This window comes from Alligator mississippiensis, chromosome 3 (assembly GCF_030867095.1).
Source record: "Alligator mississippiensis isolate rAllMis1 chromosome 3, rAllMis1, whole genome shotgun sequence".
Lineage (NCBI taxonomy): Eukaryota > Metazoa > Chordata > Crocodylia > Alligatoridae > Alligator > Alligator mississippiensis.
Genome location: NC_081826.1, coordinates 52,660,357 through 52,900,372, shown reverse-complemented (window position 1 = coordinate 52,900,372; position 240,016 = coordinate 52,660,357). Strand labels below are relative to the sequence as shown.

The 240,016-nt window shown below is 44.0% G+C and overlaps 1 protein-coding gene and 2 long non-coding RNA genes across 12 annotated transcripts; 2 read left to right on the top strand and 1 right to left on the bottom strand.

Moving 5' to 3' along the window:
- Window positions 1-24,359: 24,359 nt before the first annotated feature.
- SNX16 (sorting nexin 16) lies at window positions 24,360-72,445 on the bottom strand. Of its 9 annotated transcripts, none has more exons than XM_014605391.3 (10): window positions 72,356-72,445; window positions 69,440-69,578; window positions 66,068-66,543; window positions 58,873-58,959; window positions 46,714-46,862; window positions 39,490-39,559; window positions 34,322-34,458; window positions 28,957-29,034; window positions 28,366-28,485; window positions 24,360-28,091 (listed from the first exon to the last, which is right to left on the bottom strand). In XM_014605391.3, exons 3-10 carry the CDS (start codon window positions 66,437-66,439, stop codon window positions 27,983-27,985), a joined length of 1,122 nt encoding a protein of 373 aa, XP_014460877.1. In that variant the 5' UTR covers window positions 66,440-66,543; window positions 69,440-69,578; window positions 72,356-72,445; the 3' UTR covers window positions 24,360-27,982. The 9 variants fall into 9 exon arrangements, with proteins under 9 accessions (XP_014460877.1, XP_014460880.1, XP_019342504.1 ...); XM_014605394.3 differs by having other exon boundaries at window positions 66,068-66,402; XM_019486959.2 differs by lacking the exon at window positions 72,356-72,445 and adding an exon at window positions 72,134-72,312.
- Window positions 72,446-72,495: 50 nt separating this feature from the next.
- On the top strand, window positions 72,496-233,143 carry LOC109283019 (uncharacterized). Of its 2 annotated transcripts, none has more exons than XR_009460689.1 (6): window positions 72,496-73,371; window positions 81,919-82,051; window positions 96,202-96,280; window positions 129,927-129,974; window positions 231,045-231,079; window positions 232,263-233,143. It is a non-coding gene; the product is annotated as an uncharacterized LOC109283019 (long non-coding RNA). The 2 variants fall into 2 exon arrangements; XR_009460690.1 differs by lacking the exon at window positions 72,496-73,371 and adding an exon at window positions 74,371-74,736.
- Window positions 179,796-184,111, top strand: LOC132249284 (uncharacterized). The gene is made up of 2 exons (XR_009460688.1): window positions 179,796-182,563; window positions 183,670-184,111. It is a non-coding gene; the product is annotated as an uncharacterized LOC132249284 (long non-coding RNA).
- Window positions 233,144-240,016: the final 6,873 nt, after the last annotated feature.

The window sequence follows — 240,016 nt, the reverse complement described above, 5'->3', positions numbered from 1 at the left end:
TCCTCGGGGTCCATGGGCCCACTGATCCAGGCAACAACTAACTAATCCTTTTCACAGAGCTGTATCTTCCTTCTGAATGGTTTCTAGATATTTCAGCTAATTTATAGCTTTTGAAGGGCACTGATAACATACGACCGCTCAGATTCCCTTTACTTCAACTGTCTTTAGACTGACTAATAGCAGTACAAGCTTTGCATTCTTTTGATAAGGTAATTTTAACTGTACCACAGGGCTTTACTACTTCTAGGCTTTGCTAAATTTACTAGGCCTTACTTTATACAAGGCCTCACTACATCTTAAACTTTAATTAGGCTTTTAGCAACAATATATAGTTTAATATCTAAACAAATACAGGAAAACACTTGGTCTAATCTTTATAGAGCCTTCAGCAAGCACCTTTATCACATAGGCACACTTTTCAGCTGTCACAAACCCAAACCCCCTCCCACAGCTCTGGTAGTGCCATTCCAAAACATAAGCACTGGGCAGAGCTTTTTTTAGGTGTGGTACAGCACCTGTGAAATTTGTAGCAATCCATTTCTCCCAACTCTGCCAGCCAAATACTGATTCTTTATTTGCTGTTAAAGCTGCTAGTAGTTGGGGATCATGTGGTTTAGATCTTCAGGAAGTGCTTGAATATCTCCAGCCTTAACACCATGATGACTTGTGCTATATTCATGCTTGAGGTGGTAATGATCTACCTTTAACTGAAGTGGATCTGTAGAGGATGAGATCAACTCAGGGATTAATGTTCCTTATGTAGCAGAAAAGCCAAGAAAAATTTTTAGTTTCCAAAACTGGTATTTGCAGCACTGGAAAACAAATAGGACAGAAGTTGTCCCAAGTACTATCCTATTCACTGGTACTTGGCACCATGGGTAATAATTTTCAGTAGTGACTTGGGGGCTTTAGAGCCTCTATTTCAATGACAGGGAATGGAACTTCAGCTCCTTTGGTACTTCTAAATATTTTACCTTTCCTTCTACATAGCCAGGGACAGTTGAATCCTCCTTGAGAGAGATTTTAACCACAAGCTTGATCTCTTCTATACACTGTAGCTAGCTTGGGTTATTTTCAAGGGGCTTAAGCCAAATTGCAGAAGTGTGGCTAAGTAGAAGACTCCTAATACCTGTTTCTGAGTGACCGTAAAATAAACCTTTGCAGATGTGACAACCGGCTTCATTAGCAAAGTAAAAGAATCAACAGTCAACATGTCTAGCTAAACCAGTAATGAGATCCAATGAAACAGAGCACAAGGCCTGAAAGGAAGTGTTATAAAGGAAGACCTTAAATAATCCAAATGTAGTACAGGCAATCCTTGGATTTAAGACAAAATTGGCTCCTGAAATCTGCATCTCAAATCGAAACGTTGTAGCTCGGAACCATTTTTCTCATAGGAAATTATGTTATAAATGGAGATCGGTTCCTGAACCAAAGGCCAATACCCTATTTTCACCAAAAATAACCCAGCATTTTGTATTAAATCAATTATAGATGAATAATATAGCTACTTTAATGCATTTATATTGTAAATAGCAATCATATTGATTTGGAAGGACTTCTTTGAGGTGACTTTGCTGGTCTTTTTGAAGTGTTCTTGGCTGGAGTCTTCTCAGGAGTCTCGGCTGCAGGTTTTTTGGGAGTCTTGTCTGCTTTCTTAGAGAAAGAGTCCAAGCAAGTTTGGACAGATGTTCTCCAGGGACATGGGCGATGCGGCAAAATTGTTCACTGGTGTGGCGTTGTGTCAGGTGAAGTATTGTAAAGTCGAAAATGACATCAGAAAGTTGAAACAGTGTCAATTTATAAATGTTGTAAGTGAGAAACTTTGTAACTCGAGCCATTGTTGGGGACTGCCTGTATATCATGACTTTATCTTAAAATATTAGTAGTAGTGATTGATGCAACCAAAAGTTTTAGAAGCTGTTTTTCTATAATAAATATTTTTTTGTTAAGATTGTTAGATAAATTCTAAAAACAAAACAGCCTTGTTAGTAAAGACTGTAAAATGAGGTGAAGAGAAAGCAGGATGGTGGCCAGCAGCATTCCATGGTGGTGAAGAAAGAAAATAAGAAACCCTTCTTTCTGGTTTTCCCAAAGAATAGGGCATTTATACACATACGTATTCATCCTGCGACGTGGTGGAGATCCATTGCTTCGGAGCAGACTTGATTAAATGAGTTTGCTTTGCACGTGAGCTGATGTGAACTGCATTGCGCTGCTTGCAGTTGTATAACTGGTGAAATGCACGTCAGTGCACAGAAAACGCCAGTAGTGCGCTTTTAAACTAAAACACCTCCAATGTTTCCACCATTTTCTCAGCGCTGATGCGCATTGTGCTGCTTATACAACTGCATGTGTTGCAGCACCAGGCACTTTTCAAAGTGCCTGCTGCTGCAGTGCATGTATGTGTACAAATGCCCATAAATTTCAACCAATTGATTCTATCTTAAGTCCACAACAGATTTGGTTCAGTCCAGTCCCAAAAGTTTCAGTAAAACAAATTAAAGTAAAAACAAACAGCGAACATTAGAATAATAGAATAAATAATTTATAAATGTAGAGTATAAGCCAGAGGAAATGGAAAACTCAGCAAAATCAAGACAACCTACTGCCTGTATGCTGCTACACCCCTCTGCCCCACTTCCCCCTCAGTAAGAAGCTATGTTGTGCTGTCATAGGTAGCCGGATACATTTAACCCAAAGTCTTTGTTTTTGTATTTTGGGATGGAAGCAAAAAAAAAAATACTGTAGACTTGTCTTTTCCCTCTTTTATAAGTAGCCAACCTGCACTTTTTTCTGTAATTGAAGTTACAACAGCCACTATTTTCTTAAATCTATCACAGCAACAACCATCCATGGTTCGTTCGACAATGCCTGTATAGCTATTCAGGCATCAAACGTTCCTTAATTTTAAAGACATTAGGACCTGGATACCAATTGACCTTTGATATTCCTAAACAATGCTTAAGCAAAATTTAGGTGTTGAAGTCATAAAGATCCATCCCAATTGATCCTGGCTAACAGCTATGAAACTAGATTCAATAAGCACTCGCATTTTGTGCTGAGAAAATCTGTAGGCACCTAATCTGGGGTTAATAGATATGCTAGGAAGTGACCCAGACCAGTTACCCAAGAGCTTCACTGTTTGATGCTGAGAAAACACATGCAGCTCAGAAGGAAGGAGATGTTCATTATTTCCCAGTATAGTGGCAGAACACTTGCCTGGTTGATGGAAGACCTGGGTTCTAGACCTTTCTCAATCACATTTTCCACTCTATCTCTTTATGATGCTAAATGGGAGATACCAGAACACTGAACTTGGTGTTGGTTCCTAAGAAGAAAAAAAGTATATACCAGAGATGATCTGAGATTTCTTAAATGACTCTTTACACTACTCTGAGGGTGTGTCTACATGTGCCAATTTAAGGTGCATTAGCCATTTTTAAGGTGCATTAAGGGTGTAGATCTACACATGTGCACCCTCAATGCACCTTAAAAAGGGTGATTATAAGCTAAGTGCGTCTAAATTTGATACCTGCATAAAGTAGGTATCAAATTTAGGTGCAATTAGTTAAGGCACCTTAACCTAAGTATAGACACCTTAAGGTGCCTTAATGCAGTCTACGAGCAGGCCAAAGTCGAGCCCATGGTGCCCTGCACTGCCACCGGGTGCCACCAAGAAGAAGATATGGCAGGTGCTTTCCAAAGTGCCAGTGCTAGAACTGGAGTGGTGATTCCAGCAGCAGCAGTACCTGTCGGTGTGCCGATGCACTTGGGGCTAAGTGAGCAGGAGGCGCAAGAGCTCCTGTCAAAGTACAAGGGAAAGTACCTTCCGCCCACCCCCCGCAACTCCCTGCAGGGGTTGGGGATGCTGGGCACGCTGTCCTTGGCCCACTTGATCCAAGGCCAAATTCCTGCCTGTGTTGCACCCAGCCTGCCAGGGCTGAGCTGAGCAGAGTTCCCAGGAGCTCATGCTGCCTCTCCCATTGGCAGTATCTAGCAGGGAGGCCAGGTGCTTGCCTGGGCTGGAGGTGGGTGGAGCAGGGAAGGCTGTGCCGAGTGCTGGGGGCAGATGCAGTCCTACCTGACTGCTGTTCCAGGAGGGAGCCCCAGTGTGGGCTTCTAAGGGTGCCTGAATCCCAGGTGGGCAGTGGAGTGTCCTGCCCTTGCAGGGCTGCATTGCATGGCCAGCAAACCCACACCGAGGGAGAAGTGTGAAAAAGCTGCTAGTAATGGCCCTGTCCATACTGCGCTGTCCCCTTCCCCTGCAGGGAATCATGGGGAGGGCCTTTCCTTTGTGCTTTGACCAGAGCCCTCGCGTCTCCTGTCCCCTGTATCCACTTAGTCCCAAGTGGGTCGGCACACTGATAGGCACTGTTACTGCCAGAACCACCACTCCAGCTCCAGCATCTGTGCCTTGGAGAACAGCACCTGCCATGTCTTCTTCTTGGCACCACCTGGCAGCACCATGGGGCCCCACAGGCTTGGCTCTGGCCCACTCTCATCTGATGCTGGGGAGACAGGAACATGAGGAGGGGGTTAGAGTTGAGGCCAGGGTCAGGGCCAGGCCTATTACATCTGGGGGGACTGGGAGGTTCCCACCCCTTTGGCTGGTGCTGGGCTGCACTGCCCAGCTATGCTGCCGGGGGCTGTCCAAGGTGCTGCCCAGGGCAGGCTGCACACACATTCGCCCAGTGAGCTGCATTAATGTGCTTTAAGGTGTGCACGTGTAGACACATGTGTAAATTGCCTTAATGCGCCTTACGGTACAGCACATTAAGTTTAGGCATGCGTAAATTCATGTGTAGACACACCCTGACTGGTATAAAACTAACCCTAGGAATGCACATTTTGGACTGAGTGCATCCATTAGGTTAATAGCTCATTGAAGTCAGCCAAGATTTATTACCAATAGAGTGGGGTGATTCTGTGACTAAAGACTGAGGAATTATAAATACATTGCTTCACTGAAGTTGCAAAGCAGGTTAGTCTTGTGTCAACTCCACCAAAATTCAGGTTGATGTTTGGAGTGAGTTGGCCTGTAGGTGGAGCTCCATGTTCAATACAGGAGTGATGATAAGAGAAACTAGGGCCTGAAATTGGCTTAGTGGACTGCTGCTTCCAAACAAAGCTTTACTTCACTCTTTTTGACTGATTGCATAGGAGTGAAAACAGGAAGGACGTACATTTTAAAGGGAAGGAAAAAGCTGGTTCAAAACTAAAATACCCTTTTAAATACCAGCCTGTTCTGTTTCTGCCCTATCTTAACACCCCTGGGAAACCAAGCTGGTGCAGAGCAATCTGCACTTTCAACATATGGAGAAAGCAGAGTAGTATTCATGCAAAAGTGCCCTGGTGATCCTTCCTACAGGTGTCTTAGGACTGACTAAAACCTTGATGTGTTGTATCCAAAATTTATGAGAGCGCCTATGTCCCAGTCTCTAACAGGCTTAGGCACAGGCTCAGCCTCACAGATCTACTTTGACATGGTGCAGGCCAGCAGCTAATCCCCAGGTGGCATCTCCTAGTGGCATTTTCAGCCCCCCGGTTTCTCATACAACTTAGGGGACACCTTAGCACCTAGGGAAGGGCTTTTCAAAAAAGAGCTGACTAGGGTTGTTCCTTAAACTTGCTTGCAGTGACATGGAGGGAAGGAGTGGGGTATACATGCAAAGCGTAATGCATCTCAGCAAAGTGCCTCTCCCTAGAGCAGTGATTCTCTTGCAGGGTGTCATAGATCCTGGGGCATCTTGAGATCCTTTCTAGGGTACCATGGGGTGTCATGCAATGTTAGTGCTGGTATGTATGCAAATGTGATTCACAAGATAAACCAAGAGATTTTAATAAAGAATTCGTAGTGTTAAAAACATTTTGACTGGTTGCACTCCGTGTTATTTGCAATAGAAAAATTGCTTTGTTATTTTTCTGTAGTTAAAAATGAGTGAAAAATAAGAGCTGGCATTTTCTGAGTGCATCAAGCTAAACAAGGGGTCTAAAGAGTCTTGAAGAAGTTGAGAGCCACTGCCACAAAGGCATTTTCTGGCCAGGCAGCAACTCCCTTGCCTCAAGATTTTCTGCCATGAATTTTCTTCTGGAGCTCAGCACCTAAGCCACATCAGCTGCTCAGGCAGCAGCTGGCTGGTTTTCTCATCTTGTTCATGAGAAGTGAGAGCAAGAATGCAAAATCATTAAGTTAGGACATTCCTGGTATGTAGCAGACCTAGGATCAAATCATTCTTGCTCTGATTCAGATGAAGGACTTGATTTGATGAATATATATTGGAAGAGCCAAATCCATTTGAAGCATATATTCTGGAAGAACCAAATATGTAACATTCTCAAAACACTGCATAATGGATCCTCATTTCTCACCCAGAGGAAAGTAAATCCCGTGACTTGTCACAAATGGCAAAAGACAGTGGAAGTGACTTGCCCAAAGCAAAGTTTGATGTCTAGTACTTACAGCTCTGAACTTCTGCTTAATCCACCACACAGTTTCTCTTATCCCTTTGCTCAGCCTTCTAAACTGTAGGTGCAAAGTTAAATGTCAGAGTTAGGTCAGAATGATCCAAGAAGGAACAGTTCTTATTTTGGTTCAGGTCATTCAAGCTAAAACAAAGGACATGAGAGAAATTGTGTATGAGAGTGGAAAAGGTAAAATGGATTAAGTTACTAGTGACCTAGGTGTGGGCTGCAAAGTAGAGCTTCCAAAGTTAATATTTGAGCTTGGATGGCAGCAATCACCTCATCCTCTAAGGAGAGAAACATAATTGCATTTTATACTCCCAGTGGCTTGAAAGCATTGTCAGCAAAATAATCCTAATTGCATTAGGTCAACATTTGGCTGAGTTGGAAAATCAACCACATTGCTTAGGAAACTCCAGAGACAAAGCTTTGAAATAAGATCAACTTGGTGGTTGCCTTCCCTGTGCACTATTCAGTACCTCTCTTCTACACTGTATTCTACAAAGGAAACATTAAAGAAAGTACCTGAGGAGATAGTGGAGCTATCAGGATCTTGGCTGACAGTTTGGCCTGCAGCATGGGCTATGGCACAATGAATATAGCATTAGAAATCTGAAGCAGGATGCTCTGCTGTACTGAGACCTGCTTTGTTCTCTCCCATTGCCTAGGCTGGTGGGGGCAGCAGGTTCTGGAACCAAGAACAGAAAGAGAACACCATTCTTCAAAGGATGGAAGCAGTCCCCTTAATCTATGGAGTAACTAGAGTTTTGTGTGACCGATATCTCTGAAGTGTGAGCAAGTGTGCTTATTTGAACTTGTCAGCCTTTTTAAAGGTTTTGCTGAAACCTTTATTGAAATGTTTTAAAACAATACACAGAACATGTTCGTGCCTAGCTGCATCTGGGGGAATTCCTTGCATGGACATGTGCTCTCAAGTGTAAAACGGAAGTTAAGTAGTAACAAGTTTTCACTGATTGATATGCACAGTAGTTGGCATATAGATCTTGTAACCTTTTCTTGCTTCATTTATGCTTCCAATTCCTCCAGTAACTGGGGGAGGGCTACCTGTGTGTGACCTGAGGGAGAATGTTCTCAACAACAGTAAAGCTTTTGAGGTCTCCAGAGGATAAGGAGTAGCAGCAGTAACTCCATAGCTATGCCCCTTCAAAAAAATTCCCCAGAATTAAATATAAAAGTTGATCCCCTTTCTCTGGCCCCAGATCTGAGGGTTATTGAACAAGGCTTTCATGCCTCACCTACAATGGGAAAATGACTTACGCTTGAAACTATTTTACCTGTGAGAAACCTATGGCAATGGGACCATGCCTATCAGTAAATGTTGTAGTGAAATCTTCAGAACAAGGAATTTCTCCTACTTTGTGGGCATAAAGTACCTAGCATCATAATAAATTGCCAATCTCAGTTGGGGCTGCACTGTAAAATAAATAATAAACACTTAAGTACATGAAGGAGGAGAATGAGAAAAGAGCTTTTAAAGCCAGGAGCTGGATATGATTTTCACTGATCATGTTTGAGATGATGTAAATCAGGGAAGTAGCTCCAGGAAGTAAGAGATGCAAAACCTTGGTATACCTCACAACAGTTTCTTAAAAAAAATTAAAAGAATTGCATATAACAAGATTATAAAAGCTCAATGGACAACTTTGTTCCAATTCCACCCATGCCTGATAAGCAATGCTGGACAAACCTGTATAACTATAAACAGCAACAGTGAAAGTTATATCATACAGAGAGTCATCCTTAATATTAGAGTAGAATATCTGTGGCATCTCTTGGTCAATAGAATTAATCTGCAGAACTGCAATCTTTTGCAGAGGCAAAGAAAAAGGGATGTTTCTCCACCATTTTCTTATAAAATCACCCTGGCATTTAAAGTCTAACCTTATACAAGGTAGATAAGTAATAAAATCTAGGACAAGCTAATAATTTATGAGCAAGAACATTTAGACTTATTTGAAATTCAGTCAAGATTTCCCAAGACAGTCTTCCTGCACATAGACTAATGTCTCATTGTGATTGGTGTCTCATCTATTTTTAACCTGCTGGTCCAGGTATGGATTCAGTAGTAGCCCAGCAGTCCTGCCAACTGACTAGATGTGATGTTAGGGTGAATCATTTCATCTCTCTTCTTTAATTCCTCCATAGTTTCATAGGGTCAGAAGGGACCTGAGATCATCTAGTCCGACCCCCTGCCGTGGCAGGAAAGAGTAGTGGGGTCAAATGACCCCGGCCAGATGTTCGTCCAGCCTTTTTTTAAAGACCCCCAGGGTAGAAGCCAGCACCACCTCTTTTGGAAGTTGGTTCCAGGTCCTAGCTGCCCTGACAGTGAAATAGCGCCTCCAAATGTCTAGCCTGAAACTACCTTGTGCTCGCTTGTGTCCATTGTTTCTTGTAATTCCCGGGAGTGCTCGGGGAACAGGGACTCTCCCAGTGCCTGCTGGTCCCCCTTGACTAGTTTGTAGACTGACACTAGATCCCCTCCCTGCCTTCTCTTTTGGAGGCTGAACAGGTTCAGGTCCCTCAGCCTCTCCTCATAGGGCCTGCCCTGCTGACCCTGATCATGCAGGTTGCCCTCCTTTGGACCCTCTCCATATTGGCCACATCCCTCCTGAAGTGCAGCGCCCAGAACTGGACACAGTACTCCAGCTTTGGTCTGACCAGTGCCGCATAGAGGAGGAGGATCACCTCCTTGGACCTGCTTGAGATGCATCTGTGGATGCATGATAAGGTATGGTTGGCCTTCCCCACGCTGTCAGCGCATGTTCATTGTGGCATCAATGATGACTCCAAGATTCTTTTTTGTCTCAACACTGGCGAGAAGGGAGTTCCCCAACCTGTAGGTGTGCTGCTGGTTCCTCCTCCCCAGGTGCAGTACCCTGCACTTGTCAGTGTTGAACCCCATCCTGTTCTCATCGGCCCACCCCTGTAACCTGTCTAGATCCGCTTGCAGCCTGTTCCTTCCTACTAGCGTACCCACTCCACCCCACATTTTAGTGTCATCTGCGAATTTGAACAGGGTGCTTTCTACCCCCTCGCCCACGTCATTGATGAAGATGTTGAATAGTGCGGACCTGAGGACCAAGCCCTGGGGAACCCCACTGCCCACATCCCTCCAGGTTGAATAAGACCCGTCCACCACCACCCTCTGGGTGCGGCCCTCCAGCCAGTTAGTGACCCATCTGACCGTGTAGGCATCAACACCACTGTCTCCTAGTTTCTTACTGAGAATGGGGTGAGAGACCATGTTGAAGGCCTTCGTGAAGTCCAGAAAGACTATATCCACTGCGACACCTGCATCCAAGGACTTGGTGACCTGGTCATAGAAGGCCACCAGGTTGGTTTGACAAGACCTGCCCCTAATGAACCCATGCTGGTCTTCTCATATTCTCCTTGGTTGGGTGGTCTGTAGTAGACCCCCACCGTTAAGTCCCTTTCTCCCCAACCCCCTTGTATTCTAACCCAGAGCACTTCTGTTTGCTCCTCCTCTGACCCAGTGTTACTCACTGTGGATGTGTGTTGCTCCTTGACATATAGCGCCACACCCCCACCCTTACTGCCTGTCCCATCTTTCCTGTAGAGCCTGTAGCCCTTGATATTCACTGCCTAGTCATGCGTTGGGTCCCACCATGTTTTGGTGAGCCCCACTATGTCTGGGTTGGTTCTGTCTTGCAGGAGGACTAGTTCCTCCTGCTGGTTCCTCATGCTGACAGCATTAGTATAGAGGCATTTGCGGCCTCCTGAAGATGAATGGACCACCCCCCTAATCCCAGCAGTACCCAGGCCCATGTCATTTACCTGATTACCTGTTTCGCTTGTCATCGGTTTAGGCTGGGCTGCTCCTGCAGGCGATGCTTGGCTTGCTTGTCTGAGGCTTCCTCTGCCCACGCCATCCCCTTCTCCCAACAAGCCTAGTTTAAAGCCCAACAGAGGAGATCCACCAACCTAGAAGAGAAAACACGCTTACCTTTTTGGGAAAGGTGCAGCCCATCCCATCTGAGCATGTCTCTTGTCGTGATGTGTGGATCGTTGTTCAGGAAGCCAAAGCCTGCCTCAAGACACCAATTCCAAAGTCTGAAGTTGACCTCACCAATGTAGGTCTCTTGTCTCCTTCCACGTCCACTCACTGGTAGGATGGAGGAGAACACCTCCTGCGCTCCTATCTCCTTCAGCATGCTCCCCAGTGCCTGGTAGTCTGCCATCAGGTGATTGGGGCTTCTCCTGGCCGCAGTATTCGTACCCACATGGATAAGGACCATGGGGTAGTAGTCAGTGGGGTGGATAATGGCTGGGATCATCCCCATTATGTTCTTGACCTTGGCGCCGGGCAGACAGTAGACCTCACGCGAGGGGTCCTGGCGACAGATGGGACCCTCTGTACCTCTCAGGATTGAGTCCCCTATGATGATAACCTGACAGTTCTTCCTCTGGGTCAGCTTAGCACTTTCAGTCTGGTTGGAGCACGAGGAATGTGGAGTGTCCTCCTCTCTGATGGTTTCTTCCCCTCTCCCCTCCTGTAGTGTTGCCAGGGCCTCGTACCTGTTCCGCAGCTGAACTGGGGAGACTGGTACCAGACTGCTGCGAGCAGCCCTTGCCCTGGGGGGAACCGTCTGCCACTCCATCGGGGATGGCACCTTCCGGGGTGCTACTCCCTTTGCACGTCTCCCTTAGGTGCTTGGCCTGCAGGGAGAGAAGGTACCCGTCAATCTCATTCTCTGCCTCTCTGATACCCCTCAGCCTGCTAACCTTTTCCTGGAGCTCCCTCACTTGCGCCTGCAGGGCCCTAAGACTGGCACCTTCAGGACAGGTGTGGGGGCCCCCGCTCCCCGCACCCCCTGGTCCTGCTGGGCATCCCCTGCAGGCCAGGGGGGAGGGGGACGCTAGCCCTCCCAAGGGCTCTGTCTGGGTGGAGGCCTCAGACAAGCCCCAGGTAGGCAGCGCCGCCTGGGCCCTAGCAGCACTCCGGGTTGACACCATCATATGGAGTGCTGTTTATTTAAGTTCCTGTGGTGCCCCTGCCCTTACCCTTGCCCTACTCTGAATGGAGTCTCCCGTCTGGCCCTCCCTGCTCGCCCGTTTGCGTGAACGCCGGCGCAGATGCTGGTGTGCTCTTACAGAGCGCACCTGTTTGCGCGCTCTGTTCATGCATACGGCTCCCTGCCTGGCTTGGCAAAAAAGGAACCCGGGGGGCTTCCCCTCCGGCTCTGGCTCCAGTTCCGCTTCCCTCTGCCCTGATTTACCTTAGGGGGGATCAGCTGTTGCTGCCCCACTGCTCCCTCCGTGCTGCTGCTGCTGCCTCCAAGCCGGTAAGGGGACACACATGTGTGCGGATGCCCAGGTGTGCCTGGCTCCCTGCTCAGCTCCTGGCCATAATCAAGGCCGGGATAACGTAAAAGATACCTTGCAGGTGAGAGGTGGGAATAAACTGTTGAGATGCATCAAGGTCCTGGAGTGAAAAGACACAATTGAAAATCAGAGTATTATTATGGTATCAACAACAACAGCACATGTATGGTACCTGACGGTCCCTGTCAGGACTGAGGCCACATTGTGCTGTACAAACACAGGTAAACTCCTACTTCAGAGGGCTTCAGATCAACAAGTCACAAGGGGGCAGAGGGTTGTGTACAGCAATTAGCACACCAACTGCCCTAGTACAGACAAGGTCAATGCCAAGGATTACTTAGGATGAAAGATTTACCTCAAAGAACATCAAGTGAAAAGTGTCCAAAACCCTTTTCCCCCTCAATCCACAGAGAAATGATTGCCCTCCCACAGTTAATGGTGATATGCCTAGTGAAGCCAGATTCATTTTTCTTTGTGAAGCAGTAAATTTCCCATTTCAAAACTTCAGTGCATCTTCCCCATTTTTAACACTTCTTCTTATGCTTGGCTTGGGTTTGTCCCATTCTTTCCCAAGACCATTTTTATTATTTCTACACAAAAGAGTATAATGGAGTGTATTGGAAATATGACAAATAGTAAATGAAGCTGACTATTCTGGTTTGCACAGTGAGTAATATAATGGGCCCCCAAGTACTATTGTGAAGATCATCATTACTAAAGCATGGTTCCTGCCCAGATGAGCTCACAAGTAAATATTAGGTGAGACATGGGGAAAACCACCAATATGATAAACAGTGAGGAATTAATAAGAGCTTAACAATGATTATGTCATTATCTGTTTATGTCATGCAATACATTGTGAAGAAGATTTGGTATGTGTCAAATTTTAAACATATAAACACACAAAAGGGGATATGAGGGAAGGGAGAACTGAATTGGAACAGAATATTTTGATCTTGGAAGTGAAATGAAAAGAAGAAAGAGAAACCTGGCTTTAGGATGGCTTCAATAAGACAACTTCCACCCACACTTTGCTCATGTTCAGGAATTGTAATTTTTTAGGGCCCAATACAACTCATTAGGATAAGAAATTTAAAGCTTCAGCTTCTAATAGATCTCAGAGGATAATGGAAGGGAAATTTCTCCCCATTAGGCCTTTTGATTTACACTCACTGAGCTGCAATTTGGAAGAGCATGCTGCAAACACACACTGCACATTGCTCCCTCTACTACTAGCCTCAGCCTCCCTTTGATACCTTTAGATCAGGCTTGTCCAACATACGACCTGCGGGCTGCCATGTGGCCCACCAAGCCATTTTATCTGGCCCACGGAGCCAGCAGCAGCAGAGGCGGTGCGGCAGCGGGGCCACAGCGAGGCGGGCAGGGCCAGCCTGCGGGCCCCAGCCGGCAGTGAGGGGAGCGGAGCTGCTTACCTCTGTGGGGCCCGGGGGAGCGGACCCATGCGGGAGGCCAAGCAGTGGCCACTGGCACTGCCGGCCCGCGCCTGCCTCCTCACCCACCCGCTTCAAGCCAGCCCCTCCACCCTGCCCTGCCCCGCCCCACAGTGAGGCGGCACCTACTCTCCCGGCCAGTCTCCCCCCAGGTGCTACGGCTCTCCGGGCCCAAGGGGGCCGCTTCTCATGTGCTGCGGGGGGCAGGAGGAGCCCGGCCGGGTCTGCACCGGCCAGCAGTAGCAGCGGGGGAGCCGTGTGCCGCTCGGGATGGGACGAGCCTGCACTGGTCAGTCCCGAGCGGCACACGGCTCCCCCGCCGCTTGTGCTGGCCAGTGCAGAGCCTGGCCGGCCTCCTCCCATCCCCAGCAGCACATGGGAAGCCAGCTTCAGCTGCATGCTGCTTTTCCTGGCCAGCGCCGACCCAGTTCTGCCCAGGCAGGTCCTGCAGCACCGTGTCAACCCGGGCATGGCACCCACAGGCCGGGCAGGCCCCAGGTTAACCCTGGCCTGGCCCCACAGCTTCTCCAGCACCAGGGCAACCCGGTTGTAGCCAAGTGGCTCCTGCAGCACCATGTCAACCAGCACCATGTCAACCCCTGCAACTTCATTGGTGTTAAAGGTCACCTGACATCACTTCCTGATATGATACCACTTCCTGTGATGTCTTTGAATATGGCTCGCCGGCCCACTAGGTGATAAAAAGTTCGTGATCCAGCCCCACATTCAAAAAGGTTGCACACCCCTGCTTTAGATAATGTTTGAAAACACCACTTTGTTAGAGGCATTTGATGCTTTAGGCACAATCCTAAATCAATCCCCATCTTGTACCTTATTAAAATAATGCCCCTTTGATTTTGTTATCAGTGTATTTTGATGCTATAGTTGTAAATTGCATGTTAGGGAATTGTACACTGTTCTAACCAGAGGAAAGGAGATGTTTTTAAAATAATGTACCTGAAACTATATTTTTGCATTTTCCTCTATTGTTTCAAAAAATCAGAAATGGAAGAAGAGTTTAAATATCCTTTTTTTTTTTTTTTTTTAAAGTAATCCTAGGAGAACATTAAAGAGAAACATATTCTACTGTTTTATATTAAAGTTTGGCAAGGTCATTCCCCATCCTTAAATTTGAGAAACTAATTTATAATTCAAAAAAGGACAGCAGTAGTATTACTCATAAGTAAAATAGACTTCTTACAGATACAAATGACAAAGATCATCATCATTTACAGGCCCATCATTTATTGAACTTTAGGTACACAGACACACATACACACACACAGACGGACATCATTAAAATTAAAATCACAAGCAGTGCAGGGAAACTCATGGGATTTTAGACTGCTGACATACTTTCAGTTAAAAGTGCAATGGGATCTGATGCATGGTCCTAACAATTATGCCTCCTGTTGTGCTACATGTGCATAGCAGGACATGTAATTTTCAAATCAGGGATCAGACCCCAATTGTGCCCTCCATGACAGTACAGGTGGAGCCTTTAATTATGATCCCAGGTTCACTCTGCATTGGCAAAGGTACCTGATAATCAGCTGATTGTTGGCTGGCTCTGGAGACCCACCAGGCCAGTTCTAGTCCCCAGATCCCATTGCTGATCAGCTTATCAGGATTGTCATGGAGATGGATGGGTGAGGGCAATCTGAACGATGACCATCAGGGACTCCACCAGGTACAGTCAAGTCTTGGTGTGTTCAATGTAGCCACATGCACAAATTAAGGCACTGCTGAAAGCAGCCACAGAATTATTATGCAGTTTTGTGGCTGTTTTTGCTTTTTGCCACACCACTGATTGCCTGAATGTGTGGCCTGATTACATTTTAAGACGCAATTAAGCAGTTGATCACATCTTAAGTGTAACATCTGGTAGGAGGCCTAGTGTCACACACATTACAAAGATACATGAAATTTTGGAATACAAAAATTTTCAAAAATCTAGTGAAGATACCTCAACTCCATTTACTTTTCCCAAAACTCATACAAGAAAATGCAAACATAAGGATGTGCCTACTAAAATACAGCTGGGATGAGAAGTCTGGAAATGTAAGTCAATTAAAAACAAACTCTGCAATTAGATGGTAAAGTTTTATGGAGAAAGCCACAGGATTTTAGGTAATAGGAAGTTTCTGAATGGCATAAAATATGAGGTACTGCAAAACCACATTCCCACTTAAACATAGCAAGCTAAACTTAATGGATAAATGTAATGATAAATGCTTCTTATTAGCAAATCATTTAATCTACCCTCATGTATTCTTAGTGAGAAACTATAAACACAGAGCAGCAGCAAATAGACACTTCAGTCTATTTTTGGGAAAAACATTTAGAACCTCACTAATTTACATGAAGAGGAAAAAAAACACTCAAAAGCAAAGCAGATAAAAAAATGACACAAGGTGCGTCTGTCTACATAAGACGCTAAATGCACAGTAGACTAATTTTACTACACATTAGTGTGTCATGGCAAAAGCTGTGCTATTGCATGAATGCACAATAGAACTAGTCTATTGCTCGTTAAAATCTCTAAAAAAGGCATGTGCCAGAGCTACTGTGCAGCAGCACTGCCTACTGCGCATTAACTTAGTACCTGTTATTACAGGTACTACACTTAATGCATAGTACCTACAGCGCATTAATGCACGTGTAGACGTGCCTACAGACTACTCACCCAGAATGGTTCCTGCAACGGGAGGATGATACCATATTTAATAGACTTTTCCTGTCTTAGTCTGTGATACATAGTCACATTGAGACATGCAAATGTGATGATACAGTTTAGCTATCCAAGAACTCCTTAAAATAGTCTCAGACTCTACAGTAAATGTATATAATTATGTATATTGTGTTTCTGAAGAATCAGCACTACAGATATCGGGAAGAAATCTCTATGCCATAACAGATGAATTAAAAATACAGATAAAGGTTAGGGAGGGGAAAATAATTCAAATTAGGGATGGAATTGAAGCCAAGAAAAAGTCAACCTTATCAACCTCAGGGAGATTTACATTTAATTCACAATCAGTTCTATTCACCTACAGCTAGTTCTGCTAGTAATGTAGTCTCTGGGGGTTATAATGGTACCGGTTAATAGCTGTACACTAACTTGAAAAAGACACAAAAGGTGCCTAAACATGTGCATTGAGGCTGTTTCGACACTGTAATTTCAGAGCATGAGTATACTCAATTAATTGAGTCTGCTAGAGTGTGGTGATTACCACACTCCAGCATCACATGTATCAGCAACCCCACACAGAAAAATGGTGGCGGAGCTCATTCAATGAGCTTTAGTTAAGTGTTCCCACCACCATTTTTCAGTGTGGGGACACTGTTACACATGATGCTCAGGGCACTTTAATTACAGTGGCTCTTGGAAATGCTCTAATTGAAGCCCCACTCCTTTGCACCCCCTCTCCCCCCTGCTTCCCAAAGCACGTGTATAAACACCCAAAGGCCTGTGGCAGAACACTTTAACCTTCCTGGGCACTCCATCACTGACCACAGGATTGCTGTTTTAAGACCAGGACTGCTGGTCTGAACATAAATTGTGGAACAAGAAATCATCCATAGTCTGGATTGTGTTAAATATGGTTTAAACAAGGATTGTTAAAGTCCCATTACCTGAACTAGTTTTTGTGGCCCTTTTTTCCTCATGGCTTCTTTCCTTGCTTGACTCTCCTAGCACTGTTCCCCTCCCCCTTACTTCCTCTCTTCTCCCTTTTTATTCAAATCGCTCACTCCACCACTCTATGCTTCTTTCATAGCATCTGAAGTGAGCTCAAGTTCATGAAAGCTTATGCTCTAGATTTCTTATTTAGTTAGTCCATAAGGTGCATATGTCTACCTAGACTTCTGCCTGATGTCAGACTAGCAAAGCTAACTACCTCTCACTACTTTCATTCCTACATGAAAGGACAGGGGGAAGTCACCACACATTGCCATTTTCTCAAGCAGTGTTTGGATGTAGACTTCTCAACAAAAAGGCTCTTCAGATTTCAAAGGAAGGTCTGTCTTAAAGTGGTAGTTTTGCATGCACTTATTTGTTATTACCATATGTACTGACAGCTCTGAAGATACCGCTCAGGGAGGTGGTAGCAACATGCAAGAGGAACATGAGTTTTGCTCTCCTGTAAACATTAGCCCTAGTTTCACACATTAGTAAGAGTCAAATGAAACATTTTACCCATAGCAACTAACAGTCAGTTGTGAAAGTAGGATGGATCAGAGGTAGATTGTCATAGGAATCGATTCTTGGGTCACTGTTATTTCACAGTAGAAGACAGCAGTCAAGTTAGAGATGCAAAGCTAGGAGAGAATGCAGATGTTTGGAGGACAGAAACAGATTCAACATAATATTGATACTGTTGAAAAATATTCTTAAACAAAACCAAAATTGAATAAATACGTGAAGCAGTTGACACAAGACACCAATATAGTATGAAACTACATACACTATACACATACAGGAAGTCCTTGGACATACAATTGGTTCCTGAAAACTACATCTTAAGTCAAAACATTGTAACTCGGAACCGATTTTCTCATAGGAACAATGTTATAAATGAGAATTTGTTCCTGAATCAAGGCCTGATACCCTATTTTCACCAAAAATAACCCAAATTTTGTACTCAATCAATTATAGATGAGTAAGCTAGCTAGATTGATGTATTTATATTGTAAATAGGAATCATATTGATTTGGAAGGACTTCTTTGAGGTGACTTTGCTGGACTTTTTGAACGGTTCTTGGCTGAAGTCTTGGCTGAAGGTTTTTCTGGAGTTTTGTCTGCTTTCTTAAAGAACGTGTCCAAGGAAGTTTGGACAGAAGTTCTCCAGGGAGACAGGTGACAGAGCTAACTTGTTTGCTGGAATGGCGTCAGATCAAGCATCATAAAGTTGAAACTGGTTACCAAATTTGCCCATTACTTTGGGGTGTGCTCATTTATTAAGGATAGTTTCTAGGGTCTTGGTGATTCTGTCAATGTGCTGCTTGTGTTACTATACGGAGCTGTATCTCTCCCTTCTGCAAGCCCTCACCCCCAGTGGAGCTACCTTGCAGGACTCAATCTCAATGGGACTGGGTTCCTCCAGTCACCAAATCAGTCATACACACAAACACACACAAATTAACGTGAACAGAATCCCTCTGAATCCAGCTGGGTGTCCAGCTGACACCCTCATGGGCCAGCATTCAGTTCATAAGGGCATGTCTGAGTCAAACTGGGATAATCAGCCTGTACAAGCTGATCCCCTTATGTGTTTCAAACTCAGCATGTCCCAATCTTTGGCCTCTTGATGAGCAGAACCCACAGTATTTTGGGGCTTCACAGGGATCTTTAGCTTAGGTAAAAGAAACATTGCTGCAGAGCACGGGAGGAAAGAGAAGCAGAGAAGGAAAAATATACTCAATTACTACCAGTTTGACTATAAAAGTTATTTATTGTTAAGCATATGAAATATATAATAGTACTAGTAGTAATAGACATGCAAAAGAAAAACAAACACAAACAATGACAATACTACCCTGGTTTCACTAAGTATTTGGGGAAACTTAGCTCAAGCTTAACTAATACAGTTCAGGTTCAGAAGTTTATGCCTAGAGAGAAGAAAGCGAGCGAGCGCTGGGATCTCACCTAGTCCAAGGTACTCAGGCTGCAAAGCTGACAGGCACAGTCCGTAGCACAATCCTTGAAGAGAGAGAGACGATCTGTTCTTCCAGCGTCCCAAGAACGACAGCGGATGGTGTCAGCACAGGAGTTTTCTTCTTCTTTCCTTTTCCTCTCCTTCTTCTTCTCCTCCTTCTTCTTCTTGCAGCACACACACTTACAGATTTTTATACCCTCAGTTCAGCTGCTTGAAGCACCCTCAGTAGTGTAAATCATTGTCTTTTCTATTGACAAGGGGTTATCTGGTTTGGACCATCTCAGGAAACTGATTGATAATCAGGAAACACTTAAGATTAGGGAGTAACCAAATACTTGGGAGCCAGCTTGAGATTCCTGTGGATGGCAGATATACTGATGGGATATCTCATGGTTTCTTCAGGAACAATAGAGAGCTTGCAGCATCAAGATTTTGGATTTTTACTTGTTGTGCACAAGCTTCAGCTTAGCAAGACTTTTCCAGATTTTACTATAGTCTTTTAACAGACTTAAGACAATTATCGGGGTGCTCATAACCTTTTGTGGAGAGGACTCCCACCAGTCGTCTCAGGAAAAGTATGACAACACCTGGGATTAGGGCTCCAGCAGGCTGGATGCTGTGATGAACCCTTAACCATTGTTCAAATGTTGCCCATACCCCCTCTGACTCGGTCTCTTGCCTCAGTATTCCCTAACCCGGCAACCGAGTTTTAGTCTATCAAGTTTAAATAGGCCTCCCATAGTGGGACCGGGGAATATATGGCCTGAGATGCCTATTAAACTTAGAGGTGTGTGTGTGTCTGGGGGGGGGGGGGGGGAATCCTTAGCAAATCCAGATTAGAACTGGTCTGATAAATGCTGAGCTGGGTGTGTGTGAACATGGGTTGATTAACATTTAGAGCACAGATTCCCCATCATGCAGTGCTCCCCTGCTTCTCTGGTCCCAGAATTCACTGCAGTCTCTGCTTCAGGCTTTCTGTTCTCCATCTCTCATGTAAATGAATGGTCATCTGGTTCCATCTCGGATGTAAATGAGACTTTGGGCAGTTGTTTCACTCTTATCACCCTTATCTGGAGGGTCTTAGGTGTGTCTCTCACTGCATCTGAATTGGGGCGGGGGGTGAGTCCTTTGTGAGTCAGACAGACTGCATCCTGTGCCAGGGTTGCCCAAGAACACAGAGCTGAGATGTAACAAAATGCTGTCAGGAAGTCGAAACAGGGTGTTAATTTATAAATGTCGCAAGTGCCATTCATTGTAACCTGAAACATCTTAAGGCAAGGACTGCCTATACTTTACTTGGCATTTGTGAGGCCCCAGCTGGAGCACTGTGTCCAGTTCTGGGTGTTGCACTTCAAAAAAAGTAGAGAATCTTGAAAGGCTCCAGAGAAGGGCCACAAGAATGATTAAGGGCCTGAAGGACACACCCTATGAGGAAAGATTAAGGGATCTGGGACTGTTCAGCCTGGAGAAGAGAAAACTGAGGGACTTCATAGCCATCTATAAGTAAGGGGTAAATATCATAGATTCATAGATGTTAGGGTCAGAAGGGACCTCAATAGATCGAGTCCGACCCCCTGCATAGGCAGGAAAGAGTGCTGGGTCTAGATGACCCCAGCTAGATGCATATCCAACCTCCTCTTGAAGAGCCCCAGGGTAGGGGAGAGCACCACCTCCCTTGGGAGCCCGTTCCAGACCTTGGCCACTCGAACTGTGAAGAAGTTCTTCCTAATGTCCAGTCTAAATCTGCTCTCTGCTAGCTTGTGGCCATTATTTCTTGTAACCCCCGGGGGCGCCTTGGTGAATAAAACCTCACCAATTCCCTTCTGTGCCCCCATGATGAGCTTATAGGCAGCCACAAGGTCGCCTCTCAACCTTCTCTTGCGGAGGCTGAAAAGGTCCAGGTTCTCTAGTCTCTCCTCATAGGGCTTTGTCTGCAGGCCCTTAACCATACGAGTGGCCCTTCTCTGGACCCTCTCCAGGTTATCTGCATCCCTCTTGAAGTGCGGTGCCCAGAATTGCATGCAGTACTCCAACTGCGGTCTGACCAGTGCCCAATAGAGGGGAAGTATCACCTCCTTGGATCTATTTGTTATGCATCTGCTGATGCATGATAAAGTGCCATTAGCTTTTCTGATGGCTTTGTCACACTGCCGACTCATGTTCATCTTGGAGTCCACTAGGACTCCAAGATCCCTTTCCACCTCTGTGCCACCCAGCAGGTCATTTCCTAGGCAATAGGTGTGCTGGACATTTTTCCTCCCTAGGTGCAGCAGTTTGCATTTCTCCTTGCTGAATTGCATTCTGTTTTCTGCCCACTTGTCCAACCTGTCCAGGTCTGCTTGCAGCTGTTCCCTGCCCTCTGGCATGTCCACTTTTTCCCATAGCTTTGTGTCATCCACAAACTTGGACAGAGTACACTTCACTCCCTCGTCCAAGTCGCTGATGAAGACATTAAACAGTATCGGTCCAAGGACCAAGCCCTGCGGGACCCCACTGCCCACACCCTTCTAGGTCGAAATCCACCCATCCACCACAACTCTCTGGGTGCTACCCTCTAGCCAATTTGCCACCCACGGGACTGTGAGGTCATCCAAGTCATAGCCTCTTAACTTGTTCACCAGTATGGGGTAGGATACCATATCGACAGCCTTCCTGAAGTCTAAGTATATGACATCCACCCCTACTCCTGTGTCCAGGCATTTCGTAACCTGGTCATAAAGAGAGACTAGATTAGTCAGGCATGATCTGCCTGCTACGAACCCATGCTGGCTTCCCCTCAGCATAATTTGTCCTGCCGGGCTCTCGCAAATGTGAGCCTTGATAATTTTCTCAAAGACTTTGCCAAGGATGGAGGTGAGACTGACTGGCCTATAGTTGCCCGGGTCCTCCTTCCTCCCCTTCTTGAAAATGGGGATCACACTGGCCTTTTTCCAGTCCCCCGGGACTTGGCCCGTGCGCCACGAGCGTTCAAATATTCCTGCCAGTGGCTGTGCAATGATGTCGGCAAGTGCCTTCAGTACCCTCGGATGGAGCTCATCCGGGCCTGCCGACTTAAAGGCATCCAGTTCTTCCAAGTGACTCGGTACCATCTCAGGGTCTACGCACAGTAGTCTGGCGCCTTGCTGCTGCCTCTCTACAACCCCAGTGAGAGACTTCCTCTTAGGAACACTGAGGCAAAGAACTCATTGAGTTCAGCCTTGTCCCCCTGTCTGTCACCAATTGCTTCTGCCCATTTAGTAGGGGTCCTATTCCTCCCTGGGCCTTCCTTTCACTCCCTATATATCTAAAAAACAATTTCTTGTTGTCCTTTACTTGGGATGCCATCCTCAGCTCCATGGTAGCTTTGACCCGTCTAACTGCCTCCCTACAAGCGCGAGCAGAGGAGGTATACTCCTCTTTGGTGATCTCTCCATTTCCACTTTTTATGTGCTCCCCTTTTAGCCCGTAGGCTGCCCTGGATTTCTCTGGTCAGCCAAGGAAGCCTCCCGACCCCTTTCCCTCTTTTTCCTCGCATTGGGATTGTCTCCCTTTATGCCCGAAAGATCATTTCCTTAAGGCACAACCACCCTTCTTAAGCTCCCATCACTTCAAAATTCCTACTCTGCAGTGCGTCCTTGACTAATCGCCTGAGTTCATTGAAATCAGCTTTCCTAAAGTCTAGCACTTTCACCCTACTAGTTACCTTACCCACTCGACATCTTATGAAGAATTCTATTATTAGGTGATCACTGTCCCCCAGATGGCTACCGATCTGTAGGTCTCCTACCATGTCATCCCCCGTTGCCAATACCAGATCCAGTAAGGCATTCCCCCTAGTGGGACCATGTACCTCCTGTGTCAGGTGGAGGTCCTGTACACAGGTTAGAAACCTGCGTGAATGGTGGGACTTTGCCGTCTGTGTCTCTCAGCAGATGTCTGGGTAGTTTAGGTCCCCCATGACTACCGCCTCCTTAGCTTTTATGGTCTCTGAGAGCTGCCTCAGGAGCCCCGAGTCTAGTTCTTCCCTTTGGTGTGGGGGTCTGTAGCAGACCCCTACCACCAAATCCCTTTTTCCTTGCCCCCCATGTAACCTAAGGAGTAATCAGGAGGTGAGAGAATTATTGTTCACTAGGGTGCTCCAAGGGAGAAAAAAGAACAACGGTCATAAACTGTTAAGAGGATGTTTAACAATCGAGATCAATCTTTCGAGGTCCCTTCTAGCCCCTAATTTCTATGACATAATTCTAAGATATAGTTTATTCCCCATATTCTAGAATGACTTGGGAGAATATTGGCTAGACAAATTTATTAAGAGAATGAATTGTAGGTGGGAGTGGATGATGGAATATCAACTGTAACAGAAGAGGGGTAGGTGCATTAGTAGGTTATAGTTGGTTCTGCCTAGATTCCATTTCAAGTCCTACATTCATCATGAGCACAAACAAGATGCCATAACCCACTTCTAAACAGAACTGCTACCAGTTGGTTTATTCTGCATTGGAATCACTAACATAAAGTCAGTATCTGAATACAAAATTTCTTCCTGTTGGACGAGTAGTGTTTGAAAACAGAACATTTCCTCTATCCCCATGTTCTTTGTATACACGTTCCTAGTTTCTTACTTCTACTTTTCTTCTAAGACTCAGGGGTAACCAAACTTCCTATTCTTAGGAGCTGCCTACCACAATTTTCAAATAGCTAAAAGATGACCAGCCACAAACACTCCTTTGTTTCTCACACCACAGCCCTAACATTATAATGTTCCAAACATTTTCACCAGGAGCTGCATTGAAGAAGCTGCATGAAGCTCATATACCACTTTGGCCATCCCAGCTGTAAATTAGCCTTTTACTTCCCATCATTGAAACAGGACAGTAGACTAGATGGACCTTTAGCCTGACCCACTTTGGAAGTTCCTATGAATTTAAGGGTGGAGAGAAAAAAATATATCAAAAAGCAGCTTTGCAAACTAGCTGTGAGGTTTAACATGACCTTGTACAGCCCGTCTCAAAAGGGAATTATTTTTGTATTCCTGTCAGTGATGTAACTACATTGCAGTCTAATACTATATGCTGGATGAATTTACATAAAGTGATACTAGGTAATTGCCTAACACAACAATATTTGCATCTCTGTCCTATGTACTTACAGGCTTGGTGGTGCTACACTTGCCAGCACCACAACTGAAAAAGACCTGGGGGTCATGATCAACCTCAAAATGAACATGAGCCACAGGTGTGATGCCATAGACGGCAAAGTGAACAACACCCAGGCATTCATTAACCAGTGCATCACAAGCAAGACTAAGGATGTCTTCTTCCTGCTTTACTCAGCATTGGTGAGGCCGCAGTTGGAGTACTGCGTCCAGTTTTGGGTGCTGAACTTCAAGAGGGATGTAGAGAAGCTGGAAAGAGTCTGTTGGCTACAAATGTCCAACTCGGGATCCTTAAAATTCTGGTTTATTAGGCGGATTGAAACACTGTAATGAAGTTAAATCATAAACCTTGGGGCTGGTCCCCACACACACACACACACACACACACAGTAGCAAGCTACAAGAGTCAGGTATACCTATCCTACAAGCGCTGGAGTCTGTCGTCGAGGCTTCTTTCAGCGTGGTGTTATCTTCCAGAAGGGAGTTGCTGGCTGGTCCTTCTGGCTGGACAGGTCGGGTGCTGGTCAAGTTGGAGATCAAGAGGGCGCCACTGAGGGTCACTTTTCACTGCTTTTTATCTGTCCTTGGCAGACTTTGGTGACTCCCCAGTTTTCAGGTTTGCCCAATCCAGGGGTCATTGACCCTCGTGGGACTTCCCCCCCCTCGGTGGCTACTGGACGGCATCTGTCAGCCCCAGGGGTCATCCACACAAATGTGCAGGTTTGGGAGTCCGTTGATGAATTTTGAATAGGGCTCTGGGAGCGGTTGATTTGGAGATATTCAGCCCAAAAGTTGGTCCCCGGCGTTGATTAACTCAGGCCAGGGCTTCTAGCCCTTGATCAGTGACGTTTAGAGATGTCCTGGTTGCTACATTGTCTTCTATTGAGTTCTTCCGTTGGTTGATCTGCAGTTTCCTTAGGTGTTAATTGCTGCCTGCTACCGTGTTACACATTCAATCACTGATTCACTCGCTCTTTCAGGGGCCAGCCTGATACAAGGAAGGACAGTTTGATTCCAGCCCGTTAACATTGTTACAATGTATAACTTACTTATGAAACTAAACACATTTAGTTGAAAGGTGAGGAGTATAAAATATAAGCTACAGAAGTAATGCCATGGCACACAAATAGATAAAAAATACCAAAATACAAGGGGAGATACAAAATGCACACACACAAATTTCAAAACACAAATCTTTATCTTAAAGTGAAAGAAAGAGGAAGGAAGAAAAGGTAGAAGAGGAAAAACATATCCAAGGAGGGGAGAGCAACTGCAGGCAAGAGGAAAAGGGGCTTTCTGCTGCAAGTCCAAAGGAGGATCACACAAATTATTAGAGGTCTAGAGAACAGACCATATGAGGAGAGACTGAAGGACATGGAACTGTTCATCCTGAAAAAGAGAAGATTCAGGGAGGGACTTGGTGGCAACCTTTATATAAGGGGTGAACATCAGGGGTTAGATCATCTGTTCACCAAGGCACCCAGGGGAAGACTAGGAATAATGGTCTTAAACTGATAGAAGATCCCTTCAGATTAGACATAAGGAAAAACTTCTTTACGGGTTGTGTGTCCAGAGTCTGGAACAGACTCCCCCTAGAGGGAGGAGTCACCTTCCCTAGAGATCTTCAAAAGACAGCTGGATGCACTCCTCGCTGGGGTCATCTGATCTCAGCAGTCTTTCCTGCCTTAGAGCTGGGGGGGGAGGGGGGGGCTGGACCTGATGATGATGTCATGAGGTCCCTTCCAGCCCCTAACTTCTATGAATCTACAGCTACCAGGAAGCCTTGACCACTGCATTTCAAATGCACTGTGTATATATGTCTGATTAAAAACAAATTAGGTCAATCCATATAAATACAAGGTGCCATGGAGGGTGCTTCTCAGATAAAGCATTTAAAATTTCAACTTAAAGTGAGGCATCCTACAATCCTTAAAGATGACAGGGCAAAATACAAACTCCCACATTTCTCACCATCCCCTTTAAATGCTTTGGAAAACATTTATATGTAGATTTATATTCATTTAATGGCTAAAGTGGCAGTCCACAAAGTAACAAAAGTGAAGAATGCTAAAAAAAAATTTCAAAATGTTTCAAACATTTATTGTTTTAAATCTAAATTATTTTAACATATACAGCTTAGTCCTGTTTAAGACAGTACGTGACTTGCAATGGGATTTGACAATTGCATAGTTTCTATATAATGTTCCAGGAACATGTAATATTTTACAAAATCCCCTAGAAGCCTATCAGAGTCCAAAAGAATACAAAAATTGATTACCTGTCTCTTTTACCTTCAGCATACACACAGTCAATTTTCTGATGTTTTGCAACATTCATTCATTTTCATGCAAAGATGACAACCAGAACTGAGACTTAAAAAAAACTGTATGAAGTGAGATATCCTGGATTTGCTTTTCATAAATTTCTGCTGACTGGGTATTTAAAATGTTTCTATTAACAGGGGAAAAAAAAAAAAAAGAGAAAATGTGTGCGATGTCCACAGTTTTATTTCCCCAGGAGGTTTCAAACAGTTCTGCATAAAGGTCATTGTATGTACAGCCTGAAATACAAAGCTAACTTTGAAAACTCCAGCACAAAGATACTGCATATTAACAGCATTAAACAAAGAAGTGGGTGGTACAGAAAAAATGATGAAAACAGAAAAGCATTCTTCCAGTTGGAAAAGCAGAAGAAAACAAGGCACTTTTAGTAAATAGGTGCAGAACAAACAAGCTGTATTAACGATTCCATAAAGCTGGCCCACAGTATGGTAACAAACTTCTGTAGTAATGAACAAGTAAAATACAAAAAGGCACTACATAATCCTCTCCCTGCAACTCCCCCTCTCAAAAGAAATTAGCCAATTAAACTTGGCACAAAGGAGTCTATTATAAAGTGCATCACCTGGCTTAATACGTTTTGAAAAATAGGCTGTAGAATGCATTGTAGCAACATTCCCATGTGTAAAATATATTGAAACAAAAATACATTGCAACTAGATTCAACCTAGCTACTGTGCAGAAAAAAATATGGCTTTCCACAAATCATTCTATATCTCCGTATAATCCAGAATAATTTTTAAACAAATCATGTATGCATTAGCAAGAAGGCAAGAGGTAGTGTTTTTGATAAAACTCATTATCATTACGTGGGTATGCAACAAAAATATCAGATGTAAAAAAGCATTCCTGAACTAAATCAGTTATTACAACATCATATTGGTGGGTGAACAGACAGTGTGTTTGGGTTCTCAGGTTCTCACGCGTTAGTTCTTTCAGCAACGATTACTAGCTTTTTATTAAAATGGCCAATCCTTTCCATTTCATAAATACCTTTCTTTTGGTAATGTAAATCTTCCTATTTCACGGCATTAAAATTTATTTAGACCTTTAAAAACAAACACGATATATTCTATACTTTTATTCAACCTAACGTGCATTCACCTTTATTTCCATGAGTATTATTCAATGGCTATATAAGAATTTGAAAAAAATCAAACACCAAAGAGATGAACACATCAAATGTCACATTAGTGGCAAACGTGATGCACAGTATGTCACATCCTTGAGTAACGCGATTGGTGAATACACATATATAGCTTTAGCCACTGCCGTGGCAAATCATTATAATCTATGTACAGTATTTAAGAATCTAGGCATAGCTGAATTTAGCCCTAATTAGACTTTAATATATTAAATATATAAAGGCTAGATAAAAACTGAATCAAAAGCAGCAATAAGTATATTTCTTATCTCAATAATTTGTAAGGATTTGTTTATGTAAACATTCAATTGGTGCATTCTTGCCTGGTGCTGTAATATTTATTTTTTTACAGCTACTATATGTTTTTACCCACAGAGTCCATTCCAAACATTATGAAACATTGGAAGGTAATGGCAGCTGCTATTGATTTACTCCTCTTCATCAGCAGTATACGCTACTTCAGCAACTTCAATTTCTGGCACAGAACTTTCAGCCAACGAGCCACTCCAGCATGCCTCACGAGTCTCTTTATCAGAGCTGCAACAACAGATCAATATGTTTCTGTCACATGGAAACAAGTTTGATGCTCTATATTAGTTTCATGCTTCTGATCTGTAAAACATTGAAAAACTAGTTAACTTTACCTATTACTCACTTTAAGTTTACAGCCATCTTTCTCCAGGGTATACAGCAAATGTTTTGTGCAGCTGTTAATAGTTTGTGGTAAAATTATAAGCAGAACAGCTGTGCACTATGTTCACAGAGTCAAGTTAACAGTGCTGGTTAAGTTGGAAAAAAAAATTGCATTTACCAGCTGTCCTCAGCCAGTTCACCCTGGTCTGCCTCTATGGCAGAAGACTCCACCTCGCCACTGCACTCACTCTCTTCTCCTGACATTCTACGAGTCTTCGATTTTCCTAAAGAGAAATCCCTACAACGAAAAGACACATGTGGAATGCCACTGATATATTTACAGATTCATAGTCAGTTGGACTCCTAATGCTTAAATTAAGTTGAACATTTTATTTAGAAAAAACTATCCTTCTCTCTACTTAAGTCCTTGCTTCTTTTGTTACAAAGGAATTCCACAATCTAGATAGGATCTACATTTAGTAACTCATTTCTCAGTTACTTATTATTCACCTAAATCCAATCACTGGTCATTTATATTAGAATTCATAGTTATATAAACTAATATCCCAGTCAGGAGATAGTGACTTTGGATAAGAACTCAGGTGCAGATGATCTAAGTCAGAGGTTGGCAACTAATGGCCCACAGGCTGGATCTGGCCCATGAAGCCATGTGATCTGGCCTGTGGACATGGGACTTTGGTAGCATTCACTCTCCCCATGCCACAACGGGAAGAAAAAGTGGTAGTAGTGGCCTTTTTCTAGCGCTCACCTTGTCAGAGGTCTTCCTCTGACCCAAGATGGGTCATTCTGGCCTGCAATCTGAAGGAAGTTGTTATCTGTAGCTGACCTAAGTGACAAAGCATCTAACGTCAAACATGAGGGGAAACAGAAAAATAAAAGAAGATTCCTCTTAAAAATATTTATCCATGCTCTCATTGTGGGACCAGTGGGTTTAAATGAGAAATTGTTTACAACATTTGCATGACCAGTAAAATATTCTATCAACCATGAGGTGCAAAAAGTGAATAGGTCTTAAAACCAGGCAAAGACAAAATTTGCCAGATCAGTGACTATACCTGGCCTATCAGCCTGAGTAAAATCTGTTATTTCAGCATGAGAAAATGGATGTATAAAACTCAAGAGTCTGGAAATTATGATGTATATGGTTTTCTCCATTATGTTAACTGCATTTCTCTCTTATTCTTGCCTTCATTTTTTCTCTCACTTTTGTCTAATTTATTGTCTTCCCATCCGGCTCAAAAACACATGTCCCAACATCCCCAGCAAGGAAGAACTGCTTTAACATAGAATCTTATGAAAAGGAGAAACTGCATTGGACAAGAAATGTTGAAAAAAAAATGTTGAAAGCCATCTTAATGCAATTTAGCACTACTGGAAAACTAAGTTATAGGAAAAATTATATTTATATCTGTTAACATTATGATTAAGTGGATTGTGTGGGGCTTCTCTCCAAAAATCTTTTCTGTTGTGGTAACATTTCTGCAAAATGTTCTCTATTTGTGTTAGGGATAGATTCAATAAACACTTAGGCATGTACAAGTCAGCTGCTTCAGTGCTGATTTTTCGACGCCTTGTGCCCCAGAATAGAATCCAGAACCTAGATTAAGTGTACAGACCCTCTATACAGGCATGAGAAGAGGTAGGTGCTCAAGAATGGCACCCCCTGCCAAAAAAGCAGGACAAAAAAACCACATATTGAGCCATTTAATAGAGATACACAGTGAGCCAAGCAATGCTAAACACAAGGGGCAAAATCCTAACCCTGTTAACTTAAGACTTCTGATTCAGGATTTCAGGAAAGTACAATTGGGATCTAGAATCCTCTGGCTGCAGGAGCCCACCTTCAACACTCAATACTCTTTCAAAGAACTGTGCAGTTTATATTTTTTTTTTATAAAAGAGAGCTTCCAGAGAAGAAAGTGGTGGTGCCAACCTTTTACATAAGTAGCCTAGTGGCAAAAGCAGAGGGACAATAAAGTACTCATGCCACCATGAGGGGTAAGTCTGTGGGGGAAAGGGCAGGGGGAGGAGAAAGGGCTATGGGGGTGTGGAGATTGAGGCCCCAGCAGTGAGGGAGGAAGCAGGGCATAGGCAGGAGCAGGGGTGAAGTGGGGCCCTGGCCCGGCTTGGTGGTGGGACAAGAGGAGGCCCTGGGGGCACATGCCCCCTGCCCCCTGAAATCTGTGTGGGGTGGAGGCGGCTGCCACTGAGTGCTGGGCTTTGAGCCCTACTGCCCCGAGAGCTGTGCAATGCCATGTGCAGCCCACCGCCAAGCGGGCAGGGGGTGCGGGACAGCCCAGTTGCAGCAGGCATGTGGCACTGGCCGCTCCTGGGCCAGCTACAGCACAATCAGCATGCAGCAGCAGCTGCCGTCCCTGCCCCAACCCTGCATACAGACTGGGGAGGTGGTACATGCCCCCTAGGCATAGGCAGCGGAAGGTGGGGCTAATGGGGCTCAGCCCCCCGCAAACGTGGGGCAGCAGGTAGGGCCACAAGAAAGCCCAGCTGTGGGCTCCATGCAGCTGCAGCAGGGGTGGGGAGGGAGGGAGTGGGGCAGGGGCAGGCAGTGCACAATCAGGGAGGAACATGGGATGGAGCTGCAAGTGGCTGGTCTGGGATCTGCAACTTTTGCTACTACGTGCACCCCAGGAGGGCGGGTGCCACCACCTGGCTCGGCCAGGGCCCAACTCACCCCAGCCCAATGCTGCCTGTGTCTCGCTCCCTCCCTCACCATGGGGGCTTAGTGGGGAGGGGCTGGGACAGGTGCTGCACAGCTGAGGCAGGGAGCAGGATGGAGTCATGAGTGGCTCGTCCAGGGGGCACCCAGCGTGGGGGGGGGGGGGGAAGCAGCTCCCCCTGCTACACACACCCTGGGAGGGCATATGCCCCAGATCTGCATGTGGGGCAAGACAGGTGGGCTGCACTGAGGGCAGGCAGCAGCAGCACTGGTAGGAAGGGGTCAGGGGGGCTCCGGTGAATTTTCGGGTTGCTGCGGCACCCCCGCACTCTAGCCTCCAGCACCGCTCCCGCACAGCCCTCCCCCTCCCCTTGCTGGGAAGAGCCCGATGCCACCCCTGGCCACAGCTTGCAGCAGCAGCCCGCCCTACCCCACACACCGATCCAGGGGCACCCGCCCTCCTGGGGTGCACGTAGTAGCAAAAGTTGCAGACCCCAGACAAGCCACTTGCAGCTCCATCCTGTGTTCCGCCCTGACTGTGCACTGCCTGCCCCTGCTCCACTCCCTCCCTCCCCACCCCTGCTGCAGCTGCATGGAGCCCACATCTGGGATTTCTTGTGGCCCTACCTGCTGCCCCACATTTGCGGGGGGCTGAGCCCCATTAGCCCCACCTTATGCTGCCTATACCTAGCGGTTAGAGCAGTTGCTGAGAAAGTGTGACTTTCCAATCAATACTCTCCTGTCTCCTGAGGGGTTTTAAACCCACATCTTCCACAAGAATGCCCTAACCACAAAGCTATAGGATAGTCGGCTGGGTGGGGCATTGTCCATAACTCATGTTAAAGCTGTACCACTATATAACAAGGAATGAAAATGGATACAAAAGAGAGTGAACTTGAGGCCTAGTGACTAGGCCAATAATGAGAGAACGGAGTCCTGTTTCCTGGTGCTTATGTTACCATCTCAACTATGTCCCTAGCCTAATAGTTAGGGTGCTTCTGCATGGAGGAGGATGTGGATTTCAGCCCCCTCAAGCTGAGGTGGAAACGGGGAAGAGAAGAGAAAAAGAAAAATCAGCATCACAGTTCACTACTACCGGGCAAGTGCTCAATCTACTGGGTTGTTCTACGAAAGGCAGCCACCCAAACACAACCTCCTGTAGATAGACTTTGAAGGAAACACTGATCGAGGCTACTGCACTTTGTGTTCAATTCAGCACGGTCAGTGTTTCTTAGGTGTGATCTGAGTATACATACTGGATCGGAGCCCACATGGGACTTGGGCATAAGAATGCCTACTTTGAAAATCCTAAATAGGCTTTGGTATAAGATAGGTGATGAAACACTTAACCCTAGTCAACATGTAGGTGTCTCTGGGCATATGAAGTAGCAGAAGTTTAGCTGCATAACTGTACTGAGAAAAGGAATTTAAGGAACTATCAGTACATGTGGTTAGGTCAGGGGTGGGCAAAATACAGTCCATGGGCTGCATCTGGCCTGCCAGGCCATTCTACCTGGCCCGTGGGTCCCCTAAAAATACAGAAAATTAACATTTGTCTGCCACTGGCTGCCTGTCAAAGATGACAGGAGCCAGGGGCAGTAGGACCTACGGGGATCTGGTGGCAGGACCAAGCAGCCAGCAAGGCCAGCCACAACCCCACCCAGTCCCGCTCCCCACTCCCTTCAGCCCCCCGCCAGAAGCTCCTGCCTAGAAGACACTTCTGGCTTGGGACCGTGGAGCTGTTGCTGTCTCCCTCCGCCTAAGAGGGAAATTCAGATAAGGCTGGGGGAAGAGGAAGGCAGGGAAGGATTATGGATGATTGCCCCAGTCCTCAGGGTTGGGTTAGTTCCTGCACAGTCCTGTGGTTGCAATGATGCAGCCAGGAACCACAAGGTGTTGGAGGGCTGTGGCAGCAGGCAGGGAAGTGGAGAAATGGTAGCTACAGGTGGTGGGGGGGGGGGGTGAATGGGTGCGCAGTGACAGCTGGGCAGGAGTGTGGGGGCCACACTGGTGTCTCAGGGCCAGCACCGGCGGGGCCGAGGGTGGGGCTGCAGAAGCACAGGGTCCGAGCTGGCGTCCCCCTCTTAACTCTATGTACACTACACAAACATGTAAATCAGGACAAAAATATTTTTTGAAATCAAATTAATGAATGTTGTAGATTTGAGGTTTTTAGATTATAATTTGGTATTTTCTGGTTCTGAGATGGCAAAACACCTTGCTGAAAGGAGTACTTCCAGGGGCAAATCGAGGGACTTCTCATGGCAAATGTCAGGGGGCAGGATTTTTGACCCCAAGATGGCAACCAGGGGTCATGGCACCTGTCAAGGGGCGGGGCTACCCATGCGGCCCTTGACAGCTTGCCAAAACTCAGTAAGCAGCCCTCCACCTGCAATAAGTGCCCGCCCCTGGATTAGGTGATGTTTTTGTGGATCACACAAAAGATTTTAGGTACTTCAATTTCACTTAAGTCACCTTTTAGATATAAGTGCTTTTCAGGGTGTGGACCTAGGCATTTACCGAATTTTCACAAACAGGAAGGTGCCTAGAGGACTTAGGCACCTTCAGAGTTATATGACAACTCCCCACCCCCACTCAAGAATCACAATTCTATATTTAGGCACTTCCATTCCATACAAATCCTGCTTTTAGGCGCACACATATTCTTCTGAATCTAGCCCCTAATGAACTAACTCAAATCATACATCTAACATCATTCATTCCTTTAGCGATTGTTTTATGCTATACTGCACAATCAAAGCTCTTTTTAAAATGGCCAAAGGAATTTAGTCCCTTACAGGAGAAAGTCCAGGATGATCGATTCAGCAGGTCCTACAGGACAGAACAGTCCAATATCACCTTCCCTGGGTGTGGCTCCAAACTTCAGCAGATAGACACCACAAAGTTTTGTTATGAAACTTTGCCAATTTTCCCTTTGATTTAGAAAGCTTTGAAGTAGCATTGCAAATTGTCTATTTGCTGCAGTAGTTCAGGAATCTCAGAACAACAAAGTTAACACACAGACATACAGGAGATAAAAACAAATTGAGAAAAGATCTGCCACGTAAAAAAACTCCAAAACCTTTTAAATGTAATGTTTCCCTATAACTCAAAGCAGCTTTACCGCTGCACTCAGTTCTAGGAAGGTGTTACAGATGGAACTTCAGAGGTTAGAGTAAAGACTGTAGTTAAGCTGTACTGACAGGGAAATCTATTTCCTCTTAGAGGAGGAGATGGAATAACATGATTGGCACTAGTGATTTATAAATCTCCTTAGCGAGCCTCTCAACATATGAGAAGGGCATTACCGAGAACACTGCTTTCTGTGTAACCAGTGTAAAGAATTGCTTCAGGAAAAGTATTTAGATTGGTGTTGCTCTTCACAGACAGTCTTTATGAAAAGCAACTCATAAAAAGCCTAAAAGCTACCACGTACCTAATTCTCTTTTCTATAGCTTCTATATGCAGTTGTTTTTCATTTAATAATTTCTTCAGTGATTCCACTTCCCTTTGTTTATCAAGAAGTTCTTTTTGTAGACGGTAATTAGTTTCTTCCAGAGTTTCACAAAAAGCCTAAAAGTAAAATATAAGGTAAAGTTAGTGGGTAGAACCATTCTTTTCCCCCTTCAGAAATATTAAATTTATGACAGTTCAGTTATTTTTTTGTATAGATTATCTGAATATCATGAATTTGAACATTTTTACTTTTGCCCTTTATAAAAACACGCAACCAACACTTTGAGCCATGCCCTTATTATATCACACCACACATTTTTGCTATATCTTTTCACTGCCTAAATGCCAGTGATATACAAAAAGCTGTACCATTGTGCAACACAGAATGAAAGTGTATGCAAGACTTTATAGCCTAGTGGTTAGGGATTGTGACAAGGGAGAAGGGAGTCCTAAATTCTGGTCCCCATGTTACCATTTCACCAACGCCCCCTGGCCTTGTTGTCAAGAGTACTTCGGCATGCTGGAAGATGAGGTTTTCAGCCCCCTCAGAACTTAAATTCAGATTTAGTAAGTCTTTAAACTTTTTTCCCGGAGGTTTAGAGATCAATAGCCCTGAAAATCCTTCTAAAAGTTTATTGCTTTGAAGATAAGATGAAAGGGGAGAAAAAGAAATATTTGTTTCCTTAACAAGCTTGAAAATGAAACAACAGTATAAGTAAAATCGGACTAGGTTACAAATATAGGTACACACCAAACAGAAACGCAATTCCACTAATCATTAGTTTTCCTTGAGAGTTCAAAACAACATACAAAGAAGGTCATGCTAGGGAGCGTGAGGCCAAGCACGGCTATCTCTGATATTACTCCAGAACTGGAAGTTTGCTGTGAGACTACTCTGGACTCTTCCCCAGTTCCCAATCTCAAACCCTTGGCTTGGAATCAAGCCTGCCAACAGACCCTGGGGACAAATTCAGGGCAGCCTTCTGGCAAACTTCCAGCTCTGCAATGCATCTATGAACCTGGGTTGCCAGGGTGCAGGTGAAACAAGTACTGTCTGTCTGTCTTGAGACCTGAGGCTGATGCTGTAGAGACAAGTCCGCCGCAAAAAAACATTCTATAAGACGACAGCCATTTAGAAAGAACCTTAGAGGATTTATGTAATTTTGTTAAATTACTCAGACACAGGAGAACTACTGAGCTATTTCTACTGCTGCAAAACAAATAACTACAGAATAATTTTTAAACACCCTGATGTAAGAAATAGTGCAACCAATTAAGAATGTGTACAGCAAGCAGAATGCAAATGATTTTATTCTTTTAACCATGTTAATCAGCAAAAGAAAAAATATGTACAAAGTGTATATCCCCTGCTGAATTTGACAGAGTTTTTCCCAAGTTTAATATGGAGACCTAAAGTATACTCTAATATGCATCTAGTGCAGAAAGTAGAACAAGTCTTGGCATGGTGCCTCCTGCTCTATTACTGGTAGCAGTCTACCAACAATAACGAGCAATTTTCATTTAATAATTTACATGTTTTCCCTGACTAATGAAGTCATCCAACTAGGAGGTAAACCCTTTTTGCTTAGGACTACTGGCAGTTAACCAGTCACTTTGATTTACTTAATAAGAACCATTTGCATACCCTATTAAAAGTAAAAAGATACACAATTTTTACTACTATAATAAAATTACCATTTTTATCGATAAGAGGATGTCAGGCACATCTAGTATTTTTCTTGGGTTCATACATCAGCTGTAAAAATGTTTGGGGTAATGTGCAATTTTTTTGGCAATTTCTAAATTGAATAAAACATTTTTCAAGAAACTGGGGACAGATAAAACAAAAAACCTTTAAAGACACTTGCATTCATTAAAAAAAAGCCGATTTAGCATTACATCAGTTTTAAAATTAATCCCATGGACTGTGATATGATGGAATTAATTTCAACTGACAAAGGTAATTAGAAACAAACTGTTAGTTCAATAGCAGCTTTGTTTACAACAGTTTTCGGGAAGGCTGGTCCCAATGCTAATACATGGCATGCAATTCATGTTGTAAGAGTTCAAACACAAACAATCATTCCAATTAGGCAGACATCCCAATTCAGCAAGTTATTTAAATGGATTTTACTCTTGCAAAAGAAGAGTATTTAGGATAAAAAGATGAATTGATATATGCACTATTTAGTTTTGTAACATATATACAAAGTTCCGGGAGCATACAAGAAGCTAGATTTATGTACAAGCACATTAAGAGACAAAAAAGTAAGGATTTATACCTCAACTTCCGAAGTTCACAAAACTACTCTTTAATAGTGCACTGTGGTAATTCTAGCTGAGAAATGGTCAGTATTCCTTGTAAAGGGCTTAACATAGAACCCTGTAAACCCTGAAGGAGAGGTTTGAATGGAAAGGATATTAGGCAGAGGGGCTGTTTTATTTGATGTTCTGATTAAGTTCCTATGAGAACGTAATTGTTCCCTGAGACTCAGCTGTCATAGCAGGCAGCGTCTGGAAGGAGGAAATAGCCCAGATGCTTACAAACAATAAAGAACACAGGCAGTCACTCGGTTCCTGGAAATGAGAGGGAATTGAAGGAAAAAAAGACAAACCAAAATAACTAGAATAACCAGAGTGGTTTGTCTGGTGACTTTGTTTTGATTTGGTTTTTGGTAAAAACAGAAAATGATGAAAGACATATTCAACTGGGTGGCAGCAGCACAGCTTGAGTGAGGAATAGAAGTAGTGGGCTCAGGCAGTTCTCCAACAATTCCTAGAAAGGTGAGGGTGACCATGCCCGAAAGCTTGCTAAGAACTTTTTTCCAACTACTTAGTTGGTCTAATAAAAGACATCACATTTTACCGAAGAACCTTGCCTACCTATGTTCTTAAACCAACTCGACTACAACCCAAGCTCAGAAAGGCAACAGTAACTAACTGGTGGAGCCTTAACATTGGCAATAGGAACCCACTTCCTTGAGTGATGAGCAGCATTTCAGTAAAAAGGAAGGCAGGGATTGTTACCCAAGAGACTATCCCCAAACAACATAAGGTACACATCAGGTCAAAATGGGGAAAATTACTTCAAGGTACACAGATATGCTATGCTAGGACAGGTATTAAAAGTGTACCCTTTTGATGACAGGAACTCTGAGGACGTGGATGAGGGTCCTCACAGATGTGGGATGCCTGAAAATTAAGAGAAACAGACCAAAGGACAGGACCACTGAAAGAAGGAAACGTACAGTTTAGTTACAGAACTTAGTCACAGGTACATTATTAGGTCAACTGGAGATGGGGGACTCTGTTACCACCCAAGAATATATGGGAGAGATTGGACCCAAAGACCATGGAGAATATAGTAGTTGTGAGCTCCTCAAGGTAGACAATTTCAGCAGTGGAACATACATCAGAAGGAAAAAGAGCTGGCTTGTATCAGAATGAAAGAGCACATGCTTGCTGCCAGAAGAATTAAGCTTTATATGGAAATGTTCCTATAGACATTATACAAAAAAAGGATAAAATACTGCAGATTTTCCCAGGAAAGGCCTCTAGAGAAGGAAAGGAAAGGAAATGGGTGTGCCATCATAAATGCCTGAAATACTGACTCTGCCCTGATGCCATGGTAAAGGTGTATGGGTAGGTAACAGGGCAATGCACACTCCTTGGACCTAACTGGAAAAGCTCAGGTGGTTCATACAAAGGGCTGAGAGAACAGCAAGAGAAGGCTGCAGGAGGAAGAAAGGGCATGATGTGTGCGTAAGCCTCAGAATGCAACAAGAGCCAAACCGTCAGAAATTGGGCTCCAAGTAAAAGTGTGGGTGGCTAAAAGAACTTCATTCATATTGAAACTCCCAGAAGTCTCAATACAAGTTCAGTTGAACCTATGAGGGTTTTTAGATAATTATTTATTTTAAAATTTCTTCTGCTGTAAATAGTTGTGGATCACTGTGACTCTGCTTTGCTTAGGGCTTTGTAGGTCTCAAACAACACTTAAGACTACATCCAGAAACAAACTGACAATCATTATGAAAACATGCTTCCTGCAAAAAAACAATGCTATTAAGAAGAGCTGGTCGATTCCTGCAACACTAAATTGATTCACAGGTAGAACTTTTTTTTCCCCACAGAAGATAGCTCAATCTGAATCAACTAGCCAATTGCCCATCAAGAATGACTGGCCTCTACCACATCCTGAGCTGCACTGGCCTCACCTCCCCCGCTCTGTCCCCTGTGTCCCCACCATCTTGGCAGCAGGCTGCCTTCTGTCAGAATGCTTCTTTGTGCTCTGCTTGGCTGCTTGTCAGCCAATCAGAGCGCGAATAAAGCATTAAGGACAGACAGACAGACTTAGGCTTTTATAATATTAGAATTATCTGCAGATAACTCCCTTTGCTGTCTTTGCCCAAACTCAAAACCACCCTGAATTTAAGATGACCCCCAATTAATTAGATGTTAGAAATGGAAAATTTATGTGCGTTAATTTTTCTATATCTGAAGTCTAATTTTTGAAGGGAATGTGTGGCTCCAGCTCCAATCTAGGGCTCAGGCTCAAGAGTTGGAGTCTGAGCTGCATCCCCACTGCATCACTTGCATGTACTCAAATCTAAGACAAGGGGCTCCCCATGTGGGGTGGGGGGGACACCATCTTGGATTTGAGTAAATATGGTAAGTTTGAGAAATAATGGAAAGGTAAACAGCCCGATGTAAAAAAAAAAAAAAATCTTGACCATGTGGAACTTTTACAGTGACAGACTTAGATGCAACTGTGAGGCCAGAAAACTGTTACACAATGATGACCCAAAATTTCAGTAACTCTATGCTATGATTGATTGTATTCAGAACAAGACCTCTGCCACCAATACCGTCTTCATTTCCACTTTACTTGTTTCCAGCAGCTAGGATGCTGCAGTGACCCATGGCAACAAGAATACATTAATGGATACATGCATCAACAGTAGGGGAACAAATGCTATACTGAGTCAGATGACAGGTCCATCAAGTCAGGTACCTTGTTTCTCATAGGACAAAAAATTATTAGGTTTAGAATTAAGCAAAGTCTTTAAAAAATGGGACACAATTGATGTACTGTATTTAGATATTTTGTTCTCTTCATCCTTATAGTAAATGTTATATAGCACTTACCCTGCTCTCTTCTAGGCTGTCAAATGGACCTGGTGGATCATCCAAACAAAGGAACTCTCTCACTGCGAGGCTTTATTAAAAAAAAAAAAAGTTAAAGTATGCATGTATTACACAAATCGCCAATTGCTCAAATCATGAATGAGACCTTATAAGGCGGGGGGGAAAGGCAAAGTGCTGCGTTTATTGATTACATGAAACAAAAACATACAAAGACATACACTAAACACATCATTCACACAGACAAACACACTCTAAGCACATGTTATAGTTACCAGCTTGCTTGCTCAATGTTGGCACTGAGTGGCCAGCCCAGGTCCTCTGAGGATGATGCGAATGGGGGTGAACAGACGCGTCTGTGCTCCAGCAAAGGTTGCAGAGTGTGAATTCCCCATCTCAGCATTGTTGGATCCCACTTTTATAGGGATTTCAAATCTTTGTCCGAAGTCGAGGTACTTTTCCATCTGCATGTGTGTATCCAGATGTTGTTTCTCATCATTCTTTTCGTTATCTCGGCTCAAGGTTGCTCTTGTTGTAACAGTCAGTCTTCCAGCCTTGAAAGTTGTTTAGGCTAAATTGCAGGACATGCAGAATTCCTCCTTTACCCTGTTGCTTAGATCTATCTCCTCTGGTCACAGACTGGTTTCTTCAGCCATCCATCCAACAGTTCATTGTCTGGCAACTTGCATATTCAGCGCCTTACCAAACCTTTTGTTTACACAGGCACAACAAACATTTCATACACTCTTCATTCATTCAATCATACTACTATCCTTAATATAAAGTTTATAGCTCGATTACGTATATAAATGATTACACATAATACATACACACTAACCATATTACTATCAATATAATGCTGTTATTACTTAACCTAAATATAAACTATTCAAATGCCAAGACATCTAAGCTAACATGTTCTGGCCTTGTGTTACATATTGTTAAAATTTCATTCAATCACACACTACACATGTGCGTGCGTGTGTAAAAAAGAACAACACCCAAAGACATTCATTCGATGTCAAATGTAGGGCTCCTACAAGAGAGTAATGATTTTGTTATCAGTGAAAAGAACCCATTCTTTCGTATTATTCCCATTAATACTGATCTATTTTATATGCCATTCTTTAAATCCATTGGGTTTGCATATTAACCTATAATGGCATTTAACACGTCACAAGTCTTTTAATCTTTTACAGCCATATAAAAAAAAAAAAAATGTGAATTCTAGAAGCTTCTAATTTTAAATTAGAAGCTATTAGAATTTTCAGTCTTCACATAAATGGTCATTCTTGAGGGCAACTGCCAACCTAATTTTGAGGCATTTTTAATAATACTGAAAAACAAAGTTCTATGGGTTACTAAGTATTAAAAAATGAACTAAACAGATCGTGGTAAAATTCTGTAAAGGCAAGAACCTTGGATCCCTTCAGGTGTGTCCCTACTTCAGTGCCATCTACAGAACTTTGCCTGGATCCAGAATGCTTCTGAATGGCTCCATTTGCCCTAAGTTTTCAATTTATTAACACACACAAAGTAGAAATGAAATACCAAGTATTGTGTCACACTGCTGTAGTAAGAGAGATGCACTGCATCATTATTAAAAATGTATTACATGCATAACTTTTGCTGTCAATACTTTGGTCTTAAAATTCTGTGCCATGTCCTTTCCTTGCCAAGAGAAAGCCAAGAAATATTAAGTATTTCTTTGCCTTAATGCATGAGCCGTAATTATTATGCATAGTGTTTATTTTTTGTATGTCTCTTGAAAAAAGAATTTAAAAAGATTAATATCGTCAGTTACAAATACAACATTCTTTATCATCATCACTTAAATTCATATAAATCTTAATTCAAAATTATCTGGATTAGCCAAATAGTGATTGATAGGAATAAACTCATTCTGAAATTTCACACACTTACACAACCATAACAGGTTGGACTTTGTGGAAATATAATTATATTACAGAATGTTCTCAATTTGATTAGTCTGACCATTTGAATACTGTCCTTTTATAGCATGAGGCTACATTCCATCTTTATGGCTGAACTTTTTTTTTTTTTTTACAAGATTTAAGATTTGTTGAATGAGAGTGATTTCAGCTGTCTCAGAAGAACTTATTACATGAAAGCATTGCTGCTCATAGCCCTGTTCTCCAGTATCTTTACCCTTGATTTCATACAGTTCAACTCAAATGCATTTTAAAAAGTATCTAGTTACAAGATGATTTTGCTAATAATTCTATTATACTACAAAACGTGGGATTAAAATAATGTGACAAATATAGAAATAGGATAACCAAAAGCATAACAATTACCTGTCAGTACTGAATCTGCTATATAATTTTTTCTACTTGGAACAGGGCCTATCAAAGTACTGCCTTTTGCTTTCTCTGAAGCAGTTTGAGAAACCCTATGATTTGCTACCCACTTAAGGAAATTAAATTGAAGTTTAAAGCTATATACCAGGGGTGTCAAACAGCAGCTCCCTGGGCTACATCAAGCCCACAGGGTGTATATCTAGCCTGCCAGATTATCAGCAGGCCACTGGGAGTTAGAAAACATGGCCTACCACAGAATCCAGGGTCCCTGGACCTCGGTATACATGGTGATTAGCAGCAGGAGGGCAAGCAAGCGGTGATACAACCCTGGTCATCCACTGGACGCTTTACTCGTCCCCATTGCTGTGGCCGTAACTCCCCAGCTGCTGGTCCCTAGGGCGTGACCTGTGCTGCCGCTGGAGTTGCTACCGTGGCATGGGCATGTGACAGCAGCAGCTCTAGCTTTGGCATGAGGCACAGTGCAGGAGTGGAAGCTGCTACAGTGTGCCCTGGGTGAGAGCAGGAGCTGCTGCCAACATATCCTCTGGGTAAGAGCTGCTGTTGCTACTTCTTCCTCATACTCCAGGCTGGATCCAACCTGCAAGGTACCCCAAAAATCCAAATCCAGCTCAGGTCATAAAGGGTGCAGACAGAAGTGACAATTTTCATCCAACCTGGCTAAAGAAAGCAGTTTATAGCTGTGACCAAACAAGTGCATGGCTGCAGACAGCTTGAAAAAATGGCCTATTGGGTGAAAAATCGGAACCCTCATTGCATGTGGTGTCAGATCAAGATGTTTCAAAAAGAGCATCTTCTGCAACTTCTGTCTGCAAGGCCTGCCATCCTCCAGCTGTTTTCAGAATGGGAATAGGGAAAGGGTGTGGAGGGAGTTTGGTCTGGGGTTTTTTCAGCCCCTGCTGGAGAGTGGGGCAGGTGTACTGGAGACTCCAGAGGTGGGGGGTGGGGCTCCAATTTGCCTACCCCACCCTCCAGTGCATGAATGACTGGTGCCTTCTGAGAATTAGGGGGGGAGGGGGGGGGGCGGCACCATGGCGGTGAGTTTGACACCTCTGCTGTAAATGATCTTTGCATATAGGCATGAGAAGGAATTAGTTATGACTACTAATTATCGTAATTTAATCCCATCAGGAATGCACCAAACCATATTACACAGGTGTTTCAATGTGCTGAAAACATATATTTACAACCTTTTTCTTTGTTGCAATAGGAACTATGAGGAAGGAGCTACTGAAGTAAAATCATATTTCTCTAATCTCCTTTTTTTAATGTCATACGTAGTAAAAGAAGATTCCCCTCTCAACTTAATCTATCTCTGCAAGGCCTTCCCATCTTGTTATGCCCTGAAACGTGTTACTGAGCACGGTATCCTCCCTGCTCACCCCATGCCCTAATTCTCTGACCTACCTAGATAGAAACAGGAAACAATGCCAAGTGCAAGAAGATGCTACTCTATCACATCTCATGGTAAGGAAAGGAAGATGAAAAGCAAGCACACATATTCATATTATCCTACAAAATTAAACATACGAATGACTCTCTTTAGGATTAGGTGGAAGCAGAAGACAGCTGATGCTGCTTTTCAAGGCAGTTTCAGCTCCTGCTGAACAGGTTATACTTCTTTGTCCCTCCCCCTCTTTCTTGGGCCTTGTGAGAGCCTGTTAAGCCTAGTAGGTGGATCTCAATCTGATCTTCCTCTGAATTATCCTCTGAATCCCAAATGCAGTGATTAGACCTGTTCCTTGAGACAATGTTTAGTGCTAATTTAGACACTACCACAAATTTCAGCTTTCATCTATTGGATTAATTTAGTGCTAGCAAGAGGCACCACCTGATAGCCCTAGTAAATGAAGCCCTTTATTTACAGTCCCAGCTTCCCACACACACTGCTCCACTAGCATGTCTCAAAGGGAAAGAAAGAGGAGAGACTTCCTTTAGGATGAACAAAGGTAATTCAGTCTATGACGCATACAATTCTTGGCCTCTATGCAAGGCAGTCCAAAGCCTGGTGACAAATTTGTGATGAGAAAACAAATAGATCCAGAGATTACTCATATAGGGGCCAAATAACTATTATATGATAACTTTTAGTTCCCAATGAGCAAGTAAAGATTTAGATTCAGATGGAAGCAAGCTTAAATATTTCATTAGCTTTTGAGTGACTGGAGTCCCAGGAATAAGTGCCAGTATTATGTGTTTAACAATAAAGCTTATCTTATCTTTCCAGAAGATAAGCCTATTAAACAGAATACTAAGGCCGACTTCCACTCAGAATGCACAGGCAAGATTTTCTATACTCTATTTTCAAAACACCTCACTCGGCTCTTAGTGAAAGCTCACATTTAACTGAAACAGGGATAATACAAAGGAACATGGTTCTTTCCAAATTCACCTCTTAATATTACATAAACAATATACACAGAATTACTACAATTATGCCTAGATACTTGTACTAATTTATAGGGTTCTTACTTAAGATTTTCTCCAATACCAGCCATTGATGCACGATGATGATAATTTACATTGAAGATGGCAGTGCAGCACAGCAATACTTCAATTAGTGTTAAAAGTAGTAGCTCAGACAGTGTTGCAGTATAGCTGTAATAGTATGAAGCTCAAGGAAGTAGAGTTGGTAAAGTGTAGAGCACCTGTCTCTAAAGTCATGACAGACCCATTAGACCTGTGCTTATCACTGTAAAAACTGGAACATTTTGAATGTCTGGAAATGCATGACAACCAAATATGGGTTCATCTTTGTCGCAGGGCACCTCAGTGCCTGCTCCTAGGGAGTAGAGACTGCCAGGGAGAGAGCGCCCTGGCAGAATATAATGAGCCCAGCTGAGGCTGGCCAGGGTAACAAGCGCAGCTGCGGGTGGCTGGAGTAACTAAGGGGAGCCAGCTGCCTGTAGGGGGCAGGGCCTGGCCCTTATAAAACCCAGGGCTGAAGCCAGGCTGGCAGTTCCCTGCCAGCAGCCGGAGAGGCAGGAGCTCCCTCAGTCAAGCTATAGGTAGAAGCCTGATCGCAAGTATAGCTCACGATAGCTCTGGAGGCTTGAGCCATGATGCTAAGTTATAGCCAGGTGGCTTATGTTAAGTTATAGCCTAGGGGCTTGTTTTGCTTTGGTGTTGTGTATTACACTGGTGGTTTGGGAGAGGCTATTAGGGGTTGGAGGAGGTGTCATAGGGACCCCAGAGGGGTGGGGCCCCAGCGCCTGAGGAGGGTGCGGTGTCCTCATAGGGACCCCATAGGAGTGGGGGACTCTAGCGCCTGGGAAGGGCGCCGTAGCCTTAAAGGGGCCTCATGTCGGAGCGTGAGGACCCTGACGCCAGCAAGGGCGTCACTTGCGGGGTGCATAGACCCCAGCCCCAGGGAGGGGCACTTTTAAGAGCCCAGCGTGGGCATAGAAAGCCCCAATAGGGGGCAGTATTATTAAGGAGCCCAGCGGGGCCCAGAAGGTCCCAGAGGAGGGGACCATTGTGAGGCTCAAGTCGGGCAATGATTGAGAAGCCCCCGAGCGGGGCAGTATTGAGAAGCCCCCGAGTGGGGCAGTATTTAAGAAGCCCTGGGAGGGGCAGTATTGAGAAGCCCCCGAGTGGGGCAGTATTTAAGAAGCCCTGGGAGGGGCAGTATTTAAGAAGCCCGGGAGGGCCATGGCAGACCCGGTGACAGGCCTGCACTGCAGGAAAACCCAGAAGAAGGGCGGTGCTGCGATGACCCCGGGAAAAAGGGGGTAGTAGTGCGATAAGCCCGAGGGACAGGGTGCTGCGGTGACCCTGGGAAAAAGGGGATAGCGGCACAGCGTCTAGGAAAGGGGAAGCAATGTGGTGGGCCTAAAAGACCGGTGGCCCGATAAGAAGTCCTAGAGTGGACAAGAGTCCTGAGGAGGGACGTATTTTAGAGAGAGCCCGGAGGGGGCATATCGAGAGCCCCAAAGGAAGTAGACTAGAGAGAGAAAAAGAGCCCAGAAAAGGAGTACACCAGGAGCCCCGAGTGGGGCAACGTTAGGGAAGGCCTGAGAGAGAGAGAGGGCAAGCATACAGAGAAGGCCCGAGAGAGCGGGCAAGAGTTTATGTTGATAGTCCAACGTCTGGTACATCTGCGAGGCTTGGGGCATGGTATTAGGCGTTGGTAGGAGCCATGTATAGCCCATAAGGCTAGGGTGTCTGGGGAGCACCCATCATCCCGGGAGACCCCAGGGGGTCCCGGAATATACGTGGACAGAGGTCCCGGCTAACCGTGCCCAGGGAGTCGTAGGCAGCCTCCCAACTTTATACTAAACAGCAAAGACGTGGCGGGCGAGAATCGAGGAAGCCTTGGGCCGACTTGGCACGGTAAAGGGGGCCACAAGGAGATCACGGCCCTCCTGTAGGACCCCGCTGCTACAATCTTCACTAGGAAGTTGCACTGCTCAAGACTATGGTCCTAACATGACTATATACTGGTATAGGTATTCCTCTACTAGAAGAGGAAATATACACTGTTATACTTGCATAATTATTTTGATTTAAGAAAAGTAGCCCTGTAGGGATTGATTGCAGTGTACTCAAAGCCATACGTTAATTATGTATTCAGCAATGAAGTAATCCTTTGGGAATAAACACGCTTTGCAGTTAGTCTTACATTTGTATTTTGAGTTAAAAATACAGTTCATCATTCATTATCTAAAATGGGAAAATCTTATTGTCTTCTTTAAGTTGAAACAGAGCGTCACATAATTACTACATGAGAAGAAGCTGTAACTTTTACATGATGGCTGACTGCAGTGATCAAGCCATCATATTAACAACAGAATTCAGTATCATATAGCTCATAGATGAGCTATTCTGTTACAGCCCTAAGGCCTATGCCAGCAGTTTAAGTATATTGAAAACAAAATTAGTCACATACCAATTTGCAATGTCTTTGTGAGCTACTAAATTCTGCAGGAATGCTTGCAATCCCAACTGTCGATCTTCCAGGAAGTCAGGGTTGTAATTATCCTTGAACCAGCGCTTTGGCGGAAGTGCCAATCGAAAGCCTGGGAACATATCTTTCAACTGAAATAGAAACCAAGGATGAAGGAAGAATATTAAAGTATCCATGAAAATACTTAATTAGATAAGGCCTGAGATAAAAACTTCTCTCTCCTTTCTGCTCTCATGAACTTAAGAGTCATGAATATTTAGCATTCATGGAATAACCACTCCAAATCATACAATTAATTTCTAACTCACAGCTCTACTGATTGTTTGGGCAGTTAACTGGCCCCTCAGTTTTCCCACCTGAAAAATGGAAATAATAGTGTGCTTTGATGTTTTATGCCTTTATAGCAGTCACACAGTACTTTATTATACACCATGATAAGTATTACAGTGACAAACATTTCACTGGTATTCACAGCAAGTGAGGCACTTTGGGATGCAAGGAGCTATGTAAATAAAATACATAAAAACCCATTATGAGCCCAGAAGAATGAAAAAGTAATCTGAAAGTGTTCTCTCACACACACACACACACACACACGCACAGAGGAATTATACCTCCCAGTAAAGACTGAAGAGAATTAACATTTCAAAATGTATGGATACAACACATCCCAGTGCTAATTAGTCATTTATTGGCATATTTACATTTCAATGAAAGTCTCTGAAATTTCAGAAACACTTTGACTTTGCTTTGTTTTCTGGAAAAACAGTGTAAAGTAATCAAGTAAAAAGAAGTCACACAACAAACAACAGCACCCCTTCCCAAAACAATGACCATCTAATGCAAAAATGCATATACAGTGGAAACCAGAACCCAGGCTTCCTTTCTCCCAGGGAAGGGACATGTTGAAACTGCTAGGATATAGAATGATGCCCCTGTTAATTTTTTCAAGACTGTTTCCTATTCATAGAAATGAAGGCCTTTCCCATGCTACAAAAGCTTATCTAGACGAGAGGTGTCAAAGATATGGCCTGCAAGCCAGATTCAGGTCATGAAGCTGCATCATCCAGTTCCTGCCTGGCCCATGTGCCACACACGGCCTGGAACATGGACCGCACAGGGCACCTATGAGGGACAAGTATGGGAACCCCCTTTCATGCAGGATCCAGCAACCATAGCACCTGTCCTGGGACTGTGTCACCTGCTCTAGTCAGTCCAGGCCATGGGCCAGACATGTCAGCCTATCCCGGGTGTGTGCTGTATACAACAGTTCCTGGAATGGGCTCCAGGTGTAACAGTCCCAGACCAGCTAGAGTGGACACTGGATCCAGGATAAGGGGGGAGGGAGGTGCCGTGGGGGTCCCTACATGCTGGATCCAGAACCTGTTTCTACCAGTCTGGGGCCTATGCTGCACACAGCACCATGTGGCCCATGTCCTAGACCAACTAGAGCAGGCACTGGATCCAGTATGTGGGGGTAGAAGGGGCAAGAAAGTCCATGGGCCCAATCTGACTCATGGGGCTGGCTCTGTGCCACTCAGTCAGACTGTGAACCCATCTTGTGCAACTCATCTGGCCCAGTCAGATGACTCTGACACTCCTGATCTGGACCAATGGTTCTCAACCTCAGCCTCCAGCCTTCGAGTCAGACTCCCCCCCTCTCCCCCCCCCAAAGCCAGTGTGCACAGCCTGTTGTCAACATGCTAACAAGACAAATAATCTTACTGCTCACCCCCTCCTTTCATATTCAGAGTAGGTTGCTGCCCAGAATGAGCAACAGCAGTATGCACCTATGCTGACATACCAGTGAACTCAGAGATTTCATGCAGCTCTCAAGCCCAAGAGCTGAGTACAGTTGCCATCTGCCTCCCCACTTCTTGTCCTTCCCTTGTGGGCACAGAGCAAAACTGATAATGGATCTCTTTACAGCTGCCTTCTATACATATTGGATTAGTCTCCCCATTACCACACCATCAAGCCCTCTTTTTCACACTAAACAAAACTGTCTTCACTCTTTCTTCACAGGCCAAGTTTTCCAATCCTCTTAAAATTCTTGTTCATCTCCTCAGATTCCCTCCATATTATCTACGTTTTCCTTAAAGCATGGTGCCCAAGATTGTACACAGTAGTCCAGCTGAGGCCTCACCCACACACATGCCACTCTTGTTAATATATGCCAGAATGACATTTGCCTTATTTGCAACAGCACCACACTGAATCATATTCAGTTTGCAGTCTATTATAATCACTACATCTTTATCTCCCACATTTCTGCCTTGTCTGTTATTTCCACTTTTAAATTTGTGCATGTATTTAGGAAGGAAAACTAAATAAGAAAACTAAGTACTACACATCTCTACTTCTCATCTTGCTCATTTTGGATCATCTTCCAATTTCTCAAGATCAGTTTGAATTTTAATCATTACCTCTGAACTACTTCCAAATATTTTCATTGAAGTGGCACCTGCATATTATGGAAATATTCTTCATATTTAATCCTCCAACTTTTCAATACAAATATTGACTAGAGACCCTGGAAGGGTTCCTTTAATTTGCTGTCCAACTTGGAAAGCAAGCTATTCTGAATTTGAGATTTCAACTAGCTGCCTACCTTCCTTACGAAAGTTCTAGCTACACATTTCTACAGGTCAGGGGTCCCATACCTTTTTGGAGTGATAGGCTTAAGTAACACAACTCTTCTAAGGCAGGTTGGCACTTCTGACCCAGTCCCAGCCACTTCCCCCCCAGCACCAAGTTGCTGCCAATATGCATGCGACTAGGCTACTGCAGAAGGTCACAGAATCCCCCTTCTACCACTGAACTAACCCACCACTGGGGCGTAGATCCAGCCCCCGGGGCATACACTGCCTGGCTCTAATACACTGCCACCTGCTTCCCTAGGTTGTTTAAAAAGATCATGGGGAACTGTGTCAAAAGCCTCCTACACTCTTTATCAGTGAGCCTTAACCTGGGTGCTGGTGATCCTTATATCAGTGATACTTGACCCCATGGTACCTTGAGATAACTAGGAATAACGGCCACAAGTTGGCTGAGAGTAGGTTCAGGCTAGATATCAGGAAGCACTACTTCACAGTCAGGGCGGCTAGGATCTGGAACCAACTTCCAAGGGAGTGGTGCTCGCTCCTACCCTGGGGGTCTTCAAAAGGAGGCTAGATAATCACCTTGCCGAGGTTGTTTGACCCCAGCATCCTTTCCTGCCCATGGCAGGGGGGTGGCCTTGATAATCTGCTCAGGTCCCTTCCGACCCTACCTACTATGAAACTATGAGATTCTTGCAGAAGTGCTGAAGGGTGCCAGGCAGAGTTAGCACTGTAAGGCATACAAACATGATTCACAAGAACCCACAGATTACACATAGGAAAACCACAGTGTTAAAAAACATTCTGACCTGTTGGGGTCTTTCTGAGTTCTTAGCAACAGGAGAATTGCTCTATTATTCTGTAGTTAAAAAAGGAAGAAAGAGTGAAAGCCAAGAGCTGGTATCATCCAAGTTGCACATGAAGCCTATGGGGGGGTGCATGGGAAACAGAGGTTGTTGGGGGTACACTCCAAACTGATCAAGAGATCCAGCTGAGAACCAGTGGTCTAGATGCATCAAATCTACTGTCAAATAATTAAGTTAGATTGGTTTGTTCTTGACAAATCCATGCTGGTTGTTTCTTACTACTACCACCATTTCCTCCAAGTACTTAAAATTGATCATTAGATAAAATTTGTTTCAGTATATTGCTGAATATCAAGGTCAAATTGACTAGCCAGTAATTAATGATCCCATTTTAAATGGCTCCTTTTTAAAAAGAAACCTTCATTTTAAAATGTCAAGAAATGAGAAATCTCTCTCAAATCCCAAGGAGGAAGTTAAACAGCTCTGCTTTATTTCCCCTGCTAAAATTATATTGTACCATTAAGAAATATATTGGAAAACCCAGCATAGGTGCACATAAGCTTATCTTTGGGTTTGGCCATAAACAGAGACCACAAATCAAGCAAGTTTTGGGTGTTCTGTGTCTCTTTAGCCCTTGAAATACATATAGACTTTGAACTCACCATTGCCCAGACCAGAACCAGCATTAATACATACTGAATAGAGAGAGATCAATTTATCACATCTGGTTCTTGTAAATCTTGATACCCAAGTGCCATGAAACAAATTAACTAAGTAGCTACTACTCTGATCTTGAAACTTCAGAAGGATTCTTTTAAGCAGTGGGGGAAGCAGCTGGAGGCCTCTGCCCCCCTCTCCAACCACTTGTCCTCCCCTGCTACCGTACCTTCCTCTCTGCAGCCTTGGGAATCCCACTTCCCTTTCCCCCTTCATCTCCCCTACCCCCACAACCTCTGTTTTCCATCCCCCCAACTTACTCGTTTCAGTTCCAGCTCTGGGGCACAGAGCACATTTGAGCTCTGGCCCCACAATGGAGTAATAGCAGTAGGCACCTATACACATGCAGTGAGGCTGCTCTTAAACACTGTTATTACAAATTAATCAAGTCTGGTTGAGCATGGTAATTATCACACTCCAGGAGACTCCAGTGTCATGTACATCAGCGTCCTTGCGCTGAAAAATGGCGGCAGGTCACTTTAACTAAAGTTTGTTCAAGGAGCTTTAGAGCACCCCCACTGCCATTTTTCAGTGCGGAGACGCCGATACATGCGATGCTCCGCGAGCTTAAATTGAAGCGGCTCTCGGAGCTGCTCTAATTAATCACCTCCCGCCAACTCCCGGAGCATGTGTATAAACTCCCAGCGATGACAGTTCTGGCTGACCTCAGAAGCAGGAGATGGAACAGCCATGCCCAGCAGGAGCTGGAGACAGAAAATGCTTGATTTGTGCTCCAGAACGTAGCAAGGTCAGAGCAAGAGTAAGAGAGAGGGAGGTGAAGGGCGACGGGAAGTAAGAGGCTGCAGTAGCTGCAGCCCCAACCCTGGGCTATGGCTGGAACCAGAGCTGGAGCAGCCACCTGCCCCTCCCCTAGTGCTTCATATTCAATTTCAAGACAAGCCTCCCCATGCTATGTTGGTGGGAGGAGGGGAATGGGATGACCTTGTCTTGGAACTCAGCAAATATGGTGGCTTGGATGTCCAGTTGAGATGCAGTTCCAGAGCTAGTATGCATAGGACTAGTCGGGATATTTCTGCATGGCGATGCTTTGCACCCCACAGATGTACCTAAAGATTCTTCGTATTTGCAACACAGACAAAATGCCAAACAGTCAAGCTAAAAAGCTTTAATAATATAGAAAAGAGCTTTAAAAACATGTCTTGATACATTTTAGCCCGCTTCCAGTTTCTTTGACAGCCTACACTACTGCAAGTAACATTTTTAATAATGTTCCTCAGAAGTTCCTGCAGCCTTCTCTGTAGGGACCAGGATTCAGGAGAAACAGAAGTATCATGCCAAGAGGAGAAAATGAGGCAGAATTCTACATCATACTTGCCAATTCTTGGCCCATTCCCTGACATGGCTAACATAGAAGATAAATTCTTCTGCAACCACAAATTTGGGGATTGGTCTGATCCTGGGAAGAGGAAGTGCCACAAGCCAGGACTCTTAGGGCACGTCCAGATGAGTGTGCATGTGTGGTATGAGGTGCCACACACAAGCAGGTGTTCCCTTGCGCTGCTAATTTGCAGCATTGGAGGGGGGGGGCGTTGACATCGGGAGATCCCAGTATGTTAAAAAAAACAAACAAAAAAACCCATGGTGGAAAAAAGCAGGGTGGCACATATGGTAGCAGTGGGTACTGCCCGAAACTGGAGCTTGGCCACCTGGAGCTCTGCTCCAGTTGCTGGCCAGGCTCCCTGCTGCCAGATCGTCACTAATGGAGCCCTGGGAGACCCCCAGGACCCCAGGTAAGGCTGCTGGGGCCAGCCCAGGTGCTGGCCCCAGCCTCCTCTACCCCACCTGGGCAAAGTGCCACGTACCAGAGCGCGTGTGTACAGGCGTTCCCGTTCCCTGGAGACGAGCAACAGCGGCACATATTGTGCTGCTACTGTTTGTCCCCAGGGAAACGCACGTGCCTGTATGTCTGGATCTGGCTTTAGAGTCTTTTAAGTACCAGCATGAGTACTTAAAAGAGCAGTGTCCCAGCCAAGACCCAGCTCCCCCAGGCCTTCGGTCCCCCTGCTTCAGAAGGTGTACATTCATTTTTTCAACCTCACAAGCCTGTAACATTTAAGGAAAAAGGGGAAAAAAAAAAAAATCTTTCTTGGCCCCTACAGACTACCAGCAAAAGCCCTGAAACTGACACCTAATCAAACTGCAAGACTTGCCTCTATGCCTCAACATGATGGTGTAAATTATAATTCAATACATCACACACTAAGCCAGAATCCCCAATGTTATCACACCATCCCTTTCAGAAATCTTTTTTGGGGGGCTTCGGGGGAGCAGCACAACTGCACCCCTTTTTGGCTTTGCCTCAAGTGAGCTCTCAATACAAGGTTTGCCCAGGATTCCTGCTTTCATGTGGCCCTGGAGCACAGGGGTGAGCACTACAGTTGTCCTCTACTTTCTGCTGATCCTGAATTCAGTGGGGAATTGGGATTAGGTAGAAGGGGGGTGAGGGGAAAGAGAGGCAAGGTGAACACTGGCAGTTTTCTTCCCTGAGCTCTGATGCTGCACAAAAGCAGGGGTTCTGGCCAGACCCTGCCCTGATCAGCTAGTGAGCTCAGGGCTCATGTGGAGCTTTATCAGGCAGTAAGCTCAGAGCTCATTTTATAGGTGCAAACAGCTAGAGTGGGAACCTGCACTCTCTCTCCTTTGTCCCATTCCTGGATCAACTGAACTTACTTTGTCCAACCTTAAAGCAATTCAAAGTTCCTTGTCCCTGCTACTTGGCTCAGAAAAACATTCCAAAGTTTTGCTATTCATAGATTTCATAGACATTAGGGCTGGAAGGGACCTCGGAAGATCATCGAGTCCAGCCCCCTGCCCAAAGGGCAGGAAGTCAGCTGGGGTCATAGGATCCCAGTGTTGGCTACAAATGTCCAACTCGGGATCCTTAAAATTCTAGTTTATTAGGCGGATTGAAACACTGTAATCAAACCTTGGGGCTGGTCCCAACACACACACACACACACACACACACACACACACACACACACACGCGCGCACATGCACACACATACACACACACAGTAGCAGGCTACAGAGTCAGGTATACCTATCCTACAAGCACTGGAGTCTGTCGTTGAGGCTTCTTTCAGCGTGGTATCATCTTCCAGAAGGGGGTCGCCGGCTGGTCCTTCTGGTGGACAGGTCTGGTCGAGTTGGAGATCAAGAGGGAGCCACTGAGGGTCACTTTTCACTGCCTTTTATCTGTCCCTGGCAGACTTTGGTGACTCCCCAGTTTTCAGGTTTGCCCAATCCAGGGGTCATTGACCCTCGTGGGACTTCCCCCCCCCTCGGTGGCTACTGGACGGCATCTGTCAGCCCCAGGGGTCATCCATACAAGTGTGCAGGTTTGGGAGTCCGTTGATGAATTTTGAATAGGGCTCTGGGAGCGGCCGATCTGGAGATATTCAGCCCAAAAGTTGGTCCCTGGCTTTGATTAACTCAGGCCAGGGCTTCTAGCCCTTGATCAGTGACGTTTAGAGATTTCCTGGTTGTTACATTGTCTTCTATTGAGTTCTTCCGTTGGCTGATCTGCAGCTTTCCAGGTGTTAATTGCTGCCTGCTGCTACAGTGTTACACATTCAATCACTGATTCACTCCAGGGGCCAGCCTGATACAAGGAAGGGCAGTTTGATTCCTGCCCTTGTTAACATTGTTACAATGTATAACTTACTTCTGAAACTAAATACATTCAATTGAAAGTTGAAAGGTGAGGAGTATAAAATATAAGCTACAAATGCCATGGCACACAAATAGATAAAAATACCAAACTACAAGGGGAGATAGAAAATGCGCACACACAAATTTTAAAACACAATTCCTTATCCTAAAGTGAAAGACAGAGGAAGGAAGAAAAGGTAGAAAAAGAGAAACATATCCAAAGAGGGGAGAGCAAATGCAGGCAAGGGCTTTCTGCTACACCAGCAAGATAAGCATCCAGTTTCCTGCTGAAGGTGTTCAATGAAGGCGCTTGAACCACCTCCGGTGGCAGGCTGTTCCAGACCTTGGGGGCTCGGACAGTAAAGAAATTCTTCCTTATGTCCAGCCTGAAACCGTCTTGTAGTAGTTTATGACCATTCGATCTCGTCATCCCTTGGGGCGCTCTGGTGCACAAATGTTCCCCCAGATACTGGTGGTCACCCCTGATAAACTTGTAGGTGGCCATCAGATCACCCCTGAGCCTGCGCTTTTCCAGGCTAAAGAGCCCCAGGGCTCTCAGCCTGTCATCGTAGGGTCTGCTTCCCTGACCTCTGATCATGCACGTGCCTCTTCTCTGGACTCTCTCAAGCTTCTCCACATCCTTTTTGAATTGTGGAGCCCAAAACTGGACGCAGTACTCCAGCTGCGGCCTCACTAAGGCTGAGAATGACATCCCGGGATTTGCTTGAGAACCATCTATGGATGCAAGCCAGTGTTTTGGTCGCTTTACTAGCCGCAGCATCGCACTGCAGGCTCATGTTCATCTTGTGGTCAATGATGACCCCCAAGTCTCTTTCTTCCATAGTGCTAGCCAGCATAGCACTGCCGAGCCTATAAGGATGCTGCGGGTTTTTTTTCCCAAGGTGGAGAACCTTGCATTTATCGGCGTTGAACACGATCAGAGTCTCGTCCGCCCACTTGCTGAGCCTGTCCAGGTCAGCCTGGATCATCCGCCTGTCTTCTGGTGTGGATGCTTTGCCCCAAAGTTTGGTGTCATCGGCGAACTTGGCCAGTCCGCTTCTGACTCCAGTGTCCACATCATTGAAGAAGGTGTTGAACAGTATGGGTCCAAGGACAGAGCCTTGGGGGACCCCACTGGTCACAGGACGCCATGATGAGTGACTTCCATCAATTACTACCCTCTGGGTCCGACCACAGAGCCAACTTTCCAGCCAGTGGATCGTGGAGGACCCAAGGCGACAATTGGCCAGTTTCTCCAAGAGATGATCATGGGACACCAGATCGAAGGCTTTTTTGAAGTCAAGATATATGACATCAATCTCATCTCCCTTGTCCAGGTGATAGGTCACCTGGTCGTAGAAGGAAACAAGATTGGTCAAGCAAGACCTACCCACAACAAACCTGTGCTAGCTATCCCTTAAGATGTTGGCGTCGGCCAGTCCATTAAGGATGGCCTCTTTGATAAACTTTTCTAAGATCTTCCCCAGGATAGAAGTCAGGCTGATGGGCCTATAGTTAGCTGGATCCACTTTCCTCCCTTTCTTGAAGATAGGCACCACATTGGCCTTCTTCCAGTCTTCGGGCACTACACCAGAGCACCAAGAGTTTTCAAAGATCCGCGCTAGAGGCTGGGCTATGATGCTCGCCAGCTCCTTGAGTACCCTGGGGTGTAGATTGTCAGGGCCGGCTGACTTGAAGTTATCCAGCTTCTCAAGATGTTCCTTCATGAAGTCAGCATTAATGGAGGGCAGGGGATCACCCTCACCCGGACTTCCCTGTCCCGTAGTGGGCATGGGCATCCCATGGGACTGATGAAAGACCAATGCAAAGTACCTATTTAATAGGTTGACTTTTATCCTGGAGCTTAGAAATTAGAAACCAATCAATTTAAAATTTATGTGTTGGTAGTTGTAACAATTTTATCTTGTGCCGGTGTTGGCTTTTGTTTCTTTGTTTGTCCAACCCAAGAACCTCTTCTTCCTCCCAAATATTTATTCCATGAATGTACTTGTAAAAAGCCTCTCAATTTCTATTCTGTCAAATTAAACAAACCAAGTTCCATCAGTTCTTTTGTAAAGAAAGCTCTCTTTGTTTTGACTATCTTAGAAGCTGTTTTTCAGTCCTTTCCCAATCCTTGTTATTGGTGCCTAAGTGCACAATATTACACTCTAGAAATAGAATTAAGTTGAACTGTATAATGTTCCATTCCACAAGAATATTTAAATATTCAGTTGTCTTCTGTGTTAGCAATATTCCTTATCTTAGTGCTGCCCACAGATTTCACAAGGGTACAGCTAATATCAGTACCAGACTTGCCAATAAAATTGTTAAAAACAAACAGGTCCTACAACCAATCCCTGAGGCACACTACTGGCAACCAACCTCCAGTCAGATAACCCAACTTTCAACATAATCCACTCTAAGCCCCCTTTAAGTCAATCCTTTATCCATCTCACAAATGTTGCCTTGAACCCCATCCTGTCAAATTGAGCCAAGTTCCTAGGAGGCATAATGCCAAACATTTTGCTTAAATCTACATAAATTAAGTCTACTGCATTGTTTTTATCCAATAAATCTATTACCCTGTCAAAAAAGAATATCAAATTAGCTTTATACAAATCTCTCTCAGAAAAGCCCATATTATACTTTGTCACATTTGGGGGGGCTTGGCTACTCCTAAAGCAGTGCTTAGATTCTTGTTAATGCTCTGAAGTTTGTCCACAAAAAGTCTTAAAAAAATTAAATCACATTAATTAGTCTTCTATTTGAAACAGAATGAAATCTTTGGGCCTCTGTGGATTTTATAGGTAGTTTAGAGCTGGAGTTGGCAACTTCTTGTCACTGTGGGCCTGAACTTGCAGCCTGGCCCCCTTATGCAGGCCACAAATCTCTGCTGTCTTGGAGAGTTTAACCTACCTCTGCTTACCCTCACTGCAGATACCTGGCCCTCTGCAGTGAGGACAAGTGCAGGCACAAGAGAGCAGCTGGGAGGGCTGCAGAGAGGATTCTGTGGACAGGACAAGCAGCTCACTACAGCTGCATGCTACCCAATACTCTGTGCCAAGTCCAGACCTTCCTGGACCTGATCAAGTCTCTTCATTGGCTGCAGGTTGCTAACCCCTGGTTTAGAGGATGACCAGTAACAGGTATCAGGACCCAAGAAGAAAACATAGGCATGTGTGCGATATACAATCCTTACTTGAACATTCAAAACAGGCAAGACCATGACTATTGCACTCAGGGTTTCTGAGAGATTAAGTGTCAGAGCTTAGTAGACTCAAGGAAAAAAGGAACACAGAACAAACCAAATGAACAGAAGTTAACAGAGATGAAAAAAGGTTAATAGTGAGAGACAACTATAAAGCAGATATTCTTTAAAAATGAAAATGTGCAAGCATCTTTTAGACTCCTGGAATAGGCAAAAAATGTTTACAAATATCAACACTTTGGTGCTTCTGCTGAATGACACTAAAAGTTTACAGTTTTACAAAATTTCAAATTATTGGCCTATATGTGCTCTTTCCAAGTCTGGCAATCGTTCTTTATCAGCTTCTCATAATCCAAATCAATACTTTCAGAATGCATTAATTTAATACTTCATCTTAGCAGAAGATGAAGTATTTCCAGAAATACAGCTGCTCACAGAAAATGCTTGCTTCATCAGTAGTTTCAAATCACAACCTGAACCAACAGTGAGACATGGTAGACACTATCACAACAGGAGAGACTTAACCATTATGAGCATCTTTTCTTGCAAGAGTACCTAGTGGTATTGCCCTACTTCTGCATAAAGGCAGAGTTAAATTTTCTATCTATGGTAAACACCCTGTTATCCGGCATTTTACTAACTGGCATTTCTATTAACTGGAATTTCTGGCCAACCGGCTGGAAGCTGGAGGGGCGAGGGGAGGGATGGGGGACAGACGAAAACTCAAACACAATGGCTAATGCCGCCACTACCCACTACCCTGTGCTGCTGCTCCTGTGTGTGTGTGTGTGTGACTGCCACCACCCTCTCCGCCCCCCACTCCGCGAACAGTTCCCATCAATCCCATCCCCCAAACTCTGCATCCGGCCGGAAACCCCTGTGCCTCAGGTAGCCGGCATTTTTAGATTACCGCCCCACACTTCCTCACTCATGCCAGAAAACAGGGCTTTTACTCTATTTCAATGTATGTAGTATATTAATGCATTATAAAACACTTAACTTTCACTTAACCAAACAAACAATAGTTTTTTGGGAAAACATTTAAGTGGCAATTCTTTACAGAAGTTCTAGTTCTCAGTGATTTCCAGTTATTAACATAATGACAAGTCAGAACTTAAAAAGGCTTAATACTCACCTTGTCATTAAGCCTGGAAAAGTCAGTGTATCTTCTGAAAACCACCCAACTTTCCTCTGAACTTCTCTTTACCAGTATTTTGTAAACCTGTTACACAAGAATGAATAAAATAACATCTTAAACAAAAAAGCACAGTACAGTACAATGACTGAAAGGCTAAAATCATCACTGTCTTCTTTTTGGTTTTTCAGAAAAAGTTAGCTATAAATGAGAAGTTCAATTAAAATATTAGATCAAGGAGTTACACATAGATTAAATCTTAGATTCCATGTAAATAATTACAACTTCTTTTTTAATATTTAGATGTGTGGCAGGGCTGTTGGTGCCTGCCTCTTTAAGGGCTGGAGCAGGCAGCAGCCAGGTGCTTGAGAACGGCAGCCATTTTGAGATCCAGGAGAGATATAGTAGATGTCATCTACCTAGACTTTAAGAAGGCCTTCAATACGGTATCGCATTGTTTTCTCGTAAATAAACTGACAGGCTGTGATATAGATGATTACATGGTCAGGTGCGAGGCAAATTGGCTTAGAGGTCGCACCCACAGAGTGGTGGTGGATGGGTCGATATTGACCTGGAAAGATGTGGGCAGTGGAGTCCCGCAAAGCTCGGTCCTTGGACCGGTGCTATTCAATGTCTTCATCAGTGACTTGGACAACGGCGTGGAAAGCACCCTTTCCAAGTTTGCAGACGATACCAAATTATGGGGCAAAGTTAACACACCAGAGGGTAGGGAATGGATCCAGGGAGATCTAGACAGGTTGGAAAAATGAGCAGAACAAAATAGGATGCAGTTCAAATACAAGTGGAAAGTGCTGCACCTGGGCAAAAAGAACCACCAACACACTTACAGGCTGGGGGATGGCCTTCTCAGCAGAACAGCAGCGGAAGGGGATCTTGAAGTCAGTTGACTCCAAGATGAACATGAGTCAATGTGATGAAGTGATCAGTAAAGCTAACTACACTTTATCATGCATTGGCAGATGCATGACGAACAGGTTCAGGGAGGTGATACTTTCTCTCTATGCGGCACTGGTCAGGCTACAGTTGGAGTACTGTGCCCAGTTTTGGACGCTGTGCTTCAAGAGGGATGTGGAGAATCTTGAGCAGGTTCAGAGGAGGGCCACTTGTATGGTCAGAGGCCTGCAAGCAAGGCCCTAGGAGGAGAGACTGAGGGACCTGGATCTCTTCAGCCTTTGCAAGAGAAGGTTGAGAGGCAATCTTGTGGCTGTCTATAAATTCATTGGGGGAGGGCAGCAGGGAATAGGAGATACTGTTTACTAGGGCACCCCTTGAAGTAACTAGGAACAATGGCCACAAATTGATGGAGAGCAGATTCAGGTTCAACTTTAGAAAGAACTTCTTCACAGTACGGGTTGCCAGAATCTGGAATGGTCTTCCAAGGGAGATGGTGCTCTCCCTTACATTGGGGGTCTTCAAGAGGAGACTGGACAACCACCTAGCTGGGGTCATCTCATGAACAGCACATGCCCCCGGCAGTTGGGGGTGCAGGCATGGCTGCGCTGACAGCGCTGGTAAGCTGGGAGCTCCTGCAGATGCCGCTGGCACTGTCGACAGTGGGTGGGGGGTGGTAAGCACCAACCAGGAGTCGGCAACCACCCACAGGCGCTGCTACCAGCCAGCAGCGATCGTGGACTGCCTGCAGGCGCTACCAGCGGTGTCAGCAGCGGGGTGGCAAGCGGCAACCACTTGCAGGCACCCCTGACACTGTTGGTGGCACCTTTTTGCAGGGAGTTCACTGCCATGCTCAGGGGGTGCATGTGCACACATGTACACTCCATATGCATTGCCCTGGGTCATCTGACCCCAGCGCTCTTTTCTGCTGAGATCTCTTCTGACCCTAACATCTATGAATCCCTGGTATTAAAAGAAGAAATCAGCATAACATTTTTAAAAATTATGGTTATACTTATTACTACTTGAAGATCAGATTACTTTTTCTTGTAGTAACGATTCTTTGAAGCACTGTCCAGTCTGAGCCCTGTATTGTCTGAAACAACTATTTCTGCATTAGGTAATAGCTCTCAAAACTTGGTTTAAAATATGCTCACAAGGAAATAGAAGTCAGGACAAAAAAAAAAGAAAAGACCTGCAGCATTGAGGATGAAAGCTTCCCACTCATAGAAAATTGGATAACAAAACCAATGATGTAAATAAGAGTAACTGAGGTAGCAGTATCAAACTGAAGTCACTGATCTCAAGTCAGATGTAATGCCACAACAGCCTTGCTTTCAACAATCAAAGAAGTTGGAAAGGGGGAAAAGAGAAGTGATAAATTAAACACGGTCCAAACACAGTAATTTGTAGAGTTCTGCAGTCAAAGTTGTACAAAATGACAGAGCACTTACACTGACGTGGAAAACAGTGTGTCTGCATCCCAAATATTTTAAAAGCAGAAGTTTGCCAGTGTTTATAAAGAATAGAAAACATTTCCCTCTTACGTCTTCCAAAACTAATAATAGTAACTACAGCGGTATGAATAATAGATTTACTGGCCCCAAATAAAACGGAAAAAACCCTGTTAAAACTAGAATTGACAAATTTTTGTTTTCCTAGCAAACTGGCAAAGATATTTGTTTTGGGTCAACAAGCCCTTATTTTAATTTTAAAAAACCAAAACCCATCTGATTAAATTCAGTAAAACTGAAACGTATAAAAATTTTTAAATGGAATAATTACTGTTGTCCCAAAATAAAATGTTTGGTTGAAACAAACAAGCAATGATTAGGCTAAAACTATCAATGATTTCAACATGAATTTATGAATGGTTCTGGTCAACTCCACAGTGTACTCTTCAGCAAATATTTCACTAGAACTATTCAACCCACCTTTGCCAGCTATAAATTTCTAACTGTCTTAGCAACTTGTTCTGCTAGCTTCTGTTGGCATTTCCAAATGATAAAAAAAAAAAAAAATTAAAAAAAAAAAATCACTAATAAAGTTGTCATTCAATTAAGCATTAGACATAATATTTATAAATAAAAATAAATCTACAGCTGTGTTGCTTTAATTGTTGGAAATGGACTGATTAAAATACTGTTCCAAGGAAGTTTTACCATAATAAAAATGGAGTTAAAATTTAAAGCAAACTTCAAAGGCAGAACACATTCTGAGGAGTCTAAATTTAGATCTGTGTTTTAGGGAATAACAGATGTTGAAAATAACATGTACAATAACTAGAGCAAGAAATCCAACTCCCTGTTAACATTTAAGAAGCTACTTTGACTAAATATGTACCCTTTCACCACCTCTTCACCCTTACTGAATGCAAGAGGTTTAGACAAGCTTACTGTTGTGATACCTTACCAATGAGTACTTGTTACTTCTAACGTATTTTCAGTTTTAGGTAAGTAACTGAAGACATGTTGACTAGTTCCCAAGTATAAAGTTTTCAGAAACTGTTGCACAGAGGCGAATAAAAAAATAAAGACAGCAGGAAAAAGAGAGAGAAAATATCAAAGTAAAAGTGAATACATTGATAGCTAAAAGCAAAATAGTGCATCTTTTCCTTCTACAATATTTTTTTTCAGTTTAGACCAAAACCAAGTCTCAAGTATTAAAGCTCTACATATTTGTATTTTAAAGACACTCGCCCTGATCCTGCAAATGTTTTAACACAGGGGTTGGCAACCCCCCGGCACGTGTGTCATTAGTGGCATGTGGAGACATTTTTTCTGGCATGCTGGGAGGCATGCAAAGAAATTGTTTGTTTTTTTAAAGTTGCCGCTCTGGGCTCTCCTGTGCAGCCATAAGTCGCAGCACTGCGGCAGACCCCAGGGCGAAGCCAGGAGAACGCAGGCAGGGAGGCTGTCTGTGCTCTACTGCCCCCGACCCATGCTCCCAGGCTGCACCCTCCAGCCTGGCTGGCCCCTGGAGGGAACTGCCCAGGCAGGCAGACACCCTGTCCCTACTGGGGCAGCACTGAGGTGTCGAGTGCTGGGGCCGGACAGTCAGGAAAGGGTCTGGGCAGCATGGGAGGAGGTGCTGCGGGCAACCCAGCTCAGTCGGGCCCTTAGGAAGGTGGGGGCTGCCCTGGGGCTCAGCAGGCTCAAGCTGTGGTGGGTGGGCAGGCAGGGGTGCCCAGTGGCACCTGTGGTAGGACCTGGCCCAGCCCATGTAGCTCCTCAGGGATGGGCTGCAGCCACCTTGTGCATGTGGCAATACTGACTGGCTGGGGCAGGACGCCGGGTTCAGGGGGCTTCCCTCTCCGGACTCGGCTTCGTTGCACGCTGGGTACAGTGCAGGCAGGGCAGAGCTGTCCCCGGTGCAGGGGCCTGGCCACAGGAGCCCCCTGGAACCTAGGAACAGCCACTGCAGCTGGCTCAGCCCGCCCAGGTCCGAGCCTTTCCCACCCGCAACTCCCCTCAAGGGGCCAAGGCTAGGACAGGCACTGCACAGAGCTGCTGTGCTGCAGGCTCCTGGCTGGCTTGGCCCTGAGCTCCGGCTGTGGCAGCTGTTCCCAAAGCCCAGGGAACAGCCTGGGGATGCAGCTCCTACTCCCACCGTACCCGGCACACACACAGACCAAGCAGGAGGCCCCCCTCCCTTCCCCCCCCGAGCCCAGTGTCCTGCCCCTGCCCTGTCCCATCCCTGCAGAGCTGCGCAGGCTGGCTGGGCCCCACTTCTGGTGCTGCTGGGCCCCCCACTGTGGCCCAAGTAGTGGAGCCCTGGGGCAGCCACCGCTCCCTGCCTGACACCAGCTCTCCATTTACTGTAAAAAAAAAAATGAAACAAAAGCAATATTAACGATTATTAATAGTATTAAATATGCAGTGCATCCTGCCATGTACCCCCTCTGTCCAAGTTTTGTTTTTGTGGCGTGCCGGCACCTTACAAGGTAGACATTGGGATTTTTTTGGCACTCCGGCCAAAAAACGTTGCCTACCCGTTTTAGCACATGCTTACCTTGCATATACAAGCAGTTCTTTTCAAATTTGGGGTACCTGTGTACAGGCAGTCCTCAGACTTATGACACACTTGGTTCCTGAAAACCATGTCTTAAGTTGAAACGCTGCAACTCTGAACCAATTTTCTCATAAGAAACAATGTTATAAATGGGGGATGGGTTCCTGAACCAAGGCCTGATACCCTATTTTCACTAAAAATACCCCAGAATTTTGTATTTGATCAATTATAGATGAGTAAAATAGCTACATTGATGTATTTATATTGTAAATAGCAATCATATTGAAGGCCGTCTTTGAGGTGACTTTGCTGGACTTTTTAAAAGGCTCTTGGCTGGACTTTTTGAAGGGTTCTTGGCTTGAGTCTTCTCAAGAGTCTTGGCTGCAAGTTTTTCTGGAGTCTTGTCTGCTTTCTTAAAGAAAGTGTCCAAAGAAGTTTGGACAGATGTTCTCCAGGGAGATGAGCGATGCAGCGAACTTGTTCGCTGGCATGGCATCACATCGGATCAAGTGTTGTAAATCTGAAACAGACGTCACGAAGTTGAAACAGGGTGTCAATTTATAAACGCTGTACAGCTGTACGCTGTAACTCGAAACGTTGCAAGTTGAGGACTGCCTTACATTAAAACAAACATGCCTTGAAGCTGCAAACACTAAAAGAACATTTATACTTACCCTGATCTTTTGCATTTGATGATGATTCTGTGTTTTTATTTTAAATGAAGTTGAAGTAAACATGGTGGCTGTTGTACCATTTCATAATAGTGTAACAACAGAATTCATTGCTACAGTTTTGAAGCTAATGTTAGTAACCTGCTAACTTATTATACAATGGCCCAAGTGAGATTCATGCTGAATACTGAGAAGTTTTAGTACGCCAATTAAAATCTTTTTGTATGAAGTTTTTCTTCTTCTATTTTTAATAGAAGTATATTTCTAAAATGCAAAAGCCATTGGCTTCCACTTGCTACAAATCTAAAAGAAATTGTAGAGACAAAAAGTCACCATTCATCAGTTCCTTGAATCATTTAGGAGTTGAGGGGTCTAGTTTGTGATGAACATCATTTTCCTAATTACTGCTGTGAAAATGTACACAGTTTTTCCTCATTAGTAGGGACAACTTTCTCCAAGTCCAAGAAGACCACTTAGCTGTATTAATGAAATACTTTAACCCAGTGGTGCTGAACCTTTTGGCCCCAAAGGCCAGGTGAGTGGTCTAGGGCTAGTCTGCAGACCAGATAGAGTCCTGTGCACCAGCATTGGGCCTTAGGGCCCAACACTACCCCCTCCCTGCCCCATCCACCAGGATTGGGCCCAATAGCACCCTCACCCACCTCCACAATTAGGTCCTGGAGGGCTGGAGCTGCCCCAGTGTCCTGGGATTGGGCCCAGAACTACCCCTGCCCAGATTTGCGCACTGAGTCAGATGCCCAATGCAGCATACAGGGCCTGAGGCTCCCCATGGAGCTAGAAATTTGGCAATGAGAGAGCAGTGCCACTACTCCTCTGCTGCCAAATTTCTGAACCTATGGGGAGCCCTGTGAGCAGGATGGCACGACACTACGAACCAAATCTGGTCTTGTAGGTTACAGTTTGAGCACCTCCTGCTTTAACCAAATCCACTAAAACCGCCTCTTTATCTTGTTACATCTAAACAAGGTGTCAAAGAAATTAAAAATCAGTAGCTAGTGGGTATGTTCAGAAGATGAAAGAAACTGAGCTGAGATTCTGACATGAGATGCCAAGCATGTGATTATTTGCAGCTTCTTGCACATATACTCGTATACATGTGTTTGGAATAGAACAAGCCTATTGTAATTAAGAGGCCAGCCTTTGAATATCTAGAAACTGTTCAGCATGTTATTTGGGCATTTTAGTATATTTTTACATTATTCAACAGTTGTAAAGGAAAAACATGAAACTCGTTCAATGCCAATTTTAAAGACAGATATTTCCAGACATTATAATATAAAAATAGTTTAGAATCACTTGGTATTTTTGTTTACATAAAGAATTTTTTACCTTTTGAAGGACGAACAAGGCCCTATGGTAAGATATTTGCAGGAAAGTGAACCAGCTCTATTCAATGGACTCTCTTAGTGCCTCAACTTTCCCATCTGTGCAATGGGGATAATACACCTCTCTCTCATTCTTAGAGTGCTGCAAATATCAGTTTAGCTTTTAAGAGTAACTTGAGGTTTGTGGATTAAGGATAAAATCATGTTTTCCAGCAAATGGAATGGGATAACTACATTTCCCTGGAACAAACTTACAGTGAATTTTGCCCGTTCTTCCATCACCTCATAACCCAGTATCGTAGGTGTGGATGGCCGATCTTCCCAGCTCCCAGAATCTGCATTCTGCTCTACATCTTCCATAGGCCGTGTACAGTATTCAATGGATGTGTCCGTACCTGTAAATTTAGTCCTAACAAGTGGGCTACTATTAACAGATGATGTAGAGCCAATCTGGTCAGGCACACTCATCTTTTTAAAACTACCACTGGTAGAGTCCTCCAACTGTCCTCTTGAAGAGTTTAAGCTTGTCGAGATGCTCCCAAAGGAAGACCTTCTTTGGTTTCTGTTTGTTGTTAAGTTGGAAGAATTTCCTATAGGAATAGGAACAGGAACATACGGGGTTGTCATCCTTCATTAGATAACCTCAAATTTACACTTCCTTATTCAAAAGTTTAAAATGTATTCACTCTGTAAACCATTTTTCTTGTCTCCTCAGGAACATAATATATTATCTAAGGAAAAAAAAGGCACTGAAATTACTGTCTTGATGTTTTTATAACAAACTCAACATTAAAATATTACTTTTAGAAGAATCCTCATTTAAATGAAAACAGTTAAAACATGACATTGATTTTGGTGTTGCCTCAAAAGGTAGTTTAATTTTAAGGATGCAAATTTAGGAATCTTCTCTCAGAGACACTAAAATCAAAAAGAAGTAAAATTTAAGTATCACGTGTCCAACTACACCATCCGGAACTAAAAAAAAATATATTAACACCTAACTTTGCTGCTGGAACAGTCAATAGGATGTATATTACATAGAGATGTATGACATGAAAAAAAGTTGCAGCACTTTAAAATACTTAGTGGGCATGTATACACAAGGAACTACTGTGCAGTGATTACTGTACATTTATTTAGTTATTGTATAATCAAGTATTAAATAAATATGCAGTAACTGGAGTTACTGAGCAGTAGTGCCGGCGAACATCTTTTTAGTGATGCTACTCTGCACTGCCTAATAATACTGCACAGTGGTATATTAGTATTGTCTGTGCTGTGACACACTACTGTGCAGTACTATTTGGCTACTACACAGTTAGCATCTTGTAGATGCACCCGATGTAAACAAAACTGATTATTTTCTGAATTTTCACTAAATTATCTCACAACTTAAGGATCATGCTTTGTGAATCAAACCTGTATGAATAAGTGATCTGCATGTCATGAATCAAAGAAAACACATTAAACTGTCTGCGACGATGGAACAGAAGATATATTTTACACACCAGTCACTGCAGTGCATCTTTTCAAATCAAGTTAAGTCTGAAAAACACCCAGTTGTGTTTGCAGCACATAATATTGCAAACATTTGCAACAAAGTTAATTGTGGCACATTAAGTGGTTTGAATTGATAGTAATTAAGTACAAGACACGTATACAAGAAAATTAGGGCAGTGATAATGATAATTTTCTTTTGGCAGCCAAGCAAACAAACAAACAAAAAAACTGTAAGAGGTTTGGGTCAGATTAAACTGCATTTAAAATGTTTGTTTTTTCACATCAATATGAAAATAAAACATTTTCTTTTGCTTCAAACAGAACAAACATTTTTTTGTTCAGGCAGTTGTAAGAAAAACAGAGGAAATGAAGGGCTAGATCAGCAACACTCAGTCCTGACTAGTTCAAGAACCACACGAGTAGCCAGAGTTAACTGAAGAGCCATAACAAGATTTACTCTCCTATGTAAAATTGTAGGCAACACTGCAGATCAAAAGGAAAAAATAAAAAACCCACAGCATATTTTACTTAGCATCTGCACACTCTAGCAGAGAAAAACACTTCAAAAGTGTTAAACCTTTTTAGTGCTTACTGGATTGCAAGAAAAGCATTTCCAATACACACACGGAAAAAAAAACAAAACCCCAAACTGATAACATTTTCTGTGAAAGCTCCAGGTGACAAGATGAAGAGGCACTTTTAGCTTGGGAGCTATACAGTCTGAGTATCACTAGATTAGATTTAGCAGAACGGCAGCATTTTCTTTTACCCCTTACATCTTCTGGGGGGCTGGAAGATTGTACTAGCTTATTCTGGGGCAGGGAGCTCTCCGACTGTCAGTATTTCACTTCATATAAATAGTTAAGGAGACTTTGGAACAAGGGCCAGCATCCAAGTGTCCTAATCAATGGGCTCTCCTGCTCTCTCTCAGAAACACTTTCTAGGTTTCATGCACAGTGAAACAATGTTAACAGGAGGGAGGGAGGAAAACTTCTCTCAAAACATCTCAGAGTTTGTGACCAGGATCCTTTTGTGAGGGGTGAGGTATTTTCCCCCTGAAAGGTTAGCAAGGCTAGCCCTGACATTTCTTTCAAGTGAAAGTAATAAGCAAGTGTGATTTGAATCCCAGTTGCATTGAGGGTGACCAAAACTACATTTTGAACAAATTGCTATTGATGGAAAAATTCTGCTCAGCCGAGCCCCAGCACTGTGGCTTTAAAGACAGAATCTGCCTAGCCAAGGAAGACACATGCAAGGAAGTCAAGAATTTACAATAGCAGAATGCCTAGAAAGATGCATTTAACGGTGGTCCAGACTATGAGGAGTTGCTGATAAAACAAAAAGAGGACCTCTACCAGATCCCAGAAGCTTAATTTTATATAGAACTGTCCATTTTTGAATGAACTACAGGCATACTATTAGCAAATTAGTCTGACATACTGCAGTGAGTGGGCCGGGAAGAGAAACACATACATATATTATACCAGTATCTTTCATATATAAATTTTGTGAGAACACATCTTTGGAGAGGATACACTTTTAAATACTCAATATCCAAGACAGATGTTTTACTTATCATAATTTGCTAATGATAGTGTTTAAAACTATAATAAATGAAAGTTAGAATCTTCTCCTGAAAACGAGATCATCAACAGAAGAAAACAATGCAAATGAGTACCCAACATTTCCTTATAAAATAATATTAGTCTTGTCTACAAATATATTTACACTGACAGCAAAAATGCTAGGGAGGCAGCAGCAAAAAGAAATTTTGATAAAACATTTTTAGGCAAATAACTGCAACAGGACTTGCATCAACACAGTAAGGATGACAGATGAAGGTTGATTTTAAGTGAGCTACCCACCTACCCTATTAAAGTTTTATGCGGCTTTCACATTTCATTATAAACAAAACAGAGAAATCATTGTACTCCCTGTCAGCTTGCATAGCTATGTATAAACAAATCATTTGCCCCCACCCTCTCTTAAGAGGTAAACGAAAGTCAAGTAATTCTGTTTTATCTAGAACTTGAATTCCCCTATTTTTCAGAAGAGATTTGTTCCTGCTCAAACCCTGGTTTTGGGCCAGTTAAAGTTAAGAATGAACTAGGAAGAGAGAATATTCACCTTTAAAGCTGCTGACAGCAGATGATGAATTGTTGAACACACAACAAGAAAGGATTGGATCCCAAGGTGTTTATGCCATCACTTACAAAACAACAGCACGCTAACCTCCCCTGTTTACAAAACGCATTGCTTCTCCCTTCTGGAAGTGAAGCATACAGAATTTGTTAACATTATAAACAAAATCTGTCTGTACTGAAAAAGTTTTGGTTGCTGTTAACAGTTGAAAATTCAGTGCATTTTTCTTTAGACCTAGCAATGTTAAAGAAATTTAAAACCAAAAGTTACAAATATTGTTTTGTTATTTAGAAATTGTGATTTTTTAAAAATTGTTGTTAGAAATTAATCCCCATATGGTCCCCCTGTACTACTTCTCTGGTTGACTAAAAAAAGGTTAACTGACTTCATTGACCAGTTTCCTTTCAGGGTTTGGGTTTCAGACACTATGGTAAAAAGCTGGTTTAAAGACTACAGGTGTTTCTTTTTTCTTTCTTTTAGTTGTAAATGCATTTCTATTGGCCTCAGGTTCTATAGAAGCCTCCTTTTTACAAATATTTGTCCCAAAGAAAAGCAGACATGGTCAACTTTATTGCTTGTTTGTTAGATATTGGTTTGTCGGTTTGTATATTATTGTCCAGACATTTAAGAAGCCTGACTGAGCAAGGTGCTAAGAGCTGGTACTTCCTGAGGGGTCTAACAAGGTTGAGAATCACTGCCCCATAACCTGGTGGTCGGGACACTCTTTCACAGGGTGGATTTAATTTAAATCAAATAGGTTTAAATCGTGATTTAAATCACAATTTAAATCACTGGTCAGGAAGCCTCAGTCTAATCATTGTTTTCTACAAAACATACATTCTTGTTGTTTGATATTCTTTATTCATTTTACTTCTTGAAACTGCACTTTTAGAGAAAGGCGAAGGCTTGACTCTGGGTACACAAACTTTCAGAGACAAGAGGCTGATGGGTGCGTAATCACCAGGTCTGTTACATCTCATCTCCATGTACTGCTAACAAGGATATTATCTCTTGAGACAAATCCACAGTTTGTGAACTGAAACTAAGCATCACAGAGATGTTTAATGGGATCTCCTTGAGCAGTGGTGTCCAACCTTTTAAGTTGGAGATCACTTTTGGAATTTAAAATGAACCCAAAATCTATCCTGTGCCACCGACACCCTTCCTTGGGGCCTCCACTGGGGTGCACACAGCAGTGGGAGCTCCCCCCCCCCCCCACAATGAGCTGCCTGGGCTTGATCCTCCTACTCTCCCCCCGCCCCCCTGGTCAGGGTCCCACTTACCAGGCTGTTCCTGCACTGTGTCCCTCACTGCCGGGGCCCCAATCTGTCCCCCTTCCATTCTCTTCCCCCACCAACTGACCTGCTGGGCTGGGAGGGGGGCACACGCATATGCACACGCGGACTCAGCCCCCCTCCAGCCCAGGATCAACTGCAAGAGGCTCCGGGTTTGACGGGTTGATCCCAATTTACTGGTTGGTGACCACTGTTCTAGAGACTGAGCACTCAGTCCCATTGGGTAGAAGGTTTTTCTTTAATCTTTACTAATCTATAGAGGAGCCTCTGGGAACTCCACAAGATTGGGTGCCTAATATAGGTCGTGGTCTGTTGTAACCTATTTATAAAACTTTTCTAAAAAGTTACATGAACATATTGTCTCAAATAGTATATAATTAGAAGTTATAATTCCTATTCCAGGATGATATCTCTGAACTTTAACATAGCTTAAATTAAAAATCTCTATATAGGTTAATTTTTTTTAAAAGCATCTTAACAACAACAAGAACAAAAAAGATTAAATATGAAAACTGATTTAAATTAAAAAATCTGATTTTTTTGAATTTTTAAAAAAAACAAGGTTACTTTTTATCCACCCTGCTGTCTCAGGAGGGGTAGGATCCAATCCCCTCAGGCAGAGATGATTCAATGTGGGGTCTCCAGCCAATGTACCATTAAATAAAAGGAAGACATCGCTCTTCCTGCACTGCCCTTCCCACCCTCCGAAGCTTAGCAAGCCTAGCCCTGACATTTCTTTCAGGTGAAAGCAATAAGCAGGCCTGACCTGAATTCCCAGTTACTCTGGGGATGTTGGTTGTAGCCATGTTGGTCTAAGGCAGCGGTTCCCAAACTGTGGTACGGCTACCACCAGTGGCACGCAGACAACCTGTCAGTAGCATGCATTAACAGCTTTATTATAATTACTTTATTTGACAAAAATTTGCTGGTGGTACTTAAGGTTGCATTGTTTTTAAACTGGTGGCGTAGTATCTGTCACATTTTGGGAACCGCCGATCTAAAGACATAGGCAGACATGGTTCTTTGGGTAGATATATCTTTTCTTAAACCAGCTAAGTAGTTGGAAAAGTTGTTTGGTTGCAAGCTTTCAGGCACAAACACCCTTCTTCAGGCATTGGACAGAGCCTGCTCTTGGTTTACAGTTAACTTTTGGGGTGACCATACATTTTTCACCAAATTGCTCTTGATGGAAACGCACAGCTGAATCCCTGGCCCCGAGAGCCAAACTCTGCCTCGCCAAGGAAGCTGCCGGCATGAAGCAAATCTGCTCCGCAGCTCGCCCCCCCCCAGCGGTTCCAAGGCCCCCGGAGCGGGCGGAGGCAGCGACCCGGCCGCACAGCGCTGCCCTCCCTCCTCGGGGCGCCGCCACCCAGCAGCCCACGACCTGCCGTGCGGGGCGGCACGGGCGCCTCCCGCCGCCAGCTGCTCTCTGCAACCTGCGGCCCCGCTGAGCCGCCTCCTTCCCATGCCATGCTCGGGGGGAGGTCGCGTCCTGTCTTGAGAGCGCCCCGCGCTGCTCCCCAGCCCGCGTCTGCCTTGGACAACCCCGGAGCTGCGCGTCCCGTCCCGTCCCGTCGCCCCCAGCCCGGCCGCTGGCCGCGCTCACCTGCCGACGCCGCCGCCCGCAGGAAGGGGGTGGGGCAGCCCCTAGCGCTGCCGGAAGCGGCGGAACAAGCCCTGAGCACGCGGCGGGCGGGCTGGCTGGCGGGTGGGGGCGGGGTCACGGCCTCCTACCTGCGGCCGCGCCGGCCCGCATTGGCTTAGCGCTGGACTACAAGTCCGGCGTGCAACGCGGCAGAAGCGCCCGCCCGTCAGTGTAGTGTGAGCCTCCCCGTGGCGCGCTGCATGCTGGGGGCTGTAGGAGCCGCCGCGCGTGGGTGCGGCGCTAGGCGCTGAGGGCTCGCGGCGCCCGGCGGCTGCTTGGCTCGCGGGGGAGCGGAAACCGGGTTACCCCGTCCGCTGTCTCGGTCTGCCCCGTGTCCCGAACCCCGCAGTGTGCGGGCGGGACGGTGTTGGGCTCCCGCCCCCGCGGGATTGCCCTGGAGTGTCCCGGGACTAGATAGGCATCTGCAGGAGACTGCTGAAAGCAGATAACGGGGCATTCATTCAAATGAATATTAAATGTTGAATCGGATTTAGAAAGGAGCCCATCGGGTTTTTAAAATGTCATAGTTATGTGCCCCTACCGCCCACGGGGCCAGATTAACGTAGGCAAACTAGGCACGTGCCTAGGGCCCTAAGTGTGGAAGGGGCCCAGTTACGCTTATTTTCCATATAATTATTGAGTGACAAAAAATATAAACATACGGTATTAAGTGGGTCCCACAAGTTTGCCCAGGGCCCACTCGAGAACCCTGCCCCTGCCCCCTGCAGCCCCAGCGCTGCAGGCACCCACGGACACACTTGCACACATGCACGTGCACACGCTGCCTGGCTCATGAACAGAGCATGTGATTCCCCGCCTCCAATCAACTTCTTGTGCTGCCCCTCAGCCTCAAGCAGGTCCTTGCTAGGGCAGAGGCACAGAAACATCCCGGATGTTTGCTGATATTTTAAAAAACTGCCCAGACAGAGATGGAAAGACCCCAAAAGAGGACATGGCTGAGAAAACCTGGATGTATGGTAACTCTACAGGCCTTGTTTTTAAGCGAATGTATGTAGAGAGGGTTAGGGTCGGGGAAGGTAAAGGTGGGTCTGTGACCTGCACAGAAGTGTCCTTCAGCTTTTCCCATCCTCTGTGCTGTGTTGGAGCCCAGCTGGGCAGGGCACATGCTTGTGTGACTGCCCGCACCCCAGTATTGCAGTATGATTCAGGCAGGGAACAAGTCAGGAGCCACCTAACTGCTTCAGCACTGGGCTTTTCCAAGCCAAAGCGCTCAGGGGGCACGTTCTGGTCCCTGCTTGGGTGAGACAGATGCATGCCATCCCTTCCCCTGTGGGAAGAAGGAGAGAAAAGAAGCAAAGATTGCAGAGATTGGCTCTGCATTTGCTGCCTATGCAAAGGTTTTGTCTCCTGAGATAAATTATCTGGGGAGCCACTTCACTCCAGTTGTTTCCTAGTTATTCCCCCCCACCCCCGAGTGGTCACTTTTTTACTCTGGGAGAAAAAAATTACAAGTATCTGTATGGTAGTGGTTTCTCCCAAGAGATCAGAGACTCTCCCTGCAGAAACTGAATGTCTATCCAAACGCAAAGTTTGGATGCTGTGAGCAGTCCCTGTTTCCTGCCTGCACACCTTTGACTTACCACTAGAGGGTTGGGGAGCAAGCCACCTGGGCTCTATCCTTGCTGGGGTAAGGGGAGGGGCTGGGAGCAGTGCATTCTGGGATGCTGGAGAACTACACATTGCTGGTTTTATCTTCATGTAGCAAAAGTTACCCTAATGAGATAGGTAGCATGGCCTGGAATTAACCTTCACCTGAAGTAGCATAAGTTTGAGATGTTGTGAGGTTACATAGAATGAGTTAACAAGCATTAATGTGTGGATGCTTGCATTTTAAGTTCCCTTAGTATGGTCTAAGTATAATTTTGCCCAAAGCTATTGAGTTATTGAGAGGATACCCTGTATCCCAGTGCTTATGATACTTACTTGGCAGATACCACATTTAGGTTCCAGCCCTGTGCCAGTGAATATTTAAGTGGGGCAGTATCAATAGCTGGGACTGAGGAAGACTCATGCCAGAGATGTTTGGAGTTCATGTTAAAATCCACTGTCTGCTCTGGTTCAAAAAAAGAATTTGCACCAAGGTCATCCAGCTCTTAGGAGGAAGCCCAGAAAGGCTACAAAGTCATACACTTCTCTTGTTTTGCCTTAACTATAAATTAAGGCATAATTAAGGACAATAATTAAGGCATAATTAAGGACAAATTAATATTTAATTTATCCTGGAAAGGATAGAACTTTACCTTGGCACTGTTTTGGGAGATGTGGCCTGAAGTCCTTGCAGAAAAGAAGAAGGATTTAAGTCTGGATCTTTCACATAACGGGTGAGCACCCTCAGTCGCTCTGTGTATGTGTATTGGGGAAGTACTCCTCTTTTACCTGCTCCTCCCTTTTCTTCTAACTCAGTTTTTTTCCCAGCTGCCCAGGAGCCCATTGGCAGCTAGACAATTTACAAGGAAAAAAGTCAGTCTTCTGTATATATTAAATGGTGTTGGAAGTATAATCCTTACACCAGCATGTAGCAGAAGCTTTGTATACATGATGGGTCTGAGTTCCTAAGTTGGGGGAAATAAAACTAATTTATTTTTCCTTTTTAGTAACAAAGAACATAATTAATAGGTTTTATTTATTTATGTACCTTATAAAATCTTCATAAACATGTACAAAGAAATAATTTTCTTTTTTGGTAGAAGATACTTATCATTTTCCAACTAAGTTTAGTTAAGAATCATTGATGTAAAACAGGGCTCCCAACTGGCAGAGTAGGTAAACAGTGGCCCACAGAAGGATGAAAGCTGCTTCTACTTGCTCTCCTTACACTATTGCCCATTGATAAATTTGGGCTCTTTGGTTGCCGATGGTGACTGAAATTGGTGGCAAGGGAAAAGAGGGGCAAGGAACAGTGGCATTCACCTCCTGGGCTCCAAATCTGTGCCAGTGCAGTAGGTCTGGCAGCCATGTTGACAAGCTGTTACTGAAGGTCAGTGTCGCCAAGTCTCATGAGAAAAAAAAGTGTCACTGACTTTAAAAACAAGCCCAATCTATTTCAAAGAGAGGGGAATGGATGTGCTTATAAAAATTCCATATTTTTTAGTAGTTCTAGTTTTGCTGCATATAATATTAAATTACATATTAAATTATTAAAATAAATGTGTATGTACCAGCATTATTAAAAAATAATGTAATTACACTGTCATCACCACAAGATCCTAGCCTGGCTCCGGAGCCGCTCCGTGCCCTGCCATGCACCCTGCCAGTGCTGCTGGGGCTGGTCTCCAGGGAAACCCCAGCCTTGCACTATCACAAGGTGGCTGCTACGGGGGTCTCCACGGAAACTGGTCCCAGCCACGCAGGCAGGGGCTGCTGGGAAATGGAGTCTGTCTGCTAGCTGGATCCACCATTTTTGCCCACCCGTGATATATATTGACACCAGCCAGTCACCAAAACCACTCCTACAACCATTTTTAAACTATAACTTGTTAAAAGTCACCTATTACAAAAATCCCAAAATAAGCGACCTCCAAGTAAAACAAGCCCCAAAAAATGCAACTGGCATCTCAAAAAATTAAAGCAATCTTTAAAAAAAAAAAACAAGCCCAATTCCACTTACTATAAGCAGACTTGGCAACCTTGCTGGAGGTGGTTTGTTGCACCTGCAAGAAGCCCCGTGGTCTGGAACTGGCTTGCATGACTACATGAATTGGACACCCCTGCTGTAAAGAAGCAAAGGATCCATCTGAAGACAGTACTCATAAGAAGTATGATTTCAACTACAGGAACTCATACCAATAAGAAAGTTATAAGTTTATATTTTTTAGAGAGAGAACAAAACAGAAAATGAATCAATGTATCACTCAACAATTCCATCTTCACGGCCAGTCATTTCCCAGGCCCCTGAGAACTCAAAATGGATGGCAATCCAAGTAGAACATGCACGTGCTCTACTTTTCCTTGGGTATAACTGGAAGATAGTCAATTGATAAGGAATTGTTGTAACTAATGACAGGAACTCAGTGGCAGATTAAGATATATTGAGGCCCCGCACAAGCACAAAATTGGAGGCCCCCCACACCCCAGTGGAGACTCCAGCAGAGGGAAGGGCCCCTTCCCCTCCTGGTACTGCTGCCAAGGGTAGGGCAGGCCTCTGTGCCCCATGGGGGGGGCGGGGAACTGGGTGGACCCGGTCAGGCTGGGGGGGGGTGGCGCATGCCTGCCTCTCCTCCCTGCTCCTTGTCCCCTCCCCCCCGCCCCGGAGCAGAGCAGAGCCAGGTGGGGTGAGGGCAGATGCGAGCTGCCCACTGTGGGCTTGTGGCTCTCCGCCCTGCTGCCTTTGCCCTGGGGGCCCTGCCCTGGCTGCACACCTCCTCCCCACCCGGAAGTGGGAGGCACAACTTGCCACCCCACTGATGCCGAGTGGGCAGGGGGCACGTGACTGGCATGGGGTCTCCAGGGCAAAGGCAGCAGAGTGGAGAGCCCTGAGCCCACAGTGGGCAGCCTGCATCCACCCCACACACAAATATGGGGGGGGGCACATGCCCCCCCATGCCTCTCTGGGGGGGTGCATGCAGCGGCAGGGAGCAGGCCCCCTTCCCACCCTCCCACACCCTGCTTCCCACTCACCCCCATGTGGCTCTGTCCCATTCCCTGCCTGGGCCCTGGGTGCCATGCACCTCCATGGCTGGGCAGCAGCCCCAGCGCCAGCGCCTTCTTGCTGTGAGGCCTGGGGATCTCAGTATGTTGCCACCCCCATGCTCCTTCTCTCCCTCATGCCCCTTCCCCTCCATAGACCTACCTGCAGAGAGCTGCTCTCCATGTTGCCCGGTTGCACTGCTGTCTGCGCACATGCATGTAGCACCCCCTACGTCCAGCTCCTGGCATCCCCAAGCAGGTCCCCTTGTAGGCTGGAATGCTGCCCGCCTGCAAGGGGAAACCTGCCATTTCCTAAGAGAACCCAGCTGCCAACTGGGGGCCCCATGGGCCCATTTGTTAATCCACTTATGCAAGAACTCAAAATAAATAGGATTAATACATTTTTAGTTACTCTATTTTTGTCAAAATTATGTTTTCTTTTTCACCCTATGTAGTAAAAGTGTTATTTTAATTTTTGGTCATTTTTAGGGTTGTTTTCTTAGAGAATTATATCAGGCTATTTTGTAGCAAATTCCAGACTCTGCGTTTTCTAGATATTTCTTCTTCCAGCATTTTCCCCAAATGTAGCACAGTATCTGATGTCAGTTAAAAGTAGAATTTAATAGTTTTTAAATGCATTTGTGAACGACTGCCACAGAGGTTACTTTTCATGCAAGAATAATTCTTTTTTCCAATTTGATATTCTTTCCACTTTGTTATTTTTAAAAAATATTTCTATTCTATTTTATATGTGTAGCTTTAGGTTGGATTAATGCTTTGTGTTTTGTTATGAGTTTTATAACAATATTAGTAGTTTTAATTAATAAACTATTCTAAAAAAAATGCAATGCTGAAACTGTGATATATTATTTTCAGAAATTTGTTTCACCTTATTTGCAGATGATAAAGTCCTCTAACAAATATCTCAAAGAAGATGTAAATTTCATTGTTTATTAGCTCTTCTAATTTTCATTGGTCCAGTTTAGTTATTCTAAATCAGTTGATTGTATTATTTGATTACCTTAATCTAGATTAAATACATGGAATTAATGTATTGTTATTCTAGGCCATTCTAGTTTTCCTGTAAAGAGCTTGTAAAACCAAAGATCTTTATCTTACATATTAGCTACTTTTCAAAAGTGAATGAGTTTTTACCTTTGGAAACATTTGGCAGAACATTTCTAAATGAAATATTTTTCAATCTATCATCTCATATTCAGTCAATCATCCTAGTAGCCTAAAATGACAAAGTTGTGTAGTCACCTATACAGAAGCACTTACAAAAATTTTAATGCATTAGTGAAAATTGAGTTTGGTTGGTCTTTCCAACAGCTGTAGCAAACTCAAAGAGCCCCATTCAAAATATTGTAAAGTAACTCAGGGTTTGTTTCATGAACTTGAGTAGGCGTTGGAACTGGTCCCAGAAACTGGATTCCGCATGCCATTTATATTAAAAAGTTCTACCAAAGTTATTGGGATTTCTTGTTCCTAGGGAAGGAAGGATAAGGCACTAAGGGATACTAGGCTTTATTCTCCACCTGCTGAAGTCAATGGGGTTTTTGTATTTGCCTTTATTAGGGCTGGTCTCATACTCTAGGGCAATGGAGAATTAGGTCATAGGCCAAGTCCTTTCCTGGATGTTGCTTACAGTAGGCATTCTCTGTCAAGCACATTTAGCCTGTAGCAGATTTGGTTTAGTCTTTGAATAAGGTTTTGCTTCAGCTGTTTTGTACACAGAGAAGGAAAGCTCTGTGTTTCAGTGGAAGGTTAAACTGAGCCATCTTGTGGCAATAAAGTGCATTTTACCTTTAGTAAAACTGCATGAAAAAAATCAGGTATTAACAGCATGAGCGACTGGTTGTGAGGTATCTTTTCAATTCCTTTTCAATATTTTTCTGGACACATAGATACTCATGTTATCCTTTGTTCCATTAGGAAATATTAGACATTTTTGGAGAAATTGACCTTCTTCCTCAGTGTATTCACAAATACAATTGAACAGTATATTCTAATAAGCAGAAGAGAATTTTCTGTAAAATGCCATATGTTAGTCTTGCATAGGACATTGGTCTTGCAGAGTCAGAACAATATAAAGGGAGTGCAAAACAGTGGTTTATGCAACCTGTGTGCACACACCTTTGTGTATTATCTGTGCAAGGCACAGGAATCATCATACTGAATCACACAAGCACGCTACCTACTTCTTTTTCTTGTCTCCAACTGTGGCCAGGGTCAGTTACCTTGGAGAAGGATGAACATAAACCTGTAGGAAACAGCCATAGGAACTAAAAGAAACTTTAAAAGCAGTTAAATCTTTATTATGTAAAACATACTGAAGCATAGTCCAACACATTTCACCATGGGTGGATCTAGGAATTAAAAAAAGAGAGGTATGGGAGATTTGACTGGTACTGCAGGGGTGCAGACCATGGCATTGCAGCAGCTGCCAGGGACATTTGAAGTCCCTTTCCTGCTCTTGACACCCCCTCCCTTCCACTGTAGGCACCTGGAAGGTGTACCCCAAGTGGTAGCATGGGGTTCTGGGCTTTGCTGGGCACAGCAGTGACTGAGTCCCCACTTCCTCACCTGCTCCCTGCTTGGTCCCCTGGGTGTCCCACTCCATCCTCAGGCTCCACCTATACCTCGGACTCATCAGGGGCCTGGGTGTCTGGTTCTAGGGAACTGGAGCTGCTGGCTTGAAAGGTACATTGTGGAAGGGGGAGATGGAGGGTTACCATACCACTGCACCCTTCCTGGATCTGCCCCTGCATTTCACCTGTATCATCAGCTATTTTACTTTAATTTTTCGCTAAAAATAATTGACCATTGTATGCAATAATACTATACAGATAGATCTTTAAGAAAGGGTTTCAGCGTGGAGTTTGCTTCTCTTCCTTAGCTGATGATAAATCACCCATAACAAGGTTTATGCAGGCACGAAGGCAACAAAAGGCAATGTCTGTTTCCACCCTAAAATCTGTTATCAGTTCACCCTGCTTCACAATCCATTTTGCCACCCAAACTGCAATAGTTGCTGGTTCTGGTGCCCACAAATTTCTCCATGTTGTTAGTTCTGAATGCTGGAGTGATCTAGCTCTTCACTGTCCTCCCTGCATCATTTAGTCCTCCTCAGATGCACAGGACCTTCCATTGAACATCTATGTAATGTATCCATTCACTTAGATGATGTTCAAAATTAGTTCAGCTGGATGTTGCCTTTCCCTCTCCTTATCCCATCTATAAGCACTGCATACCCCACTGCTCATTATACAATGTCTCTAATGCTGGAATTTGGGTCCAGAAAAAGAAACATGCAACAAAATCCACATTTCCTCTTCAACATGAGAGTTTTTTTAATCCAGACCCAGATTTGTGCATGAGTCCGAGGGTAGGGGAACATTTGTCTATAGTATAGTACAACTGACTTGCCTGCCTTCTGATCTACTTTGCTTTGTAAAGTAACACAATGCATTTTGGAACACACAAAGTTTTTCTTTTTAAATCTGCATCTTAGTAAGAAGATGAAAACCTTCCTGAGGCAGAGGCTTGCCTAGCTTTATGTAAAGAGTAATATCATATTGTGGATGTAGTTGAATAAATAAAAATATGATTGCTAATTGTTAATGATGTCTCCTTTATTATAAATAACAAAAATATATAGTATCTTTCTGAAACAGGGGCTGAATCCAGCCCCTGAAGCAATTTCATCCAGTATATCCTAACATTTTGATGGATAAAGGAATCAATGGTGGTGGTGAGGGGAGCAGTGGCCGAGCTGAAAGTGTCGTGCTGCTGCCCCAGATTTTTGTGCTCTCTCGCGTGGACTGTGTGCTTCAGCTGCTGCTTCTCCCACCACTGAATTGAATCTTGGCAGCAGCTGGTGGTGAGAGTGATCAATGGCGAATATAAAGACCGGCTGCAGTAGTGCGGGGAGATTGAAGCTCTTGGCACAGAGGAGGGGGGGCTGGGGTGGTAGGAAGTGACTTCTATGGAACAGAGCAGAGAAAGGGGTCACTAGCACAGGGCACAAATCTTATGCTATGCCTCTGGCAGTGATCTGCCTTCAAAGTGAACTGTGTAATTTGGCTTACTGCTCCTAAAGGTTGTCAAACTCCTGTTCTAAAGAATTAAATATTTTAATTCTTATAAATTAGCAAAAAAATTAGTGCTAGATACTAGCCACTTGAGAGACTCCATTTAATCTCTAGTTATCTTCTTGGGAGGGGGAAATAGACAAAATACACATTTCAATCAATAGATGGAGTTCTTGTTAAATATTCCATAGGTGTCCTGCTTTCATTAGACAATAATAGCACTCAGTATACTCACAGTGTATGTTTTTGCATTCTTGAATTAAACTGGAATACAATACTGCATCAATACTGTGCTGATATTGCTGCAGAAATATAAGATATCGTTTGTATTTTCTTTAAAGCAATACATTTTCAACGAAAAGAGGGTGACAGGAGTGGAGTTTTCCTTCTTCAAATTTGAATGAAGGGATGAAAATTCAACTTATTTCAAAGTGACACAGTGAATGAATTTCCAGATGCTTCCTTTCCAAATAAAGTTATTTTTGTCTGCAGTAAGTTTGAAAGGAAAAAAAGAACTAGGAGGGAAATCAAGTAGTGGAGAATAAAGAATCACTGTTAATTGAAAAGTAGGCTACAGTTGTTTCTTTTCATTTTAAATCAAATTATTTTGGCAGAGGTTTCCAGCAGTTTGATTAAGGAGACATTTTCATGCACAATAATGACCTTGTTATATATACTTGAAGATTCAAGTTTAAAAATTATCAGTTTATTCTCAGCTAGAAGTGATTTAAAATGCTTTTTTTTTTTTTTTCAAAACCAGTGGAACATTCTCTCTCTTTTCAGACCATGGTGAAGTATGCAGAGAAGAGGCATTTTATTTCCAGTAGTAGCCTTCTGTACAAATTGAAGCCTCGAGACCATGAATTGACTTGGCAGAGTTCCCCTTCCTATTGGGGACTTTGAAACTTCCTATGTGGTAGGTCTTTGTTTCTTCTTCTTAATATTCTTAAGATCAATATGTCTTGTGAGCCAATTTGTTTTATAATTGACTTTGGAGAGGTTTAAAAGCACCCTGTATCTCAGGGATACTGAGGAAGAGTGGTTTTATAGTTTAAAATTATGAAAGGGAGACTGACTTTATTCCCAGCTATGTTCAGTTCTTTCTGTACAACTTAGACAGGCAAGATTCTTTGGGTAGATGTGATATTTTTTATTAGACCAACTAAATAGTTGGAAAAAAGTTCTTTGCAAGCGTTTGGGCACAAACATCCTTCACAAGTCACTTGGAGCATGTGAGCAGACAAAACAATTTCATGGCTTTAAAAAGGAGGGACTTTACCATGATAAAACTGAATCTAGAGTTGTTGTTTCATCTGTCTGTTCCTAATTTGCAGTGAGTAAATCTAAATTGCTCTATTCTTCCCCTTACCGCTGGCACACACTTTCAAGAATAAATCATTATGGTTTAGTTTCACTTTACTAGATGTTAAGAGAGAATAGATACATTTTACACTGAATCAGCTGACACGTGCTTTGGGACAGTAATTTCCTTTTCATCTCCCCTTGAAAAATTGTGCTACTTCTCTCCATGCATCCTATTTCAATCTAGCTCAGTTTGTCAGTATTTAAAATGGGGATATTACTATCCTAGCAAAGGGTTATTGTGAGAATAGACTACAAAGTATTTTTTACATCTTAGTGGGTATGTCTACATGAGACACTTACTACGCAGTAGTCTAATAATACTGCATAGTAGTATGCCGATCAAAAAAACGTGCTAATACACTACTGTGCAGTGTTATTAGGCTACTGTGCAGTAAGTGCCACAAAAAACTGCACCAGCGCTACAGTGCAGTAACTGTAGTTACTCCCCATTTAGTTAGTACTTCATTAAGCAAGTACTAAACTAAATGTGCTGTAACTACTGCGCATTAATGAACGTGTAGACACACCTAGTGGAAAGTGTAACACAATTGCAAAGTATTATTCCAGTGAGAATTATTTTTTTCAGGACTATTTGTTCTAAAATAACAGTAGTCTTGGCTGCATTATGCATAATCTCAACCATAATGTGTGATGATTGCTACTGTATTAAAACAAACTTTTTCTATACTCTTTTACTAATGAAGCCCTGTAAATGATGTCATATAAAACGGTATCCCCTATACAAAAGATCTCAGTGTAATTGTTTTTTACAATATCCAACCCTTTAATTTTGTTTCCAAAAGCTAAGATGTTAACAGTGGTCTGAAACAGCTTTTCTCCTGATAAACATGTTGTATTTTTGATATACAAATGAACATACTACGTGCTTCTCTTGCATCCAGATTTGTTAGGCTGTAACTTTGATATCTGAGTAGTCTTGTGAATTCATGGAGTTTTTACCTGTGTGCGCAGCAAACCAGAACTCTGCCTGGTTTTCTTTTTTTTGTTTTTTTTGTTTCTGTACAATATTAGGTATTGTCTAGAATATACACTTGAAATGCACATATAGGCCAGGTACAGGCATTCAAAAAGCCTCAGACAGAATCAGTTTAAGTTACGTGATTTTCTATAAGGGGCGTAGTTCAGATCAGTGGTGAACAAAATGCATGTTCACCCTTTGATGGGGGGTGGAGGCATGTGCAAATCCTAGACCAGGTTCTACTATTTTTAAACCAGTCTTTGTGTGCTAAACTTCTGTTCTTTTAAGGGTATAGACTAGTTTTCTGATCACTTATACCACTGGGAAAAGCATAATGCCTATTACCTGGCCATATAGTCACATTCTTATTCTTTGTTCCATAAGACTGCACAGTATGGACCTGGATACACAGTACATTTACGCTGGTATAAATCACCCTTATAATGGTTTTTAAAAAGGAGCAGGTACAGAATGTCTAGGCTTATGTAACTAGTGTCATTTACTGGTATAACTAGTGTACTAGAATTTGGTCTATAATTATTCTGGGTTCAGTGGCATGATTGAGGGGAGGGGGGAACAGAGATAAGGGCAAACACCCTAGCTGCTGACCTTTGCGGGCAGGGGAGGGACAGTAAAACAAAGCAGCTGCTGCTGGCAGCCTCACATTAGTGATCATGATCACAGCAGCAGCTGGAATTCTCTGCTTCTGCATTGCCGTGGGCACCTGGCTGCATCCCTATACTGATATCTGGGGTAAATCAATTATACAAGTTACATCCTTGTAGGAGTGGTATCATCTTGAATTTCAGGGTAGCCATTTGCTGAATACAAATGCTTGCTCCCAGGGTGGTATGCAAAACCAATTAAAGTTATGCATGTGTATGCTATAAGGTTAGCATTACATGGTTCAAAATGTCCTTTTTTTAGATTATTTTATGAAGCATGCAAATTTGTACAAAATCAGACCAAGTAGTTTTAAAAAACACTTGCTGTAAATGAACCCACAAAACATGTTTTTGTTTCAGAAGGATTGTATATGCTTATCTCTGTATTTTCCTTGGGTTTTATTCTTTTTCCACTTTTATAGTTTCTGCACAGCTAATTGTAGTACATTGGGCTGGCTGTTAACTTAGAACAGAACTGTGCTGACCACCGTGGAAAATACCATTATGGATGATACTGTCAATACTAATTATTCTTATAACTATTTATTTTTGTAGAGCCCAAAAGCATGCTAGTTACTTTGCAGAAGCCATAGGAAAACAATTACTCTTTTATTTTAAATGCAATGAGATAAGAGATGGTCATAAAGGGTTGAGAGATTGGGGTGAGGAAGAACAAAAAGTATCATATAAACAACAGACATATACTCAATTTAGGCATTTGCACATTTTTTTTATCAAACAATATTTATTATGGTAGTTATGATGTCAAAGATCCCCTCTTTTTGATAGCTGGGGAATTAAGTGTGAGTGTCTCCACTGATCTCTGCTGTAGTCACCAAGGTCAGCTAAGTAAGGAAGTCCTAAGCCATAGGGCACATCCACATTGTGTGACACTAAGCTAAGGAGCATCACTGTGAGAACATGCTCTACTCACACCTGCTCCCTGAATGCTGAATTCCAAAAAGGATCAAGTAACTGCTCTTAGAGCAGAGTTGGGCCCACGTCATGCCATGTGTGCATGCGAAAACCTCAGTGGCTCTGGACACATGCTAAAAAGTGGCTACTTGACACTTTTGGGAATTCAGCGAGTGGGAATAAAAGTGGCATATTTTCACACTGGCACTCCCTAACCTGGTCCAGTGTGGTACAGACATCTCTTTAATTATATCTGTGTAGGGTAAGGTAGTGACAAGCTGAAAATACCATTTCTCACTGTGCTGAGATGCACCATGCCTACACTGTGCATATTAGCTCTGGAACCAGCAACAGTGTAGTTGTGTTAGTTTGCTGAGAGGTATGTTCAGTGCCACTAACACAGCTACATTGTTGATTCTGGAGTGGGGAGGATGTGGTTCCACGTGATGCTGCCTTGTACTATGTAGAGGCTTGCTAGTTAAAACTGAAACTTTTACCTCCACCCAGAAACTCAGGCAGCTAGTGCAGAAAAAGAAGCACCAGTGTATGGTTCATGTGTCAAAACATCTCTTTTCAATAATATTAATCATCCCAGGAAGACTAAATAACTTCTTGGAAGTATTGAGGAAGAAGTTATCTTCAAGGATGCTTTTGACTTCATGCACTGGAGGGACTTGGTGTGCTTGAAATAAATAGGAAGCAAGGTTTTGGGGGACTGGGGTGATATCTTTTATTAGACCAACTGTGTAGTTGGGAAAGATGTTAAACAATCTTTCAGGCACAATGTGCCCTACTTAAGGTGATCTAATATTATCAACTATGTTGAGACTTAGCAAAATTGTAATAGCATTGGACTGTTAAAGGCACTCCTTGTAGCAGTCTTTCCAGGCAGTGTAGCAAAGGATGTAGTTCATAGATTCATAGATTTAGCTGTCTAAGGCAGACTCCTGTTAAATAGCAAGCTGTCTCAGGGGAGCGGGGGCACTGGGAGACCCCCGCGGCGGCCAAGGGATCTGCTTACCTCCCGCAGGGCCGGAGGAGCCAAAGAAACTCCACGCGCCGACGCTGCCGGCGCGGGTCATCAGGCGGGCATTTATCCGGCTGCGGCTGAGCGGCGGGGGCGGGGCACGCTGGCCGGGAGGAACAAAAGACGGCCCCGCCGAAGCAGTGGGGCAGCTGAAGGGAGAGAGCTGGAGCCCCAGCGCGCAGGGGATCAGCCGCCACCCGCAGAGTGCGGGACGCCGCCTGCTCCCGCCGCGTAGAGGCGGAGCAGGCTGCGAGCAGCACGGCGGAGCACCCGGGAGTGAGAAGACAAGGGGAGAAGTCAGCCCCGGAGGTGGGGCAGCAGCCAGCGGGGAACCCGACACCTGAGGCAGCAGGAGGCGTGACAGCGGCGCCGAGAGTGGGGCCAGCTGTATCCTGCACTATGGAGCCGACGGCGCGGGTAACTGCGGCCGGGACTATTGGGGAAGCAAAGAGAACGTCTGCATCCCAAGGAAGGAGGGACCTGGTCAGCATCCCCACTGGGAGAGGCATACCTGGTCCGAAGACCGCTGGTAGTGGCTAGGGGGACTGAGCCAAGAGAGGATGAGACGAGGACGGGTTAGAGGCCAGGATAGGAAGACCTGAGGTGGCGTATGGCCGGGGTGTAGGGGAGGACGGAGCCCCGAGAGTACCTGCGAAGAAGCGTGCCGGCACCGAGGGATACCCCAAGGGAAGACCCCCCACTGAGAGAGTCATCAAAGTCGTGGCAGGAGAGTTCTGGTGTCCCCCTTTATACCAGATGGGGTAAACCCTGGGGCGTACCAACGAAGCCCGGGTGTGCAAGATCTTGGGTCCGGGTGAAGGCGGCGCACGAACTCCTGGTCGAACGGAGGTGGGTATACAAGCAAAAAGAAATACAGGGAAGTCTAGCTTTGTCTGGTCAGCTCTTCTGTAATGGTCAGGATCGCAAAGTTTTACAGTTGCTTGTAGAACTCTAGAGAATGGTAGGTGTGGTAACAGTGATAGTAAAAGTTGCTCCTTTCAGATTATCCATCTTCTCAGAGTCAATGCCAAATGATGTATCCCTGCAAATGGGTAATGGGCTGAATAGTAGGCCTGTGTGAATAGGGAAGTATTCAATTCAAATTCGGCTGATTCGGAGGCCAGTGATTCAGTTTGGAGATTTGGATTGCTGTTCCAAATTGATTCGGCTGATTCAGAGAGATTTAGTGATTCGGCCATAGAGTATAATGGGGAATCAATGAAATACCTATAACTTTGTCATTTTTTGGCTGATTGAGATGAAACTTGTGGGGACAGTAGCCCCTTCTGAGGGCATGAAGCCTGCCAAGGTTCAAGGAGATAGGTTTAGGGGTTTCTGGGAAACTGCACCTCAGGTTGCTGACAAGCAAAACTCGTGTCATGTGTGTGTGTTAAGCCACAGTGGGATGAAAACTGCAGGCATGCTAGCCCCTGCTGAGGCCAAGAAGCCTGCCAGCTTTCAAGGAGATAGGTGCAGGGCATTCTAGGTACTGGGGCGCTGCACCTCAGGCTGCTGACAGGCAAAACTCGTGACATGGGTGGGTGACACTGTGTATGTATTAAAGCGTGCCCTCACTGGCACTAGGGCATCTACATGACATGGTAGTGTGCCCCAATGAGGTATCCTCCTCCCCTACAGCCTCAGTCTGGTCCACCACTTTAAATGCAATGGTTATTTAAATGGTAAATAAAATAGTGAGTGATCACTAGCACAATAGCACCAGCAGCATCTTAGGTAGCCAAACTGTGACAGAGCCCTTCTTTCCTCTCCTGCAGGAGGTTCTTCTCCAGCGTGTGTGTTAAGGTGCACCCTCACTGTATGACTGTGTGTGTGTGTGCGTGTGTTTCTGTGTGTTAAGGTGCACCCTCACTGGCACTGGGGCCTCTGTACAACCCGGTAGTGTGCCCCAATGAGGACTCCTCCTCCCCTACAGCCTCATACCGGTCCACCACTTTAAAGGACAACAGGTAAGACAATTTGGTGTCTTTTAGTAGGCCAACTGAATAGTTAGAGAAATATATCTTAGCAAGCTTTTGGGTTGAAAAACCCTTTGTCAGGCTAAGGAAGCACCTGTATTTGGTCTGTGTGTCTGCTGGTTGTGGATGGAAGGAATAGAAAAAAAGCCAGAGGCTGGCCTGGCATGCAATGCAGGCAAGAAAGCCAGTCAGTCAAAATGGAAATGGAGGTGTCATGGGGTGAGGGACAGGCTGGGGGAGGGGGGTGGAAGGGGATGTAGCAGCACAGATAAAAGTACAGAGGTACCTGGGGAGTCAGATGCCTCCATTTCCATTTTCACTGACTGGCTTTCTTGCCTGCACTGCATGCCTGACCAGCCTCTGGCTTCTTTACTATTCCTTCCATCCAGGAACAGCACACAGATACACCAACTGCAGGTGCTTCCTCAGCCTGACAAGGGGTTTTTCAACCTGAAAGCTAGCATTCCAGACAGCTAAGCTGAGCTCACCTGGAGCCTCCCAACTCCACTGCAACCAGCAAGCCTGAGGCCTGTCAAAGACATGACAGGTCTGGGCTTTCCCCAGCCAGGACTGTGTGCATGCATGTGGTAGCTGGAGGTTATGGCGCCTCCTACCCACCTTTCACCAGGGGATCCTTGGTCCTGGCATTTACGGGGTGGCCGTGCCACCAGCAGTCCCACCAGGCCTCCCTGACCTTGGCAGAGTGCAGTTTTAGTGGTCATGCCGTGGACCTGGGGCTTCCTCCTTCTTCACAGCCCCAGCCCATACCTCCAAGTTTATCCTGACATGGGAGCTCAGCAAGGACATGTTCATCCCCTGCTGGCTGGCGATGTGGTGAGTGCCCTCTCCAGCTCTGAGAGGGGGCAGTAACACTATGTGGTGTAAAAACAATAAAACAGAAATAGATGCAGATGGAGTGAGGAGGGTGGCACTCAGTCCATCTGCAGGTGGAGTTTGGGGAACCCCAGCAACAGGAGGTTCACCTTCAAGAACACCAGCTGCTCCACCAAACCAGGATCCAAGCAGGTGCAGTGGCGTGTCACAACATCCCCAGCAATGCTGAACACCCTCTTGCTCAGAACACTGGTTGGTGGATGGGACAGGTGTTGTGGGCAACTGAGACCAGATCCTGCCACATCCGGCTTCAGCTTGCCTACTAGGCCAAGGAGTTGCAGTCCAGTGGCTCCATGTCCTTGGAGAGATAGGTAGTCATCAAAGCCTTGGTGCTACCTGGTCGAGGCTGGGGTCTGGTGCGTTTGGACCCCAGCATTGAAGACATGCCCTTGGCCCACATTGGCAGCAGCTGGTGTGGAGGAGACTGGCTGGTGCTGGTCCCAGTGACGATGCTGGGAGTGCTGGCACGGGAAAATGGATTCCATTCTTCTACATCCCCTCACCTCTGCCCTTCGGCCTCCCTGACTCTGTTCACCAGCACCTGCGTCCAGTGATTGAGGGTTTTGGGGCTGCCAGTTCACATGCTCCCCTTCACCCTCAGGTCGCACATGCCCACCAGCATGTGGACCATGCTGGACCGCAAGGGATCCAGCTGTCTCCTAATGCCCTCCTTCAGCCGCCTCACCAGGGCCTGCGCGTCTGGTGACAGCAGCTTGCCCCAGCCAGGAACATCGATCCCCTGGAACTTCTCCATTTGGTTCTCAAGTTCTCTCACTATGGGGATCACCTGGCTAAGGAGGACATTAGCAGTGCTGAGGGTCTCAGTGGCCTCGAGGAAGGGCTTGAGGACCACCAAGATCTGGGAGATGGTACCCCACTTAGCTCTGTTAAGGGTACTGCTGATCCCAATCTCCCTGAGCAAGGCCATCTCATGGATGGCCTTCTGTTACTCCACCAGCCTTTCCAGCATCATGTATGTGGAGTTCCACTGAGTCTCCATATACCGCATGATTTTGTGCTGCAGGATGCTCAGCTCTGCCTGTTTCTCCCACAGCATCTTGCCCCCTTTGATGCTGCGGTGGAATATCCCGCCACCTTCCTGCATTTTGAAATGAGCTGGGTGGTAGTGACAGTGCCATCACCGGCAGCCCTGTCCCTCTCCAAGGCGTCCTTGACTGTGAGGTGCAGCCTGTGTGCCATACAGCAGATGCCAAGAAAGTTGACATCACAGACGGCCTTGACCATATTGGCTCCATTGTTGGTGACCATGAACCTGTGGGTGAGCTTGCCCTGCCCAATGATCCACCCCTGTACCATGCGGTTCATGGCCACCATGATCTCCCTTGCCATGTGGAACTCATCCAATTCCTCATCTTGGAGGAGAGCCCACTGATTGCCTGACTGATCACACCAGTGCCGTGTGAGGGAGAGGTAAGTGTGATTGCCACCCCAGCTGGTCCAGATGTCAGAGGTGAAATGCAAGGCTACCTGCCGTCCTGCCTTGCACAGCTCCTCCCTCAAGTACTCCCTGTATGCCTCATACAGGGAGGGCACCACCATCCTGCTGGTATGGTGGGGCAATGAGTGCCATGAGCTACCTGAATCCTGGCTGCTCAACTAAGGAGAGGGGCTGACTATCCAGAGTAAGTATCTCCCCAATGCTCTGGGTGGTATCGCTCACCTTGGGAACATACCCCACTTTGTCTGTGGCTTTCCCCCACCACTCCATGGTTTCCTGCCTCTGCTTTGGGGGGACGGGCCCAGGAGCAAGCGGGGGACTTCCTTTTGGGCATGCTCCCACTGGTGCCAGGCTGAGTAGGAAGAAGGGCAAGGGGGTGCTGCCTCCTGAGATGCAGCAGCATCGCTGTGGTGGTGAAGTGTTTCACCTCCTTGCCTTGGTTGATCTGCCTTTGGCAGTGCTGGCAAATGGAAAACCTGGGATCATCTGCCACCTCAAAGTGATCCCAGACTACACTACTTCCCAGCTTCTAGGTTGAGGGTGGGGATCCTGCCTTATCTCCCTCCTCAGCGGGCTGAGGCACAACAGCAGGAGGAGCTGACTCAGCTGAGCCACTTGCCTGAGCCTCCACAACCTCAACATCAACCTCCTCCAAGGTGCTTTCTGGAGAAGGAGACCTGGGTCTAGAGGAACTTTAAGGGGTATGGAGCACCAAATCAGATTCCTCCTCGGTCCCCAGAATTGCTTTTGCTAGGGTGCCTGGGTCCCCTGGTTTCAGCTCCAGCTCCTCCTTTGGCAGTGGGAGGCTCACATTGGGAGATGAAATTGGGGTGGAGGAGATGGTCATTCTGCTGCTGGTGCCTATTTCTGGAGTTAGGGGAGATGGTGCAGGTGCAGGGACGTCAGGTACTGTTCCCTCTTCCTTGCTTCCACTGGCAGCAGAACCCTCATGGCTGCTAGGGAAGAGGATGCATCTATGTTGGGGGTGGGGAGGGGAACTTGCCGCTCTAGCTGTCCCCCTACCCACTCTAGCCTCTCTCCCTCCCCTGCCAGAAAACCTGGCACCTGCCTTTCCAGCACGCTTCATATTAATTTTTCCTGTGCTGGAAAATGTGTGTGTGTGACTTCTGGGCTGTGTGTTTTCTTTACTCTGTGTTGTGTGTAGTGAACTCTGGTTTGATTATTAATGACTATATATATGGTGTCTTCTGTGATATGCTATTAATCTGAATGTGTGACTTCTTCTGTGTTGTGTGTTTTCTTTACTTTGTGTTGTGTGTAGTAGACTTTGGTATGATGATGATGATTATTGATTATTAATAACTATATATATGGTGTCTTCTGTGATGTGCTATGAATCTGAATGTGACTGACTGCTGCTTCTTCTGTGTTGTGTTTGTTTACTGTACTGTTCTGTGTTGTGTACCTAAAATAATAATATTTTTTATTTTTCTTCTTCTTCTAGGACTCTGAGTTTCTGTGTTGTGTGTGTTAATCGCAATCTGAACCTCCATCTGACTTCTGTGTTTTTAGTCTGTATATAAGCTAACTATAGCTAATAATATTAATAACTAACAACTATATATAATCTCTTCTTCTATGAATATCTGACTTCTGTGATGTGTGTGAGTGTGTGTAATATGCGCATCCCTGCATAGTGATGGATCACACTGCCAGGGAAAACACTGAGCTTTCTTTTTAAAAAGTATTGGGGAAAAAAAAGAACAAATATAAATTGTGAAAGGAATGAATTGGATAAGGATAAGTAAAGTAGAGGGATTCTAAGCTAAGCTATATCCTATCCAGTCCTTTCTAAGAACAAAAAGGAGCAGGTGACTGACTAGGAAGGCAAGTCAGTCTGGTATCTTTCAGATGCTGTTGCTCACTCAGGCAGAAACAGTTCACAATAGGCACAGAAAGCCTGCAGACAGAGGTTTTTATGCTGTTTCTATGTTCCTCCCCCAGACATTATGGTTGCAAGGGGGCTCGGGGAGCGATCACGCTCACTGGCCAGCTAGAGATGTCAGTTCTTCCCCCACTGCTCCCCCTCCCTCTTCTAAGTTTCTGTTTTCCCTGAAACACCACCTCTGAATCTCTGAATCTTTTCCAAATCTTTTCTGAATCAATGCAGAGGCTTCAAATCGACTCAGACAGTTTTAAGCTTTTAGCGATTCAGTCAGATTCGGAGATTCAGCCTCCGAATTTGGCCAAATCTTCTCTGAATCAAATTGCGAACTGAAGCTTTGCACAGCTCTACTGAATAGCTCATCCCATATTTATTTTGTTTGTCAGTTAGGCCTGATTTCCAAGACCCCAGTTTTGGTTCATTAATTTCCTGCCCCATATTTCTTTAATGGGCCAGACATGATCTAAACACAGTAAATATGAGATGTCCATAGACCTTTTTATTTAGACTTATTTAGCCTTTCTGTTTGTAACTTTTAATTTTATATAACATGATGAAGTGAATATTGTTACCTTGGACACTTCAGGTATAGATTTCTACCCAACAAAACTTAATGTATGAATCCTTTTTATTGTCTTTCTTTAGTATTAAGTAAAATGGAAATTCTCTGGAGTTAAAATAAATCCAGTTTTTGAATGGTAAAATCTGATTCCTGTGAAAGAGAAATGGCTGAAAATAAGAATAAATACTACTTCTCAGTTTTCTCCTGACATATAGATCATCAAATCCAATTCACATTGCATGGTGAATTATGAAGATTTTCCTGTCCCTTGATGCTCTATGTTCCTACAACAAATTATTATACATCAAAGAAATGAGCTCTGAGTCAAAATGAGGTGATGAGCTAGAAAATAATGAAAAGAACTGGCACCAGTAAAATTACAGCAAACATCTGAAGAAATGAAGTAAAGGTTATTGCTCACAAATTTGTTCAAATGACTTAAGCTTCTGTCTCAGAAATAAATAATTTGGCATATGAAATTTGTGTATATAATGTAGTTAAAACTTCGTCTTTAATGAAAAATTGCAATCCCCTCTGATGGGAAATGAAATTACTGTACCAAGAACTATCTTTTTTCCATTAACCTCCTTCTGTGATGAAAGTGTTAAAATGATTGGAGTTTTGAGAAGTGGAAGACAAGTAAGATTGGCAGTGTCATAAAGAATCTTTCTTATGTAAGTCATTAGTTTTTTTCCATCCCATGTCAACAGTAGTTGAAATTGTTACCGTATAATGACTGTTCAACAGCTTATTTGAAATGAATTAGTTGTCTTACTAGTTATTAGTGAACAGATGTTTAAATCATTAAAACATTACTAGTGGTGGGCAGATTGAATGGAGGCTGAGGATTATGCATTGATATTTTTTTTTTGTCCAGCTCTCTCAGGAAAAAGGGGTAAAGGACATTGGGCAGCATGGGAAAGCTTGTCTTTCCATTGCATGGATTTTAATCTAGTTTAGTTTACAGTCTACTTTAAATGCAGGACTGGTGGGATAGTTCAGTTACCCATAGTATGCAGTACAATGCATACCTTGGTCTTCCTAGGAAAATGTAAACTTCCAAGCTATTATATAAAGATGCACTTTGGCACCGTCATTATCACCATTGGTTCTTTCAAAGAATACTTATAGCTGCTGTTGGGATATCACTGTGTACGGGCATGGACCTTTATGTCCCGTTGACATTCACTGGCCTTTTCCCTTGCCGGGCCGGTGCCAATCAGCACAGTTGGGTCAGACTTCCTCTCTGGTATCTTGTCTGCCACGACTTTGATGATTCAATTAATTGGAGAGGGATGATGACTTCTGGACCCAGAGCCAACTGGTACTAGCCAAAGGGCCAGGCCAGGAAAAAAGATAAAATAAAAAATAAACTCTTTGCAAAGGAAAAAAAAATGAAACCTATCATCCATTCAGCAATTTTCCCCTCACTGCAGGAGTCTCGTACCAAAGCCGTGATCCAGCACTCTGTTGGGGGTTGTTTTTTTCTCTTTCACTTTCAGTAATTAGTGCCCCACCAGCTCAATTGACAGCTCGTGGTCGCCAATTAATGCAGGACCATTTTTTTTCTTCTTTCTGAGCTCCTCCGAGCTCTGAAGACCTTGTAGGTCTTTTGCCCCATTCCCGGGGACTTCAGTCTTGGGCAACAGATGGGCATTCACCCTCGCTGCCAGCCCCTTCTCTTGCCTTCACCTCCCCTCCTCATCCTGTCATGCCGCGCCGGAAATACCTCCTGGCGGCTTAATTAACCCAATTCGATTCAGTCGGCAAGCTGATAAGGGTATGCCAGGGAGGATCGGGAGGTCTTTCTGCAGTGTAGCCATGCCACTGCGGCTTGGCAGACTTTTCTGGTCAGGGGGCTTCTCGGGGTATGTAATCTTGCTCTTTTCACACTGCATATTCTTGGTCTCTGGATCCCAAGTAGGTGAAGGTGCAGCCTTGAGTGAGGTGCTTAGGCTGTGGTTAGGTGCAGAAGCTCAGGCAAACTCTTGTGCTTAGTATTTCATACTGGCTAGCTTTGGATTAGAGGTGATCAACCCCTGATCTGCAGGCCACATCTAGGTGCCTGGTGCAGTGTCATTGACCCATGAGTTCCTCATGGATCTGTGAGGAGGCCTATGGGATGTGGCCCTGTATGCTACATAGGGTACACAGTGCAGTGTGGAGCCTATCCTGGTGTGTGGGGCCTGGGTGGCAGCAGTGCAGAGCTCTGGAGCCCAATCCTGGCTGGGTAGAGATGGTGTGGGGTCCCTGAAGCTTGACTCTGGCCAGCTGGAGGTGGTATGGGGCTCTCAGAACCTGATGTCAGCTGGTGGAGCCAGCATCCGGACCCCAGGCCCAAATCCTGGCTGGGCAGGGGTGGTGTAGTGCCCCCAGAGCGCAATCCCAGCAGGACAGAGGCAGTGTGGGGCCCCTGGAGCCTGATCCCATTCAGGTGGGAGCTGGGTGGTGGTGGTGTGGGGCTCTGGGGCCCAATCCCACTGCATGGGGGTGGCACAGGGTTTGATCTGGCCCCTAGCCTGGCCCTGTTCATTCATCTGGCCCACAGGATGAAAACCATCAGTATCACTGCTGTGGACAACTCTTTTCTCAGCATTCTGTCAGCTTGAACTGCCCCTTTGAACTCTCCCTATGCATTGCACAGGGACCCTAGGCACTTTACTCTAGGTTTTGGATTTCACTTCAGGGACTTAGAAATTAAGCACCTAACTTGAAGGTTCCTTTGTGTCTCTTTGATTCTGTCCATTACGCTCTGTTACAATTGCTCTATTCTTAATGCTTTCTCTATCAGTAATGTTTAACACCTACCACATAGGGACATTGTGAAAGTTAATTAAGTAAAGCATTTTGAAGATAAAAGTACAAAATATGTACCAACAGTTAAAAAAGAAGCATTTGCATCACCACCATGGACAGTTATGTGTTTGCAAACTGTCTGTCTAATTTTCATGAGTAAATGGCCAGACACTGGGTACACTCACATTTTGTAACTGTATCCTAGTTCACACACCCTTAGTATTGTGACTCTAAATAAATGTATTTTCAAACTGGCAAATTCAGAGAAGGGTTACTCCCATCTGTGTTTTTTTGGTCATATATTTTGTTGTTATCAAGAACTGTAAAACAAATTATTACCTTGTCTGATTAAAGATCCATGTGTCTACACCAGATGTTCACTCTGCAGCCAGATCTGCTAATGAGGAAAAGGCTAACCAACCAGAAAATGATTGATGTATCTGTGTAGGTCCACCATTGCTTCCAACCCTACAGATGTACTAGCAGGTGTAAGCGTAAAACCAACAATTTTCTCTATTGCAGAATATACCATAGAGCCCATACCATACATGGAGTTATGAAGGAACATGTGTTGACAAGAACCAGCAGGTCAGCACTGAAGGTTTGAAATATATATATATAAATAATATGCAGACAGATGCATTTTATATATTTTATTATTGTTTCTTTGGGTTTGAAATGTGAAATGGATTGACTCACTGTAGCTTCCATAAGTACCTATGTCCTTTGCTGAATTGCTATTTGTAATTGATATCATTAATCCCACTCAATGAATCACTACAGATACCTGTACACGCTTATCAGGAATAATATGCTACGGGTACAATTTCCCCCTCTTTCTTCAACAGTGAAGAAGTGCTGGTCTCCCAAAGCTGTGCTAAATTAGGGGACTAGCTCTTTCTACAATACCCTATTGTTATTGTGTGATTCTAGATGGAGAAGGATGAAGCAGCACAACTGCCTGGGTGGCCTCTCATTCTGTCACAAATGTGCTTAAGCTGCCCCTAGATCTCAGGTTTCAATCTGTGAATCATTGTAAAGGAAGGAAGGATTCAAGTAAGTTTTAAGGGCCAGGCTCTGTTCTACCAGTGGGGTTTCTAGGTTGACTTAGGTGTTTAAGTACAATTTCATACCACCATTTTCAAGTTCCTGTGAATCAATTAGGCAGACAAGGTTCCTTGGGTGAATTTGATATCTTTTATCAGACTAACCCAAATAGTTGGAGAAAAGTTATTAAGCAAGCTTTCGGGTTCAAAAACCCTTCATCAGGCTAAGGAAATTTCAGCAGTTGGTGTGTGCTCTTCCTGGATGGAATGAAAAGTAAAGAAGCCAGGGGTTGGGCTGGGCTGGGGAGTCAGTTGCCAGGCAGATTATAATGTATCAAAAATCCAATGTCTATGTTTAGTCCATGATCTCTAGTATCCAGGAGGTTGATGAAATGGAGCTCATAGGCTCGTCTCTGGGAAGTATTGTGTAAGTTTCCCCATGAGGATCAGGACTGAGAGATTCATAGATTCATAGATGTTAGGGTCGGAAGGGACCTCAATAGATCATCGAGTCCGACCCCCTGCATAAGCAGGAAAGAGTGCTGGGTCTAGATGACCCCAGCTATATGCTCATCCAACCTCCTCTTGAAGACCCCCAGGGTAGGGGAGAGCACCACCTCCCTTGGGAGCCCGTTCCAGACCTTGGCCACTCGAACTGTGAAGAAGTTCTTCCTAATGTCCAATCTAAATCTGCTCTCTGCTAGCTTGTGGCCATTGTTTCTTGTAATCCCCGGGGGCGCCTTGGTGAATAAATACTCACCAATTCCCTTCTGTGCCCCCGTGATGAACTTAAAGGCAGCCACAAGGTCGCCTCTCAACCTTCTCTTGCGGAGGCTGAAAAGGTCCAGTTTCTCTAGTCTCTCCTCGTAGGACTTGGTCTGCAGGCCCTTGACCATACGAGTTGCCCTTCTCTGGACCCTCTCCAGGTTATCCGCATCCTTCTTGAAGTGTGGCGCCTGGAATTGCACGCAGTACTTCAACTGCGGTCTGACCAGCGCCCGATAGAGGGGAAGTATCACCTCCTTGGACCTATTCGTCATGCATCTGCTGATGCACGATAAAGTGCCATTGGCTTTTTTGATGGCTTCGTCACGCTGCCGACTCATGTTCATCTTGGAGTCCACTAGGACTCCAAGATCCCTTTCCACCTCTGTGCCACCCAGCAGGTCATTCCCTAGGCTGTAGATGTGCTGGACATTTTTCCTCCCTAGGTGCAGCACTTTGCATTTCTCCTTGTTGAACTGCATCCTGTTGTTTTCTGCCCACTTGTCCAACCTATCCAGGTCTGCCTGCAGCTGTTCCCTGCCCTCTGGCGTGTCCACTTCTCCCCATAGCTTTGTGTCATCTGCAAACTTGGACAGAGTACATTTCACTCCCTCGTCCAAGTCGCTGATGAAGACATTAAAGAGTATCGGTCCAAGGACCGAGCCCTGCGGGACCCCACTGCCCACACCCTTCCAGGTCGAGACCGACCCATCCACCACGACTCTCTGGGTGCGGCCCTCTAGCCAATTCGCCACCCACCGGACTGTGTAGTCATCCACGTCACAGCCTCTTAACTTGTTCACCAGTATGGGGTGGGATACCATATCGAAGGCCTTCCTGAAGTCTAAGTATACGACATCCACCCCTCCTCCTGTGTCCAGGCGTTTCGTAACCTGGTCATAGAAAGAGACTAGATTGGTCAGGCACGATCTGCCCACCACAAACCCGTGCTGGTTTCCCCTCAGCATAATTTGCCCTGCTGGGCTCTCACAAATGTGAGCCTTGATAATTTTTTCAAAGACTTTACCAAGGATGGAGGTGAGACTGACTGGCCTATAGTTGCCCGGGTAAATTGGAGAGAGAGTGGCCCTCCTGTGAGAAATGTGCCCCCACCGGTAATTGGTTTTTTTTGTCTTTGATAGATTTCCTGTGTGCGTTCATTCTGGTGCGCAGTTTTTGTTTGGTCTCTCCTACATATTTTCCATCAGGGCATTTGGTGCATTGGATAAGGTATATTACATTTCTGGAGGTGCAGCTGTAAGATCCTGGGATGCTGAGGGCTCTGTTGTGGGGTGTAGTAATAGTGGGGGTGGTGGAGATAAGTTGGCAGGTTTTGCATTTCTTGTCCTGGCACGGTCTGGATCCTTTTGGTGTGTTCTGGGCTTGAGGAAGTTTGCTTTTGGTAATGAGGTTGGCGAGGTTCGGTGCTTGTTTAAAGGCTAGGATGGGTGGCTCTGGGAAGATCTTTTTAAGAATAGTGTCTCTGTCTAGTATGGGTTGCAATTTTTTGATGGTTTTCCGTACAGGTTCAAGGGAGGGGTGATACGTCATAACCAGCGGTGTGCGATTTGTGGGGGGTTTTCTTCTGTACTGCAGCAGTTAAATACCCAATTACTGGTGGGGGCACATTTCTCACAGGAGGGCCACTCTCTCTCCAATCTCTCAGTCCTGATCCTCAAGGGGAACTTACACAACACTTCCCAGAGACGAGGCTATGAGCTCCATTTCATCAACCTCCTGGATACTAGAGATCATGGACTAAACATAGACATTGGATTTTTGATACATTATAATCTGCCTGGCAACTGACTCCCCAGCCCAGCCCCTGGCTTTTTTACTTTTCATTCCATCCAGGAGGAGCACACGCCAACTGCTGAAACTTCCTTAGCCTGACGAAGGGTTTTTGAACCCTAAAGCTTGCTTAATAACTTTTCTCCAACTATTTGGGTTGGTCTAATAAAAGATATCAAATTCACCCAAGGAACCTTGTCTGCCTATGTCCTTAGACCAACACGGCTACAACCTAGACCCCTGTGAATCAATTAATTACTTTTGAAACAGCTAGCATCTTATCTTTAAGACCAACCGACTCACAAAAAAGGAGTGAGGAAAAGGAAGACCCACCTACCTTTTTGAGTGTGGAGTAAGATTGCATTTAGCGGTGCAGACAGAAGTGCAACTCCCTGGTCTAACTCATGGTGATTCAGAGAAATTACCATAGTTATCCTGATCCCTCCAATCTAACAGACATTAGCTGTTGAATCAGGAGGGTGGAGAATCAGCTCCAATTTGGAGCTGATCCAGGGAGAGAGGCTACATCTTCCCCTGGCTCAGCGCCTCCACCTCAGCTCCATTGCTTTCTGGGTGGAACAGATGAAAAGACAGGGAAGGGAGGTCTTCTGGGGTTTTTTCAGCCCCATTGGATTAGGGATTGGGTAGATTGGAGTGATGGGCTCCACCAAGGTGATGGGCTCCAATCCAGACAGAAATCTATTAAGTTGCTCCATTTATGAGCAGCTTTATTTGAACCCTTATACAATGAGAGTTAATTTGTTGTACAATTGGAATGCTCTGCAGCTGTGCACTTCTGTTTGGGCATGGCTTTAGAGTGATTTCAAGGGGCCAATGGAATGACAAATGTAATTTATGTCTGCACCCTATAGGTGCCTAAATCCACCTTTGCACCTAAATGTGTCTTTATTTGAGAACAGGGGAAAAATACATCTAGGTGTTTTCCTAAAAGATAATTCATGGTACATTCTCCACCCTCACATAGAATGTGTTGTGTATTCTGCTGGCTGGTAGAGCCAAGCATCATGCTGAAGAGAGAACAATTCCACAAGCCCTTCACCTGGCTGACAATTTTTCTTCCCTTTTATAATCGAAACAGTATTGTCCTCAGCCCTGTTGAAAACTGCAATGATATTAGCACATGTATTACAGATATGAAAATGGAAAACAATCAATAGATAGGAAGCCCTATCAAAATAACATATTTACTAAAACTACTCTAGAAATAGAATATAAAAATGTTGACATTGCTACATAATGACACCTCAAAGTCATTTAACAAAAACAAATTTCTAATGAAAATATACCCTTACCTAGAAATAAACCTTGAAGGCCAGATTCTGTCTTAGCTGAACTGTTGTAATTGTTCATTTTTTAGATTTCCCTTTTGCCTGCAGTGCCTATATGTTCTTAAAATGAGTGATTACTTCTCTAAGGGGAGAATTCTGTGTGTAGATGTTATGCACTCCCACACCGTGAATTACACTGTATACTTGTGAGCAAAATTTGATCCTAGATTGACCAGTTACAATTTATAGGGATGTAATCAGGTGTCTTGATTAACAGAATGTGGTCATACTAACTTTTAACAACCTTAGTTCACCTTTTAAGAAGTCCTGAATTTCTCTTTTCCCTTAGCCTCATCTGAATGCTGAATCACCTTTTCAATTCAACAGACATTCTGTTTTCTTTTTTCTGTCAATCTTACTCTAAATTTATCTCCATTTAACTGCATGTGTTGTCTACTTGCTTGGGGATTTAGTTGAAAGCCTTCTGTACTTGATTGCATTGTTCATCATCATTTGCTATGCTTCCAATTAAGTATCATTTGGAAAGCTGGCCATTTTCCAGTACATTTAAACAACCCATATTTTTCTTTTTTCCCAATTTCCCATCCATTTTTCTAAAGGCTGCTTTTTAAATCAAGTTGGTTTTTAGATACACAAGCATCCTATGGTGGTCAAAAGGCCTTGTTAAATAAATGGAATGACTCCAACCCCAGTCAGCACTATATTTCTCCGTTTAATCTAGTTAAATTATAGTTTCCAAATGAAGTCCTTTTAATTACTGCCAGTTTTAAGAGACATAAAAATAATGTGGTATGTATATTTTTAAATGAGACACTGTAGCAGAAAGTCCTCTTTGAACATTTCCCTTCTGGACATGGCTATAAAAGAAGACCCTTCCTGCCTGCACCCCTTTCCCCTCTCCCCCATTTTGTGCATTTCTTTTCCTTCTAAGTATCAGCAGAGACCTAGCATATTCAATGCATGGGTGTGGCAAGACTCAGAGCAAGCCAGGAAGTTGAAGTGGCTTTCTGTAGAAGAAACCTAGAAACTACATCTACATATCAATTAAGCTCAGCGTCACTAAAGAAAAGAACTAAAATATCCACTTCAAAGACTGTAAATATATCCTTTGCTAACCTAACTCACTCACTGTCCCCAGTAGCCTTTGATCCTCACTACCTCACATTGCATTTTAATATATTTCTCACAGTGCAATTTCATATTTTATCTGTCTCATCTTTACCATGGCATTTTGTATTTTATATTTTATACTTTTAAATTCTTAAGGAATGTACTTCCTGTAGAATGAAGTTATACCCTGGACCATTGTTAAAACTGCATTGAAATTGTAACTGTAAAGTGATAACATTTGTTGAGTGAATGCGAGTGAATGATGATCATCAGTAGACAATAGTCTAGCCAAAGGAACTCCATTTCAGGCTAATCAAGCTAAAGAACTGATCCCTGGAACATGAGCAATCACCCTATCGACTATTCCTGTAACCCATGACAATACAGCCATTAAGTCAAGTCAAAGGCGAACTCACGAAACTTCAGGTACCAGCAGGCAGAAACCCCTGTGACTAACAGCTGTCAGATACTACTCAAAACCCATGTGGGACAGCGACCTCTGGATTGGGTAGCCAAGATAATGCTGGGGGATCACACACATCTGCCAGAAAGGGATAAAAGACAGTGAAGCATGACCCACAGTGGTGCTTTCTCATAAAGCACCTGACCTACCAAGACAGAAGGACAAGCAGGCAACCCCCTTCTTGAGAAGACATCACCTTGAAGGAAGCTGACCATCAACAGCAGACTCCAGGGCCTCATAGAGGTAGATACACTGACACCAGTGCTCACAATCACTACAACAGCCACTACACAGTACATGGGTTTGAACGGGTTAGTGTGTATGTGTGTGTGTGTGTGTGTGTGTGTATGTGTTAAGGTGACTAGTACCACCTGTGCCCACCTCTGCTCCAAGAGGCGTTCCCGGGCTGCCTTTGTGCGAGCAGCTAACCGGGTCTGCCCCGCTCCCGTGGGGGGGTTCCCAGAGGGTGCCCCAGGGGACGGTGGCAGCTCCCCGGAACTCACCAGCCGCAGTCCCAACGGGACCTTCAGTGGAGGGATCCCACTTTCTGCGGCCTCCAGTGCCAATACGCCTTTGGCGGGCACTCACGGGGCTCCAGCCTCCCCTACACCCTGGGCAACGCCACCTTGGATCGTGGGTTCTTCAGCCTCTTATCACCGGCCTGAGGACTACGCATCCCACGGCCCCATTGCCCCTGTGGGCTTCCTCGCTGGCGTCCCTGCCGGCTCTTCCTCTGGCTCCCTCGCCGGTGTCCCTGCTGGCTCCTCCTCCTGCTCCCTCGCCGGCGTCCCTGCCGGCTCTTCCTCCAGCTCCCTCGCCGGCATCCCTGCCAGCTCTTCCTCTGGCTCCCTCACCAGTGTCCCTGCCGGCTCCTTCTCCGGCTCCCTCGCCGGCAGTTCCTGTCCCCGCTTCCTTACCGGCTCCGGTGCGGGCTCCGCAGCTGAGTTCCCCGCAGCTGCGGCTCTCCTCGTCCTCACCGCTCCCAGCGCTGCTGCAGTTTACCCTGCCTAAAGCAGAGACGCCCCGCGGGTGCCTGCTTCTGGTCTCGGGCTTCCCTCTGGCTCTTGCATCCTCCTGCAGCCTCCCTGTGCTCTCGGGGCCGTGCTTTATTCCCGCCGGGTGGCGTCTCTCCCTGACATCACTCGGCCCCAGCTGAATGTAAGCATGGCTGATAAACCGCGTGGGCGGTTTCTCGGCGTGCGCGCCTCTCCTGCCCTCGACTCCTGCAAAGGGTAAGTAAGTGCTTCCCCTGGTTTTGGGCCGGGGTTTCCCTCTAGCTCCGGCGTCCCTGGGACACCACCCATAACTCAAAGTTTGCATTTATGATTTTATTGGTAACTTCATATCCCATCCAATAAACTAGAATTTATTATGATCCTGTGAGTTGGTCCTTTGTAGCCAACAATACAGTAATATGCATAGCTTACACTCCTTTTACAAACACAGGGAGAGTGCTCTCAAAGATTTGATCACACCAAACACTAAAGGTGAAATCAGTGGCATTTTTGCTATTGACTTCAGTAAGGAAGTGATATTACTCTAATTGTTTTCAAATATTTTCCAAAATATTCCTGTTTCTACTGTAACTGGCTGCAAGCAAGGTTCCCTGCTTCCCAGAATATCTCATTAGTAAAGAAGCCTACTCATCAGCTCTAACAAAGGCATTGATGATAGGAAAGTAAATAAATTGATAAACCCAAATAATTTAAGCAGCTACACCCTAGCAGGCAAAGGACACTCCCTTTCCTCTTTGAAAATGCCCAGTGATGAGTAAGATCAGGTAGGGGCTTTTTGAATGAGCGGGTTGTGTGAAGGCATCTTTGGATCCTGAGATCCAAATGTTATGGACTGGTTGAAGGTCAGGGATTTATATGAGATTCTCACTCAGGTGAGATACTTGCTTAACTCAGTTTTGCCTTTTGTTTCAAACCTAGAATTCAGGTGAGCGAAAGTTGCAAATGTATTACATAGACTTTCTAAAGTTTACAATTGTATAGGTGGATCCAGGACTTTAAAAGTGAGGCATGCAGGCATACGCCACACATAAAGGAACATGGGTGGGGCACGTGTCCCCCCTGACAGGGCCGTCCCCACTGCTGATGCTGCTGCCGGCATCTGTGGCAGGTCGCCAGCTCCACTACTCCACTGATGCCAGCAGTGGCATCTGCGGGGGCTCGCCATCTTCAGTCCCTCTGCGGAAGCTCACCAGCTCTGCCTCTGCTGCTGCTTCTGGGGACGGTGCCCCCGCAGATGTTCCCCCCCCCCCCCCCCCCCCCGACTCGGGAGGCACCAGTCGCCCATGGAGCAGTGCGCTGCAGGATCAGTGATCAGCACTGCAGGAACAGTGACCAGCATTTTTGGGTCACTGCACTCCACCGTTTCCAGTCTCTCTTTGTCCATGAAGGCAGGCAGACCACAGCACAAGAGCAGCAACCAGAACCTTTTTTAAGTTCCTGAAGCAGGTAAGAAACCTCTCTTCCCCTCCGTTCCATGCTCAGTGGCACCTCCCCTTCCCTCCCATATCTGCCTTGGCTAAATCCAGTCCCCATGAAGACCAGGTGGAACAGGGCAGGAACAGCTCTGGTCTTATTGACTGTTTTTTATATATTTTTTAGTTCCCAGTTCTTTTAGTTGCTCACTTCATTCAACTAAGGGCACAGAAAGAAGTGCAGCTCCCCACTGTAACTCATGGCACTTTGCAGGAAGTGCCATGAGTTACAGTGATACCCCATAGACCCAACAGATGTTCACTGTTGGGTTCTGGGGGTTGGGGGATCCAGGTGCTATTTGGAGCGGCTGTGAATCTGCAGCTGCTCACCCCTATCCCCACCCCTCCACCCTCCCAGACCACCCTCAATCCTCCCAGCTGATACTGGAGAGCCCAAAGGGCAATGACTAGAAGTGGCAGCACATGGCACTTGAAGAAGAAGGGTCCACAGAATTGAAGAGCAGCTGACAAGTCAGCAACCACTTTCAAACACTCTGTGGTGGAAATGCTGAAGAAAACGCAGAGGACAGCTGCAGGAATAAGGCAGGGGAGATGGCAGCCAAAAGAGCAGGAAGTGAAAGGCCTTTAGGACAGGGGCTTCAGGACTGCTTTACCAACAAGGAAAAAAAGAGTAGCGGTGATTCCCTTCTGTGGGGGACAGAGGCACCAATTTGTTGTACCGATTTGGGGAACCAAGATATGTGCCTGTCTGGATCCCAAATTCAGGACATCAGAGAGGCTGTCAAAGCTCATCTATCCTTCGGACCACTACTGCTTCTTGCTTTTCCATGTAGGAAACCACCAATACTGCTAGGAATGACACTGAGCAGATCAGAGGTGACTATGATGCTTCTGGCAGGAGGATTAAGGTGCTTGGAGCACAAGTGGTGTTATCATTAATTATTCCCATGGAAAGCAAGGATCCAGGCAGAGACCATTGTATCTTGGAAGTGAATGCATAGCTGAGATGGTGATGTCAATGTGAAGGCTTCAGTTTATTTTGACAACAGGTGGTTGTTCTTTGGAGGACAACTTCTATCAAGAGATGGGATCCCTCTGATGAGAGTGGGGAAGAGCATCCTTGAGCATTATCTTTCTAGTAAGGAGGCCTTCAAACTAGGTTTAATGGGGGATAGTGATGAAAACCTTCCAGTAATAGAGCTCACAATACAAAGGGAAAGGACTCAAAGAAGCAACTTAACTCTGGTAAAGGGCCAGAGAGCTACAGGACTGCAACAAATGTGCTAGAGGGAAATGAGTAGGTCAAAAGGCAAAATATGTCTGATGCATACTTATCACATTTTTATGCATGGGGAATAAACAAGATGAGCTGGAAGCTTCAGCCTAGGAAAACAACTATAATCTGGCTGGCTGGCATTATAGAGAGCTGGCTAAACAGCTCTTATGACTGAAATGTCAACATCAAGGGTTATATTCTGTTTTGGAAGGACAGGGTTGGGAAAAAAGGTGGTGGTGTTGCCGTGTATGTAAAAAACATTCTTGTTCAGGAGGAAGAAGACAGCATAGCAGAATGCATTTGGGTGAAGATGAAATATGAAAAAGGCCGCACCAATATAATGGTGGGAATTTATTATAGGCTACCAAGTCTGGAAGAGGAGGTGGATGAGGTACTCTTCAAGCAGTTGACAAATCTACCCAAAAGCTGTGGGATGGCACTGATGGGAGACTTCAACTTTACAGACATCCGCCGGAAGAACAATGCAGCCAAACACAAAATGTCAAACCAGTTCCTAACATGCATGGACAACAACATTCTGTTTCAGAAAGTAGAGGAAACAGCTAGGGGATCATCTATCTTGGATCTTGTCCTGACCAACAGAATTGATGGAGGATGTGAAAGTGATGGGTAACTTGAGAGGAAGTGGTGATCATGATATAATAGTATTCCAGATCCTGAGACAAGGAAAAAATGAACTTACTTAGTAAAAAAAGCGAATTTCATCCAACTCAAGGAGTTAATAGATATGGTGTCATGAAAAAATAGACTGAAAGATAAAGGTGACCAGGAGTGCTGGGAGCTTCTAAAGGGCACAGTGTTGGAAGCCCAACCTGTCCTGATATGATGGAAGCACAAAAAGAATGGCAAGACACCAATGTGGCTACACAAGGAGCTCCTAAAATGCCTCAAATACAAAAGGAAAGCATATAGGCAATCAAAGAATGAGCAGGTCACCAAGGAAGCATATCTGGAAATAGCAAGAACCTCCAGGGACACAATCAGGAAGGCCAAGATAAAGAACGAGCTGTATCTGGCAAAGGAGGTTAAGGAAAACAAGAGGAGGTTCTATAAGTATGCTGGCCAGAAAAGAAGGACCAAGGAATTAACAAGCCAGGGGAACTCCTAATGGAAGATCCAAAGACAGCAGATCTGCTCAACATCTACTTTACCTCAGTCTTCACAAAAATTAAGCTTCAGACAAACACCTGGTAAGGATTATCTGGATAAGGAATGGGGCAAGCTGAGAGAGGAGATAACAAAAGAGATCATCAGAGAGCTTTTAATAGGTCTGAATGAATTCAAGTCAGCAGGGCCAGTTAAATGTCATCCCAGGCTCCTGAAGGAACTGGCAGAGGAGATCTTGGAGCCCTTGGCAATGATCTTTATGAAGTTATGGGAGATAGGTCAGGTAGGGACAATTGTAGTTCCCCTCCTTAAAAAAAAGGCAGAAAAGAGGACCCAGGGTACTACAGACTGGTTAGCCTTACCTAAATGCCTGGGAAGCTACTGACACATATCCTATGGAAGGCCTTTTGAAAGCATCTGGAAGAGGAAAGGCTGATTGTAAGCAGCCAGTGTGGATGTGTAAAAAAACAAATCACGTCAGACTTGATCTTCTTTGACAAGGTAACTACTTGGTTGGACGAAGGGAATGCAGTGGATATAGTATATCTAGAATTCAGAAATATTTTTGACAAATTCCCTCATGACCTCATAAAAGAGTTGAAGAAATGTGGGCTCGATAGATGTACTATAAGGTAGATGGATAACTAGCTCAATAACAGCAAGCAAAGGGTAATTATTAACAAATCCATGGCAAAATGGCAGGAGGTTTCAAGTGGATTCCATGATATTGTATGTGCTTATTAATGATTTGGATGCTGGCATAGGAAGCTTCTTGAGCAACTTTTGCAGATGACAGGAAATTGGGAAGGACTGTGAACATAATGGAGGATCCAAGCACAATTCAGAAGGATCTCAACAGCTTGGAGACTTGGGCTAGAGCTAACAGGATGAGGTTCAATGTAGACAAATGTAAGGTGCTGCACCTTGGGAGGAATCATCGAAAACACAAATATGAAATGGGTGACACCTGGCTGGATGGCAGCACTATGGAAAAAGTATGGGAGCCTTGGTAGATCAGAGACTCAGTCTGCAGTATGATGCAGCCACAGGAAAAGCGAATGCAATTTTGAAATGCATCAATAGAAGTATTAGGTGCAAGACATGGGAGGTGTTAGTTTCTTTCTACTAGGCACTGTTTAGGTCTCATCTGGAGTACTGAGCCCAGTTCTGGGCTCCACAGTTTAAAAAGAACACGGAGAAGTTAGAGAGGGTCCAGAGGCCGGCAAAAAAGATAATACAGGGATTGAACAGAAAGTCATGTGAGGAGAGGCTGAAGGAGCTAGGCATGTTCAGCTTGTGGAAAAGGTACTTAAGAGGGGACTTGATAGCAGTCTTCAGGTACTTGAAGGGACGCTATAAAGAAGAAGGAAAGCACCTTTTCTCTCTTGCTGCAGAGAGGAGGACATGGATTGGGGTTTGAAGTTGCAGCAAAATAAGTTTAGATTAAATATCTAGAAAACTTGTTCATTGTTAGTAAGGCAGTAGAATAGACTGCCTAGGGAAATTTGTGGACTCTCCATCACTGGAGGTGTTCAAGAAGAGGTTAGACAGCCATGGTCGTGGATGATCTAGGCATAGCTATGCCTGTGTTCTACTATGGGTATTTCCCATACTTCTGGGCTTTGCTGATTGCCCCTGGCCACTGGCCCCCCTTTCTGCTACACGTGTCAGGGTGTTTTTAATCTCCCTCAGAGGCATTGGGTGTTGGATGGAGCCAAGGCTGGGGACTTTGACTGGGGTGTGGCAATGCTGCTGCTGGGACCAAAGCTGAGGGTTCCTGGCTGGAAGGTCTTGCCCTTCCACTCAGGGTCTGACTGATTGCCATATTTGGGGTCGGGAAGGACTTTTACCCCATGTTCAGATTTGTACAGACTGTTGGGGGGTTTTACCTTCCTTTGTCATTGGGGGCATGACCTTTTACCTTTCTTGAGTATATGTTGATAAGATTTCATAGAAGCAAGATGTTGGCTGCCATGGTTCCCCTGCTTTACCTGTAGCAAGTTAGGGTGTTGGGTCTGTGTTGTGTCAGGTAGTCTTATGTAGAATTTAGAATATGGATTGTATAGGATGGTTTGGATAGGAATGATTTTGCCTCAGGCAGGGGGTTGGACTAGACCTCTAGAGGTATCTTCCAGTCCTATTTCTGTGATTCTGTGATATAATGCCTTTATATTAGAAGGTAATCTATGTTTCTCACACTCCTGATCCAATTCATCCAATCTATGACTCCTCTTTATACTACCAGAGCAATCTGAGGAGCCAGCAGAGTACCTGAGAAACAAGCCTTATTTAAACAGAAAGGCCTCAATTCTGGCACCTTGACTCAGTTTAAGTAATACCTTACTATACAAGTGGCCTTATTGAATTCAGTGGAACTATTCATGTGGCAAAGTGCTATTTGATGTGAGAAGGGATGATAGAACTGGGCTTCTTGTAATTTAACACAGTGGGAAATAATGTATTGCTGAACTGTATTAGGGAGAAAAAGCTGTAGTAAAAGAAACATCTGATGTGGAGAAAGAAGGAGCTGGTCAGCCAGATAACACCCTGAAGTCCACAAACAACACCTATGTGCCATTATTTGTCAGTATGCCTCTCCTGTATTAAATAACCCTGTTAGCAAAGTTTGTTAAAAAGCTTAGGATTAACTTTAATGGGCTACTGGCACAGCTGAATTATTTAAGTAGGGCAGATTGAGTTTAATACCTTTTTATCAGTGGCAGGCAAACAGAAAAGCAATTTGACCAAAATTCCCTTTATATTTTCTAAAAAGGTTCCTTGCACAAGAAAGCATTGTTTTGATTCTTTTTTTTTTTTTTGATTTGCAGCATTTACATGCCCCAGACTCAAAATACTGCTGAGAACTCAAAAGGTTTGAGGGGAACTGAGGAGGCTTCTCTGCACGACAATCACTATACTTAAGAAGTAAATTTCTCCCAGCATATGCACCTCTAAATATTGTATGATGGCAATTATTATGGGTATTTTAAGAAGGGGGTGTTGAGGACTGTGTTGTCACATTAAATTAGTTTCAAAATTGCAATTTGGGCATTAAGAGACATAAGGAAGGTTATAGGGCAATGATGATGAAGGAAATATTTTACAGTCCAATAAGTGTTGCTTGATGAAAACTAATGTGGGGCTTAGTTCTTCCAGTAGAATCAGTATAAAATAGCCAATTAACTTCAATAAGAACAGATCTGTAGTGAAAATAATTGCCCATTGCTATATCAGTGAAGACTAATAATCCTAGGCTAGATGGTATTAGACTAGGCTAGGTAGGGAAGAAATTGCTAATTCAATAGATGACATATGAATATAAAGATCCTGGGAGAGTTTTTAATATCCATTTCTCCCCCTCCCCCCCCGATACTAGTGTATAGGCTGGTTTATATATTCATATAGATAAAGGAAATAATGTGTTTTCATGTGTTCAGGGATGAGTTAGCCATTGTTATGCACTGTAATGCCTTGAGTTGACCCTCAACCATGTGCTTATTATATCCATGTTACTTGTCTTCAGTTAGGCTTGAAGAGAATGCATTGAGTGCTCCATGTGCACATTGTACAATGCTCCTGTACTTTGGCATTGGCTTAAAATGTGAGATACTGCTTAAGGGATGCCCATCTCCCCACAACACTTCCCATTGGGCGACTGGTGCCTCCTGAGTCTGGGGAGGCACCCACAGAAGCTGCTGGCACTGTTGGCGGTGGGGACGGTGCTGGCGAGCACTCACAGAAACCACCGGCAGCATTGGCAGTGGGGATGACCGTGTCAGGGGGGGCACATGACCCCCCGTACCTCCCCACCAGTCGTCTATGCTGGCATTCCTACATCTATATGGTATTTTTGCCCTTCTAACCAACATAACCATGCAGGCAAAACATTTAAGTTTAGACCAAGCCTTTGATGATACATTTAGGTTGCTGAGCAACGCAGTGCAAGATATATTAATCTCTTGAGCAGATTTTCATAGAATATCTCCATTTGGCAGTGAGACATCTAGTTGTTGTGGTGAGGGTATATTTATACAATCAAGTTAGGGTACAAAGTAGCTGGCATGCAATGCCTGCTCTCAAGTGGAAGTAGTGTAGCTTTTTAGTGAGGTACTGTTTACACATGAGTAAGTTTTTCCTACTGCTTATTTATCTAACAGGCAGAGTTTATAGGCATGCATGCAGTACTGCACTGTATTGTCTACAACAGGGGTGTCCAACCTTTTTGAATGTGGGGCCGGATTACGAAGTTTTTATCACCCAGTGGGCCAGCAAGCCATATTCAAAGACGTCACAGGAAGTGGTATCATATCAGGAAGTGATGTCACGTGACCTTTGACACCAATGAAGTTGCAGGGATTGTCATGGTGCCAGTTGACATGGCATGCATGCCCGGGTTGACATGGTGCTGCAGGAGCTGCTTGGCTACAACCGGGTTGACCTGGTGCTGGAGAAGCCATGGGGCCAGGCCAGGGTTAACCTGGGGCCCGCCCAGCCTACCGGTGTCATGTGCGGGTTGACATGGTGCTGCAGGACCCGCCTGGGCAGAACCGGGTTGGCACCGGCCAGGAAAAGCAGCATGCAGCTGAAGCTGGCTTCCCATGTGCTGCTGGGGATGGGAGGAGGCCGGCCAGGTCTACACCGGCCAGCAGAAGCGGCGGCGGAGCCATGTGCTGCTTGGGACTGACCAGTGCAGGCTTGTCCTGTCCTGAGCAGCACACGGCTCCCCCGCCGCTTCTCCTGGCTGGTGCAGACCCGGCCAGGCTCCTCCCATCCCCAGTAGCACATGAGAAGCGGCCCCCTCGGGGTTTCATGCGTGGGCGGCTGGGCCTGGAAAGCCACAGTGCCCAGGGGGAGACTGGCTGGGGGAGCAGGCGCCGCCTTGCTGTGGGGCAGGGCAGGGCAGGGCAGCGGGGCTGGCTTGAAGTGGGGGGTGAGGAGGCAGGCGCGAGCCAGCATTGCCAAAGGCTGCTGCTTGCCCTCCTGTGTGGGGCCGCTCCCCCAGGCCCCGCGGGGGTAAGCAGCTCCCCTCCCCTCGCTGCCGGCTGGGGCCTGTGGGCTGGCCCTGCCCGCTTCGCCGTGGCTCTGCGCTCTGCAGCATTCCCTGCCCACCTTGCCCACCTCACCATGCTCCCTCCACGCTCTCTGCCCGCCTCGATGCTGAGGTTCCATTCTCCGCAGTGCTCCCTGCCTGCCTCGCTGCGCTCCCCCTGCGCTCTCTGCCTGCCTCGCCGCTGCAGCTCCATGCTGCCGCCGCTGCTCACAAGCACTCCCTGCCTGCCTTGCCATGCTCCCTCTGTGTTCCCTGCCTGCCTCGCCGTTGCTGCAGGTTCGTGCTCTGTGGCGGTGGCACTACCGCTGCCACAGGCCAGATAAAATGGCTTGGCGGGACACATGGCAGCCTGCAGGCCGTATGTTGGACAAGCCTGGTCTACACCACTTTCCATTCAGGAGGTAGTATATATCTCAGTGCCATGCTGCAAACACTGCTGGGAGGGAGGGGGTATAAACATACCCTTGGAGTCTCAATAAAGTTAACAGTCATACACCACTTCCTTCCTCTGTTAGCTATTTTGAAATGGGAAGGGAGCCTTCCCCAAAAATGTTTTCTAGGCGGGAAGATTCTATTTTGCTCCTCAAATAGTTTAGCTGTCTCCTTTTCTTTGTCATTATATCAGTAAATAAAAGACATTGCTATGGATTCATGTCACCCTGGTTCAAAACAGACTGAAGAATAGATGGATAGATAGTTTTCAGCACAGTCTGATCTAATGACCTCGATACAAGGAGAATGTTTTAGAACTACCTATGCCTGGCCTCACTTTAAAAAGAGAAGTACTATGTCAGGGCACAGGAACTCCATGAGCGAATGGTTCGAATACAAAACCAAGTAAAATCCAGAGCAGGCAGGTTTTGAAATGACAACCTGCTGCTTGCCAGGCAAGCAAAATTGACAAGAATTACATCATAAGAAAATACATTTATTCAGAAAAGAGAGGGCTTTGAATTCTTCATGTCTATTAACCTCCACATAATGACCTCCCTACCTCTGCAGGATTAGCTAGCTAGGTGTATGATGGCTAGAAAATGGTATTTAGAGGTTTGTTTTTGGGAATTGGCTTATAGGTAAAGTAGATATGTATTATAATAATGGTTCAGGGCAACAGCAAGGGTTAATTGATTTTTAAAAACTCTGTTTGTGACAAAGGTTATTCAAGGCCCACTGTGTCTGATACAGGTAAGCAGTGAGCAGACACACAGGCTGGGAATTGAAGCCATGCACACTGTTCCATAACATAAGATAAGGTGGCACCAGGTCACAGTACCCAACTTCAGGGCCCTTGGATTTTCCAGGTTTGGGAAACAGACCGAATTAGGAGAAGATCATTAAAGCCCAAATTAGGATGTCTGCATGTAATGGGTTTGTGAAACAAAGTAATATGTTGACAGGACAGAACGTGGATAGTGTGACAACCTCTGGCAATCGGTGATGCCTAAGATGAAAAGTCATCAGAAGGAGAAAAATGATATAAAAGGAGGAATTTTAGAGCACAAAGGGTCCCTGAGAGGGGAACCCGAGGCCACTATGATCAGAGGGCATACCACCAGCCCGTCTCACCTACCCCACGAGGGCAGGGGGGAAGAGAGGCTCAGTCTCCAACCTCCAGGCTTCTGACATTTCCAGGGGGTAGTAAACAGTGACAGAACTTTGCAATATAATAGGTTGCTCCTCCATTTACCTTTATTAATTATTCTGTGCCCTAGCTGTCTGCGGTCAACTGTGGGAGCAGGGGGAGGGAGGGATGGATGGGTAGGAAAAAAAAAGACAGAAAAATAAAATAGTAGCGGCACCTACTGGCCACTACAGAAATAGCACAGCACCACCTGTTGGTGAAGGAAAATAATTACAAGCCTTTGAGTTGATTACTGGTTGAACGACACAAATCCATAGATAGGGCAACATAAGCAAGGAGCGCCGCAAAATAAAACATATCTGAGAAGGATTAGTTTAACACAACAAAATGACTTTTAAAGCAGTGGGAAATCCCGTTCATGCAAACACAAACGCAGTTGTGGTGGCATAAACAGGCAATCACATGTAATCTATAAACGCCCTAAGTCTCTTTGGCTTTCAGTGAGACTTAGACTCTGAGTGACTAATTCATTTAGAAAAATGTGGGTCAGGTTTCTAATTCACTCAGATGCTTTTAAAAAAGTTACCCTATCAGTCAGTTTCCCAAACTTATGATATCTAGGGTATACATTTTTTTTCTGGATTAAAGTGGGTGGCATACTTCACTCTTACACCTGAAAATGGGAGTGGGGAAAAGTGGCAGAAGTGGCATGAATACAGTTTGCAGATGTCTGGTCCTAGCACAGCTCCCCATTTGTTGGAAGCTGCATGCATGCTGCAGCTGGGTAGTGGTGGGTAGGCTGGGATCAGTGGTGTGGGCATGGGGAAAGCCCTCCTCATGGGAGGTGATGTCATGCTGAATTTCACGGGTACATTCTGGGGACTGACTGACTAGGCAGCAGCTCTGCAAAAAATGACCTGGGGATTACAGTGGGCAGTAAGCTGAGTAAGGGCCAACAGTGTGTCCTTGTTGCCAAGAAAGTAATGGCATACTGGGTTGCATTAATAGGAGTGTTGCCAACAGAGCAAGGAAAGTGATTATTCCCCTTTATTCAGCACTAGTGAGACCTCATCTGGAGTACTGTGTCCAGTTTTGGGCCCCCCACTACAGAAAGGATGTGGACAAATTGGAGAGAGTCCAGAAGAGGGCAAGGGAAATGGTGAGGGGACATGACTTCTGAGGCTGAGGGAATGGGTCTTATTTAATCTATAGAAGAGAAGACTGGGGGGTGGGGGTGAGGGAGGAATTGAATAGCAACTTTCATCTACCTGAAGGATGGTTCCAAAGAAAATGGGGTTAGACTGTTCTCAGCGGTGGCAGATGACAGAATAAGGAGCAAAGGTCTCAAGTTGTAGCAAGGGAATTTCAGGCTAGATATTAGGAAAAACTTTCTTACTAAGAGGGTTGTAAAGCATTAGAACAGGCTACCCAGAGAGGTAACCCATGGAATTGCCATCCTTGGAGGTTTTTAAGACCTGGCTAGACAAAGCGTTGGTTGAGATGATTTAGTTGGTGATGGTCTTGCTTTGGGCAGGGGGTTGGATGAGATGACATCCTGAGGTCCCTTCAAACCCTAATTTTCTATGACTCTGACACAACAGCCTCTCTGACAGGTGCATAGAGCTGCTCCACTGTATGTCCTGGGACCAATGGGAGCTGTAAACAAACTCTAAACTGCCCTGGGAAGCCACACAGGATGCAGGCATGGTTGGGGTGGAGAGAGGGGCATAGGGACACTTAGGCTAGGGACAGATATTTAAAAATCCTTGAGCCTGAATTGATTCAATTTTTGCAGGTTAGTCTAACCTGGCTAGGTTAAATCATTTTTGTAATTGGACAGACATCCCAGAAATGCAGGCATATGCCTGCAGTGGCTCAGGCTAGAACCCAGGGGTGCTAGAGCATCCCTCCCTTCCTTCCATAGCATGGAGCTGAGGGGGGAAAGACCAGGTTCCATCAGGAGCTCTGAATATCCCAGCAGGGAATTGATAACACTGTTTATCACCCAATTAAGAAAACAACAGAGGGACATTACCAGCTACTCGTTGATTCTGCCTGTTGACTCTACTTGTTGAATCAGCACTGACCATAGCCAGCATGTGGTCTGCTAGCTAATACACAGACATCTCAGCAAGGCAGAGGGGAACAGGGAATAAATACCTGCTTAGTGGGGAGTGGTGAGGGGAGGGGGGAAGCAGCCTGCAGTCTCTGGAGCTCCAGCCAGGGTGCAGAGGGGAGGGGCCAGCCCTGCTGTGGAGCAGAGAGCCCCGCCCAGCCCAGAGAACATGTTGGGATGGTGGGGGTGTCTGGTTTATCTTAAACCAGCAAGGGGTCTGGGACAGACATTGCATAAAGTGATTTAAGCCAAGTCACTTAAGTCTGATACTACATTCAACTCGGTTTATCTCAAACCAGTTTCAGCCATTCTCAAACTGGTTTATGTTCACTGAACATCTATTCTGTTACAGGTTTAAATCAGTTTCTGATCACTTAAACCAGTTTATGTGTAATGTCTGTCCCTAGTCTTATTGGTCAGAGCTTAGTGTGGCAGGGACAGGGGCCTGGTGAGAGGGCTCCCAGCTACCTCCAGTTGGCTGGGCCTGGGAAAGGAGGGGAGAAGAAAGTGGGGGACATGGCGTGCATTCAAGCACAGTGCAGCTTTGTTCGCTGAGAGTCCAGATCCACAGCATGGCCATATCTCCTGGGTGCAGCCAGGGTGTGTTACTAGCAGTTTGCAGATGTCTCCCTTTGCGTTTGCAGCTTCTAGCTCTTGTTTAGGTGAGCTGGGACTGGAGATCTGCAAATTGCTGTCACATGCTGCCTGCACCTCGGGGATGTGGCCACACTGTGCTGTACTGTGCCCTTATTCTATGCCCTGCTCTGCATGCATTCTGTGCCCCCCCAGCTGAAAACACACACGCACAGTAAGAAAGTATGATTTTTCACACCACACTTCTACTGCTCCTGTGACACATTACTGTGCTATGGCACTGCCTTTAGGAATCACTGCTACAGTACAGGACATTTTCTGAGAAGGAATGTAATGCTTTTTGCCAGGTTTTTCCCCTTACAAAACATTAATGGCTAATAACATCACAAATAGCTGAAGGAGTACTAGTGGGCTGCACTAAGTAGCATGCCATATTTTCGTTATATTTTCCCCAAATAATTTAAGTTCATAGAATTTATTCTTCTCTTGTGAAATCTGGATAGGAGTTAACAACATTTTATCAGTACCAGGAGACTTATAACATTGTGCCTTCTTTCTTGTCGGTAGGAGAAATCACAGAGGCAAACAGATGCAACTAGGCTTGAAGTAAGAGGAAATACTTCTTGGAACTAGATTGTATTTTCTAATAATCAGATGCAACAGAATGAGGTTTAATTTCCTGCTCAGGAATCATGGTATTTTAGGTGTGAGTCTGCAGATATAGACAGATATAGAACAAGACTGAATAAAAAGGAAATAGATTTCACCATAAATAAATACTATATTCTTGTCTGTTGGAAATATTATAGGTTGCAATAATGACCCTTCAAATTGCAGATTCCTGATATACAGATTTTCTGTATTTCTCTATACTTGCCATTTCCAAGCCCTCAGTTTGTGTATATTTATTGTCAAAACCCACTTTTATTACAATGGATATTTTTGCTTTTGTATGTCCTGTCATGCCTGCTTTATTCTGGAAGAATTCAGATAAACAGGCAGACTGTCATTTAGAATGTTGTGCACAGTATTTTTGACTGCAAATATGCACTTTTATCCTGTGCTCAGTTACTAAAAAATGTCTGCAGTGTCTCTGATGCTGAGTGCTCTGAAAGGTAAAATTTTTGCTTCTCTTTGTTGTAAGATAATAGAGAGAAGGGGAATTATAGAAGTAGACTATATTTTACTGCTTGAATTTATACTGTTCCATATTTTAGGACCTGATTTATTTGGTTATTTAAACATAACCCTAATGCTTAATTATAAGCACAGGAGTAGCTACATGTATTTCAGTGAGGTTACTCTCATGCTTAAAATTATGCAAGTACTTAAATTCCTTGCTCAGTCTGAACTGTGATGGGGTTGGGAAACCCCAGTTGAAAGGTGCAGAGAGAAGCACCAGTAAAGGCCGGGTAGCATGTTCCTTTAAGATTTTTGAGACCTGACAATTATGGCTCTGCCTCCTGGGGTCATATTAACCAATTAAGGGAGTTGGTCTGGTTGGGCAACTAAATCAGCAAGGCTTGGTAACCTTGCAGACCTTTGTTGGACAGCTTCAGTGGAAGAGAATGAGTTCTGTGTCAGTGAAGCAGGGTGGGACTGGGTCCCTGGTGTGAGAGGGGACTCTGGTACTGCTAATGTGTGATTTACAGTGGAATGTATTGTTGGATGCAGTAAGTGACTACATTGGTGGCAGGTGACTATTACAGAAAAAGGGGCAGCAGGCTTCAGGTGTCTTCAAAAGTTATTAAGTATTTATGTACAGCATTTACTCCATAGATACATAGTCTATGGACATGCAGGTTGGAGTGCCTGTTCTATCCTACCATGAGCCCTCTGTAAAGTAATGTTTCATAGAGGGATTCTTACAGGGTGACCTTTTTTCATGTGTTCCAAGGCAGGTACTCTGGTTTCACATTTCAGCCTTTTTTCTGGATACCTTTGGAGATAAGAAGTTGTTGGATTCTAATGTATCTTGGCTTCTCTTGTAAATTTATTCTTGAGGCATTTTCGTTCAAGGGCCTTTCAACACTGTAAAGCAAATAAGGTGGCATGCTTTCCTCCAACAAGAGTACTGGTAATAGCATGTGTTCAGTCATTTGGATATAATATTAAATAATCAGAAACATCTTGTACAGAAATTTGTAGGAGGTTTTTTTTTTTTTAAATATTGCTAAATTTATAAAGCTCTCAATGCAGAGTTCTTGTTTGATATAAAGATGAATAATTGCAGACTTAAATAACATAAAACCTGAAATTTAGTTTTATGCCCTTAAACTGTCTTTAACCCATTTGAATCTGTTAGTTCTGTGATGTGCTACTGTCTTTGAATGTCTGGAACTTAATGTCATAGAGACAGCTGGCCAATAAATTACTGTAAAAGATTAATGAATTAAAAAAAAAACTATATAGTTCTCTGCTTAAAGGTTTATGGAGAACAGAATACATTAGTCATATAATGTCACTACGAAACATCATCTGTAGAAATGCAATCTACAGGTATTGATTGTTGCAAAGGTATCTTATTTTTCTATGTAACGTAGAGGCAGTGAAGGGTCCTTTTGAAAAGTAAGGGTCCTGAAGAGCACTTGTTTCATAGTTTCATAGTTCATAGTAGGTAGGGTCAGAAGGGACCTGAGCAGATCATCAAGTCTGACCCCTTGCCCTAGGCAGGAAAGAATGCTGGGGTCAAATGACCCCGGCTAGATAATTGTCTAGCCTCTTTTTGAAGACCCCCCAGGGTAGGAACGAGCACCACTTCCCTTGGAAGTTGGTTCTAGCTCCTAACCACTCTGACTGTGAAGTAGCGCCTCCTGATATCTAGCCTGAATCTACTCTCAGTCAACTTATGGCTATCGTTCCTCGTTACTCCCGGTAGTGCTTGGGGGAACAGGGACTCCCCCATAGCCTGCTGGTCCCCCTTGGCCAGTTTGTAGATGGCCACCAGATCCCCTCTCAGCGTTCCCTTGTGGAGGCTGAACAGGTTCAGGTCCCGTAAGCTCTGCTCGTAGGGCCTGCCTTGCTGCCCCCTGATCATGTGAGTGGCCCTCCTCTGGACTATCTTGATGCTGTTCACATCCCTCCTGAAGTGTGGTGCCCAGAACTGGATGCAGTACTCCGACTGCGGCCTGATGTTACCAGATTTGCCCATTACTTTGGGGTGTGCTCATTTATTAGGGATATGTTTCTAGAGTCTTGGTAATTCTGTCAATGTGCTGCTTGTGTTACTTGTGTTTCTATTTGGAGCTGTATATCTCCCTTCTGCAAGTCCTCACCCCCAATGGAGCTATCCTGCAGGACTCAGTTTCAATTGGGCTGGGTTCCTCCAGTCACCAAATCAGTCATACACACAAACACACACAAATTAATGTGAGACGCTTGACCCGGCTGGGGTGATCAGCATGGACAGGCTGACACCCTCATATGCCAAGAATCAGTTCATCAGAACAACAATAAACTGCAGGCAGACACAAGCACACAGGTAAACAGAATCCCTCTGAATCCGGCTGGGTGTCCAGCTGACACCCTCATGGGCCAGCATTCAGTTCATAAGGGCACATCTGAGTCAAACTGGGTCAGTCAGCCTGTACAAACTGATCCCCTTATGTGTCTCAAATTCAGCAAATCCCAATCTTTAGCCTCTTGATGAGCAGACCTCACAGTATTTTTGGGCTTCACAGGGATCTTTAGCTTAGGTAAAAGAAGTGTTGCTGCAGAGCATGTGAGGAAGGAGAAGTAGAGAAGGAAAAATGTACCCAGTTACTACCAGTTTGACTATAAAAGTTATTTATTGCTAAGTATATGAAATATATAATGGTACTAGCAGTAACAGACATGCAAAAGAAAAACAAACACAAGCAATTACAGTATTACCCTGGTTTCACCAAGTACTTGGGGAAACTTAGCTCAAGCCCAACCAATACAGTTCAGGTTCAGAAATTTATGCCTAGAGAGAGAGAGAAAGAGCGCTGGGATCTCACCAGTCCAAGGTACTCGAGTCTCAAAGCTGACAGGTAAAATTCCTAGCACAATCCTTGAAGGGAGGTGATCTGTTCTTCCAGCATCCCAAGAACAACAGGGGATGGTGTCAGCACACGGTTTTTCTTCTTGAAGCATACACACTGCTGCTTTTTACAGATTTTTATACCCTCAGTTCAGCTGCTTTGAAGCATTCTCAATAGTGTAAATCATTGTCTTTTCTCTTGACAAGGGGTTATCTGGTTTGGAACATCTCAAGAAATTGATTGATAATCAGGAAACACATAAGGTTAGGGAGTACCCAGACACTTGGGAGCCAGCTTGAAATTCCTATGGATAGCAGATATACTGATAGGATATCTCATGGTTTCTTCAGAAACAATAGATAGCTTGCAGCATTAGGATTTTGGATTTTTACTTGTTGTGAACAAGCCTCAGCTTAGCATGACTTTTCCAGATCTTACTATAGTCTTTTAACAGACTTAAGGCAATTATTGGGGTGTTCATAACATTTGGGCAGGAGAACTTCCGCCAGTCATCCTGGGAAAAGCATGACAACACCTGTGATTAGGGCTCCAATGGGCTGGATGCTGTGATGAACCCTTAACCATTGTTCAAATGTTGCCCATACCCCCTCTGACTCAGTCTCTTGCCTCAGCATTCCCTAACCCGGCAACCGAGTTTTAGTCAATCAAGTTTAAATAGGCCTCCCATAGTGGCACCGGGGAATGTATAGCCCGAGATGCCTATTTAACTTAAAGGTGTGTGTGTGTCTGGGGGGGGGAAAGTCCTTTGTAAATCCAGATTAGAACTGGTCTGATAAATGCTGAGCTGGGTGTGTGTGAACATGGGTTGATTAGCATTTGGAGCACAGATTCCCCATCATGCAGTGCTCCCCTGCTTCTCTGATCCCAGAATTCACAGCAGTCTTTGCTTTAGGCTTTCTGTTCTCCATCTCTCATGTAAATAAGTGGTCATCTGGTTCCATCTCGGATGCAAATGAGACCTAGGGCAGTTGTTTCACTCTTGTCTCTTATCTCTTATCTGGAGAGTTTTAGAAATCCTAGCTTAGTACTTAGTCTCTCACTACATCTTAATCAGTTTTGTTTAGGTGGGGGGGAATTCTTTGTGAATCAGACAGGCTGTGTCCTGTGCCCCAAGAACACAGAGCTGAGACGTAACACTGACCAGTGTCGCATAGAGGGGGAGGATCACCTCCTTGGACCTGCTCATGATGCATCTGTGGATGCATGACAAGGTGCAGTTAGCCTTCCTGACCGCATCCCCACATTGACGGCCCATGTTCACCTTGGAATCAGTAATGACTCCAAGATCCTTTTCTGCCTCTGTGCTGACAAGAAGGGAGTTCCCCAGCCTGTAGGTATGCTGCTGGTTCTTCCTCCCTAAGTGCAGTACCTTGCACTTGTCAGTATTGAATCTCATCCTGTTCTCATCCGCCCACCCCTGTAACCTGTCTAGATCTAGTTGCAGCCTGTCCCTCTCCTCCAGTGTGCCCACTTTTCCCCACATTTTAGTGTCATCCGCAAATTTGAACAAGGTGCTTTTCACTCCCTCATCCAAGTCGCTGATGAAGATGTTGAACAGTGCGGGCCCAAGGACCGAGTCCTGGGGGCCCCCACTGGCCGCATCCCTCCAGGTCGAAAAAGATCCACCCACCACCACTCTCTGGGTGTGGCCCTCCAGCCAATTCATGATCCATCTGGTATTGACCTCACAGTCACCTAATTTCTTAATGAGAATGTGGTGAGAGACAGTGTCAAAGGCCTTCCTAAAGTCCAGGAAGACTACGTCCACTGTGACACCTGCATCCAAGGATTTTATGACCTGGTCATAGAAGGCCACCAGGTTGGTCTGACAGGACCTGCCTCAAATTAACCCGTGTTGGTTGCTCCTAAGCATGATCTCGCCTGCTGGCCTCTTGTAGATGTGCTCCTGGATAATTTTCTCAAAAAGCTTCCCCAGGATCGAGGTAAGACTAACAGGCCTGTAGTTTCCTGGGTCCTCCTTCCTCCCTTTCTTGAAAATGGGGACCACATTGGCCCTTTTCCAGTCCTCTAGCACCACTTGTGAATTTTCTTCACTTGAATACAATAGGAAACTGAGTTTGATGAATTTGAATACACCTAGAAAATATGCAAATTGGATGGCAAGCATAATTTTTGAAGTACTGGAGAATAAATAATATAATATCATCCCAGAAGATAGCATCCCCAACATTTATAATGTCTTTAGCTGCCAGTAAATTAGCAGAAGTAATATCATCTAGTAAACACGAGCAGGGCATGTGTCATCTTCAGCTATTTCACGCTCGCAAGGATGTGTTGTGGAGGCTTGTGTATCCAAATAAGACAGAGATTGCCTCTGTTTCTTTTAGTTTTGCCTCTGTCAAAGAGGCTTGTTGTCCTTTAGCTCTTGTTATAAAATAGTTTCATAGCCAGGTAATGTTTCATTGCAAAAGAGTATGGGATCCCCCAAAGTAATGGACTAGCCCAACAGCTGGTAGTGTATCATTAAAAATGAAATTAGTTCTCATGAAATATTCCAAATTGGTAGCATTGGAGCTAAACTCCTCTGCTTGTTCATGCAACGGGTTCCTTATATATAATAGCTTCACAAACCCTGGGTCATCAGTCTAGCTTGTTACTGACATAAGGAGAGATACTGGCTTCTGTGGAGTGAAAGAACAGTTTAGTTTTAATGCTCATTCAGTTTCCAATTGACAGTAAATGCTTCTGCTTTGCTAAACCCAACTATTCCATGAAGGAAGATGAGGATAGAAATCCTAGCTTAGTACTCAGGCACTCCTGAATTCTAATCACAGCTTTGGCAAAGTTGAAAGCATGTCCTCTGTTACCTTTAAGAGAGTTAACCTGATGTGAGGTTTCACAGCTGTTATTGAAACTATAATTTAAAGACAGTGAACTAGTTGCCTAGGTGGAAAGGAAAGTTAAATTTGATTTTCAGGGCCTTTATTACTGAGGAAAATATGTGAGTTGGGAATAATCCATATTGCCTTTCTAGTTTCCAGAATGAAATTGTTTGACTGGCAATTGGAAGAACAACCTTTTTCTTTTACTTGTATAGTGAAAAATTTGATCTGGAAATCTTTGAGTAAAGATACATGCAACCTAACAATGTATGATTATTAAGTCACTTTAAACCACATTTAAAACAGGTTGCAATGTTGGATGTTAACTGTAAGATGCAGAAAGCCAAAGATCCCTTTTCATTCTGAGGAGGGCATTTTGCCTGAAGGCCAAGCGGTTCTTCTGGGCAACACTCCCTTGGAGGACAATGCCATCATTGGACAATGTGGCACCAGCGATCTCCGCACCCTGGAAGTGAAGATCTCCATGCTGGTGGGGGTGGCCCATGCCAGGAAGGAAGGAGAAAGACCCCCATGGTGGCCAAGCAGAAGAAGATGGGCTGTGCCAAGTGATGCATATGGTACAATTGCTGCTTTGTTAACATCATGTCTGACTTTGGCAAGAAGGGCCCAAACACAAACTCCTAAGGTGCATGACTCCTGTGCCCAATAAAGCAAGCAGGACCTGAAAATAAATCAAACCAAGTGCCACTTTCTGGTTTATGGCAGACTCTTTAGTAGTAGGAGTTAGGGTTTAGGATGATCATGTGGTCTGCTGCTGTAATTATATGACATGACAATAATGATAGGCACCTCATAAAAATTGTATAATCTATTATACTAATGAATACCTTTTTGGCAAATATGTGTTTAATAGAAATCTTCTTTTACATTAATATCATAGTCTTTATAAAGCTGTTACTTCAGGTGTGTCCTTAAAACTGAGGTAGCTGTTGACTGTTGTATCAAACTGAAAAAGTCAGAGTATAAGGTATTGTTTCAACAAGGCATTCAGTATCATATTTTTTGTTAGCACTTGCTGTCAAAAAAGTCTTGCACGTTTGGACTTTTGAGGAAGACCTCCCCTCCCCTCCCCTCTCCTCCCCTCATCTACACACACACGGGTGACTGGTTCTTCTTGAGCCAGGGGGGGCATGTGCCCCCCCCCTGACACCAGTCAGCAACCGGCAGTAGGGGGGGTCCCCTACAGCTGATTTCATTGACCAGGGGAGTGGTCCCGGCTGATCATGCTGACCAGGGGGAGTCCCCTCTGCGGCCGATCTCACTCACCAAAAAGTGGCCACACCACTTCCGGAAGTCCCACAGCCACTTCTGGAAGTAGCTTGGCTGCTTTTGCTGCCAGCCTCGCTCCCTGGCCAGCACTCACAGGGCGGGCACTGGCGCTCCCGCCTACCCCCCTTGCCTGTTGCCTAAACAGGGACTGCAGCCTGATAGGGGGTGCACCAGTGCTCTCATGGGGTGCATGTGCACCCCTGTGAACCTTCTATATGTCACCACTGCGCACGCGTGCGCGCGCACACACACACACACACACACACACACACACACACACATGCTATTTTCCAGCTTTGTGAAATGTTGTTTCTTTTTTTCCTCTGTCTTATTTGCACTCTCTTCCCAAGTGAAACATTGATTCAGATAAGAGTTCATGAAAAGAAAGGTAGGAGCCACAAAACACTTCTGATCTGCAATGATATCTTGTCTTGCCACTTGTAAGAAGTGTTGATTAGGAGCAACACAACACCTGATATTTACACATGACAACAACACAGCAGGAAGTGACTTGCAAACCCTGGGGACTTTGCCAGCTTATTATCTTCAAGATTTCTAGCACAAATTGTTCACAAAAAGAAGAACATGCTTTCCAATTTGAGTGTTCTTACATTTTCTTAACATTCTGTCAGCTCTCTTACAAGAAAAACCCTACACAGACATGGTAAACACTCTGGGTAGTTGCCATACTGAAGCAGTCACAATGAGGTTACCTGAGTTACCTGCAGTATTAAAGGCTGGATCTCTGCTCTAGACCACCTTCTCTTTCTGTTTTGTAAGTGTGAGTTCTGTTTCTGCATTCCAATTCAGTTCATTCTGCAAGGTCTTAGCCTGCAGGACTGTAAATGTAGAATCTCTTTTTATTGAACCAAACAGTCCCTTTACAAAAGTGATGGATACAATATGTTTCCTGTAATCTGATGTGTTAAGATATAAAGGTGGTCTTTAGGTCCTAGGGTCTATAGCTTTATGAGCAGAACCTAGGGAACGTTCCTGTCATATGGGTTATCTAGGATGGGGCTATAAAAGTAAAAGGGAAAGTGATTAATATTTTTAAAAATAGTACATTTTAAAAAATACATAGTTTTGATTGTCTTGAAACTATTGAATTCAGGTTAAATCCAGTGAATAGATTTGATTGGACTTTTTTCCCCTAGGGATGCATCTACAAAACTGGAGGATTCACACACAGGGCCATCAGAATATAGATTACTCTATGTGGTATTGATGAGTATCAGGCTCTTTGTCTCTGCTGAAGTTATTCCACTTATTATTACAAAAAGGCTTAATGTCTATTGGCATCAAGTAGGGTTTCCATGAGTCTCTCCTGTGTTTGCTATTGTTTAACATCTTACTTATAATGATGTGGGTGATGGGATTGAGTAAATGCTTAGCAAATTTGCTGATGATACCCAGTTGGGTGGATGGTACAGCTAGAATCCAGAATGACCTGGAGAAAGGGTCTGTCAAATCAAATCAGTCAGAAGAAGTTCAACAAAGACAAGTACAAAATTCTTCACTTGAAATAAAATAATTGCATGTACAAATACAGACTGGGGATTGATTGACAGATTGATTGGCTAGGCTGCAGTGTTGCAGAGAAAGGCCTGGGGGTTACAGTGGGCCATAATCTAAATATGAGCAAAAAGCTGGTACCCTTGTTGCCAAAAAAGCCCTCCTAGCATGCAAGCTCAAGGAAGCCCCACACCAGATACAGGTTGTTGAAGATGGTCTACCCCAGCACTATCTATGTTTGGTCAGGATTGATCACATCCATCACTGTGGACTTCAGGCACAACAAGATGGTCTTTGCTACTACCTACTTTGCTAGGTCCCATGCAAAGGAGGGAGATGGAACACCAGTTTCTCAGGTCAGGGGGTCTCTCTTCTTTGGCAGGAGGGTCATTATGGTCCTCCTGCCCAACAGAGGGATCTCCCTATTCCCTTCAGACTAGGGCAAGACTGCAGTGAGGTCTGTAGAACTCCATGGTCAGGCCATCAGTGCCCAGCACTTTGTTGGTGGGCATCAGGCAGAGAGCATCCAAGAGCTCGGCTAGCCTCCAGCTAGTCCCAGTCGCCCGTGCTGGTCTGCAGCAGTCCCCCCCAAAGGGCCTGTCAGGCATTTGTGTTGGTTGGATTTGGCAAGAACAGCTCTGCGTAGACAGCCCTCACCCTTTCTCGTAGCTCTCCAGGATCTGTGAGGGTGGTGCCATCATCTGCCAGGAGGCAGGCAATGTACTTGTTGGCATCCCTCCTCTTCACCAGGGCATGGAAGAAGTGGGGGCCACGATCTGTCTCTCAGAGGAACTGGATCTATGAGTAGACAAATGCATCACAGGCATGGCAGAGGTCTAGAGCTCAGAGCTCCTCCTGCATCTCCCAACACTCTGCAGAAAGACAGGTCGTCCAGGTTGGTGGCCAGGTGCCTCTCTAGCTCCTCCACCTCCCTCTTAAGCTGCTTCCTGGCTGCCTCCCTCTGCTGGGTATGCCCCTACATATAGCTGTGGCAAAAGAGCCAGACACATCTCACCATCTTTGAGCCAAGGTGAAGGCCAGCCATTGCTCATGCTGGGCCAGCCAGACCCCCTGGAAGGTGGCCATGAAGTCCACATCCATCCAGCTGTTGTTAAAGAGTTAGTAGTTTGGCCCTGGACACTTGGGCCATAGCGTGACCCAAGCACAGATGAGGTGGTAGTCACTGAAGTGGGCCAGCCTATCACTGGAGGCATGGACTTAGGTGGTATTCAACATTTAGATGTAAATTTGATCCAACCGGGAGTAGAGTGCCTGCTTCTCCTCCACCCTTATGAAGTTGAAGGTGGTGGTGTCATCAAGGTGGCAGGTGTGCCAGATGTCCACCACAGAGGACATCAGCAGTGGTTTGGCTCCACCAACCTGGAGTTGAGTGCTGAGGACAAGACTCTTGTGAGGGTTGAGGATGCCGGGGTAAGCAGCTGCCTGCTGGTAGAACTGGGCCATCTCCGAGACGTACACAGCAGGTTCAGGATAAGCCCCTGTGCCTGGATCTGGAGATGGAGTAGGCAAACCCACACCACCTCAGTGTCCTGGAGGATTTCTGGCTGTAGGCTCAGGGACAACAGGGTAGCCACCCCACACAGTGTTTCTGTGAGGTGGCTGAAATGTAGCCCCTTGGGGTGGGGACAGGGTTAGCTCAGGGGGTGGCAGGGAAGAGCACAAAGGGGACTTTTTAAGGTCTCTCTCAGGGATGTTCTGCTTGTCAAGGGACCCTGCTTCAACCTCCCCTGTGTTGGAACCACAGAATGGTTTCTGGAGTGTTTGTGAGGGCACTGAAGGAGACTGATTAGGCACCATGGTAGTGTCAGTACTATTTTTTGGAGCCTTGAGGAAGGGTCTCCTGCCCATTGGTGCTCACCAGTGTGAGCCCCTGTGCTCCTGTCTCCCCTAGATATTCAGAGGTGGAATGTTCAGCCACAAGACTCACCCCAGGGGTGGCCAGGGTCTTTGTCTCAACACTTGCAGTGTTGCAGGGCAGGTCATGGTTGGTAGGGGGTGGGGAGGGTCTCCTTGAAGAACTCCTCTCCAGGACAGCCTGGCTGTTCCAGATCCTCCTCCATGGGGTTGATCTTTTTTATTTTTTCCCAGGGGAGGGATGTCTGGTGCAGTTTGGGGGATATTGGGGATGTCTTTCAGTTTGGCCCCTCTCTTGGTGGGCTGGAGGGGTGCTTCCTCTGTGTTGGAGGGCCCAAGCTGCACCTGGACTTTTTGCTCATACATGGGGTGATCCAAGGTTGGATTGAGGGTTATGGGGCAGTATGGGGTGAGGGGTGGGGTGGGGTAGTAGTGTTGGGGTTGGGGGAAGACATACCTGGGGGGTTCAGTCAGGGTGCTCATGCTCCCTTTCCTCTTCTGTCTGCTCCCCCACACCCTGGGTCCACATTATTGGTTGAGGCACAGGGTCCCCTGAGCTTGTAGGGGGGTGGCCGGGTATAGCATCTGGGTTGCCAGGGCTGCTGGTGGCATGGGAACCCCCCCTTTCTGGTGCGGACCTGCAGTACCCCCCCATTGCTGGTCTAGGGGAAACTCTTGGTGCATGGCACCAGAAGCACCTGTGATCCCCCTCTCTGTAATAGATTCTTAATAGGGACCCTGGAAGGGGATCTTGAGAGCCCCTTTGGCCTTCACCCTGGCCCCTGCCACCATCTGGATCACGGTAGCCCTGCCTCTTGACAGTTGCCCCGCTCCCTGGTTGCCATCTTGGGACTAGACATTCCTCCCCTAACCCTTGACCTTTTCCACCAGAAGTCCCTCCCCTTGCCCCTGAGAAATATTCCATTTGGGAGGGGAGGGTTGCCATCTTGGAACCAGAAATAAAACAAAAGAAATCATATAACATATTTGATTTAAAAAATGTTTTGACATGATTTGTGTTTGTATACTGTATGTAGAGAAGATTGCATAATAACTCAAAAAATAAAGTCTTACTCATATATTGTGTTGGGGCTCTGGGGTGTGCTTGGGGGTGTGCATGGTGGGGGGTGTGTGTATGGGTGTGTGTTTGTGTATGGTGGAGTGTAGGGTGTATGTGTGTATGGTGGCGAGTGGGGGAGTGTGTGTGTGTGTGTGTGTGTGTGTGTGTATGGTGAAGCAATATGGTATGTTGGGGTCGTGCAGCAGTGCCTGCATGGGGCATGAGCACCCTGAGTCCCCTCTGCCTGCTGGTGCTGCTGCTGCCACCAGCAGGAACTGTGCATCATGGGGAGGGGCATGGGAGGTCCCCACATCCTGCCACAATCCCTCACACCCACACCCTTCCCACCCGAGCTTTTAGTTTAGTGTCCAGTCTTTACGTTAAAGTTTCATTTATAAAGTATTAGTAAATGATTTACTATTTAGCATTTTCTATGATTCTATTTGTAGATGTTGCAAAGATGTTAGAGACATAAATAGCAAAGTTTATAGTAGTTACAAGCATATCAGCAGAATGTTTTCTGCAAGCTTCTAAGTAATGTTACCTACTGGATTCCTTATATAACAATCGATTAACATTTTTTAAAACATCCAATGATCATTTATTAGCTGTTTGCAAATAATTTAAAAATAGAACTTTCATTTAAAATGTTGGAATGGTTGTAGAAAGTAGTCAGGCACTGTTCTATGCCCTTAGACCAACGTGGCTACAGCCAACACCATAGAAACTAGAGCACAGGACAGGCGATCATCTCTTAGGACCACTTCACAGGAACATGTTGCAGCATATGAGTATGTCTCATCTTCTTTAAATAAGTAAATGCAAATCCAATAGTTGTTATAATTATTAATGACCTAGTCTATTCATTAGTCAGATGGTAATTGTATCCAGAGATCCAAATATTTGGACCACAGAATGCAAACGTTTTATTTGAAATTATTTTCTCTCTTTCATGTAAGGACATTCTCGCCTCTTCCTTATTCTCCTGTCATGGCTGAGAAGATAAGGTGCGTACCCATACTCTCTCTCTCTTCTCTCAACCTCCCCACAACTCCTGTGATAAACTAGATATATTAATAGCCAGAATTCTCTCTTTTATTTGGAGAACTTTGGCAATGACAATGCATTTCATACATTACTTGTTGTGTAGTTGTTATACTCAGCATTTGGTATAAAAAAGTTTCAAAATAGCCAGATTGGAGTTATCCTTAGGAATAAAACAAGTTTGTAAATTGTCTGTGTGTGGGAATCTGACTACTTTAGCTAGCTATGTTACTGTACCCTACATAGCATAATAGAACACTAGTTGATAAAGAGATCATTTTTATCATTTGCCACCATGAATCAATCTTTCTCTGTGTTGATGCTCACTATTAATATGTGTCATTAATGGAATCTGGAGGGAGCAGCTCAGGAGATACAAGAGATGCAAGAATAATTTGCTAACCACATGCATTCCGTGCTTGTCATCTCTGCTGAGACTGCCTGTAAGATAGGCTAGCACTGCCAGTTTTGATTCTAATTTTTGTCATGTAGACCCCTAACAAGTAGAAACTGGAATGTGACCACCAATTTATCTCAAAGACCAAATGGTTGTAGGATGGTAACAACTCTGCACTGGCTTTGGATTTAGAAGGCTCCATATTCCATTCTATCCTCCCAAGTAATTTCCAGTTCCGATAGTGTAACTCTATGTATTATTTGATAGTTATATCAGGGAAGCGCAGCAGATAATCCGTATTAAATACCAAGCATATTTGGAAATAGATCCCACATCCTGACCCAGCGTGAAGAAGTTTAATTCACGTGTGGGTGAATGTCAGTGTTAAAATGTACTGTACCAAAGTGATGTTTAGGCTTGAAGGAAAAAGCTATAAGAAAAAGTAAGAGGCTATGAAGAATGCTTGCAGGAAAGCAGCAACCTGGGAACAAAGAAAGGGCCATAAAGGAGAAAGAGAGACAGACAAATAGTCTCAGACCTTGCCTGGGCTTGGTACATTATACCACAGCATCTTTAGTATAGACACAATTCTTAACAGCCAAACTGTACTGCTTATGGAATACATTACTTGAGCCCTCAAACCTAAAAGAAATTGGCTATACCTGCAAAGTGCAATTTGCTGTTATAACTAAATCTGTCCTAGGGGCTTTTGCTATGTTTGTCACAAATTGCATCTCATCATACCTCTGATCAACACAGCTGTGCTAACAAAAATTTGTTGTAGAGCCCTGCCCTTAAAATCTCTGTTTCTCTCTCTCTCTCTTTCACACGCATGCACACACACAAATTGACCCTATGCTCATTAGAGCTTACTTGATGGAACAGTGGAAAGACGTTCTAAGTTTTCCTTAAAGTCCCCCAATCCAGGAATATCTGGGCCCCTCTGTGACTAGCTTATAAAGTGGAAAATATTTTCCCTTCCTCCATGGCTTTTTATACAATGGGTTTATTATATATAGAGAAGTGACATGTGTATGTGTATATGTATATATATATCAATCTCTCTTTCTCTGTCTCTGTCTATTTCTATATATCTATATCTAGAGCTCAGTCTAGCTCTGCATGGCACTCTACATGTCTGTAGGTCGGCAGCATGGAAGAAGGGCCAGACAGGGAAGGGCCAGATGGAATTAATCTGGAATTCCATTCTTCCCATCTATGATCTATTATCATACCATAAAATATTTGCTGATTCAAGGCTTAGACCTATATCTCTGAACAGAGATGATCCTAGCAGGGTGTGGGGCCTGGGGCAAATCAGCTTGTGTGGAGCCCAGATGTGAAGAAGGTGGGGGCCGGGGGGTGGGGTGGCGAGTGGCTGGAAGCGAAGACAGTGGCAGCAGCACAGAGTCATGAGCACTAGGTGGGTCCTGCAGGAAAGGACATGGCTGCTCCTCCCAGCTCTGCAGGGTCCCCCAAATTTCGGGGCCTGGGGCATTTGCCCCAATTTGCCCCACCCTAGGGACAGCCTTGTCTCTGACTATGTATCCTGGATACTTTATAAAGTGACAAATTTTCATACTTCCTAAATTTTCTATTTGCTGGACTAGATTGATTTTTCTAATTTTGCTTTTCTTCAAAGTGCTTTTTATACCACGGGTTTTTTTTTTTGGTAAATATTTGGTGGGGAAAAAAATTACTACTACCTGAGTTACTCACAGAGAAACACAGTGTCAGATTTTACTTTATTTTTCTATTCATAAATAATTGATAGAAAACAGCAGGTGTTAGACTTTGTCTTGGAACATGTAACAGTCCAGAAATGAAAAGGAGCTGTTAAATGACTCTGTGACAGATAGACTGTGAGCTGAGATAGGTAGCAAAGCTTTGGAAAACAAGAATGCAATAAAAAGATCAACATGTCTGTTCATGTTGCTAAAAGTCTTTTTGAATATTGGGTGGTGGACCTTAAAATATTATTTGACCAGAAAAGGAAAGCCTTTTTCTTATTATTACCTTAAAATTAAAAAGAAGCCCTGTCATTCAAAGATGGATTTTGTTTTATTTTAAGGCACCTAAAAAATAACCCAAGATCTTATTTTTTACTTATTTGTTTATATTTACATGTGACCAAATGGAGGAATCTTAATTTCACTGATGTTTTCAGGCACAAAACTGAATCAGTCACAGAGCACAATAATCTTTCTGCCTTCTTTGCTCTTGCTTGAAGTACTAGAAGTCGTTCAGCCTGCTGCTTTATTTGCCTCCAACAAATTTATTTACTTGTGTCTCCATTTTCCCCATCCATAATGTGGTGAGAATAACACCTGCCTAATAGTACTTGTCAAGATGATATGGTGAGGCCTCAATCTGAATGCTGGCACAATCCTTAGGGAGTCTTTGGTAGGAACAGAAGTAAAGAATTTAGAGTATAATAGTAAGGAAAAAGTTATCTTCCCTTTCTGCCTGTGATAGTCATAGCTACTCCAAATGTTATCTTATTGCCTTGTTCTTCTTCATGAGGGATCCTGTTTTTTTTCTGTTAAAAAACAAAATTCTCTGATAAAAAATAAAAAAATTCTCTGATTTTAAACTCTCAAATCCACATTTTTCACTATTAAAATGAAATGCCACTATATATATAGGTATCAGTTGAACACAATGTTTTATTGATCTATTTACAATTTTAAAGCAATTTGGAAGCCTACCTGTGCCTCAGTCATTATAATGAAATAAATTCTAAATACCTACACATTTTGGCGTTATATTTTGTTTTTAACATCATGGAAAATCAGAGCTCCTCCCGCCCCCTTTGCTCACCAGGACGTGGGTGCAGCTATGGCTACCCACTTTGCTGCTTTGTGGCACTGAGAAGCCCTGATATTTCAGTGCCCCTCACTCCCAAGCCACAGCCCCCCCGCTCCACCCCAAGCCCTGCCAACGTGACCTTCACCTCCTTACTCTGCCACCACCATCCCTGCCAGCATGACCTGCAGGCACAGCTGGCCTTAGGGGTGGGCAGCAAGGACAACTGCCCAGGTCACTGAGGTGTGTGGGTGTCATGGCACCCCAGGGCAGGCCCCACCTCAGTTCAGGTGATGGCAGAGGAGGAGAGAGCCAAGGGTGCCTCTCATTCCTGACCCACAGCTTCCTGCCCCCCTAGCTCTGCCAAAAGGAGCCCCCAGCTGCTCCCTGCCTCCAGGTCTCAGCTACTCAAGGTGTGGGGCAGGGGATGGGTGTGTGGGATGGGGGGGTGTTAAGCTTGCCAGAGCTTGGCCTCTGCCCCAGTGGTGCAGGTCTGGTCCAGACTTGCTAGATCTTGGCTTCTGATGACCTGGATCAGCCTCGCAGCATTTGGTCTGTGCGTCAAGCTCTGGCATGCCCAGATTGCCCCTATGTCATCAGGGGGCCTCCCGCAATGTCACAGAGCTGGTCTGGGTCATCAGGAGCCAAGCTCTGATGAGCCCAAACTGGCCCTGCACCATTGAGGGGGCCCCTCTGATGGCACAGGGACAGTCTGTGCATGCCTACTGGTGATACACTGGGGGGAATTGTTGGGGGGGCATGCATCCCCAGATTCCTGTGGGACGTGAGGCATGGGACTACAGTCTGGCCAGAATGGCAGACTTGGTGCTGCCACCACTGCTACCAGCACCAGGATCCCCGCTCTGCTGCTGCTGCCACTGCCATCACTGTTACCACCATCACCACTACCTTGGCTGGGCAGCGCCCCTAATTCCAGCTGCCAATCATAACCAAGAGCGCCCAGCCCAGCGGGCAGGGGTGCAGTGCATGCTCCCTCCCTCTCTGAGCCACCGCCACCTCAGGCTTGGTGCTATGGAGCAGCTCGAGAAGACTAAAAACCCTGTAGCAGTGGGGCATGGAGTTTTGGCCTCCACTGTGCCCCCCCATGAATTGCCTATACCCCCCCCCCCCCATCCCCATGGACTTATGTGAAGGCAGCTGCAGGAGTTGCTCCCATCACCCTACCTCGAACTCTGCCTTGCAAAGGGAAATCTGAAGTTTCCCGTTTCAAAGGGTATAATCCAGGGTTTTCTTCTTTAAAGGGGAAAATCCATAGACTACACTGAGCTACATCTTTTATTGAAATTATTTCTTCTCAACTGGTGGACCCCTTCCTTATACCCAGCATGGCACTGCCTCACCAGAGTTATTCAGATCTGCATGTAGAGCTCTTTAATTGGATGATTATGGTGCTGTGCACTTGTTTTAATTGTTAATTAGTTGACTTGTTGTTTGTGATAGAAAATAAGAAATGGAAGCAACTCTGAGCTCAGACTGAGAGCAGTTTGAAGACTGGGCCAAATTAGACCTTGATGCAACTCCACTTAAGTTAATGGATTTATATGTACAATGCCAGGGATGAATCTCGCTCACTGATATAACAGGTGGGTGTATGAACAATCCTGCATGCTTTACAACACAATTGTGAGTTAACTGATTTCTTTTAAGACAAGTATAGCACAGAGAAGCTGATACTCTCATTTCCCACTGAAGTAAATGGCAGTTGAATATTTTTGGCATCAGGCAGTAATCAGGGCCTAAATGATGGAAGGCCCTGATTTATGAGTCTTCTAGGCCTCAGAACTAGAGCAGGCTGGGATTGTCTGATATAAAAGTTTTTCATAGGAAAACTATAGTTTTTTGAAACTATAATGTTTCATGGGAACATATTATTTCAGTAGACTTCTGTCAAAGCATGAGGAAGTTTCTGTCAGAAGCCTGCCTGGTTTCCTACTAGCTTGCCTAATAGGGGAACCTAGTTTTCAAGAATCTGTGTTTCTGGGCTAGGCCTGACATGCAGAATGCCTCTGGGGCAGGAGAACATAGGACTTTCAAGTTCCTTGATGTAAAACTGGAACTGAGGTTCTGGAAGCCACAAGAGACTTGGCTCTTGCAGGTGCTGTCTGGAGCCATCGTGGATTCCAATCTATTCCTTTTTGCACTATAGACACCCCAGAGCAGTAATTATGGGTCCTTCCCCTTCCACCTCCCGTTCCTGACTAATAAGTACTCATCAACACTCCGATGGTGCAATGAGTCTCTCTCTGATGATCCATCCTGGACTTCAGATTTCAGATGGCAATTTAGTTGTAACAGGCATATTTTCTGGAATATGTTTATGAAATGGCATTTTTGATAGAGGAAAAAAGAAAAGAGTGTTTTATTGAGAATTTTTTTTTTCAACTAGCTCTGGCAGAGAAAATCTCCAGTGGTTTTCCCATCTAGTTAATGTTCCCTCAGTCTTACCTGGATGCAGGTTCAGCCTGTTAGCTCTGATTCATGTTTCAGTGCCAACTAAATCCTTATGTATTTCATAGCATTTTCTTGATGAGATAAAGTACAGGTCAAGATTGTGTCAAGATTATCTAGGAAAAAAATTCTCACTAGGAGGGTGGTGAAGCACTGGAATGGGTTACCTAGAGAGGTGGTGGGATATTGGAGGTTTTTAAAGCCTGGCTTCGCAAAGCCCCTCACCCCCAAGCCGCAGCCCTCTGGCCTTTCTGGTGCTCCTCATCCCCAAGCTACAGCCCTGTGGCCTTGCTGGTGCCCCTCACCCCCAAGCCACAGTACCCATCCCCCCCAGGACATGCTGGTGCCCCTCTTTTCTGATCTACAGTCCCCTGCTGCCCCAACCCTGCCAGAGGGACCCCCAGCTGCCCCCTTCCTGTTTGGGCTGGAGCACAAGCAGTGAGTATGGGCCCCTGCATGTATTGGAACTGGTCCAATGCCTCTGGCCAAGGCATGCAGCTCCCTGTTGCAAAGGACGGCCCCCACCTCCTTCCCCTGCTGAAGCGACAGGCATCTTCTCCCTATACTCTGCCTGCCCTGCCACAGCCTGTGCCTGGCCACCGTCCCCAGCACTGGCAGGCACATATGCACATGTGCACACACACACATGCCCCTTTGTGGTGACTCTAGTGGGCGTGGTGAGTAACATACCATCACCCTTTACTGGAGTGCTCCCTCAACTCGTCTGCCAAGACTTGTTGTTACTGGGTGGAAGGAGGGGTTCAGTGGTGTTCCTCTTCTCAGGTGACCCGGTTATGGAGGTACTCACGTTTGTGCCGTGATGTTCCTTGGGGCTCCACCTTCACTACACCCTGTCCACTTGCCAACTGCTTGGGTGTTGCTCTTGTCGTTCTGCCATCCCCTGTAAGCCCCTTTACTAAGGGGTCAGCTTTTGCACCAGTCAGTTGCCTGGATGTTAGGGCAACTGGAGCCCCCAGACCCTGGTGTCAAAGGGCTGGGCTCCCGTTGTCTCATGTCTCTCTCTGTCCCAGAGAGAGACGCTCCTATAAACTCTGAAATTCTGGCAGCCAGGGATCAATCTTCCCCAGCCTAATTCAGGGACGCTGCTACCCCTGCCCCAGGTGCAGGTGCAGCACCTGCAGCAATGCTTCTGGCAGCCACAGGAGTCACTGCCTGCTTGGCGTGCCCCCAGCTGGCTCTCTCCCTCTTCTCCCCTGCCAGTTTTCAGTGGGGTTTTTAAATTTCCCATGGCAGTGTCCCCAGCCACCGCAATCAGGCCAGCACTCCCCCGCCTCAGGAGCAGCTGATTAAAGAGCCGGCGTAATGCCAGCTCTCACAGCTGCGGCTCCAGTTCCGGCTTTGGCTGTGCTCTAAAACTTAAGTTTCCTGGGGTGTGGGGGGCCTGTTTGTTCCCCGCGGGGGCTCTAAGGGTTTCCCCAAGTCCCCTTGGCACCAGGGAGCCTCTCACCACCACAGACCTCCCCCCTTAAGCTGCATTGTGGCATCTTGACATCTTGTATGGCCTCCCGAATAGCCTGATGTTCCCTTTTGTGTGCTTGACATGCCTCCTGGCTGGCTCCTCTGAACTGATATATCTAGAGAGAAAATCTGCCACGAGGTTCTCCTTGCTGGGGCAGTGCATTACTGTGAACTTGAAAAGCTGAAGAGTGAGTGCCCAGTGGGTAATGCGGGTATTTTCACTTTGTTATATGGTTAATCACTGCAGTGGGGCATGGTCTGTCATTGACAGGAACTCCCAGCCCATCAAATAATATATAAATACTCTATCACCCAGCGTATGGCTAGGCACTCCCTCTCTATCGTGGCGTACCAGGTCTCGGCTTGGCTGAGTTTGCGGCTGGTGAAGGCAACCAGGCACTCATCTTCCCCCTCTTTTTGTAGTAGGATGGCCCCTAGGGCACTGCCGGATGCGTTAGTCTGTAAAATACAAGGGGCAGAGAACTCAGACCACGTCGTGACACATAGCCTCCTTCAGACCCTCGGATGTCCACTTTAGCATCCCTGACGACTGTCCCTTGAGCGCATCTGTGAGGGGCGCAGCAAGCTCCACAAAGTGTGGTATGAACCTCCAATAATAGTTGATGAGCCCCAAAAAGGAACGGAGTTGCCGATGGTTGTGTGGTTCTTGAAACCATCGTATTGCTTCCACCTCATCTGCCAGGGGTCAGCTGGTTCCCTGTCCTACACAAAACCCCAGGTACTTGGTTTCTGTACTTGCCAGTTTACATTTTTTCAGATTGGCGGTAATCCCCACTGCTTGAAGCTCTCCCAAGACCGCTGTCAGGGCATCAAGATGCTGGGGCCAATCTGAGGTGAAATCGATTATGTCATCAATGTAAGCCGCTGTGTATGCCGCGTGTGGTGCCAGCAGGGTGTCCATAAGTCTTTGAAAGGTGGCCGCCGCTCCATTCAGCCTGAAGGGCATCCATACAAATTTGAACAGGCCCCAGGGGGTACCAAAAGTGGTTTTGGCACAGTCTGACGCTCTCATCGGGATTTGCCAGTACCCTTTGGCTAAGTCGATGGTGGATATGTATCTTGCTTCTCTGATTCTCTCGACGAGGTGGGCAATATGAGGCATGGGGAATGCGTCGAAGGTCACTAGTGGATTTAATTTTTGAAAGTCAATGCACAAGAGGAGTGACCCATCAGGTTTGGCCACTGGTATGATTGGACTGCGCCATGGGCTTCAGGACAGCCGGATAATTCCCTGCTTTTGCATCTTTTCTATCTCTTGTCGTACTTCCTGTTGAAATTGTTGGGGTATAGGCCTCCATCTTTCACTGACTAGTGTGCTAGGCGGTGTCCTGATCTCGTGCTTGATTCCCCGCGCTCGTCCTGGAGTTTCTTGGAACACATCCTGGAAGATTTCTACCATCTCCTCCAGTTCCCGCCATTGATTGGTATCCAAATCTTTCCCTAGTTGCACTTGCCCCTTCAGTGTAGATCCCCCTAACTCTAGGCAAGGGGATCCCAGCTCCTCTACTGCCTCCTCTTTCTGCACCAGCCAGCCTTGTGGGGCCTTCCATTCCTTGAGGAGGTTTACGTGGTAAATTTGGCACTTGCAATGGTATCCGGTCTTGAGCATTTCATAATCTACCGGGACTACCTGACAGATCACCTTAAATGGGCCTTGCCACATCGCGAGGTGTTTACTCATTGATGCTGGAAGTGAGACTAATACCATGTCCCCTGGCTGGAATGCTCTGGGTTTCATCCTTCAATTATATTGGGTCTCCTCTTGTTCTTGTGCAACTCACAGATTCTGGCTAGTGATCCACTGGGCCTTGTTGATCCAGTCTTGTAGCTCCTGTCAGTACCTTTTGGCTACTATTCCTGGCCCCACCAGCCTTGCCCATCCCTCCTGGATGATCAGTAACAGACCTCTGGGACTGTGACCGTATACTAGCTGCGAAGGTGAAAACTGTGTTGACCCTTGGGGTACATCTTGTAGGCCAAACAATAGCAGGATCACTATGGTATCCCAACTATGGGGGTCCTCCTGTGCACACCGCCTGAGCATTCTTTTGATGGTTCCATTTAGCCTATTGACTAAGCCATTAGTCTGGGGGTGATAAACAGGCATTTTCAGGTAGGTGATGTCGAGGGTGCTACAAAGAGCCTTCATTATGCCTGACATAAAATTTGTCCCCTGGTCAGTGAGTATTTCTGATGGATTCCTACCCGGGTGATCCATTTTAGGAGCTCTTCCACCACGCGAGTAGCCGTAATAGACGTAAGTGGAACCACATCCAAGAACTTCATGGCGTAATCCACTAGGACTAACACATATTGATATCGTCCGTGAGATTTTGGGAGGCGGCCCACAATGTCAAGCACTACCCAGGAGAATGGTGTCTCAATTATGGGCATGGATTGTGAAGGTGACCTCTGAGGTCTCCATTCCTGGGCTCTCTGGCACTCTGGGCATGCTGCACCCCATCTCTCTACATCTTCTTGTAGACGTGGCCAAAAGAAGTCCAAGACAAGTCTCGCTCAGGTTTTGGTATGCCCTAAATGACTGCCTAGTGGGGAGTCATGTGCCAACTTCCAAATTCATCGGCATAGTGTGGACGGCACCACTAGCTGCCGCCTTTCTGCCATCCCTTCCTGACCCCTGTGGACCCGGTATAGTAGCCTCCCTATTACTGCAAAGTTGGGGTGGCTTCTGGACGTCCCCTGTCCTGGGTCTTCTGTCCCTAGCTGTTGTAGCTCTGGGTCTTCCCATTGAGCCTGATGGATCTGCGCAGTGCTGGCCACCTGCTCCATATCAACGTTGCCCCGGAAAGCCTCACTCTGCAGGAAGGTGATTTCTCCGGCCCAGCCTTCCCCTCTTCTTAATCGCTTTCTCTCCTTAGTCGCTCACACACATTCAAGTACCGTGTAAAATGGCCTCCATTCTTGGCCCAAGATCATCTCACAGGCCAATGATGGGGCCAAGCTGACCCAAAGCATACCTCAGAACTCCATCACCTTCAAGGGGAGGTAGCATCTCCAAAAGTGCATCTCGCCACCTAAGATGCAGGTCATCACCAATGGTCTGGCTTCTTTTACTCGTGTTCTAGGGGCCAGGTCTGCATGGAGGAGGGACTGTGAGCATCCCATGTCCAGGGTTGCTCGTACTGCTCGATCTCCGATCCAGGCTGTCACGACCGGGCGGTCCCAGCCTCCCTCATGTGCAGTCAAACCAAAACTACAGTCCATGGGCTCACCTTGATCAGCTTCCTTTCCCCTTTCTCAGGGCAGGGTGGAGGTAGCCAACCTGCGACCCAGTTCTCTAAAGCCCGGTCTGCATTCCCTCGCAATATGACCAACTTGACTGCAGCGGTAGCAGACTACACCCCTCCACATCCCCTTCTGCGGACCTATTTGCCTTTCTTCTTCTCTAGCCACGCTCCCTGGTCAATAACATTATCCCGGTCAAACCAGCCCTCAGTCCCTAAAAATCAAACCAGCCCATTGGAAGCCATTTATTAAGAGCGTCTCACAGGTACTGTAGCAAACTGTGAGGCCCCCTGACTTCTTTGGATTTTTGGGCTCAGAATGCCTGCCTGTGGCTCCCTGGGGAAATCTTGAGTCAGTACAAGATCACAGCCTTTACCGTGTCATAGTTTCATGTGTCCTCCCTCAACAGGGCCCGATAGGATGCTTGGGCTTGGTCTACCACCAGGGCACCCAACTGGTGGTCCCACTGAGTGTGATCTAACCCAGTCTGAAGGGCTGTTCTCTCAAACGCCTCTATATAGGCCTCGGGGTCATCGTCCTGTGTCATTCGCGGCATCTTAAACAGGGCAGCATTATGTTGCATGCACTCCTGCTGGTGGGCCCCCTGCAGTTGCTGTATCTCCAGCACCTGCCCTACTGCTTAGATGGCTTGCGTCAGAAACTCCACATGAGCTACCACTGGTGCCTGCATGTCTGCTTCAACCTGGGTTGGGATCACTAATCCGCTAATACAGAAATTGCCTTTCCTGGCCGGTGCACCACTGTGACAACTCTAGTGCGTGTGGTGAGTACCGTACCGTCCCCCTTTACCAGAGTGCCCCCTCAACGCTCCTGCCACAACTTGTTGTTACTGGGTGAAAGGAGGGATTCAGTGGTGTTCCGCTTCTCAAGTGACCCGGTGACGAGGTACTCATGTTTGTGCCGCGATGTTCTTCAGGGCTCTGCCTCCACTACACCCTGTCCACTTGCCAGCCGCTTGGGTGTTGCTCCCATTGTTCTGCCATCCCCGTAAGCCCCTTTACTAAAGGGTCAGGTGTCAGATTTGGCACCGGTCAGTTGTCTGGATGTTAGGGCAACTGGAGCCCCCAGACCCTGGTGCCAGAGGGCTGAGCTCCCGTTGTCTCATGTCTCTCTCTCTCCCAGAGAGAGACGCTCCTATAAACTCTGAAATTCTGACAGCTGGGGATCGATCTTCCCCAGCCTAATGCAGGGACACTGCTACCCCTGCCCCAGGTGCAGGCGCAGCACTGCAGGAACGCTCCTGGCAGCCGCAGGAGTCACCACCTGCCTGACGTGCCCCCAGCTGGCTCTCTCCCTCTTTGCCCCTGCTGGTTTCCAGCATGGTTTTTAAATTTCCCACGGCGGCATCCCCAGCCGCTGCAATCAGCCCAGCACTCCCCCACCTCGGGAGCAGCTGATTAAAGAGCCGGCATAATGCTAGCTCGCGCAGCTGCGGCTCCAGTTCTGGCTTTGGCCATGCTCTGAAAGGTAAGTTTACTGGGGTGTGGGGGGCCTTGGTGCCTGTGGGGGCTTCTCACTGCCACACCCTCCCATCCCCAAGCCCTGGGGACAGTGCCTGGGAATCCCATCCCTTACTCCCCATACACTTGCCTGTATCCAGTGACTGGGGCTTTTCCCATTGTAGCAAAACCCCCAGTTTTTCAAAAGCCCCAATTTTTCTTTTTTTTATTATTAGTTAAAAATTCCTTCCTTCCCCTTCCCCAACCATTTCTGACTTCCTCTCTGCCCCCTCTATCCCTTACAAGTAATTATAAGTAGTTATAGGTAAGCTAAGTTCTTGTATGATATTATTGTAATGAGCCCCTTTTTATATTGTAAATAGTGTTCTGTTATGCTTGTATTGATTTTTACTGTTTTATATTGTATTATATTGTATTCCTGAGGGACCTGAACCAGCCCCCGTGCATCCCCTACGCATTGCCAATGCAGGGGAGGGGGCCCAGTGCACTCTCCGGTGGACCCAGAAGTTGATTGGAAGTGCTTCTGGTCCACTTCCAGATCTGTTGCCAAGCATGCTGGGGAGCCCCCTGTGCTTCTGTGGAACACTCCATGTGCCTCAGCATCGCAGCATTCACGAGCTGCCTGCTACCTATGTAGAAAAAACATTTTAAGTTGTGTCTATGTCCAAATCACCAAATCTCTCCAAATCAATTCGGAGAGTTCCGATTTGATTTGGAGAGATTAAAGGGTCCTCTGATTTGATTTGGATTCAGAGATTTGGCCACCAAATTGGGCCAAATCTCTGCCAGATCGAATCAGGGACCGAAGCTTTGCACAGCTCTAATGCTTAACTACTAGTATTTCTCATAGGGACTACTTTTAATTGTGCTGAACTGTTCCATACTTTGCAACTTTCAATTGCTATGATACTGGGAACATTTTTGTATTCCCCTCTACTCATATCTGTTCGTGAAGCATATTTTAATATGAAAATTGTAACAGGGGGAAAAGATGGACATATTTTAAGCTCAGCGATATAAAGAGCCCAGATGCTACCCCATTTTTTCAGGTTAATGGTTTGTAAATGGGCTCAGAGGGTGAATCAAATAGCTTGTATCTTGTTGCCATTCATTAAGTAGACTGTAGTAAAAGAATGGGATAAATGTCTGGCTTGCTTGGCAGCCAGCAAGAAAAAATCCTGAGTTTGCATCTCTGCTATTCAGTTTAAAGCCATTTAATACATGTCTAATGAATTGGAACAGTGTTCCTGCCCATTTTAATTCACTCTTAAAACTTTTCTAGTCTGACTTTTCACTGAAAAAGATGGTTTATCTCCTGCTTTTGCGTAAAGCCCTCTTTCTGTGAAATTTTAACCATCTCCTGAAAATACTGAATGTTTTCAACTACCGTTGAATTTAGAAAGTGCTCAGCACCTGCTTCAGATAACTGAGTTCCCATTGGGAGCTTGGCATATTCAGCAATTGTCAGGACTGGTCCCTTAGGTCTAAGAAACATAGCTCCTGGGAACTGGGAAAAAGAGATCAACCTAATGTGTGAATTCATAGTCCAGCTATACACGGCTCCAGTTGAGGAAAATGCTTAAGCATATTAGAATGTAAGTACATGCTGAGAATGAAGGGCATGGACACATGTAACACTTAGACTGGTTTAAAAGTGATTTAAACCTGAAATGGCAGACATGCAAGCCCATTAAACCACTTTAAATCTGGAATGATTCAAAAACATACCTGGAAAATCAGGTACTGTTTTGAACCCATTCACAGTGTACCTGTTCAGTGTTACCTGTGGACGCCAAGCACTCTGTGATATGGATCTGATCAGTCCTCAAGACATCCCATACTACATTGCTCCTCACTCCCTACCAATTGCTGCAATTGGCCACTTTGCTATGCAGTCAGTACTCTATTATCCCCCTTTTCTCCCCTTTTTGTTGGCACTTTTTTATCAATGAGCTCCCTTGCATGGTTCATTCTGACCTGGCTGCTTGTTCAATACTTAATTTATACCCCCAGTCCCTAAAAATCCAGACACTACCTCCAACCCTGGCCACCTCAAGTCAGGCAAGCATACTGCAGACTTTGGTCAGTTGCAGACTATTGAAGTTTACTGAACTCATGTTTAGGAGATAAGAGAAAGCAGAAAAGTGACAATGTTCCCAGCCACACCTCCTCTCTCCCCTCTACCCAGTATCTGTAAGGCATGAGTGCAAGCATTTGCCCTTCCCCTCCACTCATCCACTGCAAGACATACAGGACTGGATGCTTGCGCCTATTCCTTAGTGTTAGAGCCACAGTACTTCAGCACCTATACGGTGACTATTCTACCTGGAATATTAGGGCACTTGCATGTGTGGACATTTCTTATCTGCAAAAATTGTGAATCTATTCCTGAGTAGTGACCTCTGGGAATAGTTCAGTTGTTACAGGTGTCCAGGCCCTAGGCATACACTTAAAATATCACCCTAGGGACACTTTCCTGAGTTAGGGTCTTAAAAACACGCAACTTAGGGAATTCTTATTTAAGACTGTTACTGAATATTGACTCTCATGAACATAGCATCAGAGGCTCATTGTAGCAGATGACCCCTTTCTTTTAGAGAACCACTACTGAAGTTCCACTTAACCTATGGTACTAGTAATAATATAGTAATTGTGAAATATTGGTTTCATTGAAATTGTTGGAAAAACTCTCATTCTCTTAAATGGGCCCAAGGTTTTCTCCTACTTCTTAATAAAATCTTATCAGGAAGGTACCAAGCCAGGTACAGAGATCTTTTTTGAAAAAAGTAGAAAAGAACAGTGCAGTGTGAAATGCAGCCTTAACCATAAATACAAACTTAGAAATGCATACACTTACAACACAAATGTGGTTAATGTATAAGCCACAGTCATAAGTCCATCTTATATTTGGTAATTTTAAGAAGCAAAAAGATACTGCAAAAGTTATAAAACATGAAAATTAATTACACATGCATATAACAAAAGTTGCTGTAAGGAATCCTGTTGATTCTAACCAGTTAAGCTTGACAATGTAATCCTTTCATATCTTGTATTTTCTGCTAACCTGTTATCACCAATCATTATGTGCTCAGCCTGGCTCCTAAGGATAGTCTTTCCATCACAATCAAGCCCTATGTTGTGTTATAGGCATTTTCCAGGGTGTATGAATTCATTGTTTGGTGCCAATTACAGTGCAAATAATTATAACTTGTTTAGTAACTTAGAAGAAAATTACTGCATTTAACGTTCTTGCAGGAGTAAAAGTTTGAAATCGGGGAATTCTGTTTTGATTTGTATTGGCTCAAGGAGAAGGCATATTACAAGAGATGTACGCTGATTTGTGCTGATACTGTTGCTGTGTATTTATCTTAAAATGGAAGAAGTAAAGCAAGTCTTGAAGCAATTTCTTTTATAATCAGAAGGTTGCAACCTGGCTGAAAGAAGTAGAGTATAAAATTTTAAAAGAATTAATGTTAATGGACTAAATTGTATACTTGGAAGTTTCACACAGCATTTAAGAAACTCTTTTTCATTGGAAGTGACTTTTCTGTGACTCTAGCTGATAGCAAGGTGCAAAGCAATTCAGGCTGCTGAAATAGTAACAGTCTGGCCGTTTAATATTGGTACTCTATGTAGACTCTGTCCATTTTGGTTTCTTAATCTAAATTTTCTGAATGAAAATTTTAGCAAATTGTTCAATATAATCAGTGCACTGAACATAATGAAATAGGATGGAAAATTCAGTGATTTGTTTGGCTCCTACTCTGGGTTGACAAGCCCCCAAATTTTTCTTTTTACTGACAACCTGCAAACTTTTTCCTGACAGCCATACTTTTTTACTGATATAGGTTTTACATGATATAAATATAACCCTTCTGCCAGGCCTTGGATGGCAGTAACAAGGGCCAGGTTCAAATTTAGGGGTTTAACACCAACCAAATCTTACATGACTGCATTAGTTGTTTTCTACCATGCCACTGTAGGCCCAGGGGTCCCTTAGACATCCCACACTATGCTGCTCCTTCACCCCACCATGCAACCTGACCCCTTCCAGTTTTGTCCCCATGACCCAGCATAGACCCCTGCCCATTGCCTCTCTTCTTTCTCAGCCCCGCAGTTCTGTTCTAGTCATACCACTCTTGTCCCTGCCCTGCCCAGTGCCTGAGACTGCCCAGGGTCATGCAGCCTTTCCTACTATCCAGGGAAGTAGCCCATAGGACAGAGTGGCAGCATGTAGCTGGGGGAGGAGAAGGGGCTGTGGAAGCTTCCCTGGTCCCCAAAGCCCTGAATGATTGCTCCCTGCAGGGTGCCAGACACAAGGTAGCACTGCTTTGTTTTGTCTGTCCATTGACACTTGCATCCAGCCTCATTCTGGTGATGTTCAGAGCTTCTTAGTTATTTATGGATAGCTCAATTTTTTCTATGAACTTTATAGACAAGTGTTTTTAGCCATGTTTTAAGGATTGTTCATATATTTATGGATAGTTGGTGACCCTGCTCCTACTTTTGCTATTACCTGAATGAAACAGTGCTGGAAAGTTGCTTGCTTGCCTCTGTAAATTATGGTTGCCACTTTATGTCTCCTTGTATAATAATTAGCATTCAAAGATATTGTGATTAGCCAGACTATAGAATTTAATAGTTATTTTATTTAATAGGAAAAAAAATCATGTGATCAAGGCACTGGACTAGGGATCAAGTGAACTAATGTCAGTTTTCTATTTGTGCTGCAGACTTTTTGAGTGTGAGTGACTATTGCAAGTCACTTAATCTCTCTGTGCCTCAGGTTCCCCCACTTTTCTCCCAAGCTTTGGTGCTCTTATTTATTTAGGTCTTATTCAGAAAAACATTACTAATCATATGCTTAAACATGCGTGGAGGTCCCAGAAAATTCAATAAGACATAAGCACATGCACAACTTTTTTTTCTGAATAATTATGGATAATGTAAACAAACTTAAATGATTCCCTGAATCAGAGCAATTATTAATAAATAACAGTTTCTACTCTAAACATCTCAATATGTTTGTATAGTACCTAGAACAATGGGACCTCTGCCATTGCAAACGACTAGAAGGTTCTGTAATACAGTACTTAAATTATAATTGTTTTTGTCACAAGCACTACTTAATTGCCATGCAGTTAAAAAGCTTCCAATGTGTCCAGGGCTACTGTTATTTTACATTCTTCAAAGAAGGGACATCTATTCAGGCAACTCTTCATGTAACGAGTTTTACGAGGACCTCTCCTGAGTCTGGCCTGTTACTTCACACCTTGGAACATCTAGAGGTGTAACAGGGCAGCTTTTTGCCCTAAGCAATGGTGGCACTCAGGCAGCACCGTTTACCATGCTGCCAGCAGCTAGCATTGCAGCCAGCCATCATCTGTGACAGTGGCTATTTTTGTGTGCTTCTCCCACCTCCCTCTCTCAACCTGATGAAAGCTAGCACCTGAGACTGCTGTCCTTGTCACCCATCCTCTTTTATATGACTGGGACCATCATTGGTTCTGCTGCCAGGGAACATCTGGAGGTGGAAGTTGGATTGGTAGCTACAGGCTAGAGAAACTGGACTAAATAATTGTGTTGTATATCTTCCTTTATTTCAGCATAATTGTACTGGGGCTGAATAAAGATCTTCAGATGTCAAAGGAATCATACAACAAAGGAATTTTGCTCATTGTCTTGTAATGGAGGGACTAGTATAAATATGCCATCTCACTGGAGATGTGGGAACAGTGATTTTTTGCGGGCCTAACATTCCTAGGTTGCTGTTAGGATATATTTTAGGAAAGTTGCTGGTCTTTACTGACCAAGCATGATCTAGGCCAAACTATTAGTTTGAGAGGGTCTGGTTAATGTTTTTAGCATTTCAGTAAAAGCTTTTAGTAAAAGCTGTGCTGAAGAGTTCTTCATCCTGCTGAAAACTGTGGATGGCCTTGGGATAGCTCATTCACTACAGCATTCAATAGAAAGTAGGATTGCTTCCTCTTTGCAGAAGCATTGTCTGAATGACTTCTGTAGCTCAGCCATGGAAGGTGTTATAATTGAGGTAAAAGTCCACTGAAGTCAATGGGAGTTGAAAGTACTTAGCATCTTGCACAACTGGGCCTTTTGTATAGATGTTGTTGGAAGCCGAATATATTTGTACTATTTCTGGGCTTGTATCTGAAACTAAAACTCAGTATCTTAAATTTTTGCATTATCCTGACACCCAATGACACTAGTTTACCTTAGGGACCGTTGTCTTATATAATTTAATTTTTAAAATTGGACTTCTTTTATATATTAAAAAAGAAAATGGGTTTGAAGTATTAGATTTATTCTAGCTCTTCTATCACATAGGGTCAGTCACATCCTTTTTAGTTTTAAGCAAATTATGTTTAAAAATATATTTGCTCCCAGGCTAAAGTTCTGAATGTCAGAATGAAGACTGGAACTAAAACAATCATGCTGATTTATAACAAATGATAGATCATGAATCACTAAGTAAATATTTTTTCTAGATACATGATAAGGCAGAGTAACATGGTAATAGGAAGGATTAGAATTGTTTACCTAGGCTGCTCTGAATAAAATAGCAAAACAATTAAAAACACATTTATTAATGTATTAGTTATACATGAAAGAGACTATAGCAAGCAGCTGTCCATTCTGAAAATCTTATTAATGTTTGTATTTAAAAAAATTAGAATTGTAGGTGCAGCTGAGCATTTTCTTCAGGTTCTCTGTAAGTTGAATCTGATTTGGCTTGGCTTTCTGTGCAGCCAAACCTTTTTAGATAGACAGTGCAAATGCCTACATTACAGAAAAATGCAAATGAATTTACTAACCTGGTTGGAAAACATCCTAAAATTTTCCTTTCTTTCAGTTGCAGAACCTGTCACCCATGTTAGTTTTTGTTTCTTTTCTTGAGTAAGCTGCATACTATTGATTCTCCCTTGTTACTACGAATTCAAGTACAAGGTAACTTACAAATGGATGTTCCATTAAATTGTTCTTTCCTTGTGCCATATGAGACTAACGCACCCTGCCCATGTGATTTGGTTGTCTGCATTGTATATTTGTGGTGCAGAGGCAAATTTAAATACAGGGAAATTCCACTATCAAAAAAAAGTGAGTGGGAAAAAAGCAGGGTGGCGCACGTGGCAGCAGCATGCACCACCTGAAACTGGAGCCTGGATGGCCAGAGCCACTCTCCAGCTGCTGGCCAGGCTCCATGTGCCTGGATCGCTGCCACTGGATCCCAGGAAGGCCCCCAGGACCCCAGGTAAGGCTGCTGGTGCACATGCGTGCTTGTGTCAGTTGAACTGGGCAGTTTGATAGACAGAGTTGGTAGTTCCAACTTGTCGTTTCAATGAATGTAAATAATTTCAAAGTTCCTGTAGTCTTCAAACTTCCTGAAATCCAAAATCAGCTAATCTGAACTGTGTCTCATTTATTCCCTGCAGTGTAGAAATACATCCTTCCACTCTTACTTTGTGACTAGAACTCCCTTTTTGACAGACTTCCTGCTGTGGCCTTCAAATATTGTCAGCTTGTTCACAATTCAGCTGACATTATTTCTGTAGCACAAGTATTAGTTTTGCATTCACATTTTATTTTAAGACAACCATTTCCAAGTCCTTGATCCCCACTCTTCTTCCCCTCACTGCCATGACTTTTGTGTTGGCTTTTTAACAACAAGAAATGAAAGCTCATACAGTAAGAGTTTTTCACTCCAGCCTTGATCCCTCAAGTCTTTTCATTCTGTGTCACATGGAGCTCAAGGTCACTGCTCACCAGTGCAAGAACAAATAGAACTATGCGTAAGCCCAAGGGTGGTAAAACAAAATGCATAGATTGCAACATTGAATGAAAGAATTCTCAACTCCCTTTGCTGCCATACGCTTACAGTCCCAAAATAGAAAAGGAGGCTGGGTGAGTACAGAAAAATGATGTATTTGCAAAGGCCTGAGCTATGTGGTCATCAAACTACTGCTATTAGGCTGGAATAAATTGGCAGTCATGCTCTAATTAATTATCTGATCTCACAAACCCTGCCCCCACACCATCCTGCTCATTAATTAATACTGGATCCACTCACTGCAGGATTGAGCCCCTAATCATCAAGTACTTCACTCATCTCTTTGGAATAGGGCTGGAAGTGCACAGACATGTAGAGAGAAAAGTAATACAATTTTTCTGGTTGTACTTTTGCCTGAAAATGATTTGCTTAGAATTAGTCTACTAGTCCTGCTAATGCAGGAAGACAGAAGGCAGTTAGCTGAATGGATTTGACCTGTTAATCACTGGATATTTTGGCTGAGGAAGCTGACTTGCAAACACAACTGGAATTTTACTACTAGGAAAAGACATTCTGGACTGGGTTCTGACTTCCATTTCAGTTGTATGTGCTCCTCCTCAAAAGCCTCCTCAGGTTTTGACTTCAGCAGAATTTTAACATGGTAGCTTTCTATACCAACCCCTCACAGTTCCCAGATCCACATCCAACAGGAATCTTGCCTATTCTCATCTGCTAGTTCATGAGGATGATGGCCTCTGGATCAGTAAAAGCACTGTCCTATCAGAATGTCTGTCAGCAAAATACACACATTGGCCTCCTTAACCATCCTCAGTTCTCCTTTCGCTTTGTCCACCCTGTGGCATGTAGAGTAGTAATCCCATAATCTCAACTCTTACTTAGCTAGTAAGCACATTCCATTTTAGGTTATCTGCTAGTCATCTTGCTTGATCCTTCTGAAAGGAGATAAAGGGCCTCTCAAACTCTGTCTCAGCTACCTTTGCACAGCTGGGGGCTGAACACAGAACAGCTACTCTATGATTCAGTAGCCTATTAATAGAAAGAAAACATACTGAAATGTTGAGTATGGAGTTTAAAATATGTGATGCCAGATAAATTATACTTGCTGGGGAAAATCAATTACTTCAGAAAATGCTGGTAAGCTAAACCAAGCAAAGTGTTTTTGGGCAGAACAGTTTGCAGACAAGGACAAATATTTGCCACCAATCATGGGCAGTATGCATGTCAGTCAAGTGTATGTGTAATTCATGTAGTTTAGTGCTGGCTGAATTTTTTTTCAAATTCAAACTTTTTGGAGGAAGTTGAAGGACAATTTTTTTGCTGAAGATATTCACATTTCTCCCCACTCGCCCTTTTCCCACCTCCTGCCATCTCTAGGTATTTAAAGAATGGAAACAGAATGGTACCCATACTATAAGGACCATATATGTATCTAGACCGGGGCAATTATTTTGACTGGTGGGCCACTTAATGCGTTTTGGTGAGCTTTTGAGGGTTGCAAACATAAAATCTTTCAGAAAATATAATTTTAACAAATTATAGATAAAAAACAAATCATACTGAAAATCAAACATCTGCTATAACATTTTAATTGTATTTCAAAATTTTTTTTTCCTGATTTATGTGTTTTTGTGTAGTAATACAAAGGCAATTGCATAATAGCTCAAAATAAAGTCTCATTCTTGTATATTGTGTGGTGGGTGGAGGAGCGTGTGGGGGTGGGTGGGTGTGCATGTGCATGTTTGTGGGGGGGGGGGGGGGCTGCCTGTGCAGTAGGTCCCAGGAGCCAGCTGGAGGAGGGGTGATGGGATGGTAGGGGGCACATGCTTGCCAGGGTGGCAGGTGCAGTCTGACTCCACCATCTGGCCCATGGCCATCCCTGTGGTTCTCCACAAGGAGCTGAGCCCTGCCTGGGCCAATCTGCACTGTACTCCCACCCACACCCACCCCACATCCACCCATGGCACTGCCCCAGCCCCAGCCAGCATGCACAGCTTCCTGGAGGGGCTGCTGCTGGTACGGCTGCAGCTGCTCGCATACTGCTTGGCTCCCCCCACCTCGAGTGTCTCCTCCTGCTCCTACCTCTGCTGCACTGCTCAGGGCAATAGGTAGCAGGGGAAGTGGTGGTGGCAGACATGGGGACAGGTGCTGGGCACCATAGGGCCAGTTAAGCAGCAGGGAAGCTGCATCTGGGTGGCTCCTGTCCCAGTAAGTGGAGCTCCAGCTCCAGCTCTCGGCCACCTTCCACTCACTTGGCTGCTCACAGGCAGCTGCTCATCACACCAAGCAGGCAGAGTGGGTGGAAGGTAGTTTGGAGCTGAAGCTCCATCTGCTAAGACAGGAGCCACCCAGCTGCAGCTTTCTCCCTGCCTGTCTGGGTGTGGTGCCCAGCATGTGTCCCCACAGCTGCTGTCATTTCCTTGTGCTACATGCTGCCCAGAATGGTGAAACAGGGGCAGGAAGAAGAGGAGAAGCCGCTTGAAATAGGGGGAGCTGAGCAGAACCTAGGCAGCTGCAGCCACACCAGGAGCAGCCCTGCCAGGAAGCTGTGCACACTGGCTGAGGCCAGGGCCATCAGGGGCATGGGTGGGAGTGTGGGAAGGGCTGCCCTGGGTGGGAGCAGATGGGGCTCAACCCCATGTGGAGCACTGTGGGGGCAGCTGTGGGCTTGATACAATCAATTGGCAGGTACCTGCCCCTTGGGCCACATCCGTTTGGCATGCTGGATCTGGCCCACAGGCTGTATTTTGCCTATCCTTAATATAAACAGTCAGCCAATTTTGTGGGGGAGGTCAGAATACCATCATTGAGGGTCAATGCTGGAATTGGTAAAGTAGTCCCATTCTTCTTCCACTACTGTGTCTTATGCTTTTAAACATGATCTTTCATTTAGGAAAAAAAGAAAGTTTCCAGTTTTAATAGCTAAGGAAAACCTTCAAAATGTGAACTGAATTTAACCAATATGGTGAAGTCTGCTTGAGTTTTCAGGCATAATGAAACTAAAACTTGTAAAGGTATGAGCTATATTTGTTCACCCCCAGTGAATATAGAAGTCAAATGATAAAAACTGAAAAGTTAGAACTATTTAATTGCTTATCAAAGTATGATAATAAAGGAGGAGAATCATGTTGTGTGGTTCTAAAAAGTCTACTATGAATTCTGCTCATTTAGGTTCTATAGGTGGAAGACAATTGGGAAAGAATATCGCCACTTAATACTTTTTTTGAGTCAAGATGTAGTACAAATACGTTAGATTTTAGACACAAGGCCTAAATTTAGACACAATGCTTTATTTTTGCAACATGCTTCTGTATCCAATATGGCTTGCAAATAGCTTCTGCACTAACTTTTGCACATAGATTAAGGCCTGCTTAACACATAGGATTGTCTCAAGTGACCTAGAGTTACACGAAAACAGGGGGTTACTAAAGGCCAAGTTTACCGCAGTACCCCCTGTGCAACACACACAGGTGCAACCACATATCCCATAATAAGTTGAGCATAGCCACCTTTGAACTTCGACATCCTATGGAAACTTAGATATAACCATGGAAACTGTGACATCTTGCGGAAACTTAGACGAAATAATAGAAGCTTGTAGAAGTTGTAAGACAACCAATAGCTGCATAACACGACACGGTTCTTTGTTTAGGTAAGCTATAAAAGGACCCCCAAACAGTGCCTGGGGGTCAACTCTGCTTTGGGTTACTTAACCCCTTTGTCAATCGATTGCTCAATCAATAAACTTATAATGGACCCAGCCTGAGCGTGTGACTCCCTCCTTGAGGTATTTGGATAAGGCCTCCAGGGGCACGAAACTAGCAATTTATGCAACAAAGATACAGACAAGATCAAGTTTAGTTCTAGTTGAACCTGGCTAAGTCTGTGCATAATCAGATTTGGAACAACTACAAATCCTGTTGCAAACAGCACTTCACTTTGGCCACTTAAGTAGGCAGGGCATATTTTACAGGCAAATGTGGACATCTCTTTCCCCTCTACCACTGCAAATTCAACCCCTACTCTGTGGGCGTGTCTACACATGCATATATGTCAGTTTAAATTTACTGTGCAGTAAATTACTGCGCAGTAAGTGGGAATAGGCCAGCATTTACACATGCAAGCATTAAAGCACATTTATGCTATATATGGACTGATTTGGGACTGAAGTTATTCCCAAGTCAGTCCACATATACAGTGTTACTGTGCAATAAGGCGTATACACGTGCATTACTAAGAAGTAACTAATTGGGCATACACTTAGATCAGCATAAGTCACCATATTTACTGAACAGTACGGGTGTGCATGTGTCAATACTATTCAGTAATTTTGGTTACTGTGGTTTATTTATTGCTCGTGTAGATGCACCCTGTTTTATTAAATGCCTCCATATTCTGCTGTCTAATTGCTAGTAACAGTTCACGAGCAACACTTTTCTTTTTTATTTCATTAACACAAGCCTGAATTAGTCATATTTACCTAGAAATGTCAGCAATACTTATAGAAGCTTTTATGCATTGTTCTGCCAAAAGTGCTGATTAGCATAGGTCATTTATAATACATGTTATCTAAAGGTTGAATTTATTTTGAGAATATGCCAGTTACAAATAAAGTTCAGAATAAAATGAGAAGAGTAGGCCTATTTTATTAGTCATTCTTCTTAGCCTATGGTTATATAAAATTCATTCATGCAGAAAAAATTCTGATGTGGCTTTGTCCTGGCAGCTAAAACTAAAGTCATATTAAAAGTTTTTTTTAAATGTCTTAGAAACTTGCTTCATTTGGAGTAGTTGCTTTACTTTTGCAGAGCAGAACAATAACAGATTCGACATTTTAGAGAAAAATGAGTAATTCTTCCTAAGTTCTAAAAAGAATCAAAGCAAATGGTTTTCTATTGCAAGTATGTTGAAGTTATAATAACATTTCTTTGTTAGGTGCACATAAAACGCAGAAGAGAAGCAGGAACCCTATCCCACTTGATATCCTAAAAAAAGGCTGATTGTTTACTAAGGCCCAGATTTTCCAAGGTATGTAGGCAGTGTTCCCTCTAAGCTGCATGGCGTGCGCAGCCACGCAGATGCGCCTGGCAGGGTGACATGAGCGCTCCTGCATGTCTGTGCATGCCGCACAGCTTAGAGGGAACACTGTATGTAGGTGCTTGAAAATGCAAATACATGTTTATTAAGAGTTTCAAAAGTGCATATGATGGTTAAGCCTCTAACTCTCATTTAAATAGAAGTGAGTTAGAGGCTTAACTTGCTTTGGTGATTTAGATGCTTCTTTCAGGATCTTAAATATATATGAAAATCCAGCTGTTGGTGTTCAGTCTAACTCCTAAAAATAATTTTAGGGTTTTCCAAAGGTTTCAGTGGCAGTAAAACTGGTTTAACTCCATTTAGAAGTGACTGCTTTTTATTTGATTTCTCCTTTTGCACCATGGCAAAACAACAGATTTTCACAGAATGTCTGAAATGGTGAAAATGAGGAGATGTGTAGGTTGAAAATAAGGTCTGGTGAAGTTCTATTTGAGGCAGTAGCACAATGTGGAGTGGGCAAGTGGAGCTTGTCCCTAGGCACTGTCTAAGGGAAAGGGTGCCAGAAAGAAGGGGAAAGGTGTGCCTCACCTCTGGGCAACCTGCCTTCCTGTTGCCTGCCTCCTCCCTGTTGCTGCTGCTTTGCTCTGCCTGCACTTTTTGGCTGCAGAAAGCAGTTGGCACAGATAATGTGTGTCATAGAGCTCAAGGTGTTTTGGCAACTGTAGTTTGTAGAGTGGAAGGGGAGTCTGCTACTGCTGGGGGGAACCCCATTGATCCCAGTACCATGCACTCCATGGCTAAGTACAGACATTTAAAAAGCCCAGGCCTGAATTGAATCAATCTTTGCAGGCTAGTCTAATCTCCATAGATTGAACCAATTTCCAAGTAAATAGAAATCCACTTTTGATTCCAGAAATTCAGACACATGCATGCAGTGACTTAGACTAGAAGCTGGGGGTGGGGTGCTACAGGGAGCCATCCCTTCCCTTCAGCAGCTGCCTCAAGACTGCTGGAAGGAAGCTGGCCTCGGGGTGGGGGCATGGCCATGCCCTGACAAGCTGCTGTGTATGATTAGAGAGGGGTTTAGATCCCCACCCTGGCCTGCTGGGACCCCAGCTGGGATGTGCCTGGGGGCAAGCAGCTCCTGCAGGTTTTGTCTTGGGGGGAGGGGGAGCATGGCCAGACAGCAGCCCGGGCAGCACCTCAGGTGAAAGGGGGAAGGGAGGGGGATTAAACTCCCCTGTTTCCCCTCTGTCCCACCAGGATGGAAACCCCAGCAAGGGTATGCCTGACTTTCCACCCCACTGGCCACTCGCATGGCGTGGGGTATAGCCAGAGCCAGCCTGGACAGCAGCTTCAGGCAAAGTTGGGGAAGAGGGAAATTAAATCCCCCATCTCCCCCCTCTCCCACCGGCATGGGGACCCCAGCCAGGGTCTACTCAGCTTTCAACCCCACTGGCCACTCACATAGCAGGGGGCATGGCCAGAGCTGGCCCCCTCAGTACCTTACTACTGTTCCTTAATCCCCTTTCCCATCTTGCAGGGGGTTGCTCAGGAATTACCCATCTGCTGATGATGCACTATAACCATGTTACATCTCTTGGTGCTTGCTAGCTCCCCAGGATGGAAGCTGGGAGTGACCTGTTGGGACAAGAGGGTGACTCTGTGCCCTGGGGTTCTGCTCCAAGCAGATCCCTCTGCTTCTCAGTCAGCTGCTTGTCTGTGCCAGTTTTGTTTGTACATTTACAGGCGTCCTGTGATCCTTAATTAGGGTTACCATATGTCCGGGTTTTCCTGGACATGTCCTCTTTTTTGGCCCCTTGTCCTCATGTCGGGGTGGGTTTTTAAAATGCAAGCAAATGTCCCAGTTTTTGCTTTCCCAGGCTGGCTGCTTGGGGCTGGGAGCAGTAGGCAAGGTCGCTGTAGGCAAGTAGGCTGTCAGGGGTCATGTGAGGGGCACTGGCAAGGCTGGGGGGCAGGGGCCTGTGGGTCGAGAGTGTGGGGTGGGCACTGGCAAGACTAGGGAGAGAAGTGGGCTGTGGGTTGGGAGTGAGGGGCACCGCAGGGCTGGGGGGTCAGGGGTCTGGGAGTTGGGAGTGAGGGGCACTGGCAGAGGTGGTGGGGGCAGGGGGCTGTGGGTCTAGAGCACAGGGCTCTGGCAGCGCTGGGGGGCTTGGGAGTGAGGGGCAGATGCAGAGCATGGGCATATCACTTCCCCTCCCATCATATACCCATGCCCCCTCTCCTCCCCACTCCCCTCATCTCGCCCACAGGTGTCCTCTTTTTTGCTACTGGAAATATGGTAACCCTATGATTTAATCCTTTTTAGAGTGTTGCTTTCCAGGACATGATTTCTCATTCTAATTCTTTGTTCTGAGATGTCTAACATGGTATTCACCTGTAGCTGAATTGGCCCAGATTTCCTTTTGGTCCAGAATTTTCTCCTTGACTGCTATGTCCTCATCATCCTTATTTGCCACTCTGTGGGTACATCTACATGAGAGACTGTTTCTGCACTAGCCTGATACTACTGTGCAGTAGTGTCATCTGGCAAAAACCATGTGAGATGCTACTACGCAGTAATATTACACTACTGCACAGTAACTTTGGTTACTGCGCACTTATTTAGTACTTGCTTATATAAGTACTAAATGAATGCGTAGTAACCACTGCTCAGTAGTGTTTCATGTAGATGCGCCCTGTCAGTACTTGTGTTAGGAGCTAATCTTACCAGCACTGATGTTGTATTAAGATCATGAAAGTATTGAAAAGTGTCAGGTTTTGCAGAACCACACTGGAACCACACTGGAAACATCTCCATCTGATGAGTATGTTCTTAGTGATGACTACTTCATTAAATCTATCAATTATCTAATTTTTTACTCTGTAAAAAATTAATGTACTTTGTTGATGTTGTTGCAATGTTAATATTGTAATCAGAAAGTTTGTAGAATTATCAGATGCTTTACAAAAGTCTATTACCTCAACTAAATTTGTAATCTTATGAAAGGGTGAAACAGGTTTGTCTGGCATGACCTATCTTTTATCAAATCAAGATGAACAACATTAATAATAGTCACATCCCATAATTATTTATTAGTTGAATTGCATAACAGCATTTTAATAATGTTGTCTGAAATTTATGTCAGGTTAATGATAATTATCTAGGTCATCCTTTCAGTATGGGCTTATTAGCATTTTTCCAGTCTTCTGGAATTTCCCTGGTATTCCAAGATTTACTAAAAGTTAACATCAGTGGACCCCTGGATGTTTATCCCTACTGATATTGTCTAACATCTTTCTCTGCTGCTGAAGTATCAGAAATTATGTAATCTTTTTCATCATCCTACTTCTTTTTTTTGTTTTCAAATGGAGAGCTGAAATATATATTAAACATTTCTTAATTTTCTGCATCGCTATTAACATTTTTATCATTTCTTTGTAGAAACAGGCTGTGAGAGAAAGAGATCAAGGCTGGGAAAAAGACCCGAGGTACCCGCAAAGGGAATACTTACCGTGGGTGCAGAGGAGAGTCCAGCAGAAGCTGGAAGGGGCCTGACATGCTTCCATAGTACATGCTCCCTCCAGATTGGTGGATGGAGCTTAGAGAGACACATTTCCAGCCCCAGTGAGGGGCAGCTGGGGGAAAGCCACAGCCAATGGAGCAATGAGTCACTGGAAGTTTCCTCAGCTGGTAGTGTCCAGCGACCAACTGCAGCAAGGACAGGCGAGCCCACTGGCAGGGTTGTCAGAGGACCACCAGAGGAGCCCAGAACACACCTGGACAGAACATCGGGCAGTGGTGAGAGTGGTGGAGGAGCTAGTGAAATAAGGGAGTGAAGGCAACCATCACAAGAGGGACTGTGAGTTTATTGGGAGCCACTGCCCCTTTAATGTTACCCTGTTTTTTCTCTCCTATTATACAGGGAGGGCCCCGGGAAGATAAAGAGGGGTTTGCTCCTGGTATAAATCTACAGAACAGGGCCAGCAAGGGGATTTGGCAGGGTAGAAATTGATTCTGATTGAATACTCCAGGCACCAAAGAATGGCTGATTGGATTTGCACCCAAGAGCCTGGGGAAAAATTGGAACTAATGGCTTCTGGCATTAAAGTACCACTGATTGAATCAGAACATGGAAACCAGAGAGGAATTGATACTAATTGGCTGCCTGAACTGTTTTTTTGAAAGAAGGTTTGATTCTGTTGGACTTATTTTTTTTCTTTTTCCTTTTCTGATGAAATTTGGATAATTTGATGAAGTGATGAAAGGCTAACCTGTAGTTGCCAGTCAATAGACTAAGTTTGGACTTTAATTCAGTAATCAGTAAAACTAGTCTGTTGGGGGTATAGGTTACTGAAGACCTACAGTTAGATGCTGATCACCTTGGGAGTGGCAAGAGTTGGATGTAAAGGGGAGGAGGAGCTCCATGAAGGAACACCTTTGTAAAGGAATACCTTGAGAAGCTGGACACCTTCAAGTCAGCAGGTCCTGACAGATTGCACTCCAGAGTACTTAAGGAGCTGGCAGGAGTCATAACCCAACCACTGGCAAAGATTTTCAAAAACTCCTGGCACTTAAATGAGGTATCTGAAGATTGGAAGAAGGCCAATGTGGTGCCCATCTTCAAGAAAGGGAGGAAAGTAGACCCAGGGAACTACAGGCCAATCAGCTTGACCTCAATCCCTGGTAAGATTCTAGAAAAAATCATCAGAGTCCGTTCTTGACAACCTGGCTGATGGCAACACCCTGAGGGACAGCCAGCACGGGTTTGTGGCAGGTAGGTCTTGCCTAATCAATCTCATCTCCTTCTATGACCAGGTAACATATCACCTGGACAAGGGGGAAGAGATTGATGTCATATATCTGAACTTTAAAAAAACCTTTGATCTGGTGTCCCACAATCTCCTCTTGGAAGAATTGGCTAACTGTGGCCTTGGCTGCATCATAGTCCAATGACTGGGAAATTGGCTCCAAGGCCAGACTCGGAGAGTGGTGATCGACAGAAGTGAATCATCGTGGCACTCCATGACCACTGGTGTCCCCCAAGGCTCCATCCTTGGACCTGTTTTCTTTAACATCTTTATCAACAACGTGGATTCTGGTGTCAGAAGTGGACTGGCCAAGTTTGCTGATGACACCAAACTTTGGGGTAAAGTGTCCACACCTGAGGATGGGAAGGTGACCCAGGCTGACCTGGATAGGCTGAAAAAGTGGGTGGATACAAACCTGATGATGTTCAATACCGACAAATGTAAGGTACTCCACCTTGGGAAACAAAACTCCACAGCACGCTTATAGGCTCGGCAGTCCTATGCTCACTAACATCAAGGCCAAAAGAGACTTGGGGGCCATACCTGACCACAAGGTGAACGTAAGCCACCAGTTTGATGTTGCAGCTGGTAAAGCAAACCAAACTCTGGCTTGCATCCATAGATGCTTCTCAAGTAAATCCCAGGATGTCATCCTCCTGCTGTACTTGGCCGTGGTGAGGCCCCAGCTGGAGTACTGCATCCAGTTCTGGGCTCCACAATTCAGGAAGGATGTGGAGAACCTTGAGAGAGTCCAGAGGAGAGCCACGTGCATGATCAGAGGGTAAGAGAACAGGCCTTATGAAGAGAGGCTGAGTGACATGGGACTCTTCACCCTGGAAAAGCTCAGGCTCAGGGGTGATCTGGTAGCTGCCTGTAAGTACATCAGGGGTGCACATCAGGATCTGGGGGAACATCTGTTCACCAGAGTGCCCCAAGGGATGACAAGGACCAACGGTCACAAACTCCTCAATGACCGTTTTAGGCTGGACATAAGGAAAAACTGCTTTACTGTCTGAGCCCCCAAGGCCTGGAATAGGCTCCCTCCAGAATTGGTGCAAGCACCTACTCTAGACTCCTTTAAGAAGTGTTTTGATGCTTATCTTGCTGGGATCCTTTGAGCCTAGCTGACTTCCTGCCCTTGGGGCAGGGGCTGGACTTGATGATCTCCTGAGGTCCTTTCCAGCCCTAATGTCTATGAATCTATGAAATCTATGAAGGAAACCCACAGAAAGGATTCAGTGGAATCATCCTACTGCCTACATCCAACTCCTAATAATACAAGCAGAACCATCAAGATATGGTGGATGAGAGTAGAATATATAATGTAGTCAGCAGCAATATTCCCAGGGTCTTCCCAATGGCGCACACAAGCAGAGCGTCAGGCAGGCAGGGGCTGCAGCCTTATAATATCACACCCTGACATGGGCCTATTGCACTTCTAGGATTTCTTTTGTTCCTAATACACTTTAAACATGGGGAAAAAAACTCCTTTTTCTTGTCAGCTATGGATTTTTCCCTAATGCTCTTATTCCTAACAATCTTAGGCATTTTGTACACAACATTTTATAGACTGTTAAAAATAAGTGACAGGGCGATTGGTGTGCCTGTCTCTTTAAGACAGCAAGAAGCCTGAGAGAGAGCTTGCAGGTGGTAAGGAGTCTCCAGGAATTAGATATAAATCCCCAGGAAACTGCTGAGAGTCACCCGGGAGATAAATGATATCCAGTAAAATAAATATATCCAGTAAAATAAATATTAAATATATCCAGTAAAATAAATATTAAATGGTGAATTCAAGTTATATAATAGTCCAGTGGGCTTTTAAAATGAAATAGTTATTTTGCTTTCCTGACGTAAAGTCTATGCACTGTAATCTGTAACTGATATACACAACCACGTGGGGCACATTTGCGTTGTGTGTTGCAGGCACGTTGGCGTTCCGGAAACCTCCCGGAATAGATTCAGAGTTGGCAAACCTATGAGGAAGGCTGATTAGCGGTGCACCTAACTGGAAGAAGGTTGGGCTTGTTCCAGATATGCCCTGGGCCTGAACTGTGAGGCAGTCTGGCTCTGAGAGCTGTGAAGAGAGAACCTCCTGGCAGCAGAGCATCAGGGCTCCTGACCTGACTAAACAGCATTGCAAGCATGGGAACAGAGGAGAATTACTTGGGGCAGAGAGAAAGATTGTTTATGCAGGAAGGTGGCTTTTATTTTATGTTAAACCCAGACAGGGGCTGCTTGGGGAGAACTGCAGGTCTCATACAATAGAGTATGATAGTGCAGGAGGCATGGGGAATGGTGTAGGGAAGGACGGGGCCACAGAACGAACCCTTAAAGTTATGGGTGTCTTGGAGGAGCACAGATGCACAAGTAGCTCTTAAATCTACGGGCACCCTAAAGGGGCATGGACAGGCTGAGAAAGCCCATTGAGCTTAAGGTCTGAATCAAGCTTATTGGGGTCTGATAGAAACCAAGTGGTGATTCAAATTGACTATGGCTCACTCTAAGGCTCATGAGCAGCCTCTCTTATTCAATCTTTAATAAGAACAAAGCATGGTAGGTGAACAATCAAGAGAGGACTACTTTAAAATCAAAGCCAGGCAGGAATGGTACAGCCACCAGGCAGCATCACAGCTGCCTGTATGGCTCAAATCCTGCCACAGTAAGGAATAATTATTTCTTTTCATTCTAATTTCTGCCATTACTTTGTCACTGAATCAGGCAAAACTATAAGACCAAACTGTTCTTTTGGTTTGTGGAATCATGCTTTTTTGGTCACGTAAAACTTCCTGAAATGCCACCAATTTTAATTGGTATCTAGATGTTTCTGTCTAGATGTTTCTGTCTAGATTTTTTTTTTGTGGTAGTCAGTTTTCCTCAGCTTTGGGAAATTAGGTCTTTAGAAGCACTACTTGTAATCTATACATCACTGGCTGGGAGTATCCTCTGTTTGCACATATTTGATGTAAAAGTACCATGGCCAGTGCCATTCTAGTGAAAACATAATTTTCTTTAAATAGTTTTGTGAATATTATTTTTTGTTTTTTAAATAATATTTTTCAGATTGAATAATATATTAACCTTCTCAACATTCATCATCTGTGACTGTGTCAGAGACAGGCTCCCCTTCTCATGGGAAGGAAAAGAAAAATGGAAAAACATACATTTTCTTTCAAAAAGACTCTTTCTTGGGCATATTTCTGTACTTTACCAAAGCATGCAGTGTAGACTTACATTAAGAGAACATCTACATAGAAATGTAAAGGTGTGCTTGTAGCACACATTCCTACTGGTCATAGCTTTAATCTAGCTAATGCGAGTAACAACGCTAGTGAACATATGTCACTGCAACCCAGCGCCCCTCTCTCCCTCCCCCTACCCCAGGAGCATACCTTGTGCTGAAGCTTGTAACCACCTCTTCATATGTAAAATAGATTAAAACTGGCACAAACACCTTGTCCATGCTCCAATCACACCCTCTTTTGTCTGATACCTTGAGCTATAGCTCAGTGAACAGCAGTTATTCATTCCTACATTCTGACAGATCACCTTACTTGACTGTGATGAATGTGGTAAGGCAGATATTGTGTCTATTCAACCTATGCTTGAACTATTGTATCGTTGCCATGTTGAAAACTTGTTTCTTTTGAAATTAAAAAGCACAAAGTGAGTCCAAACATCTTTCTTTATATTGTACAGGAATGTACACTATCTATATACAGTAAGATAAAGACTGTTTTCCTCAGATGAATCCATTTTTTCCAACATATTGGGTTATGATAACTGGGGTGAATTCTGTATTGTGCCTCTAAAAGTAGTAGCACAATACTGCAGCCTCCTGTCTAATAAACTGCAGTGTTATGTGCTGCACTTCTGATACATTCACTATGTCAGGTCTTGCAAGGCTACAGAGGACAAGCTTGCAACTGTTGTCTACAGAGCCTGCAACAGAAAATCCTCTCCTAGATCTATATGGAGCTTTGGCCCTTTTACCTTGAGAAAGGATCCAAAGTAGGGGCAGAATCTCTACTTTGTTGTGTAAACATGATCAGTGGGGCAAGGACAGTCAGTTGCTACATGGCTGTATGCTCCTCAACATAATGGTTTCCTGTCATGCCTGAGAGCTGTAGGCAACACTTCAATATAAAGAATTGATTGTAATAAAGCTTAGTAGCAGCAATGACAATAAATCAAATAATTTGTGAAACTCAGCTTTTTGAATGATTAGAGTTGTTTCCTGGTTTTGATTTCTTTCTCTTGCTGAGGAGTGAGTTTTTTGCAGGTGCACGCACACGCACATACATATGCATGACCTGCAAATATTTCAGAGGCTGTGGGATGGAGAGAATCCTTTGCATTGCCTTCTCAGCAGGTTAAATGGTATTTAAGGTCTCATTCAGTAAAATTGTGGGGGGTTTTTCCATGCTTTCATTGGGTGTTGTATTGGGATGTGTGTGTTCCCTCTAATAAGGTAGGATGCTGTACCATCATGTAGCTCTGATGGCAGAAAGGATTATGGTGGGAAAATACAAAGGATTGTTAGAACTTTAGTAGGAGCCAGGCAAATCCCGCAAGGGGGAAATCCTGCAAATAGTGCAAATGAATGCTGTTTTTTATGGGTGTGTTCTTTTACCACACATTCTTACACCAGTTAAAGTTTTAGTTACACATAATAACTTTGATGTAAACCATTTCCTTTAGTCTTGCCTTTTGTGCAAATCATTCTTTCTCCTTTGATTCAATTGCCACACACAGAACTGCCTGAAATTCCAACACAGCGTTTTCCTTCAGAAGGCTTTCTGCAGTTCACATTTGATAGAGACTTCATGCTGTGTGTGCAGCACTTCATTTCCAGTAACCATAGTCAGTTGTATAGAAAACTGCCTTTAATGTCTCCAGTGTTATTTTGGGAATCTTTCTTTGTGTTAGTATTCTGAAATTATGCAGAATATTAGGTACCATTCCAATAGATTAAATGATTCATCGCAAAGGTCATTTCCTCTACACTTTTAATTTGTTTTTTTACATATTATACTATTATTGTAGTTCCAGGGCTGCTCTGACCCAGCTCAACATGTTGCAGTGCTAGGTGCATTTGAAGACATGGTGCCAAGGAGCAACAACCTCCAGAGCAATAAGCTATAAGCTCTGGGGTTTATCGCTGTTCACTAATTGCACATGTAGATGCACCCAGAGTGGTCTAAGTTACTATGGCAGCAGTGAGTTGTAACATTACCTGAGGATCTGGTATAGTGCATGGTGCATGCCTCCCTGCCCGCAGTATAGCCCTTTGTGATTTGTGGGTGGAATCAGAGGGCATAGTTATGACTATGCCATCTTTATACAACTAAGGATTCCCCCATGGTAGATGGAATACTTGGCTGTTTCGGTAGCATAGCATTCTGGGTGATTCACTCTACTTCAGCTATGTTAGAGCTGTCCACATGCCTCAGAGGCTGCACTAGCAGGGCTTGCAAGCTGTGCAGGCCACACCAGATGATCCATGGGCCATAGGGCTATACCCCATGTGGGTGCCCCCCTATCCCCACTATACTATGTGGGTGAAGACCCCACCCACAAGGCCCCAGATTCACCCTCAGATCCACCTACATGCTGCCCCACCTCCTATGAGCAGCTAGAGGAGAGAGGGGGAGCCTAGAGACTCTGGCTGCTGTTGCTGTTAGGGGTGAGAGCCAGGGGGCTGCAACTTAACCCCTTTTGGGCCACATACAGCACACAGGCCAACAATTGGACAGCCCTAAGCCATATAAAATAATCAGAGGGTGTGTCTACCTGTGCATTAGATGCAAGAGCAGTTTACTTATGAATAAATGCTCCCTGGTAGGCATCTACATGTGTAAGGAAATGGGAGCAGATTTGCTGTTAATAGTAGCAAATTACTCTCACTTCCTGGGGCCCTGCAATGTGCCCCTGCTACCACTAGGGGGAGCTCTCAGCTCCACCTGGCTGCTAGCCCAGTGACTGGCATGGAGCACCAGGTTAGGAGGCAGCTCTGTCCTGGCCAGGGCTGGGACACTGCATCCTGCACCTGGGAGACTGCCTGTTGCTGGGGCAGGAACAATGTCCCCGTGCCCTGGCAGCAGGGATCTCCCAGCCCTGGCTCCCTGATTGGAGTAGGAGACTTGGAAAAAGCTGCAGGGGAGGAGCAGGTCCCAGTCCCTGCTCCAGTCTGCCAATGAGGCAGTTAGCAGCAAGCAGCTGGGTGGGGAGTTGCTCCCGGTCAGGCATCTACAAGAGCGCTACTGTGCAGTAACTACTCACGAGTTAATTTGCTACTTGCTTTTGCAGGTAGCAAATTTAGTCATGATTAGCAAGGTTTAATGTGCAGCAAGCATGTGCATGCATAGATGCACATGGTTACTGCGTGGTAGACTATGCTATTTTGCAGTAAAGCGTCTTGTGTAGATGCACCCAGAAAAGGGCTGAGAATTTAGTCCAAAGATGCCATTGGTAGGGGCAGAGCTTACTAAAGAAAATGTGTTTACATAAACAATTTCTTTATCAGCGATTTGGACGACGGGGTGAAAAGCAACCTGTTCAAATTTGCTGATGATACCAAAATTTGGGGTGAGGTGGGCACACTAGCAGGGAGGGAAAGACTGCAGAAAGACCTGGATAGGTTGCAAGGGTGGGCTTACAAAAACAGGATGCGTTTCAATACGGACAAGTGCAGGGTGCTGCACTTGGGCAGTAGTAACTAGCAGCACACTTATAAGATGGGAAAGTCCCTTCTTGAGAGCACGGAGGTAGAAAGGGATCTTGGAGTCATCACTGACTCCAAGATGAACATGGGCTGACAATGCGAGGTCACGGTCGGCAGGGCTAACCGGACCTTATTGTGCATCCACAGGTGCATCTCAAGTAGGGCCAAGGAGGTGATCCTCCCCCTCTACGCGACACTGGTCAGGCCACAGCTGGAGTATTGTGTCCAGTTCTGGGCGCCCCACTTCAAGAGGGATGTGGACAGCATTGAGAGGGTCCAGAGGAGGGCCACCTGCATGATCCGGGGACAGTAGGGCAGACCCTACAATGAGAGGCTACGGGACCTGAACCTGTTCAGCCTTCACAAGAAAAGGCTGAGGGGGAACCTTGTGACTGTCTATAAACTCACTAGGGGGGACCAGAAGGGTTTGGGGAAGACCTTGTTCCCCCTAGTGCCCCCCCGGGAAAACAAGGAATAACAGCCACAAGTTGTTGGAGAGTAGGTTTAGATTAGACATCCGTAAGAACTACTTCACAGTCAGGGCGGCTAGGATCTGGAACCAACTTCCAAGGGAAGTGGTGCTGGCTCCTACCCTGGGGTCTTTAAGAAGCGGCTCGATGCCTACCTGGCTGGGGTCACTTGAGCCCAGTTTTCCTCCTGCCCAGGCAGGGGGTCGGACTTGAAGATCTACAAGGTCCCTTCTGACCCTACTTCTATGATTCTATGAAACACTGCAAAAGAAAAACAAAGAATATGTGTTCAAATTTTGAAACTAATTCTGTTCAATGAACCGTGTGTATACCTTTCTGCGATTTCATTGAAGTTCTAGTGAGCCAAATGGTGGCAACAACATTAATAGGAACTGTGACTTTAAATTTTGGAGAAATATGCTAGGAGCATGAATTTTGATTTTCTCAAAGTTGATTCTTCAAAGCAACTATGATAATTTATTAAAAACAGCAATATTTTATAATGTTTGCATCCCATTGAACTTCACCAACATATTTGCCATGTTGAAATCTTATATAATAAAGGGCTTAGTTCATCTGTCTGTCTGTCCATAATGCTCTTGGAGCAGTCTGATTTGTTAGTGAAGCAACCATCATTCTTGATGGGCAATGGCTAGTAGTTACAGAAAACTGATCACAGCATTTCTATAGGAAAATAATCACACACAGAAATAGCAAACAGAGGAAATGTTTTTAGACAATGTGCAAGTATGAAAAAGAAAAAATATGAGACTGCATCTAATAAATACACATATGTACCTTCACATAGTCCCACTGAAGTCATTGTGAACAAAAGTCAGTTTTTAAGCTGAACCATAGTCTCAATAGTGGACCGCATTCTGTGTGTCTTGATCTCTGTTACTCACCTGTGGAGAACAAGTTATTTAGTTTTGTTTGGTTGGAAAATATTGAATAGTATTCTATTGCTAGGTGGTTAAAATATGCTAGGGAGGCTTGTATATAAGTCATCTGTTGCCAACTACAAACCCCCCCTAATTTACTAGATTGTGATTGTGATCACAATTGTGATACCATTACTTATAATTAAGATCCCCATAGACTACTCCCAGTGTTAGTGCTATTCAGCATAGTTAACAAGATTTTCAGAAGTTTATGGTACAGTTATTTCTTTGTATTGTAAATATAGAAAATATTAACATTACTAATTTTCTGCCTGAATAAACTATAAAGCTACTTTTATTTAGGCAATAATGCAGGACTGTCAGCAAACCAGCTCTGTGCTCTGGCTCCAGGGCTGGCCCAGACTGGGCTATGTCGGCATCAGTGTGCAGGGCTGGTCTGGTAGGGTGTTGCCTGCAGCATGTACCCCATCCTGACCCCCTATGCCATATTTAGCATACAGTGGCCTGGAGGCTTACTGTGCAGGGCCAGCATAAACTGCACACTGCCTGGGGGTAAGTGGGTTGGACCCAGTGCTGCACACAGCATAGGGGTCCAGGCTGCACGCAGTGCTCTGCCAGACTGGCCGCATGTGCTGGCTCAGGCACTGTCTGATCTTGTGGGCCAGATGAATTTGATACTACCCCTAAATGGTGGTTGTGCCCAGAGGTCCAAATATTGTGGGAAAAAGTCAGCAAAATAACTACTGAATCTGGTGGTAACTGTTGTTCTGAGTTGTACGGGATGTTTTCTCAGGTGGTATCTGGTTGCTATCACTTTTGATATACAGGCTGCTGAAGTCTGTATGTTGTGAAAGGCTGATGCTAGCAAGCTGTCTTCCAAGTCCTGAAGGGAATGCAGAAAACACAGCTCAAATACGTGTTTGGTGGCAAAAGCTCAGAAAGGTTTATTGTTGGACAGCATACTATTTGGTCTGATTAACAATCAGTCCAACTTAGTAAAGCTTGCCCTTGACAGGTAGAGACACTGTATGTTATTTATGCTGCTCTAGGTCTCCTATAAGGGATACCACATCCCAACTCCTCTATTTATAGCTGCATTCCCACCCTGCCCTCCCCCAATCTTGTGCCTACATTTATCTCTCTTTCCGTTAAGATGTTCCATCTTTTTTATTTGTTTTGTTTGCCAAGTTCATGCACCTGCACTCTCATTAGTAAGGTTTAACTTTTGTATTTGTAGCAGCTGTTTTTGTATGCCCTTCAATGTCTTTTTGCTTGTTAGTGTGTTTTCATTTATTTTTTCTTTTTTGCTGGGTCATCCAGAGGCCAGGAGGCCTCTTTCTCCCATATAGCTTTTCAACACCTTAGGTTACCGTAGCAGCTTTGCATAACTATGGCCTAGCACAGCGGAAATTCCTACAGTAACTTTGCTTTGGATCTGCTGGTTTGTCTACCGAATACCCCAGTGAAAGAAGTTTACTTCACACAGAATGAAAAGCTGGTATCCTGTTAGACCAGGGCTGTCCAACTTCTGAATGGCAATGGGTGTTCAGGCTGGATGTATGCTGTGCTGCTCTGTGGCCCTTCCCCTGCATTGTACCAGAGCCCCTGTGCCCTGAATGCCATACTGCACCATGTGCCACCCTGATGATTTGTGAGGTGGGAGCTGTCCCATGATACACTGTGTGGGAACCCTGGGTCCTCCCCTTGAGCATCCCAGCCACGTGTTCCCTCAGCCTTTTTGCCCTGCCCTGTCCCCTGGGGACGGGGTAGACAGTGGAAGCTGGAGGAGGGAGGGTGGGCAGCAGTGGCAGTGGGGGCAGTGGACGGGAGTCTGGGGGTTGCAGGTTAACCCTTTGGGAGCTAGGTGTAGTCTGTGTGCCATCAGTTGGACAGCCCTCTGCTAGACTATGTATTACTCAAATGTGGAAGGAATCAAATCTCTTCTACTGAACGTGGCACGTTAAAATGGGGATATTCTGGTGAATGAGAAACTGTTAGTTTATTAGAAAAGAGACAAAGCAGGGTAGATATTTAGAAATATGATTTCCATTCCTGACTTATGTAACGCCCAAAAGTTCACCAGCCAATAAACCAGAGTCTCTAGCCAGATTTTTAAAAATATTATTGAATGCTATTTTTATTTACATAGACCATGATGTTGATAGTAGAGGTGATAATATACAAGAACTCTTGTATACTGTTTCCTTTGTCAAGATGTATTAACTTCAACCTTGTCTGATTCCTGTGTATTTCTTCATAGAATCATAGAAGTAGGGTCGGAAGGGACCTTGTAGATCTTCAGGTCTGACCCCCTGCCTGGGCAGGAAGAAAACTGGGCTCCGATGACCCCAGCCAGTTAGGCATCAAGCCTCTTCTTAAAGACCCCCAGGGTAGGAGCCAGCACCACCTCCCTTGAAAGTCGGTTCCAGACTTTCTTCTTTGTGGGAGGTCTCTTTTATAGGAATAGGATGAAAGAGTGCATTGATATTTAAAATAAATACACAGTGTAGAAAGAGACAAATACAATTTCAACTAAAAATCAAGCACAAAGTCCATCAGTAAGCAAGCACACAATGAAAAAGCAAGGGAACTTCCAGATAAAGATGACAGTTCAAATTCAGCCTGGGTATAAATGCTTCCTGTTTCATTGCCTCTAATGGAATCACTAGTTCTTGATTCTGCAAGCACTTATACAACTAATTAACCATGGAGATAAGTAATGAGTTAACTGAATATTTAGACATTTGCAGGATTGATGCAGTGACCTTTTATTCACCCTACCTGAGATTCTGTAGCACACATGCTACACAATTAAATATTTTTTCTCACTGACACATAACCCCACAAAACCATTAATGAGCTGATCTTCTGTGATAGTATATATTTTGATTGTAGACCCTGCAGGAACTTGCAACAAAAATAAATCTTACACTTGGGTAAAGTTATAGTTTTATTAGGGTATTAGGACTTTAAGTGAATGTTGTGATAGAGAAAAAGAGCAGTACTGACAAGTAAAGAAACCTGTCCTCTAAGTACAGCATGGATAGAACACATCAAAACAGTCAATAACTCATAGCAAGTATCAACATATCTGAAGTAATGAATATGACCTAGAGACAAAAAGGCACTGGAGTCTACTACCAATTCCCTGAACCATCCAGTTTCCCAATTTGGGTTTTCTTACTGATGAGCAAAAATGCTAAAACTTTTTTTTTAAAAGTTGTTGTTAAGAATACTGCTTAACCTGAGAAGAAAATCCACTCAAGCTATATGTAAAGGCAGTAAATCATTGGCTTCTAGTCTAGAGCAGCATCTTGCTATCAATTCAAAATTCAGTCCATATGGTAGATGGGTCCTTAAGGATTTAGAACAGAATAAAGTCAGCTCCTCACGTAGTGATTTCTTTTCACATTTTCATAAACCTTGCCCCTGAAAATTGCTGAATGCTTCTTTTCTAGGAGAGAAAGAATCTTAAAACACAAGCATTCACAAAGCATTCTGATTTGCATCTGGTATATACTGGTAATTTTTAAAATTTATATATGCTACTCTCAGAATGCGATATAAATCTCCATTATTAGAATAGACTGCTTCCATATATTTAAGTGTCTGGAGCTCCACATGGATACACTTTTTATGATTATTTTGGTCAGCAGAAGCAGCATTTAGTGAGATGACTCAGTGATATGGGTAATTCAGTGCTTATTTGCCAAAAGGGGAAAAAGTCCTCAACCTAATCATGGGTAATGAATGTGTCCAACTCTACTGACTACAAGGGGCAGATAGTGAATTCTCTTTCTGCAAGACTGAATATAGCTTTGTTTCCCCAATACTTTCTGACATTTTTCATACTGAAGATTGCACAAATCTGTCCTTGTTTTCATGCAGCCTGGACTTAGCAGCACCAAAACAGGTCAAATGAGGCTAAGTGGTCATATTCTACTGCAATGTAGCTGATTGTTCTTTCAGACTGTGAAGACAATAGTTAGTTGCTTTTAGTTCAAGTAGCTAGTTCGGCAGGCTAGTGGCTAGTTTAGGTAGCTGCTTTTGCACTGTACCATGAAACTAACTGATGTGAAAGTATTCTAGAATAGTAGGAAAACAGCCCCCAGTTCAAGGCTAATTGGCAGATGTTGGCCATGAGATCCAATGACATTGCTCAAAAGCCACAGGAAACTATAAAAGCTAAAACTGGCATTGACAGAGAAAGCCAACAGGTGCTACCAATGCAGGCACCCTTTTTAGGACCCTAAATTTGAAAGTTTAGACTTGAGCATTCTTTGTCTTAATATTGCCATGATGAAATCACTGGATGTGCAATAAAGGGTGGCTTCATAATTTAATATAACCTATATTGGCAGCATAAAACAAGCAAATGATTTTCCTCTGCATTGGAATTTAGATAGCAAGTCTCCTGATTTCTGCATCTTGGCTCTGTTGCCTTGGATGTGATTGGTTTCTCTCTAATTCATTTTTGGCATCTAAGCTTATACTGTTCTGTTTTTCTTTAGCACTGATAAAGACTTTTTGTCTCTTGTTGACCTTCAAGAGAACTCTTTTAAGTTGACTGAACTTAAAGGATGCCTGGTCTCTATATTGCAAGAATCTGTGTCCTTGTAAATGAACCAGGCTGTTGTCCTGAGGGAGTTTTAGTAGAGACTCTGTTGCTGCTTAGGTTTTTTTTCACAGGAATTGTTTAAAAGTTGAGCAGAAGACATGAATGCACTGCAGTGCTATCATGGGAAATACTATTCTATTCATTTTCATTTTTTATGAAGCAATTTCTCTTAAACAGCCTCTATGGGCCTCCAGGCTGTTTCTTTCAATTGTGTTTTTGCAGCAGTGATGTCTTTGAACTCTTAATTTAAAGATCGATTTTAAGTGTATATGTATTCCTTTTTTATCCATGCATGTCTGCTCCCAAATAACCTGAGTGCTGTTGGAAAACTGACAATTACCAGGTGGGTTGTAAAGAGTCGCTCATTGTACAAACTTGATCAATTTCTATTCCCTGGTTGCACTATATGAGGAACCTACCCACTAAACTAACGGTTTGCATGCACCTGATCTATGAAATGCATTTGCTTTTTAGGATTAAGTTCACTTTTTGTGTCAGATGGTGTAAATACTAGTTCATACGTCATTGTCACAATACATTTTGAGATGCAGTATAATGCTATGTCTAGCATCATAAATCTAATATTATGCATCGCAGGGAGAAAAGAAATAATAGGCATAGAATAATATCTTTTTTTAGTGTGGCTCTCTAAATTGCTACCATAGATATATATTCTGAGTTATCCAAGCATAGTTTGGATTTTCCATTGTCCTGTTTTGGAAACAAATGATCATTTGTGCATTCTAATTGCATTGCCGCTTACTTTCCCTGAGCTCTCAAAAACAAAGCATGCCAGAAAAGGCAGATTAATGCCATTCTGTTTTAGTCATTATTTTCCAATTATTGCTACTTCACAAGTCCTTTGTACAAAACAAAAGCAGACTGTATTGCCTTTCAGATGGGCTGCACTAATCTAGCTCTGTGGTATGTTCCCAACAGTGTTTTTTCCCAATCTGGGCCATGGTTTTTTTCATCAACAACCTGGGAGATGGGATGAAGTGCACCCTCAGCAAGTGTCCAATGACACCAAGCTGGAGAGAAATAGTAGATACGTTGGAGGGCAGGGCTAGAACTCAGGGAGACCTAGACAAATTAGAGAATTGGACCAAAAGGAATCTCATGAAGTTTAATAAGGACAAGGGCAAAGTCTTTCATTTAGGATGGAAACATTCTATGGACTGATACAGGCTGGGGACCAACTGGCTAAGCAGCAGCTTTGTAGAAAAGGACCAGCAGCGTACCCTTGTTACAAAGAAGGCTAACAGCATACTGGGCTGCATTGGTAAGAGTGTTGCCAGCAGGTCTAGGGAAGTGATTCTTCCCTTCTATTAGGTACTGGTGAGGCCACATCTGGAGTACTGTGTTCAGTTTTGGGCCCCCCACTATAGAAAGGATGTGGGCAAAGTGGAGAGGAGAGTTCAGTGGAAGGCAACAAACATGGTGAGGAGGCTAGGGCACATGACTTTTGAGGAGAGACTGAGGGAACCAGGCTTATTTAGTCTGGATAAGAGAAGACTGAGAGGGAGTTTAATAGCAGCCTTCAAATACCTGAAGGGGGTTCCAAAGAGGATTGGAGCTGGACTGTTCTCAGTGGTGGCTGATGACAGAACAAGGAGCAATGGTCTTGGGTTGCAGCAAGGGAAGTTTAGCATAGATATTAGGAAAAAAATTATCATGAGGAGGGTAGTAAAGCACTGGAACAGGTTATCCAGAGACGTAACCTATGAGTAATTTACTGATGTGGCATTGTTTCCCCACTGGAGTAATATTACCAAAAGTGAAGGGATTCAGGGCAGTGTAATGCTACATTTACAACAATAAGTTAAAGATGATCACATGCAGTTATCAAGGGGCATGAAAAAGCAAATAAGGGTGTTTCCTTATCCTTAATGCTTTTATATACTTAGTGACAGATTCTCTGCTGTATTTCCTAAGCACTGTAGGCATGTGCTTTCCTAGCCTGATCTCTTTTCCCTTTGCTCTGCTGTTACTAACATGTTCCATTTGATACAGGCATTGGTGGGGCCACTTATGTCAGCTCTGTAAGTTGCTCCTGTATTCTGGCCATTCCATAGGGTGACTAGGAGCCAGAATCATCTTGTTACATAACAATTCTCAAATCTAAAATACAACTATTTTCTGGATGTCTAGATCTTCAATTTTGTGTGGTACAATGTAGAGGGACCCAGATACTCCATAAAGAAGCCAGCATTTTCAATCCTAACCAAATTCCTACACATCCACAAAGAGCACCAGCCCCTGATCCAAGTCCTGAAAGATGAGATTTAATATCCCTGTTGACATTTGTTGCTGCTAAATATGCTGATGTCACATATTATATATCCAATCCCTTTACAATAGACAGAAATCCATTGTTAGAGCTTTCTATCTGATATCACACAAAGTACTGGCTTTCATGCTTTTATGAAGAGAAACACCTTTCTGTGGTCATGAGCAATTTAGAGCAGTGGCTCCCAGCCTTTCTGGGTTGTGAGCTAGATGAGTGGTTCAGGGCTGGTCCGTGTTCCAGATCCAGTGCATGGAATCATTATGTGGGCCTGATCCAGCACAGGGTTGGTATACAGGTACAGTCTGGCACTTGGCCTCAGCCCCACATGCCGGTTCCAGCTGCAGCCATGCATGTTAGATTGGGCTCACTACCCTAGCCCAGAACCTGCATGCACCAGATCAGACCCACTGCCTGAGCTCCAGCCCTGGCCTAATCAGGCACATAGGGCCTTGACATCTGGACACAGGGCTTGGAATTTTTTTAATTGCCTCATTCCCCTGCTGCCAAATTTGCAGACCTCTGGGAAGCTCCACAGGCCACTTGACTTGGCTCTGTGGGCTGGTTCTGTCTGCAGGTTGGAGGTTGAGCACCACTGATTTTGTGTATTTGTGCAAGAGACAGTCTTGTCTTCTGGGTAGAATTCAGGACGTGTTGTATGGAAATGTATTTGAGCTTAGAACTATTATTAAAACTATTAATAATTAAAACAATTACAATTACTTATATGAGCTAAGCACTTAAAATTTTTAATTCTCTATTCCAAAATAACTGAAATAACTGATCATTTCCTGATGTTTGTCTTCATACCAGTATTGCCAATCCAAAGCATTTAAAAATCTGAGTGAAGTTTCTGAACCTCAAGACTCTTAAAGTTCATGATATATATATATTTTTAAAGAAACAATAAACTGTATTTTTTACTTTCTTGTTTCTGAGGTTTTATATTTCATTTGAACCATGTTTTCCTGCTTTTATCCACATTCATTATGGGTAGAAACTTAAAAAAAAATAAAGGCTGAGATTCTCCCTTTAATCATAGGACTGTTTCAGAACTATGGCTATAAAAATATCAAAAGCCATGAGACTCATGATAAAGTCATGAGACCTGGCTGCACCTTGATTCAGCAGAAGTTTTTAGCTCTTTGCATTTAACTCTCAGTTTCTTTTCCAAGTTTTTGATTCTGTCTCTATTTTCAGTGGTCTTCCTCTAATTTTATTAATCACAGAAATATATGACTGAAAGAGATCTAACATAGTTATCTGGGTCAGATTGTGGTCTACCTCTTGAGTGTCTGAACACGTAGGTTCCTAAGTACGATTATTTCAACCTGAAAAACTGCTAATACAGCAGGTGAGTGGGTCCTCCTCCTCCTAACTGCTTTTGTATGAATCAGTCTTCAGGTTAATGTAACGTATTTTAAACAAGCAGATGGATAATGGACTTTCAGATTCAAGTAGGTTGTAATATAATTACACTTAAGCATGTAAGTCTGCCTACATGCCTAACGTGGAATAGAATCCAGTTTTCCTATTAAAAGCCACGAGGCAGCTTTAACTGCACTTAGACCACCTATAACAGATGTCTGCCTAACTTATTTTTAGAAATCTCCAATATTCGGGATTTCACAACCCCCATAGATTTATGACAGTGATTATCTATCCTTACAGTTAGATACTTTTTCCTAATATATAATCTATTTTTTTTACTTCCACTTGAGCCAGTTTCTTATGTCCAGCATTTAGCACACCTTGAAAACAATTTGCCACTGTCCTGTGTACAATAACCTTTTACATATCTGAAGACACTGATGTTTTCCCTGAGTCTTCTCTTTGACAGACTAAACAAATTCCATTCCTTTAACCATTACTGATAAGAAGTTTAGGGGGAAAAATGATTTGTTCCTTTCCTCTTGAGTCTCTCCAATTTATATTCAGTTTTGGATGTTGTACTGAAAGAAAGATGGACATGGCACTCCAGCAGAGGACTCACATGTCTACACGTGAAATTAATTTGACAGAATAAATTCTGGTGTAGTTTGTGCTGGAGTTTATTGCTCCCAGGCACTGTGTTTACAGATCAGAACAGCCCTGGCTGGCAGGGAGCCTGGCAGATCAGCTTGCCAGCCTAGGGCTGCTCCAACCTAGCTCATTGTGCTGCGGAGAGGCTGGTTGAGGCACAAGGGTGCTCCAGTGTGGGGCTAGCTGGCAGGCAGCCCCCACACTTAAGCACCCTCATGTCCCAGCCAGCCCATTAATGTTTACATGTGTGTTGCAGCACATTAAATAATGATGCGGTAGGATAGTACTCACATTGACAAGTACTAACCTATGGCAGTGTTTATTAGTTAGTGTAGTTGCTAAGACTTTACTGCACAGCTAATTAGGCAACTCCACAGTAAACATCTTGTGTAGATGTGCCTAGTGTAGAACAGAACGATTACCTTTTGTATCTTCCACCAAATGCTCTTGTTGTATCTCACATCTCAGAATTACATTTTCTTTTTTAGAACATTGCATTTTTGACTTATACTTAGTTTCCCTGTATTATAACCCCTACATCCTTTTCTGCCAGTAATTAATGGATTACTCTATTTAGATGAGGCCAGATTATTATTAATTCTCTCTATCTATAGCACCTAGGAGCCTTAGATGTGAGTGAAGATTCCTTTGTGCTAGGTGCTGTGTTGACAACTGCGGTGCTTTCACCAACATGAGCGCCAGCTGGGCGGGCAGTGCTCATGATGCCTGCATCCTCTGGAACTCTGCCCTGCTAGCCCTGGTGCAGAGCAGCTGTGTTGTGCTGTGGGTGTTGGAACTCCATCTGGGTGCTGTGGTGGTCCCACACCTCCTCATCAGGGACTCCACCTGCCTGCTTCTTTCCTGACTCATGTGGCCCTATACCAACCAGCTGGATCCCCACCAAGCACACTTCAACTGATGCCTGGGCTGGACCCACACATTGGTGGAATGTGCCTTCTGCCACTTCAAAGGATGCTGTTGCACCCACACCGCCCACCTTGAGGTCACCGAGGACAACATCTCCCAGGTCATTGTCGCTGTCTGTGTGCTGTGTGCAGTGGGTGGAGAACACCTGACATAGGGAGAAACACTTGCAGCAACAGCAGCAGGACCCCCCGCCCATCAAGTTCCTGGGTGAGCCACACACCTGCCCTTAGGGGCCAGAGCACCAGGTGCAAAAGGTGCTGGTCAACCATCTCCTCCTGCACTCACTACTGTAGCTCACCTGGACAGCTGCCCATGGACCCCTGCCCCACCACCCACCTGCACCGCCATGCTTACTACGGACAGTTCTCAGAAAACAATGTGGTGTCCCCTGCAAACTACTTACAATGTCCCTCTGTCCCCTGCAAACTACTTACAATGTGGTGTGTCTGTGTACCCTCCTGGGGTGGGCAGCCATGGGGTGGAGCCCAGGGACCAGCAGCCAGCACCCTGACCTCTGGCCATTCCCCCATGGGTGCACATACCGTGGCAAGTCTGGCAGGTAGGTGGCTCGGCCAGGGGTGACAGTGGTTGCTGGTCCCTCAGCACAGGTGACTACCCCTGTGGCAGCCATTGACCAGGGCCAGCAGGGCTGGCACATGGCCCTGGCATCACTGCAGGCAGCTCCTGCTCCACGCCCATGTGGGACTGGGGCTGGGTGGGGGGCTGGGTCACGGAAGCCTGGAGTGGTAGTGGGGCAGGGGCTTTTGGCTGGTAGAGGCAGTCCTGGACTGCTGCCGAGGCCATGAGGGGACCTGCTGCTGAGTGGTGGGTGGCTGCCAGGAGGCAGGTGGGGCTAGTGTCAGGGGCAGGGTAGTGGGTGGCATGAAGGTCACTTCTAGGGCCAGGACAGTGTCCAGCACCCAGTGGTCCTCCTCTGTGGCCTGCACTGGCCTGGCCATGACTGTGCCCTGTTTCTGCAGACCTCCATGCACTCACACTCTAGGGCCATGAGTTGTGCCCTGAATTCCCAGTCTGCTCAGTCCCGTGCCTCCTCATGCCGGTCCTGAGCATCCTTGTGGTCCATGTCCTCTGCCCACCACCTGTCCTGCCAGGTAACATCCTCCACCTTTCACATCCAAGCATCTACCTGCCAGTCCTTTGTGGCTGTCACCATCCACCCCAGGAGAAGGGTCCAGTGGTGGAGCTGGAACATCCTAGGGGCCCCAGCTGTGGGTAGTGGTGACCCTGAGGGCACATCCCAGCTGCCAACTGTGGCCTCTTCTCCACGTGCAGCTGCAGGGCCTGCAGAGCCATGGAAAAAATAATGTTTGTGAGTTTGCAACATTTCTGAGATAAGATGCTCTGTACTAGGGGCCATGTGGTGCCTGGCCTCAGATCGGGGGTTGGGTGTGCATGGGTGCCTAGGGACCGTGGTAAGTTGGGTGGGCAGGCCTGGGCACAGGTAGCCACTGGATGAGTCCCCCCATCCCTGCTTGCTCCTCTGGGGCCTGCAGGCCATTGGGTGCTGGCCGCAAGAAGCCTGACTCCCATGTTCCATTCCCAGGCCAGGCCAGACCAGGCTCCTGGCAGCATCTACTGCTGTGGCTCCAGACCCCACTCCCTGCCTCCCTTCTCCTGTAGGCCAGCCTCTCTTCCTGTGCTTCTGCTTAGCCCACAGCACCCAAGCTCAGGGGGCACAAGACTCCCGGACAACTTGGACAAGGACCTGCCTGTGCCTCTACCCTCCCCACAAAGAGACTCTTTGAGGTGGTGCCCAGCAGCCAGCCCCCCTGAAGCTGTGCTGTGCCCCCGAGCATGCCCCTGCCATGCCCATGCTGTGTGTGTCCCAGGTGCTTTATTAGGAGCTATTTGCATGGACCGAGGGGTGCCCAACTCTCTATTCCCTGCTGCTGCTGATTGTCATGGTGCTCTGGGTGTACCTGCACAGCTGGCATGGGACCCTAATTTTTGATGGTGCAACGGGCAAGCCTGGGCTGTGCCCTGACCTCCACTGCTGCCTGGAGGACTACCTGTGGTTGTGCTATACATAGCCCTTTGCAGCCTAGGAGGACATTGTTGGCAGTATTGAGACATTCCTCAATGTCTGAGAGGCCTGTGCCCTTGATACCCCCACAGGCTGCTTGATAAAGTTCTGCACTCTTTCCCACCTCTCTGCGTGATGTGGCAGGGAAATGTGGGGGCCAGAGGAGCATGGCTGGCCCAGATGCAGAGGGGTGAGGTGGGGGGCACAAGGGCTGGGGGCAGGGGCGAGGAGTATGGGGCTTACCATGTCAGTGGGATAGCTGTACCTGGCAGTTCTGGTTGGTCCTGGCTGACAGCTCAGGTGTGTGGCTCCTGGCGGTGCCCTCGGGTAGTGGGACAAAGCTTGTGGGTGCCCAGGCAGGGGTCCCCCCCTGGGGAGGAGCTGGTGCTGCTGCCAGCCAGTAGTGACATGACCGCCCAGGTCTCATGGCTGGGGCTGAGTCTGCAGATCTGTTGAGACAGGCACTGGGTTGGGCTCCCTGAGCTGCTGTTGGAGGCTGCAGGCAGGGAGCTTGGTGGGACAGGCTGTTGTTGCCCTGAGGGGCTCTCCCCTGGTGACACATCACTGCAGGTGCCAGGCTAGAGCGGGGGCTCAGACAGGCTACCCATGCTGCTGTACACAGCATGGCTGTGGCCTGGATCTTGGGGCACAAGGATTTCAGTCAGCTGCTGCATGAAGGGCATGGTCTTGTAGGCACTCCATGACTGACAGTTGTGGTCAGTGATGGTGACCCCCTTTGCCTGCAAGGCCTTGACCTTTATGTCGCACTGACTGGTTGTGCCTGTGCTCCAACATTTGGCTTGACAGCCCTTCGTAGATGTGGACATTGGATTGCCTGTCCTGTTCAAACTGGTGCTGCACCTCTGCCTTACTCCATAGTGCTATGAGGTTGCCAGTCTCCTCCTGTGACCAATCAGGGCCCTGGGTGGTGGTGAATGGCATTGATGAGTCATTATGGTTCCTGCTCTGGCTCTTTTGGCCTCTGCAATGCTGTCCGTGTGCTGCTAGGCCTGAGCAGCTGCCTGCAGCACTCAACACAGAGGCACCGCATGCAGCTGGGCCGGAGGGCTGGCAGGCCTGCAGAAGCCTGGAGCACTGCAGGGCTGGCTGGATGGTGCAGGCCTGCAGTGCCAGGCAGTGGCGCCTGTGTTCAAGTAGGCTGGCAGAGGTAACCTGTGGTCTGTGCAGAGGCAGCAGAGGCTAAGAGTTTCCCAAGCTCCATGCTGTTGTGCCCAAGGGCTCAAAATGCCTGCAGGCTTTTAAAGGGCCTGTGGCTGGGGCTGCCACAGAGACGGGCTAGCCCTGGGGCAGAAGAAGCTCCACAAAGGCTGGGGCTCCCCCTAACCACTGCAGCATGTGGGTGAGTGGATTGCCACCCCCATCTCCTTGACTGTGGGCTCCCCTTCTAAACCATGCTCCTGGCTCTCCTGGCACTGTAATTTGAGCTGATCTGTGCTGCCCTTCCCTGTCTTGCCCCCTGGGCTGGGACAGGACATGAGAACCAGAGAAGAAAGGGTGAGCTTGGAGATCCTGTCTACAACAGTAGTTGTAGTGATGAAGAGAGTTATGGCCTGGGGTTCACAGATTAACCCCTCAGGGGTTGCATGTGGCCTGCAGCCATCGGTTAGAGAGCCCTGGTTTACAGAATCTTTTCCCACTGACTGTTACTTTTTTTTTCCTTCTTTCCTATTGTGTATTGACAGATATCAAGAGTCTCCAGGAGACATTAAAATCATTAACGGAGTTAACTAAGGCATGGAGAAATACATACCTTTTCCAAGGCAAATGTGTTTAGTATTTTTTTAAAAATATGTCATGTTTTAAGTATAATTATAATTTTAAAGTGACAAAGACTTTGTTTAGGAGGGTTTCATCTTCTATCATTGCAACTTCATGGACAGAGAAATGAACTCTTCTGTAAGAATTTATACTCCATGCCCTTTCACAGTGTATGGCAATGGTTTTTCATTTCATTATAACCCAAGATTAGTATGTTTATATGAACAGAGTACATGCACATTTTAATTCCTTGTTTTACTTGCTTCATGAAAACCAGTTGTATAAAAGAATGTGAACAAAGCATTACTTCTAGTCTTCTTCCTGAAAGAATTCTGTTTATAACTACTAGATGTCCTGTAGGTGGCATTGTATAGTAAGAAGACAGTATCTACTAGGAAAACAAGTTAAAATCCACTCACTCGACAAAGATATGTCAAAGTGCATTCATCTTCTGTTGCTGACTAGTAAATCCAGATTCTTTTTCCAGTGCCAGTCATAAGTCTGAGTATAGCACAAACAAGCCATGCATAATTTGAGTCATTGTTTGTATGTCTACTCTTTGCTCTCTGACCTCAGTTTGTCATAGACTTTCTCTCCACCTTACTTTTTCCATCATGCTTTTTTCCATTGTTTATATTTAGGTATAAAAGTAGCCAGTATAGACATGAGGCTGTAAAATGTTGGTATGCTGGTTTTAGCCTTTTTTTATAGGAACTCCAGAGAATTTATATCTGTGTTTCATTTCTCCATCTGCTTCTGCTGGGAACATTGCTGCCAAATCATTCCAGCTGCTTCATCACAGTTTCAAACACCAACCACGTTTGTCCATCTTGTTACCACCCTTTTTCATATTCTAATGTTCTCTTTACCATGTCTTGGGGTTTATACTTATATTTTCAGTCTTACTAGAGGACTTTATAATACTCTGCCATTTAGAACTGGAAGAATACTTTTGGCTGTTTACTTTCAATATGAGCATCTATCTTCACTTTTTCAGGAATAACAGTTTTGTTACTAATCACTAGTGACATTCATAAAAGAGATACTAAAGAATTTATAGCTGTCCTCCTGCTTGCAGGTACCACTTTTGATCATAGACTTTATTTCTTTTAGTCTAATTATATTCTGTTCCTGTTTGATTCAATTAGAAGTCTTTCCAGTGTAGCATCTGGAGCTTTTGATCTTCTTTAAGCTGTTTTTCATCTCCAATGTAACCATGCAAAAATTTCAGGTAAAAAGTCATCTTGCATTATGGTTTTAACCTTCATTGTATTCTCCTATTTCCTGTTTGAATTTACAACTGTGTCATTGGTCAGTGAAGCTGAGAAGCAAAAAATTTTGGCAAGAAATGGTGGTGAAGAGGCACTATATATAAGTACAAAGAAGGATAATGTTTCTAAATGTGGCCGTAATTTGGTCATGTTCATTTGTGCACATACGTGAAACATGTTACATGTACAAAATTGTATTTGCATATGGAAAGTGATAAAAAATGATCAGCTTTGTCTGTGCTGTGTAACTTTTACCATTTGCCTGCACAAACACAAAATTGAGCATGTGATTTGTATTTGTGAAGTTTCCCATGAACAAATATAAGGTTAAAATACAGTATTTTATAAAGATTTGGTGCTATGGAAATGATACTCCTAATTTATTTAAAAGTTGTACAATAGGTGTTTAAAACAATTAACTCTATGGTTTAAATCAGTAGCCTTAGAAATGATGAGGTTTATTTTTTGCATTCCAAGTCTTTTGCGTGTGTTCAAATGTCTGTCTCTACTCCCACTTAATATAAGTAGTCCCTTATTTGTTAATTATCACCTGAAGCCTGAATCCTTTTTACACAAGTCCAACTGTTTTATCAAGTGCTAGCGTCCTTTCCTACCTTGTGGACCTGCTTTGTATTTTAATCTTTTTCAGAATCCTATTGGCTGGTCAGAATCTGACCAAACAGTCTTGCTCTCTTTCATATTTGTTTTCAGAGTGGTACAAAGGAGATCAAATTTGTGATTAGCAGTTTAATAGAGCATACCTCGCAATTCTTCTTCATTAGCTAGCATATTTGTCTCACATAGTCTGAAGTACATCCCCTGTGTCCTTCCTGGAACTGGTGTTCTCCCACTTTCTTACCATAATTTGTTAACCTGACAAATATAACAGATGATCATTCACTCTGGTGTTGGGCAAGGACATTTAGCAGTATTCATTCTATTTCAGATCTGTTTTTAGCAGAGCAAGGCTCTATCTTTAGAATATAGCTTTGGTGAATTATTAATCGGTTGCAATGATACTGAGATCCACTTCTGCTGTTATTTTGTGTCAACTATTTCACGTCAGTTTTTCAGGCAATGCACATGGCACGTCACCTCAGATTCCATCTGTATCATGGGAACAGAGCTGAAAGTAAAGTTTCAGCCCTGATGTCACACAGCTCTGCTCAGGGACAGAATGCCTAAAAGGGGGTTGCTGCAGTGCAAGGCGTTGATAATCTCCCCTCCAGGAGCAACCCGAAGTCGGTTAGTGCAACCCAAGCAAAGAATGGTGTTATGGACAAGAAGCATGACCAGGAAATCCAGGAAATTCTTTGATTCAATGCCCTGGCCAGAACCAGAAGCAATGTAACTTTGAGCCTGATCAAATGTATCTAGCTTTATTGTCTCTTCCAAAAGTGACAGTGATGCAAACCAGACTGCTGTCCCCTGGAGGAATCCTTCTGAGTGCAGCCCCAGCTGGCAGTTTTGAGCTTCTTAATAAACAGTCTGTCTTGATATTTTCTTGATTTCATCTCATTTTCCTTTGAATTTTTTCTCTAATATTTTAATTGAATTCCCCTGTATTTGGAGCTCTTTTCATGGACTATATCATTATCTACTATCCACTGCTTATGGCAATTATTCACATTATTTGCCACCACCTCCTCTAGCATGAGTGAATGAAGACCAATCAGATGAAGCTACAATTTTACCTTGACATACATTAGCTGTTATGCAAATCTGACATTCTGGTTGTATAATGCCAGTTATTTCAGACTGAGTCTCAGAGGATTATCTCTTGTCTTCCAAAATGCAAATTAAGGGTAGCAAATGCCACTTAGTTCCATTTTTTTGCTCTTCCAGGCTTTCTTTAATTCGCTTTACAGTCTCAGGCCAGGTACAGACATTATACTTTCACTGGTGTAAGTGATTGGAAACAGGTCTATACCTGTACCAGAACATAAGTTTGACACACAAAACCAGTTTATACATGCAACAGAAAAGAAGTTTGGCACACATAGACTGGTTTAAAAGTGTTGGACCCCAGTCTAAGATTCCGCTCTCACCAAAAGGTGAATGTGCTCTCTATTCACTACTGATTTGAACGATGCCACTTACAGAAAACAGCATAGGGCTTTTTGAATGTCTGTACCTAGTCAAAGCATGCATCTAAGATAGGGGTAGGCAAAATATGGCCCATGGGCTGAATATGACCCACCAAGTGATTGGATTTGGCTCGTGGGTGGGTGCCCACCAACAGTTTGTACCTGGCCTGTGAATGCCCTTTCTGTGCTCTGCATAGGGTTGAGCCCCCCCCACACCCACATGGAGCAGCCCATTCTGCACTGCTGACTGTACCTGCTGGATGGCCCCAGCCCCAGCCCTGGCCCTGGCCCCTGCCAGTGTGCACAGCTTCCCAGTGGTATTGCTCCTGCCACTGCTGCAGCTGCCTCAGTACTACTCAGCTCTCCCCTCCTCCAGTGGCTCCTTCTCCTCTTGCCTGTTCCAGGCAATAGGTAGTGCGGGGAAGTGATGGTGACTGGGGGGGGGATTCAGACAGGTGGCTTGTGCTCCAGTGCATTGGGCTCCAGCTCCAGCTCCTGGCCTCCTTCCACCGACTTTGCCCACTCAGCACAATGAGCAGTCACCTGTGGGCAGCCCTGTCGGGAAGCTGTATGCACTGGCTAGGGTCAGGGCTGGGGCTGGGGTGGGTGCAAGCATGAGTGTGGCAAAGGGTGCCCCAGGCAGAAGAGGGTTGGCTTGGCTCCATGTGAAGCCCTGCAGGGGCATCTGTGAGCTGGATGGAGGGGTGGGGTTTAGGGAGGTGAGGGGTGGATCGCACCTACATCTGTCCTGTACCTACAGTGGATCGCACTGCCCAGGTGAGCTGTCCTGCACATGCCACCTGCCTCCCCCAACCTTCAGCCTGCTTGTGGGACCTAGTGTATGGGAAGTCCCTCACACATGCATAGCCATCCCCAATACCTCTCTATCTCCCCCCCCCACACACACACACCCTCTGCCTCCTGACTCCCCCCACAGAATATACAAGAGTAAGACCTTCTTTTGAGTTATTATACAATTACCTCTATACACACTACTCAAACACATAGTTCAGGCCATACATTATTTTTTTAAATAAAATTAAAATGTGTTATAGTAGACGTTTGATTTTTAGTATATAATTTGTTTTTTTATCTATAATTTGTTAAAATGATATCTTCTGAAAGATTTTATGTGTGCAGCTCTGAATAGCTCACCAAAACTCATTAAGTGGCCCTCCAGCTGAAATAATTGCCAACCCCTGATCTAGAATCTATCTAGTTACTGAAATCTGGTTAGAGCAGTTGCCTCTTCGCATGATTATATGCTAATAATAGGACAATTAGTTGGTGATTCTGAGTTGCAGTCCTATTTTTGTTCAGTTATGCTTTAATTAGCATGTTGAGAAATCCTGAGTGAGGCTCCAAAATAATGAGATTGACTTAAATACTGTAGATTATTTTGAGGCTCTATTATGAATTCAGGTCACTCTTTCAAGCTCTTCTCCACAGTTCTAGGGTTTAGAAGTTACCTTTAAACAGCTTTTTAAAATTTGAAAACTGTTAACTTTTGGGTTCTCACCTAATCTAGTACCTCCAGGAGCCAGTGCTTGAAGAAAAACATCTCAAATGTTGAAATTCGCAATGAAACCACAAGATTTTACAACTCAATTAATTTGTTTATCTTGCTCTCATTTCTTTTATTTTCCTGTTGTGTAAAATGTCTTTTTAAGACTTGTGACTTAGCTACAAAGGCTGTCAAGGCAAAGCAAAACTGTTGGGATGATTTAGATAGGAGGAATCCTAACTTTGATCTAAGAGAAGGCTGAGTCAGGAGAGGAGTAAAATGCTTGAATACCTGGCCAAAGGCAACTGAGATGAATTCTTTTTCCTTGAAAGGTCCAAAAGAGCAAGTTAAGGGGCAGTCTGGGCACAGTGTGAGCAAGACCCTGTAGCAGTCATATCAACCCTAAATACTTCTCTCTCTCTCTCTACCATCCAACCATTAGCTTTCCAAAACCATATAACATTGTTCCATCACAAACATAAACAAACAAACATGCTGTTTTCACTTCAATGCTGTGAAGGTCTGGGCGATCTCTGTGTGTAAAAATGCATGTACACCAATTGACACCAGCTGCACAAAGACACAAAAGCTTGTGGTGGTACACTTAAGCCTCCCAGGACATCCATTGCTAACCTCAGGATTGCTGTTTCCAGACAGAAAAATGAAAAAAACCACCAGTTTGAACAGGAAATTGCAGAACAAGAAACCACCCACAAACTGAACTGTGTTAATTATGATTTAAACAGGGACTAAGGATTGTTATCCTATGACCTGGATTAGCTTTTGTGAGCCTTTTGTTCCTATTTTGTTCCTATTGTTTTAATACTTGTTTGCTTGTCTCTTAGCACACCCCCCTCCCTCTTCTCTCTCCATTTCCATCTCTCTCTCTTTCTTCCCCACCTTGTCTTTGCATTCAAATTTCTATCTTCTTCTTATACCCTGCTTTTTGAATGTCCTTTCACAGCATCTGATGAAGTGAGCCCATGAAAGCTTGTGCTCTCTTTTTTCAGTTAGTCTATAGGGGCATTTATACATGTGCTCTGAGGGTGAGGGGGAGCACTTTATTTAGAGTGGCTCTGAGAGTGTCCAGAGCATCACGTGTATCAGTGTCCCTGCACCAAAAAATGGCAGTGAGGGTGCTTTAACTAAAGTTCATTGAACAAACCACGTTGCAGGGGTTTAGGTTGTAGCTGTGTTGGTCTAAGGACATAGGCAGACAAGATTCCTTGGGTGAATTTGATATCTTTTATTAGACCAACCCAACTGGTTGGAGAATAGTTATTAAGCAAGCTTTCGGGTTCAAAAACGCTTCGTCAGCCTAAGGAAACTTCAGCAGTTGGTGTGTGCTCTTCCTGGATGGAATGAAAAGTAAAGAAGCCAGGGGCTGGGCTGGGCTGGGGAGTCAGTTGCCAGGCAGATTGTAATGTATCAAAAATCCAATGTCTATGTTTAGTCCATGATCTCTAGTATCCAGCAGGTTGATGAAATGGAGCTCATAGGCTCGTCTCTGGGAAGTGTTGTGTAGGTTTCCCTTGAGGATCAGGACTGAGAGATTGGAGAGAGAGTGGCCCTCCTGTGAGAAATGTGCCCCCACCGGTAATTGAGTGTCTCTGTCTTTGATGGATTTCCGGTGTGCGTTCATTCTGGTGCGCAGTTGTTGTCTGGTCTCTCCTGGTCTAATAAAAGATATCAAATTCACCCAAGGAACCTTGTTTGAACAAACCACCATTTTTCAGCATGGAGATGCTGATACACATGATTCTGGAGTCTGCTGGAGTGTGGTAATTACTATGCTCCAGTAGACTCAATTAATCAAGTCTGCTCCAAAGCACTGTATTTCCAGTGTATCGGAGCAGCCTCAATGCATGTGTATAGGTATCTTAAAGGTGCATATCTGCCCTGCTTTCTGACTGACTTTAGATTAACACAACTAACTACCTCTCTTATCATAAGTGTAGTCATAGCTGGAAAAATAAATCTATGCCAATGGTCTGGACAATGGTTATTGCTAGCATTATGGAGAGGCTTCTGTATGAGGAAAGACTAAATAGGCAGGACTTCTCACTGTAGAGAAAAGATAACTGAGGGGGGATATGATAGAGATCTGTGAAATAATGAATGGTGCAGAGAAAGTAAATAGGGATTTTTTTTCAGGCAAATTAGTATGAAGTAGGGTTAAAACAAAAAAAAAAGATTCTTTTTTCATAATTAACTTGTGGAACTCATTGCCACAAGATATAGAAGCCAACAATTTAACTATGTTCAAAAGAGGATTAGACAAATTAATGTAGGATAAGTCTATTGGGGGGCACTAAATGTGACTGTAGCGCTGCAACCTTCAAATTAGGACCTCCTAGGCCTAGATGCTGGAAACTGTGAGGGAAGAGGGCAGGGCACAGATCAGTCTGGACCAGCCATATATTTGCTCTGTGCCACTGGATGTGTCTACAAGATGCTTTACTGTGTAGTAGAGCACAGTAAAGCATCACTGTTTAACCATTCTCTAGGCTACTGGGTGCATCTACATGAGACACTTTACTTGAGATTAGAGCAAATTATTGCACAGTAAGCATCACCATCTACACATGATGGGTGTACACACCTTCCCTGGGGGCAATTTACTGCTCCTTTTTTAATGCGCAGTAACCTCACTGTGTATTTATAGCATGTGTAGATGTGCCCATTGTGAGTTAAAAAACAGTGGATTAGGTAGACCCAATATGGTCTGACTCAGTATGACATCTGTTCTGCTCTTATATAAAACTGAAAATGTTTCAAGGTGAGCACAGTGCAGTGCTACAGTCTGTAGGCTGAATAGAATATAAAAAGTTGGATGCAATGTGAAAATTTTAAAAGTTTAAATTACTGTCTAATAGCTCATATAAGGGACAGTGCAGGACTCTGCTTTTGCTATCTGAGGATTTTATGTAGAACCACATGGGAATCAATAGATCTTGTTTGTAAAGTTATGAATATTTTCCCTATACTTCAAAAGAAATGACGTATTGCATTGGCTGCAGAGACAGAAGAAACTTAGTTTGGCAAGAGAAAGGTGTTTAGAACAGTGCTTTCCTGAACATTACAAGAGATTTCTGGCAAAGCTGCCAGTCTGTTGCCATTAATAATTGGTTCCATCCATGCTATCCTTCATCCCTACCTGTCTGCTGATGCATCCAACAGTAGCTGCCAGGTTAGTCACTAAGCTGCCAATACTTCTTTCCTGCTTTGTACTACACAACGGTCAATGCTTTCAGAGACTGTGATTCATCCTCATTATTTTCTTTTTATTTATTAATTTAAAGCTGCATAAGTTTATCACCATACGTCCGACTGTCTACATTAGAGGATTTTGGCATGCTGACTACCCCAGAGCCTCTGTAACATTCTGTACAACTGTACTCTAAATAGTTATCAGAAGTGCAAAAGTGATCACATTACTATTTGGATTGCATAAGCTCTCAGCAAGGTTCAAGATTGTTATCCACAGAAATGACAATCCCCATCATTGTAGACAGCAGCTGAATCAACAGAATTAGTCTCTTGCCATCTTCCCTCAGTATAGTGACTACCTGAATGGGTCCTCTAATTAGTTTATGTACTCTTCTAGTATAGGACAAATGTTATGAAAGTGCCTCATTTTTGCAAGCAATTGCACACATTTTTACCATCCTTCTCTTTGCAACAGCCATGTTTTCTCACAAGTATGCTCCAAATTCACCACACCTCAAGGGTGAATGTTGGGGGTGATAAGGAGATACTGAACTCTATAGTTTGAAGTGCCCTGCTTTATGACCAGGAGTCTGAATTTTGGTCATCAGGAGATCACTGAGAAATAGAACTGGGAGAAAATGAAGAGCCTGAAGGTCCACTATACAAGAATGGGATTCTGACAATTGCTTTAATGTGTTCCAAGTGTAAAGTTTTAAAATTACAGAATTTTAAGCTTTGTTTCTCTTAAACTTTTTCTCTTAAAATGACCCTTTTCTCCAGAATTCTCACAGCTCTTAGAATCCCATTCTGAGTCTCTCACAGGGCACTGCATTGGTGAGTTAGTCCAAAAACCAGAGTATAGGTACCACTGTGGGCCTACAATATTGACTACAATGGTGTGTGTGTGTGGGTGCTGGTTAACACTGAATGTGAGATATGATATCTAGTATGGCTGAAGTTCAGGGTTGCTGAACCAGTTCAATTAAGAATTCTCTAGTGCAAACACACATTCAGTATTTGCTTTCAGATCCTCAGATTGCAAGTAGAGACTTTTTTTTAGTTTATTTAAATCTAATACCAATCAGTTATTTGCTTGTTCTGTTATTTTTTCACAGAATCATAGAACAGTAGAGCTGGAAGGGACTTTTGGAGGTCACTTTTCAGTGAATGCAAAATGTCTGGCCTTCTAGCTTAGAAGGTCTTTTTTTCTCAACCAAAATGGTACAGCAAGTACAAGCTTCTGCATGCTGCCCAATGATTCATTCTTTTTGAAAGGCCACCTTCTAGTAAGTGAAAGAATATGAGTTCTGACTCCATGCTTAATCAATACTTGGTCTCTAGGCTAAGACTGCAAGCAAGGTTTCCAATTACAGCCAGGTGCGATGGTGACTTTTATCGTAGATTGCAGCAAGACCACTAACAAATTTAGCAGCCTCATATGGAGCCCAGTTGTAAAAGCAGATGATAAAAAAGTGAACCAAAATAAACTAAAATGCACCAAGGAAAAGAAGATTGGGCTTATTACAGGGGAACTGGGTGAAATTCTGTGGCCTATTCTATGCAGAGGGTCAGGTAAAATGACCTTATGGTCCATTCTGTCTTAAAATATATGAATCAATGAAGACAATGTATAAAAAAGAGCATGCAGATTGTAGGTACACACACATGCACTAATCAATGAAAAGTGTATCCGCTACAGACTACAGATAAACATTCAGAGTACTTGAATTTATGTCCTCTCTCTCAGGACATTGTTACACCTTACACTGGCTGAATAAATGTTGATCGGTGTTAGTGCTAGCTTGAGTTTGGAGCAGTCGCATGTTCAGGCCAGCGGGGCCTGGAGAACTAGAAATCCTTCCATCATTCTAGGCCTCTTGCTTTCACCCCTGACCCCGGGAATCCCCCAGTTGCCCCCTGCCCCTGGAGCTCCTTCCTCTGCCCCTGTCCCTCCCCATCTCCATCCCCAGAGCTTTTACCCCATCCCGGTGCTTACTTGAGGGTTTTTGTACTCTCTGTTCCTGGAAGCAGGCAGGGAAGGGTTAACCTGCCTGCTCCTGCTAGGTTGTTGCTCTTCTCTGGGCTGAGCCTGGCTCAGAAACCAGAAGTGGCAGGGGAAGCAGCGGAGCAGGCAGGTTAGCCTTTCTCTGCTTGCTCCCCGGGACAGACAGTGTAGGCAGCCAAAAGTAAATACAGGGGAGGAGGGGGTGAGTGGGGACCTGGAGTGCTGGGGAGGGCATAGGCCCAATGTGGGCCACGGGTGGGGGAAGGGTGGGTGGGGTATTTACACTGATGAGTAGAGTGGCTATACCTTAGTGTAGTACGAGCTGGGTAACATGGATCAGAGAGAATCCTGCCCTGGAGTAGTGTAATTTTGAGTGGCATAATGCGTACATCTTCACGTGCCCCTGCCTGCGCATTTGGTACTGCGCAGTCATTTGGTACTTGCTAAAGCTAAAGCAAGTACTAAATGACTGCATAGTACCCGCTGGTACTTCACAGTCCCGGCAGCACACAGGTTGTTTTTGACCCTACTGTGCAGTAGCTCATTGCTACTGCGCAGTACCAGTGGTGTCACCGTTAGTGCCCTCCGATGCTATGTCACTGTAGGTCATCGCTATGGTGATGTAGCATTTTGTGTAGATGTGCCCACTGGGTGTTTAAAACTAGTTTTAGGTGTTACTGTATGGACAATCCAGGGGTTAAGAGCTCCAAGACCCTCCCAAAATTACTGTATAACAAGGTCCTAAGTGTGCAGATAAATGGTTTTGCACAATGAAGCACAGCAGAATGTTTCAGACAGGATTAACTACGTACATCTGAGCAGTGTTCATCCCAGTGTCCTTGCTTCCATAGGATAGTTAATATTAGATCTGGGTGACAAAGGTTTTGTCCTGAAAAGCTCTTTGAGATTTCAAAAATCTTTTCAGTCAGCATAAAGATGAAGTGGGGAGGAAAAGGGGGAAGAACAGTAGGAAATAGGTTTTTGGCCATATTAGTTTAAGGATGTAACAGCAGCACTGAAACTGCTGGCACATTTTAATTTCATTGTGCAATTAAAAGCTGACAATTTTTATACCTGATCCTCCAAATTGTGCATCCTGCCATGCCACATGTAGGGGGATAGGCAATTTCTAGGATTTAGCATAAACTTTGTCAGATTCCATAGAGATTTTTAAAAGTCCCAGGTACTGGGCGCTCGATACAAGAGACTCTCTCTCCGAGCATGTTTGGTTTTTAGTAGTTCCATGGCTCTGGGAGCCTGATGCTGGGGAGCTTCTCCATGATCCCTGGTCCCTGGTGCCCTGGTACTTTAAAAAAAAAAAAAAAAGTGTGCATCCCAGCTGCAGATGTTGTCCTTTTGCTATGCTGCCCGGCATGACACATGATCAAATTACAGAGTAAAAAAAAAAGCAGCCATAAAGATGTTTCACATTGAACGTGAAAAAACTTTGTGGCTGGTTTGGCATTTTATTGCAGCATAAAATTAATGCACATGTGGCATATTGACATTTATTGTGTGATGAATGCGCTATTGCATGATAAATGCTCATGTTCTTTCTTTGCCTACTTCAGAGAAAACATTTGAACCTGGTCTCTAACATCCCAGGTGAGTGGGCTAACTACCAGGTTATTACTTTTTTGGGATGGATCTCTTTCCAGTTTTGATCAGAAATTCTATCCTAGAACAGGGTTTCCTTTCCTAATAGAGATTTATTTGAAACTGGTACAATCATGCAGAATGTTTCTGTTCCAATGATTTAGCATCTTCTGGCAAAGAAAGGTGAAAAATTCCTGACCAGCTCTAGTTAAAATGCACTTTTTTTCCTATTCATTTGTTTCTCTCTCTCTTTGTATTTACTCCCTTGTACTTTCCAGGTTTCTTCCTTTCATACTTTGAAAGTGGTGCTGAATACAGATGAGATGATAGTTAGTCCAATCCCAGGCGCTCTTTTGTTCAGGTAATTACTCAGAACCATAGCAGCACTTAAGAGCCCTTACTCTCCTGACTGAGAGATTGACTGATTGAAAGATTAGGCATGGCAGGCATTTACTGCCAAACTGGTAGAAAGAAAGGAAAAATATGGAGTTATTTGCATGCTTTTTAGTGCATTTTGGGGACAAATCCTGGCTCTTGTTCTAAAGCATAGTACATATGTTGGATACAAGATGATTCTGCGGGGAGTAATGGGGGACGATTCTAATCCACCATCTCTGGAATGTCAATGGAGTCATTCTGCAAGCATTTCTGCAATCACCCTAACCTTCTAGGGACCAAATTCTGCTCAATGCCCCAGCATAAGCCTGGAATGGTGGGAATCTTCCTCCAGTGAAGTCTGTGATTTACATTTATACCAGATTTATTTGACCTGATGTGTCATTTGTTAATAACATTTATTGGTATGTACCAAGTGACACAAACAGCCTATTTATTAAAAATGAAATTGCCTGGGAAACCATTATTCCCTTCTTATCACTATGGTCACAGCGATTCACATTAAATAATAGTAATTTTTTACAGGGCAAACAGCTCCTTATTTCTAAACAGGAACACACAATCAAATATAAAGGCTGCTAATATATATAAAATGATTTCATGAAAGATTTTTACCATTGTATATGTGAGACATACCTATTAACAAACACATAAACATCATATTCATATATAAGGATAATGTCCCAGAGCACAACAGTTACCCCAGAAAAAATATTTACAATGTTGATATTAGTGTGTATAAAAATAAGACTTATTCTTGTGAGGTGCAAGGGACAGGGGAAACAATATGATGTTCCAGTCCCTTTCTAAAATGAGTATCTACAAAACATGCTTAACATCTTTCTATGGCCTAAAAGAATATTAAAAATTAGCATGAAAATAAAAAGCTTTAGTATTCTCTAATATGTTACCCTGTAACATCATAGTCTGAATGGAACCAGAGGTAGTGAAAAGCAATAATCTGCAGGATCAGACCCAGGAGAAAACTATAATCTACCACCAGTTTAGACAAGTAGCAGATATCTTTTCCACTTTGGGAGTCACACTTCCTTTCCCAGTTTCTTCTTGTTTCAGGAGAGAAAGATTCTGCTTCTGATAAGTATCAGTAGGAGACCTAGAGGCTGCTTTCCATCTTCCCTTGCATTGGGAACTTAAGCCCCACAACCACAGGAGGAATCTAGGCAGCCCTTGCAAAGAAGCGCAGTGAACAAGGCACCACTCAACTCCCTTGTGCATTCTTCCTTGGGTAGGTCACAATCCTGGCCTCACTAGCTTCACTAGAATTTTTTTTCATTTGAAAATATTTTGGAAATCATGTGAATTTATGAAATCAGGGTGCCCTTTATTATTCTCCTCTTCACCATATAGAAAACACAGGCAAATTAAGAGAATGGAAATGTGTTTTGATGACTTTTGACACAGTATACATCTTCTTGTAACCAACCCCTTTATATAATAGGGTTAATCCCAAAGTGTTTACCCATACCTGATAAAGTTCTAATATTAATATTATTGGTGCTGAAACTAAACAATATAATTTCAACCCAGTTGATAAAACTACTGCATAACTTAATAGCAATATTCATTTAAATAGGTAAGCTCTTCTATAAATGACCTTAATGAACAAATCACAGACAAATGTTTAGAATTAAATAGTGAAGAAATGGAAAGCTAGAAGATACAGAACATAAAAATCTCTAATTTTTATCTTGGAAAGCAATCATGAAAGACTTTTTAAGATGAATGTACTCAGAGGATTCTATTATGTGTTTCCAGTGCTACTCAGCATGATATCTGATTCTTGAAAGAAATATCAAAACAACACACTACAGAATGCATACAAGCAAACAAATATCCTGAAAACTTTGATTAATATCAGTTTAAGAAAAAAGGTTGGTTAGTACCACTTCACTTAATAGCCTTAGGTCAAAATGGAAACAATATGTGATTTTAGCTTTCAAATCTACAATAAAAAGAAACTAACTTTTCTTGAGTCCTGTTTCCCATTGATTTATAACCATTTGCTCCTCATAAAAATGTTTTATCTTGCAGTTTGGATAATCCCTTCACTTTTCACTATTTAATGAGTTGAAAAAAATAATTCTACAGTACTACCATATCGACTCAAATACAAGACAAGGGTTTTTTTTTCCTAATCAGCACAGGGAAAAAAGCCCCTCATCCTATGTTTGCATACAAGGAAGCCTCATTAAATACACTAGTATTAAACTGCTGCCGAAAGCAGCATGTGCTCAACCATGGAAACCAACTATGAAGTTGATAAAATGTATCCAGTACTGAGTCTGATTATAAAACATTTCAGAGATAAGATGCTCTGCGCCAGGGCCATGCACTGCCCAGCCTCAGATCGGGGGTTGGCCATACATGGGTGCCCAGGGACCATGGTAAATCAGGCGACCAGGCTTGGGCTCAGGCAGGCGCTGGCTGAGCCCCGCATCCCTGTGTGCTCCCCTGTGGCCAGCAGCCCACTGGGTGCTGGCTGCAGGCAGCCTGCCTTCTCAGGCCTGTTCTTAAGGTGAGACAGGCCAGGCTCCTAGCAGCACCTGCTACTACAACTCCAGACCCCTCTCCCTCCTCTCCCTCTGCAGGCCACCAATCTGCTGTGCTGCTGCCCAGTCCACAACACCCAGGCTTAGGGTATGTGGGGCTCCTGGACAACTGAGACAAGGAGCTGGCCATGTCCCCGTCCTCCCCACTGGGGGCCTCTCTGGGGTATGCCCCTGCTGCACCTGCCCCAGATGGTGTGTGATGAGCTGTTTGTGGAGGCTGAAGGGTGTCCAACCCACTATGGTTGACCTGCTGCTCATCCTCATGGTGCCCCACGCACACCTGCACTCCTGGTTTGGGACTCTGAACTTCAGCAGTGTGGGGGGCAGGCCTGGGCTGTCCTGCAACCTCCACCACCACCTGGAGGACTACCTGTGTGGTCCTATGGGATCAGGCCAACTCTCAGGATCTCAATATTGTGCTGTTAGACAGGAGGATGGCACAAATGCACATATACAAACACACAAAGCAATTAGGTGCATATACACACACATATACACACTACCAACTCAGGCACATACACATCCAAACCAGCCTAGGCACATGCATACCTATCACCAATTCAAGCACATACACACTACACACACCAAAAATTAGACAACAATCAGTTGTCAATACCTACATACTCTGTACAGATACACGGATCACTAATTTGTATATCACACAGATTATGACATATATGTATATTCACCAGTTCATACACATACCTATACATACACACAGGTGAGTTCCTAACTTGGATGGTATGGTATGTGTCTGTGTGTTTGGGGTACTTGGCATACCTGGGGGAAGGTTAAGGTGAGAGAGAAAGCATAAGGAGTGAAAGTTGCTGGAACCGGGATTAGAACCAGTAGACTAGAGATAAACTGGGCTGAGGAACTGAGACTTGAGGTTACTTAAGGTCAAGTCACCCCAGGGTTACTCAAGGTCACTGGTGCAAAGGAAAAAGCCCAGTGGCAAGGAGGAGACAGCCAGGAAAGAGAGAGAGGCAGAAACCTGGGAGCTTGGGGCTGGAAACTCAGGCAGATGGCTAAAAGACTGGGGGGCAGATAAGTAGTGGCAAGGAGGAAACAGTCAGGAAACAGACAAAACCCCAACTCGGGGTTTCAAAATAACAGGTTTATTAAACAGACAACACACTACACAGCCTCATGAAGTTATTGGTTCCCACACACACAAACACTCACAGTGGCAGCAGGAGAAAAAGACTCAGTGGAAGGGTTGGAGCCTAGATAGGGAAGAGAAACAGAGTCCAAGTACTTGGTTGAAAAGTGGGTGGGGGTGATAGCTACCTATCCAGGCTGGAAAGGGGTCTTTGTCCAGTAGGTGTTGTCCAGAGCGGGGTCACTGGCAGGACCTCTGGCTGGATAGGTGGTGTGGCATGGTGCTGGTCCAGACGCAGAGGGCATCCCACAGAGTCAGTCTTCACTACCCCTTCTTATGGGGCAGACTACCTATGATCTCCTGTGGGGAGGGCCTGTCCAGGTAATGTCAGTCCTGTTCCGAAGGGTTCCAGGTGTTCTTACTGAGTATGTGCAGCCTTGGCACAATGGTGGGTTGCCTTGTCTTTTGTTTCTTGAATGCTGAGGGTGGTTCCAAGGGCTGGGTCGTTGGTCCAGGTATTGGTTTTGATGTTTCGGTCATTCAGAGGGAGCTACTTTTAGACCTATTGCCATTGTCTCTCATGTACCCGCATTCATCCCCATTCATTCAGGAACCAGGTTACACAGGAGGGATAAGTATGAGTCATAGGTTACAACATACTTACACAACAGGGAATGAGGACAAGATGGAGACTTGACATGACTTATGCTAACTTGCATATGTAGGCCTAAATCATATAGTATCAGTAAAATAGTAATATAGAACAGTAAAAAATCAATATAAACATAATAATTATACAATATAAAGGAGGAAAAAAAACCCAAACAAATACAACTTGTTACCAAAATAAAATGCTGAAGCTTATCCTATGTCTTAGCTCACTTACACTTATCTATAGGGAATAGAGAGGGAGAGAAAAAGTCAGAGGTTGGGAAAGGGGAGGGAATTCAATTAAAAGAAAAAAGAAAAACGAAAAACTGGAGGTTTTTCCTATACCTGTGGCAATGCTACGTGTCCCTCCCCCACCCCTGCCAAAGAGGACATTGCCCACCACTGGCATCGATGCCTTCCTCGGGGCACAGCAAGAGTTTATTATGCAGTAGCTATTCCATGCATATAATAGATAATTACAGCATTGTTACAAGATTCTATTGGATGGATCAAAAATATATTTATGGAAGAATGAAGTGGTTAGAGCTATTAACTGGGTCTAACCCAGGGGCGGGCAATTATTTTGGGCGGAGGGCCGCTTACTGAGTTTTGGCAAGCCATTGAGGGCCTCATTACAGGCAGCCAGGGGCAGATAAATATTAATTTTCTAAATTTTTTAGGGGCTCTGCAGGCTGGATAAAATGGCCTGATGATATCTGGCCTGCAGGCTGCATTTTGCCCACCCCTGGTCTAACCTGAAAGAAATGGAGGTGAGCTTCTTACTCCCATCCACCCTCTTTGGGCTGAGCAAGGTAACCAGAACAGTGTAAGGGGGCCTTACAAGCCCAAGTTCCTGCTAGGAAAAAGATTATTTCAGAAGAATTGTGTGGCAAAGGGTTGAAAGGATGCCTTCCACAGACCCCTTTTCAAACCAGTGGATATCAGTGTGCTGGAGCAGGTCAGAGGAAGAGTATGTAGGAACTCTTGAATAATACACACCATTGCAGAGGTTACAAGCAGTGCTGCAGCCCAGTAACTAAGAGGGGCTGTCGCAGCACTGAATGCCAGCCTAATTCCAAGCACCTGAGAACTTCGGTGCAAGTTCATAATCTGAATCCCAGTGGGACGTTAAACTGGTTTTCTTTAAAGTAGACTGGACCAGAACTTCAGATTTGAACATTTCTGTCTTTGCTTTTCAGATGGCATGTGTAGAAATGGTGTGAAATTCATCATGGATGTTACTCCCTAGAACAGGAGTGGGCAAAATGTGGCCCGTGGGCTGGATGTGGCCCACCAGGCCATTCTATCTGGCCTGCGGGACCCCCCAAAAATTTAGAAAATTAATATTTATCTGCCCCTGGCTGCCTGTCATGCAGCTCTTGATGGCTTGCCAAAACTTGGTAAGCGGCCCTCCACCCGAAATAATTGCCTGCTCCTGCCCTAGAATGCCATCCTGTTTACAATTTGGTAAGTCTGACAATGTGCCTGGCACTATATAAGATGAGTGGGTAAGTCCTAGCTCCAAACTGCTTGCAGTATTAACAAAACAGACAATGAGAAGGGAACAGCTAGGATTCTTTTTCTTCCTATGTGGCATGTCCTCTGCAAAGGTGGAATGGGTTTCATTGCTTTATAATACTGTGTAAAGCAGCAGTTCCAGTTTTCTAATTAGTCATGTATGTCTGCATTTGCAGTGTGCCATTGGCAAGGTAAATGGGATCAGCAGTAAGCATTACAGAAGGCTGCAGCTGGCTGACAGTTGCAATTTTACAAAAACATTTTTTTTCCTTGGAGCATGTGTGGGTATGGGTTTCAACCGTACTTGCCTGCAGCCTCTTGCAACTTTCCTTTTAATTAAAAAGCTTAATTGGGAGTAATAAAATCTTCCAATTAAGCTTTTTAAATAAAAACTGAAAGCTTAAAGTGGCTGCGGTTGTAGATAACTGCTACTGAAATCCATAACTGGCAATTTTGTTTGTAGAAGGCTTTTGTTTTACTTCACTAAAAGTTGTAGTTTATGACTGTGACTTCACACCTGTCAGAAAAAACTGGACCTTCTAAATCTCACAGTGGTGATAGCACATATTTGTGATATATCTTAGACTATATGTGAAATATAGGGACATTTTATTCAGTAGGGCATAGGGACATAAGTTTAGATATACCACTATGATAATACAGCCTTCAATCACAGACAACGTGCTATGTCCATAAGTAAAAAAAAATAGTAGTAATAGCATAGGAACTATTTATTTTCTTTTGGATTCATGCAATTTTATGGGCAGGAGTAAGGACAAGGAGAAAGGAGACTAATGGAAAAGGAGAGAAAGAAATGAACTCCGTCAGCGTGTTCCATTAAATTTAATGTACCTTTCAACTATCTGGGTGATTTGGTGCCATATACCTAGCATAGGAGTTGAAATAGGAGTTTCATATATATACAGAAAAATCCATGAGAAAGCTTATTAATTAGATATAGTTACAACGTGCCATCAGATTTGCAGTAAGTTCATTTGGGAAGTTATCCACTGTGCTGATCATGAAAAATTAGGATGGTTAGAAAAAATGCTTGGGATTTCTGTTTTCTGGAGGAATATATGCAACTCTTACATCAAGATTCAGAGGTAGGTCTTCTGGGAAGCTGAAAGTAACACTTGGTTCCTGTCAGCCTGTCTGCTGGTGTGTTCAGCTGCATGAATAGAACATGAACTTGTTCAAAGCAGATTCACTTCCAAATTCTAACAAATATTTGTAGAAAATCTTTAGTCTTGTTTGCTCAGCTCTACTTAACATTCACTGCAGTATAACAGAAGATATCCACAGAGCTGCAGAAGTTATTAAATCACAAGAAACTAGGAAGAAAATAAAGAAGCAGCTGGTGAGGGTAAAGTCATTAAAAAAAAGAAAAAGGAAAAAGCTTATAGAGTGCTTATTGGAACTTACTGCTGCTGCATGCCAATTCTCAGGGAAATAAAGAATAGAAAATCATTTTGGAATTGAATGAGGTTCTGGCCTGAGTTAATGTTGATACAAAAACCCAAATCCATACACTGCAAGAAGGGTCTATCAAAAAGGAGAGGATAAATATCAAGTAGGAAAAAGACCTCCTTCATTAATACACTCATTACAATGGACTTCATCAATCCCTAGCCTAACTCATTTCTTCCCCAGGATACAGGGCCTCACTGGCTGTCATTCTGAAGCAGTACGCCCTCCTTTTTTCTTCAAACTGCAGCTGAAAAAAGACTGGGTGGAAATAAGAAGGAGATTTAAGTCCACATGACAAGTCAGCTCTGTGGTTCACCCTGAGAGCTCCATACAACAGCTGGAGAAGCTTTTCACTGAAAAATATACCAACCCATGTTAACAGGCAACATAGACGAGATGATTTAACAATTCCTTTAATTTGTACCCAATTTTGTCATTCTGTGAAAATACTATATTAGAATAAAAAAGGCTTTGGATGTAAGAACTTCATTCATGATTTTTGTTCTAAATAACTTACGTATTACTTTTTGCTTTTCATCCAGCCTACTCTGTTTCCCACCCTACAGACAATACAACGATGGGAGTTTTTGTTATATTGACCATGTGTGCCATTTCTGGGGAAGTTGTTGGCTGCTTCCTGATTTGGGTGATATACTACCAGTTTTCTTTTCTCCTCTTCGCTCCTCTTTTCACTTTTCCTTTCTTATTCACTGATGCCCAGTTCTTCTCCGCTTTTGAGAATGTACTGATGCTGGTTCCAGCTGCCTTTGGCATTAACTTCACAGACCTTTCTCATCAGCTTGCTGGACCCCAGTGCCCTTGTCATTCATTGCTGTTGCTTTTGTCTCCTCTTCCATCTGTTTCTGACAGGAATAAGTAACAGGACTAGATCCTAAGAAGATCATTGCTAATTGTAATTTAAGCAAAAAATGCTGGAAAAGTATGACAACTGTGTTCCGCTACAAGATATTTACACAGAGGAAACACAAACTATTTATAAACTATCATTGGGCCTGCACACATGTAAGGTGTTAGTTCTGTGTTCTTCTAGTGTTTTAACTATTAATATTAATCAATTTATCTAACACATTTTTTGACAAGTAGAACTGGTTGGGAATTTTTTTTTCCCCCACTATGTCAAATATTTTTGTCAAAATACCAACTGTTTTTTATCAAAAAAGTGGAAACCTTTAAATCTTTTCAATATCAGACAAAAAGTATTTTGGGAAAAATCTTCTGCCCCCACCTCATCCCATGTCCTCCTCCCCAAAATATCTTTAAAAACATGGCCAAGCACCAAACATTTTCTAGATTTCAGTTTTTTTAAGCGGAAACAAACAAACAAAAAAAATCAAGAAAAAGAGTCCCTTTCGAAAAAAAAAAAAAAAATGACATAGCCAGGAAGCCAATTATGACCAAAAGAGTTTCAACAGAAATAAACTGCCTATCCCAATTAACTAGTGAAGTGATTGATAGCCTGACAAACTATTTATAGGTTCCTGACCTAAGTCTCACAAAGATTCACTTCTATCCTGAAAAATAACTTTTGTGAAATGATGGCTGGTGGGGAATTGGTACATTGAGAGATTTAATGGCATACTGGACTTGCATGATTAGATTTGACTCCCTGGAAGATACCAAAATGAATCAGCAGGATTCCTATGAATTTTTGCTGCATCTCTGGGATCCTGGTTCTGGCTAGTAGTTTTATTTATGGAATACTGGTAGCTTGAAATACAAGAAGGAAAGAGATTATATTTAAAATGTAGAGCTCTGTCTTGTTTTTCCTATGGTCCGACTTTAAAAACATTTTGTAGAATAAATCACACTATCTAATAACTCAGTGAAGCTTTTTAAGAGGAGTTTTAAGAGTGTATCAAGGTTTTATTGAATTGTGTTATCTACCATTTCAAATCCTCTTGAAGTTAGATACAAAGAATAATAGCTATATATTCAGTCTGAAGACTCTGAAGATTTTACTGACTTTGGATTAACAGAAAGATTTTCAACTATCAGTGTTTAAGCTTCACCTCTCTGTCAGTCATTCCTGACAAAGCCAAAATAAGGTACTAATGGCAGTGACTGTACAGATGGTAGTTTTTCATTAGTTTAGGCAGAATGTCAATTAAAAAGGTATTGAGATAAAGAAACAGCAACCAGATTAAGTTTACACTTCTTCATGGATGATAAGAAAATCCATTTATGGGTTCTATTTCACTCTGAATATACTATCCAAGGTAAAGTCCTCTTATATTATAGCTTTTAAAAGATTACTGTTGGTTTTGGTAAAGATTTAATAACTATTATGTCATAAACGTGGAAGATCTGTTTTAGTGCTCAGAAGAGTTATTTTTACCTAAAGCAAATATAAGGAAAGTAATTTTATATAGTGAAATTAATTTTAATTTAATTTCATAAACTTTCTTAGGGATATTACCATTTAGTACCTTTTCTACTTTGAATAAATATTGTTTTCCCTCTCTAAAAAAAATGGCAAAGGCCAATTAAAATAAGAAACAAAACCAGTACCTTTTTGTCTGTTTCTGCAGGTTGCAGACTGTATGGGTTTTCCATTTAAGGAATGTGTTTCATGCTGAGAAGTTTTATTGCTATGTCTTGATATTATTCCTGAGTGTCTTTTGAAAAGAAATTTTGGACACCTTAGCAGGAGGTGTAGGCTTGCAGCTCACAGGGTACCTATACACGTGAGAGATCTCTGTTGAGATGTGTGCCAATTAACACGCATTAGAGCACACTTGATTAACTGAGTCTGCTGTGAATCTGATGGAGGGTGTTAATTAGTACACCCCAGCATCCTCTGCGTTATGTGTATTCAGCATCCCCACATTTCAAAATGGCAGTGGGGGCACTTTAACTAAAGCTCGTCAAATGAGCTTTAGCTAAAGCACCTCCACCACTATTTTGAAGAGTGGGATGGCGAGTACACATGATGCTGCTTGCGCTTTAATTAGAGTGGCTCTCAGAGCCGTCCTAACTGAAGCGTCCCCACCTCCACCCTGGAGCCCATGTATAGAAGCCCACAAGTAGCAGAAAGCAGGAGATAGAACCATGGTGGAATTAGGGTAGAGCGGGATTGTCTATCCCCACTGTTATATACTCATTCTTTCCTCCCAATGTTTCTTTGGGATAGTAGGTTTCAGAGCAGTGGTGTAAGAAGCAGAGTTGGTGCTCAGGGTGCACCCTATGGGAGAGCTTGGGTGTATGTGTGTATGCAGTCCTAACAGTGGAGGAGGGCACCTGAAGAGCCAGTGGTGGGGGACAGGGATGCCTTAGCTATGTCAGAATGCCTGAACAATCCCTGGCTGGGCTGCTGCTGCTGCCTCCACCACATGCTCTGCCCGCTCCAGCTGTTGCTCTCACAGAAGCAGCAGGAACCAGGGACTGTTTTGGGGCCCCCAGCATAGGTATGCTACTGCAGCACAGATTCTGTGGGGGTGGGGGGTGATTCTAATGTCCTATCTAGCTTGGCACCCCAAGGTATCCCTCTCACCCACCCCTATATATGCTACTGTTTCAGCTATAAGGTGCCTGGGACAGGGTGCACTCCTCAAAGGCATTGTTTCAGGCTCTCTTGCATGATTAGCAGGTTTCAGTTACTCCAGGTTCCCTTTTTCTCAAGTTTTACTTGGCATCCATTTGGACTGAAAACATAACTTTAATGCAAGCTGAGATTCTGATTTCATTTTATGATCCTAGGGACTGCAGCCCGAGGCAAGGTATAGAGCTCTATGTGCTTTACCCTACCCTTGACTTCAAAACCGGCGACTGATCTCTTTAATTAGCCTTGTTCCATTGCAGACTGAATACAATTCAGTTTCACTGCTGATGACTGTAACACCTTCCCCCTTTCAAAAACTCCTACTACCGTCTTTGGGCAAATCATTCATTGAGAGTGTGCCTTTGAGGTACTGAATCCTTTCTACTGTTCCTGAATTGGTTATGAATAAATTCTGAGCAGATGATTCAGATCTTTTTGTATGCTAATACCTTCTGATTTGTGGCTATTCTGCTGAACAATGTTGCTCATAGTAGTAATCAAGAGATCAAAGAGCAAAATATTGCATATAGGTTGATGGCACACTATCATTTTAAGGCATGAGATATTACAAACTCCCTGCTTCTCCTATGCTGTTTATGCTCGCTGATGGCATGAGTCACATTATGCTATTTTTAATAGCTTTCTCACCCTTCTGGAATGAATTACATGCTTGCACAGCACCGATGGTAAACTAGGATTCATAGCTATCATCATTATTAGCTTAGTAACATCTTTAACAGAGGCATAGCTATTTGTATTCAGTGCCAATGAATCAGTGGCTATATATTTGATAAATAATTTGTGCAGAGGGACATCAACATAGCATCTGAAGAACAGCATATACTAATCCTGCAAAAGCATTTCAGTTTTGGATTCGAAGCTAGCATGGGTTATGGCTATTGAGATTGGGGATAAGCATATTACCAGTTAGTTCTTCCTGATAACCATTTTTGGAGTGAAAATTTCAAAAGTGTTTTAGGGCCTGAATTATACATAGTCTAAAACAGCTGCAGCATCCTTATGATTTCAGACAATTGACTTGCTCAATGATGTTAGGATCTTTGTTAGTGAGCTACAGGCAGTGGCACATGCAGGCCACGTGTATATGTTTACATAAGTTAAAAGAAACCTACTTCGCACAGAGTAACATATAGGCAGGTATTTATACATACTGTTGGAATCCATCTTCCATCACAGATTCATGCAATAGATGCTAAGCTTCTATCAAAAATAGATGTGAATATAAAATAATGTTTTAAAGTATAAACAATGGAGCACTATCTCCATGATACTGCAAGTGGATAACCTGGAAGAATACCTGAACTACCATCAGTCTGCTAACTCTGAACTCGAAGGAGGTAGGTCAACAATCTTGACTCTTTTAGTACTGACTAGAACAGTGGTTTTCAACCTTATTTGACTCAAGGCACCCCTTGTTAGATTCAAGAGCACACCCCAACTGCACATACCAACTGCAGTCTGATGAAGGGTTTTTAAACCCAAAAGCTTGCTAAGAAAGAAACATTTTCAACTACTTAGTTGGTCTAATAAAAGGTATCAGATTTATCCAAAGAACCTTGTCTGCCTCTGTCCTTAGACCAACACAGCTACAACCTACACCATTGTTAGATTCAAGGCACCCTTCAAAAAAAGCCAATTCGTAGCTCTCATTCAGATCTGGACTATGGAAGAATAATAGAGCAATTCTTCTATTTCAAAGAGCTCACAACAAGTCAGAATGATTTTGACACTATGAATTCCTGTTTGAAATCTCTGGGTTTATCTTGTGAATCTTGCATACCTAATAGTCTTAGTGTAGGACCTAGGAAAGTGGGGAAAGTGGGGCTGAAAGGAATTCACAGTCATCTAGTCCAGCACCCTGCTCAAAGTTGGATTTTCCCTGACTAAACTATCCCAGCCTGTCTAACCTGCTCTTGAAAATTTCCAGTGGTAGAGATTCTACAGGTTTTCTAGGTAGCCTGTTCCAATGCTCGATCACCCCGATAGTCAGAAATTTCCTCCCAACCTCAAGCCTCAGTTTCCCCAGCTGTGGTTTTGAGGTCATTGCGCCTAGTCCTGTACTCTATAGTAGGGCTGTGCGAAACAGCAGTGTTCCGCTTTGACATCTGTTTCAACATTTTGATGGAACAGTGTTTCGTTTCGAGTTTTGTTTGGTTTCAAAAACATTGTTCTGTTCCATTTTGTTTCGTTTAAATGGTTTTGCTGTTTCAATGTTTTGGCCAGGCTGGGGAAGGCCCCAGTGCTGCGATTGGGTTGGGGAAGCTGGGCTGAGTTCCCTTCCCCAGCCCCATCACAGCCCTGATTCTCCTCTGTCTCCCACCACTGACTGGGTGCTTCAAAACTCAAAATGTTTCAAAACTTTCGAAACATTTTGACTGCCCTTGTTTAATTTCGAGGCTGTTTTGAAGCCCTTTGTTTCATTTTGATTTCACTGTTTTGAGCTCGAAATGAGTCAAAACAGTGTTGAAATGAAACAACCAGTGAAATTTTGCACAGCCCTACTCTATAGCCAAAAGAAAAGCCAATCTCCATCCTCTCTGTCAGTGCCTTTTAGGTATTTGAAGATTATTATCAAATCACCTGTCAAGCCTTCCCCAGGAACATGGCTGGGATGATTTAGTTGGGGATGGTCCTGCTTGGAGCAGGGGGTTGGACCAGATGACCTCCTGAGGTCCCTTCCAACCCTAATTTTCTATGACTTCTATGAACTGGCGCAGGAAGCTGAAAAGGGAAGTTCCCACTTCTATAAAGAAAATGCTTGGGGTTAGGGTCATAAGCCCATGGGCTAAGGAGAAAGGAACAGGTACAGGTAAATACACATTAACATTAAGGTACCTACACTTAGGAACTAGGTAACAGGTAATAAACAGTAACACTCCGGTGACTTCACTCAAGAACAGGTAACAGATAGTGAGCACTACCACTGTGGTACATGCGCTCAAGAAACCTTAATCCCCCCCACACTTCCAGAGGTGTTTCAAGCTATCCTGTGGTCCTGAGGGCAATCAGTTACCATCTGCATGTGTCTTCTCACATCTGAGTCTCGCTGCTACAGTTCGTAGTCCCAGCTCCATCACTCCACAGGGCTTTTCCCTCTGCTGCTGTACCCTGTGCTTTGCTGCTCCATCCTGTGCTCTGCTGCTGCTTCCTACTTCCTTCTCCTTTATCTCCCTGCCTCCAGTGTCTCTGAGGGTTGTAGTCTACATGCAACCAGCACAGGTCTGCAAGACTCTTCCTCTAGGGCACTTCTGGGAGTTATAGTCCAAATCCAGCCAGCAGAAATGTTCTCTCTGTTGTCACACATTAACATTACAGTGCATTACATTAACTTGACGCTGTATAACACTATCTGCCCAAATCCAAGATGATTTCAAGTTTAATGTGCCCCCCGCAATCTATATATATGTTTCCATGTCTACTATCTAATTATGGGAGGGTCCTCTTAAATCAATCCCCCCGTCACTGCAGCAAAAAAAGCAGCAGCAGGTAGACAAGCAGCGGGGGGAAGAGGCCTGATCCCTGTCTCTTGCCCCCCCTACACCATGCCTCAGGCTGCCTCTCCCCACTATCACTCCCTACACCTTTCCCCACTCAAGTGTTTATGTCTCTGTGTGCCTGCACACCCTGGTACCTGGTCCCCCTGCCTTTTCTGCCCTCCCTCTCTAGGCCCTTATTGCTGCCTGCCTCCCTGTCTCCCCTTACCCTGAGTCACGGCTCTGTCCTTCTCTGGCCCTGGACAAGAAGCACAGGTGGCACTGCCCCCCACTCGGCCATACAGTAGTGGTTATGGTGGCAGCAGCCCTTGCCCCAGGACTGAGTTGGAGCAGGAGCTGCTTCCAGAGCTGCCTCCACAACTGCTACTGGCTGGCTAGGTGAGGGCTGGAGCCCCCATGCATTCTGTGGCCCAGGGTAGAGTGGGGCTGGAGCTAGAGCCAGAGGCAGAGCCAGAGCCATGACATAGAGTAACCAGTGGCTGGACACAGTATTCCAGACGAGGCCATAATAATGCTGAACAGAGTAGAAGAATCACTTCTTTTGATTGGCAAGTGACACTCCTGATAATTCAAACCCAGGATACTGTTGGCCTTTTTGACAACAACACCACTTTTTGCTCATATTCAGCTTGCGGCTCACTGTAACCTCTAAGCCCTTCTCCACTACTGCAGCCTAGCTGGTCACTCCCTGTGCTGTATTTGTGCATGAGATTATTCCATTGTGAGGGCAGGACTTTGCATTTGGCTTTGTTGAATTTCATTTGGCTGATTGTGAACCATTTATCCAGACTATTCAGTGAACTACCCCTGGGATCCTTGAAAGAATTTCAGGGCATCCTGGTTAAGGATAACTTGGCTAGAGAGTAGAAACATTCACCTAAAGTAATCATCCAGCGTAGTGTGCCATTAATGGTACATATCGTGGCAGGATAAGATCTGTCATTAGTTGCCATTAAGGATTATTGGTGCTGGTGATCATTTTTCCTTCTTCCTCTGCCTACATGAGAAGGCAAAAAGGATGTGCAGTCTCTTCCTAGTATTCAAAGTTGAATTACTTCATAGGGGCAACAAAAACATCCAACCATTTGCAGAGATGCTGATTCTTTAACTATTCTCTCCCTCCACGTGTTAAAATCTCTGCCTTACTCTATAATAATGGTGCAGTTTTGTGTCATCAGAACAAACATCTGGGGCAGTTTAAAACCCTAGGGAAATCAAATGTAACATCAAATTAAGAAGCAGCAAATCTTGGACTGATTTGTATTAGTTTACATATGCAATTCAACAACAATGCCAATTTTTAATGTATATACATCTGCTGCAGGCTTTCCATTGTGCCTTGGGAAGTAGCAAACCTTGCTAAAGAATTAAGGTCCAGTTTACTGCAGTGCACACAAGGTCTTAAAGATATGCAAATAATCAGCAGTTGAGGCAATGTGGATTAACAGGTACGTCTCCTGACTTACTCTATCCAACACAGGGTTCTGTCACCAGTTCTGCCAGCGATCTTCTGGGTGACCTTGAGCTTGTCCTTCTGTGAATGCTTCTGTTTCTCTGTCCTTACTACAAATCTTTGTCTCGTCTGTTTAGATTGTAAGATAGTAATCACTTTAGAAAACAGACAGTCTCATAATAAGTGCGTGTACCTTGCTTGGTATGATAGCCTTCTAAGCAGTACTGGTAGTACATAGGTGATAATATAGCCACAAACTTCTCAGCCTAGTCTCAAATAAGACATCAGATAAACTCCTCTGGAATTGACTTACCAATAAAGAAATACATGACTTATGAAAAAATAAGCTGAAAGACTATAATAAGGAAAGCCATCAGATGCGTGTGTTTACAAAATAAATTGCTTTTAAATTTAATGGGACATTTATGTTTTTTGTTGAAATAATAAAAAAATAGTAATAATATGATGTGATGGCCCATTAGCAGAAACACATTGCATTTCCTCAAAGTGAGGCCAATTTGAATTCTTTTCTGCTGGTTGGATAGCTCTGCTGTTCTTGTATATAATGGGATACTTTTTTCCAGTAAATAAATGGACATCTACCCATAGACTGATGGCAGATTTTCAGATTTTAGGTTATATAATTATTTCTGATTTGTATACCTTTAAATGTTGACTTCTTTTTGTCAGCAGCACCTGGTGTATCAATGAACACTGCTAGAAAATTGCATTTGGCATTGTGTGTCAAACAGATATGTGCAATTGAATGAAAATTATTCTGTAATGCGAAACTAGTTTAATATCTCTTCTATGGATATTAAAAAAAAGATTGGCTTAATTTGTTTTAAACAGATCAATTGTGTTTCTTTATTTCTCTTTAAATGGTAGAAACTGACCTTGATGATTATTTTATCGTATGTTCTTAATGAACTCATTCATATTAGACTAAAGAAATGGAACATACTACTGCCAATGCCTCTCTAATGAGCCATATGAAACAGATATAACTGCATATGCATTTCATAAATGGACCATTAATTGGGAAAAAGGGTCAGAATATAAAAATAAAACTTTAGAAAATATAACTTGAGGGGGGTGGACTTAGGGACCTAACATTTGATCATTTTGGATCATGTACATCTGTAATCTAACTACTGAAATTAATAATAGACCCTTGAAAATGGACCCTGTAAAAATGATGGTCTTATAGGATCTCCCAGAAACTGTTTTGGGAGAATGGTTCCTAAAGCTCTCCAGCAGGTAGCAGCAAGCTCTTTTGCTACACTTCTCTAAGGACGCAGCCTGCATTCCCGCACAGTGCTGTCCTGTTCCACAACACTGTGACCTTCATACCTCATTTCTTGTGAACCAGTGCTGTATTATGACATACTGAGGCCCTAAACTGTGTCCAGTTTAAGAGGCCCCATACAATAAAAGTAATCCAATGTATGTATATTTTTGTCAATATGAAATTGAAAATGTTCATATTTAGAGAGTTATTTTCCCATATCTCCTTTATCTACCAACTGAATATTATAAAACTTGATATTGAGTCAGTTTTTTTCCTTATTTAGAGGCCCCTCATATTGTTAGGGTCTATGCTGTAGCTTAAGTAGTTTAAGCCTAGATCTAGCACTGCTGTGAACCATTTAACTATGAGCCATATCTCCAGTAGCTAGGTGGAAACATGTTTAGCAACTAGGGACTTGGGAGGACTGAGGTTCTGGGGTCCAGGAGACAAAGATTGCTTGATTCCACTGTCCCAGGGTGTAGTAGGGTTCTACATGAAGTCTGATCTAAGAATTTGTCAGATATATGCAGAACTAGGAATGGTGACTGGTCACTATTCATGCTTAAAGGCATATGGGATTCAGCATTTGGATTCAATTACAACAGACGGGTTTCATTCCAGAAGTAGAACTGGACCAGATTGGAACAGTATCATTGAAATTTGCATAGAATTGATACAATATAACACAACTGCAATCCTGCAAACACCTGGCACTCAGCAGGACTGGGGCCTAGGATTGATTGGATCATTTCCTATGTAGAATTTTGGGAAAGTATCCTGCCACACTCATTCAGCCTGAATATAGTACTTTCCAGTGCAAATAATCCCTGGGAAGAAGATGCCCCTTGGAGAAGTCCAGACAAGGCATAGGGTGAACCAATGACAATATTTGTTATAAAATATTAAGCACAATCACAGTCACTTCTGTTTTCATCTTTAGAAATTATAGATAAGATTTGCAAAAACATTCACTCAGTACTGGCCTTAGTTTATGCCTACTGAATTCAATGATCAAATATCTACTAACTTTAATGGGAACAGTATTAGGCTAATACTGAGTCCTTTAAAAAAAATCCTTCCTAAATATCTCTTCTGTGAGGAAGCTTCATTTCAAGTGACCTAAAAAAAATATCTAATTTTTCAATCTACACATTAAAAGTCAATTATTTAAATAATGTGTTAATTAATTTGACAGTAGCCTATGGAAATTGTAATTTTAGTTGCATTTCATGCATTTTAGAGACAAAACAGAGAGTAGAGCAAGGCTCTGTTAATTTCTGCTGGCTCACAAGATGTCTGCTGATATGCAGAACAATGAGCCATGATAACTCCCACCAACAAGAAAGACAAGTTTAATTTTAAGCCCACCAGCTTTGACAAGATTCCTTTAATTTTTCTTAAAACATCTAATCTTGCTTAATTATCCCTTGTAGTCTCATAGGATGATGGATTTGATAAGTGTAAATATGCGCTATTAATTTTTAGCCTTAGGAGGTTAAACGAACTGATGAAGCATGGAATAAAAAGAAGGAATGTTATTATCTTTGTCAAAATATAGTGCTCAATGTCTGAATGTTTAGTTCAGGTACTGTACCCTTTAGCAATCTTTAGATTTTTAAATCAATAGGAAAGTGACCTTTACATGAGTACAGAATATATGAAAATACCTGGGAGAACTGACCTGAATATTAGCAGTTTGCTATCAGCTTTTTCCAAGGTATGTTTAAGATAAGCTATCTCTCTATAAAATTATGTAATTTTATATACTTAGAGATAAACATGCAGCATGGTACACTAGAGAAGTATAAGGCATTATAACTAGTTAACCTGAGGGATGTGTAAGGCTATTTTCTATACTGAAAAATATTCTTATCCTTCAAATATTATGTTGCCAAGAAACAACACAAACAAAAGCTGAAATGTAAAAAGGGCTCTTTTCTTATAGTATGGTTGACTTATAGGAATTATTCCTATGTTATTTTTGCAAATGTAAATAAGTCATAGTTCTTTTGCCCCATATGCAAGCTGTACTTAGGTGTTGTCTACATCATCCAAGGACCAAACTAGGGAACACAAAAGTAAAACTGACTCCATAGATGCTGCACCCCAAAATGTAATGTCATTTCCTTACCAGGCACCAGGGCAGACAAGGTTCTTTGGGCAGATGTGATAGCTTTTATTAGACCAACTAAATAGTTGGAAAAATTGTTCTTTGCAAGCTTTTAGGCACAAACATCCTTCTTCAGGCATAGGGAGAGCTTACTGGTGTTTTGTGTGCTCTCCTGGGTAGAACAGAAGCCAAAATGCAGGTCTGTGAAAATGCAAATGCATGGCAGTGAGGATCAGAGGGATAGGAGACAATAGGTGCGAGTCAGGTAGGTGGGGGGGTGAGAAAGAGGGAATGTTGACCAGGTGATGAAATGTAGCTGGTAAAATGCAGATAGGTTATCTGGGGATATCTGATGGCAGGCAGGTTATAATGTGCCATAAATCCAATATCAGTGTGCTAGAGGCAATATTTTTTATAAGACCAACTAGATATTTAGTCCATGATTTTTTGTATCCAGTAGATCTATGAAGTGAAATTTGGAAGTTCATTTAGAAAGGGTGTTTTGTAAATTTCCTTTGACGATTAGAGCTAAGAGAGTGGAGAGAGAGTGGTTATCTTGTGAGAAGTGTGCACCCACAGGTAATTGGGAATTTTTGTCTTTGATATATTTCCAGTGTGCATTCATTCTGGTACATAGTTGTTGTTTGGTTTCTCCTACGCATTTTCCATCAAGGCATTTAATGCAGGTGTAAGATCCAGGAATGGTAATGGTTCTGTTCTTGGGGGTAGTTATTGTGGGAGTGGTGGAGATGTGTTGGCAGGTTTTACATTTTTTGTCCCGGCATGGTCTGGATCCATTCTGTGTGACTTGAGTCATAGGACATTTGCTTTTGGTGATGAAGTTTGGTGCTTGTTTAAACACTAGGATGGGTGGTTCTGGAAATCTCTCTTTAAGAATTAGGCCTTCTTCCAATATGGGTTGCAACTGTTTGAAGATTTTCCATATAGGGGCCAGGGAGGGATGGCATGTCATAACTAATGGTATGTGATTCATGGGAATTTTCTTTTTGTACTGCAGCAATTCTCCATGTGGTATCTGGGTGGCTCTTTCAAAAGTATGATCTCTGTCTCTGGAGAAGCGTCCTTGTTGGGTGCAAGCCCTTTTGAGATTTGTGAGGTGACAATATTATAATTGTTCTTGGGGTGTAGCCATGATATACTTCACTGCAGTGCCCTCTAGCCTGATTTTTGAGGGCCCCTTGGGATCCATTCCAACTCTCATTCAAGGCAATAGCAAATTTCCCTTGCTAGCAGTGATGAGAGATCCTGCCCAAAGAATAGATACTTGGAAAGAAGGCAAAGAAAGGAACATCAGAGCCCTCCTCTGTGCCATATGCATATTTGGTAGTTAAAACCTGTGATGGTCACACTAAGCTCTTGTAATGAGCTAGTGCAGCAACAAGTTATTTAAATTTTGATAATTAACTCTAGAATTCATCCAAAGAAATCATGCTTACTATGAGTACCTTTGTTACTGGTATTGGAGAGCCAGTGACAACCTAAGACTTTGTATTTCAAAATGTTCCTAGTATTGCTAATATGTTGTAAACAGCAGCTCCATTTAGCTTTGGAAGTGGCTGCATTTCACTGATGCATGAAGTGAGCTGTTCATTTCCTTCCCTGCAGCTGCAGGGATGGAGTGAGGGTTACTTAGTGAATGTTTGTTAAGTGTTTTGTGATCATCACCATTTTTATGGTATTACTCCACAGAACAGCTGACTGCATGTTGTTGGCTTACAGTCAAAGCACATTCAGAATTTTTTTAGTGAACTGCCATTGCTGGCCTGAGTTGAGACAATAAGAGGATGCTATTATGTAACTGGCACATGTAACTTGCATAATTGTAATAGACTTAATGATAAGGGCATCATTTTAATCAGAGGCATCACACTTACCAGTTATCCCAAGCTGGATTCAGATTGTGGGACTCCTTTCAGGCTGCATTTGGACCTCAAGGAGTCTTGTGGGCCAATTCCAGACCTGGATGAAGTGGAGTAAGCGGTGGGGTAAGTGGTAGTGCAGGGGTTAACATACTCATTCCTTGCTCCTCTCACCACCAACACACATCTGCAGCAGGGTTGTGTAGCTAGAAATTTAGTGTCAGGCCCTGTCCCCAAATTCCTAACCCATTTGGGAGCTCTGTGGGCTGGATGAATTAGCATTGTGGGCCAGATCCAGCCTGCAGGCCATTTGTTTGACATCTCTGAATTAGAGGAATCAGAAGTTAGAGGGAAAAAATATATTAGGTAAGCACCTCCCTCTCTTTATATTAATATCCCTTAATGTATTCTAGATCTTTTCCATCTCATGGCAATGAGATCACGTGGCTGATTTGTTTGGTCTGGGTTTTGGTTTGATCAGTAATAAAAAAAAAAGTGTTATGAATTTTCATTCAGTTTGGGCACACGGGAGCAGAATAGCAGGTTTGAAGAGGGTCTATTGACATGAAAGAAAAGATAAATTCATAGAACAATAAGGGAGGAGCAAGCCAAAAGTGAGGATGAAGGAGGTTAGAGGAAGAAGAACAACAACAACAACAACAGGTATGATGGTTATTGGAGATGGGAAAATGAGGCTGTTTTGGTGAGAGAGGGAAAACAGAATGACAGAAGTAATGGCTGGAGTCAGTAGTGACAAAATTCAACAATCATAGAGAAGCAAGGCTGGAAGGGATCTCAAGAGGTCATCTAGTCTAACCCCCTGCCTGAGGCAGGATCAACCTTATTCAAAGCATCCTAAACAAATCCGTTGTCTAACATCTTAGCAAAGCTACACAGTCAACCCTCAGGACACACAGAGCCAGCGGCTTAGTGGTTAGAGCCAGCGGTGTTACCAGCATCTGTAGTCAGGGCACAAGCTGAAGTCCAACTGGGGTTCATGCACCAAGCCCGAGGGGTTGCCAGAAAGTGGATGTCAGGAAGTGAACCAAACTCCAACTGCAGTTCTGAAGGTCAGGGGCTGGGTACATGGGCAGGAATGCAGGAACAAGCACCAGGAAAGTCATATGGGCAAGAGCTACTCACAGATTGAAGCTAGTCTGTTGTACAGCAGGGGCCAGGTGCTGCAAGAGCTCCTTAAAAGCAGCCTTAGAAGCAATTATCAGGCTGAGGCTCAGCTGGCTCTGCTTTGGGGGTTGAGTGCTGCTTAGCTACAGTGCAGAGGCCTAACATCAACCCTGACACAAGACAAAATCCCAACCTGCAAGGGGGACCACAGAGACCAATGTTCTGCTGCTGCAAAAGTTGTTAAAATATGCCTGAGAGATACTATGAAAAGGGCCATGCCCCCTGCTACAGAGGAAGGCCAATCCCCCCTATCTCTCCCCCCCCAGTCCATACCAACAGACCATGGGGTAAAATTCCCTCCTGACCCCAAGTAGATCAATCGGTCTGACCCTGAGTGGAGCGGAAATGCCGTCCAGTCAGAAACCTCTGGGTTTTAGTCCCAGCAGGAGCTCTATCACACCGAGTCAAAATCCCCAGCCTCAGCTGCAGCCAGCACCCAGCGCCTATGAGAAAAGCTTAAAGCCCTGACATACATAGTAGCAGGAAGGAAAGAAATTCCCTCCCGGCCCCATGCAGCAACCAGCAAAGCCCAGAAGCATGGGAAATATGCATAATAGAACATAGGCATAACTGTACCTAGATCCTCCTTGACCAAAGGCTGTCCAACCTCTTCTTGAACACTTCCAGGGATGGAAAGTCCACAGCTTCCTTAGGCAGCCAATTCCATTGCCTCACTTCTCTAACAGTGAAGACGTTTTTCCTGATATCTAGTCTAAACCTACTTTGCTGCAACTTCAACCTAATGTTATTGGAATCAGGAAATTAGAAGCGTAATGTTATAATATAAAATTGTGCTATGAATGTCTGACTCCTGTTTGAACTGAAGAAATATTAACAGGTAATGCTAACATGCTCCAATACTTTTATCCAGTACAAGTCAGTAGTGGTGAGTAACTGGCAAGAATTCCAATGTCAAGAAGTTGTTACTTCCATGTAATCTGTATCTCTTCAACTACACCCAAAAGCACTGCAGATATATAATTTGTTTTAAGCATATAAGGGGTCAGAATTGTAGGTTGTGGATTTCCTGGAAAACCAAAGACTGGCCATGAATTACTAATTATATTATTTGGAGACATTCTTCTGTCTGGTACTCCTCTTCTGTACAGTGATTGAAGTCATACCTAGATAATAGGAGTCAACTGGTGGCATTAGACAATTGTGTAATAGAATTTGCTATGCGACTTCCCTCAAGGATCTTTCATATCTCCCTCTTGTGAAATAATAACTGAACACATGGTATTGTCTAATCAGTACACATTTATACAGATCTCATGTGTTATTTTGCAAATTCGGTCTCTGCCCTGGAGGAATGCTGACTAATACTGGTGCTATCTGCCTCATCTATTTCCTCAAAATAGAGGAAATCTGGCTCCTGGGTAGAGATCACTGCTAGGAATAAGCTTTCTCTTCTGTCAAGCCCCTGTTTATCTCAGTGAGTTAAAGTAAATTTCAAGCAAGAATTTATCTATGAAAATTGGTTTGAGTCACACAGTTCCACAGAGAGAGAGGAATATCAACTTCAGAGTATCTCTTGTAGAAGTGCAATTTCTTATCTGTAGCTTTCTTTCCCTTGCCCCTATTGCTAGAAATATTGGTGGCAGGTCCAGGAGGATAGAGCAACAATCTAGCAATTACTGTATGGGTATCTTTGGAATACTCTTCCTCGTAAGATGTTTACAAATGGATATAATTTCCCTAAGTATTCTCCAAGTGGCAATTATCCAGAATAATAACACAATTTGATGTGAGTGTCTTGGTGAAGTCTTGATAGTCTCATGTCATGACATGGGGTTTTAGCTGATTGAAGATGGAATTATTTATTTAACATGACACATCTACTTACTTTTCATTTAAAGTGTTACCAGATGAGGTCATTTAAGGTAAGGGTGGCCAATCCATGGCATGTATGCCACAAATGGGGCACACAGCTGCTTTGTATGGCACATGGAAGATCTGGCAGAGAATAGGGAAAAGACTGCAGATAACACAGGGAGGAGAGAGAAGAACAAGCAGGGGAAGGGGACTGGAATGGCACTTAGAGAAGAGCCGGGGCTTACTTTATGGGACACCAGCCAAAAACGTTGCCCTCTCTGCTGATTTACAAGTCATATATGATAAAAAATTCCAGCTAACTTGCACTGAACACTACTACAAAAAGCAATAGCATTAAATGTGCTCAAGAGAGACTCTCAGGCAGTCCTCTTCAAGTGCAAAGATGGCAGCTAGCTGTTCAGCCTCAAGTTAAAGAAGGTAAATGAAATGAAAGAAAATGAATAGATGCTTTGGGCATGATCAATAATTTGGAAGATACCCAAGCAGGAAAACTATTGTTTTAGGAGGTAATTTTTTTTCTGGTAAACCAGTGTTTTTTTTCTGTTTTATAACAGAGAAAGTTGTATCTTTTGTAAAGAAACAGCTAGTGGGATTAACTGAAGCAATGAAAATGTGTATTTTAAATTGAATACTGTTTTCTTCAAGGACCTAAAATCATCATTGCTCACTCTCATAAATGGGAGCCAAATAAAATCTCTGAGCCATGTAGATTAACAATTCTCAAATAGCCCTGGAATAAAGCAAGGGGATTTACTTGCATCTGTAAATGCAAAGGGAGGTAGTGGATATTTGTGTAGTCTGATGTTATAACGCTGTCATTTTAGTTAGTATTGAAGTTCATCTGCATATGTTCTATGCACAACTTCAGTTAAGAAAAAATAGCTACCTGCTACAACACACAGAAATCAAATAGATTCTTCATTTTCATTTGCTATCTGTACAATGGTAGATTGTTTAGCTTTCATAGTTTATTTTGTTGCTTTCAACAGTATGATTGATCATGCTTTCTCATTCTCCTTCACCACTGGGATTTGACAAAGATTTTCTTTCATCTTGAAAAACTGCTCACACTGAAGGTTTCCTTTGCCATAGTCCCATACACTTGACACATGCTGTCCAAGAAGGCAGGTTGTTTCTGTTCGGTACTTCTTTCTGAAGGCTGGTTTTAAAACTATTGAGTTTGATCTCTCTCTTGGTAGTGAAAGATCATAAACAAATATGTCTTTCAAATTATTTTTCTACTGCAAGCCTTTATGATCCCATCCCAGGAGACAACTGGACTAATTCAATAAGCAATGGACCATAAGGCAGTAAACTGATACACTGTTAATTTTTATTGCTGAAGTTTCTTTCTATGATTCCAGTCTGAAACCTATTAATATTTTTATGATTACCTATTTTTTATGGCTGCACTGGCAAATCTTTCTAATATCATATCCCTTATCGAAATTTGTTGGCTTTTGCAGCAGCCCCCTACAGAAGAATAAAATAGATCAAATGAATTGTAAAGAGATGGGAAGAGGAATGGAAAACAATGTTGGTCAGAATTTGCATACAGCACACCTGAATGACTGCTCCATGAACAAAATCTAGGAATGGTCTTGGAAGAGAGAGCATCCAGATGCTGATAAAAAAGGGAGTAAGGGATGGGAAGGAATAACAATGGAAATGAAACCAATAGTAGAACTGGTTTCTTCCAGATGATAAGGATCTATGCATGCTCCTGTACTTTTGTAATCCTTTGGTATCTTGGATTGCTTGACACATTTTATTTTATCCACTTCTGTGGGTGGAAGATAATTTATTTTTACCCTTATACTCCAGCAGATAGGACAGGGGACTGGAAGTCAGGAGAACTAGGTTTTATTCCCAACTCTGCCATTGACCTGCTGCATGATCAACTAGGGAGTAAATCCCCCCATCTCTGTGCCTCAGTTTTTCTTCCCATCTCTCCCCTCCCTCCCCCCTTCCCCTATTTTTAGGAATGGTTGTCTTAAGGATGGAGAGTTTCTATGCATATGGGTATAGTGTCCAGTAGAATGGATCCCTAATCGATCGATTGACATTCCTAGGTGGATGCTGTTGATGATGTTTGGAAACTGATCTCATTGATTATGAATGCACACTTTGATTTGTTAAGCAGAACTGAATTAGCTACATTAGTGGTCCTTCAGGTCCATTATGCCTCCAGCAGTTGCTTTTGCTTGATCCTTCTGTGCAAATAAAAAAAAAATTCCGTAACGTAGGTTGTCAACCGTGCAAAAGTTTTCATATGGGAAAAATTCCTTTCTTTCTCCTATAGCTTCAGCTGATGCCCAAAAGCATGAAATTAAATTATTACATTTTTGCAGGGAGAAATAAAATTTTATTTTTGGTTGGAAAATTATCTGCTACCTTTCAAAGTCCAGTATATGACTCTATAATTTCCTGAAGCAGCACATTTCACCAGCTAGCAACAAATTGCCGCAAGAAAATTTTATCTTTTTTTCTTTGAGATCAGCTATTATAGTGTTCTTTTTACTATAATAGCTCAGCTAACTCACATTTGGGATTAGAATGGAGGTTCTGTGGATCAAAATCTACTTTCAACTCAACTGTATAAATCTGACATTACTCTAAATTTATACAGAATAACTGAGCTTAATTTGATTGGAGAATTGGTTGTAAATTGGATAATTATCCTTGATGAAAGGATTTGCAGGAAAAATGAGGACAAATGAATTTGTGAAAGTTGCTGTGCCCACTGAATCATTTCAAATCTCCTTTTAAAGTATGTTCATCAACATGGTCATTATCACTGTCTGTTATGCGTTGCAGTGCCCTGCACCATAACTTTCTGCTTGGCATGCCAACAGTGAGTCATCATACTAGTGGGGCACCCCAAATTAGGTCAATAAAAAGACAAAGGCTACTCCAAAAGGTAAATCTTTTAAACCCATGCTTAGATGTTCCAAACTCCTGTGAAGTTGCTGACTAATCTTAATTGATTCCTAAATTTCTGTCTCTAAAGACCTCTGTGCTTCTGCAGCTGAAAAGAGAGAGAGCTGCATTAAGTTTGCAGTGGTGGTATGCAGCTCAGCATCGAGTTTATACCTAAATGACATCAGGATTGACAAATAAGCCATTACTTTTATCATCTTTGCCAGTGGGGCCCAATCCATATGGTTTTCTTACCATTCAGGCTTTGTACCAAATGCTGGAAGAGGAAGTGATGCCTTTTTCCTTTTATTGAAAGGCTTAACTTTTTAAAGCTATCACATGGGATGTGGGAGACTGAGTTTAAATCCTTTATTCCTTAGGAAATCTGAATTTATATCTTCCTCCACTCCAAAGAATGCTTAAACTACCAAAATATAGAGAATTCTGGAGTACTGGGACTATTGCAATCTTTCCCACTGACACCATTCCACTTTGCAGAAATACCGGCAATTATATATTTACTGAATCATGGACTGAATCCAAGATCTCTGCTCTTCCAGGTAAGTTCATGAACCACTGAGCAATAGGTTCATTCTTTTTCTTCATCTTGCTCTGGTCCATTGGATACTTAATTTTCCATGCAAAATGGAATGGCTTTCACAAGAAGATTGAGGGAGGCTCGCAGCAGAAATGTGGTTGTCTTGATATACTTCTGGGAAGTAGAAGATGTGAGTTCAGAGCCCCTCTGAAGCAGAGACTTGAACCTGGATCTCTCACATCCTGGGCAAGTCCTTTCACTCTTAGGCTTTTGGTAAAGGGGGAAGTAACTCTGAGTCCTGGAAACTCCACAATTCACAGCCCAGAATTAGGGACTTAGCTGTCTTTCACAAATGAAGCCTAAGCCACACCTTTTTCATCAGAACAGTTAGTTTGGCAGCTTTGTACACAGGGGCTTTTGTGAATCCTACTGAATCCTTGTGAACATGTTATCCAGAAGTGTGATTGCAATTTGAATAGACATAACCAGTCTTGGAGATGGCTAGCAGTATCTCCATGGCATCGTGGTGCTAACATCTAAATATCTGTCAGTGGTCTCAGATGTATACTTACTGCCCAGACTGCTGAACCTAGTTTAAAACTATCCTGGGTTTGCGTATACATGCTGTGATCACAGCCTCACAGTATAGACACACTTTTAGACCCTTGGCAGATATTGCATTTTAGACATGATTAACCAGTTAATCATATCTTCAGTAGTAACCTGGTCACACGTTCATGCAATTAACAGTGCAATAAAACAAGGAATAAGCTACAAGGTTGTTACACCCGATGTGCCCTCAAGGCCGAGAGTACCAATCATGTGACTATTGCTCCCAGCCTCGGGGTGTATCAGAGCTCTGACTCCGATGCTCTGGGAGTACTAATCAGATGAGGGCAGCTCCCAGCCTCATTGGAGCTCTTGACTGATATGTGCTCAAGGCTGGGACCCATGATCATCTGACTCTTCTGTATAGTGATTTAAGCCATACCTAGATAATAGGATACTAGGGAATCCTGGGTTCCCCCCGCACTAGTAATGTGGTGCTATTTGGATCTGATCCCTGATCTCACAGTCACTCCTCCTGCCATGCATGTATAAGATGGCAGGAGGTATGATTTTTGGGATTGTGGATCAGCTTCCATTGTTCCTTTAATTGAATTCCTGCCAGGGGCTTTACACACCCATGTCTCCTCATGCATTGACGAATAGCGAGCCTGCCTGGGCACCTAGCTTTTGACTAATGCTGATTATATAATATGGTAAAAGCACCTTAAAATTAGGCATTGCAGTATTGAGTGCTGTGAAGCCTTGGGCAGATTTAGCTCATCACTAGTATTAGATTCTGCCAGTCATGTCCATGTAAAATGGGAACATTTATGTCATAAGATATTATGTGAAGATGGTAAATTGGATACCAAGGATGAAATTCACTCCTGGTGCAGAAGTTGGGTAGAAGATTGCACAGTAGTTCTACTTCAGACTTATTTGGTGACAAGTAATCAAATAGATTTTTATACTGGTCTCCTGCTTAGGGGAGAATTGCATGCCCAGTGAGCTGCTTTGGGATGGTGGGAAAGGAGGAGATATAAGATCTTCATATGACAAAAATGCATTGGGGAATGGAACTCATGTCATTTTTTTCACCAGGTACAGGCCTAGTATTTTTCTAACTTTGCAATGGAAAAGTTTGCGAAAGTAGTATGTTTTTTGCTTACTGAAAAAACTTGAACTTTAGCATAGTTCTAACACCTTCCTTTGTATATGGATTTATGAATACTAAGTTGAATTAAAATGAATTTAAGCCCTCACACCTAATTCACTACAATATGCCTTTTTATAGTAAGACATCTTCAAATAGGATTAAAGCCCTCCAATTTATAAGAGGAAATCACAAAAATGTTTTAACAGTCTAAGGTTTTATTTCTACTTGCTTGGAACACAGATTGCAGGAGCTGAAGGTTTGCTGATGGCCTGCAGGGTCCTTAAACATATTATTTAAAACTGTTAAGTTTAAACAAGGTTTTCATTGATTTGTGCCACTTTATTTAATATCTTCTGTTGTACTGAGAGCCCTTCCTTTTAGATAATATTTTAAATTAGATTTAACCAGTATTGTAGATATTTAAAACTGTCAGAAATGATTTTTTCTGCAGTTTGTTGTTAAAATATTTTTCTTTTAAATGGTATAGATGTGCAAGATGCTTCTCCAATTGCTCTGTCAGGAGGAGGCTTGCAAAGAATAATTATTTCATGACATCACCTTTAAAGGTCCCCTTAGTGAGAGATTCAATACATTTATAAATCATTATAATCCAAAGGTATTAAAGAAAGAACATGGGGAGTATAAAAAAAGAAAACAAAACCTCAATGTTGATGAAAAGATTGTTTCATCTCTATCAATTAAATGTTTGGCCTCTTTATTAACACTGACAGAAAGGCTGTCAATTAAAATGGATATGTACTTAGTGACATAATTGTAAGATTGACCTGCATTAGATTTTATGTAGTGACCTCCAAACAGAAAGGGTCTTATCTCATTACCAACTCTCTCCACTATAAGTGATTGATATTAGACCTAACCCTACACCCAGCGAGGTAAATGGCATAATTCAAAATTTCTTGTAGTAGTTACAGGATCAAGCCTCCTTTAAGGCCTTCTTCAACAAAAGAGAGGTATCTGATTCAAGAGTCTTGATATCAAGACACATTGAAATTAAATATTAAAGGTAAAGAAACCAGCATAAAGAGCAGCAAGAAAACTGACATGCTAAATCCCACAATCCATCCATTTCTATGAAGTGCATCATCTCTGTCCTACAGAGAATTTAACACATGAATTAAAATAATATCTATGTCTATTCCAATAGAAACACCTAAAAGACACAAAATAATTATTTATCACAGGATAATTCTCATTCAAAGGTTTACATTTTTTTTCCAAGGCAGAATCACTTATGTTCTTGATTGGTTTAGTTATTTTCCTGATCTGCTTTTCATTTGCCTTTGACTGCAAGCCATTCTCAGAAGGAAGAGTGGGGATGTCCCATAACAAACATCTGGTGTTGTCTCATGCTGAAGAGAGAGTTCCCCTCCCCCTTCCTCCCCATGCTTTTATCTGGAATCAGCAAATACATTAGAAGACCCTCTCCACTGAGATTTGCTGCAATAGTGCTCTTACATTTGGGGGCTTCATTTTTTCTGAAACACCAGCCTGCTGAAATGCATCATGTACTCTGGGGTATGGGATGCTGCTATCTGAATTAGTGGTGGAGAGCAATACATCTCCAAGAAAAGGGAGTGGGGTTCTGTTCAAGATGGTTGGTGTTATTCATATGGAGGATGAGAACATTGGAGTGTCTCAAGATTGATGACTAACAGGTTTAGAAGGTTCCAACACTAGCAAACTTCTGAGGCTTACCTGAAGCAAATCTTAAGGAGTAATGAGAACCTCTTCATTTATTTGTACTTTAACATGAAGTGACTAGCTGTTTCATCCTCTCCCCAGTACTCATGATATGACAGAGGAATCCAGGTAAACAAAACAATACAATATTAGTAACTGTTATAGAATTAGTTCTATCCTGCCTCAAAATGTATTGATATTACTAGTTTGTTATACATTTTCTCTTTTGTCAGTTAAATTAATCTTTCCATGCAAGCAATACACATATAGTCTATATTTTCCAGATGACTTTGCTTACCTCTTATCCCTTTTCAGCACATAATGTACTGTGGCTCTAAGAAAATTAATGCTTCCAAGTGTAGATGTTTTATATGAGTCAGCAAAGCTAGCACGGAGTTGATGACACCTTGTATGCCCAAGGGAGCTGACATTCACAGCTTAATAATTTTTTTTTCTGATCTTGTGGCAGATTATAGTGCTATAGATAAATGGGCCAATGAGTCTATTTGAAAACATTATCTTGTGCTTGCATAGCAATTTATGTAACTCACATTGCAAGAAAGAGCAAACATGAACATAACCCATTAAAGGCACAAGTCAAGAATAACCCAAATAAATTCAGAATGCTGCTGTTTCAGCTGGTATTAGCTGAATCTCTTTAACCTTTGCCAGCTCTTTTAAGCAGCAAATTTCTTCATGCTGAACTGGGTCTCCATTTGAGTGAAATGGAGATTGGAATTTCCACAGTGAATACATAAAGGAACTCTTTGTCTCAGTCATTTTATTTGTGCATTTAAAAAGTTCCTATTATATAGCTAGCTCAGGGGGCAACCTAGAAAAGTGTTGAGATATTTTGCATCACTCAGAGTGTGTCTACACATGCCACTAGTCATGACTAAATTTATTGTGCATTAGCTTAATGCACAGTAAGCAATTTTTGGCAGGTGTCTACTTTTGCAAGGATCTGTCGCTAAATTTAGTGCCAGGTCACTCCAGCCCCACAATGTCCCTCTGTGGCCACCAGGGGGGAGTGCCAACCTATGGCGCCAGCTGCACTTGTCAGCCATGTTTGTAGCCAGACCTAGCTGCCAGCACTTGGCAGCCATCTTTAACCCCCCCCTCCCACACACACACTGTGATTGGACAGCCACTTCCAGCATTGAGAGAAGCAGCCTGGTACAGACACAAGCAGCATGTAGCAGCTCTACTTCTGTCTCATCTGCAGTCCTCAGCTATGGCTGCCCCAGCCCCTGGCCCTGGCACCCAGGAACAGGGTCCCCAGATTCTGCTGGCCACCTTGGTCATCTTGCTGGCCCACTGCCATCACCATCACCTGGCTCATAGCTATCTCGCTCCATCCAGATCCCCTGCACACATTCACTGCTTGTCCAGCCACCGCTCGCCCTCCCAGGTCCCCACTGCCATGCAGCTGCTGCCACCAACCATTATGATGAGGGGCTCGAGGAGGTCACCAGTGGGGCTGCCATCACTCTCCTGGCCCTCCAGCCCCACTGCCTCTGGGCCTGCTGCACCAGCCACCCCATGGTACAACGTGACTCTGATGATGAGTAGTGGGCCAACGTTTTCAGGATGACCTGGGCCACCTTTGCTGACCTGCTTCACCAGCTCTGGCTCATCTGGAGCACCAGGACATTGGCATGTCCCTGGCCCTCCCCACCAACACCTACCTGGCCCTGGTGTTGATCAAGTTGGCTATGCCTACCAGCCTGCTCTATGTGGGGCACTTGTTCAGGGTGGGCAAGGCCACCATTGGGGAGGCTGTCCTTAAGGTGTATGGCACCCTCCTGGATGTGCTAGCAGACACAGTCCTCTGTATCTGCAGCCCCCATGTAGTGGTTGCAGGGTTCCATGCACTGAGGTTCCCCCAGTGTATCAGGGCCCTGAATGGCACTCACATCTCAGTCATCAGCCCACCCCATGCAAATAGGTCCTATTGTAGCCACAGGGGTTCCACTCAGTGGTCCTGCAGGTAGTTGTTGATTGCCATGGGACCTTCACCACATCAGTGCCAGCTGGGTGGGCAGCATGCATGACATACATATATTCTGGAACTCTGGACTGGTTGTGCTCGTGGAGAGTGGGTGCTTCAAACCAGGAGTAGAGGACCTGCAGCTCGGTGCCATCATCATCCCACCCCTCCTCATTGGGGATCCAGCATACTCGCTACTCACATGGCTAATGAGGCCCTACACTGGGCACCTGGACCTCTACCAGACTCATTTTAATTGTTGCCTTGATGGACCCATGCCCTTGTTGAGTGTGCCTTCAGCCACTTCAAAGGCCATTGGTGGTCCCTCATGGTCTGCCTCAAAGACAGAAACCTCCCCCTGGTCATCATAGCAGTGTGTGTGCTGCACAATATTTGTGAGGCCTGGGGAGAGGTGTTCAGGGAGGTGTGGGCAGAGGAGGCAGGCTGGGTGGAAGTGGCCTGGTGGTGGGAACATGACCTGCAGCACTAGCACCAGCAGACCTGCCAGCAGGGGCCAGGGCACCAGGTGTGGGAGGTTCTGGCAGACCACCTCTTGGGGCAGTCACACCTCTAGCCTGCCTGCTCTCTCACCCACACACCCACTACCCCCTGCCCACCCCCAGCACCACTCTCAGGTGAGGCATATGTTTTGAGAAAAAAAAAGCTTTATTCCCCTCACAACATCCACCCCATCCCTCTCCCTTCTCCCCTCAACACATAGAGCCCTCTTGTCCCTCTCTCCCCAACAGAACCCCTCCCCCCTCAGTCAAAAGAGATCCTTCCTCTCTCCCTCCCCAACAAACAGATCCCTTCCACCACCCTCTCCACCAACAATAACAACTCTTTCCCTACCTCTCTGCATACTGGGGGGGGGAGGCTGGGACCAAGGAAGTGTGGGTGGGCCAGGTGGGGAAGGGGGCCAGGGGATAGGGATGGGGATGGGGATGGAGCTGGGGCCATGGCCAGGGCTGGGGCCAGGGCTGGACATGTGGCAGGAAACCGGGGCAGGGGTGGGGACTGGGGCTGGGAGGAACCCCCCACCACAGGACTTACCACGTGGCCAGAGCTGGCATGGCTGGTGTAGCTGGCAGCTCAGTATGGGCCTCCCTGTCAGCAATGGCATCTGGTTGCACCCAGTGTTCATGGCCTGCAGTGCACTACAGACTGGTGTTCAGCCAGGGTCCCCCAGGGACAAGCTTGTGCTGCTGGTGGCTGGTGATGTTGTGGCTGGCTGCTCCTTATGGCAGGGTCTGGGGCTGTGGAGCTGGCAAGGCAGCTATTAGCTAGGGCTCCCCTAGCTGCTAGTGGGTGCAGCTGCCAGGAAGGTGGGCAGGGTGGGGCACTGAATACCTGAGAAGCACTCCTCCAGTGACATGTTACTGGAGGGATCAGGGTGGGGTGGGGGTTTGGAAAGGATGCCCCTGCTGGTGAACACTGCAGGGTTGAGGCTTGGTTCCTGGGGTGCCAAAATCCTGGTCAGCTGGTGCATAATGTTCATGGTCTTGTGGTCATGACTGGACCAATGATTGTGGTCAGTCCTGGCCACCCACTGTGACTGCAAGGCCTTGATCTTTGTGTGGCTTTGCTGCGCTGATTGGAAGTGCCCTCACTGCAGCATGCCACCTGACAGGGCCTTATATATGTGAGTGTTTGAGCACCTGCCCCATGCAAACTGCTTCTGTACCTTTGCATCACCTCAGTGTGCCACAAGGTTGCCAATCTCCTCCTGGCTCCATTTGGGGCCCTGGGTAGAAGGCTCAGGCACGTGCATGTGGGCAGGGCTGGGCCTCAATGGGGAGGATAAGGATGACATCACTGGTCCCGTGCCAGCTCTCTGGGCTTCCACATGACTGTCCCTGTGTGGCCAGCTCTGGGCAGTTGCCAGCAGTGTTCAGCACAGGAACACAGTAAGGAACTGGGAGCTGTGCAGCAGGGGCAAATGTGCCACAACACCTGCAAACACAGGAAAGACTGCTGGGGGTGAACAGCAGCAGGGAGCAGGTGCTGGCCCTGATGCCAGAGATAGATAACCAGCCAGAAGCCCTCGGGAGATTTCAGTGCTGGACAGGGGATGCAGCATGCTTCAGCCCTTCACAACACTCACCTGTGGTCAAGCAGCAGCTCTGGCAGTAGCTCTGGTTGTGTCTTGTCTCGGGGAGCACACAGGGCCTACACTGCTCCTATGCAGTGTGCCCCAGGAAACAAAATGACTGCTGGCTTTTATAGCCTGCTGCTAGGGGCTGCCATAGATGCAGCCCAGCCCCAGGGCAGGAAAGGTCCCAGTCAGGAGCCCTAGGGCTGGGCTCAGGCTGCATCCCTAGTGGCAGGGCAGAACTAGCACTAAACCAAGTACTGGGTCACATCTACACATGTAGATCACGACTAAATTTGATACCTTCAAATGCGGGTATCGGGTATCAAATGCAGGTATCAAATTTAGTTGTGATTAGCCATTTTTACTGCACAGTAAGGGTGCACACATGTAGACATGCACCCGTACTGTGCAGTAAACTAGGCTAAGGCACATTAACAAGTCTCATGTAGACACGCTCACTGTATAATTCTTTTCTTCCATTCCTGCCCCCCAAACTATCAGATCCCAAAGTAGAAATTAAGGCATACTGATAGATGAGGCAAAAAGAAAAACAATACCAAACCTTTATTGCAGAACAATAGGCCTATCTCTTCAGTTACTGCTTTTGGGAATTGTGTGTTTTATCCTTTGTGCAGATACTGGATCATTACAGTTTTTAATTAAAGTAAATTTATTTATCAGATTAAGCCATTACATAGTGATAACATGTAATTAAGGTAAGACTTTGGAAAGTGCCATACTATGAATGACTGGGTAGGCCTTTTTTAAAGAAAAGGCTGGCTTTTAAACTTTTTTTTTTTGAATGAGGAAGCAGTAAGATTCGGTTACTCCTTGGACATGTGGGAACAAAAGGAATAGTTTATTCAGAAATGAGTCACGAGTTCTGTGCTGGAGTGACAGGGCATATCTGATTATCTGTAAACTTTTTTCTGGATGGCCAAATTTTTTTCTATCAAGAGGTTTTTCAGTGGAAAAACTGGGGGTTTTTTTGAAAATATAGAGGGAAAAACCCATCTTTTCTTCAAACCCAAAAGATAAAAAAAATGAAAAATGTGTTTTCAGTTTTTAGCTGTGGAGATAAACTTTCAGTTCAGAAATGCTTAATATTTTCCTTTTGATGTTTTCAGTTGAAATAAAAGGCTTTGACATTCCCAAATTAAGCACTTTAGCTGCATCCTTCTGGGTTCCCACAGTGATGAACCCAACCTACAGCTCCTAAAAGACAAACACCTATTCTCCGCAGACTATTCATTTGAGCTGGACTATATATCCAATAATGAAATGTTATAAGTTATACTATAGCGCATCAAGGTAGATGTGGGTCTGGCTCTGGTTCTGGGTTTCACCCAGGAGAAACTACAAGTGCATAGATGTTCAGTATTGTTCTCCCAGAGCAAAAACACGTGCTCCAGAGAAAAATAACCCAAGAACAGCCAGGGTTAAATCACTCCCAGGAGAGTTACTACTGGGGGAGTGAATGTCTGTACACATTCCCTTCTGAAAAAAGCCATAGCACAATTCTCTAGCTTCCCAGGGTGCTTTGTTCCTTCTCCTTCCTGCTCCAGGAGGCAGTGTATCACTGATTAGACTCTACTGCCCCAGCCCACCAGGGAGCAGAATGTGCCCCCTTCACAATCTCCACATTGTGCTCCAGGGAAACACAGGCTGACTCTGATCACTCTGGGTCAGGCAATCAGGGCTGCCCTGTGCACTGCTGCCATCTGTCTCCAGGTAGACTAAGAGAGTCTGCAGAGCATTCTGAGATGTATGTACAAGATGCCCTCTGGCTAGGCAGCAACAGTATTGACAGATCTCTGCTTTTCAGGGACTTAGCATTCAAATGTTTGTTCAGGTGTTCCTGAGTAAGTCTTTCTACCAGGAGAAGAAACATGGGAGAATTCTCCCAGATTATTTGAATGTGTGTATAGAGCCTTAGTCAGAACATTGTGTAGGGCAGGTAGCTTTATAAGTTACATATTAGGTATGCAATCAAATGCTACGATGTACAAGATAGTTGCTTGTAAGTCTGAAAGATCAGTATAAGTCTTTGACTCTAATCAATCAAAAATTTATTTACCTAAATTGAATGTAAGTAAACCAAAATTCAAAATATTTATCATTTCCCGGACCCAACAGAACTAGATTTCCCAGACAGAAACACAGATCTGAGAGATATACAGTACAAGAATACTCTATCAAAGGTACAGAGAATTTTAAGTACCTTAGCATTATCATAACTATATTAAAATATGTTTGGTTTATCATATCATGTTCTTTGACATTCTGTTTTGTATGTGTGCGCTGCCTGTCAGTTAGAAAGTCAGCATGTCATGAGGGATCTTTACTACAGAAATAGTGTCACTCAGAGCATTCAAATGAGCTGAAAGGAAGAGAGCAAGGAATACATGACAACTGAAGGAAGGCTTGTTTGAGGTGACTCTCAATTTATTAAGTTAAAATATAGAAAAATGTGTGTACAGAAAATGGATACATTACAGGACATGTCCTGAAATACACTTGAGTTTATGCTGAAAACACTTGTCTTTTCTTTGCAGTTTTTTAGTGCAAAACTTCATGCAATGGATAAACGGTAAGCAAATCCAAATTCTTAAAACAAACAAAAATGCATGCTGAGTTTATAAAGTGAATGTGCCCACCCATATAAAAGTTAAGCATGTGGAAAATCAAAATAGGGCAAAAAGATTCATATAGGGCACTTCTACACATTCATTAATCCTCAGTGGTTACTGCACATTTAATTTAGTACTTGCATAATAAAGTACTAAATAAATGCATAAATAACCAGAGTTACTGTGTAGTAGTGCTGGCGAATGCCTTTTTAGTGATGCTATTGCGCAGTAGCCTAATAATACTGCGCAATAGTATATTAGTATTGTGCTGTGACACACTACTGCACAGTATTATTAGGTTACTGTGCAGTTAGTGTCTCATGTAGATGCGCCATAATGTAGATTTTCTCTCCAGTGGATTTTCTTTTTTAGCCCATCTTAAGTTAAATTTGGCACCTGCCTGAATTAGTTTCACAACATCACCAGGACACATGCATCAGGACATAGCTGATGGGTTTAGAGTAAACATGAATCAATCCAGGCTGCAAGCCCTCTGCCCCTGAAAGAGGGTTAGTGTGAATTATTACCAACCGAGCATAGGAAAGTAGGAATTTAAGTCACAGGTTGGTTCCCAGGCTGCTGCGATAGCAGCATGATGACATGATATGTAACTGGGACAATCGCACAGAATGTTTAGGAAAGAGGGTGAAAGAAGCAATAAAGTTCTGATGATGTTATAGCCACCTGCTTCAAAGTTTTGGGGAAAACATTCTGAGTTTTCCTTTTGATGTGACTTTTATCAAATTATTTTTGTATAAATTACAATTACATAACAAATGAAGAGAAAAAATCAAAACAACGATGTAAAACTATTTTCTCTGCAATTTTCTTTTGCTTAGAATTTTGATAGTTTCTGGTTACACTTAGTATAAATACAAAGCAAAATTTGGAAAGTATTAAATCTTCATAGAACAGTTTCCATCGTACACATAGCTTTAATTTCTGCTCTTTCCTTATTGAAAGTGATGGAGTTTGGCTAGAGTTTGATAGAAAGAGGTTGGCTAGAGTTTGATAAAAAGAGGTTCAGTAATTGTGTAGGTTTTTTATGTTCTCTCTTATCTCTAGTTCTTAGTTTTTCTTTTATTGAGGTAAAAGGAAGAGTGAAACTTTGACTTTGAATAATATTATTGTTCTTTTCTTCAGGTTAGCAACCAGCACATATTGGAATGGCTGTTCTGATTCTATGACATATTACTATAGTTGTACCAACATGAGCCTTAGGACTTCAGTGGGCTCAATTCTTTTCTTCCAATAAATATGCCATTGATCAAAGGGAAGAATTCTGCTGATGCATGTCACAACCCAAGGGTGTGATTTTTGTTTTGTGAGTGCTTCGGCACTGCTAAATTGTTCCCGCTAAATTGCAGCTTCTTTGCACGGTGGAGTTTTCTGCTGCAGAGGAGAACCCTGGTGCAAAAGAATTCCCGCCACCAGTAGCTTTCTTTGCAGGGTGCATTTCTTTGTTGCAGCACAGAAATGCACGTTGCAAGGAGTTCCCGCCATTTGTATTCAAATTTGTGCCCCACCATTGGCCAGTTCTAAATTATTCCTACGTGGCGGCTAGCGATTGGCTTGCTAGCTGTATAAGAGGCTTGAGTGGTTTCCGCCCAAGTTGGAGGACTCCATGAACACCAGGAGGAGGAGACTTCACGTCTTGTGAAGATCTCTAAGCGCTGCGAAGCTATTGGACCCAGCGTATTCAAAGAAGGCAACAGGGGTCTGATCAGCCTCTAGCCTCTCCCCGTCGCCGAGCGCAATCCTCGACGTATCCCTCTTCCCTGCGCGCACAAGTTCCATGGAGCCTAGCAAACTTCGTGTGAGTCTATTCAGAGCTCTTTTCTTCGAGTACTTTCTTCGGTTGGCGCGACGGGCTCGCGGTTTAGAGCCTCCAACCGGATGGGCTAGAAGAATGTTCACGGGAAGGAACTCTAGTCCACCTCTCTTCTTTTCTATCTGTAACTGTAACTCAAGCAAGTTTTCCTGCCTGCACTGCGACCATCTTCGGTGTAAGTAAAATAATCTTAAATCAACCATTAAGCGTCCGTGCCTAATTCTAGCATGCCGCCTGTTTTCTCCGACCCGGCGTGCCCGGGCTGCTGGCCACAGCCCGCGCGGTGCGAAAAAGGGCCCGGATCTCTCCCGGCCTGCACAATGCACAGGAAAAACTCCATTGATTTCAACAGGGTTGTTCTAGATCTACATGTGTATGAATGACAGAAGAAGTAAGCCCTATTCAGTTTAGTCAGAGTATTGTAATTATAATAAATTATATGAAACCTTATTTTTTTTTCAGATTTAAATTTGTAAGGTGTGCTACAAGAGGAAAATATCTTTTGTCTATTAATCTTTGCATGTTAAAATTTTCACTGTAATTTGTGAGCAGTTCTTTAGTACCTAACCTGTTAAATATTGTCCAGTAATTTTATTTCTTATTAGACGTGCTGTTTACTTTAATTGAAAATAAGACATCAACACAAAACACAGATTTGCACTGATTTACATTGTGATCTACATTTGGTATGTATAACTGATTTGATTTGACTAAATGTCATTTTTGCATGATACTGAGCAAAGTTTATCTTTGTAATTAAACAGAAGTCAGAGAAATTACACCAGGGATTAATACGAGTCATAAAGAGTGTACACAATTTCAGGAACGATACAAAACTTTTGAAGATCATACAGGCATAAAGCATTCCTGAAAATACTATTTACCACTAGGTTCTAAAAACTAACAGACTATAGAAGTATATTCTAATGGTATTTTTAAATGTGTATGATTCATTGAAATGTTACTATTCAAAGACAATGATCTTTCATCATGGCAATTGTTAAAGTCATTGTAACAACACCAAAAATAGTAAAAGCAGAGTGAAAAAAGTGTCATGGAATTATAGAATCATAGGGCATCTTTACAGGTGTTTTGGGGTGGAGGCGCTTTAATTAGAGCAGCTCTAGGGAGATACTCTAATCAAACCACCTGCAACATCTTGTGTATTCAGCATCCTGCGCTTCAAACTGGCAGCAGGGGCACTTTAACTAAAGCTTGTTTGTTTAACTAAAGCCCATGCCTCTTGCTGAGTGTTCACTGGCTTTGTCTTTGTTCTGCTTTGGCAAGGTTATCAAACATATAGCCCATGGGCTATATCCGGCCCATGGAGCCCCGCTATCTGCGTCCCACCCCATGTTGCCCTTGGGTTTGAGCAGACTCACATGGGGCACAGTGCACTCTGGACCAGCTCGATAAGTGGTGCTTGGGACACATGACACATGCAGTGCCAGCTCTAGCTGCTCTGGGACAGCGATTCACAGGCAGGTGTGTGCAGCATAGATCCCAGAGTGGTTAGAACAGGTGCCACATATAGCACAAAGCCAAGACTGGATGGAGTGAGCACTGCACTACACATGGTGCTGATCAGATTGAGCCACATGTGGCATCTGTTCTGGCCACTCTGGAGGCTTACACAGCACAACGCTGCATAGCATGTAGGTCCTGGACTGGCTGAAGCAGGCATTATATGCAGTGCAGTTCCCAAAGTGAGTGTTGCGTGCAGCGCATTCTGGCCAGGGTGGGCACGGTATGCAGTGTGGTGCTTGCTCCTGTTGGTCTGGGATCCACACTACACAACCCCAGCCAGACCAGCACATGTGATGCTCATTCTGGATGCTTTGGGATCTGTGCCACACATGCCTGCACCATCTTTTTAAAACTCTTGGAACTTTTCACTTCTATTCCTTTTTCCCTGAACAATAGTTGTCCTATTGTGCAAATCTTTGAAAAATATAATTTTCAAATTAACTTTGTTATTTCAATTGGTTCAAAATATTGTTTTACATGAGCACAATATTTTTTGTTGTAAATCTATTTCAGAGGTTATTGTAACTTAATCAGATGTTTAGTATTTTACACACCTGCATATTTATGTTGGCTGATACAACATCAGAAATATTTAGCTGTCAGAAATAATCCAAATATGTAAAAAAGTGTTCTTTATTCAATTTACAGTGTGAAGATATAACCTACTGGTAGGCCTGTGTTCGGCTCCTATGTGCTTGATTTGCACAGGGCACGAGTCTGCTAATCTCTTGATTAAGGAGCTTTAGTCAAGCAGTAGCTCCTCAACCTTTCAGGTCTGGAAGTCTGGTTTGGTCTCTAGTGTCAGCCAAGATGGCCAGCATCAGAAAATATGCATGACTGCCCAATCACAATATGCTGCACAAGTGGACACTTGTCCTCATGCAGGACCTCTTTGAAGACTCAGAAAGTCTGTAGTTTTAGCATAGGACCTCAAGAAAATAGCTTATTTGATGAGCGTGAGTGCCTAAGGGTCAAAAGTCTGAGAAATATATATCCAGGTCATCTGGCTACACATGTCAGATGGTTGGTTGCTAGGCAACAGCTATTAGATTGGTCTATTGGTCTAATACTTTGTATGTTTAGGAAAAGTATAGAGTGAGGGAAGAAATAAATTGTGCAATTCTTCATTTCTTTAGTTAGTTTTCCCTAATATAAAGTTGCATCTGGAAAAGAAGCCTCACAATTAATAAGAATCTTTCGCCCCTGAAGTGATGTCCTCTTATAGCTGCAGTAACTCTTGTGAAAGCCAAATAAATGAGCAGATGGCAGTATACTGGTTACAGCTACAGACTGGGCCTTCTCAAGACAAACCCTTTTCCCTAGTCCCACAACAAGAAATTTACTATTCCACATGAGTCTGAATGGTCAAAAAACCCACCTATAATAAAATACACATTGAATGCATCTACACATGCATATTAATGAACTGAATAAACTCTAGAGCTTCTTGTCCCAGAGCTTGTTGTTCCCGGATGTCGCATCTTCATGTGCTCCTGGGACTGCAACACATTAAGCAGCCCTGGCTGAAAGGGTTCCAGCCCAGGGCTGCTCCCCCCAGTTCAATGTGCTGTGGAGGGGCTGGCTGGGGCACAAAGGTACTTCAGTGCAGGGCTAGCTGGTGAGCAGCTCCCTCACTGAAGTACCCTTGTACCCCAGCCAGCTGTGTCAGTGTCTAGATGTGTACTGCTGCAGAATTTTTTTACTTCACAGCAGGATAGTACTTATATTTACAAGTACTATCCTGCTGCAGAGTAAATTAGTTTACCCCAGCCTTATGGGGCACAAATGCAATGTTTACTGTGCAGCAAATTAGTCTACTGAGCAGTAAACATCTCATGTAGACATGCTCATTAGAACACAACCTCTTCTATACTATGGCCAGCCCTAGGACCTCATCTGATATGCTTGAGGCCTCATTTTCATGTAGCAGCCTGGGAGGGCAAAGTGGTCACAACTCACTAACAGCTCTTTTCATGCCTTTTTTGGTTCTACTGAGACAGGGAAAGCAGGAATCTCTCTGTTTCTGAAACCTAATCTTCTGGATGACACGTTGAGGGGTTTTGCTGATAAGAAAGCGTTTTACTTTCCCTTACCCTGTGAGCGTAAGACCAATTACCCACTAATCTCAGTTTAAATGGGGTTGAACTGTTCTTCTTGGGAGTCCTCCCTTCTCCACTGGTGATGGGTTTAAACGTTTGACACAGAAGCTGTTGTAGATATGAAGCAAGCTCTATCTTAGTAGTTGCAATTCTCCTGTAGGTGGCTGGGTAGAAAGCACAACAAATATACTACAGGTTAGGGCAGTTAGAATCATGTCAGTGTGGTCTTATGCCCAGCTATGAAGTGCCATCAACCTTCACAATTTTATTACAAGTTTCAGAATTTGGTGATTTTATTTAAGTCCTGATTCCTGGTGTCCTGAAGCAATGGAAAATACTGTTTTCATTGAAAACAAAGGCCATGTACAGGTAGTACACTTCTACTGGGAAAATTGCTGATCTGGTAAAAACTAGGGGTGAACAAGCATTCATTCAATTTCTCCCAGAGAAAACACACCCCCTCTGGGAGAAAGTTGTTTCAGGTGGAGATCTGGAGCATCTCCCCTGTGAAAGTTTCTCCTGCAATAATGAACCCCTGTACAGAGCTCTAGTCCCTTCCTGGTTTGGTCTGGAAGAAGAGTGGAGCAGCTGCTTGCCTCTTCTCCAGACTGAGAACTGCCAACTGGGTCCATTGGATAGTGATCAGAAGTTGGGGACACAGGGGAAGTGGGCTCAAGGAGAGGCTCCCCAAGCTTGCTTCCCTGCATTCCCAGCTTCTTATCGCCGCCCGTACCACCCACCCAGTTGGCTGATTTTAAAAGCAGAAGGCAAACAGAAAGAATCCAAGATGATTCCATTCAAAACCCCCTAATGTTTTAAAAGAAAATCTCAGGATTTCACAGTGTGTAAAGACTTATGAGTTGCAACAGTGCTGGCAATGCAATGCCTATAGAAGCTATTACAGTCATGCACAAGATAAGAAAATCCTGAGAGCTGTTCTAATATACTGGAGGGGTTGAATCATTTCCCAGGTGCCCCAGGATAGGATAGGCCCATTTTGTATACCTCAATTCCTTGCCCAGGTTTAGGATTGGGACAGGAATCAATTGGAAGCAAAACACATATACAGGTTCTGATTCTAATGGAGTTATACGTGTAAAACTTGAGTAACAAAGTGGTGAATCAGGTCCATATTTTTAGATTCTCAAGAGCAATTGCAGTGCTACAGGCATCCTGTGAAATGTGAGTTACAATAGCAGATCTTGAAATTTGTGGCTTTGAGCTAACTATAGACTGTCTGACTAACACATTCGAAATGAAAAATCAGTTCACCTTTCAGCACAATATATGCACCATTGCCAAAATTTGAGATGTTTTATAGCTAGTGATGGACAAAGCTGATTTAGAAAAGGTTTTCTTCCTCTAAACATGGGTTACTGGCCTACCTGCTAGTATTGCACTACCTTCACACTATCTGGGCATCAGGTCAAGTAGTAAAACTACTTTCAGATGTCTGCCTCATAAATCCTAATCCTGTTTTCCTTCTATATAAATCCCATGTGGTTTTTATTTTAAATGCAGAGACCAAAACACATTCCAAAATACAACACTCAGCTCAGTGACTGATCTCACTGACTGCCATGATTAACATAAATAATGGATTTCAAAAAATAAAAACTGACATTTTGGCAGCACTGCTAATTGTATCCCTGCTTCCTAATGACTCACATGTATACCATTCTGCATGCACAAAGCTCCTGTTGCCTTCAATTAGTTCTGCCAAAGAACCCCAAGACATAATAAGGTCCCCATACTATAAACATTTGTACACATGCTTAATTTTACATACATGAATCATCGAAGAGGATTACTCACGAGTAAAACTAAACATACACAATTGCAAGTGAGGAGTAAGAGCTAGGAAGTTTATTTTTAATCTACTGGTGTGAACGGTACACCTGAGCTGATACATATGGGGAGCATCTACATGTGTGCATTTCCTGTCCAGTAACCAAAATTACTTAGCAGTACGGGTGCATGTCTACATGTACATTCCTGTACTGCACAGTAAATATGGTGACTTATGCTGACTTGAGCCTAAATGTGATACCTGTGTCACTCAGGTATCAAATTTATGCCTGATTAGTTACTGTGCAGTAACGCACATGTAGATGCCTTACTGTGCAGTAACACTGTGCGTGTGGACTGAATTGGGACTAAAGTTAATAACATTATTTTTGTTAATCATGGCAGTCCGTGAGATCAGTCACTGAGCTGGGCATTGTATTTTGGAATGTGTTTTGGTCATTCTAGTCTCAAGTCAGTCCACACACAGAGTTAATGCACCTTAATGCCTGCATGTGTAGCTGCCAGCCTATTCCCTCTTACTGTGCAGTAATTTACTACATAGTAAATTTAAGCTGGTATAAATGCATGTGTACACCCATGGTTCAGTGCTCTCCCTCTTCTACTCCTGCCATTTTCAGAGATAGGATACTGGGCTATGGATTGGTCTGACCCAGTATGGCGCTTCTTATCTTCTTATGTAACTGTGTAGTTAGCTATGTTTACAAGAACACTTAAGCTTTTTGTTTATAATTTGGTATGAAATATATTTTCTTGATTTCAGTATCTAAAAATGCCATTACAGAGAAAAGGAAGATACATTTTTTGTTTCAGCATTTTCCTTTTCTTCTTCCCCACTATAAACTAAGTACAGAGAACTGTTCACACAACCAAAGCCCATTTTATCCCTTTTAAAACTACTTTGCTCTATGATTAGAATCAGTTTCTGAAAAATATTTCTTTTCAGAACACTCTGTTGGCACCGACATTAAAATGAATTCACATATTATGCACACCACATGAATAGAATTGCTATAATGTATTCCAGAAAAAATTACCACATGATCACCTTATTTACAATCATTAGAATTTACAGTATTTTCTAAAATTATATCTTTTTAGACGACACATTTTTCCTTCAATATTAAAGGTGCTACCCGATTACACTATAATTAAATGTGATTCATCAAATAGAACTAAAGACAAAACTAGTAATCAGTGATCCTTTCTCCATTCATAGAAATTGTAGTGGAGGTGTATTTTGTAATTAGTTTACTGATATTTACTTTAGAGCAAGTTAAACAAAATTGTACTAATTTTTCTTTTCATCACCTGGGTGATAACATATTTTAGAATTAATTTGCATAGTATTACAATGGCATTTTTAATGCTGAACACAGGGCTACTATTGAAAAACAGTCAGCACAGCTATATGCTTCAAGGTGAGTTAAGTTTAGATTCAAACCAAATGAAATAAATAAGAATGCTTTTAAATTTGGTGGCAGAGTAACCAGCCTTCTGGTTTATTTATTTATTAATTTGTTGGGGTAATAGACTGGACAAGCTTGAAACATTAATATTTACTGCTTCAGCTGACTTAGTTCACTAGTGAGCTTACTATTTGAAAAAAAGGAAATGCCAGTGGGAAGCGAAGT

Excerpts from the sequence above, each read along its gene's own strand:
- SNX16 (XM_014605391.3), bottom strand. The coding sequence starts at position 66,439 with ATGACAACCCCGTATGTTCCTGTTCCTATTCCTATAGGAAATTCTTCC. Across the intron at positions 46,863-58,872 it reads TTTCCAGGCTTAATGACAAG|TTGAAAGATATGTTCCCAGG; the intron begins GTGAGTATTAAG and ends TTTCTATTTCAG. Across the intron at positions 39,560-46,713 it reads CACAAAGACATTGCAAATTG|CCTCGCAGTGAGAGAGTTCC; the intron begins GTATGTGACTAA and ends TTTTTAATAAAG.